This window comes from Oreochromis aureus, linkage group 14, assembly GCF_013358895.1.
Source record: "Oreochromis aureus strain Israel breed Guangdong linkage group 14, ZZ_aureus, whole genome shotgun sequence".
NCBI classification, from domain to species: Eukaryota; Metazoa; Chordata; class Actinopteri; order Cichliformes; family Cichlidae; genus Oreochromis; species Oreochromis aureus.
The window spans coordinates 39,808,493-40,096,850 of NC_052955.1; the positions used below are offsets into that span (position 1 = coordinate 39,808,493).

Consider the following 288,358-nt stretch of genomic DNA (forward strand, 5'->3'; position numbering starts at 1 on the left):
TATAAAGGGGTCAAGTGTGTCTTCTCCAGCTATAGGGGATCACACTCCTCAACCTTCCCATGAAGGTCTATGCCAGGGTTCTGGAAAAGAGGGCTCGTTTGTTAGTTGAATGTCAGATTCAAGGGGAACAATGTGGTTTTTGACCTGGTTGCAGGTCTCCAGATTATTTGAGTGTGTATGGGAGTTTGCCCAGCCAAGCTACATGTGTTTTATGGATACATCTATGGACTTGGAGGAGGCATTGCCCATGTATGGGAAGTCTGCCACATTCTTAGACTTGGGTCCCCATTGCCAGCAATAGGTCAGACTTGTTCCCAGTGGTTGTTGGAATCCACTATGGCTGCCCTTTGTCACAGATTCTGTTCAAAATTTTCATGGACACGCCTGTCAAGCCTGACAGACTGATTGGGGCTACATCTGCACTGATTCAGACTCTGTTCCAGTCTGTTGTAGTGCAAAAAGAGCAGAGTTTAAAGTAAAGCTGTTGATAACCAACTATCAAGCATGGTGGTGGTAGCATCATGCTCCGAGGCTGCTTTGGTGCCAGTAGTATATTGCATAAAGTTGATGGAATAATGAGGAAAAACTACCTCCAAATGCTTCAACCTGTCCAACAGGACAACGATCCCAAACATGCATCAGAACCAGTATTGGAATCTATAAAATGGCAAGTCACAGCAGTCTCCTCAAGGTGCTTCACATTGTCATGTAAAGACCGTACAATAGTTCACAGAAAACCCAGACAATCAGCACTTGGCAACAATGAGGAGGAAAAACTCCATCTTAATGGGAAGAAACCTCTGGCAGAACCAGGATCAGGGAGGGGCGGCCATTTACATGAACAAGTAAGATAGTGTGTCTGTTAGATTCAAATCATTGCAGAGCAGTACTTTGAATATCTATGCTCTAATCTGTGTAATAAAATATTGTGAACAACAGTACTGAAGTCTGCACTGAGGCCAAACAGGACAAGCATAGAAATGAGTCCACTGTCAGAGGCCAAAAAAAGATTATTTGTAACCGTCACTAACAATGTTTCTGTGCAGTAATGAGTTCTGAATCCTGACCCAAACTCTCCAAATAAACCATTCTAACACACAGATTCTTGGTCTGACCAGCCGTCTCAGCTGTGGGCAAAAGTTAAGTTCTAAAAGATAATTTATTAGTACAATGATCAATGAAAATGAAGGGATAAAACAATCTAGTCTCCCCCTCACAAAAGGGATATTTTGCCTCTCTGTGCAGGGCGGGCCCACTATATGCCACAGCCCAAAGGCAGAGGTCGGCGTAATTACTGACCTTCTACTTACAGGATGGTGGGTCTTGGAGGACAACTTATGATAACTTTTACAACTGCTCTTAAGAAATTTTTAGATGCACTTTTAAGGCTGGAGATGACTCTATAATTAGCCGAGACAGCTGGGTCAGACGATAGCTTTTTAAGTAAATGTTTAATTAGCACCACCTTAAAGGCCTGTGTAATAGAAACAGACCGATCATATTTAAGATTGAAGCATTAATACACTGCAGGACCACAACTGTATAGTTTCACTGAGCAACAGTGTTGGTCAAGTTACTTGAAAAAAGTAATCTTCCCCCAAAAAGTAATCCCGTTACTTTACCGATTGCTTATTTTCAAAAGTAATTAATTACTTAGTTACTTTTTAAAAACACGATTTACAACCTGAATAGGTGATAAAGCGATAGATCTTTCAGCCCAATTCTACTTTTTCTGCATAATCCATCATACAAAATGTAATCAAAAGTCTCTTTTTAAAACTTGTTTTATTAGTTTTAATCTTTTAACTTTATGCATCAAGCAAAAATTAAATTATATGCAACATTCTCTGACTGGAAGAAATTTGTTTAACATTTAAACCTATTTTCTGCACATTCCAGCACATAAAATAAAATATTTTTAGTGTTTACACTCACTCTTTCAAATAGATGCAAGTAAAACACAGCAGAAAATAAATAAAATCAAAGACTCAGCGGTCCTGTTGCTCTATTTTCACCTGTATAGCAGGCGGATGTTTGCCCTGGTGCAGGTGTACCGCAGCGGTCAGTGGAAGAATCCGCGAGTGTGTCTGTGAATTTCCCACTCCGTGGCAGCGCACTCGGTGCTTGCTCGGAAGTTAAGGGGTTTTTCACTGTAAAAATAAGTTTTCTTCCCACACAGTGAACAACGGACGCTAATGTTTTTGTCACTTTTTACGGAATCAGACTCAAAGTAAGGTCAGCACTTCCACAATTTAAACGCTGCACGCTCATACTCTCTCTGCACTCGATATATTATCCATTGTTGATCTGCACACAGCTGTTGTCACGAACGTCGCACTCGCTTACGTCACTGTCATGAGACACTCTCACAAAAAAATCACGGTTTCAGTAACGCAGTAACGCAGCATGCTTACGTGAAAGTAACAGTAATCTAATTACCTTTTTTGCAATAGTAATCCCTTACTTTACTCGTTACTTGAAAAAAGTAATCGGATTACAGTAACGTGTTACTTGTAACGCGTTACTGCCCATCTCTGCTGAACAAGTGTTTGTATATATTTTTCTGTGTTTGCATATCGTCCTTGTGTGTACGTGTATACATAATAACTTTAAGCCTAATGATTGAAAATAGGTATTCTATGCTGTACATATACATACTGTATACTGTAAAGTGTCAGTGTGGGAATAGAAAAGTCAGTGTAGTAAATGGAGTTTATTCACCTGGTGACTGAAAGAAACAGACACATTTAGAGACGTGCAGTGTTGCTCTTTGTTGTTATATCCCTGCCAAGACAAATCTGGGCTTCAAAACAGCGAACACACTCCACATACATTCACCTCAGCGGGTATCACTGTTGTGTGATTATTGGAAAATCTTGTGAAAAATAAAACTTTCACAAGAATTCAAAAGAAGAAATTCTTGAGTGATTGTATGAATACACACCTGAATCCTCCTGACATGTAAACTGCCCAAACTCCTCTTTTTGTAGAGGTGGTCACATTTGCTGATGACTAGTGGAATTTGATTAGCAGCACCTGGTTTCTATACTGCTGTAGACTCATCCATTATTCCTATGGAAGCAGCGAGGATGCACTGCAGTCCTGTGGAAAACTTTCCTGAAACTGTCCATCAGAATCCGTCTGCCAACAACATACAAACAACAAAACTTATAATAAATGATGTCACAAAAGGATTCATTCAAATCCAAGTCATTGAATTCAGGTGTTCCAAGCATTTCCATGGCCATAGGTGTATAAAATAAACATGCAGACATGCAGACTACTGCTGCAAACATTTCTGAAGGAATAGTTCGCCGTAGGGATTTCAGTGAATTCCAGCATAGTTGCATGACAGGACGCCAAGTGTGCAACAAGTCCAGTCATGCAGTCTCTTCACTGCTAAATATTCCACAGTCAATTCTTAGCACTATTATAACAAACTGGAAATCAAAGTTTACTTTGACTTTGACTTTAAAGTGAATGAGAAAGACAGCAACTCAGCCACAAAGTGGTAGGCCCGTAAATTAACAGAGCAGCGTCAGTGGATGCTGAGCTGTGTAGTGTGCAAAGAGTCAGACCTCGAGACTTCATGTGGCCTTCAGATTAGCTCAAGAACAGGCGCAGAGACCTGAAATGTGAAATGCATTTCCAAGGCTGAACAGCTGCTTCCAAGACTTACATCTCAGAGTGGAATGCATCGGATGCAGTGGTGTAAAGCACACTGCCACTGGATTCTAGGGCAGTGGACATGTGTTCCCTGGAGTGACGACTCACGCTGCCTCCGCACACCAATCCAATGGATGTGTCTATGTTTGGCGGTTACCAGGAGAACAGTACTTGTCTGGCTGCATAGTGCCAAGTGTAAAGTTTGGTGGAGGGGGGATTATGGTGAGGGGGCGTTGTTCAGAAGTTGAGAACAACCTGTTAGTTCCAGTGAAAGCAAAGGATGGGCCGACATCCTATTAAACTCTGTGGGTTAAGAATGGGATGTAACTCAAGTTTATGTGCGTATATTTTATTACAATGCTGGAATCTGAAGGTCAAACATTTTGCCAAACTGATTTAACTGAGCAAATATTATAAGAACTATATCTGGTTCATCTCTGTGTGTCCAGTGCAGAGGAATGTCTGAGATATGACCATAGCTCGGCTCAAAGACTGCATCCAAAAAAGCTGCAGGCCTAGAAATCAAAATGTTGCCTCTCAACCGCACTGAAAAAGGTTCTTTACATACTGACATGGTTTTGTAGACGGACTCAGGCGCAGACCAGGAAACCTTTGCAAAAGTTGACAGTGCGTTTAGTTACAGTGATTACACCAGGTGATAATATATACAAAGTGTTAGGGAGAAGGGCCCGGGGTTCCAGAGTCCGAGGGGAAGGGGACAAGGTCCAAAAACACGCTCCACTCTCTCAGCAATAGCTTTTTAAATTGTTATATGCTATGATTGTTCAATTTTTTGTGTGTCATTTTATTGTAGTGAATATAGGAAAAATTATGTCCTCACATCTGAATCAGGCCAACATCTGTGTTTTTTTTTAGATAAAATGTAAAGGGGAAGTAGAAACTGATGGATGGAAAAGTAAATATATAATAGTCATGCATATAGCTCTTTGCAGAAATAGTTCATACTACAAATATATTGTGTGGATGATAATTTGATATTTATAGTAAACCCACAGACAACTGTTCTCATCCTATTGGAGATGATCTTTCTGGAGTTACGTGGTGTAAAAGTGAGCTGATGCTTGTTTGGCTTAGTGAGCCATTTAAATTAAATATGGATAAAATTACATATTTGGGAATTGAGATTGCAAAGAAATGTAAGTATGAAGCAAATGTGCAGCTATGTAGGACAAGACTGAGTTCAGAGCAGATTTCTGGAGTTTAACATTGTGTTAAAATGTGAATGTAGTGAAAATGATCGTCTCGCTCAACAGCTGTATCTTTTTCAAAATTTACCCATATATATATCTTACTGACAGTTTTATGTTATTAATTTATTTATTTAAAAAAAGACCCCATAATTGTGAATTTGGAATTATAAGCCTTATAGAACTAAAAAGAACAACTTTGCAAACATAATACAAGTGAAGGATGAATGTGTTAATATTAAGCAGCAAATATTTGTATAGGTAAAATATACATGTTTCCCATTCAAATTAATTATTTTTTTATTATAATTTTTTTAATAGTAATACAACCGGGTTATCAATAGTACTTTTTAAATCTGAGGCAAGCAATCAAACTGTTCAAGTTCAGCATTCGATGTTTCACACTACCAATATCAGCTAAATTCTTTCAAACCCTCGATGATGGATGGATGTGTTAGGGCTCTGCAGTGTTGGTGATGTTCTTATCTCTGTTTGTCTTAAGAACAGGTTAGTCCTGTGTTTGAGAGACTGCAGTGCAGAAAGACATGTAATACAGTCTCTTTATTAAACAAAACAGGAAATGAGAAAGCTAAACATGATTGGATGGGGACAGGAATGTGACTGACCTGGAATAAAGGGGTTGAATTGGGTTGATACTTGTTTGGTTAACTCTCTAATAGAGTTTGCACAGGCTGCATTACAACTAGGGAAAGTTGACCAGAATTTTTTCCAGACATATCGAGGCTCCGCTGTTATGCCGCTAGCTCCAAACTTCAGGACAGTTTCAAAGGTTTTTAAATGATTACCTGACCCTCTTCTGATCATTTTGGGTGTCTCAGAAAACTCACAACATTTGCTGAATAAACAACGTCACCAACAACAGCGACTGATACCCTCGACCTGGAGAGGACACTGAGATGTCCTCAGTGACAGAGTGGAGGATTTAAACAGACTTGGTTTTGCTCTAATAAAATGGAAGGATCAGAGCAAGACACTGACCAGAGGATTTGGTCGTGTGTGTGTGTGTGTGTGTGTGTGTGTGTGTGTGTGTGTGTGTGTGTGTGTGTGTGTGCATTATCTTCTAAAGGTTATGACTTGTATCGTAAACTTCTCATTAAAGATATTCAAAAAGAAATTATATTTATACTTTTTTAAAAAGTGACTTTTATTATTCACTGTCAAAATTTAGTTTTTAATGAAGACCAGAGATCATATTTTCTCCATATTGTACTTTTGTTTAGCTGACAATATAGCCAATGTTGCTCATTTTTCTATAAGTGGCTTCTTACCTCAGCACCTTGGCCTTTGTACCTCCTTCCAGAGGAGGCTGGCATTGTTGCACACTACACATTTCCTCTCTTTTTATCATGACTCCCATCCGGTCTCACACTCCACAGGCCCCTGAGTAAATGTCTCCAGGGAATGCATTGTGCCAGCAGGCAACTATTTTTCCCCTGAGCTACCATTACATATGTGTGTAAATGTGTTACACCACCTCAAATGTGATGAATTTCATCAGTGGTGAAATGAGCCTCGCGTGCTGCTCGCATTTCAAAGGACTGCAGCGAATAGTTTTTTCCACTCTGTGCATTGTTACCCTGCTGCTGTAAATGAGTCTCGTGGGAAATGTGTGTGTTGGCCAAACCATATCATATCAAACCACTTGGTATTGTTCCAATTAAGTCTGTGTGAAACTGACCGTCTTCTTACGAGGCTGAAAGGTGTCAGCTGTCTGTCGATGCTCCGTATATTTGGTTAGGATGGATCAATATATAATTAAATATTTAAGGCGTATCAGATAGACAGTTGTCTGATATGATGAAGGTTGCTGCTTGACTGCAGCTACATGGGACAACAAATATTGGAATTATTAAATTATTTTCACATTTAATATTTTAATTAACTTTGTCATTGAAGGAGAGTGTCTAATGATTTGTATGTGCTCATCATTTCTTGAGGTAAACACACACAAAAGGGTTAAAAATGTCTTTGCAACTATAAAGTTCAGCATTGTCCGTCAAACCCGTAATGTTTGCTCTTAGTTTTTTTTCTGTGCCCACTCATATCAGCTAACATGCACTTTTGAACCCTGCTGGAGATGCTGAGTGCTGGTCTCTGCTCACTGTGACTGAAACCAGAGATCCATAATAATGGCATCATTGATCATTGGGGATCTTTTCTCCGTCATTGCCTTCAAAGCTTCCACTGCCATGAGAAATATTTCTGAAGCACAAAAGCAATCTCCTCAGTGAGAGGATTAATGCCCTCTCAGGCCTGACGTGCTTTTAGTCTCAGAGTTTCGGTCTTTCGGTGACCTTGTTCACTTAGAGGCTTTTGTCTTCTGCATGTCATACAGCGCCTGCTTCACCCACATGAAAGATAAGAATGTTTATTCCTATAATAAACACATAGAAATAGTTACATTTTGGCTTTACAACATATTTGGATGTTAAAATTAAAGTTAGTGGTGCCAGGTGTCCCTATTTTAAACAGAATTACTTTGAATGATCATTACAATAAACATTGAAATACAAAGTAATAACAAAATCATTATTTTTTAGAATAATTAGTTAATTAGTTAGAAACTCTAGAAACTCTGTAGTTTTTAAACATTTTATCAAAATATGCCATAATGCAATAATGCCATGCAGATACAACAAATCAGAAAGTAATGTCCCCCCTGTGGTAATATTAATGGTGATATTATCTTCCCTATGCAAAATTAGGACATTACATAAATTTCCAGTTTATAAATGATCCCGTTCTTAGCAGTCTTTAAAATATATTCTCTTATCTTTTCTCTCTTTCTTACATCTTTCTGTACCTCTGAGAGTGAAATTATTGCACATTCACATTCAGCCACTGTATCTTTAGCTAGCACGACTAACATAATAATAATTCACCTGTTTGGTGATATTTGCTGAGCTAGTTGGCTTGATGTGATAGCAAAGCACAAATTAATACAACTTTATTGACATCTAGAACATGTACAGATCTGTACATGTTCTACAGCTGTAGTTGTGTGTAATATTGCACAGTTTTACAGATTCACTAACAAAAATGCAAAAGATCTCAAGTTCGAGACTGAGAGCACATACACATCCCAGAATAGCTCGTATCAGGAAGGACATCTGATATAAAAATCTGCAAAATCAAATGCACGTCCATCCACCTTGTGAGTAAGAGAACAGTCGACAGAAGCTTTATGCAAGGCAGCAAAGAAGGTATCCAAAGTAGCATCTTCTGTTTTAGCCATCTAGATCACGAAAAATGAAACAGAGATACGAACAGCACCACCTCACCTGTATCAAGTAAACATACAAACTATAAATTAGTACAGAAATGGCATTTATTTGAAGTAACCATCATCCTCTACACCGACACATCACAAAACTAACATGTTTGACGCTTGCATTTTTCTTGTGAGGCACCTCAAACAATGTAAACTATGATGTGGAGAGTATTGTGACTGTATGATATGTTCTTACATACCACCCAGCCACCATACTCTCCATATCATTGGTATTTGCTTATCATTTTTTTTTTTTTTTTTTTTTTAACCTGTCCCGTTTGGTTCTTTTGCCATCAGAATTATTGTCTAAAGGCGAAGAAAGATGCCCAACGGATTTACTTTACCAAATGGACCATCCCAGCCTTGCCGTAATGGTCCATTTGATTCACCTTTTATTGTTTATTTTATTTTCACTTGCTGAATACGGGACAGACTTAACTGGGGGAAAGAAAGGGGAGAAAGAAAGAAATTTATTAGAAATTTATTTGCAGGGATGGGGTGCCCTCGGCCTCTCAGCCCGGGGCTCGGTCACTCAGGCACAGCTGGCTGCCGGCGGAGCTCACGGGCACGTCACTGCAACCCCCCCCGGCTTCTGCTCCGCGGCTGCTGAGTGACCCCTCATCTGGGACTCTCCTCAGCTCTTTCTGGGATAGTGGCGCGGCTGCCCCTCTGTTGGTCTTCCTTGGTCTCTTGTGTTCTGGGGGCCTCTGGATGTCTGGAGTTTTGATCTCCTCCATACCTGCTTCATGCCCTGGAGGACGGGGCAGTGGCCCCCACACCTCTAGCAGATCATTACATGAAGGAACCTTTTAAAAACAAGCGCGTTCATGCTCACAGGTGCACACACGGGTGATCACACACACAAACTACACCCTTTTTGGCTCCTACCTCAAAGCACACTGTGCGCTGTCGATCCTACGTGCTGCACAATAATGTTTAATATTTAGTATTTACTGTCATATTCCCATATATCATTGTGATGTTGTTTATTACTCTCGTTTTCTTCTGCTTGCTTTCTTTTTTTCTTTCTCAACAGGTGATCCAGGTGATCGATATATGTATTTTTGTCTGCTTATTCTGTTGGTTTTGGTTTTGCCCTTCTCCCCGTCCCTCTTCTCAGCTGTTTTTCTTTCCTTTTCTTTCTCCCTTTCTTTCCACCAGTCTAGTCTGTCCCGTATTCAGCAAGTCAAAATAAAATAAATAATAAAGGTGAATCAAATGGACCATTACGGCAAGGCTGGGATGGTCCATTTGTAAAGTAAATCCGTTGGGCATCTTTCTTCGCCTTTAGACAATAATTCTGATGGCAAAAGAACCAAACGGGACAGGTTTAAAAAAAAAAAAAAAAAAAAAAAAAAAAAAAAAAAAATTTATTTGCTTATCAAATGTGTTCAAGACACTTTGGAAAGCATAAGGTTGAATGTCTCCAAATTACCTCTAATTTGGTTGAAAGCTATAATAACAAATGTCTGCCATATTGTGGTGGGTGATTATTATTTCCATCTATTTATTTATTTTTACCTCTAAGGTCTTTGCTACATTTCCTATTTTTCCTATTTGTTTTGCAATTCACTAGCAAATTTCCATCTTAAACAGGTTAACAGGTAGGCTTATATCATACACAGTCATGCATTCAAAATGTTCATTGAAAGAGCTGCACAGCTATTGCAAAACAAGTAGTATTCTTCCCAACAGGTTCAGCAGTTTACTTTACCCTGTGCTCATTCTGACACAGCAACTGAACCAAGTTGAGCATCAAGCTGTGCTTTAAAGTTGGGATGTTTTCGACCAGGTTAATCAAATTATAAGTGGCAGAACAGCAGTCTCATCAGTTTCACATGCATTTCACGGTTTTGGTATTTATAGGCCACGCAAGGCTAACCGCAGATATGCAGAACACCTATTATTCTATATTTATCAACATTACATACAGTCATTACGACAAGGAGCCTAAGCTTTGCCTAAAAGTTTGAATTTTCTCCACACTTTAGATTTGTAAAGAATCGTTTAATGTTTGCAAAAATGGTTTAAAATGTCTTCACATCCATACCTACAGACATAACTTTATCATTGACTCGATGAAGCTGAAGCGAAGTCCGTTTGACTGTACTGTGCTTTTAAATCTACTGTAGTTCCGCCCTATTTCATAAGAGCCAATCAGCAGCTCTGAAACATAACCCTGTTAAAATTCTAGACTAATCACAACTGTTTTTTCAGTACCAGCCGAGCTCCTCACTTTGTAGCAGGCTGGCTGGCATTTCTTGCCTCCAGTCTACCATCAGTCTCAGAACCGCGCTGCTCATATCATGTATACCCACAGAAAATACTCGTAAACCGGCTCCAGGAGACGGCAAGACTGTCTGGACACCGACACCGGATTCGGTGGAGGTTTTGTGACCGACTAACCCGAGCCTTTTGCGCCGTGTCCGCAGCATTAGGTAGGTGTTTTTGGTGGTGTTACGGTGTTGTAATGTCCCTCTGCCTCTTCTCTTCTTCCCATTAGCTCGCGAGCTGCGACAGTTAAAGTCATATTTGTAATGGTTTAGTTATTTTGGTGGTGTGAGTTTGAATAGGCGTGAACGTTTCGTCGCCGTCACAAACGTTACCATTCGCCTTCTTAAACTGGGGTTACATAATTGCTGGTGTACGGCTTGTTAGCTATCAAGGCTGGAAAAATGACCGCGACTGATACGAGTATGGACGGATTAAGCCCTTGTCAAATAAATAGGTGTAGCCAAGCTTATGTGCTGACAGATAACTCCGTCGCGTGCCGCCCTCGAGGGAAAGTCACGCCGAACTGTATTAAAAACGAGCCTTCGTGATCATTGCAGTCAGGTTACACATGTCGAAGACATTACATGAATTTTAAGACCCGCCAGGCTGGGTCAGCACTCAGCACAGCTCTAAGCACGTACTCGGTGCGATACAATATTTCCCTTTTATGCTCATTAAAGTTCACGCTTGATACGCGTTAGTGGTTCAGATAAACTCTCCGGATTACCCACAAGAACCCCACATTAAAGGAACCGTACAGTGACATGAACCGTGTCCCTTTGCCAGGTGAAGAGTCATTTAATTGCAGGGTTTTAATAGAGCTTGGTTTTTGAGGCTATGTGTAACATTAATGGATAATTAATGAGGTTACGTGTGTAAGTGTTTCGACCTGAGAGTGCAGCCAATGTTGGAAAAAGATGTTCCACCCCGAGCTAATAGGGTCAGGCTAATTAGCCGGAAAAGTGTATTAAGATGTGGTTTTAATGGCTAACATGTTGTTGTTGTTGTTAAGAAAACAGTTATTTTCTTTATCCTGCTGTGGACCACAGGCACGTGATCTCCATTAAGTGCACAGACTGGGTAATCGCACTTTACTTTTCCGTTATTTTCAGACAGTAGTGTTGCTGTTTTCCACTGCTCTGTCCCATATTAGTATCCAGAAGTTCATATTCATCTGCACTGCTTACTACAAATGTAAGCCTAGCAATAATATAGGAAATACCAGGCCAGCGCTTCAGTGAAATATCCCCTGAACCTAAAGTTCATAGATACACTTGTAGCCTGAAGGCTTAGTGGGTAAATGTTAATAATAATACTTTGTAGCAGCCCTAGAAGGCTGAAAAGGGGGGGGGGGGGGCAATAGTATTTCATTGTGCTGCTAGCCAGGAACACATCTGCTGTGTGCAGGTGGTCTGGGAAGAGCAGCTAAAGACTAAAGTCCAGTTGAAGAGTATTTTATCAGTGCTGGCTGCACTCAGTGAGTTGGCCGACACAGCTGCAGAGCTGGATCAGTCGGACTCCAGCTCAATTATTCTCTCATTTCCGTGTCTGAAAAGGACACCCACCTCTGCATCACAATTATTACATTCAGGCAAGCAGCTGTGTTGCTGCTGGGCTTAGTCAGGATTTCAACTGCAGAGCACCATAATTCCTCACGGTCCATAGTGCTCACTCTCAAAAACTCAATCACGTGGAGGGGCCCAAATTTATCCAAGGTGTTGTAATGGTAACACCAGTAGTGAGACCTATCACTAGATGTCCCGCGCCGATCCTCTTCACTGTGAAACGAGTGATGCAGCGCAGTTTGTGATGGACTCTGATCGTGGACAGGCTAACACCGTTGTAGCTGTCAGCAGCTTTAAAAGTTGTGAACTCTTCCTAGCCTTTCTTAACCTTGAGTCATTTGTGTTTTAAAATAAGTATCAATGAAATCACATTGGTGGAAAACAGATAACGTATCTATTGAAGAGAGGTCTCCAGCTCTGAAGCAGCAAGTTTGGTGACCACCCACGCACTCAGGTTTCCTTGGTGATATGGAAAAACAATGGGCCTTTTCAGTGTGGGTTTTATAGTTCAAATGTAGTGCAAGCGTGCACAGGCTTCCCAGAGCTTGGGATGTCTGATTTTAATTTCCATCAAATGACAAATGTGTCCATCTAATAATGAATAGAAAATTAGCAGTTTTGTGTGACTCCAAGCTAAAAATCCTGGGCATTAGTTTAAAAATAAAGCCTGAAAGATTCTGTTAGTGATGCCTGAATTATTATTTAGCTGGAAATTGTCACTGGAAGCCACTCTTAATGCCACACCTGTAACCTTCCACGGCAATCAGATCTGACCTGATTTCTCTGGAGGTGTACGGCAGCTTACATGGAAGATGATGGCGTAGGGTTAAAGGGATTTCCAGTTACGGAGTAGATTTCCTGCTGAAGCATAAGCCTGCAGTCTGCGAGTAAACTGCTGTATTGGGATGATGTGGCACTATGAGGTCTTAAAGATCAGATGGGGCCTGGTTATTTAAGACTTTATATCTGAGGAAGGATCTTAAATTAGAGTGCGGATTTAACAGGGTGCCAATGACGAGAAGCTAGTAAGGGAGAAACATGCTCTCTCCAGTCCCTGTCAGTACTCTTGCTGCAGCATTTTGGATCAACTGAATGCTTTTTAGGAACCCGATAATAATCAACTGCAGTAGTTCAGCCTAGATCTAACAAGTTTTTCAGCATCACTCTGACAAAGGATGTTTCTAATTTTAGAGAGAGTGCACAAACTGAAAAAGCAGACCCAGTTTGTTATGGTCAAAAACAACTCAGATTCTTTGGTGTTACTGGAGGTGAGTATGAATCTGGCTAGACACCATGTTCAAGATTTTTTGGGCCGAGTACAATAACCTCAGTTTTATCTAAATTAAATTCAGTTTTATTTACATAGTCACAACAGTTGTTGTGACTTGGCACTATGTTTTATAGTGTAGGGTAAAGACTCTACAACAATACAGAAATTTTACAAGCAGGAAATTAGAGGCCATCCAGGTCTTTGTCTTTAAGACATTCCTGCAGTTTAACTAATTGGTGTGTGTTATCTGGCTTCATGAACAGATAGAGCTGCGTGTCGTCTGCATAGGAGTGAAAATGATGTATCCTATGCCTTTGAATGACACTGGCTAAGGAAGGCATGTATAATGTAAACAGAATTGGTCCTAGCACTGAACACACAGTGTCTGCAGTCTGCATCCAAAAAAATCACTCTTAAATCCATTATAGTTTATTTTAAATAGATTTTAAAATAGGTTGCTTTTCTGACTCTCTGATTCTCTTTGTCAGGAAGACCATCTGGTGTAAAAGTCTGCCAAGTATAAACATGCTTTGGCAACTCCTTCAAACAGTTAAATTACATTTACATGAATAGTTCAGCATGACCAGCTTAATGACTCAAGCACACACACAGATATATGTACATATCTATTCAAAGTTTAAACTGTAAACTTTATTTAGTAGAAACTCTTGTTTTGTTTTTTTCGTCGAGTTTTTCACTGGATGGGATGACATGTAATTCCGTTGTAATTTTGGCATCATGGCAATAAAAGACAGATTCTGGAAATAATCAGCAGTGAAGAATTATTAAGGCTAACACCATCCTGAATATACCATGGTCCAAGAGGAATCAGAACGGAACCATTCTCCTTCTACTGATGGCCCTGGCAGCACGTCTGTGTGCTGCTGCATTCCAAATTGTATTCATACTGGTGGCTGCCGACTCCATAATTCCATTGTACATCTACCGTACAATGACAGTAAAGGGCTATTCTATTCTATTCTCACAAGGTCAAGTCAGTGGCAGATTTAGCCTTCAGCTTGTCTTTCTTGTCAGAGAGTGGAGTTGTTTCTCCACTGAGGTGAAGCTCAGTTACCTGAGGACTGCATTACCTTTGCAGAGAGCATTGAAAGCAGGTGTTCTTAACCTGATAGAGCCATTATTTTCTTCACTAAAGTGAGATTGTTGCGGTGTGAAGTGTGAATACTTCCTGTGTGAATTGCATGTAGGACACAGAATTATAATAGAGGAAGCTGGATGGTTTGCTGACGTACTGTGGTGACATAGAATGCAGCTTCACACTTCTAAGCCAAAAAGACATCTTGCATGTATGTTTAAGTCAGCTTCATTGGGATTTACTATCTCTGTTGGTCTGCAGTTAAACAATAAATGAGAGGCAATCCAACAGTGTCAGTTACATTAATAAGGCTCAATGTTGGATTCTTGGTAAAGCACAGATGGAACAGCTGAGTTGTTTCAGGCTTGATACATATATGCACATACAGCAGGTGATGGGAGATGCACAGACATGTCAGTTATTTTCAGCTGGACTGCCTGTAGCAGCAAACAGAACCAACCAATCAATTCATAGTTAATTTTGTTTATATTCAACTTCCCATAATTAGTCAGTGTAACTGGATGGATATACATTGAGCAGATGAAATGAAAAGGTAAGAAATGCTGCTGCAGTGAAATCAGTGGTGCGTGAGAAAGGAAGAACAGTACAGTAGGAGTAGTACAGTGGTCCCTCGCTATAACGCGGTTCACCTTTCCCGGCATCGCTGTTTCGCGGGTTTTTGTGCAGTTTTTTTTTTTTTTTTTTTTTTTTTTTTTTTTACAGTGTATCGTGTTCTGCGTCCTGATTGGTTGTAGACCATTGTCAATCAATCTTGTGGCGTGTCTCCTGTACAGTACAGAATGTGTAAATCTTCGATCCTAGCAGTGTGACTCTGTGCTGTACTGTATGTTTGTAACTTTTCTCCCCAACAAACACAACAATGTCCACGAAACGTTTTGCTCCTGCGGTAGCTCCCAAAAGGCAGAGGAAGATGCTAACCATCGCACAAAACGTTGGACTTTTGATAATCAAGGCCCCACAAAGCCTTTCTGTGACATTGCCCTCACACAGCATTGATTTGGAGTCCTCTGTCAAAGTGTCCGTTAATAGTTCTAAAAAGCTGATGATTTTATGATACTCTGCTCTGAGCTGCTTGGGTGTTATTACCCCGGTTTGCCTTTTTGACGCTTGTCAGAAGTAGACATGGGGTGTGGTTTTGGTACACGCCGATCTGTTGGCTAAGGACAAAAAGCCTACTGCTCTCCCTTCCTTAGTGGAACTTGAGCTTAGTGGAGCTCAAGGGTTGTAAATACAAGAGGAGAGGAAGAGTGTTTACCCTCATTCCTAGTTTCTTTGTAGTGAAATGGCTGCAGGTAATACAGAGGTTAGCACGGTCTTATTTGGTTTTTGGCAAACTCCACCATGACTTTCCTGTCTCGAGGTGAATAGAAACCCATGACTGGTCCCTGTCATGTGGTTAAGCTTGAGATTGATTGGGTTTGTACAGAACATCTGGTTTATTACAGAGGTTGTGGGCAGGTTAAAAGCCATGGTCCTGGTGATTGAGCATGCGGTTGTGTGGAAGTTTGGGAATGCACCAGATCACGGATAAGAAATGAAAGGATGAATCATTATCAGTAAGAGCCTGATGACCAAACTCTGTGCTGTTGTTTCTCTTTAACAGTGTAAACACGGGTAAGCTAAGTGACACTGTGTCCTTGTTGGACTCTGTAAACAACGACACCGTATCGTCTGTTAGCATGCAGAGCTACAGATACTCAAGGATATTTTGGCATGTAGACTGGAGCAACTAGCGATTGAACCACCAACCTTCTGATTAGCAGATGACCCGCTCTACATCCTGAACTACAGCAACTCCATACATGCTTGCAAGCTTGTATTAGTAGATGTGGTGCAGCCCAGCTAGCTTCTAGTTGTGCTGTGCTCCCATAGAAGGTAGCAGAGGCAGCACACTGAACGCGTTTAGCTTTGAGAGTGTTTGACAGATTGTTAACATCAGTTGATTTTCCCGTTTCTCTGCCAGGGAGAGTTATGTTTTTTCATCTATTAATCATTGGAACATTTAATGGGGAAAAACAAACTTTCACAAGGCTGCTCTTCTTATCGTTTAACATAAGACTTGACAGAGATATGAAGGGATCTTTCCCCTCTAACTTACTTTTTCTCACCACTATCACAGGCCTCTCCCATCAGGACTTCATGAGGTGCAGATGCCATCATTATTAAGTGTTTCATGTGGTTTGGTTTCACTGTTGCTCCACTGAGAGAAGCCTTAGCCTCAGCTGCTCCCCCTAACAAATCAATGGGAAAAATATCCTGCCAGCAGCATTAAATATCAGCGACAGGAGACAAGAGCCTCAATTAATTTAACGCAAACACATCTGAGCCCGGTGTGAGGTGTAACAGGACTCTGCTCTGAATCTCAACTGCAGTTTGTTATCAGCAGTGCCACTGTAAATCTTTTAGTCGTTTATTTTCCTTCCCCAGGAATGACAGGTTAGGCAGTCCCACTACACAGAAATACACAAAATGACAGAATCTGCTACTTTTAAAATAATTTAATTATTTGATAGTGCTTTGAATTGCTGTTAAAGAGCAGAGGCTTTATCAGAATTATGTTCTTATCAGTTATTTATCAATACTAAAGTGTCTTATCAGGTTTGGTTATTGCTATAGCTACCTGTTTCTAGATAACATAGACATTTGGGAGTTTTGACCATTCAGTTGCTCTCTGTTTCATGTAAACTATCTTTTTTGAATTGGAGCTAATTGTGTAAACGGCATTACATTTCAAAGGACACCTATCCTTAGATTTCATCTTGGCTTCAGAATCAGAGTAATGGCTTCATGCACGAATAATACTTTCTGCTGGCAGCGTCTCTAAATGATCACAAAGTTCTAGCTGTGGCTTTGGGAAACTGCAGATGTACAAGATGTTGTGTGATAGTTTGTCTTTAAGATAAACAGAGTGGTATTCATCAAGCACTTTTTTTGTTCTTGGCTTATCTGAGCAGTTTATGAATCTGGGCGGTCTCTCTATGTGGAGATGCACATAAATGCCAGGTAACAGTATTGTCCCAAAACACTGGGACATGCAGGAAAATGTAGTTGTTGTTCTCAGCTTCTAGGGTTACAAAATCACAGATCAGTCATCTGCATCTTCATCTCATCATCTTCTCAGTGAAATGACTAATATTTTCAAGCTCATCCTAGCGTTAGTTTTAGTGCTTAAACTATGCAGAAATAATATGTTGTTGTTTCTGGTTAATGACAATGAACATAAGTCATCACATAGTAGAAGTTAGGTGTACAGTTGGTTCATTTGATAATTCAGAACTCACTTAGGGTAGCTGTTTTATTAGTGGTATCCTGAGTGAGGATTTTGACGGTAAGGTGACTCATTTATTTTTTTCTCACCTTCCACGTCTTTAACTCTTCTCCATTTCTCACCCTTACACACTTCCTTTCAGCTCTTGTGAAACTTTTCTGGTCTGATTGTTATCAGTTGTTTAAATCAACTTTCAGCTGCTTCTCTCTCTGTGCCGCTCTCTTAGTGTCGATTTAAATTTATGTAACCTCAAATGTATTAATGCGATGATTTAGAGTTTTTGGTAAGGAGAAATCTCAGTACAACCTGCAGAGATTGGTAATATTAAAATACCAGTGACGATCGGTAGGAGAAATTTACCTTTAAGTGCAGTTGCAGCAGTCTTTAATGCTCCCACTCACAGACTAAAGGTGTTGGAAGCCTACGATGCTTTGTGACTTCCCCCTCACCTTTAACACTGAATCACTGAGCACACAGATGTGAGATTGTGTGGGTGTGGTAGTTATGAGTACCTGCTGGCGGAGTCACCTGCTTTAGAATATATGAACCTAATGTTGTTTTCATGGCTGAGCTGACTTATCGCACTTTTCCACTTCCACCTGCTCGGCTTGACTTGTGCCATAACTTGATAGTAGATTTTTTTTGTTCTCCCGAAGAGAAAAGTTAGAAACCCTTGTAAATGTATGTACCCTGCCTGCCTCAATGGCCACTGACTATGTCACTAAGCGCAGCTGGCCTGCAGTGAGGCCACATTGTTACTTTTACACATGAATTTACATAATTTTGTAACAATTATTAAATAGATTCCAGATGAATTGCACATGATAAAACATGGTAGGCTTTTTAACTGTAATCTGGTGAAGTGGCCCTTTGCAAGCTCATTAATATATATATATTTTTATTTTGTATTTATTTTGTTTTTTGGGTGTGTGCAAGTTACTGGGATTGCTCTGATATTAAAAAAGACATACTAGTCTTCTTATTTTTTACGTTGTTTATCAATGTGCTTTTGCTTTCTGTGTAAAACTCCAGTTTGCTCGTCTCAGAGAGTTGGCAGTTTGAAAATGAGGCAATGTCAGTTACGCATTGAGCTGGTGTAATGCTCTGAGGAAATGTTGACCACAAGCAGTCAGCTTTAGTCTGGGTTCAGTCTTCTCCCTGAGTAAAGATTTTACATGTGAACGTAGTGGGAAATCAAAGAAAAGCTACAACCTCACCTTGTTTGAATGAGGATTTTTATCAGACTACTATGCCGCTATGAAACTGACTTCAGCCCTGGAGAGCAGCGGACCGGAAAATAGTTTGACTGCAGTGTCTTGGATGAACTGCACTGTTAAGCTCATACCGGGATGCATTTGCTGGGGTCGTTCGCGTATCTGTTGTTGCAGCGTAGTACAGTATGAGGATTCTCTCCAATACTCTGGCCCGACACTCGTAACATAAGTGAGAATGGGTGGGTGGGCATCGTATACCTGGAGTTGGGGTTTTGACCATTGCACAAAATCATCTCTGTGAGTCTGTACAGCATGCTGTGGGGAAAACCCTGGTCTAACGTTTGACTCTGTGGTTTATTTTGAGCTTTCTTTTACTTCATGTTCTTAAACTCATTTGCAACTTAAAACAGACCTGCAAGACAAACGTATTTAAGAGCAGCGCGTGAATATAAAGTTTGACGACATCAAGCCCACAAAGCCCAGCAGAGCCGTTACCAGGACGGTGAACTCGGGTAAAGTGAAAGAAAATATGTTTCTAGTGTCCAAATCAGCAGCACTGGTCCTGTAATCAACATTTAAAACTTTACTGGGAAACAGCAACCGCAGTCCTTCATCAAAGCATCAACAAACTTTGACATGAAGAAACGCGAACTTTGTACCTGCTCCATCCACCGCTGTTTTACATAGATAAAAATCTGCAGGAAGTCTCCAGAAGTTGTGTTAAAATATGCAGATTAGCTGTTAACTTAACAGGGCAGAGTCTAAAGGGGGCATGGTGTACACTAGACCAGCGGTCCCCAACCCCCGGGCCTCGGACCGGTACCGGTCCGTGAGTCGTTTGGTACCGGGCCGCGAGAGTTGAGGCTCAGGTGTGAAATGTATGGTTTTCAGGGTTTTTATCGGTTTTCAACGTTATTTTGTTATCGTTTTTATCGTTAACTCGGTTTTCCTGGGTCTTTTCACGTGTGTTATGAATAAATCTTCTTTTTTTCGGTACCGGCACTAGTTTTATTTTGTTGTATTCATCCGCGACACCTCATTGCCGGTCCGTGAAAATATTGTCGGGCATAAACTGGTCCGTGGCGCAAAAAAGGTTGGGGACCGCTGCACTAGACCATATTTATTTAAAGGTTTTTATAACATTTTTCACACTGAAAGGGAAATAATATCAAACATGGTTAATTAAATTGCATTAATATTTAAAAATATAAAAATTAAACTGACGTGAGGGATTTTAGGTTAGATGGTGAATTATTGTTGATATTAATGAACGTCTGTTCCATCATAATGTCTTGTTTTCAGCAGCACAGGAAAAACTTCAGTATGCTGCTATGCTCACATGCTCCTTTATAGGCTTACAGGCAGAAACTCACTCATTCACCTGCACACTTAAACGCACAGCCAAACATGTACAATAACTCTTAAAGCTTTCCAAGAAGACAGAGTAAAGATGCTTTTATTTATGCTTCAGTTTAGATTTCATATTTATCCTATTTTATTTTACAGTTAATTTTGAAGGTGGCATATTTTTTCTGTTTTAAATATTTATTATTGCTCATTAATAAGACAAAAGTATTCGTTTTCCGATTAATCGATGGAATAATCAATAGATTAATCGATAGCTTCAGCACTAACTAACTTCTGAGCTAACCCCACGTTTAGAAAAACGCTCCTCAATTTCCTTTGGCTGGTCCTTCTGTGTTGCCGTGGTGACTATTGGAAACCGTCAATTAAAAAATATTGCAGTAAACGTTTTATTTTGCAATGGCACAAAATAAACAGGGGAACGAGAGACGTTTTAATACTGTCATCCTCAAACCCCATCACATCCCAGTCTGCAGCTGTATTTGGGAGGAACAAAACCACTAATGAATTAGAGAAAGAAGATGATGTTGTTGTTTCTTGTGTTCCAGACGATGATGCATCCAAATGGCACTGATGATGATGCAAATGTGGAGATGGCTGCATTGGGGTCAGTGCTCTGCTGTGATGAATAGCAGCCTGTCCCATACTGATGTCACAGTCCCCGCTGTTCCACCGCTGTGGACTGATGCTGTCATAGGCAGCTAACCATCGTGCTCATATGAGGTGGAATCTATGGAAACAGACTAAATAGTTATTACGGGTATGAGGCTCTGTGCTAAAGAGCATTGATCAAAAAATGTAACGGCAACTTGAATCTTCTTTGGCGTTAGACAAAACTGGAGCACCCACAGGATGTTTTGGTGAATGTAATATGAATACATTATATATAAAAACCTCAAATGCAGAGTTTTTGCTTCAATTAAGGTTTTATTGCAATAGGAGACAAAGGCATTCAGTATTGTATCTCCTGGATGAGGTAGATTGGGTGTGAGTTCATCTGTATGTCCGCAGATACACACATAAATAGTGGTAGTTCATGGGTGAGTGTGTGTGTGTGTCTGTGTGCCTTTAAAAGAGCATGTGATGACGGCAACGAAGAGAGAGACCAGTCAGTATTCTCCGAGCGCAGGTCTGAGGTTTGGCCTGTGCTTTGTTGCAACATTTCGTTTCATAGAAAAGATGCTTTGATTGTGTAGGTATTAATAATAATTCAGTGCCCAGCCTGACAGCCTCAGGTCAGTTGCTCAGATTTGCTGGCACGTGTGCTTTCATTGGCCAACAAAAAAGATTGAGCTTTTTATATACTTATTATATGTTATATGTTACTGCAGTTTAATATATTTCATATTCGTCTAAATCTGTAAAATAATCTACTAAAGCCTTGAAATAAGACTCCACGCCCCCATTTAGATTCACCCTCTCCTCATCGCAGGTGCCACTGGCATATAAAATAAAATAGCTGCTGTCAGCCTTCAGCAACCTGCCTGATTTAAACTTCGTATCAGACTAAGTTAGCAGTTCAGCTGTGTACGTATGCTTTCACTGGAACAGCTGTGCTATGGATTTGCTGCTGTGTAAAACAAATGGCAGAAAGTTCACATGAGTTTGTATGTGATGCTTCATGAAGGACCTGCATGAGCTTTTTCCCAGGAGTTAAGTAAAGGTTTTTATGGTGATTACAGTAAGTGTGGGTGTTTTGGATGTTGCACATTCATTGCTAAACTATGATAGCGTCATCTTCGCTGCTGTTGTGTTATCAGTGTCTTTGTGGAGAAAACTGTGGGCCGCGTGAGTTTAAGGTTGTCGTAGTTTTTATTCACATGCATGCTAAATATGTTTCTGCTGTAACACTCACGGTTACATGGATTAAACAAAACGTCAGTTAATTGATGAATCATTGCAGCTCTGCAATGCACCAACTGCACATGTGCACCGAGCAGTGAACCTCAAGTAGACTTCAAAGAACCATAACAGGAATGACTACTCAGTCATGCTTTCTCTCCCTGTGTCAGCAGCAGAGTGTAGCTGAGGCCTAAGTGCTCGAAGCTCCTGTGCGGGTTTAACGTTGATGTTTCCAGACAAAAGGTTCCTGAGGCCAAAAGTCCAGATACCTTGGATGCAAATGGCTTTAAAGACAGAAGACCATTTTATTTAGACAGTCTACCACTATTGTTAACAAGACTGAATGTGTGGTTTGAAAGTGAGGTTTCACTTTGCCCCTGCCTGCTGTGGACTGCCTTAACCCTAACATCTTCCTCTTCCACTACGGCCGACTGTGGCTGTTCTGCCAGCACAGAGAAAACTCTCCAGCAAATATGCTGTACTCAGCCTGCAGCTGTCAAAAAAAACTGTCAGCCTGCCCACTGCAGTATGTATGAGCAGGATGTGTGTATTCACTGAATGCACGCACACATTGTCCTTTCTGCAGAATTAGCATGAGTGGCTGCCCATATCATAATTAGAGGTTGACGGATAAATGTTGCAGATGAAATATGTGCCACCAGAAATTCAAAGCTGGGATGAAGAGGAAAAATACATCTTGGACACATTTGTTGTTCTGTATTCTTAGTCTGTTATTAGCAACTAGTTATTTCTTTCAACAAGCTTTGACTTGCAACACTTTAAGTCCACTAGAGTGTTGCAAAAAACAGGCAGAGCTCATTTAGTTTTCTTCACCCTGCTGGTCGGCAGGACATCGACCCCCAAATTTGTAAATATGATAACTTGAGAACGAAGCGAATTTATTTTTCCCTGCCGTCCGAACACAAATGATTCTTTTCAGCTCTGTCGTATCAGTGTTTCCTGTGGTGCGATCAGAACTCACTGTGTCTCTTCTCTCCACCATGCAGGCCTCATGGAGCTGGAGACCAGACACCTGCTGTGCACCAGGGAGCTCGATCCATGCCCGGTTCCCAGTAAACAAACATAAAGGGTGGGAACCTTACTGGCCCTTTACTTCCTTCCCCCCCATAACCACAGGGGCGATTTTTGGGTATCTTGTCCTCTCCCTTCTGTGGCCCCAGAATGATTGGCAAGCTGAAACAGAACTTGCTGGTGGCCTGTCTGGTCATCAGCTCGGTCACAGTTTTCTACTTAGGCCGCCATGCAATGGAGTGTCATCATCGCATCGAGGAATACAGCCAGCCAGGAGGAATCCTGCCTCTCTCTGGGCTGGGAGGCAGCATGCGGACCACCTTACGGACAGGCCAGAACCTCAGCACGCCGTTCATTTACAACAAAGACATGCCGCTCATTTTCATCGGTGGCGTACCCCGTAGCGGGACCACACTAATGCGAGCTATGCTGGACGCCCACCCCGAGGTCCGCTGTGGTGAGGAAACTCGCGTCATCCCACGCATCCTGGCCATGAAACAGATGTGGAGCCGCTCGGGTCGGGAGAAGATGCGCCTGGACGAGGCTGGCGTGACTGACGAGGTGCTGGACGCCGCCATGCAGGCCTTCCTGCTGGAAATAATCGTCAAACACGGCGAGCCCGCCAGCTTTCTGTGCAACAAGGACCCATTTGCACTGAAATCTCTTTCCTACCTGGCCAAAATATTTCCCCGTGCCAAGTTTGTGCTCATGATTAGAGACGGTCGGGCTTCGGTCCATTCCATGATCTCGCGAAAGGTGACCATTGCCGGGTTTGACTTGGGGAGCTACAGGGACTGCCTGACCAAGTGGAACCGGGCCATAGAGACGATGTACACTCAGTGCCTGGACGCTGCAGACAAATGCCTGCCTATGCACTATGAACAATTGGTCCTGCATCCTGAAAAATGGATGAGGACACTGCTGAAGTTCCTTGATATTCCCTGGAATAATGCCGTTCTCCACCACGAGGAGCTCATAGGGAAAGCTGGAGGAGTGTCCCTCTCCAAGTAAGTAATGCTGATGGCTTTCCTACAATTTTCCTTTTCCAAACTCCAAAAGATTCCCAGCCCTGTGTTCTGTGCTTTTACTTTGAAAGGAAACGTCTGGTCTGGATAATGTCAATCTAACGTTGTTTTTCTTTTGGTTTTTTGTAAAAATTCATAAACTATAGATTTCTGGAAGAACAGTCAATGTTTCATGGCAAATTTGATCAGTTGTAGCTCAACTTTGGCTACAGTTACAGTAACTAAAGTAAAATGTCAGAGTGACACATCATTGGCTGATGTCAGCGTGTCTTTGATCCCTTTTGTTTGTGTCTGGAGGCGACCGTGTTGTTAACATGCAGGGTGAGCTCTTTCATTACAGCACAGCTCTATACGACGACTTTTCGGGAAAAATCTTCTCTTCGTGCAGTTTGCTCAAACTCAAACGCCTCCTTTCTTCAGTTGTCTGTCTGTTGTGTTAGGACTGAGTGCACTAACGTGTAAAATGGGTGTCTGTGGCCTCTTGTCTTATGTTGAAGACGCATTTTAGGATAGCTGAGCTGCTTCCAGTGCTCTGTAGCTGTTACTAGAACAGCGCACGCTGAATCATCATCCATCTGTGTTATGTTATGATTCATTTCCAGCTCGCTGCTCTGAGGATCGTTGACGTTTTGGACATTTAACCCCGTTGGAATGTAGTTTATCAAAGCCGTTTCCCCCTTTTATCCATGTATGTACAGTTTCTACACAACCTTCTTTCTACAGCTGTGTTGCTGAAGCTCTACTCGATAGATAAATGTTTGGTGATGCAAGAAGCTGTAAATCGTGTCTGGCCCACAAGCTCCACTTGGTGAGCCAGGCTTGTCGTATATCACATTCCCACTGCAATAGAAATGCGCTTGGGAGCGCCCATGTCGACTTGGCTTTCAAATACTTAGCCTTGAGGCAGAGAATGTATGGATTGACTATTAACCTTAAGGTAAAAGGACTTGTTGGTAAGCAATGTGTGAAGTGAAATGTCATGTTCTATATAATCTGAGTTCTTGATGGTGTTAAAAACAGGGCCTTGAAACATATCGTCCCTGTTCCACTGTTACATTTCACTACAAATGAAACATCCTGCAGCTGCAAACAGTGAGACTCGTCATTAGTGACTTGAAACATGAGACGACGTCTGCATTGCTGCACTGTGAGCACGTTTGCCTGATGGCCCTGCCTGGTGTCAGAGTTGTTTTGAATACTCTGCTATGGGAGGTTGGCCTCTGGAAGTTTTTGAGGAAACACTTTTCTGTCTGCTTCATATTACCCCCAACCCCCTTTGCTACCACGGTCTTCCTGCCACATGGTAGAGAACACTCCCTATCCTCCTGGAGATATTTAAGCCACATTTTGTTATTATCCCTTTATGAAAACAGTCCAAGTTTCTGTTTAAAATGCTTTGCATCTATTGAGCAGTAACTGCCCGTCTTTACTGTAATCTTCTATGAAGACATCCAACTTCCTCTAAGATGCGAGGGCCGAGTTCTTTCCTGCCAAATGGAAATTGCTAACTGGCCGTCTTCTTTCTTTTATGTTTTACATTCTTTGGACAAAGCACAATTAAATGTCAACCTAAAGACAATAAACAATATTAGTTTAAAGGAACAGTGAACATAAGGACAAGAGGTCAGTAAAGTTCAGTTATGTCCAGTTTTGAATTGGATAGGATCAGGGGGATCAGGCCTGCAGCTCACTTCTAAATAAACCCATTTGTGGACAAAACGCTGAATGCATTCAAAATAATTCATATTCTAAATACACATAATACATTATACTTTTATATATTTCTGTTTATACAATTGTTCTACACTAAAAGTTCTTTCTGTTGGAGGGCAGTTTTTTCCTCTGCCCTCAACCAGTGCCTTTAGTGCACTGGGATTCTTTATCCAGATCTGATATGTACTGACACACGTGTTTAAACCAAGTCATTGTCTGAACGGCTGCTGTGGCACAGTGGGTTGATCAGGTCACCCACTGATTGGGAGGTAGGTGATTTGCATCAAAGGTTTCTGGCAGGTTATCGTGTGTGTGTGTCTGTCTGTCTGTGTGACATAGAATAAAGCACTGTATGTATGTGCATATGAATGGGTAAATGGAGGTAGGTTAGAGCTCTATATAAACACCCCCACGTTCACCATTTACTTTACCGAGGAGTCCACACTACATAAGCAGGAGACTGACCTGGGGCCAGTGTGTGGGTGTGAAGCTCTAATGTGTGCTTTTAAATGCTTTGGTCAGTAAGGCTGTAAAAGTGCATGTTAGTAAAGTTCAAATGAAGCCAGGAAGCAAAGCTGGAGGAACAAAAATGCCTACTATAAATTTTTTTTTTTTTTTGTCAGTGTCACTGCCCTGTCATTAAGATGCAGGGAGATCCATGTAACTAGGTTAATATTATATTAAGGGTTAAATATGTCGACGTTTCTCCTGCAGCTGCTGTAACAGCATTTTTGCAAAAACTTGCAAGTGTCTTGTTAAAATTATCCCGTCTATCTGAAATTGAAAAGGCACTAATAGATTTATTAAAGCACTGCATCCTAATTTGTAACTTTTTAAAAAGATTGATACAGTTAAACGTCTGGATTTAGAGTTCATCTTTTAAAATACATTATATCAGATTATAAACAGAATAAACCATGATGGATTCATGCTCTAAACCAAGCAGTGAAACTGTAATGTCGGGTGCTTTCATGCGTGCTGTGACGCAAGCTTGGATACAACAGAGACTCCTGAGTGTCCTTCAGCCCTACTGGTACAACTCTGGATGACTAAATGACACAGGCAGAGGTCCTCAGAAAGGCCAAAGTACCTGTGTCTCTCAAACAACTTTCAGTTTTATCTAGATGGTGGAAAAATTCTCTTCAGTGGTTACATCCGAGTTAAACAAGCACCGAGTGCTTAAGCCTGTTCATTATACAGGTACAGGAACAGGCTTAAGCACCGAGTGCTTAAGCCTGTTCATTATACAGGTACAGGAAGCTACAAAACCTTTATAGAAAGAAAAACGAGGCCAGAACAGATCAAATGTCTGAACCAGGTAAGAGTGTGGTAAGAGCTCTTTGGGGTTTCCTGATCTGCTGCCATTTAGAGCACACATCAGCCCCTCACAAATTGATTCAGCATCAAATATTAATGAATGGGGACAGGAATTAGAGCCCTGATGATAATGTGGAGACACTGCTTTGTCCCTTTCATTGGAACAAACAGAAGCAGGGACAAAGTCCAAGATGTAGCAGGAATCTACAGAGTTTACATCAATGTACAATATGATTGATTGAATCAAATGATATCGTTTCTGTTGGTGTCTGTTACCTGCTAAATTTGTTACTTATTTTTGTAAAAGAGCAAACTCAGCATACCACATGTTTAGTTTGAATATAACCTGTAAACTTCTGTTAATCATCGTTTTTATCATCTAAACACGAGATTTCAGTTATCGTCGTGCTGCGTCTGTCTGGTGAGTAATGATCACATTGCAGAAAATCACGCCAGTGAAAGAAATCAAAGCAAATGTGAAAATGCCTCATTTACAGATGCTGCTGATTTGTTCTTGCCATCATTGAACAGAATAGACAGAGAGAGCAAGACCTTTTGTAGTGGAGGAGACTGCAGACTGATTTTATTTTATTTTTTGTCAGCTACTTTTCAGAGAAAGTGTTGCCAAATAGGTTATGATGAGTCAATAAATATAGTGACAAACTTACTAATTTGGTAATCAAGGGGTGAACTGGTTATGAAGTGTGATGATCAGCAGGGTTGGCTAATAAACTGAGCCTTCAGTTTTCAGGCCCCTCTCCTGTGGAACCAGCTTCCAGTTTGGATTCAGGAGACAGACACTATCTCTACTTTCAAGATTAGGCTTCAAACTTTCCTTTTTGCTAAAGCATATAGTTAGGGCTGGACCAGGTGACCCTGAATCCTCCCTTAGTTATGCTGCAATAGACGTAGGCAGACAGGGGATTCCCATGATGCACTGGGTGCTTCTTCTTCACTCACTATGTGTTAATAGACCTCTCTGCACTGAATCCTACTTGTTATTAATCTGTCTCTCTTCCACAGCATGTCTTTATCCTGTCTTCCTTCTCTCACCCCACCCAGTCACAGCAGATGGCCCCACCCCTCCCTGAGCCTGGTTCTGCCGGAGGTTTCTTCCTGTTAAAAGGAAGTTTTTCTTGATCATATGGGGTCATAGGGTTTTGTTGATTGCTGGGTTTTTCTGTGGGCGCTGTATAAATAAAATTGAATTAAAAGAGTGAAGCTGGTTTTATGATGGGCAGAGCTAGCATGTTCAGGGCCCTGCCAGTCTGCCTGCGGTGAGCTCTGTTGTCAGATGGAGGCAGTGTATAAAATCTGTTTGTGTGTGAGCCAGCTGCAAAGCTCTCGCATACAAAGAGCTGAAGTGAAACAAACTGTCTTTGCTTTCATGCTTTATTTTATGATATTTGAAGTTTTTTTGCGGTTCTCCCGTTCCGGGTAAACTCTATCGCTCCCTGCTCTATTTCTGACCACTTGTCAACCATTTAACATTGGGCAGTAGCATACATCATCCACTTCCAGCGGCAGTGTGTCTTGTGTGGGTGAAAAGCACCTTTTCCCCCCTCTGTGTGACGAAGTGTACACAAAAGGACACATTTGTGGGGACTATACATGGTCTCTTGCGGGATTTAATGTCATTCCTGCCATATGTTAAAATCAACAACCACGCAGGACTAGCCAAAAACAACCTTGGGTTGCGTTTAACTAGGTAACCATGAGCCCCCCCCCACCCCCAAAAAAAACAAACAGGAGAAAAAAAAACAATAATGAAACAACAAAAGAAACAAACCAAAACACTCAGCGGTGTGATGGGGTGATTCGACTGTGATGCAAACTGTTCAACTCTAACGTGCATCCATGAGTAGTTTTTGTTTAGTACACAGTGTACATGTCTGCTGTAAGAGGCTTTGATCCACAGTTGTACCGCTCCCATAAATGGGTTCTGATACAGTTTGATGGAAGATGTGGCCAGCCACAAGTAGCCTTCGGGGCAGCACAACTGCCTTTTACCATCAAACATTTTGGCCCTCCTATCAAGTACTTTGCCCGGAGTGCATTAAAGTCAACCCCCATGACACCTGGCAGCTAAAGGCTCTTTCCCACTCCAACCACCAACAATCCCATCCTCCACCACCCTACAGCATTTGGTCTCGATCTACACAAAAATCTCAATCAGTGGGCAGCCAGGCCCCAGAGTGGGACCTTGCTTTAGCATTAACATCAATTACCTAGCGTTGATTTAGTGGAGGCCCTGCCTAGCTAAGAGACCCACTCCATTACTTATCCCAGAGCACTGAACTGTCTGATCCATCCTCCCCAACTCTCCAACCTATTTGTGATCGAGATGTCTCTATCCGATTCTCTTATTGGCTTTTGGTGATACAGAACACCACCTTGGGTAAAGAGGGCCCAGCACTGAATAATTGACAAGCTGAAGGCCATTAAGAGCATCACAGCATGAAGGGAAGTGGTCATGTGATGGCCAGAAAAGGGTTTTGTCACATCTCATTTAAAGCTGAGAATAGAAATGCGCATGCATCATTTGTTCATTAGTAAGAGTTCAAATGATTGAATTGTTGTCAATCTTCAGTTATACAAACGGGATATTTACAACTGTGAACTGTCTGCCTCATTTATTGTGCCAGTATCCTACTAATGTGCTCCTTTTGGAGGAAAGTAAATTCTCAAGTTGCATAAAAAGTTGATAAAATTAATTTTAAATTGTGATAAGGAACAAAGGAGCTTGCAAAGAAAAGCGTCTGGACTTCTCCTTTGACTACGATGACCTGGATGACTGAGAACCTTCACAGACATGTGGTGGCTGTAGCTATGGGGTGGCTGTAGCTCAGGTGGTAGAGCAGGTCATCTACTGATCGTTAGGTTGGTGGTTTGATTCCTGGCTTCCCCTAGTCTGCATGCCAAAATATCCTTGGGCAAGATACTAACCCCAAATTGCTCTCCGATGCATTCATCGGAGTATGAATGTGTGTGAATGTTAGTTAGAAAGCACTTAGAAAAAATGTACTTGTGTGAATGGGTGAATGCACAGTTGTATAAAGCGCTTTGAGTGCTCAGAAGAGTAGAAAAGCGCTATATAAGAACCAGACCATTTACCAGTGATAAGGAACATTTTCCAAAATAAAACAAGCATCTAAGTGGCAACTTGGTTATTAACTGGATAAAATACTGGACATGAAAAAACCTCGTTGCATTAAATTGCATTATTGTCTGTGCTGCTAGTAATACTTTTCACTGGGGTGATGTAATGGAGATCAAAAATTATATTCAATATAATGTTTAGCTGTCAGAGTAGAGCAAGAACTAAAGTCAGAGTGCATCACGGTCATCCTTACTGCAGGGAAACTGAAAAGGAGGAGCCGGGCTAGCTAACAGCACCTTAACCTTCAGAAGTAAGAGCCAATGGACTTTTATACATGTGTATTTTTATACACATATATACACGGCCACTTTATATTGGTCATAAGGTCACATCATATAGTGAAATGACCATACGACCATGCCATTTTCTTTTACAATATAGTTAATTCAGTATATGGGATTTGTATGGCAAACGGCACCATACGTGTTTTCATAATGCTTGAGTATTGATGTATGGATCAATACAGCTGGTCTATGTAACAAAGTTTGAGATTTGTGAGACACAGATGTACTCCTGTATATACTCGGCGCTTGTATCGGTATGTGTACTATAGAGACCTTTGGCTCTCTTGTCAATAAGGTTAGCTCCATCTAACCTGATGGTGAAGCTCAGCAGCCTTCCCTCTTTATCAGTTTATGTTCCACATCAACACTTAGCCGCCCCTTGGGTCTTGATGGAGTTACCTAAAGTGATTCCCTACCCATTTGTTGCAGAGTGGATGTTTGGATCCTAGCCCGTCTCGTGGAAACCATCTCCACCGTCCTCCTGAGATGACAAAACCAGCTCAATCTATTAATCATGCAGGAGGCTATGCCTGTACAGTGTAAAGATTCAATTGCAAAGTAAATGGATTAGAGGAAAGTGAATTGCTGTATTGAAGTATAGAGTCTGACAGGAAACATAAGGATTGAGGGGCTGGACCCTGGATGGTAAATAGACATTGTGGTGTGAGTGTTCTCATTCTGCCTGCTCTTTAGGTATCGCTGTGCTTGACTGGGCATCAAACCAGTAACAATAATCTCATAATAGAAGCCATTTTTAAATTTTTGTGACATGAAAAAGTGAAGAAGTGTGGTCAAAGCTGAAATTCTGTATTTGGTGATCTGAGTGTAATCTAGCTGAGGGAGGAGAGACTGATGTCGGTGTGTTGTTCTTTTTAGAATAAATGGATTGCTGACCCTGTTACAAAACATGTTCAACTAGTCAATAAGGAGGCTGCTTTCACTGGTTTCACAGTTTTAGGCCTTTTTAAAAATACATTTTGTTTTCTTTAGGTCGGTTGGCTGAAAAGTACTAAATATACTTTTGGCAATTTTATTGGTGAAAACCCAGCCTGAGCTCTACAAAGTATCTTTACAATGTAAACATAATGGAAAAGTTTAGTTTTATGTAAACTTGTATAAAATCTCATTTTTGTTGTTGTTCTTTTTAACATTAGTTACATCTGCTGAATTCAAAGAAAAATGATAAGCAAATTCATAGAGACAGAAACCTAAACCAGGGGTCCCCAATCCCAGTCCGCGAGGGCCGGTGTCCCTGCAGGTTTTAGATCTCACCCTGGGTCAACACACCTGAATCAAATGATTAGTTCATTACCAGGCCTCTGGAGAACTTCAGGACACGTTGAGGAGGTCATTTATCCATTTAAATCAGCTGTGATGGATCAAGGACACATCTGAAACCTGCAGGGACCCCGGCCCTCGTGGACTGGGATTGGGGACCCCTGACCTAAACGGCATGAGTTTAGTTGATCAACTAATCTGTTATGCAGTCAGTTATAGATATTCCCTGACTTAATATAGTGGCTCATCAGCTAAACCCTCAGCAGCTCTGACCATCAGCCTTGTTCTTGATACACTTCTTCATTCCTCAGGCATCCACTCACACTCCAGGACTGTTTTAATCAGTCTGGTTTAAAAAGTCCACTGACCCCTCTCCTAAAAATCTCAATACCTCAGTAGGTATCATCTAGACCCGGTGTGCTTCCACTCTTCATCTTCTTTGTAGCTACCCTCACTTCCTCCTTACCAATCTTCTGCACTTCATGAGTCATGAACCTTTCTCTATCAGTCCTCCTTTCTCATTTGCTGCCTTCATCAGCTCCTCATAAACTAAGGAGCTTGGAAAGAAAAGAGTCTGGACTTCTTTAAGTTTCTTGAAGACGTTTCACCTCTCAGCCATCTGTCTTCTCTGTCCAAAATGTGAACATTAGCATCATCCAAAGAGTGACCTTTGTCCTTTAGATGCAGATGTACCTCTGTCTTTGCTGCATCCGTGACTCCACGGACTCACTTCTCTCTTTAACTCCATAACTATCCAAGAAGTTTCAACCATCTAGCTGTTGTATAATTTGGAGCTAGTCCCTCTCCTTCATTATTCCATCCTTTTGTGTAATGTACCAGCCGCAAAACGGCTCCACAGCATGATGCTGCCGTCACCATGCTTGACAATTGGTACTGTGTCCTTAGATTTGAAAGCCTCACCTTTACTCCTCCAATGATCTCTTGTAACTGTGACCAGATAGATCAATCTTTGTATAGAAAAGTTTCATAGCCAGATGAGACTATGTATTTGGCCTGTCCAGCTGAAAATTTTAGTTGAGCTTTGGAGCAGGGGCTTCTTTCTTGGGTAACATCCTTCACCCCATGGCAATGCAAAGCTGTGGCTGGAAAGTGACAGTAGTGTTCCAGTAGTTTTCAGTTCATGCCAGGCTTGAGTCTTGATGGTTCCTGGGTTGTTCATCCTGATCAATTGCCTCTTATCTAAGGGTGACAGTTTGCCACGGTCTGAAAGACGACCCAAAGTAGTGACGTTCTAAAAGTGTCAAAATGTGAATTTAAGGCATTGTTGAACTTTCAGCACCAAGTAAAGTATTTAAGTAGTGTCTGTGTGTGTGTGTATAGTGATGTATGTATAGGATCGATTGGACAGTCAGTGGTGTCACTCAAACGGTCGAGTCATGAGAGCTCCCTTGACAAAAATCAAAACTGCCAATTGTATGTGTCATCTGTTAATGTCTTGTCCCATTCTCAGATGACAGATAGACAAACTGTATGCTATACGTCAACCTGTGTGTGTTTCAGTAACTACTTTGAAATATGCTATCTGTCCTTATACAGAAGGTAAAAAGCCAAAATACTGCTTTTTTTTTCCACTGTGTGTACAATCTGATAGCACTGCGATTTATTAATTTGAGCAACTCTAATGCCTAAATGTGTTTTCAGCTGATGCCCGTCAAACAGATTCAGGTCTCTGGCTAATGGTACACTACTCTATACTAATTTTATTAATGTATCAGGATGCCCTTTGATTTGTTGTGTTTGTGATTTAAGAGAGCGGTTATCTACATCTCCATAGATCTCAGTGTTCATCTCACTGCTCGTCAGTGCTAGTACACTTTGCTCCTTGCAGAAAATAAAAGCTGCAGTCCATCAAGTCCAATCCCCTCACCGGTTGAATATTTAATTTCAGACGATGAATAATTTACCAAGATAATGGTGGATGGAAGAAAAGGCTGAGTGGAGCATTTCATCTTCAACCTAAACAGCAGTTTAATGTTCAGCATCAACAAAACCTAAAATCCAAAAATCTACCCGTATGGGTTCATGTTACCTAGAAGAGCTTTGCCGCTAAGAAGCACTTAAATTATGCAGATAATTCAGCAAAAGTATTGAGATGCTAAAAAAGGTCACAGCCTTCTTTTGTGATTCCATAGAAATAATGTATATTATGTCTTTATCCCTGCTTTTTTACTCTTAAGGTTTTCTGTGTGCTACAGAAGTTTTCTAAACAAAGTGAAACTGAGATGTCGGTGTAGAGCAGACATTAAGCCATTAGGGTTGATCCATGTGTCGTTTCCACTGCTGAAGACAGGCACGTCAGTAATGTAGATCAAATGAAATGAGATGGATGTCGGCTGGACGATGCAGTAATGGTGTAAAAAGTTATTCATTCACTGCGTTTAACGGGGACCTGCTGATGACGGAGGCCAGGAGTTCAGCTTTAATAGTATTTTATAATCCAGTTACAGCCAATTAGATGCTTCCACTGAACAGAAGCGAGTGATGGACTGGTCTGTTGTGAAACAGGACGAGCCACGAAGACGACCGCTGTAAATAATGCTGTGACCTGTGGTCAGCGTTGTTAAATGTGTGCTAACTGTCACTTTGTGGCAAAACGAGGTTCCAATAATGTGCGTGCTTGACATCACTGTTGAAATAACACTTCTTTGTGTTTTGTTAGGGTGGAGAGGTCCACAGACCAGGTCATCAAGCCAGTTAATGTGGAGGCCTTGTCCAAGTGGGTGGGAAAGATCCCAGCTGATGTGGTGAGGGACATGGCCGTCATCGCCCCTATGCTGTCCAGGCTAGGCTATGACCCACATGCCAATCCCCCAAACTATGGCCAACCTGACCCCAAAGTGCTGGACAACACTAGAAGGGTGAGTACTAAGCAGACATGTTCTTGATTTTATATTCAGTTTGACTTTCATTAGAATTAAAATTTTAAGATCCCAAGTTTTGTAGAGAAATGTCAGAGTAATTTTACTGGATAAGAAGACCAAGTTGCAGCAGCAAAGCTCTCTTGACTTCACTGGTCAAATAACTAGTCCAGCACCCCCCCAATACTAAATGGATGAGAAATGATGTGTTTACTGTTGAGCTTCAGTGACTGGATGAATAACTATTGTCTTTGAGCAACAGTAGTGCTATCAAATCTTTATGCTAAGATAAGGTGAGCTAAAAAAGTCCAACTGGCTTCTGGTTATAGAATCATATTTAGCATCCAGTCACATCTGTGTCATTGTTTTTATGTTTAGAAACTAAATTCCCTAAAAATGATTATATTCCCTGACAAAGGCTCCGCAGCACTTATTGAGTTTGTCTTTTTCCTTTTTTAAACTCTAAAATCCTGCCTTTGCTGTCCACTAAATGATTTTCATGGTAGGAACAGGGTCTAGAAGGTGTGATCAAACACAATGAGCCTCAGTATTAACAATGTAAATGTGACACACGCCCAGTATCTTGTCCAAAGACAATAACAAGATGAAGTGTATGTTACTACAGCACTCGGTGTAGAGATTATACTACTACTACTATTTTCACTGATTCTGTGATCTTAGTCAAGTTTTAAAAATTAACTGCAATAAAGACATAATGATGTCATCAGAGTTACCTTAGTTTGAATGCATGGTCTACACCAGGGGTGGGGGACCTCCAGGCCTCGAGGGCCAGTGTCCTGCAGGTTTTAGTGTCCTTGATTCAACACAGCTGATTTAAACGTGTTAAAGTTCTCCAGAGGCCTGGTAATAAACTAATCATTGGATTCAGGTGTGCTGACCCAGGGTGAGATCCAAAACCTGCAGGACACCGCCCCTCGAGGCCTGGAGTTCCCCCACCCCTGGTCTAGACAATAAGTAACAAACTGCCTTTACCGAGGACAGTTTGCAGCATGCAAAACTAATTTCTTTGTAAAATATTCATTTGAAACTGACCAAATTAAAATAAAATCCAGAAATTATACTGTAGCTTTTATATATATATATATATATATATATATATATATATATATATATATATATATATATATATATATATATATATATATATATATATATATATATATATATATATATATATATATATATATATATATATATATATATATATATACATACATACATACATACATACATACATATACAGTGTCTTAATTCCTTCTATGATAAAGCAGGCCGTTGCATCACAGAGGTTTTTGTCCTAAGGCATTTTTCAGGAGAGTGTCTGGGACCGTAAAGACCTGAGCTTTGGCTGTTGGGGTGTTGTGCTCGGTAATGCTGTGCGGCTGCTGGTTGCTCCTCCTACACTGTGCCTGACGTGACTCTAAGTCTATTCCATTCACATGATTTATTTTGTCTTTGGACTTGCTTGGGATTCAAAGTCGGGCGATGTTTTTGATCCATATCAGTTTTGAGTATTCTGTTTTCACATGTCACTCTAATGCTCTTCACTTTGCAGGCAGTCTGGTTTGTGTGATTAACTTCTGAATGTGGGATTGCAGTAGAAACAGACATTGCACTTTGGAGTACTTTATGTTGATAATGTAACTATTTTTATTACCATTAAAACTACTCCTACTTTACTATATGAACTACTGCTGCTGCTTACTGTTCCAGTACCACTTTGTTTAAGCTTGTGTCCAGAGACTAGAGATGGCACGATACCACTTTTTTATGTCCGATACCGATACCGATATCATAAATTTGGATATCTGCCGATACCGATATTAATCCGATATAGTGTTTTTTTAATCAATAAAACTGTTTTTTTAATATCTTGCTGCATTTTGTATAAGTTCATACTCAAGTTTAAATAAACAACAACACTAAAGCTATTCTGTTATACCTGTATGTAAAAATACACTGCACCCAAAATATTTCATAGTTCAGCAACACTGATCAATCTAATAAACTTAAACCTACTCCATCCTCCCTATTCTGGTATTTTAAAGAGTACTTAGCAGAAATATTAAGCAACCTAACTAATAGGGTTGCAAACTCCCAGCAAAAAAAAAAATAGGAACCACCCCCACCCTCCACCTCATGATGCTTAATCAACGTAATCAACTTTAATTTGATGCAGTGTGAAAAAAAAATGCACAGAATTAAATTATTTTTTTCAAGAATAATTAAATAGATTCAACATCTTTCTTCAACAGAATTGCAGACTGCACAGACGGTACCTTCCCAAAGGAAAAAGTACTATAGCTTACTAGGGTATATTAGACTTAACAGTTACTATATACAGTAATGGACTTCTATACATTTTACATCAGATTAAAACTTTGGGTGTAAGATTCAGATAATTATTTATTAAAAGCTAGACATTTTAAATGAGAATAAGAAAGAAAAGTATGTCTTTGTGCCCCTTTTCCCTGTTCATGCCCTATCGGCCCCCTAGCTACACTTTGCTAGATCCGCCCCTGCACAGTTACCAGCCGTCAGCTACGTGAAAAGGATCCTGGTGTAGAAAGTAATATTAAATAAATTCTAACAACAGCTTGTGAAGCTTAAACGTGCTGCTGTTGTTCAGCTGCTGGTTTCCTCTTTCTGGTGCAAAGTGGGCCAAAAACAAACAAGAGAGACGGACTCGCGACAGAAAAGCCGATCAGCTGATCGTTAAGCAGTTTCACATTGAAGTAGCGGCAGGAGAGGGAGAGAGAGGCAGTCGCTCCATATATCGGTTGTTAAGCTTAACGTGGGAACGCTTTACAAACATTCAGAGATGAACTTACACACTTGCTTTACTTCTCTCTGGGATAACTTCCTCGGAGATGAAATGCTGGATTGCTAGCGAGGCTACAAATACACACAGCAGCTCTATGACGTGAGCGCACTGCTCCAACGTGCTACGGTTATGAGCCGAGTTACGCCGTGTTGCAAGTTTTGTGAGATGCTTTTTTGATATTTAATGGATCGGATTACATTTTTTATTTCTCACCGATATCCGATCCAGCAATTTACGTCAGTATCGGACCGATACCGATACCTAATATCGGATCGGTCCATCTCTACCAGAGACACACTTTTTTTTTTTTTTAATGTCTGTACATCTCTGTCTGCTTTCACTGCCTGTAAACAGCTGGACCTGTGGGTAAGAGGAGGGACAGGAGCAGAACCACCAAACGAACAGTTCATGGCTGACATCACATAAACGTGCTGCTGCTTAAGCTCTTGCTGTCATAGTCGTGTCTAGGGCTGGGCCATATCATACCGTTCACGGCAGGGCTCGCAAAATTTCAAAATCTCTGGTAGCCCTTTGGGCAGGGACTCTTCAGTTTTTGGTAGCCCCAAATAAATTTAAGTAGCCCGAATAAAAAAAATAGAGCAATTTTTTGATTGATGTTTTGTTTCCTGTTTTGTTTCCGTTACAAATTGAACAGAAATTTCTATGAACTTGTAAGAACTGTGTGAATCAGTCTGTGTCAGATCCTGAATCTGAAATTTACACTGAAGTCAAGGGTAAGGGGTAAGTGGAACCAAGATCGAGGCCATTTGCTTTTTGAAGTTTGCAAAGACTGCTAAATTTTGCCAGTGGTGGTTCACTCTTTGCAACATAGTACGCTGTTCTAAACAGATTTTTCAGGTTTATTTTTGGTATATTCTTTGCAATTGGTGTTTGTTCTGGGAAAGACATTGCAGACTGAGCAATAATGCATTTCTTGCATTTCTCATGGGTTCTAATGGGGGTCTTTCTTAAAATTACTGGTCCCAGTAACAAAGGCGCTTGTCGACTCAGAAATCGAGGGAAAAGCAACAACACACCCGGCAGAACATTGTGTTATTTACAGGGGTGCACATAAGTGGTCCACAGGTGCGCATTTGCTGTCAAAATAAAAGACGCGCACCAGATAAGAAGTTGCAACGTGCGTTTGCGTACATATAACAGGCTCTGTTTTTGTCCGCTAGAGTGGGATTTCCACGGCATATTCTGCACCACATCTCTGTGCGTTCATCATTTGTTTGAAGCCAGCTCACCTCCTGCAACCACTTTTCAGAGAATACGCGCTTCTTTTGTGGTTCGTACTCCTTCTGACATTTCTTTGGAGGTGGAGGAACACCAAAGTAATTGCTTAAAGGAGCTTCTTCGACATCTTTAAGAGTTCTAAACAAATGTCTGTCCTTCTCCAGAAAATCTTATGTACTCAAACGCGCGTTGCAACTTCTTATCTTGTGCGCGTTTTTTATTTTGACAGCGAATGCGCACCTGCGGACCACTTATGTGCAGCCCTGGTTATTTAGCTCGTCATATTCCAGCCACAGAAATTCTTTTGTCCATGAAACCATAAAGCTGAGCTTTCTTTTTGCCTTATAGTCTGATTTGTCATAACTTTTCCGTTTTGTGGTAGCCTTTTCTTTGGCTGTCACTTCTTCACCCTGACCTGTCTTATTTGGCTCAGCAGAACTAAAATATATATCCTGCTGCTTTTACACACGCACTCACATAGCGCTCAGCGATTCTCTGCGCGATCAACCTCTCACATGTTTAAGCTTGCTGCGGGAGATTTCACTTGTCATGTTTGAATAGTAAGCTAACGACTGATAAGACGATGTCAGAGGAATTGGTGCGCAATTAATCGTCACTCACCAATCAGTGCTGCCGCTCTCTATACACAGTTCGCGCGATCGCAAAGTGAAAGCAAAAAACAAGCGCAAATTCAAACGCGATTTCAATATGTCACATATTGGCAGTGGCTCATCGATGCCAATGACATAATTACTCAGCTACATTTCCGAAAGAATGCAAAAGCATTGACACATATTTTTCCTTCCTATGATAGCCCGACGGGCAGGGCTGAGATAGACTTTGGTAGCCCGACTGGAAAAATCGCTAGCCCCGGGACGTCGGGCTAGCGATTTTGCGAGCCCTGGTTCACGGTAATACCGGTATAATGTTAGGCAATGTTAAGAAAATGAAATATGGCGATAGAATATGGGTAAAACGCGCATGCGCAGTGCCTTTGTTTTCATACGCACATGGTGGAAAAAGCATGGCGGCGACGGAGAATGAGAAGGGCGAAAGTGGATCGTTGAATGAAACAGATGAACCAGAACTGGTTTGTAAAAATGCTGCAACTTCACTGGTGTGGAACTGGTTTGGCTTTCGTCCGTCAGATACACACCAAAGCACATTTTTGGGGAGAGGATGCAAGCGGGCCGTCGTTATTACCGAACGAATTTTATGTGGTACACGGCGCTCAAAAATCTGTCAACGATGTTTTAGTGCGACTTTGCTAAGCTACGAAGCCGCACCGCTTGATGGATTGTGGGAGCATTACGGCTATCGTAGGCAGGAGCCTCGCGGAGTGATACGTACTGTGCTTCAACATAATATTACCGTATTGTGTGTGTATAACCTCTTTTTAAGTTTTGTGGATATTATACATGGTTATGCTGAGGATATGTCGGCCAGTTTCCACTGGAAATGCCTTTTGGTTAAACTGTCAGTGAGGAATTTGCACTGTTACATTTTTATATAACTTTAATGCACATAAAAAACAGCTGCTTGTTTAAGTGGAAAAAAAAATGATGGGGTTTTTGCACTAATAAAGTTTTGGAGTTGTAAAGTATTTTGTCTTGTGTCGGTTATATCGTCAGTTATACTGTTATCGCAAATTTTCAAATATATATTGTAATAAATATTTTTGGCCATATTGCCCTGTCCTAGTCGTGTCCTTGCCAGACGTGTAACCCTCAGTAGTTATTTTTGGAGCAGGATGTGTTTTATTGAACCTCTTTTCTCGGGGGGTGCTATCAGCTGACATGCTCTGCAGCCCACTCTTTGAGTTTTAAACTGAATGTCTGGCAAGAGGAATTAATTTTTATTTCAAGGTCTCCCTGTTACTTGGATACCTGTTTTCTCAGTGTGTCAAATTTTCTTTTTTCTAATAAGAGATGCTAGCATCAAGTCGTCATGGAACTAATTTGAATTATTGTAAGTCATTAGGACCACTGGGAAGACTTGGGCTCAGTGCCTGTGGCATCCCTTACTCAGAGTTGAGGGAGGCTGTAGTTTCCATTAGTGTCAAATTCCATTCTGTGATTATATGATGGTCCAAGCTGTCTGCTGCTGGTAGACTGATGTTCGTAGGGTATTGTAATCACTGGTAAGAAGACAAGGTAGAGAAGCCGTGCTCCTTGAACTCTTGTTCACAGTTGGATTAGTAGTTTAGTGCTGGAACACGATGAATGCCTCGCATGGACGATTAGTGTGTTTTTCCAAGCTTGACCTCTCATCCTATTAGACTGCTGTCCAAACATTTTTGTCTGACTTGTTGCTTCCAAGCTGAAAGCACAGAGCGTTTTCTTCACTGGGTGTTTTTTGTCTGTCCATCTGTGGAAGCTGTCGGCGTCCGTGCACCATACTTGTTCATCTCTTCAAACAAGCATCAAGGTATTTCCCAAAGTCTTACACCTGGCATTAGGGCTGGGCTATATCATACCGTTCACGGTAATACCGGTGTAATTTTGGGCAACGATAGGAAAATGAAATATTGCGATAGAATGTGGATAAAACGCGCATGCGCAGTGCCTTTGTTTACATACGCACATGGCGGCGACGCAGAATGAGAAGAGCGAAAGTGGATCGTTGAATGAAACAGATGAACCAGAACTGGTTTGTAAAAATGCTGCAACTTCAGTGGTGTGGAACTGGTTTGGCTTTTGTCCGTCAGATACACAACAAAGCACATTTTTGGTAGCGCATGCTAGCGGGCCGTCGTTATTACCGTGTTGTTTGGAAAATACGGCGCACTTAAAATTAATCCTTTGATTTTTCTGAAAATCATCAGTGCCCCTTATAATCCCGTGTGCCTTATGTATGAACTCTGGTTGTATTTACTGACCTCGAAACGATTTTATGTACACGGTGCTCGAAAATCTGTCAAATGTTTTAGTACGACTTTGCTAAGCTACGAAGCCGCACCGCTTGATGGATTGTCGGAGCATTACGGCTATCGTAGGCAGGAGCCTCGCGGAGTGATACGTACTGTGCTTCAACATAATATTACCGTATTGTGTGTGTATAACCTCTTTAAGTTTTGTGGATATTATACATGGTTATGCTGAGGATATGTCGGCCAGTTTCCACTGGAAATGCCTTTTGGTTAAACTGTCAGTGAGGAATTTGCACTGTTACATTTTTATATAACTTTAATGCACATAAAAATCAGCTGCTTGTTTAAGTGAAAATACATTGATGGATTTTTTTTTTTTGCACTAATAAAGTTGTGGAGTTGTAAAGTATTTTGTCTAGTGTCAATTATATTGTCAGTTATATCTTTATCGCAAATTTTCAAATGTATATCGTGATAAATATTTTTGGTCATATCGCCCTGCTCTATCTGGCATTTAAAATATAGAGTTTACCATAAAGTTAAGCTGTTGTGCATCTCATGAATTATAAACATTATACATGTGGTATACAAGTGTGTGTGCTGACTTGGGAAGCCTCTTAAGTAGTAAGCTTTAAGTGTCATAAATTGGGAGATCATCTCTCAAGATAACCTGTGGCTAAGATCGAGCCTAGCATCAGTACCATTTCCAAAGTGTTTCTCTGGTCACATCAAAGCACCAGAGAGTGAGACTCTGACCTCTCCGTGAAAGCTGAGCAGGTAGGCTGAAAACTGAGATGCACTCAGAGCGGTGGTTTTGAAAAAGTTGCGATCCATGAAACAGTGCGTGTTGGGTTTGTGTTTAATGTTTGGATTGCTTTTCCATTTGTTAGAACAGGACTTGAAGGCAAAGAATGAATTCATCTTAATGCTATTTTTACTCGTCAGGAGTGTAATGACCTGAATGGAAACATTTTGGAGTATAAGATGTGAGAGGAGAGAGGGCTTTGGCGTGTTTCTTGGGAATAATCTGCCTGACCACAGAGAGATGGAAACTTCAGAGAAAGAATTGCAAAGCCTGCTTTATAAAGTTTAAAGTGGAAATATTCTATCCAGTCACCAATTTGGTGCACAGAGTATATAACAGGATCGTCATATTCAGCATATCAATGAATATTAACTGCAGCACACATCACGGATGTGGCTCGTCGATGCTGATGTTTCCATATTTGCATGCTGTCAGTTGCAGTGTTTTTTTTGTGATGCTCCACTGTGTTCGTGAACAGTGTCTCATTGTAGATGAGTACAAAGCACAACATTTTCTGCTGTGTTGCACTGCACTCCTGTGTGTTACCAGTTTGCTGTCAAGGCCGGTACGTCGGTGTGTGCTGGTATCAGCTCTCCATGTTGTTACTATGCCGTGCATGGTGGTCCTGTTTGCATAATTTGGATGCAGTAAATAATCATGTCAGTGTGGCGGTTCCTCTGAAATAGTTAACAATAGACTTGGGTGCCTCGTTGTCAGATATATGTTGTGTAAATCTACACATGATCCCTCTGGATCGGCCCAGCTGCAGAGCTTATGTTGTTTATTTGTCCTCTGTGTTCCCTCCCTCTTGGCCCACAGTTCTTGTATACAAAGGAGGACCAGCTTTAGATAAACGAGCAGACTGTCACAATGCTCTGCAGTCTGTTTGCCTTCACATTTTACAATACATCAGAGGTGGGCAACTCCAGGCCTTGAGGGCCGGTGTCCTGCAGGTTTTAGATCTCACCCTGGGTCAGCACACCTGAATCAAATGATTAGTTCATTACCAGGCCTCTGGAGAACTTCAAGACATGTTGAGGAGGTCATTTAGCAATTTGAATCGGCTGTGTTGGATTAAGGACACATCTAAAACCTGCAGGACACCGGCCCTCGAGGCCTGGAGTTGCCCACCCCTGCATTACATTACAAATATGTGATATTGTAGGGTTTCTTACAAGAATCTTATTTGGGAAGGTTACCCAGGTATGCCAGCTGTTCCCAAAGTATACTTGGTAACATATTTCTGAAAACAATGAAGTTGCTAGCCAGTGGGCCCTCTCCCTCCATCATTTGGCAGAGCATTTTCAAGTTCTGTTCTCATTTTTCCTCTCAGGTGCCAGATTGATAGCAATCAGTAGCTTCTGCAGATGGATGTGTCCTGCAGGGAGTCTGATCCCAACCGGACTATTTTGGAGAGCAGCTGGAGACCATAGCCTCCATGCATTACCACGGTAACCCAAACCTGCAGCAGATGAGCGTGCTACAAAGAGCGTGCTGGAACTGCAGAGCTGAACAATGGCTGTTCTTGACGTGACCGTTATCTGTGCATATAGATATAGCCACAGTGATAATGGACTTTGATTTTGCACTCTTTATTTTGAATCCTTGAGTTATCAACAGTACATGCATGCACTCACCACACATGAGGTCCGGTTTGCTGGAGGTGAAGCCCAGCAGACACCAGCTGCAGCTCATTATCAGCACTCCTCACTGAAAACAGTTGTACTCCTAACTTTACGTCTTACCAGTATCAAGATGAACAAGTTCTTAAAAAAAAAAAAAAGTTCACCCCTCGTACAGATGTTATGACAGGGGAACCTTTAAAGGCCATAAGCAAGTAATTGTGGAAGCAAGTGATCTGGAAAAACTTTGGAATCTTTGCCAATTTGACTATTATCTGAAAAATCTTTGTTTTATGCCAAGTTCCATCTCAGGATTTTCCTTTCCAGGATTTATCTTGTTGCTTCACCCATTAATGTTGGTGGATGAGAAAAGTGAAAGGTTGTTTTTGCTCCTCTGCATCAGTGCAACCCTGTTTGTTTTTATCCATTCAGTTATTTGTTCTTCTGGCTTTTATCATTAATGTTATGGAGTCCTTCCTTTTTTAAAATTGATACAAATTCAACTATGGGGACCAAAGTTCACTTTGTCCTGAAGACATCCACCCCCTTAGTCTATTAGTAATCGCCCCCCCCACCCAGATTTTGTGTTGCATTGCATAAGACATCTGGCAACCAGCCCTCAACTAACTTACTGGATGATGAAGCCACATGTGGAAATGCTCTCTTCAATATTCACCCAGCCCCATCCAAATATTTACCCTCAGTTTCTTCTCCTCACCCCCATTTCACCACAGAGCATGCAGCTTGGATCGAACTGCACAGCAGAGAAATGGTTTGGAAGGAGTGGCTGAGCTGAATGTTTGCATTGTGCAGACACGGAGGACGATGCAAAGGATCAAGGAAGCCTGACCTGTTAGGCTTAGTCTTATCTCACTTGTGCTTTGTTGCTTTTACTGTGAGTGAAGACCCCTGTGGATTATAGGTATTTCTTGTCAGCAGGAGTGGCCCTATGGTTGATGTTTATCTCCCCCAAACCTTTGTTTTTATTCAACCTTGAAAATATCAGGAACTTCTCGCGCAGCGTTTTATTCATTTTAGTTTCCACCACTTTATAAGTATTGAGAACCAAACTAAAGACTTGAGAATGAATGAAAGAATTATTGAATGGCTCAATGAATAAGTCATCTGTCCATCTTTTCATCCATCTGTTTTCTTCTGCTTATCTGGGCCCAGGTCACAGGGGCAGTAGCCTCAGCAGAGACCAGGCCTCCCTCCTCCAGCTTATCTAGTCAAAAGATAAAATCTCTGTAGTGCAACCTGGGTCTGCTCTGGCCCATCTCAAATACGGCAATAACGACAGCCCGCTTGCATGTTCTACAAAAAAAAAGTGCTTTGTTGTGTATCTGACGGACAAACACCAAACCAGTTCCACATCACTGAAGTGGCTCCATTTTAACAAACCAATTCTGGTTCATCCGTTTCACTCAACAATCCGCTTTCACCCTTCTCATTCTCCGTTGCCGCCGTGCATTTTCAGCCGTGTGCGTATGAAAACAAAGGCACTGCGCATGCGCGTTTTACCCATATTCTATCGCCATATTTCATTTTCTTATCGTTGCCTAACATTGTACTGGTGTTACTGTGAACGGTATGATATGGCCCAGCCCTAGTTGGGTCAGCATTGAAAACGGCACGTAACAGCTGATGATGCAGACTACTACTGTTCACATCTCTGATATTGTTGGTGGTTTAGCGTCGCCCCTGCTGGACAGATAGTATAAAGCCATAATGTAAAGCTGCTTTGCAGAGAATAGTGTCAGAACCGTCCACTTCAGCCACTCTGTGCTTCCTGAGCTGGCTAAGAAAGAAGCTGAACCCCAGCGTCCTCCTGGGTCATGCTTTAAAATCTGACCCGTTGACTTGGACCTCAGCTTTGTCTGTGCTTCAGGCTATTTAAGCTCGCTGTAAATGAGGCTCATCAGGCCTGGCTCTTGAAGCCACAATCAATAGCTTTTAAGTGGCTTTGCAGTTGCTCTGATCCCTGGTGAGAAATGGATATTGGGATCAATATATTCTCAGTTTTGCCACTGTAAAAAAATAATGAGATGATTTGGTAGAGAGACGAGATAATAACGCTGTTCCTCGTCTGCTGTGTTGGGCTTTTCTTCTGTGGCTGGACCTTGTCCTTCATAATGATGGGCAGACTAATCAAATTGATTCTGGGCAATGGTCAGTGCTCTCTGGCTCTCAGGCCTCAGCAGAAAGTCATATCCATGAAACTGGGCTAGACTTGGATAGAAGAGAGACGAGTCAGAATTGGGACCTATTTAGGACTTCAATGAAGAATTTATCGATCGCTGCTTCTTACTCTTCAAGCTCAGCTCAAGACTCGAGCTTCTATATTTTCCCATCGTATTAGTGGAGGAACATGTTATGTTTTGCTGTGCTTGCTTGTTGTGTACAACAAAAGGAAAGCTGTAATTTAGCTGCACAGCCGTAATCAAAGCAGCAAAGCTCTGTGTTAGATGACGGCAAATAGCTTGATGCATGCAGTCACAATTGAGTCGTCCTCCTTTACAGTAAGGTTCTTTATTATTCATCAGCCCTGCTTCAGCTTGCTTGGCATCACATTAGCATAGGTGTGCTTGTCCTAACAGGTATCAGGGTTGTTGTAGCCTGCTCCACCTGAATCCATGAGAGAGCCAGCTAACACTGTAGTGCCGTTATTTTGTGGAAGCGTCCCTCCGTCCCTTTTTTTTCGTGCTTAGTTGTAGTTTGCTTCTGATAAGAATGCCACCTTTTCACCAGCTTAACATTTGTTTGTCACATTTGATTACAGCGTTAAATGTGCCACACTAATAATTTCCACTATCCTGGAATTTGTGAAAGTTTTAAGTAAACTGCTTTCCGATATAAACTTTTGTTGAGGGTCCACTGTCCACCCAATGAAAACATTTGCCATTATCTGCTCTCTCTCTCTTTCTCTCTCTCTCTCACTCACTCACTCACTCACTCACTCACTCACTCACTGGTCTGTTTGATGAAACTTGAATGGGAGATAATTGGTTTCTGAAGCACGTACACGTCACACACAAACTTTAGTTCAGAGTCTGCAGAACAGCTTCAGTGTGCCGATCAGCTAGAAGCATGTTGTTTAAAGGTAACGATATCCCAGCGAGAGTGGAAGTGTGCAGCTGAAGCATTCAGCCCTGCTGCTCCGCAGTGGCAACTTTTCAAAGGCACTGGGCCGTTGCCACGTTTAACCCCCTGAGACAGAAGCTTAGTCACAGGGCGCTGCAGTCAATGCTGAGGCGGAACCGCTGCAGGCTCTAGTTTGGCACTACCACACCGGACCAGCCTGCTGCTTGTACCAGCAGGCGTCTTGGCTGACCCGACCGTGTTAGTCCCTCCCTGACTTGGCTCAGCCCGACTCTGCTGAGGTGAGCTGCCAAGGGTTTCTAGGGTTTTTGTTAAACCGTACACACCTTTTGTTTGGGGTTTATTTGTTCACTGCAGCAACCAGAAATGCTCGATTGTTTTTTTTGTTTTTGTCTTTTTGTTTCATGCAAAACTGACACAATGCAGATCTTTTAAAATTATGCAGAAGTGAGTTACAGTAAATGGATAGAAATACAACTAGTTACAGAGGACCTCTGGACAAACTGTCCACTGACCTGAGGTCTGTTGCAACTGTCCATCAGGCTTACACCGAATAACTGTGTGTGTGCGTGCTGTACATTTCATGGTAATTTTTTTTCAAAGTTAAATGAGTCTACATGGGGTTTTTATATTATGTTTTATGATAAGCATATTGAGTTTATGTGTAATAAATTAACAAAACATCTCAAAGTGCTACAAAAAGTGAGCTGTATAGTTGAGACAATGAGCTAATGTATTGATTAATCAACAGAAAGCTATTTGGCAATAATTATAAATGCACAGCTGGGTGTGGGCTGGCTTTTCTCATGCTGCATCACAAATGTGTAAATGTTCACAAAATAAAGCAGCATTGCTTCTGTGGCTCACAATGACACTATTGTTTAGCACAGACTTGGTAACAGATACCTGTTATCAGGGAAGATTTGAGGGGAAGGCGAAACTCTTTGTGACAGTGATGGATGCTGGAGCGTGGCCTGTATTAGCAGACATTGTTTTATCTGTCTGACTAGAACAGAAGGTAAATCTTTCCCAGTCTGAATATTCCTCCTTCCATGAGCATTTGAACAGATCCTTGTGAGGTAATGGACCTGCAAATCAGCGTCTGCAGCACAAAAACAAGCTGGCTTCTTCCTACATCGATCCCATTGTGCAGGCATGTCGCCTGGTCTTTGTTCCGTCTCCTCACTGAAGGACAGATTGATCTAGACGATATATCTGTACACATCTTAATTATACATCCTTTGGATTTACTGCGTGTGCGTTCTGAGTGTGTCCTGATGTAGAACATGCTCCACTTTCCCTGCACGTGCTCTCAGTCTGCGTCTGAGCAGAAGGCTCGGAGCAGTCTGGCCTGGAGCCTCCGAGCGCCGAGAGAGCTGCAAAATGGCACCCGGGAGGAAATCAGAAACATGCGCTCGCCTCTCTGTCTCGGCCTTTGGAAGTAATGTCGGATTACCCTCCCTCTCTGGCCCTGCCTCAATTTCAGACTAACACGCAAGCAAGCATGAAGGCACGCAGGGGGATTAAGGAGGGAGTTTGTGTTTTGGGGGAAAGTTTGAATCAGTGAATTCCAGAATGTTGGGCACAGCACTTTAAACTCGAGCACAGACTCAATCGAATACTATTCATTGATACCGAATCAGGTTTTTTTATTGGCAATGGGGAAACTCACATTTTCCTACTTAAAGCCTCAGATTTGGCTTTGCTGCCTTTGGATGTTGTGGTGAGGATAGAAGTGCAAAAGCAGTCAAATACTGCAGCAAACCACTGCTGGCTGAGATTACTTACTGTAACTGAAACTACTCCACCAACATCTATACGAACGGATCCATCGACAGCTTTACCTCGAGCTAGGTACCACTTCAAGATGGCATGATAATGAGACAGATGGAGGTGATGCTTGAACACCTGCTGTATGTTATGTAAGTGTGTGTGTGTGTGTGTGTGTGTGTGTGTGTGTGTGTGTGTGTGTGTGTGTGTGTGTGTGTGTGTGTGTGTGTGTGTGTGTGTGTGTGTGTGTGTGTGTGTGTGTGTGTGTGTGTGTGTGTGTGTGTGTGTGTGTGTGTGTGTGTGTGTGTGTGTTCCTGTCTAGCTATCTTTGTGAGTACCGAAATCTGCATTCTACTATACTTGTGAGAACCAGCAGTCACTTGTGAGGACACACAACCCGGTCCTCACATTTTTGACGGCATTTTTGAGGCTCAAAATGGGGTTTTTAGTGTCAGGGTTACAATTAGGTTTTGGTTAGGTTTAGGGTAAGGGTTAGGGTTAGGCATTCATTTTTAATGGTTAGTGTAAGGGGCTGGGGAAACCATCATCAAGCATTTGGGCGCAGTCTGAGGTGCTTCTATTAGCTCCATCATTATTAGCAAACTTACTCATGGCTAGGGATGGGTATCGTTTAGGTTTTATCCGATACCGGTGCCAAACCGGTACTTTTGAAACGGTGCCGGTGCTTAAACGGTGCTCAAACCGGTGCTTAAAGAATGGAGAACACAAAATTGGTCCAAAACCTCTTATGTTCAGCTGTTTTTTGTAAAAGATAACAATGTTAGCCTTTTCTGCAGCTATAGGGCATATATGGTATCACTCTTGGCTGGAAGCAGTGCTTAAACAATGGGAAAAACACAAACTTTGTCCAAAAACCTCTCATGTTTAACTGTTTCCCACTTTTTCTTTGGTCATTTTAGCCTTTTTGGCCAGGGTGAAGGGAGTATCTGCCATCAAACAAGAAGACAGCTGCATGTAACTACGACGGTGTTTGCTAGTTCACCTTACATGCATTAATGTAATAATGTGGTTAGCGTACTCAACGTTAATTACACACGAACAACATGAAGCTACTCACGCAGAGGAGAACGGCTGCTGCTGCCATCATCATCCTCATCATTTCTGCTACGCTGACAGGGCTAGGGGCCAGGACTCTACTCTTCGGGTTCTTGGGGGATGTTGCTAACTCCGGGTCCGATAACAGGCACCACACCCGCAGTAGATGTGCACGGTGTGAGGTCTCGCAGCAAGCTATCAAACACGGCAAATTTCTCGGCTTTAAAAAAAAAAAAACGCTATGCGTTGCCAGGTGTTTCATCAGATTTGAGGTGTTACCTCCTTTGACAGTATGACAGTATCACCTTAAAGCACTTGTTGCAGGCTGCTGAGTTTGCACCTTTTGCTGTGAAGTACAGCCAGACTATTGACCGCTTCGCCTTGGGCATTTTTAATCTGTAGCTCTGCTCTGAAAGAACGTACGTACCTGGCCCCGCCTACTATCCTTGGAAACGTAAAATGATTGGCTAGAATTGGCTCAGGAAAAAAAAAAAGCACCGAAATAAAGCACCGAAATGTGCGCTGCTTTTCGGTCTGGTTACTACCGTTTATGTCAGAACCGGTGCCATCATGGCACCGGACACCGGTACCCATCCCTACTCATGGCAAATAAATAAATTAATCGCCCTTGTAAAAACGATCAATGATGGGCTGAGCCCATCGCCGATAGTCGATATATTCGTTCAATCGCCCAACCCTAGTCACCAACAATATGTCCTGCCCTTCAAACAGTACTCAACTGGTGTGCCAAAAACACATCCCCCTCACCACTACACAGCCAGCTGCACTACGTTGATGCAGGGCAGGATGGATCCATGCTCCCATGTTAACACCATGGCACACAGCTTACTTTACTAGAGCTGGACTCAGAGATGGGCACAGCTCTGCTTAAAGATATTGGGACCGGAAGAGGTCGGACATTGTGAACCGATGAGTCTTATTGTTGTTTGTCACTGGAAATGTAAACCACAGAGGAGGGACAAAATGTTATAGCAATACCAGGATTGTTGTTTGCATACAATCCAAATGCCGTATGTAGCTCTACGCTGAAAGCCGAACTGGATTGAAGCATTTTAGTGAATCGTTTTCTCTCTTTGCTTTCTCCTGTTTCCTCTTGTCAGCTCTAGCATCCTTCCTTTCTTATCTCCAGCTTTGAAGGAGAAGCTTAAAGCACTCGTTTGTGAGAAATGTGATTTGTGTGTTTTTTATGGGACTACTGGAACACCCAGTTTCTATTCTGAGAGTCCCACATGCACAGCAGAGGTATGCCCTACAGGCCACCCCCCTCCCTCCAGTTTGACCTGATGTTTTCATGGCAGCCTCCTGCTGTGGCTGGTTTTCAGAAACTCCTCCAGTCTCCCTCCCCCATCTTTCTGTTGGCTGAGTTTGAACTTAGGCAGGGATAATGCTATTTTACATTTTTAACATGTCACCATGGAAACCCGGATGCTGAACTGTGCAGCGCTGACTGTGAAGCTCTAAATGTGGCCCTTTGTTTTTCCAGGTCTATAAAGGTGAATTTCAGCTCCCAGATTTCCTAAAAGAACAACCACAGGTACAGTAACCATCCTGCCTGTTGTTGAGCTTTTCCTCATTTTGTTCTCATACGAGTCGAACCATATGCAGCTCAGTGGACAGTCACGTGACAGGTTTCCATTTGCTCACAGTTAGTCATCTCCTCTTGAGTTTCTAGCCATCTAACAGCCTGATTTTCGGTTTCTGCTTCATGAATCCCCTCCTCTTTTTTTTTTTTCTCCCCCCTTTTTTCCGCCTTGTTTTTCGGTAGTCTTTCTTTACTGTGTCGTCTCTTGGTTTCAGAGCCTCACGTTGGCTGAAGAGCACCTCTGCCCCCTCCTGGCAGTTGCATTCATCTGTTTTCTGTTAAAGAAGCTTTCAGTTGTCTTTTTTCCCCAAACACAATCAGTCTGTCTGTCAAACGCTGCGATTTGGCTTTCTGTCAGCATCTTCTCGGGGTGTGTGTTTGCAAACCTCTGCATTTCCCCCTCGAGCGCTTTATCACAGAGGAGCTGACGGTGAAACCTAACCCGCTCCCTGTTCATCCGTACAGATCCAGAAGGCTGCAGAGAGACCCAATCCCAGTTAGGAGCAGAGGCAGCGTCGGCACCAAAACACACAGGTACGGAAGCACGTTCATTTCACAGATACACTCCCTGTTTAGCCACGTGTCTAAAAATGAGTCCATCAGGACTGCTGCTGACATCGGTGAAATAAAGCAAGAGCTCCTATATCTATTTAAAATGATTACAGATATTAATACAGAGGCCAATATTTACTGTGACCACGTTATAAGATATACTGCAGAAATCTGCTTTAATTAGTGTTGCAGCAATCCAATAATTATCAATGAGAATATAAACAACTGAAAGTCTTGTTTTTGGTTTGCTTACAGACTCTCACCGCCTCAATGCACTACACAGAATAAAGTTATAGTTTAATTTGACTGATGTTGTCATATTATCTTGTTTTTTCACTCTGAATAATCAAGTGAAAGCCATGAAAGTCAAAGCGTGAAGCGTCATTTGTCTTCGATAAACTTCCAAAACAGATCTTGAAGGAGCGGTTTAAACCTTGTTAGCACACCGACAGGTTGATCTGTTGAGCTCCAGCTGATACAGAACAACAGCCTCACACTGCTCCCTGACATTTCATATTGTTAGAAAAAGCTAAACGATCCTCTGCATTATAATGGAAGCTCTATGGAGTAAGCAGCACACTTCCAGTTCATTACAACCTCCGTTTGTCATTAATGTGAGTTGTGGTTCTGAGAGGAATCTACATTAGAGGTGGAGGCTGCACGCTGCACCTGTTACTGGAAGTAAAAACAAGAAGCAATATTTAAATGTTGGCGTAAGCAGAGTTTGTACAAAGAGCAGACACTCAACTCAGCATTGCCCTCTGGTGGACACTGCATAATAGTGACACGTTCTAAATGACCTTGTTTGTATTTTTGACATGAGTGTATTTTGTCTTTAGTTTGTTGTTAATTATCAGGTAGAAACTGCTGCAGACACTAAGCCAACGGTGAGTGCTGTGTCTGCTCAGCTGAGTCATTGTTGAGTGATTACACGGGAATTGTTCATGGCTCCTGTAAATCAGAGTTGTTCCAAACTGCAGGCGTGAATTGCTTGTGGCATTCCAGCTGAATGTTTGAACCTGTTCCCTGTATGAGCTCATGGAAACCACACAACGCAGTTAGAGATGGGACGTTCCATACTGATGTTTAGGTGCATTGTCAAGTTTACGAAGCACATATGTTTGGAAACAGCGCTACACATCCACATGATGTGGCCGAGGCTAGTTGAGGTTCAGATGCATTTTCCCCTCGTTTCAGCTGCAGGCTTACCTGCTGCTTCCAAGTTTGATAAGAGTGTAGAACAAACCTAATGTCATCACAAAGTCCTAGAAAGCTTAAAGCTGGGTACACACTGGAAACCATTTGCTCGTCACTGACCCTCTAATATATTTACTACCAGGTCAGTCAGCAGTATTCTTTACTCTCCTTGATAGTAGCTTCAGTTGTTTGCCTGGCAGTTCAATTCAGTTTTTATATAGCGCCAAATCATAACAGGCGTTGTATGTAAGATAAAATCCCTAGAATGATGGAGAGAAAAAACACCACCAGTCAGACGATACCCTATGACCAGCACTTGGCGACAGTGGGAAGGAAAAACTCCCTTTTAACAGGAAGAAACCTCCGGCAGAACCAGGCTCAGGGAGGGCCTGGTTCTCAATATAGTTCCAGCAAACCTGCTAACGTGAGCTTTGCCCACCAATAACGGATGTTCTCTTGTTCTGGTACAGGACTCGCTGCAAAGGAACAGCGCATCGCCGATATCGTCTCAGTCATGTCACAGCCCTGTTCAGCTTTGGCACATCTCAAGTGTCACATGACCACAGCTGGGACACGACCCCCCCCCCCCCCAATATATAAATATATATAAATATATGTACACACACACACACACACCCACACACACACACACACACACACACACACACACACACACACACAGAGGTGGGCTGCGACCACTCCTTGTCATCAGAAGTCTCGGCCTTCAGTATTGTACTGTACAAAAACATGGATGTCAGCACCACTGAATGTCTGCTGATTGTCATTCTCACGTCACGTCATGCTCATCAGCTTGTAGAAATCATTTCTGGCCTTTTAGAGGAGAACTATTTATGAATGGAAAATTAGCTTTTGGAAGATGCAATACCTATTTTGATGATGATTTCTTTTCTTTTTTTTTTTGTTGTTTTTCATGCCGTTGTATTGTGCAATGTCATGGGTACTGATCAGTTTGATGTATCAACCGTGATAAAAGATGCTTTTTTAAAAAAAACAAACCTCGTCTGTTTCTTTTGTGTATAATGATCCAAATACAGGAAGATGTGCTTACAAATACTCTGAGATCGTCACAGTTTAATGAAACAACCAAACAAGCTCAGTGCTGCTATGAGCATCAGTCTGGTACTTTGATGCTGCTTTCATAATCTGAACACTCGGAGCCTCACCCACCCACACCGGCACGGATGCATCGGGGGAAACGCAGATCGAATAGCCGGCCTTCTGCTCGCTATGCGACCCGCTCTACTTCAGCTCTAAGCTTCGATCCTCTTCCCTTTTATTTTTCTTCAAACAAGCACTCGTATAACTAAAATAAGCATAACTATATCATTGTTTTATGACCTGATTATGTGAAATAATCTGAGGGGATCTGACTACTCTGTTAGGCCCACCTGTGCATCATGTGCTGCTGTAGTTAAATCAGTTTTGTAAAAGTACTACTTTTGTTTTTATTAGAGTTGCACTAAAATACATTAACTTACATCTAATATTTTGATCCACTAAATGTGAGTGGAGCATACTTGTTTTTTGGTTAGAGGCTTTAAGGCATGTTTGGGTCTTGTCATAGTTGCAGTGGTGCACCATTATTTAAAAAAAAAGGGGGGGCAGGGATAGCTCAGTAGGTAGAGTGGTTGCCCCATGATCGAATGGTCGGGGGTTCAAACCCACTGAACAGTACCCCCCTGAGCAAGGTACTGTCCCAACACTGCCCCCCGGGTGCTGGATTGGTGGCTGCTCACTGCTTCACTGAGGGAATGGGTTAAATGCAGAGAGGAATTTCTCTGTGAGGAATAATAAAGTATACATTATTATTGTTATTATGTAGAAATGCAAGAAAAAGAGCTGCAATCAAAGCATTTGACCATCTTTAGTTTGAAAAAAGACTAAACGCTAAGTTCTGGATGTGCAGCACACCACGTTCATGGCCTTACTGGGTAACAAATACGAGTACCACATCATTTGAGCTGGAGCAGATTTTGTATCTGGAATGGGTAAAACAAGTGCAGACTGGAGGAGTTTTCCACTGCTGAAGACATTGTTTGGAAAGTGACGGGATCACCGACGGTTAACCTTTCCTCCTAGAAAAAAGCTGTTTAAGGTACAGAAAATTTGGGGGGTTTGATAGAAAAAGTGTTGTGGAAGCTGCTGTTGCCAAAACGAGCCGCATCATTCCCCCCAAACTGGTTTTGTGTTTGTAGCCAGAGATTGACGACATACGTAGTGAACCGTGTAAAGTAATTTTACTTTGAAAGAGTCAAACTGCATGTGACCCTTTAACACTTGGACATGTATACTTTCATTTCTTTCTCCTCTTCTCTAACACACGGAAATGTGTATAAACATCCTTATTTTTCCTGATGTTATCACAGTTATTGCCAGCAGATTTGACGCTAAACAGCAGGTGGTTGTGAGCTAACACGTTCTAAAGATCATGTTTTCCATTTGATGAAATTCTTATGTTGTACGATGTGACGTTTGACACTAATGTTAGATCACCTTCTAAGAAAGTTTCTACAATGCCGGCTAACTGGCAAAAACAGCAGAACAGTTCAGCATCAATGAGGACTAGAGTCGGGCTCCTTTTGCAGACATAATAATCTTGACAGTTGAGCTCAACAGTAGACTGACGACCTGCATCCGTTACAGATGAACAGCAGCCAGAATTGTTTTGTCCCACAGTGGCCACCGTAGCTAGGATTATGCGCTCGAGTTTGGAGGGGCGCGAAAACAGAACTTGGTTGACTGCAGTGTCCTGACAGCTAATGAGTAACTTTTACACACGGAGACTTTGTTTGCCATCCAGTTAAATATATCAACTTCATCGTGTAGCAGCCCACTTTATTTCTTTTTAAGGATAGGAAACGAGAATAAAATGCTGCCCCCTCGTGGTGAGGCGGTCAAGGTGTATTTTTTGCAGAGCAAAAGGTGTTTTTAACCTAAAGGCAGCGTAGACGTTATTAAAGGTGTTCACACGTTAGCAAGAAAAGCATAAAGGAAGGAGAGCAGGCGGGTCTTGAACAACTTCTTATTTAATAATACATTACATTCAAGGCAAATGATACACCCTTACCAATACATATTCAGCAATGCAATCGTTGGCTCCTTACATAAATAGAAATTTGAAATCTTGAAGTCAGTGCACAACATTAAGAGAGAACACTTAACAGTCAATCTGTAACATGGTCTGCACACATTCTGCATTTCTGCACAGTACACACCTCTGGCTAGTGCTGCTAAAACCAACATAAAAATAGATCTCAAAATAAGTTATATGTATATTTGTATATATGTTGTGTCTGTCTTCATAGAAATATTGGGCTTTTGGTTCATATGTACAGCAGTATAGACTTTGATGGGATTCTCAAATGACAGAAATTGCACAGTAGTGAAAGAATTCAAGAACACCATTTCCAAAAATATTTTACACAAATAGTAAACAGTCAGTCTTCAAGATGCAGTATGAAATTGCACGTTGTTGTCACGCCACAGAGGGGGCTGTTTCAAGGCTTTGGTACACAACGTCCTGATCGGAAGAAAAAGCACGGACCCGATTCCCCCTCCGAGCCTCCGCGGCGGCAGGGTGGGGGAGGGAGGAGAGGCCGTAGCGAGGTCCATCCAATGCCACGGCCTGTTCCTGGGATCAAACTAGCGAATCGGAGAGCAAGATGACTACAGTACACGTTAGGATCGGGGAAGACTCTTGGCACTTGAATCACAGGTGCAGGTCCGTGTCGGACGACCGATCGTACGCGGCCGCGTTGGACGGTTTAAGGAGCGATAAAGGGTCACACTGAGAAGAAGGGAGAGCAGGAAGGGTGTCAAAAAAGCACCCGACTCCCTTCAGATACAAACGTGAATGTGCTGTTACTCTGAAGCCAACACCAACACACTGTAATACTGATCCACTGAACACTAGTGATGGCATTAAAAGCAGCTTCTTCTCAGGTTTCTTTTGTTTTTTCTCTAAACCTGGGACTGTAAAGACAAACCCAGCCCGAGTCTCAGAGGCTGGACTTCGGCTTCACAGGGACAATTGCAACCACTTCTCTGGACAGTGCTTCTGAATGCAAAAGGAAGCTGAACAGTCTTCGTGGTGCCTTCAGGTCAGCGTGCATGTTTCAAACGAAATTACTGAAAGGACAGTCTATATTTCCCGAGAATATTCTTTGCTGCGAAAAGTCAAACAAGCACTGACCACATCCTGCAACCTCGTGTCTCCTGTTCTATCCCATATACTCGATCTGGTTTGCTTTTGGGTTTTTTCCCAGGGAATGCCTAATAATGTGTGCTTCTATTTCCTGCAGCTTCCCCAAATTTCAACGACATTTCAACACAGCTGGATCTGAAACCGACATTTTCCATAAAGTTAAATGGATTTACAGCTGGTTATTGGAGCTTTCATACTATAGTTCAGCTCTGTTGTGTGATAGTTAAGGATCAAACAAACTTAAATGTTAATCAAAGATTATCTGAAAAAATTATACTCCAGGAAGTATATCACAAAATTAGCTCAACTACTTGTCAGTTATCTCAGTGTGATTTAATAGCAAGGTAAAGACCCTTTGAGATTAGTGAGAGATCCCCAACGATCAGACAAGAACTTCTTTTTAACAGGAATAAGGCTCGGGGAGGGGGGTCACCAAGAAAAGTACATGTATCTCACTAACTGGTTAAAATGGGGGTGTTAAATACTGTTTTTCAACAGCTGGAAAAAGCTGTAAGTTATAAACAAACAGCACTACAACACTAACTCGATTCTATGATCTTATTGTGACGTCTGCTAAAACTACAGTCCAGCTGTTTGAGGAGGTTTCCTTCAAGGAAGTGAGTTTCATTCTTTTCATAAAAATATCCAAACACTGCTAGATAAATCAGTTTTTACATTTTCATTCCACTAATCCTAATTAGGCTAAATATATGAATATATGATGTTTTTTAACAAACAGATCAGTTTGCCTTTGAAAACTCAGTGAGTCTTTGTAGGCTAAGCGAAGCCAGAAATAGCAAACACAAGCTGTTTGGTATTTTGTAATGACCCCGACACGTGAAGTCGTTCCCTCATGTTTCAAGTGTCGCTGGATTCTTCACCACCTTTGTCCCGCTCACCTTGGACGTAGGTGACGTTGTGCCGGAAACTTTTGGCTCTCTGAAATTGATGAGCAGCCACAAAAAGAGCTAAAAACAATTTAAACTCAAGCTGAAACTGATCGAGATAAGTTAAGGTGTAGCTGTCATACGTAGCTGTGGCCCTTTTAAAATTGCGAGGATAAGGAGGGAGGCTCGTGTGCTCTTGCGTTTTGTGTTGTGCTCTGGGAGTAGACATGCTTCAAACACTGACCGACATGTTCAGAAAAGCTGGCTGCAATTCATCCTGAGTTTCTAAACAGTCTGGCCTCTCGCAGGCTCCTCCGGCCCCCACAGACTGTGGCGTGGCCTTCACAGGGACCGCGAAGGACCCCCTCACAACAAAGTGCAAGTAAGTACCTTGGGCTGTTACTGAAAAAGGCAACATTTGTGTCATAATGACTTTGTAGACAAAAAGAAAAGAGGGGGTAAAAACACACATGCTTGTAGAAAACACTCATGAAAAGGTCGTTGGCACAGTCCATTTGGTCACTAATGAAAACGTCTTCGTGGCTAAGTCTTCTGCTCCTCTGTGTGTAAATCCTGCACTCTAGTGGCCAAAGATGGCACTGCATGGAGAACACAAACACAGAGCTTCAGCTTTCCTGATAGGCATCCAACATGTTCTGTCTCAGAGTCGAGAAAAAGAGCGAGACTTTAGAAAACCGAGTCGTGATAGTGTGTGTGTGTGTGTGTGTGTGTTTGTGTTTCATGCACGCACGCAAACTCTGTAGGACTGGGGAGACTCAAGAATGCGTTCACAGTGTGATCAAACTCACAAGCATGCAGACAAATCCACGTCCGAACAGGTACCATGGGCATTCCACGTGAAGGGTAATGTAAACAGATTGGGCCGAGCTCCAACAGCCGCCCCATTCCCGGGGCCTTCATCTGGAGAAAAGGGACGCCTCGACCACCCGGCTGTGGCCTGGGTAAGTGGAGGCAGGAAGTGCTCTAGTTTCCAGCAGGTTCAGACACTCTCCCTCTGCATCCTCCCATTCCTCTTTCTGCCTTCTTCGTCACAGTTACTTGTTGTCCATCAGAGACTGGACTTTGTGCACCAGCTCACGCGCTATCTTCAGGATATGCTGGACATCGTGCCGCTCAGCCATTTCTGTGGATCAGACAGGCTGTTAGAGAGATCGCTACCAATATGGAAATACAGCACAGCTGTAGGCAAAGATTTCAGCAGCTAACTGATCAGCCCTCACATTAGATTGACCTATGCGTGTGTTTGTGAGGAAGCCAGATTATCTAAAGAAACAGACGCAAGTACAACATGGCAGTGTACCGCCGCGCTGCCGATTCTATAGGGTGGCCCATTTATATGGATACACCGTAATAACATGGGAATGGTTGGTGATATTAAAGTCCTGTTTGTGGCACATTAGTATATGTGAGGGGGCAAACTCCTCAAGATGGGTGGTGACCATGGTGGCCATTTAGAAGTCGGCCATCTTGGATACAACTTTTGTTTTTTCAATAGGAAGAGGGCCATGTGACACATCAAACTTATTGGTAATGTCACAAGAAAAACAATGGTGTGCAAAACTCAAACTTATCAAGCAAACTGCTTGCTAAGTTTCGTGAAACTGGTTCAGTGTTGGATTTGCCAAAATGTGGACGCAAGAAAACTGTCACTAATGAAGAAACATCAGTGGCTGTCCTAGCTTCATTCAGCAAGAGCCCACAGCGTAGCACTCGCCGCATGTCACTGGAGAGTAGCATTAGTCGAACATCCCTTCGGCAGATATTAGCTACTCACAAATGGCACCCTTACAAACTCCAGCTACTGCAGCATCTCAACGAGGATGACCCAGATCGGCGCACAGAATTTGCAGAATGGGCAAAACAAAATTGGAACAGGACCCTCAGTTCACGCAGAAGATTTTGTTCAGTGATGAGGCAAACTTTTATGTGAATGGTGAAGTTAACAAACAAAACCACCGCTATTGGTCTGACACTAACCCACATTGGATGGATCCCTCCAAGACTGTTGGAACAACAAAAGTGATGGTTTGGTGTGGTATATGGGGTACAACGATAGTGGGTCCATTCTTCATCAATGGAAACCTCAAGGCCACTGGATATTTGAAATTGCTACATGATGATGTGTTTCCCTCTTTATGCACTGAAGCTGGCACGTTCCCTGAGTTTTTCCAGCAAGATGGTGCACCACCACATTATGGGTGCCAGGTCCCAGCATTCCTAGATGAACAGTTTCCTGGAAAGTGGATTGGTCGTCGTGGGCCAGTTGAATGGCCCCAAGGTCTCCTCGATCTGACCCCTTAGACTTTTATCTTTGGGGTCATCTGAAGGCAATTGTCTATGGTGTGAAGATACGAGATGTGCAGCACCTGAAACTACGGATACTGGATGCCTGTGCTGGCATTTCTCCTGCGGTGTTGCTATCAGTGTGTGAAGAGTGGGAGAAGAGGGTTGCATTGACAATCCAACACAATGGGCAGCACATTGAACACATGTTATAAGTGGTCTGAAACTTTGAGATAACTCATGAAAGAATAAAGTTACGTTGAAACCAAGCACACCATTGTTTTTCTTGTGACATTACCAATAAGTTTGATGTGTCACATGGCCCTCTTCCTATTGAAAAAACAGAAGTTGTATCCAAGATGGCCGACTTCTAAATGGCCACCATGGTCACCACCCATCTTGAGGAGTTTGCCCCCTCACATATACTAATGTGCCACAAACAGGACTTAAATATGACCAACCATTCCCATTTTATTATGGTGTATCCATATAAATGGCCCACCCTGTAGATGTGGACCCACTGACACTGAAGTTTTCTACTCACTGTTCAGACCTCAGAGCACATTTCTGATCTCCACCGATGGGCATGGCAGAACAGTAACAGGTATGAATGTGCATCCTACCATTAAAGAATTTAATGATGTCGGTGAAGTCCATGTTGTTGTCCACGATGATCTCGCGGTAAACTGTGACCAGCGCCAAGGCCAGGAAGAGGACAAAGTGCTGTGAGGAAATCCTGGGAGCCACCCAGATCACCTCCCACACTGCGAACACGTCGTCGTACAGCAGCTCTGCACACAGCACATTTCCATAATCGGCATTTCTAAAGAGCACTTCTCAACATGCACACTTTGTCTGCGCTCGGAAAACAGAAACGTCACGTCACGGAGGAGTCGGGTAAGACGAGGATGTAGTGCTCACCTCTCTTGAAGTCCAGCAGGAACCACCGGTAACAGAAGTAGAAGTGAGTGTAATCTCCATTCTGCTGCATCAGCTCAAACAGCTCCGAGTCCAGGATCTGACGTCACACAGAGCACCAGGAGCTGTTAGCTGGAGCATCTCTCTCTAATACACACACTATGAATATTATCCATCACCTGGATCAGTGACCTCATGTTGGCAAAGTGCGAGTCCATGGCTCCACCATTAGGGAAGTTCTGACTCATCCTCTTCATCAGCTGAGTGAAACAGCTGTACGCCAGGCACTCTGACACACGCACGCACGCACACGCACGCACGCACACACACAGTCAATGATCATTTATTGAATGTTTTTTCTGGAATAAATACTGTCACAGAAATGAAAACAAGCTTCTGCTGCTGCTGCATGTGTGTTCTGCACTGACCGACATCCACTGCAAACAATCATCCCTGTCAGTCTATTTATCATTTTTACAATTTTTATTAGCTTCACTTCTCATTGTTAGGCAGGGCTGTGATCTGTGAGGTCACAATGATTCTTTTCTCTCACCATCATCCAGGATGACCATGAGCGGAGCGAGGAGGTCACACATGCCCTGAACGTAGCCCATCTCTAAATGCTCCCACACATAGCTGCCAGGAAGAAACAGGCACAAGAGAGACAGACGAAAGAGAGAGCACACACATCGGCTGTTGTTGTAGATGTTGGTGATTCGTTCTCCACAAATAAAACGCTAGAAACACAAACTGGAAATAACACAAACACAGCTGGAGATAAAACTTGCTTCTTCTCACTCTATAAATACTCGCCTCCACCTTCTGCATCTACTCATCACTACACAAGTAATCATCTAATACTACTGTGCATACAGCATTCAGCAATGAATTTAGAAGTGAAGAGAGTAGCCACAAACCCTCAGAGTGTGTCTCAGATCTACAGATCTGCAGTCAGCCCACTGCTTTACTATTTTCCTACCCACTGTGAAACTCTTCAAATAAGCCGCTCCTCTGATCAGTTAGCTGTTTTACTACTACTCACTAGAATTTTTGAGGTCTATAATCGATGGCTTTTTAAATAACGGCTTAATTAATTCCACCTTAAAGGCCTGTCTTACGTAGCCCTAGCTGCACTGGCAGCTAACGTCTTCCCATGATGCTGTTTGGCATTGAGTTCCATAGAGTAGACTTGGGCATCAAACATGGTTAGAACTGATCTGTCTGTCGCTGGAACGTGTGAAAGCTGCAGACAGGAAGTTCATCGCTTCACCAGGAAGCAAGAACAGATCCGTTTATGAGAACTCTTCATTGCACCTGACCCTGGATCAGTTTTACAGCCTTCCTACTAACAGAGACCTGACCCAGTGCCTGAGATGGGTGTGGTATAAACCAGTTAAACCAAGGAGCGATGCAGATGCATTTCTTTGATATTCAACAGTAGCAGCTGTTAGTAAAGACTGACTGAAACACACAATTTACAGGAAGTGGATTTGATTTTGTTTACAGCAAAAGAAACCAACCTGTTCTTGTTTGATGCGACTACCTGACTCTGGTCATTTAAATCAAATCCAGCACTACGTGACTGGTGAAGTAAAATGGGTTTGTCTTTCTGTTGGAAAGCTTCACATTGCAGTTGCATTTTTTCACTCAGTGATTTGAATCATCGTCATAAAATAACAGAACGATCTGCCTTCCTTCTTCAGGTCTTTCTCTACCTGCACATGATGTTGCGGAGTTTCTCCAGGTTGCTCGTGGTGAAATAATAGTAGTTGCGATCACAGCGCTGGACATCTTTGTCTATTCTGTGGAGGTTGAGGGCGACCGTGTCCAACAACTCGATCTGGAAAATGAAAAATTGTTTTCAACGTTACTTAGTGAGTGTAAATCTGACCGTGTTACTGTGTCCATCAAACACACAGACTGCAGGTTGGTGTCAACACGTATGCACAAACGTACACTCACCGAGCACTTTATTCTGATCATGTGACATCAATGCAAAAAACAAGCCCCATAAACGGATGTATCCACACACTGTACGTACTGTATAGGAAGAGAGCGACGGTGACGTCCCCTCAGCAGCTGCTCCACTGGTCACCAGTTTGTCCAGCTGACTGCACAGCCTGTCTTCTGTCAGAGAGTCCCGGCACCCCACCAGCTCACTGGGAGTCCTGCCGTCCTCCGCGCCCCCACCCTCCTCCTCTGTGCTCTGACCGTCATCGATACTAGACAGGATCTGGGAGTGAGCAGAGGTCACAGAGTAGTTTCTGGAGGAGGGGAGCCCTGAGTCGGGGGAATCGAATTCTACCAGAGGACGCTCTTCTTGTGGGAGGGCCACGGGGGGCACCAGGTTGGTCATTGTGGGAGTGCTGTCCTCTCCACTGGGGGTCTCCTGGCTTCCTGCGTCCTGCTCATCTACAGACATGAACACCTGAAAAGGGGACGGGGGAATCACTTTAGTTCACTTTAGTTTGTTCATACGTTTCGTCATCATCCAGGTGACAGTCTCAGCCGACTGCAGGTTTCCAACCTTATAAACATTTACACAAACCAGCACCACTGAGGGAACAGTGGGCTGTGAGGTCAGCTGAGTGCAGCCATTCCCCAACTCTCTGTGAATGGTGCTCATGACCTCTGATCAACAATGACCAAGGAACTGAGCTCACAGCCAACTGTTCCTTCAGTGGGCTGGTGTCTCCCACTGAAAACGCAGAATCAACCTTTTGGGATTTTCTTACTGGATGATTGAGCATGCATATAGATCTAACTATGTATCTCTTTGTGCGGTTGGTGCATTTTGCAGCATTGTTATCAGATCATCTGTCAAACACTGTTGCTGTTATTTGACTAACAGCTTGCCCAACACGTCTGCAGCCTCGTTTTGTAGAGTGAAACTATCTTATTTTGCTTGTTTGTTAGTTCACACTGCTTTACAAAACCATCAAAACAGCATCCCAGCACTCACTGTCCAGGTGAACATTAATCATACGTCAGCCTGTTTGTGCCAGTTTGATCTCTTTAAAAACAAGTCAGTATATCCTGATTTTTTACTGACTTCATCATATCCTGAAACGCTGAGACGTGCAGTTGCTATAATTCAGCCACTAACATGTTTTATTGCTCCATCCGTGCAGGTTTTAGTTTGACGTCTCAAAGCTTAATGCAAAACAACACAGGCTGAAATGAAAATATAACACAATGAGATAATAACACAGAGCTCACGGTGCAGCGTGTCTGCATGCTGCTGATACCAAATGAAGGTTTGAGGATAATATAAAGCTCACCCAGACAACCCAACAAAGACTTTGGATATTGCTTGTATGAAACTCACCTCATACAGCGTATATTCAGATTCATAATAACGTTTAATAAACTCTCACCTCCCAACTTAATAAAGTGTATCACTGAGTGGATGCTATATTGCTCTGAGCCCTTCACCTCATTGCTGAGTGTGGAGTCTCTGTGGACGAGCCGCAGGACGTGGCTGTCGATGCTGCTGCCCGAGGAAAGCTTGGCAAAGATGGCCGACTGCATCTCCTTCTCCCGCTGCTTGACGATCACCTCACAGGCCTTCCACTCCCGCATCACCTGCTGGTACCGCTCGCTGATCTTTGCATCGATCTTCAGTGGGAATTAGCACACAGGGTTTTACTAAATTAGGGGCAAATTCAAAGAATGTGTGTGTGTGTGTGTGTGTGTGTGTGTGTGTGTGTGTGTGCAGGTGCACTGTACCTTACTCATGTCCTTTTTGCTCATGCCAAACTTGTAGTGTCCCAGAAGGAAAGGCCACACCTCCTTTCTGATTTCATGCTGCACTCCACCGTAATAAACCAGCCGGAGCAGCTCCAGCTCCTTGTAGTTCTGTGCACACACACACACACACACACACACACACACACACACACATATATATAGAAACTATATCAGGAAGGTAGGCAAAAAAGAGGAAAGATAATAGACAAGAAAAGGTCTGAGAGGAAGAGGAAGCACATCAATAATGGAAGGAGTGAAAGAGTGATGGAGCTCCGTACGGGAGTAGACGTAGATTAGAGCGGAAGATAAACGACACAGATATGAATAGAGTGTAAATTAGTAATGATGACTTTGTTGGAGCTGATGAATGATTACGGTGGCTGCTTTAATAGCTGCGATGGTATCACACGGAGACTTCATTTCACTGAAACTCATTAAATTTTCATTAGAGCGAAGGAGAGAGTGGAGACAGCAGGAACAGTGCACCATCCTCCACTTTCAATTAATATGCTCCATCAGCAGGTGGAATGATATATGAGTGCAGGATGAGGAAACCGAGGCTCACAAAGTTAGAGTTCAGCTTTGGTATACTTTGTGTTAATAAAATGACTCTGTGCTTTACAAACACAACAGGTAGTAATGCTAGTTTAGCACTGTGCAGGAAGGCGCTGCTCTCAAACTGTGCTGCATTTAACCATTTATTGTTTTAATGGTGGATACTCACACTGAGCATGGACACAGTCACACACTGGGGTCTGCAAACGTCAGCTTCAGACCGCTCTAACTGCACTACTCAGATTCAGAGCTTTCTCCTCCTCCTGGCTCTGCTCATAAGACACAGGCAGCTTCAAACTTTGTTTATCAGACATAAAGTTGGCTTAAGCAGAGCTAACATGGCAGTTGTTCACACATTTACACCGACGGGTAATCGGATTTGAACTTAAGTACAATAAGTGGAAGCCTTTTGCTTAGAAGAGCCTCACGTCTGTCCACACAGGAGTGGACGACTTTCAGAAGCTATAAAGCTGCAGTGATTAATCGCTGGTATCATTATACTTAGCCTTTTGTCCTCGTCTCAGACTTCACAGCTTCTCGACCATGTTTGGTAAAAATCTTTCAGAACAGCTTAACATTTCATTAATTTATTAAAAAAATTGAATACATTTCCAGCTGATAACAGTTTAATGACATTCAGTGCATTTGTTTGGGCTCTATTTTCAGCTGAGGATTAAGCTGCGTTTGATGCTCTAGTAGCTGTTTGGGCCAGCAGGACGATGCGGGCTGGCCCGTGTCGATGTGCGTCGTGTTCATGTCTGTTCTGGACACAAAGACACTTATATTCACTGAAAAGTGTCATTGCATACAGCTGTCATGTGTAACGGGGTGGATTCAGAAAAGATCCGAGTCAACGCTGACAGGACCGTTCATCATATTGTTCCAGCTGTTTGTATCTGTTTGTTACCTTCATAGCTTTTTAGCTTCTTATCTATTACTTGTTATTTGCACCTATGAAGTTCACTGGATGTTATTAAATAAAACATGCTGAAACTCTGGAATATCTTACAGGGATCATGGTGTGAGGGATTATTAGGGATTTTTTTCCATCGCTCAGGAGGTCGACCGGGTCAGCGGTTGACTCCCAAACTACACCAGGCTGCATGTCTAAGTATCCTTGGGAAGGATGCTAAAGCCCATCTGGTGCATTAAACCGGGTCTGTGTGTAAACCACCATAGGGATTAGTAGGTTCTGGGTTCCACAGAGCCCAACGCTCGGATTAAACATAATCTATATTCTAGGCAAGAAGTTTCATTAATTAGTAATCTGCAAACAAGAGCAACAAAGGTTTTATGACTTCTATAGAGTTTATACAGTTACTCAGCTTGGCCTTTTTCATGCTTTATGTATCTGACTTGACGAGGAAGTACAGCCCACTGCGCCTGATGAGACACAATTTCCTTCACACCCACGGGTAATCTAGAATCACCAGTTAACCCCACTAAATGCATGTGTTTGGACTGTGGGAGGAAGCCAGAGTACCTGGGGAGAACCCACGCAGACACAAGCAGAACATGCAAACTCCACACAGAAAGCCCCGGCCACATGGTGGATTCAAACCAGGACCTTCTTCTTCCTGACGGGCACTTTTTAAACCAATCAAGGGCTGATGTCAGAAATTATATGCACATGAACAGTGCACTGGACTTTTTTCTGTACTTGTCCCTGATAAATAAACTCCTAGATAAACATGAGTGCAGCTCCTCCCACGCAGTAACTCGGTTAGTTGTGTTTCTTATGCAGCACAGCAGATATTTCCTGTGCTAATCCTCCAGCATTGTTTGCTTTGCTTTGCTCCTCATTATTCTCTGAAGGAGCGTTTCTCACAGTGTGGATCAGATGACCTCACTTTCTCAAGTATTACTGTAAATACGACTCACAGAGTCGCTGCACAGCACAAAACAGCCATAACTTACAGTGTCTTTGAGTGCCGATCAATATCCGTGACAAGATGATGACTTGGCAATTTGCTGTGGTGTCTGGGTTTTAAATTTGCCATTGTGTGTGAGAGGTGGGGGGTGTCAGACTGAGGGGAGGGCCGGGCAGTCTCGTTAGGTTGCAGGGCCTGCAGGATTAATGGCTGCACCCACCTTGCAGTCTTTCTGGTACTTGCTCCACACCTCTTTGCTGAGGCCCCCGGATGCCTCGCAGGGTCTGTCTGGGGGGACGATGTTGTGGTTGACCAGAGCTGACAGGTGAGTCCGCACTGTGGACAGGTGTCGACAGTATGCCAGCCCTGAAGGGCACATGTGCACAACAGTAGGGTCAGGATGAGACTACGTTTAGCTCGAATCAGTCTTTCAAACATACAGGTCCTCATTTCATCGTTTTTTCATATTTGCCACACTTGCATGTTTTATATCATCAAGCTAAATTTTAACATTAGACAAAAATAACCAGAGTAAATACAAAATGCAGGTTTTTTTCATTCATTAAGGGAAAAGTTATCCAAACTGTCCTGGCCCTGTGTGAAAAACTAAGTGCCATCGATCGCACTGAGGAGACTGTTGTTGTGATTTGGTGTTATAGAAATAGAAGTGAACTGATTGTGCCGCACTTAGGAGCAAGAACTACAATCATGTGTTTGCAATAACCGGCAATGAGTCGTCATCACTGTGGAGGAATTTTGTCCCACTCATCTTTTCACACGAGGCCTTAAAGGTTTGAAAACTTAATGAATCATTTAAAACTGTGACTGAAGCTTTTTGTCTAATGTAACATTTTATCAGATGATCTGAAACAAACTAAACCCCGAAGAAAATATAGAAAAATATATAAAAGAATATGTAACCACATCAGATTCATTACATATGAGATGTAGATGGGTTTTTTTTTTTTTTTTTTTTTTTTTTAAATTTATTTTATTTTATTTTTTTATTTTTATTTTTTTTCAGGTAATTCAGTTCAGGTAATTCAAAGGGTTGCACAGGTCAGCAGGTTCTCATACTGCTGCACTAAACTCAGTAAATCAGTATGTGTGACACAAGATCTAATCTAGTATTTATTACAGGTGTTATTTATGAATTAAGAGGCCTACTTCATTACATCACAAACATATTGGATATATGAAACTGTTAATTTAAGACCATCATTTAAATCAAACCAGGCCAACACTGAACATCTCAGTAAAGTCCAGGTGGAACAAATGATACGATATGAAGCTCTGGCCACAAATAAAGACGCTCGAAACAAAGTGCATGAATAAAGTGTGCTTACATCCATAGAAGGCTCTGGAGACTATCTGCCGCTTCATGTTCTGGCAGAGCATCTTCAGAGGAATACTGCAGAAAACAAAAGACATCAGTTGTTATCGTCACACGGTTCCAGAAGATGGATCCATCTCATCGATCTGTACATGCCTGTGGTTTCTCAGTGCACAGTTCAGTACAATCTCTCACTGTATTACAGCTAAGAAGCCACAGTCGTCTCAAGTCGCTGCTACTTTTCTCTGTGTTCAGCTGATTATTTCCACAGACGAGTAAAGCTCTGCTCATGGCCCGTTTGTCCTGCCTCATGTACACTGTGTATATCTTCAGTATGGCATCATATTAATACTAAATGAATAAAGGCTTCAAGAATATTTTTTAAAGAAGCACCTTTACTCTTGATTTTAACTCTTGTTAGTTTCTGAGCATTAGAATAAATATCAGCTACTGAAGAACGTGTGTATTGTTTTCACGTGGCTCTTAAATACAATATTTTACTATAGAATTAGAAACTTTGGTTAAATTCAGTGTTTTCTTACTTTTAGAATATCTGATTAATTTTATTTTCTCAAATTTGTACAATGAGTCCCCACGGCCGTAACTCATGTAAACTAATGCAACGCTGCAGGTAGCTTAAACAAATAACTGGCAGAGTCGTGTGCAGCTTCTGCTTTAATGCATACGTGTGAATATCTGACGGGTCGTGTATGCAGGTACAGCCAGACGCGTAGTCAAAGGACACGTTGCTGCCAGCGGTGGAGCAGGACTGGCACAGGGACTCATGAGTGGTGACTTCAGCCTGTTGCCACGACGACGGGCTGCCTCCAAAGCCCTGCGTGTCCATCATGTCCCCGTGGTCTAAGCCAGAGAAGGAAAACGAGAAGACAGAGAGGTTTCAGTGCTCTGAGACACTTTTCTTTTCCCCACACTCCTCTCCTACTGTGAAAGGCTAAGCCTTACATATTATGACATTAGTCCCTCAGCTCAACCATAAATACATCATCACAATATTAAGAAATGAGGAGATGGAGAGTTTTAGACTCGTGTTAAATATGAGAGCTCGAAAAACAGAGGAAACCAAAAGTGGAAGGGGATGGTTTTGGGAAGCGGGAACAGTGCCGTGGGACAAACAGGCTGAGGATGCCGGTTCAGTTCATTCAGAGAGGAGGCAAGAGAGACAGCGGAGCTCGGGACGATGCTCCAGATGAACGAGAGAGCAGAAGACAGGAGGAACTGACAGTAGAGAGGGCGGGGACGAGGCTCACGCTCAGGCCGTGCAGGATGCATAAAACCAGAACAAGACAAGAGACGTCAAAAGAAATCCTCTCGAAACAACCAAAACAAATGGACACCGGTAACAGGGCACACACAGGGGAGGGAAGAAATCAGAAAACATTAACAAATGCTCTTCACCTTAATTCTTCAGGTTGGAGCTGATGACCTGTCATGAATATGAAGCTGTGCTTTGGTCGTTCGATAACACCCCCCATAAAAAAAAGTCATTTTCAGAACCGAAAAAAGCAAAAAAGCAAAGAGAAATTGTGCCGGAGCAAGACCGACATCGGCCCCTCCTTATTTACTTTGGGACTAGACGTGATCGACACTGGGTTTGGGCTCAGTAACGCAACCCCGCTCACACCAGGACTCCACGTCTCAACTACTGCGGAACCCCACAGGACCATAATGAGAGGGGTGGAGGACGGGGCGAGGGGAGGGTGGGGTGGTGGGGTTAGTGAAGAATTACAGTGAACAGCATTGCAGCGAATGACTGCACGAACAGAGAAGAAGAAACTGGAGAGGAGAGAGAAATCAAAAACAAACAGAGGAGACTGTGAGAAAGTCCATCACAGATATGCAGAAACACACAGTCGTTCTTTAAAAAAGCAAACAGGCGCAGAGTCCCCATGCAAACACTGTCAAGCATGTCGCAAGGGACAAAAGAAAGAGCCAAAAGGAAACAGAGTCAAGAGTGCAAAAATAAAGAGCCATGACAGAGAAAACCCAACAGGACTCGGGCATGCTTCAACAGATAAACCCTTTTTTTACTCTAAGGAGCATCCCAGAATGCAAAGCAGCCCCTAGGGCTAGGCGAGGACACCTGGGAAAGCTTGGATCTGTGCTGAAACCTGCTGAAAGACATTTGCAGTGACTATAAAACAAGTCTGTTCATCAGATAGCGTGTTTCCTGTCTTTCGCAGGTTTGTGTAAGAAGTGGATTTATCTGTGTTACTGAGCGCTGGAAAGATGGAGAAAACAGAAAGAGTGAAAGCAGGAAGGCGGCGGGGGGAGTGTGTTATCAGCTGCTGCGGTATTAACCAGACGCGTAACGGCAGCGTGTTCTTAAAACTGGATCACAACGTCCAACTTCCAGCTAGAACAGAAACTGCTTTCACTAATACTATTTAGAAGTGAATGCTGTGGTTTGAACAGATAACCGGGGGCTGAGATGCTGCTGTATCCGACTCTACCAAGTATCCTAAAAAAGCCCTGAGCTGCACACTGAACGGAGGATGTGGAAGCCCCCGTGGTGCTCCCCAGAAACTGTGTTGTCATAGCAATGCAACCATTTTTTAAATGACTCTTTTATTCTCATTTTGCTTACACAAAGTCAAAAAAGGCTGTTTAACTGAAAAATCCTTCGTGTGTTACCTCACCATAACACCAACAGGGCAGCCACGTCTCCTAATGAACGTTTACTGGGGAAAATGGTTTGTCCACAACGAAAATCACTGAAACTCTGTTTTGTTTCAAGATTTTTTACAATGTAGCATTTTTAAACTTTTTAACAAAAAGACCCGCGGAGGTTACAAAGAAGCGCTTCAGAGCACTTGTAACATGTCACTGAGCTGTCACTCAGAGGGACGTTAGCGAGCTTTTATTGGGTTGTGTAGTGGATATGCTACCAGTGTCTAATGGATGTGTCACTACGGTCAGTCAGCTACACAAACTCTGGACCAAATAACCAACATGCTAACTGCAAACAGGTGCACATTTTTGGGAGGTACTTTCCTTCTTTTTTCTGACCCAGTGCCCTAAAAATTCTCAGAAGCTACTAACTCGTGTGGTGCAGCTGGACACAAAGTCAATGAATGAAGAATTTAGTGTTTCTTACAAGAGCAAACAACAACAACAACAACAAAAGCCTCTTCCTTAGACGAGTCTGAAAAGTTCTGTTCATGGTTCTAATGTGGGGCTAATTTTCTGTAGGCTGGAAATGATAAGGACACCCTTCATTTTACATGATGCATATGAAATACTGATTAGTGCGCTCAACCAGAACCTCGATGGAGACAGTAGAAGACCTTTAGCTTGTGCGAGACGATGTTGCGGCCTAAAATGAAAATCATATTTAAGTCTGCAGCTTCCACCAACCAGAACTCATTATCAACACAGGACAAACAACCAAAAGATTCTTCCATCTATTTTTAATCTGTGGCGATTTTCTTTAAGAAACTCCCTCATCCACGTCTGTGGTGCACTGACGTACTCCAGCAGTATACTGCTGACTATCCGTATTCACTGGATGGGCCTACCGTGATCTCACATAAATATGTTAATGCTCTAAGCGCTGCTCGTTGGTTGTGTTTAGTTGCTAACACAACCATCCCTAGTCCATGCTTCACTGTTGGGCTCGGAGTCGGGGAGAACATACACAGGCAGACGAAGCTGGAACGGGTGGGGTTGGGAGGTGGAGGGGAGAGGGCCTGAGACAACATAATGGGAGGCAAGAAAGCGCAGGTGAAGCGGAGGTGAGGTCTCGGGGTGGGGCAGCAGGGTTTGGTGAGGGTGGGGCAGCAGGGTCGGGTAGGTGTGTTAAGGTGATAAAAACCTTTCATGACATTAGGGTCTGTGAGGTTCCGCGAGCAGATCATTGAGATCATAGCATGGAGCCTATCTTCCTCTTCCTCGTCATCATCCAGCGATGGAGCGCGGCTGCCCGTGGTGTGGTGGTAGTTTATAGTGACTGTTAGCACCGGTGGGACAACAGAGAACAAAGTTAGAAAAGCGGTGCCCTGCATGCCTCTGCAAGAGTATTGTGGGAAAGAAACCAGGGTGCTTTACAAACACATTCATGTAGCCGTTAATCAGATTAGAGTTCGCCACAAAACAAGATTCGTTTTGGTTACGAGCAGCTACGTCTGCCTCGTGGAAGCCTGCGCTGTTACTTACTGGCTTCGTATCGATATCCAGGGTAGACGATGCGAAACACGTAGTCGGCGGCCGATTGCTCCTCGCCGTTGGCTTCCTGGTCGATAAGCCTGGCGGCACTACTCCTCTTCCTCAGTTTAGGGAATACTTTTCCCTGTAGGACAGGTTTAGCATGTGATGCAGGTCAAAGGCACAACTTAAACAGGTTTAATGGGACGCTCTTAAATTAGCTTTGTGGGATTCTCCAACACTGAGCCACTTTGGTTAAGACCTTTGGTTCAGCTGTTGTCTAAAACAGCTGTTTTAACTGACTATGCCAGCATTCTTCTGATTGGCTGGTTTTCCAAACGTGCCATCTGACTTGCAGGTGGGGTTAGGGGGGTTGTGCTCATATTATAGATATCACCTTTCACTGATGTAAAAGAGCCACGAGTAGACAGGAAAATCAAATGGAGCAGTCTAAATCCTGGGCTTCTTGCGCGTTTGCCCCACTGTTCAACCCGAGCAAATACAACATGTAGTGATTTCATTTATTAAGGGATAAAAGTCCAAACCTACTCAACAGTAAAGTTCTGTCATATACTTGATTGCAGTTGATGCTGCTAAGGGTGGAGAACCAGTTATTAGGTTTGAGGGGGGACTACTTTTTGACGCAGGGCAGCTGAGTTTTTATGTCGATGGTGATGAACTTTAGTTAAATATAAAATTTAGAAATTCCTTCACAGTTTAGAGGTTTCGATTCGAGCCTCAAAATATAAGTGCTACATGTAAAAACTGTTTATTGGTCACAGCATCATCTCATCACCTGCAGAAAGTTTAAACTCTGAGTTTTTGGTCTTGTGTTCAGATTGTCTCAAAGTTAGACTGTACTCTGTACTATAACCTACAGTCTGACGGCCTTTCTGGTGTTACTTTATTCCTACACTTCAGTGTGGTTTATTTTATTTTAGTGTTTTATGATCTTCATTTGTAACCTAAATCATGCTATTACCTTTCCTTTTTGGGACCAGAGAGGCGGCTCCAACTGGCCCCGTGGTAACAGGCCCGTTTCCAGACAGGAGAGAAAGGCCAGCAGGTGACCACCAGGGGGAAAGTGCAGGGGCGGCCGCTGGATCCCGTCCTGACTGACCAGAACCAGTGTCCCCCCACAGTCAGCTGGAATATATGGAAGAGACATGAACAGGCAAAGAAAAGGAACAAAGTAGATCAAATACTGTCTTTTAATAATGGACAAGACATGAACTGTGATACTGTAAAAAGAAACTGAAGGTTTGTTCATGTAAGAAATGGAAAAGGAGGAGAGGGATTCTCTGTTTATACTTTGTCATGATCAGTGATATCCAGTCTGATACAGCTACATTTGAAACACAGATTCTTCATGACATGATCTAAAGTTGACATGACAGACTGTGTGTGTGTGTGTGTGTGTGTGTGTGTGTGTGTGTGTGTGTGTGTGTGTGTGTGTAGGACTGAATTCAGCAGTGTACTCACAACGTTGGTGACAGTGGATGCATACTATCTGGCGCAGAGGAACAGTTAGTGCGTAATCCCAGTAGATACTAAAGGAGAAGGACGCGTGTTGGATTAGTAACAGAAGAGTGACGGGAGGACAGCGTTCTGCTGGTGATCCACAAACAATGCATGAACCCAGGAACACACACATAGTTAGTGTATGACCCAATCATAGCAAATGCAGTCCAAAAAAAGAGAGCAGACATTATTAGGTTAAATTAATCTGTTGATAGATGATGCACATCTATATATCTATATCGACCTATCTAGTATTTCTCCCTGAAAGTAGAAAGATAATTTAGATCAGCGAGACATGAATCAGTACATTCTGTCACGAGGCTGAAAGCTTTCCTCTGAAACTGATCTCTGGACAGGTCTCACACAGAGAGCAGCATTTATCCACAGAAGGGCTGATTTACTAAAACAATTCTGTCATGTGAAGCAGAACTCTGTGTATAACCTCAGGATGGCCCCCCGGCTGTGAGAAGAAGAACACGAGACATAATTCACCAACTGATCTCGACTGATGTGTTCGTAAATGCAGGTATTTATCAGAGCCAGAGCAGAGGATCACACTCACCTGTCAGCCAATAACAACAACAGCACAACATCCTGAAATACATCCTGTGACACCTGAATGACACATTGTAGATTTGCTTCAGGTGTGTCTGTTACCACAGGTGCAGTGATGATCTGATACCGTATTAAAAATCTCGGCACGACAATCCGTCTGCGATGTGTCAAACGTGTGTGTGCACACATCTGCATTTCTTTACTACATTTGTTTTTGTATCAAGCAGACTTTATCTGATGCATTCAAACTGTTCATTTCTGAGACGTTAGCTCATGTGATCATACACTCTGGCTACCTTTTCTCCAGGTCGCAGTCTCCCAGTGTGCCATTGATGAGCTGATTGGGTGTCCACTTCAGCGTGAGATTATCCCCAGCTTGATGGAGAGACAAGTAACCCCGTAAAACCTCCATGTCCTTCTTCTGCCACGTGAAACAGAGAGGAGGAAGAGATGGACCATTGTTAACACCAAGATGAATACAGCGCTTTTACCCAAACATGTGACATGAGATGCTTTTCCTCAGCACCACTCTGCCTTATTCTGCTGTGCAGATCACAGCACTGCTGAACATGATCAGCAGTGCTGTGATGCTTTGTGGGACGCAGAGAGAAAGCATAATGTGTCTGCACTGTACACACTGATGTCGAGTGAGCATCACCAGATAATTTTTATACTGAAGACAACATAAAAACTTAATTCTGCAATTACGAGGATATTTTTGCATCAAACTTTTGTAACGTAGCTTTTTCACACGGCACTAGAAACTGCTTTGAGCTCTGTGTGCTCTATGATCCCAGCATTATTTAACACACCCTGATAATCTGCTGTTTTAGTAAGATGTGCTCATCAGCCTCTGATTCATGTTTCTGATTTATTAAAATAAGGAAACTGTTTATTGCCCAACTCTGACATTTATTCCCACAATGCCAGACTTTCTCTAGCTTTCTATTTTCTTATTGTTATCTACTCATCACACATTTCTGAATCTAATTTGTTAGAAGTGTGATGATAATGTCACATGGTCCAGGTTTAAGAATTATATTTAAGCCACATCAAAAGCCTGAATTTATCCTCGTGATCTCTGTGAAGTACTCGTGTTCTGTGCCTTCAAGTATCTCCTAGACTAACACACTGAGGTAATGTTCAGTTGTGCTTTGCTAACATATCTTCAGTCCTGTTTGCAGTTCAGTAGGTTGGAATTTCAATCATCAGAAATGCGAACGATACCAGGCTTTGTTTATGTGGGTGTTACATGTCAGAGTAACATCCACATCCCTCACATTGTAACAAGGTCGCTTCACTTGTTGTGGTTTTCATGTCATTGCCGATCAGTAGGTCATGATGAGAGAGTGCTGTTTTTGCACACCAGTGCAGCGAGTGCTGTATTCATCTGCATGTCTGTTAGCGGGGCTCGGAGAAAGGCATCGTGGGAGGCATACGTGTGCTCATTATAACATGGTCAGGGCCAAACATGCTGGAGCTGCGTGGCAACGCAGGCGGAAGCAAGATAGCTGTGATTTCAAAGATCTCACACACAAACTACTTTACTGTACAGCACAGTTCTAATTTACTACTTATGCTTTTAGCAGCTCGGTTATGGACCCTCGGGGTTTCAACGCGAGGTTTGTTTTTTCATTTTGGGATTCTTGTGATGCTTTGAGTTTTTCTTATAACAGCTGTTTCCTGTTTGGTTTCTTTATGGTTTTAGTTTTGAAATGTAGTTTCTTCCTCCCCTCTAGTCTCGGTCTTCTTGTTTTTTGTCCCATTTATCTTGGATTCAGCTTTACCTCCCTTGATTGCATGTGTGTGTACGACATATTCCTCCCTCTGGCCTGTGGTTTCCCGGTGCGCTCTCTGTCAGTTAAAGGATTAGTTTGCCTTTCCTTTTTATGGATACTGACTTTCTGGACTTTGCCTAAATAAAGGTTTGCTTTTGTTTATCCTGTCAGCCTGTGGGGCCTGCATTTGGGTCCTCTCTGCCTGCATGACAAGCTGAGTGGGCGCTGAGGGCCGTCTGTGAGCGCTGCACGTACAGTGTGTAGGCTTCCAAGGATTACTGCTGCTATTCTAAAAAAGCAGCAGCTTCGGGGCCTACACAGCCCCACAACCTTTGACAGCTACACAAAGTTTCAACCTTTATCAAAGTTTATGCCAAGATTTTTTCAGAAAGCTAAGCTCATAGCTGTCACATTATATCTCACACACACTATAGACATAGTCTAAGAGCAGAATCAGGAACATTAAAGTGTTACATCCTTACATTTGCGTTTTCCCTCCTCTTGCTGATATTCTTCAGGTGCATACTAATGCAATGAAATGCATCTTGTGACACAGACAGCTCGCTGTCACACGACTTGAAATACTCGTGGATCATCCAGAGCTGCTGTTTCTTTTTGATTTCTTCCGTCACTGCTTTGTTCTTTACTCAGCCAACATGAGCTGAATCATCTGATTTTATATTAGAACAGACTGACTCTAAAACTTAATGACACATACTGAAATTAGCTCATCCTGTGCCATATTTATTTCTTTATATCTTTTCACCTGTTTCATTGGCACTTTAGTCTAATTAAGCTGCTGATATATGGTTCTTACTTGTTTTCAAGGCTCCATGTGAGCGTGGAGGATAAAGTCGAGCTGTGTTAGCAGATATTATTTTTCTGATAATGTTGCAATATTTGACAGAGTGTCTTCTTGTGTTGCACACTGCTGTGTGACAGAATTAGCTGTGCAACACAAAATCAGTGCTGCAGAGAAAAAGTCCATAACGCAGCACACTTTCTCGCTCACACAGCCGGCCAATCACTGCGGGCATCAATGTTGGATGACGTGGCCGCGAGTTTGAGACCGCTGCCCTAAGTGAACACGTGTCGTAGTAATAGAAAGAAATATATCCAAACTTTCTTCTTGGATAAATCAAAAGAAAACATAACAAATCAAGTTGTTATGTTTTTTTTGATGGATGTAAAGTTTGGTCAAAGTGAGGACACACTCTCAGCGGCTTGTTTGAAAAACTGGAGGATCCAACATCAGACTGGACTGAGATGTTGACCCTTTACCAAAGTACAAGTATTGTCACTATATGTCTGGGCTGTGAGACTGTGGAGGAACTGAAACCACTCCAGAGGATGATGGGACAAAAACAGTGAGATGTACCGGTTGCACAAGGACATTATTTTTGCCATAGAGAAGGTGCGTTCTGGAGTTTTGGTGAAGAGACTCCACATACTCCCTCGCTGATGCAGCAAACCTGTCCTCTGACATGCTGCCGCTCGACTGCCTTTTGCGGATCTAGAAAAGAAACGAACAGCCAGTTTATACAACGAACGACTCCTACGAGAAAACCAATCCTACACACAGCGATGATCTATCCTTAGAACAACACCTCCACAGAACAACACCTCCGGAGGATGCCCTGTACTAACCCCCAGAGCAGGCCGGCGGCCGGCTAAGACGTCCTGGCCCCGGTGGGCCCCGTGAATACGATGGCGCTGAACCAGCTCATTGGCTGAGGGGTCTGTCCAGAAATGATCCGAAGTCTTCAGCTTTGTGTACTCCAGAGCACACGGCCCCACTGAAAAGACAGCACACACATACATGGTCTTTAAGCACACATTTGATGTTGCTCATTTCTGCATATGTGATGGAAAACCTGCAGCGTATCTACGACACGCTCCTGTGTGCACGTACATTTTCGAATTCAAATGAATGATCAAATGACACTATTAAAGAGGATTCTTCATCGCTAACAATATTGTATTCCCAAGATCTTTGTGCAGCTAAACAAGAGCAATATAAGCCTGTCCTCCTGTCCAAAGTAAATCAGGGCTGGCATGTAGTGAGAGATGGGCTCAACCCTGCATATTTCACCAGGTCATCACAATGGTTCACTAGTAGATAAAACAGTGTGGCACAAATGTACCGTATTTTTCGGACCACAAGGCGCATTAAGCAAAACCAAACAGTCAGATGAGTCAAACTTTACTCAACTCATTCTTTTGCTTCCTCCACTTCTGTACCATTGATTCATTAATGCTGTATTCCATCACAGCCGCTCTATTCCCATGTTGTTGCAGTATATTAATGACTAACCTCGTATTGTGGATGGATTATCTCAGTTGTTCTCCTGACTGAAGTTTGGTCGGTTTACAGCATCCTGCCATGCGATTGCATTTGTCCCTAACCATTGGGAACCCTCACGTTAACTTTTATCGAGTGGAAAAAAGTTAGCATTCATCCTCCAGCTTCACTGTCTTTATGCTATGCTAACATAGCTGTGTCACTAGCGATCACGTAGCACATCATTATATACCAGCTAGCCCAACTTCAGTAACCCTACAAACGTTCCTGCTAACTTCTAACTCCGCTAAATTTAATCAGTTCTGTTTTCATGGATGCCTGGATGTTAAACTTAATTGTTACACCTGGTAAAGCAGCAACTCTGATCATTTTATGAAAATGAAAGAATTTAGACAGTTTTTAACTCTCAGTGATGCTGCAGTGTTGAGGGGTGTCCAAATTCATTCTTATTAATCTTTCTGGGTCACAAAATAAACTTTTAACATATTTTCAGGTGAGAATGTAGCTGTGTAAACTTCAAATATCTGTTCAGTTTATCAAGACATCGCATATTTGCAAAAGTGCTTCGACGTTTTCAGAGACGTCTGTTACCCACCAGCTCGACAGCTAGCCGAGAGCTCGAGGGTCACTAGAACCGCCGAGAACGGCACAACTCCCGGCACATCATTTTCAGATCACGCAGACTTTCGCTACTCAGGTTAAACGTAATATAAGTCACTTAGACAACCTAAAAATGTTATTGTTTGGCTTTTTTCAGTGTTTTATTTGTTCTTGAGTAAATCGGTTTGGCTGAGATTAAAGTTATTAGATTAGATAAAATAAAACTTTATTAATCCATCGGGTGGGTTCCTCCTTGGTTTTCACACAGCTGAATAAACGTCAAACAGAAAACTGATTAAACAGAAGTGTGAGATGGTCGAGAATTTACGCCAGTGTCCTGTTATATTTTAGATAGCAAGGAGCAGACGGCTGAGTTTATTAAACTCCACCGAGACAGCGGTGATGCAAATCAGAAGGCTAGACCGTCCAATTTCACAGCCGTTTGCTTCCGGCCTACCCGACCTTCTGAGGACCCGGCCCATGTAGACCGCGAAGGCCGGGTCCTCAGGAGGATGCAGCCCATGAATTTGGACACGACTTTTGTTTGACTTTGGGACCTGAAGCAGACGGAGTTTTGGACCCAGATTGCTCCGCGAGGCTCCTGACTACGGTGGCCGTAATGCTCCAACAATCCATCAAGTGGTGCGGCTTCGTAGCTTACCAAAGTTGTACTAAAACATTTTTGACAGATTTTTGAGTGCAGTGTACCACACAACATCGGTCAGAGGTCAGTAAGCACAACCAGAATTCATACATGAGTTGCACCGGCTTATAAGGCGCACTGTCGATTTTTGAGAAAATTAAAGGATTTTAAGTGCGCCTTATAGAGCGGAAAATACAGTAAGTTTCCAAATGCACCTGTGCTGCATTCCCAAGTAAAGCCTGTGTGGCTTTACTTGTGGACAAACATTTATACCTGTGTACGCAACTTTTTTTTTGTTTTTTACATATCAGTAATCTAATAATATCAATGGTACAATAACACCGTAAGTGTAGTTTGTAAAATTAGTTTGTGATTATTTTTGAATTTTGTCTCTGAAAGCAGCTTTTACAAATATTATCATATAATGAAATAACAACAATGTATTCATATCCAATGAACACATCAGGGAGCAGCTCGGGGTAAAACAACTTGCCCAAGGACACTTTGGTGCGCAGACTGGAGCAGGCAGTGATGGAACATAGTGAAATGTCTCATTTGTTCTGTTTTAGTTCCACCGTGTGAATCTGCTTTTATTTATATTTGGAATCAGGGATGTATTTATGGATGCTGATTACAGCCATTCTGCGTGGGAGGATTTCCCACTGGTGTAGGATATGTTCTTTCTCTTCATGCTGTGAGTGGGGAGGAAGCTCCCTGGTGTCTCTCTCTTTCACTAGAAACTCTGGCACAGTTGTGTTTTTGTGGACAGCATTAATAGCTCATCTTCCCACCCTGACGTGTTGGCGATCTCAGAGGACAACAAAAGGATGAAGACACAAAGGAGAAGATCTGTAAACCTCAGCATGAAGTCTGGATGCCCCCCCTTTTCCAGCTTCCTCCGACTTCCTCCCACAGTACAAAACATGCACGCTAAAAGTTAAATGTTGCCGTGGACGTGAGGCAGATTAAGTGCTTGTATAGAATAAAACATCATATAAAGTGTGATAAAAAATATGGCTTGCAGCAGTCAGAACTTTAAATGCTCAGACTAGAAAAGTGCCATATGAATGCATATACACTACATTATAAATGGTTTCAGTTCTTTCTTTCAGCACGGAGCAAATATGCAGCAGGTGTTTGGATACATTAATGTGCGTCTCTGTCCCAGCTGTTCATGACTATACTCTGCTCCGCCCCTCATCAGCGCTCATTATCTCCTCATCAGTGTCCCGAACTCCCTCTTTAGTCAGAGATGATAAAGTGTTTATTTTCTCTTCACCAGTCTGTCTCGCAGTTAACTTTGTCTAGTTTGCTCAAGTTGGCAAAGCTGTTTGCTTCCTGTTCCTGTCTGACTGCCTGGTGTCTCTGATTCCGAGTCTCTGCCTGCTGTCCAATTCCAAACAGTTATGAAAATGCGGTCTTGTGTATTTGTTTGCAAATTTAAATGAATATATGAACAATCACCTGCATGATCAGCTGTACATGCTTTTTTACTGGCCTCTGGTGATTAAATACATTAACATACTCACCTAGTAGGGCTGCCAAGATGGGCCCGAAGACTGAGTCATGCATCAGAGCTTCCCTCTCATAGTATTTACTGCCATCAGAAACACAGAGAAGAAAGAAACACGTCACTGGATATGATCAGTTTGGAGGTGATGAGTGCAGGTTAAAGGTTAAAGTATGATCTCTCAACTATCCAAGAACAGGCAAGGATTCAGCAACACTAGATGTCATGATAGAAACTCAGATGACACACCTGCCTGATTACATCACCATCCCTCACTCATATCTAGTGGCTGCATTACATCACAGATCCATCACATGGGTTAGGAAGATGTGGCTTTTGGCTGGCTCCAGTGTAAATCACCATGGTAACTCATGCTGAATAGCTACAATGTGACCTTGTGTTTGAATAACACCAAACTTCCACAGAGTGCTCCGATTGAGCAGTTTCCAGTAGTTTCTGTGGGAGTTCACCATGACTCTGTCCTCCAGGATGGCACAGACAGCGGTGAGTTCTACTTCACCCGAGGAACGTGGCAGAGAACATGCAGCAGAAAGGATTTTGCCACAGATACAATCTGAGCTCACCACCTTCATTAAAAATAAAGACTACATTTAAGGATAACCATTTCAACATCAGGTTAGAGCCACCGCCTAATGCACAGGTAAAAGTACAGGGGGCGTACAGATCGCAGGATGTGGCAGGGAGCAGGTCGGAGAAAAGTCTGTCAAAAGTGAACAAGGGTAACTGTTCATAGCTGCTTATACAAACCCAAGATAATATCAAACAGCATAAATGAACAAAGCACCAACAGTTTGCTCAAGTTCATCTTTAAAAGTGATCAAATACTCCAAGTGTAGGAGATCACACTGATTATCCCCTTCACTTGACTCAACAGTGTGATTGCTGTAAGTGTATAGAAGCTGCAGTGACACTTTATGCACATGATGAATGCAGCAGCACACCCAGAGGACCGAGTGAGTAGAAAAATCACTGATGAGCTCATTTCTATGTATTAGCGCTGGCCGGGTGCTTCACCGTGATGGTTAAGGTTGGACGGCTGATTCACGCGCACATTATTTCCAAGTGCTGTGATTTCTCAAAGGTTGAAGATATGCCTGTGCATTAAGGATGCATCCCCGATAAAATAAATATACCCTGGCTTCAGGCATCTGTCACTACTGAGAGCTGATCCAACACCAGCGTTAAATTAAAAAGCTTTACTTCCCTCCCAATAAGGACGAGGAAGGATAATAAGTTTACGCATCAGCAGCTGTCCTATACAGCCAAACCCCCAACACTCATCGCTTCTGAAACAATATTGTTTCCCAGTATCTGTGATGTTAGGCCCAGTGAAACCTGTAAACACAGTGAGAAGAGCACTGAGGTCTGCAGGCTTCACAATAAAGGCCAGAATAAAGGTTTACTAAGGTTGCTGTTTGATGCTCTTTACTTCTGAGGGGCTTCTGAAGCCTTGACATTCACCGTGGGCGTCTTACATCAGATTAGATCACCTCCGCTGCAGCTGTCTGAACACAATGCTGACTTTACAATATTTGCCCAGCTTTTAACAGGAACTATACAACAGCAAAACCGCACAAGTCTTGTTTAGGGTTGTCTGCATCTAATAACCGTTGCCATGTTTGTGAACCCCATCAGTGCACTTCATGTCTGAAGCTTTGATCAGTGAATTGCAGTGTGTGGACAGCTTGTCGAAACACACAGTGGTTGTTAGCCAGACAGAACGCAGAACAAAGCAAACACAGGAGAAGAACGGGGCGCATAAATAGATCATTCATTCAGGTACAACAAAGCCTGGAGTAGATTGCTGTGAGTCATCACAGTGCAACACCAGACAATAAAACAAACTCACCTGCAGTTGTCCACAATGTACTGCACAATCTTGTCCAGAACTTTCTCGAAGAGAGCCGTGCGGACCCAGATGTGTTTGATGGCCTGGGCGGAGAGGGGCTGAGGGGGCCGGCTGGTGGTGGAAGAGCCTTGTCTCCTCAGGGGTTCGTGGCCCACGCTCTGGGTTCTCCTGCACAACAAAGCACCAGTTACTCTAATTAACAAGCCTGCAGGAGCGCTCGTGACACACAGGATTTCTAAGGCTGATGCTGACCTACACTTATATAAATTTCAACCTGCAAAAAAACCTCAACTTTATCAGTTACAGATAAAGAATAAATAAACATCATGGATAAGGATACAAGACACGTTACAATGTTACAATGAGTCTATGTGGGATTTGAAAAATGGGCAAAACAGTTACATTTTTACTCTTCTCTGCCTTCAAACGGCTCTGCAGAAGACACTTTATATAAGAATCTAAATACACAATGACTAACTTACTGTATCTGTTTCAACACCTCTCAACATCTCCCCAACCTTTGAGAGCATTTGCCCTCTCCCCAACCGGTCACAGCAGATGGCCCCGCCCCTCCCTGAGCCTGGTTCTGCCGGAGGTTTCTTCCTGTTAAAAGGGAGTTTTTCCTTCCTACTGTCGCCACAGCGCTTGCTCATAGGGGGTCATCACAGGTTATTATTGTAGCGTCTACCTTACGATATAAAGCGCCTTGAGGCGACTGTTGTTGTGATTTGGCGCTGTATAAATAAAACTGAATTGAATAGCTGTAAATCTTAAATGCACAAGCATGACCAGAGTGTCTAAGCTGGACCTTCTGACTGTGTTTGTGTGGTTGGACCATTCTTTTACATTTACCTGACAAATATTATGACTATCGATTTTCTGTTTTTCATGATTAAATAATCATACAAAGAACTGGTGTGGAGCATGAAACACAGGGTACAGCTCATGCTCAGCTGCACTACCTTTGACCAGTTATTTTTTTCCTGCCCCTTTAAAACCATTTAATATTTGATAATTACAATAAAAAAAACTTTTTTTCCCCTGACAAACATTATTGGATGTATGTAGATATTGCTTCAAGGCCTCATAAAGTATCTAAAAATGTAATTTATAATGTACAGTAACACATGCAAACAGGGAATGAATTTGTTTTATAAGCTGTGTGAAGGCTGAGCGAAAATTGCACTTATGACCATGAGGAGGCAGCATTTAACAGCATAATAGGGCGTCACTTACTATAGTCCATTATAACTTATTAATATTTATAATAGCTAAACACCGGCTGCTTTATTACTAAATCTGTTCAACGTCAAGCAAAATGTGTCCTTTTATTCTGGACCTGAGCTGTGAGAAGCATTCATGAATCTGGATGCAGATGACTAACGTCAGGCTGAGAGACGAGCACTTTCATCCCAGACTGAGTTTGATCTTCGGTGTTTCAACAGCAATCAAACAAAGCCACACACACACACACACACACACACACACACACACACACACACACACACACACACTTCTACAAGCTAATGAGGATGTGTTTGTGTGTCTGTGCTGAATGTGGCTCGGCTGCCACAGTCACGATGATAGCAATCCCCCAGTGAGTGTGTGTATTTGTGTATGTGTGTGTATGTGTGTACGTGGGACCGAGAGAATAGCGTTCTTCTTTCAGCTGCTCCCTTCGGGGCTCGCCACAGAGGATCATTTGCCTCACTCTATCGTTAGCATCCTCGTCTGTCACACCAGACGTCTGCTTCACTACATCCATGAATCTTCGCTCAGCTACCTCTTTTCCTCCTGCCTGGCATCCTTTGCCCAGTATTTCCAGTGTCCTTCCTCTGTACATCTCCAAACCATCTCCACCTTGTCTCTCTAACTTTGTCTCCAAACTGCCTAACTCGAGCTGTCTCTGTAATGTGCTCATTTATAATCCTGTCCATCCGGGTCACTGGCAGGGTGGCTGTAGCGCAGTAGTTTGATCCCAGTCTGCATGCCAAATATCCTTGGGCAAGGTATGAACTTCAAGTTGCTCCCCGATGCATCCATCAGAGTATGAATGTTAGATAGAAAGCAGAAAGTGCTTGTGTGTATGGGTGAATGAGGCAAGTTGTATAGAGTGCTTTAAATGCTCACAGAGTAGAAAACCACTGTACAAGAAGTAGACTCCAAACCGTAACATCTGCCACCTCCAGATCCACCTTCTGCCTTATTCCCAGTACTACTGTCTCTAAACCTTCCCTTTCACTCTTTCTGCTTTCCTTCTGTCACAAATCCTCCCTGACACTCATCTCCAGCCACTCCACCCTGCCTACACACTCTTCTTCATCTCGCTTGTGTACTTTGGATTCTGTCCAGTCCAAACTGGGACCTGGTTTCATAGTAGAGGCACCTGAAAGCCGAAGGCTCTGCTATGATATTCAAGACTTTGTATGTGAGGAGAAGGATTTTAAATGTGATTCTGGGTTTAATGGGGAGCCAGTGCTCTCTGTTTCTAGCACCTCAGTGCTCGAATGCAGCTTCTGTTTAAGCTAAAGGAGTTTTTAGAGCTACCAGATTATAATGAATCATAGTCGTCCAGCCTAGAAGTAATAAATGCATGAGCTAGCTTTACTCTGAGACTGACATGAATAATTTTTGTGATATTGTGCAAATAAATGAAAGTAGTCCTACATGTCTGTTTAATATGTGCACTGAAGGACATATCCTGGTCAAAAATGTCTTGAAGGTTCCCCACAGTGTTACTGGGATCCAGAGTAAGGATCTGCTTAGACACAGTGTTTCTAGGTTTTTTGGATAATATTGTTTGAATGAGTAGAATTTTTCAAAACTGAAAACAGGGCCAAACATTTGGTAGTTCTGTCTTAATCCTGAAAGTTTACACCTGTAGTAAAAGAGGTTAATGTGGAGCACGCTCGGGGTGGGAGTGATAGCCGCCCAATAAAAGATGCCTTGGATGAACCACAGACAGTAAAGGGTTTGTTTTTTGTTTTTTTTACCCTGGGCAGTGTGCAGTTTCATGTTTTACAAGTACAGCTATTAATACAGAGTTTGCTCACTTCCACAGAAATGAACAATCTCTAACTCTTATGGTAGCTTCCTTTTAATTGGAGAAAAGCAACAATCTAGAAAAAACACAGTGATCACTGTCGGCTTCTCTCGGTTTTTATTACCGCTAATCATTTTAAAGCTCAGTTTTTAAACCCTTACGATGTAACTACAGCCCAGCCCATGCAGCAGTATATTAATGACTAATGATGGATTATCTCGGTGGTTCTCCTGACTGACCTTTGGTCCGTTTACAGCATCCTGACATGCGATTGCATTTGCCCCTAACCATCGGGAACCCTCACATCAACTTTTATCGAGTGGAAAAAGAACTCCATTCGTAAGCATTCGTCCTCCAGCTTTACTGTTTATGTTATGCTAACATAACTTTGTTGCGCTAGCGATAACGTAGCACATCATCATTATATACCAGCTAGCCCAACTTCAGTAACCCTACAAATGTCACAGCTTTTTACTTTCCTGTCTTCATTTATGTCAGAAGTGATAGCAGAGCTGTACGTTTTAATTTCTTTCATAAATCTCTCAGTCAGACCCTGGTATATTATATTTAGATGGAAACTAGCGAGCTAACTCCCTGCTAACTTCTAACTCCATTAAATATCGTAAATTCAGTTTTTATGGATGCCTGGATGTTAAACTTAATTGTTACACCTGGTAGAGCAGCAACACTGATCATTTTATTACAGATGAAAGAATTTAGACAGTTTTTCAACTCTCAGTAATGCTGCAGTGATCGTGTGACTTAGGGACTGGCAGTGGAGCCCAGACATGGCTAATGACGTCAGACTTAAAGACCGGATAGGACTGAGATCTGGACTGATGACCTTAATGTTCATACTTTGCCAGCACGTTTTGGTTAAGTATTATTCCCATTCATGGCCTGGCTTCAGGTTTCTGGCAGAGGGAAGGAAGTTCTTGTCCAAGATTTGACAGAATATGGCCCCATCCATTGGCCTCATAATGCAGTGAAGTCATCCTGTTTCCGTAGCAGATGCACACAGGAGCTTAAGTTAATTTCAAAGAGTTAGGTTTTGGTTCCATCTAACCACAGCACTTTCCTTCAAGCCTTCTCTGAGTCGATGACATGTTCACTGGCTAACTTCAGACATGTTCTTGATGCTCTCAGATCATTAACAAGCTCCTCACGTGTAGTTTTGGGTTGATCCACCACCTTTCTCATCATCATCCTCACAGCAACCATCAGGCTGACTCATAGTTATGCACTGGTCAGTGAAATCTTACACATACTATTAATGTGAGGTAGCAATTAGTAGCAACTTTTTACTCCACCTTCTTGTCTAAAGATATATATTTTGGCTCCGCAAAAATCCTGCTGGTTGCAGTCAAAATACCAAACTCGAGAATGAAAACCATGCGTGACAAACCATGTCTATGTTTATCCAAAGACTAACGGTGTTGCTGACTGAATGCGAGTATAACATTACCCCACTGTGCATGCATTATTCATAAGCCATCAGGCTATTATGCATTTAATGTGGATGTGTTGCCTCAAAGCATCTTCTCTCATAAGTGTAATCTATTTGTAGTTTCAGGAGGTTTGATTTACTGTGTAAATATCCTTTCTGAAAACATGCTGCCCACACAGTGCGGTCTCTCCTCCTTCGTCTCTAGTCTTTACACATTCTAAAATGTCAACAAATAACTGATTTGATTACAGTGATCACAAACGGGCTGCATTTGGACAAACGCGTGTGAAGAGAAACCTCGTGGGCTGGTTTAGAAGCCTCTGGATTCGCATGATCCAAATTTGGGGCTTGATGACGTGATGTGTTCAAATGACATTTTCTAAGGTTCAAGCAGCTGTGATGACAGATGTAGAGTTTGAGATACTTAAAGTACATCATGATGCATTGGAGACTGTGTGCATCTGTGTGTGTGTGTGTGTGTGTGTGTGTTAAAGGATTTTCAAGGTCTTTTAAGAATGCTTAAATGTAAGGTGCTTTAGGTCAGGGAGGGTAAAATTCTGGAAATACACAGAGAGAAGAGATACCACAAATCTGACAAAGCAGTCCACATTTTTTTATCTGTAGAAAAATATTTTTATTAGCCTAATACTGACATACAGAACAAGTTAACAGTAGCACTCACCTGTTTCCTCACCAAAAAACTGCTAATCATGGAGCTGTTATATGATCTGAAAGGAAGCTCGTCTGAAACTTAATTTGGAAGGAAAACATGCGTGTTGTGTGACCATGAAATGTTGGTAAGTGAATATGTAAAGAGCATGAATGTCATACAAGAACTGGAAGCTGGCCTCAAAGATGGTGCCAACTTATCTGAACAGAAAAACTTTTCCTGGCACACGAGAGAGAGAAATTTGAAGCTTCTGAGTACTTTCACTTTGTGTGGCCAACTTAGCCTGTACATCACTGTTCCCATTCACACACTGCAACCTGGCTCGTCTTACTGATAATTCAAGAGATTTCTGACCATACATCTGTCCACCTATCTTCATACTGTTCATCTGATCTGCTTCAGACTTGGTATTTTTACTGACATTGATTTATTATGTTTTTTTGTATCCCTGTGGTGACTTCCATTTCATGTGTAGGATAAAAGCTACAAATAAAGAGAGACATCATTGTTTGTCTCTCCTTCTGAGTACATTCGCTAACATTACTGTATTCCTAAATCACTCATTCTAGATTTTAACCATCAAAACCCTTAATCGTTAATCCAAAACTAAACAGGCTGTGAAAAAGTAGGACTCACAGCCACCATTTCAACAGACTCAATCACACACACACACACACACACACACACACACACACACACACACACACACACACACATTCAGTGAGTGTATCCATTCAGCTGTCTAGTTTTCATAACACAAACTTTATGGCTGCGTGCATGTGATGTGTTTAGGAGAGTCTATAATAACATGGCTTACACTCTAACCCAACAGGCACTCGATTAGCCGACTTAGAATTCAAATAGTTCCCAAGCATCTTTGAACCAAGCAGTGACTGCTGAAGCTGAAAAATGGAGTCAGGGGAGTAGTTCCAAAAACTGCAGAATCCCATGAAATGAACATTTCCAATAACATTATTAAAAAGCATGTTTACACCCTGGTTCAGAATCTGCTTTGGACACTTCTTTTCATCTGTTACTGCACTAATAACTGCATGTGTGAGTTGCACCCGTAGAGTTTATGAATGGTAACAAAGCTGATAGCTTATCACAGTAGTGACAGAAGGATGGTTATAAAACAATAAATCATAAAGAGAAAGTATCGAGGCAGGCTGTCCACTGTAGTCTGTGACACACAGAAGTCTTTAGTCCAATGTTGATCTCTGCTCATATTCTTTCTCTGCCCTCTCGTTTCCCATCATGCTCAGCGATTCTTTCACCGCCAGTGGCCCAAACCATGTTGCCATGGCAAACAGGGTAAATGAGAGATGGAGCCCTGAGGTAGGATGACAGAGAGCATTGTCTGGGAGTGTGTGTGTGTGTGTGTGTTCGTTCTGACTGTGCTTGACTGGACGTATGGATTCTGGCACAGGGATGTGATTTGTGCAAACCACATTTACACACAACAATAGGCTTTAATGTTGTGTGCAGTCTCTCGGGGGGAAAAGGCCGACCAGATGTGACAGATGAATGAGAGACGCTACGCTGATATGAAGACAGAGCGCTGAGTGTACCCAAACACATTTAGCTCAGCTTTACATCAAATAACGCAGCCATGTTGCAATGATGTCGTGGTTCACATTCTGCCTGCACATAGTTTATGCAGATATGGAGGTGTGTGTATGTGTGTGTGTGTGTCCATGTGGTAGCCATGTGGCACAATTAATGACCAAGCAAACAGCTCAGCTAGTACTTCAGCGCCTGTAGATGAAGCAGTTTATCATAGTCTGTATCTGCAGGCACACATGCAGAAAGATGCAAGTAATCCTCACACACACATGCACACCTCAATACAGACCTGAGGCTTATCACGGTGTGCACACAGACCGTTCATCCTTAGCAAACACTCAACTGAGCTGATATTGTGTCTGCTGGTGACAGACACTGGAGATATATCTCCAGTTGTGTGTTTTACAAAAACTGGAAGGCATTTGGACGTCCTCGTGGACCTTCGTGCTTTTGACGACGAATTTTATGGCACTAGAACCCAACCGGGCCCATTATGAAGATAATGAAACTTTAAAACATAAATATGGACTAACAATAATGCAACAGTAGCCTTTGAAGTGAAAACACCTAATTTAACGAGTTTAATCAATAAGCCCAGAATCGATGGAATCAGGCAGATGTTAATAATTTAAAATGCTAATGCACATCTTTTAATAATCTCACCATTAAAAAAAACTACAAGCAAATTCTTCTGTCTACCATTATGACTTAAATATGTTAATATGCACAAACTAGCTCATACACAGTATCACCCAGCGAACAAAAGTCAAAGTACAGAGCACCTGCAAAAAGGTGGTAAAAACCTCCCCGTCAGCTAAAGAGGCCCCAAGTTCCACCAATGCACCGAAGATCCCCGGGCTTGGGCAGGGCCCCAGCGCATGCACCAACCCAAAATCCCAGCAATGTGCCAACCACGGCCCAAACCCCCCAGGCCCAGCCAGAACCCCAGCTCGAAGGTGTAGTGCCCCCACAATCTCAAGTCTCCGAGCCCACCCTGGACTTGCCCAGGAGCAGAGCGGTGACCAGGCCAGTAATCCCCCCGAGGAGCGGCACACGCAGCCACCAGAAAAACACCAACCAAAAGACACCAAAGCCCCATTCAGGTCAGAACCACAGCCCCTGCACAGAACCCCCCAAGAAACCCACTCCTAGGCAACCGCCAGACCCCCAAGCCCATACGCCCCCCTAACCCCACTAGGTGATGGAGCCAATCAAAGGAACCCAGAGAGATTGATCTGATGTGGCGGCAGAGGCTGTCTCAAGACTAATATGGTCCAACAAAAGATCTCTATATCGGTTAATACTAAGATTATTTTTGTTTTTCCACTTCATGAGGACAGTCTTCTTAGCAATGTGGTGGTCAGAGCCATGTGTACTGTGTTCATCGCCATAGTGACATCATGTAGGTTGGCCAAACTGAAGGGGAGGCTGGAACGTTACATTTGAGTCTTCACATATCTGGCACCAAAACAGGTGCACAGGTGAACAAGTAGACCGAACTATTGAGCATGGATAGCATTATCTTGCTGTAGGATGAAGCCCTGACCAACTAGGTCCATACCCACATAGCAAGCAGGTCTGGCCCGGATCTGGTATCAAGCCGGCACTGCTGGCTGACTTCTGGCATGATAAGACGTATGTCATCCAGATATGGGCCAGGCCTGGCAATGATGCCACTGTCTATGTGATGGCATGCCACATCTGGCTCAATTGTGGTTTGGTTTATGTGGCCCAGGCCCACAGAAAACAGGTCTGGCTCGGATCTGCCATCAAGCTGGCACTTCTGACTGATCGGTGTCACGGCAGGGTGTATGTCAACCAGATGTGGGCCAGGTCTGACAATGAGGCACTATTTCTGTTCCTATTTTCCTATTTTAGTTAGAAGACCCAAATGCCATGTTGCAATACTATACTGCTATGGTAGCCAACGTTTCAAATGCAGGTTTGACAGGTTTGTGAGTGTACACTTTATCCAAAACCTAGTGATGGTTTACTCATCTTTGCCAGTGGGTGGCTGTAGCTCAGGAGGAAGAGCTGGTCACCTGCTGATTGGAAGGTTAGTGGTTCGATCCCTGGCTCCTCCAGTCTGCATGTCAAGAGTGTGAATGTGTATGAATGTAGTTAGGAAGCACTCAATTTAAAGAAAGTGTGTGATTAGGTGAATGTGGCGTGTTGCATAGAGCACTATGGCTACGTTCACACTGCAGGCGAGAGCGCATCAAATCCAACTTTTCTGACCATATCCGATCTTGGTATGACAGTGTGAACGGCTCAAATCCGATCTGGGTCACTTTCGTATGTGGTACTGAATCCGATACGTATCCGATGTTTTAGAAAGCGACTGCTGTTTGAACGGTCATGTCGCATTAAATCCATCTTTTACGTCACTGACACAAGACAGACGCCAATTATCAGCGCCGGAGAAGCGCCCGAGAAGACATCGCGAACGCTTCCTGGCCATCCAGTGTAGATGTCAGTGAAACTGTTGGGAAGACAACGTGAACATTTTATTTGTACTGTATAATCTGCAACTATCCTTTGAAGCACCGCTCCTCTAAAACAGCAATAAGGATAATTTTTAGGTCATTTACATTATTATGTAAATAACAAAATAACTTAAAGCAAAAATTGGGAAACGTAAAGTCCGAAGTCTTTATATTAAGGGCCATCAGTCAAACAATACTGTTGGTCTGGGTCTAAACAGAGCGAGTTGTGTGTGACGTCTTCTTTTGCGCATGCGGGCCGCTTTGAGCGTTCACACTAGAGCGCGTTTGCTGTCACATTTGATTTGTAGTGTGAACAAGCAGACAAAAAAATCGGATTTGATCAAAAAAATCAGCAGTGAGCATTAAGACCTGCAGTGTGAACGTAGCCTATGAGTAATCTGGGAGATTAGAAAAGTGTTATATAAGAATCAGTCCATTCACTGTCTGAACAGAGTTTCATCATGTTACTTTTGCACTATCATGTTCCGGCACATGTTGTTATTACATGGCTTGATTAAGGTACACATTAGGCTGACATCTGTGGCCAGAGCTGAAACTGTTCTGGGCCAGCACAGGCCCAGCAGTGTGCCTTGTGCTGGCCCATGTGTGGGCCACCTCTGGCAAACCAGATCTGGGCCACCAAAGGGCCGTCATTCTTTGCGGTATGTGGGCCATGTGTAAGCACATTGTGTGGGCCAGATCCAGGCCATACCAATTTTGCTATGTGGGTACCAGAGGGTACTGCATGGTGCTGCAGAATGCTGTTGGTTCAGGGTGCTTCTCACTCTGTACGAGTCACCGACCCTGGATCCAGCAAAACAGCCCCAGACCATCGCACTTCTTCCTCCATGTTTGACAGTTGATGCCACACACTGTGGAACCATCCTTTCACCTACTCGACGGCGTACAAAGATCCTACAAAGATCCAAATTTTGATTCATCAGTCCATAATACCTTCTTCCAGTCTTCAGTAGTCCAGTGGCAGTGTTTCATGGCCCAGGCGAGCCTCTTTGTCTTATTCTGATGTCTTAGCGATGGCTTTCTTGCTGCAACTCATCCTGCCCATAGTTTGTGGGTGTGTGTAGTTGATGTTGAACGCTGCATTTGACGCTCAAGTGAATGAGAAAAAACACAAGTCGATCGGTTGTAAGAAAGTGTGGGGAGAGGTTCCATTAGAGTGCAGTACGTAGACCCGAGTGGTGTTTGGTGTTGTCTGATTATATGTGTGCACATTAACTTATATGAGTCCTGTATGTCTGTGTGAGGATGTAGTGGATGTGGTGACGCTGAGTGTGTATCTGCGTGATCGCAAATGAAATAATCTTTGTGTAAAGACCAAGGGTGCAGAAGCCGAAAACTAACTGGGGTGAGGTTGGGGGTGAGAAGGAGTGAAAAGAGTAAGTTGTTTGTAACCTAAGTAGGAAAACAGCTGATCTGTAGAGTGAGGGAAGAGAAAAGGAAGAAGAACATGCAAAGGGCCAAGAGGCAGGGATGAAAGGGAAACAAGAACATTGTAATTGTCACGTTTACGCTGCGGTGACTGAGGGTGATTTATCTGTTATGACGTCACGTTGCATTAACAAATTGACATGAATAAGCTAGACAGATAGCAAGGGAAGAGGAGGAGAGAAAAAGGCAGTGCATTCTCATCTGGAGTGGCGTTAATACAACCAGGGAGTGGTGCTGGGGTCGCGACTCTTCACCGTCTCCTTCTGCTTGAAATGTTTGAATTTGGCCACAACAGGACGCGGTCTCCTGGCTCCCGGCGATGAACACGGTGGAAGGTGATGTTCTTTACAGTGTCTTCCAGAAGCTTCAGGTGGGTCTTGATGAAGGTTTTAATGGTAACTTTTGCTCCTCAGGGATGCCTGAAGGTAATCTCTCATGCTACGGGCCAGGAGATCGATGACACTCTCTTTTATTTTTTTATTTTCTTCAGCTGGGTCACATTCTCAGTTAGAGAAGTGACAAAGTCCCATAGCAAGGTGTTTTCAGCAGTGAGTATTTCCTCCTGCTGTTTGTGTAGGATTTCAACCAGAAACCTGGACAATCGCTTATCGATTGAGTCCACTGTTTGTTTAATTCTGAGCCACCATTCGCTTTTTCCCGCCAAGTCTCCAGGTGTCTGACATCACCTAGACAAGTGTTTCCCAACCACTGTGCCACAGCACGAGAAATGATCAGGTGTGGAAGATTATCTGGTTTCTCCTGATTAGTACTCTAAGCGATCAGGGCAGAACAATTACATTCTCTTCCACTAGAGGGCAGTACAACTACCTGCTCTAATTAAATGGGTTGCCAAGTGCCAGTAAAACAGAAGAAGATAAAGAAGAAATTACGTAACAGTCATTTGAAAAGAAAGTCAGTCTGACCTGGGTCCTGGAGAAAACTGCCACCGAGAGGAAGGCCGAGCATGAGGAGTGATCAGAGGAAAGCAAAAAACGGCATACTCGGGTCAAACCGAGCTAACTCCGCTATGCCTGTTGTGCTGTGTGATTTTTCTAATGTGAAACGTGCCGTGGCTCCAAAAGGTTGGGAAACACTGACCTAGAGCATTTTCATGGACTGTGTCTGAGATTAGAGACGTTTTTTATACCCAAATTTGAGCCTGGTGGAAACTGAGACGTCAGAAATGAAACAAGCATATTCATTCATTCGTTTTTTTCAGGAAAGCAAGTCAGTAATTATAATTTGCCATCTTAATCAAAACATAATAATGTGCTTGGATGGATAACATTATATAATAAAAATTATTTTATTTTATCATTAAAATATAATTTCATGCAAACACTGGTGCATTAGGCATCACAGAAGCATTAATGTTAATTTAGGGCAGCTGTTGCAATAACTTGTATGATAAATATGCATGATTTTTGTGTGATTTCCTTATCGCTATCATAACTTCCTCACATTTCTATAATCTTCAGAGCAACAGGATCAACTGTGGGGAGACCTTGTTTAAATATAGTGTCTCAGCTATTCTGTGCACCCCGTCATAAAACTGTCTCTGCTACCACATTTATTGTCCCTTAATTATTAAAAGTTCAGGTGAGTAATTAGAGCTACACTAACAGTCTTCTTATCCTCCTTCATAAATTGGGCTGAAATGGGGAACAGAGTCTCTCCCTTTCTAATTAAGACGACAGATTCACTCAGTTTGCACAAATGGAGGCGGTGTCAGGTACGGTCCCGCTGCTCTCGTCACAAAGTGATGAACTGAAACCTTAATGTGGAATCATAACAGGGGCTCGAAAAGCATTTAGTAAGCGATGCCTCATGGCTGCCTCGGGACAGATTTGGGTGAATTCAGCACAGCAGACAGTAAAAGCATAGCAACAGGAGGGGTCGGCGACATCTGTGTGACCAACCTGGTAAGATCAGCCTGCTGCTGGAGCTGCTCTTGCACTTTATGGCAAACCTCGCCGGCGGTGTCGCAGACTTTGCCGACCTTGGTGAAGAGGGCTGCGATCTTGTCGCTGCGGAGAAACCCAGCAGCTCGTCTCTTCAGCAGGTGACCCAGGCAGGCCTCGATGGTAGCTGCAGCGACAGGAAGCAGTTGAGTTAATACTGACAAAGACAGGAGAGCAACCAGAGGAAAGTATACACAAAGTGGAGGAGAAGAGATAACAGCTCAATTTTGAATTGAAGGATATCCGCAAGAAAGATGGAGACCGACATAATTATCACATTGAATGAAATAAAGCCTGAAAAGCTTGTAGTCAGCACAACCAAACACACCAAATGGCTGAGACGTGTTTTAAAGTGTTAAAGTATTTTTTTAACTTTATGCAGTTGATAAATCTTTATTGATTCATAAAAAAAAAAAAAGCAGGACTGCAACAGCGACCAGGCTATCAAGGCAGTGGGTAGAGAGAACATTAGGGAGGTGGCTTGCTGTTAGCAGTGCCTGTGAGTACACTGATTGTGGATTGCCTAATTAAGACTGACTCAAAGTTATTTGAACAGAGACAAACTTGTTTTTGAAAGAAATGGCAGACAAAACCTTATTTTCACATGAATGTGAGAAGTCGTAATGAAAGGAACCGTGCCTAATGAGCGCACACACGTTCTGTTACAGTCGTGGAAAATTTGTCTTCTTTCATCTTTTAATAGCAATTTCCAGTCATTGTGGAATTATCAAAGATTGTCCTCTGAACTGGAAAATGGTAACTGTGCTAATTATTAAACATGCAGCTGGTTTAAGAATATAAAACTACATGTGTCATTTCTATGCAAGTGAGCTGCACAGCAGTGTTTATGTGCACATGGGTCAGCGTGCTGCTGCAGCTGACCTCTGATTTCCACCTGCAGGCTTTTATAGATAAAGTTATTAGTGAAACACCCTGACATATTTAGAGGGCTGCCGGCGGTAACCTCAGCGTGCAGCTGCAAGATGGCTATGTGGAAGAACAAATGCATTACGAACAGGACATTAGTATATGAGCTGAGGCAGAAGTGCAGAAGGGCACTGACTCATATGCAGAAAATGAGGGAGAAATTGAGGTAAACAGTCTCTTTCTAGCTGTGACCCATCCATTAGCCGTCTCCCTCCCTCCCTCTGTAATTGCTGCATTAGTGCTCAGCCATAATGAGCTTTAGGGCTGATGTTGAAAGCAAGACTGTGACACAATTATTTCAGCCAAAGCAAACAGGGAATTTAGCTCGTACTTACTCGGAGACTGTTTTTGATACGCAGCATGTTTTATTAATGCACCGTCATTTCAAATAAAGGTGTCTGCAAATGCTCTGGATCCAAATGAGCTTCAGCATAAACATACAGAAGCCACAAAGATTATATTTATTAAAAAGCCCATCTGAAATATGTCATTCATGTCAGGTTTGAGCACTTGTGGTTTTCTGCTTGCTTTTGCTCTGTGAGGTGAATCTACCGCATAATATTACAGACCGACAACAACGTCATTCTCTGCGATGCTGGGAAAAACCCGTGCTTTATGGGTGCAATCGTCTGCTTTTATTGCTACTCTAGGCGCCTTAGAGGGTTGCTCAGAGGCTTGGAGATTTTCACTCACAAAGCTGTCTGTACAATATATTCACAGCAGCTTTAGTCTGGCAGATTAATACATTAGCCTATGGGGACGTCTTTCTGGTAATACTTTCTCATGTAAAATTGTCCTTTATCCTATTAGAAGAGGATCGCCAGGATTAGCAGCGGAAGAAGAAGTGAAGGTTTGCAGGGAGAATCGCCTTGGAGGGAATATTGATGCACGGTTGTTTCTGTGGAAACACAAGAATTGAGGAGAGGATGCAAGTAGCTCTCCCACGGGAGGAACCGCACCCAGCTCCTCTCATTCTGCTGCCTCTCCTTACAACTGGCCTGCTAATTCATGTTCTGGGTGTCTGTGGCTCTGATGAATCATCAAATCCAAGCTATTACGCGAATAATTAGCATCATTCTAGGGCTATGGAAGAAAACACTGTGAAATAAGTGCTGTTGGGACCACAGAGCAGCGCAAGGCTCGTTTCAGTACTACCAAAACATGCTCACCATGCAAAATGTTTTCATTTTGGTTTAAAACATTCGCCAAATCCTTAGAGTCGCCCCTTCGATACCTCTGCTGATAACTCTAGATTTATGACAAGCATAGCTGTGTGTGGTTTTTCAACGCCAGTTTAAAGGTCCAGCTGTCCACGTTGGTCATTCAGAAATCCACCATCCCACATTATTAGAACATTTCCTAATATCAATGAAAAAGTATTTTTAAAATACAGAAATGACCAACAATGCGCTGATTTACACACTCAATATGTGTTGAGTCCATGAATTACTGGATCAGTGTGGCGTGACATGGAGGCGATAAGCTTGCAGCACTGTGTTGTGTCAGGGACCTGGGTCTGAGGAACCCAGGGTCCATGAGCAGTTTTGGACTTATATTATATGCTATATGTATATTGAATGTATTGTGCTGCTGTCCCTAGTTTTCCTGCTTGCTGGTGTGTGTGTGTGTGTGTGTGTGTGTGTGTGTGTGTGTGTGTGTGTGTGTGTATCTGGTAGGCCAGTTTACAGGCACCATCAGCCCTGGTGGGTGTGCCCTGCCAGGTGGCTGGCCACACCTAAGATGATGCGACACACCTGCAGCTGATCAGCCTCGTCTGGAGGGAGTTACTTTAGAGAGTGGCTGAGCTCCCATCGTGGGATCGTTGCATGAGGCTACCCGTCAGTTTCTCTGCTAGATGTCCGTAAGTGTGAGTCTTCTGCAATGTTCCCTCTAAGCTGCGCGCGTGCGCAATTGCGCACTGCTGGCACGGTCTCTGCGCAGAAAAAATCTGCGTTGCGCACAAAAAAAAATTCTAACCTGAATTGAAATTAAAATTAAAACTTTAACAATTCTGTTTTGCAGTGTTAGTCAGTAAGTGACTGGCTGCTCCTGTATGGGATTAGAACGATGCCACCTTATCCTGTAGTCCAGCCAATCACGCGATTCACATTCGTATATACGCAGCCAATCAACGTCGCTGACAGGCTATGACAGCGTCCTTATGTGCCGACACCGGTGTTTTAGCTAGCAAAGCGGCGTGGCTGATGTGGAGTGAAGCCACGTTAATGACAACGTGTCCAACCATTGGAGATGTGAGCAGGACAGACGGAACAATTGACGGAAAAAGTGTGGACTTTATACCAGTTTTCAAATTGTGTTGATCGGCCACGTAAAACCAGAGTTATGATAAAATATCTGCAATGTTTGGTTTTCTTCCTGAATACTATCGTTGTTTATATTTACTGCGGGAAGAAACGGTAAAAACGGCGTTTTATAAGGAAAACGCTCGAAAGCCTGTGAGCAAAAACAAAACCAAAAAACCCCCCCACCCTTTCCTATTGGTGGAAAAACGTACCGTGTCGACCAATCAAAAAATTATATGGCAACGTGGCATCTAGTTGTTAAGAAACGGGGGGAAGTTTTAGGAGTGACGGCGGTGTTCTGAGATGTGAGAGATTTGAGACGTTTAGCACAAATCTTGTATAGTTAGTGTGTAGTTAGTGTGTAGTTAGTGTGTAGTGTAGTCAGTGGTTTTGTTGTGTGTGTCAGAACAATGAGGCGGCTGCTGAATGTTACAGGTGTTACAGCAGTGATACATCTCCTGTTGTCAGGCCTGCAGGTATCAGGCTGTTGTTCTCCTTTATCTCATAGTGGACAGAAATTATTTTTTGGAGTCGCACAAATAATTTGTGTGGCATCAGATTTGATGCAGAACAGCTGATTGTTCTGTAAATAGTTTGAAATGTTTGTTTAAAAACCGCCTTGGCTGCATTTTTAGGTAAACAGCTGCAAAAAACTTTGTTGTTTGCAAAACTCAGTTACTTTTTTGAAGAAGTAACTATATAATTAATTGCCCAACATTGGTCATTATATACTGTATTTTGCAGACAGAGTTACAGACTCTCTCCCAGACCACAGACTCATAATACAAGTCAGAGCTTTATGAAAAAAAAGAAAGAAAGTTGTGTTTCCAAAATTGGAGTTCAAGTTATTTTTACTTCCAATAGTGTTAACATACTACACAGGTCATGAACAGGATTTTTTTTACATTTTCATTGTACGTGGGCTAAAGCAGTTAATTAAAAGTAGTCTAACATAAATGTAAATGCTGTAATTTGATTATTTTAATAAACCATGTAACTTGGATGGATTAGATGCTGGCGTGACCACAGTGCACACGTCTGATGTCGCTCACAGTGGCCCAAGGGACGCTCAGGGAGTTTGTGTGTTCGCTCAGACACATGAAAAATTAGAGGGAACATTGATCTTCTGCAGGTTAAGTGTACTAACGGCTCCTCCATGTTTTTTCTCAGGAAGGCTGTGGGAACGAGGAGGCAGTGAGCGCGACGTATAAAGGGAGTGGACACATGAAGCCACGGGCAAGGGGAGAGGACAGTGGACGGGAGTCGGGGAGCACACGGGGACTTATTATTGGATTGTATTTTCTTCACTGTGAATAAACACACTGTTTGCATCACAAGAGTCCAGCGTTCGGTCCTCCTTCCCCACATCCCCGCGGTCTGCCAGCGCAGCCGTGACAAGTTGTTACTGAAGCCTGGTAGAAGTCGCCTTTAGGTTTGTTTTGGGATAGCGTGTTTCTTGTCTTCCACAGATTATCCACAGAGTTCAGCCAAGTTGGCTAGCCGATCAGTCTGACCAATAACACTCTTGGTACCGTGGGTAGGTGACCAGTCCCACTGGAAAAGGAAAAAGGAGAAAATGTCTCCACAAAGCTTTTCATGGAAGTATGAAATCTCCTGGTAATGGGCTGCACTGACACAGTTGACCAAACACCATGAATACCAACCAAAGACACAGCACACCAACTGTTCACACACTGGAAACTTCTCACTGCTCTTCAAACACTTTGAACTCTGTGCCTCTCCTTCAGACTCCTGGAACTTAAATTGCAAATAAAATGCATCTAAAAAGAAGTTTTTCTTATTCCACTACTTCTGACATTGTCCCTGGCTCGGGAGTGGTTTCATACTGGGAAAGCAACAGCTGTGTAGTCAGTCACGATGCACAGACACCAGTCTCACGTCGGTGACAACTTCTAACTTCAATCCGCTTTTCTTGATAATCTTCTCAAGGCTTTAGTATTTTATTTTATTTTATTTCATGAATTTTTATTTCCAGCAAACTTTCCAATATATAATCTATAATATTCTTTGATGCGGCACTCTGTAAGCAGCCAGCCTTTCAGCAGTGACTGTGGCTGCGTGTGCTGAACTAGACCAACGGACACGTGGCCCCCTTCATGATTTTAGTTTTGTGCATATTTGTCACACTTAAATGTTTTAGATGATCAAACAAATTTTTATATTAGACAAAGATAACCTGAGTAAATGTAAAATGCACTTTTTCATTAGCCATACCTACACCTGATAACCTATGGGCAGAAATCTGTGCCATCAGAAACTGAATTTGAATAAGTTAAATTTGAATCTGAATTGTAACTTGAATAAATGCTTTTGAAAACTGAATTTGAATTAGTCGTATTTGAAATTGAATTTATGGTTTGAAAATGATCATCACTAAATTGAAATTGAATTTTATATATTGAAAATGAATTCATTTGCTTTGAAACTGCATTTCATCCTTTAAAAATTCAGCTCTCCAATAATTTCAGTTTCACTCTCACCATTCAATTTCAGTTCTACAATTCAGTTTTTTGGGACTTACATCCGGTTCCGGTTGAAGCGCAGATTAATAGAACTACGTTTTGCTAGCGGACCGAAAGTGTTACTGACGGGAATCTACAGCGTCTTGAGCTGAATTAAGACTTCAGAAGTCATTCGTCATGTCGAATGACCAGCGGATAAACTCTCAGGTTGGTAATAAATGTATTACATGTATAAGAACAAGCGTCATGTTAACAATTGATAGCCGTACAGTAACTTTTATGCTTATTGTAGCTGGTAGCTAAAAACGCTAATTTAGCCTAGTTTGCCCTGGATTTAGCTTTGACAAACAAATATGATCGACTGTTTCTAGTAGGATTCCAAAGTTGTCATCTTGTACCCTCTCAGAGCCCTGTATGCTTGCAGAGACCCCTACAGTAGGGAAACATGCAAAACAGTGTCCAAACCTTTGTATTTGAGCTTTATTTATGTCTTACACAGCATCCCAACTCTTTAGCTAACTTAATAACTTTAGCTAAAGTGAATAGTTAGTCTAATTTATTAGTACAGCATTACTGGATCACCTCTGTTTGAAGTGATATAATATGATATACAACTATCAGTGAAACAGCAAACTTTGTAAATAAACAAACAACACTTCTCATTCTCTAAACGTTTGGCCACAGCTGTAAATTACACTATCAGTGCTTGTTCACTCTTGACAATAATTACATTTCTAAATTCTCTTTGTACATTTACAGTAGTGCTGGGCGATATGGAAAAAATATTTATCACGATATGAATTATTTTATATCACGATAACGATATATATCACGATATACCACCTGACCTGTGCTCATCTGGAAAGTATGCAGTCTTTAAACAGCGAGGGTGAGGGTGCAGTCTTTGTTTTGAGTTACTGTAAAGCATGTCGCAAATCCGGGTGCACGTAAAGCAGCACCATGTTGCAAAACAACAAGACAGAGTTTCTTTGTGAAAAATGTCATTTTTTTATACTTTATTTTCTCTTGCATAAAGTTAAGAGTATGTAAAGTGAGAAGACAACATTAATATATTTGCACAGGCTATTTAACCCTTTAAGACCTACCATAGAACCAAGTCCACCAGAGCTTATCTTAAAATTTATTTATTTTGAGTGTCTTCATAGTTTTATTTTTGAGATACACAAATTTTTATATACTACAGGAAAAATGAAAATAAATAAATGCAAATTTGCAAAAACACAGCATGTGCATCAAAATAAACGATTTACAGCAGTGTAATTTGACTTCTAAGCATCCCAGAAACGATACAGAAGAACATAAAGTCAAACATGACTTTTAAAAACACCAACATAGGCTTTGAAGCTTAAAAAACTACATTTTCCGCGAAAATGACATCACTTCCGGTTTCGGACATGTAATGGCGGACATGCGATAGTTGGCGCTGAGTTATATTCCAACATAGGAAGTGTTATGAACAGCTGGTCGGATCGGCAAAGCCTGTTTCTGGAATATTATGTTTTTGTTGCTGGAAGTGCTTTTTATGCAATTTTTGCAAAGCTATATGTGGAAGGAAACCGTGACCTAGGGCAAGCTAATGGAATAAGATGTAAGTACAACTCCTACCGTTTCATATGCAAAAAAAACATTATTGCGCTACCTTACGTGGTTACAGTTCTACAGGGATTTAAAAATAGTTAGGGAAAACGGAGTTTGCCTGCTCCGACCGGTTTTAAAGGGTTAATGATATATTTTATGTAATAATTTGTAAAATTCGGGTTAGAAACGATAGAAACGATAGAAGACAAATGGCACGATAGAAACTTTTCTATCGTCCACACGATATATATCGTCATATCGCCCAGCACTAATTTACAGGTAAACAATATCTAATATTTTATCTAAATGACTGCTTTGTCTTTGAAAAGGTGAAGAGCCTGAGGCCGGTGGCAGTCCAGTTCTACTCCAAGTACATCCTTACGGTGACTCACAGGACAAGGCGACATTCCTGTCCTGCCAGAAGAGAAACTTCAGAGTCTTCATGCAGTTCAACCACACCTGTCATATTCCATATGACAGGGGTCTCAAACTCCAGTCCTCGAGGGTCGGTGTCATGCAACTTTTCCATGTGTCCCTGGTGCAACACACCTAGTAGATCATTAGCAAGAGTATAGAACTTGACTGCATACTGAGGTGGCAACCCCTAACCCTACCTACCTACTCAAGTAAATGTATTTGGAAACATGTACTTCTAAAATACTTTTATTGCACCATGTTCATTCACTCATGAGCTGCTGTAACGTGAATCAAATGGCTGAATTGCCAACTCAGCATGCAGTCAAGTTCTATAGTCTTGCTAATGATCTACTAGGTGTGTTGCAAAAGTTGCAGGACAGCGGCCCTCGAGGACTGGAGTTTGAGACCCCTGCTGTATGGTGTTCATGCAGTTTTCTACCCCACAGTTACAGCATGTCTGACTGCCTGTTCAGCATATGCAAAAATATATGATGAGTTTAAGCATGTGATGACAAAGGTCTTCCATTATGGTGTTTGTCATCATATGTCACAGACATCTGGATGATGATTTGGAATAAACAAAAAACTAAAAACTTGTTACTTCATCTTTTATCTTTATTATTATTATTGTTCTTATTTTACATTTTTCATTGTTAGGCATTAGGTTTATTTATAGTAGTCCTTTCCAACTTCTTTCCCTCTTCCATGTTACTGTGTCAGCATCTATCTGGGGTTGGGAGTGGAACAGAAAGTAAGGAAATCCAAAGTGCCATTAAAACCAAGAGAGGTTCTTATATTTCAGAAGAAGGGATTAATTCAAAAGAAATGACCTCAATGCCATATTTTATTTAGGAACCCTAGAGAGCACTTTGCAAAATAACACATTCTTATAATTTCACCCTCAGATGAGCCAAGCTACGACTGTCAGGGAAGGTGATGTAGGTACAGAGCATGTGAGAGTGGTTAAGTTAATGTCTCTTGTCTAGATGAAGGCACAAGAGGGATCAATGGCAAGGCGTAGAGATTCAGTATCTTCAGTCTTCAGTGGACACTCCATTTCTGGCACAAAACACCTGTAAAAGATGGTCGATTTAGGAGGTGACCCGACAACTTCAGCCTGTCAAACATAGCAATGGAGCAGTATGTTTAAAAAAAACAACTAATTAAGCATGCACTCAGTACCCTAAGAATTATTATGGTAGTTAAACACAGTGATAGTCACATATCATATCACTTCAAACAGAGGTGATCCAGTAACGCTGTACTAATGAATTAGACTAACTATTCACTTTAGCTAAAGTTATTAAGTTAGCTAAAGAGTTGGGATGCTGTGTAAGACATAAATAAAGCTCAAATACAAAGGTTTGGACACTGTTCTGCATGTTTCCCTACTGTAGGGGTCTCTGCAAGCATACAGGGCTCTGACAGGGTACAAGATGACAACTTTGGAATTCTACTAGAAACAGTCGATCATATTTGTTTGTCAAAGCTAAATCCAGGGCAAACTAGGCTAAATTAGCGTTTTTAGCTACCAGCTACAATAAGCATAAAAGTTACTGTACGGCTATCATTTGTTAACATGACGCTTGTTTTTATACATGTAATACATTTATTACCAACCTGAGAGTTTATCCGCTGGTCATTCGACATGACGAATGACTTCTGAAGTCTTAATTCAGCTCAAGATGCTGTAGATTCCCGTCAGTAACACTTTCGGTCCGCTAGCAAAATGTAGTTCTATTAATCTGCGCTTGAACCGGAACCGGATGTAAGTTCCAAAAAACTGAATTGTAGAACTGAAACTGAATGGTGAGAGTGAAACTGAAATTATTGGAGAGCTGAATTTTTAAAGGATGAAATGCAGTTTCAAAGCAAATGAATTCATTTTCAATATATAAAATTCAATTTCAATTTAGTGATGATCATTTTCAAACCATAAATTCAATTTCAAATACGACTAATTCAAATTCAGTTTTCAAAAGCATTTATTCAAGTTACAATTCAGATTCAAATTTAACTTATTCAAATTCAGTTTCTGATGGCACAGATTTCTGCCCATAGATAACTCCCAGACAGATGTGTGTGTGTGTGTGTGTGTGTGTGTGTGTGTGTGTGCACATGGCTGGGCAATGCAGTATCATTGCTGGTCCACCATGTCCATTTCACGCTATTCCTCTCCAAAGAGTCAAATGTACGCACATGCAGAAGTTGCATCACCAGCAGGAGGAGATAATATGTTTAAAGCCAAGAGGTTAAAAAAGATAAATAAAAGCCAGTAGTGATCAAAAACAGTATGAAATACACTCAAGGGTCATTAGTCACCAAAAACATTGAAGCTCGGCAGCTAATATGTATTTACATGTAACTGTGTTAATGTCTGTTTAAATGTTTTTCCATCACTTTGTAAGTAAACACCTGAATCTCACACATTGTTATCTTTGTTTGTTTTTGAGGTCCAGAAAAAGTAAACATGACAACGTTCAGATTTCTCTGCCCAAACATTAGGAACAGGTGTGACATTAAATCTTAGGGACAAAGTCCATTTACCAGAAACAGCATGCCAAAGTCGTCAAGCACCATCTTCAGGTACCAAGCAACCAGGAAACACACACACCACAGATATAAAGGGATGGTTACAGGCATATGGAGCTGAAATACAATTAATCTAAACAGTACGAAAGATTGAGAGAAAAGGTCCAAATGCCAAATAGAAAAGATTTCACAGTATAAGAAAGCATGCGTGAACTGAGTGCAGAAGCAGCCATCTCACAGGCAGAGACTTCAGACTCAGCTTCAGTGCTTCGAACACCACGACTCATCTGCAGTTCAAGAAGGACGTGACTTCCTGAGGGGCACAGTGACACGCTGCTGTTCCCAGCACTGAATCGGAAAGTTTAAGCTACAGTAATGACTCTCGCTCTTATTCTCCTCTGCATATACAGTACGCCTACTTTCATTTGGTTCTTTTGCTCGTGCTGCAGGCAGCACTGCACACTGTTACACTTTAGTTTTCTTCAGTTTGACCTAACCCAGCCAAATCCCATAAATTTCAGCTAATCTCATTGTTTTGTCCCTCGCACTGAAAGCTTTCCTCTCAATCAGTTAGATCACTCAGTATCTTTGGTTTTAGATGTGAGCTGTGTACATACAGGATTTACACAAATTTACCTTCACACAAAATTTGCTTTTTGTTTATTTTCACAATTTCAATTTTGTTCTTTAAATGCTAACAAAGAAAATATACTGAGTGTCTTCAGGGTAGTGGCAGGTAGCTCCGGAGCTATCTCCACTGAATTCATTAGAAGATCTAATGAAGACAAAAGTTAATTAGCGCCACTTGTCTCCCATCAGGTCTGTCACCGTCTCACAAACTCAGATCTCCTCTGTCTGCTCTCACTCTGTCTCACCTTCACTCTATAAATTTAACATCATTTTCCGTTTGAGGCACTGCTGCAGACAAATTTGTTATATGAGAACGTCACATTTACCTCAAAGAATACAGGAGCTGAATCTAAACTAGTCCGTTAAAAGTTACAAAGTTACATGAAAGAAAACAACTAATGTATAAGGTGGCAGTAAAAAACTTGTATGAGGTGTAAAATGACTCTTTGTCAGTGGAGGCTGGTCGGTCTGATCCCAGAGGTTGAGCATGTAACCCCCTCAACCTCTGGGCAACCACTTTCCATCGCATGGCGATTTGAAAGGTTGGAGGCAATTTCCAAGCGATCACGGTCCAACTTAGACAGAGTGTCAAAGCAGATCACCAACATGTTGCAATAAGAGTGAGTAGGTCTTTGACCCAGCATTTCACTTATGGTATTTAATATTTTGGCATCTGAGTTATTATTTACAGATTTTGGTTATGATTTGAGTTTTGCTCATTAAGATGCCTCACTGTGTAGTCTTTATGTAGTTCTTGATATCTCGTTTGGCTTTCTGTTTGTGGGGTTTCTTAGTCTTAGTTTCCGGTTCTGCTCTCAGTTATTGTTTATATGCAACTCGTGGTTATCAGGTTAACGTTAACGTTGTTAACTCGTTCCTCCAGTTGACTTTTGTTTCCCCAGTTAGTCTCCTGTGTATGTAAGGCCTGAGTTTACGCGTGTTCTTGGTTCTGACATCCATTTGTCTTCCCAGTTTGTGTAGCTGTTCTGCCTGAGCGTATCCTTGTGTCTGTCTTCAGTCTGAATTTATGGACTTTCTGTTGGAATCTTGTGAAACGTCCAAATAAAGATCAGTTTTTCATCCGCATTCAAAATGACAATTTACACCAGTCAGTGCAACTCATCTGTGATGATGGAAACGCCCAGAGGTCACTAAAACTAATATGGAGTCGGTAATTTTTCTACAGCACTGTGGAACTGTGTTGAAATTAAGATTATGTTCATTTTACTCAATTGTATATAGCATTTGTACTCTATTTTTATCTCATTGTATATTTTATTCTATTTTATTCTACTGTATATAGTATTTTATTTTATTCTATTCTGTACAGTTGTGTACTGTATTTATTCTTATTTTATTTTATTCTAATTTTTGCTTCATAACTTTTGCACTGTCCACTTCCTGCTGTGACAAAACAAATTTCCCACGTGTGGGACTAATAAAGGTTATCTTATCTTATTAAGCGATTCCTTCAAGAGAAATTTGACTTCCTGTTATAACTCTCAAACAGGAAATGGCGTTTCACTAATTTAACAGATCTTCACGTGTCCTGGAGAACTTGTTAGAACTTAGAAAAAAGGCCTCCATAAACCTGGAACATCGTACTGTTTGTCACCGATCGAGGAAAACAGGAATAACCAAACGTTTCGTTCAGCATCACAGCCAGGCTGACAAAGTCACAGCTCTGTTGAGCCAAATATTTCATTAACCTTCAATAGCAATGATTTGATGAATGTCTTCACAATAAAATTTTAACCATCAGAGAAAAATAATCACAGTCATGCCAGTAAGTACAGAACTCACTCTGCCCATTAATTAACACTTACATTTTAAATGATTAATCTATCTTCAGAAATAGGATACATACTACAGGCTTTTAAGGTGGCGGTAATCAAGCCATTACTTAAAAAGCTGTCTCAGCTAATTATACATCAAACCCTCTGTTCATTTCAAAATTTCACTACAGAGATCAGAACACACCGCTGGTATTCAATGTTCCCTCTAATTTTTCATGTGTCTGAGCGAACACACAAACTCCCTGAGCGTCCCTTGGGCCACTGTGAGCGACATCAGACGTGTGCACTGTGGTCACGCCAGCATCGAATCCATCCAAGTTACATGGTTTATTAAAATAATCAAATTACAGCATTTACATTTATGTTAGACTACTTTTAATTAACTGCTTTAGCCCACTTACAATGAAAATGTAAAAAAATCCTGTTCATGACCTGTGTAGTATGTTAACACTATTGGAAGTAAAAATAACTTGAACTCCAATTTTGAAAACACAACTTTCTTTCTTTCTTTTTTTTTTTTTTTTTCATAAAGCTCTGACTTGTATTATGAGTCTGTGGTCTGGGAGAGAGTCTGTAACTCTGTCTGCAAAATACAGCATATAATGACCAATGTTGGGCAATTAATTATATAGTTACTTCTTCAAAAAAGTAACTGAGTTTTGCAAACAACAAAGTTTTTTGCAGCTGTTTACCTAAAAATGCAGCCAAGGCGGTTTTTAAACAAACATTTCAAACTATTTACAGAACAATCAGCTGTTCTGCATCAAATCTGATGCCACACAAATTATTTGTGCGACTCCAAAAAATAATTTCTGTCCACTATGAGATAAAGGAGAACAACAGCCTGATACCTGCAGGCCTGACAACAGGAGATGTATCACTGCTGTAACACCTGTAACATTCAGCAGCCGCCTCATTGTTCTGACACACACAACAAAACCACTGACTACACTACACACTAACTACACACTAACTACACACTAACTATACAAGATTTGTGCTAAACGTCTCAAATCTCTCACATCTCAAAACAATCCTAAAACTTCACCCCGTTTCTTAACAACTAGATGCCACGTTGCCATATAATTTTTGGATTGGTCGACACGGTACTTTTTTCCACCAATAGGAAAGGGTGGGGGGGTTTTTTGGTTTTGTTTTTGCTCACAGGCTTTCGAGCGTTTTCCTTATAAAACGCCGTTTTTACCGTTTCTTCCCGCAGTAAATATAAACAACGATAGTATTCAGGAAGAAAACCAAACATTGCAGATATTTTTATCATAACTCTGGTTTTACGTGGCCGATCAACACAATTTAAAAACTGGTATAAAGTCCACACTTTCTCCGTCAGTTGTTCCGTCTGTCCTGCTCACATCTCCAATGGTTGGACACGTTGTCATTAACGTGGCTTCGCTCCACAGCAGCCACGCAGCTTTGCTAGCTAAAACACCGGTGTCGGCACATAAGGACGCGGTCATAGCCTGTCAGCGACGTTGATTGGCTGCGTATATACGAATGTGAATCGCGTGATTGGCTGGATTATAGGATAAGGTGGCATCGTTCTAATCCCATACAGGAGCAGCCAGTCACTTACTGACTAACACTGCAAAACAGAATTGTTACAGTTTTAATTTTAATTTCAATTCAGGTTAGAATTTTTTTTTTGTGCGCAGAGACCGTGCCGGCAGTGCGCAATTGCGCACGCGCGCAGCTTAGAGGGAACATTGCTGGTATTAAAGGTATTGAGCTGTAGAGTCTGAACCATAACTATCTGATAGATTTGAAGAGTGTGTCTCACACAAACATTAGTTACAGAATATCACACGGTTAGCTTCTTTTTTCATTGACTCCATGTTGAGAATTGAATTTAAATTCTTTCTCCTCACATACAAAATCTCAAATAATCCCCATTAAATCTTAAAGATTTCATTCCAAATGTCTTACTTACTCAATAGGATATTTAAAAGTTCTTTTATGGGACCAGCTCCTAGTTTGGATTTGAGAGACAGATGCACGCTCTACCTTTAAAATTGGTCTTAAAACTTTCCTTTGGGATTAAGCTCAGGTGACCCTGATCAATCCCTTAGCTGTGCTGCTGCATGCTGCATCATTTCTCTCCCTGTGAGCTTATACAGCACTACTGTATGTAATTATTAGTAATGATTAAACTCTGGGTTTTTCTTCTAAATTGTGTCTTTTGTCTTGTCTGTCCCTGCCTTCTGCTTTCCTAACAGTCCAACTGGTCCGGGCTGTCAGCTGCCCCTCTTTGAGACTGGTTCTGCTGGTTTCTTCCTGTTAAAAAGGACCTTTTCATTCCTGCTGTTGCCAAGGGGTTGCTCTCAGGGCATCATGTGATTGTTGGGGCTTCTGTCTAATATTGCAGGGTCTCTACCTTACAATACAAAGCACCTTGATGAGACTGTTGTTGTTTAATTGCATTGAACTAAACTGAATAGGGGACTTGGGTCACCTGGTTGGCAGGTAGCTGTATTCTGGCTAACACTGAATAATGTAATTGACACGTGACCCATTCACACATAAACTGATAGCTGAAGCTGTTTTATCACCATCTTGGTGCACCAGTGTTGTTTTGAACATATCAGCTGACCTCAGTTGACTGCTCCTCTTATTCAAAGCAATCATTTAAAGGCAACAACAATCCATTGCACACAGCTGGGATCATTTTGGTTGTGCTACAGTGTCCAGCACTGTTTTCCACAGTGTTACTGTAGCATCACACACTGACTGGGGGTGAGGATTTCATACAACACAGCTTCAAAGGAATGTAACCAACAGCAACTGAGTCCAACTCTTCAACCACCTCATACAGCTGATGCTGCTTTCATAGCTAATACTGTAAAATACATCTTGGACAAAAATAGTGAGTCGTGACTTTTGGTCCATGTTGCTCAGCCCTGAACCTGAACTTGAACCATCTGAAGCCAACGAGCTACTCTGTAGCGTTTTTTTAATCAGCTGCAACTACAACAGGTTGCTGGTCATTTCACAGGGGGCGTGCAAGCATCTAACAGTGTTTGCTGTGTGGGATGTGTACACAATAATATTATATATGTGCATGAACGTGTGAACTCTGATTGATGACTTTAATAATGCTGGTAGCCTTAGGCCTGACAGATGACACACAGGTTGGATGTCTGTGTCACTACTGTGCATCTGCCATAATTATAGATCATGTTTAAGTATGTGTGCGCTGGGCAGACCATTTATTACTGGGGTAGGGTCCAGCAATAACTGGTGATGGATTGTCTCATACCTTCATGCCATAAAACCATCTCTGTGGATTATAGTGAAGTTTTTTAGTTTTTTTTTTAAATAAATACAACAGAGTTTGAGCTAATCCAACAATCCCAGGTGATTTCAATAATAACCTACATCAGCTGATGGATGAGTTGCCTCCAACTGGCAAACTGCATACACTATGATTACTTTCCACTTAAACTGCTTCAGCTTAAAGCAGCAGTTATACTCTGCTGTGGATACAGACAGCTGGAGGCACTGTGGCCACACGTAGTCATACGTATTATATGTTTATATTATTTTGTATAGTTTGCCTGACTGACACTGGTGGAGGCAGTCGTCTGCTCACAACCTTGCACTCACCGATGACAATCCAGTGGTGAGTAAAGCGGTCCAGTGATTGTGTCACAGCACTGGTTACAGCACGGGCAGAAGGTAGACTTAATAGCCCATAACACGTGACGTGCAAACCAGTGAACACGCTTCTGATGAAGACCTGGGCCCTGCACAACGAAGCCAGCTCCACGTACGAAAAGTATCTTCCATCTTTGGATTCACTTAGCCTGGTTTCTCAGCTCGCTATGTTAACTTAGGCTTTCCTCTGTGTTCATGTGAAAGAAGTGCTGCTGGCTGCCTCTGACCAATTACAGTTAGAGAACAGAGCAGCTGATTTGATGAAGGAAGATAAAACTGTAGTGTGGGAAAATATGAAGAGGTTAAACATAATGAAAGCAATACTGCTGCAGACAAAGCAGGAAAAACACTGTACACTAGTTTAGTGTTAAAGGACTGGAAGATGGTGTGATCACATTAAGGGCTACTATCTTAATAAAGCTATTAGCTATTTGAACCCGATTTTTGCCTTCACCCTGCGCTCCATCTCAACCCAAACCATCTCCACTGGGTTTAGGTCAGGTGACTGTGGAGGCCAGGCCTCCATCACTCTCCTTCTTGGTCAAACAGCCCTCACAGAGCCTGGAGGTGTGTTTGGGGTCATTGTGCAGTTGGAAAATAAATGATGGGATGGCATGTGGCTGCAGGATGCTGTGGTAGCCATCACAGTGGGTTGTAGTAGTGGTAGTGGGTCATGCTTCACAGTGGGAACCATGCATGTAGAGACTATCGTTCACCTTTTCTGCCTCACACAAACACACAGCAGGTGGAACCAAAGATCTCAGATGTGGGGCGTTTATCAATATGCGTACTTGTGCGTACTTGCGTTCTCGTGTACTCGTGATACGTCATCAGTCGGAGACCAAGTACTTTTCCAATTGGCACGCATCACGCCGAGAACGCGAAAAAGTCCCGGATGTGTTCTCGATCCGCCCGCTTTATCGAGCATGCATCGGTGTAGACTTGGGACAGCTATATATCCCAGAATGCATTTCGTCCAAAACTCAACAGCGGACTCCCGGCACATCGTTTCCAACCCCCAAACCGCTCATGGACTTCTCACTACTCAGGTTAAAGAAACCCCAGCAGCTGTCTATAGTATTGAGTGTCCACTAGAATAGAAATAAAAGCGTTCTAACATCTCACCTGCTTGTTTTTATTAAGGTATGTACACGTATGTACATGTACACTATTTTTATTAATGGAGGTTTCACTACTGAGGTTAAAAATGATATATAAGTCACTTAGATCACTTCTACATGTTAATGTTTGGTTTATTTCAGTGTGTTATTTGTTCCTGAGTAAACCGGTTTGGCTGTGATTAAAGTTAAGCTTCATCACATGTTACTCACAGTTAAATTAGGAGGGGACGGCAGTAAAAACTCCGGACCTGTGACATCATCACGTACGCTGGTGTTCCGACTGTACAAATCACGAGTCCGTGCTCGCGTTCTCGGCGAGTACGTACTCACCGAGAACGCGAGTACGTACTCGCGTACTTGGGCATTGATAAACGGCCGTGGACTCATCAGACCAAAGCACAGATGGTCTCATGTCCATCCTTGTGTTTCTCGGCCCAAACAAATCTCTTCTGCTTGTTGCTTTTCTGTAGTCGTGGTTTCTTAGCAGCTGTTTGACCATAAAGGCCTGATTCACACAGATGTGTCTGCTGCTGGAGCTCTGTGCAGCATTTACAGTGGCTTGCAAAAGTATTCGGCCCCCTTGAACTTTTCCACATTTTGTCACATTACAGCCACAAACATGAATCAATGTTATTGGAATTCCAGGTGAAAGACCAATACAAAGTGGTGTACACGTGAGAAGTGGAACGAAAATCATACATGATTCCAAACATTTTTACAAATAAATAACTGCAAAGTGGGGTGTGCGTAATTATTCAGCCCCTGAGTCAATACTTTGTAGAACCACCTTTTGCTGCAATTACAGCTGCCAGTCTTTTAGGGTATGTCTCTACCAGCTTTGCACATCTACAGACTGAAATCCTTGCCCATTCTTCTTTGCAAAACAGCTCCAGCTCAGTCAGATTAGATGGACAGCGTTTGTGAACAGCAGTTTTCAGATCTTGCCACAGATTCTTGATTGGATTTAGATCTGGACTTTGACTGGGCCATTCTAACACATGGATATGTTTTGTTTTAAACCATTCCATTGTTGCCCTGGCTTTATGTTTAGGGTCGTTGTCCTGCTGGAAGGTGAACCTCCGCCCGGTCTCAAGTCTTTGCAGACTCCAAGAGGTTTCCTTCCAAGATTGCCCTGTATTTGGCTCCATCCATCTTCCCATCAACTCTGACCAGCTTCCCTGTCCCTGCTGAAGAGAAGCACCCCCAGAGCATGATGCTGCCACCACCATATTTGACAGTGGGGATGGTGTGTTCAGAGTGATGTGCAGTGCTAGTTTTCCGCCACACATAGCGTTTTGCATTTTGGCCAAAAAGTTCCATTTTGGTCTCATCTGACCAGAGCACCTTCTTCCACATGTTTGCTCTGTCCCCCACATGGTTTGTGGCAAACGGGACTTCTTACGGTTTTCTGTTAACAATGGCTTTCTTCTTGCCACTCTTCCATAAAGGCCAACTTTGTGCAGTGCACGACTAATAGTTGTCCTATGGACAGATTCCCCCACCTGAGCTGTAGATCTCTGCAGCTCGTCCAGAGTCACCATGGGCCTCTTGGCTGCATTTCTGATCAGCGCTCTCCTTGTTCGGCCTGTGAGTTTAGGTGGGGCGGCCTTGTCTTGGTAGGTTTACAGTTGTGCCATACTCCTTCCATTTCTGAATGATGGCTTGAACAGTGCTCCGTGGGATGTTCAAGGCTTGGGAAATCTTTTTGTAGCCTAAGCCTGCTTTAAATTTCTCAATAACTTTATCCCTGACCTGTCTGGTGTGTTCTTTGGACTTCATGGTGTTGTTGCTCCCAATATTCTCTTAGACAACCTCTGAGGCCGTCACAGAGCAGCTGTATTTGTACTGACATTAGATTACACACAGGTGCACTCTATTTAGTCATTAGCACTCATCAGGCAACGTCTATGGGCAACTGACTGCACTCAGACCAAAGGGGGCTGAATAATTACGCACACCCCACTTTGCAGTTATTTATTTGTAAAAAATGTTTGGAATCATGTATGATTTTTGTTCCACTTCTCACGTGTACACCACTTTGTATTGGTCCTTCACCTGGAATTCCAATGAAACTGATTCATGTTTGTGGCTGTAATGTGACGAAATGTGGGAAAGTTCAAGGGGGCCGAATACTTTTGCAAGCCACTGTATCTGGGCTCTAATCTGAGCTGCTGTTAACTTGTGATTTCTGAGGCTGGTGAATCAGTTGAATGTATCCTCAGCAGCAGAGGGGACTCTTGGTCTTTCCTGGGCCGTCCTCATGTGAGCCAGTTTCCTCGTAGGGCATGATGGTTTCGCGACTGCACTTGGGGACACATTCAAAGTTTTAGCAATTTTCCGACTGACTGACCTTCAGTTCTTAAAGTAATGATAGACTGTTGTTTTTATTTACTTAGCTGATTGGTTCTTACCATAATATGAATTCTAACAGTTGTCAAATATGGCTGTCAGCTGTGCACCAACCTGACTGCTGCACCACACAACTGATGGTCCCAACCCCATTAAGAAGGCAAGAAATTCAACAAATGAACCCTGACAGACACACCTGTGAGGTGAAACCATCTCAGGTGACTACATCATGAAGCTCACTGAGAGAAGGCCGAGGGTCTGCAAAGCTACTTTGAGGAATCTAAAATATAAAACACAGAGTTGTTTATCATTTTATTCTTTGCTACATAACTCCATATATCTTCATATATTTGATGTCTTCAGTTTGTATCTACACTGTAGAAAGTAGTAAAAATAAAGAAAAACCATTAAATGAGAAGGTGTGTCCAAACTTTTGGCTGGTAGTGTCCATAATCTTACTACCAAGCACTGACTGTTTCTGTTACACAGCCAGTGCCATATATAGGTAAGGTTAATAATGCCACTGTGAACTTATGCACAAATACAGATATGATATTTCCAGCCTGACGCCTGATATAAACATAACGCCAACTATTTTAATCCACTTCTAAGGGTCTATACCTGTGTGACTTTATGAGTCACGTTGCTGCTGATGAAGCAGGTGCAGTCAGAAAAGTAAAAGCAAGATAGTGGCGGACAGTGATGAAACAACATAGACAGATGGAGGAGACTGTGAGGCAGAAATAGCACAGAGGAGAGATGAAAAATGCCAAAGACGAGAATGACTTCAGCACAGAAGATGGGAAGCACTCACTTTTTCCTCCCACTCTCTCCTCGTAGTGCCCAGTTCTCACAAGGAAATCATGTCTGCTGCCAAACAGGTGACAAAGCAGCGATTATGCAGCAATTTCTGCCAGCCGCTCAGCCGGACAATGTTTGTGGCAGCAAATGATCTCAAATAAAAGTCGTGATCAGACGTGGAGGAAAGAAAAAGTCGTTGTTTACCTTAAGAGTTTATACAGATATCGTTGTGCAGTTTAAATCATGTAAATATTTAGTATTTCAGTTCAAAATAAAAGAAAGATTGTACCATAATTACACCTACACTGGGGGCTGGTTTACAAAACACAGCTCAGTGCTGCGTCACAGGAGGGTTTTGCTGCTTTGCACTATTTACGTGTTCTGGAAATCCTTAAGCTGTTATCAGTGCCTGGGGTTCAGATGATTGGTGAGATTTTCACTGAGCTATTGTAATTATTAACAGATTGATTATCAAAACAATTATACAAAAAAACAGACTTTCAGCTCCATGAATACAAATAAACCTCACAGATTCCTGGCAGTTAACAGCAGTTTACAAACTATAAGATTCACATTTAAAATCTGAATGCATGTTGGTGTCTACTGTGAAACCAGGAGGTTCAGCTGCGGCAACAGAAATATGGTCCCTTTCTTGCCTGATAAAGGATTTTAGCTGCTCATGAGTCCCGGGTCTTTGCCTTCTTTTCCCTTCTTGATGCACCAGATGATGCAGATGATGAAATTTTCCACTGAGGAACATTTTTCTGAAATTGTTTCACAATTTTGTAAACCTCTGCTCATTTTCACCTCTGGGAAACTCTGGGATCTACTAAATGTCTCAGGTTTCTGTGTTTTAAAAAATGTTTATGAAATCTGCAAATCATCATTTTTATTAACATTTTCAGAATTGGGTTTGAATAGCCTCAACATTAAGGAAAAGGCACTGTGAGCCAGGACAGCAGCAGTGGAATGATGCTGCTGTGAGCTGCTATTATTTGCCATGAAGATGAATGTGTCCTGGAAAGACAACAAAAGAAACAGTGTTGCAGTGCGTCTCTGCAGTATCTGCTTCCTGCAGGTGTGGATGGATTGTGGATGCTCCTAAAACTGTGACGAGGATCGGGGTCTCTAAATCGGCTCAAACAGATTTGGTGTAATTCGACTCAGTCTCCTGAGGATTTGCTTCTCCGTGGCTACTGCTTCCTAGTCTTCTGTGTAAGGTGTGAGGAGGTTGGGAGAAAGCGGGGAAAGGGAGAGCCTGCTAGGGTCACGGGGTCAGGCGGGTTGGCATGGAGACCAACCTGCATCTGTTTCTAACTGCATTTTAAAATGAACCGTTGCAGAGGTAGCTGTGTGCAGAGCTACAGGCAAGGCAGACCTGACTCAGTCCCTTTTCTGCACTAGCTGAATTGCAACCTTGGCTTTTTAAACAAGCTGTGATCAAAGCTTTTCAGATAAAGAGATGCAGCGTCTGCTGTGAGTAAGACTGCAGTCCAAGTTACATGATGCAGCAGGTGTAGAAGGGACAGGAAGTTTCAGGGCAGGGCTGCAAATGTAATTGCAACTTAGGTGAGTTGAATGCAGGCAAAAAACAAAACAAAACCCTGAAGTCGAGCAGCATGCAAAATGGAAGAAAAGCAGAGGGCACAAATACCCGTGCCACAAGTATGAAAGCATTTCTACTTTGATACTTCCCAGCTCAAATACCCCGTCTCTTGCTTGCTGCCTCCCACCTTTGGCATTAGAAATGTAAAGTGCCCGTACTTAAGTAGATATTTTTCTGACAGCGTTTCAGTTTTACACTTATCTTAACACACATTTTCAAATCAGGCTCATTACTTTAGGTTTAATGTATCTGAGGGACGTTTTCACTTCTTCAAACATCAAACCGAGCTAAGCCTGGATGAAGGTAACAATAATACAAAGACCACAGTTCTGTTGGTGCCTCCATCACTGGCCTCCCACAGGAAGAGTAATCTATGGCTCATTTTTTAGCTCTATGCTCTGGGGTTAAAGGGGGTCCAAATGATCTGAAACAGCTTCTTTGGTGCTGATGTCCATAAGCTCCATCTAAGCTCGTGCTACAGAAAAGATGTGAGGATAAAGCGGGTGACATTTCATGGGTGGCAGGTCATTTCAAAAGCAATGTTTCTGATGGTTAGGCTACATTAAGATGACCTTGAATTTAGGCTGATGATGCTTAGATTCATTCAGTGAATTCAACTTTCAACAGTATAAACAGTATGCTGTCAGTGTAGGGAGTGGAAATCAGCTAAGACAGATGGTGAAATACTGTTTACATCTCGCTCAATTCAGTTGTGTAAATCCACAGAAAGCTGTAAACCTCAGAGCAGCAGCAGGTCAGCTGATCTCAGCCTGTGCACAAAACTCATTTTTCTGTTTGGGTGTGGAAGTTTTAAAAAAGAGGTTTTATTCCCATGTCCATTATTATTTTAATATTACATTAATATAGTAGGGTTGAGGTTGAATTAGCTTTGCAGAAAAACAGCTGGTAGAAACGTCCTTCTAAGAGCTACTTTTTACATTCTTACTCTGAGTACATTTCAGAGCCTGTACTTTTTCATTTTTACTACTTAGATTACTTTTTACTACTTAAATTAGTACTTCAGTTTTTACCTGAGTATATTTACCTCTACCTACAGTGGCTTGCAAAAGTATTCAGCCTCAAAAGTAAAAACCTCAAAAGACTTGAGACTGGGGCGGAGGTTCACCTTCCAGCAGGACAGCTTTAAACATAAAGCCAGGGCAACAATGGAACGGTTTAAAACAAAACATATCCATGTGTTAGAATGGCCCAGTCAAAGTCCAGATCTAAATCCAATCCAGAATCTGTGGCAAGATCTGAAAACTGCTGTTCACAAACGCTGTCCATCTAATCTGACTGAGCTGGAGCTGTTTTGCAAAGAAGAATGGGCAAGGATTTCAGTCTCTAGATGTGCAAAGCTGGTAGAGACATACCCTAAAAGACTGGCAGCTGTAATTGCAGCAAAAGGTGGTTCTACAAAGTATTGACTCAGGGGGCTGAATAATTACGCACACCCCACTTTGCAGTTATTTATTTGTAAAAAATGTTTGGAATCATGTACGATTTTCGTTCCACTTCTCACGTGTACACCACTTTGTATTGGTCTTTCACCTGGAATTCCAATAAAACTGATTCATGTTTGTGGCTGTAATGTGACAAAATGTGGAAAAGTTCAAGGGGGCCGAATACTTTTGCAAGCCACTGTAAATACAAAATGTGGGTACGTTTGCTACCTCTGCTAAAAGAGGTTTTCCAGGATAGATTTTTTGTGATAAAAGCTCATCACTATTATTTCATTTGTATTACAGTGAAACCGGACACACTTAGACAGAACTATGTAAAAACAAATACACTCCATCAAAATAATTCTCCAATTCTAAAAAATATGAAACACATTCACTCAAATCTCTCAGTTTACATGTTAATGTTTTTCAAGCTCACACATTCATTATATGGAAATCTTTCGGTTTCATTGACACCAGAAAAACTCATCTTAAAGCCTCTCACAGACATAAACACACTAACAGTGTTATGTGCGCGTGTTTCAACATTATCTTCTTGAGATTCACACTTCTTCCTCCACGCTTTCTCTGTTGTGCTGTCCAACACCTCCTCTCTTTGTTCGTGCAGTCACACAGTGAGTTTTAATAAATAAACTTAAGATTTAATGGACAGTATGCATGAGGTTTAGGCTTGGATAACCTGCTTTGGCTGCAAGACAAGAGAAACTTATAAGCTATTTTTGGTGTGTATATATATATATATATATACATCAGACAGATTTTATCTGTCTATCTAACACACACACAAACATTTTTTTCTGTGTTTAAGTATTTCTCACATTTACACACATTCACACTGTAATTGACGCGTCACATATTGGGGTTAATATCGTTGGCCTGCAGACTGGAGCAGCCAGGGATTGAACCACCAACCTTGTGATCAGCATATGACCTGATGACCTGCTCGGACTCCTGACCTACAGCCACTCTAATTATTCACACCTATAGTAATTAAATTATTCTAGATTATATACACCGTATGATCTGCTCATAACCCCCCAAATTATACCTCGTCTGTAATGCGATGTAATTCGCCGATTTCCACCATGAATAACTTCCTGCGGTGTCGTAGCAGCAGGCTGGCATTTTTCAGAGCAGTTCTTCTCTTAGCAGGTTTCATGTCACATTGCACAGATGTGCTCATTATGTGTGGAGTGAAGCACCAATCATGGTGATTGTCAGACAGAGTTGGAACTGATTAAGCACTAAAATAATATGAAGGCTGCTCCGTCTGTGTGCACACCGGGGAGTGCAGCCTAACAAAAAGACCCAACCAAACGAGAGTATCAGGTCTCTGCTGAGGGTACTTGATACTCAGCTGTAGCTGCTACCATGCTGCATCCTGAGCAGACTGTTTTGGAGGCTGTGGAAGGAGCTTGACGAATGATGTTCTGTCTTATGCTCCTCTGGAAAAAGCTCATTACATTTCCTCTTTCTATTGCAGTTTATTTTTGTGAGTAACATTTTAGTTTCAGTGTGTCACTAAGTACTGGTAGGACGGTTAACTGACAGCAGAATGGCTGCTTTACGAGTAAGGAGCAAGCTGCACTGTGTCATCTTGCATAAGCAACACTGTGAGCTTTCAGACGCCGTGCATGCTGCTGATATGAGATATAATGTAATAGGAAGTTTGTGAATGGCAGGCCTGCCATAAGTACATGTGCAGTTTGCTGAGCTTCTGTCAGTCAGTGACGGCCAGCGCTGCTCTTTCTTAAAACATGCTGTCAGGATTCCTGAATTTATGAATCATCTGAATTTGTGAGTCCGGTTGTCTGTCAAAACGAGTTAATTTACTAATGTTACTTTTAAGGCCTCACAAACATAATGACTGTCAGACCTGTTTTGAAGCTTAAAGACTAAATTCATGGTGTTTTTTTGCTAGTTCAATGTTCTAGTCCTTTCTCGTGTGGTGTTTCCATTACTGTCCACCCACTGTGGAAGGTAGAGAGTCCGTGTTGTTCGCGTGGGAGTGAGAGAGGTTGCAACCAGCTGCCAGCAGAGAGGAGGAAAAACACAAGAAGGATAGAGGGATTAAAAGCAGCAAGGCAGAGGTGAGAGTGGGTATTGGTTCTCACAACCCCGGGCCTCCCCCGTTACTTACTGCATCTCTACGCGCGGTCAGGATTCCTGATGCCAGTTTGCCCAGACAAGCTTTATTCATGCCTCTGAATAAAGTCGGAATAGGAAACACGGAATATCCATCACAAGGGACAAATCAGGAAAGTTGACGAATGTTTAAGAACAAAGAATAGTCAGATACACTAACACGTGAAGGGAGCTGGCTCTTCTGAGGTGTTCTGTTAAAAACGTAAATGTTGTCTGTGCTCAGTCGGTGCTTTGCTGAGCAGAGAGGAAACTGAGAAACCAGTGCAGGGGGCGCTGAACTGAACATCCCATCACCATTAAAACCATATCTGATGTTCGTCAGAGTCTAATAGAAGTGCATGCACACACACACTAACGTTATTACACTTGTTCATTCATCCATGACCCAAAACTCACAGAAATAATAGAACGGAAACGTGTTATCGTTTGCAGATATGTTTAAAAAAAGTCTTGTTCTGGAACTTTGAAATGTCTCAAAATAGTTTAGCAAGGTAAGCCATCAGTCCCACTGTGCTCTCTGTATATTACTCATGTGTTTATAGTGAAGCACAGTGGTGGTAGCATTATACTACCGTATTTTCCGCACTATAAGGCGCACTTAAAATCCTCAAATTTTCTCAAAAATCGACAGTGCTCCTTATGTCTTACGTATGAATTCTGGTTGTGCTTACTGACCTCGAACCGATTTTATGTGGTGCACGGCGCTCAAAAATCTGTCAAAAAATGTTCTTGTACGACTTTGGTAAGCTACGAAGCCGCACCACTTCATGGATTGTTGGAGCATTACGGCTACCGTAGTCAGGAGCCTCGCGGAGTAATCTGGGTCCTAAACTCCGTCCGCTTCAGGTCCCAAAGTCAAACGAACACTGCGGCATCACTGAGAGTTAAAAACTGGCTAAATTCTTTCATCTTTAATAAAATGATCAGAGTTGCTGCTTTACCAGGTGTAACAATTAAGTTTAACATCCAGGCATCCATGAAAACAGAATTGATTAAATTTAGCAGAGTTAGAAGTTAGCAGGAAGTTAGCTCGCTAGTTTCCAGCTAAACATGATATAGCATGTTCTGACTGAGAGATTTCTGAAACAATTCAAACGTACAGCTCTGCTATCACTTCCAACATAAATGAAGACAGGAAACTAAACAGCAGTGACGTTTGTAGGGTTACTGAAGTTGGGCTAGCTGCTATATAATGATGTGCTACGTGATCGCTAGCTACACAGCTATGTTAGCATAACATAAACAGTGAAGCTGGAGGATGAACGCTAACACTTTTCCACTCAATAAAAGTTAACGTGAGGGTTCCCGATGGTTAGGGACAAATGCAATCGCATGGCAGGATGCTGTAAACGGACCAAACTTCAGTCAGGAGAACAACTGAGATAATCCATCCACAATACGAGGTTAGTCATTAATATACTGCAACAACATGGGAATAGACCAGCTGTGATAGAATACAGCATTAATGAATCAATGGTACAGAAGTGGAGGAAGCAAAAGAATGAGTTGAGTAAAGTTTGATTTATCTGACTGTTTTATTTTGCTTAATGCGCCTTATAATCCAGTGTGCCTTATGGTCTGAAAAATATGGTATAACCTAGCACCTGAGAGAGGCCGGTCACAACCGGATGGAGGATGAATGCAGCCAAATATGGAGAATCAAGTACAAATACAAAGAGTCTAAATAACGTCTTGATGTATTCTCAATCATCCAGAAAAGTAAATCTCCAAAAGTTGAATCTGTTCATCTGGACGTAGCGTTTTGTGGGAGAAACATTTCGTCACTCATCCAAGTGACTTCTTCAGACGGAAGAAGTCAAACGCTCAGACAGGTTAACGTGTACACGGGTGAGACTCAGGGAGATACCATGTTCTTCAAACAAGGTATGACACATGAAGTGAAAAGACACAATAACAGCAGAAGAACACCAACAAAAACAAGTCCTTTAATCAGCAGGGACTTCCATGAGCCGCTTAAAAGCCACGTAAGCCAGTCTTCTGCGTCTGTGGCATAGTCTCGTTGTCGTGCATCCCGAAGTTGTCTGAGTGTTTTCAGAGCATCAGTCATGTTCGGTGAGTGCGTGTGTTGTTAAAGAGAACACATAGTCCTCCTTTCTCGGCGAGAATCATGTCCAATGCTACCCTGTGTTGCATTACTGCAATGCGCAGAGCGTCAATTTCCTGATCCTGTTCGTCGTCGATTTTACATGAAGCATTCAGAAAAAGTCCAAAGCGGTAGTTCAGGGTCTCTATCCTTAAAGCGTGTTTTCCTACCCCCACCCATGGGAAGAGTGCGTGAGTAACTTTTTGTCTGTCAGTCCAAAGTTTGAATTCCTCTGGGACATCGGAACCCCACACAGAATCATGCTGCTTGAGGCCCGGGGTGCTTCGTCTTTTCCTTGTTGTTGACGTTGAAGTTGACGTGGCGTCCATGGTTATCTTGAAAGTGTGGTCACATATGAAAATGGGAGCGCTAACAGCATCATGGGACAAACCTCTGTCTACAACACTGTGCCCGGCTATGGACAGTACATGGAGTTGGACGGCGCCGAGGGGGCTGGCTTAGCTAACCCACCCCCTATGGAGCCGTCTCTGGCTGCTTATCTGGCCCCGTCCCATAACCATGGTGTCGGCGGCCCCGCAACTCTGCCGTCCAAGCACTGCAGATTCTCTGCTTCGCAGCTGGAGAAGATTTATCGGGCTCAGGCCGGCACTGCTCGCGCCATGAGCTCCGTCACCAGGCTCCAGACGTACCAGGCAATGTGCCTGGCAGAGCTCGGATCGCTGGTTCCTGATGACAGCCCTTTGGCACCTCTTCTTAACGAGGTCAGAGTCGCCACAGATTACATCCTCCGTGCGTCTCGGTGTGCAGCGCTCTCCCTGGGCAGAGGGATGGCTTCGACAGTAGTGGCGCGGAGGCACCTGTGGCTGACCATCTCTGACGTCCCGGATAGGGACAGAGCTGTATATCTGGACGCACCAGTGTCTGCGGCTGGGTTATTCGGACATTCACTTGAAGCCATTCAGGCTAGAATCGATCTGAGGAAGAAGCAGACGGAAGCTCTGCGCGACATCATCCCCAGACGTCAGCCCAAGCCCAAGCCCGCAGCTAGCTCTCACAGGCCCGCCGCTCCTCTGCCGACTGGCAAGAGACCGGCGCCCACTGCTGAAGTGGGTGTGTCACCAGCGAGAGCACATCCTCCGGCCCGAGCTCCACACCAGTCGGCCTGGAGCAGAGGCCCACCCTTGGGCCCCCGGCGGGACCCGACGCCCAGGAGGAAGAAGCCTCAGCCCTCCTAGCTGTGGTTTCGAGTGGAGAAGGGGTCCAGCAGCAGGGAGACGCTGATTTTACCCCTCTGTTGCCGCCCAAGAGGTGCTGCTCAAGTTCTGTTCAGGTTGTCAGCCCCAGAAGGCGCTGCACTTTCCTAACACAGTCTCCCAAGCACAAAACCCCTGCACACAAAATGCCTCAGGTAACTCCCTGTTCAGGTGTGTTAAATGTTCAGGTGACCACATCAAGTGTTCCCGCTGTTTTTCATTGTTGTGCCCCAGAAAAGGTGCCTCCAACAAAATGTATGAATGTACATGTTCCCATGTTACAATCAATAAAGAGTGTTGTTTATTCTCAAACAATCACAAATGCTCAGCCTGCGGGCAGAATGAGCCAGGTCAGGCAGGTGATGCAGTCCCCTGCAGACACACTGGGGGGCGACAATGCCCCGCCGACGGTGCTGCAGGTCAGCTGGCTGGCTGCTCACTTCCCTCAGTGGCGCGCTTGCGCCCCCTCTCCGTGGGTGCTGCGAACCATTGCCATGGGTTACCGGTTGCAGTTCCAGGTCAAGCCGAGGCGGCCATGATACTCAGAGAGGAAATAAAGGCGCTATTGCAGAAAAGAGCAATACGAGTGGTCCCCACTTTGGAGACAGACAAAGGTTGGTACAGCCGCCATTTTGTTGTTCCGAAAAGAGGGGGAGGGCTTCGTCCCATCCTCGACCTGCGAGTCTTGAACACGTATCTACATACATACAGGTTCAAGATGCTAACACTCAGACAGCTCTTGAATGCAGTCGGCCAGGGAAATTGGTTTGCGACAATCGATCTAACCGATGCTTATTTTCATGTGGCTATACACCCGAAACACAGGCAGTTTCTGAGGTTTGCATTTGAGGGCGTAGCCTACGAATACCTAGCGCTGCCGTTCGGGCTGTCGCTCGCTCCTCGCACCTTTACGAAATGTGCCGAAGCAGCGCTAGCGCCCCTCAGAGAGAGAGGCATCCGCATCTTAGCCTACCTAGACGACTTGGCTCTCGTAGCTTGCTCCAGAGAGCAGGCGGAGACACAGCTGTCACTGGTTCTGTCACACATTCAGACACTGGGGTTCTCTGTGAACTTTCAAAAGAGCTCGCTAATCCCGAGTCAGCAGATTTCTTTCCTCGGTTTGGAAATATGCTCGCTTTCCAGCCAGCGCACGCGTTTGTCGGAGCACAGAGTGGCCGCGTTTCATCGCTGCCTCGCTCAGTTTCAGCTGGGACGCGCAGACTGCGTTTCCAGACGATATTACGCTTGTTGGGCATGATGGCATCTATGATCGCCGTAGTGCCACTTGGACTGTTAAAAATGAGAGCGTTTCAACGCTGGACTCTCTCTCACCGCCTGTGTGCATCGCGTCACCTCCGGAGGAGGCTGCCGGTAACCGCGTCTTGCATGCTAGCTCTCCGTCCTTGGAGGTAGCCCAGGCTGCTGCATCAGGGCTCTTGGATTGGGAGGGTGTTGTTTCGCAAGGTGGTGTCCACAGATGCTTCCCTAAGAGGGTGGGGAGCGCTGTGCAAGGGTGCATCAGTGAGAGGGATCTGGTCCGCAGCTCAGCACCAGCTGCACATCAACCACTTAGTGCTGTTAGTAGTGTTCTTAGCTCTAAAACATTTCCGTCCAGTCCTGGAGGGCCAGCATGTCTTAGTCAGGACGGACAATTCAACAGTGGTGTCTTACATAAACAGGCAGGGAGGAACACGCTCTCTTCCCCTATTGAAGCTGTCTCACTCTCTGCTGTTATGGTGCAGTGTTCATTTTCTGTCTCTGAGAGCCACCCATGTCCCGGGCCACCTGAACCTGGGGTTGGACCTTCTCTCCAGGGGGGGTCCTCTGGTGAGAGAATGGAGGTTACACCCTTTAATAGTGGCTCAGATTTGGGATCTATTTGGCAAGGCGCAAATAGATCTTTTTGCTTCCAGGGTAAATACTCACTGCCCCCTGTTCTTCTCCATAATCGACCACGATGCACCCTTGGGCTTGGACGCGCTAGCGCACCAATGGCCAGACGTGCTCCTGTATGCATTTCCCCCAGTGGAAATGATATCTCCAGTTCTAGAGAGAGTGCGTCGGCATTCCCTCTCTCTGATTCTAGTGGCCCCTTGGTGGCCCACAAGGTCGTGGTATGCAGAGATAATCAGCCTGCTAGCAGCGAGTCCTTGGCAGCTTCCTCTCCGCAGGGACCTCCTCTCTCAGGCGGGAGGAGAAGTGTTTCATCTGCGCCCAGATCTGTGGCGCCTTCATGCTTACCTGCTGAGAGGCTAAACTTGATTGCTAAGGGTTTGCCACCTAGTGTGCTAGCTTCAATTCAGAGTGCTAGGGCCTCATCTACTAGAGGCTTGTACGGTTACAAATGGCGAGCCTTCGAGCAATGGTGCCAGGACCGCCACACTCTCCCATTTCAGTGCTCTATTGTGGATGTTTTGACATTCCTGCAGGAGCTGCTGGATAAGGGCCTTTCATTTTCGACAATTAAGGTTTATTTAGCAGCTATATCTGCTTGTCATATTGGCTTTGACGGGGTGACACCAGGTGCACATCCCCTCGCCATACGTTTTCTGAAAGGGGTTCGCCGGCTGAGACCCATGCTTAAGTCCAGTGTCCCTGCTTGGGACTTGTCTTTGGTGCTGGAGGCCCTTTGCAGCCCCCCGTTTGAACCCATCGAGTCTGTGGATATGAAATTTCTTTCATATAAGACTGCATTACTTCTCGCTTTGGCTTCGGCAAAGCGAGTGGGTGACCTTCATGCGCTGTCCGTGCATCCCGCCTGCACACAGTTTTCTCCTGATGGCCACAAGGTCGTATTGCGTCCAAATGCTGCCTATTTTCCCAAGATCATGCCTGCATCTTATAGCTCAATGGAGTTTGAGTTGCTGAGCTTTTTGCTCCCTCCTTTTGCATCTGAGGAGCAGAGGAGGATGCATTCTCTTTGTCCAGTGCGTGTGCTATGCACCTACATTGAGCGCACTCAGAATGTGCGTTTATGTGACCAGCTGTTTGTCTGCTTCGCCAATCCAAATAGAGGAAGATCTCTGTCCAAACAGAGGCTGTCCCACTGGATTATAGAAGCTATCTCACTGGCATACGGCACCAGAGGTCTTGCTTTGCCCCATGGGGTGAGAGCTCATTCCACCAGGGGGATGGCAACCTCATGGGCTCTTTTTAAAGGGGTGCCTGTAGCTGATATTTGTGCGGCAGCTAGTTGGGCATCACCGCACACTTTTGTGCAGTTTTATCGGTTGGACGTTACAGCCCCTTCGGTGGCTCATACTGTCCTTTCTGCTGGGTCTACCACTCACTAAGGAAGTGGTGGCCCGATTCCGGTTCGGTGGCTGCTCTGCGGGGCGTGTATATATGTCCCATACTTATGTGTTGTACCGAGTGAATCGACTGAAAGGGAACGAATAGTTATGTCTATAACTTCTGTTCCCTGAAGGAGAGGAACGAGGTACCACACAAGGTGGCCCTACTGAGCAGTTTGGCTCGGTGAAGAGTGGCTATCGAACTGAGGGATGACTGTGATGACAGCGGCTATATGTGCAGGCGGGGCCGTGCACGTGTCATCACACGTCATCTGCCTTAAAGGCGTGAATAAAGGTTTCTTCAGCCAGGACACGCGAGGGTGTGATATCCCATACTTATGTGTTGTACCTCATTCCTCTCCTTCAGGGAACAGAAGTTATAGACATAACTATTCGTTTCCCACCAACAAAAAATCATAACACTGCACTATATGTGTCCAATGAACGGAAAACAACAGCTGTCTTTAAAAAGGGACGTTCATGTGATCCCAGTTTGTAGTTAATGGGCCAAACCATGTTAAACCAGTCCGACTGCCCTTACACGTTCATGGTTTATCACCTCAGATCTAATGTGCCTCCTCAGGAGCTGACAGTGCTGTGCAGTCACATGTGCATGCCCATGCATGCGAGTGTGTGTGTGTAACAGTCTATATGATCTGCAGACCTTAAATTGATTTCCAGCAGGATTTCAATTAGCAAATGCTGTTTGGGCCCCTGAGGTCCCATCAGTGACAGGAAATAACCCTCAACAATGTTTTTTTCACCGCACACTTTTTCCTTACATATAACGTGACGAGCAGCGGAGGAGGCGATGTGTGGAGCGCCTGAATCAATATTTCATCAGCCTGTGCTGTCCTGTGCTCAGAGACGGGCACATCAGCCAGGAGCGTGTATGATGGAGTAACACTGTGTTTCAGAGTGTGGTTCTGTGAATACTCATGGGACAGAAAAAGCATTGCAACATCTCCCTGAATTTGCATTCAGTTGGTCGTCTCGCAAACCTTTTCCAGCTGTGAAAACAACAAAGTGCACACTGCTGCTTTTATACGTGAAACGCGGTCGATTGTTTCTGGAACACGATTATTTCACTACAATATACGAGCCTGATTAAATGTGCTGGAAAGGCCACAGATCAATAAAGTGCAGACGAGCACTAATATCATGAACGCTGTTTTATTTTCACTGCAGTAAAAACGAGTCACCTGTGGTGCAAACCTTATCAATTATCAGTTATATTCAAAAGGCAATAATATTAATATTTCCTTTTGGTTATTTAAGACTTTCTGAATGTGCTAATCAGCCAAAACATTAAAACCACTGAGAGCTGCAGTAATCATCTTGTTTTTCTGTGAATTCTTGGTTTGCAGTATTTATTTTGATCCAACTTTGACAAGCACCAGCCCCCTACAGTAAAATCAGACCCACCCCAGTAACAGCAGTTTCCCCCAGCAGGCCAAAAGCTTTGTGATATAAGTAAAGAGATCAAACCTGTCTGTGTTTCAGCAGAATCACAACACTGCACGACATCATTTTCTTTATAAAATATCAAAGTGCAACAACAGAGCAAAATAAATGTGTTTGCTAATGTATTCTTTCCTTTGTTCGACTGTAATCTGGAGCCTTTTAACGCTTCCCACTACTCCACAGATAACATTAAACATTAAAACATGTCTAAGAAAACAAAAACGGACCTTTTTCACTCAGCGCTGATACCTAACATCAGAACACAGGCAGAAAGCTTTTTTCTGTAATTTATCCCACATTTCAAACGGATATGAATTTGTTTTTATGTTTTTATGTGTTTTTGGTGTATGTGTGCTGTTATACAAACTTTATATCAACTTGTATTCCAATTGAATCGGCTCGATCATATGATAACAGCATCTACCATGTAGGCACTGTTTGCCCACATGGTAGATGGGTGACTTTGCCAAACCTTAACAGGTAAATGAGTAAAGTCAGAGGTTAAAGTGAGATCGAGCTGGTGGGGAAACCCTAAGGTTGGTTGAGGTGGTGCAGCGTCGTGACTGCAATCATTTCTGTTGTGAGCTAACATGGCTGAGCTGCTACAGAGGTGTAACTGACTGACTCAAATCATCATTAACACCTGAATTTGAACTGATGTCTGCTACACTGTTACACTGACGATGCATATCACAGCAACGCTGCATTACTGTAAAGTTCACTACTGGAAACGAATCAGTGTAGTGCTTAATGTGCTGAAATAAGACTAAAGTATACTTTCATACATTTTTATTTTATTAATCTTCATCCAGTTTTCTTACTCTACTAATTCAATACATTTATTAGACATATTTATTTGTTACATGTAACTTTACAAAGTGAGGAATGTATTGTTGAAGTTGGGCCTGATACTATCTTCCATATAAAGATTAATTCCCAGTCATTTCCACAGAGTGAAACACGGAGCTGTTTCATTAACCAGTCAGTGACCGACATCAGCACATATACAAATATATCCAAAGCCAAAATATTATTTTCATATTTGCAATGAAAAAGGTTGCATCACTGAGCCGCTACATCCCAGCAGATATGTGTGTCATACAGTAAACAGCAGCAGCTTTCTAAACAAGCGAGTTAGCCTCAGCTAGCGATCCGCTCTTTGGTCTAAATCACTTCTGGCTCTTAATAAAAGAAAAAGCACAGGCAGTGACCAAAACAGTAACCTTGAGACTATTATATGCAGAGACCACAAATGATATATGTAATGGCATTTACAGTCTGGAACAAAAGTTCAAGACCGATAAAACGGCCCAAAATCCTGTTTTGCATGGTTGGATCTTAACAAGGTTCCAAGTAGAGCTTCAACATGCAGCAAGAAGATAAGTTTTCTTTGCCTTTGCCATCAGAGCATCATGACAGTGTGACTACCTGACAGAAAATGACAGTGAATAAACATTTGTGCACAGATTTGGCCTTTTAAAGGCATGTGGTCCTAAACTTGTGATCAGCTGTAAAACAGCCTGTTTCAGTTTAAATGTTTGCATGCTCAAAATAATGTTTTGTCTCACTCCCATTTCTTCTTGTTGCATGTTGAAGCTCGGAACCTTGTCAAGATCCAACCATGCAAAATAGGATTTTTTGCCATTTTTCAAGTGGTCTTATACTTTTGATCAGGACTGTATGATAACCTTTAATATACAGTGTATTCATATTTATATGAACAATAAATAAATAAAAAGAATTCAAATTAAAAAAAACAAAACAGCATCGACAGCACACAAAAAACTTTGATTTGAATGACGTGCTAGTACAGGGCAATATGGCCAAAAATATTTATCATGATATATATTTGAAAATTTGCGATAACAATATAACTGACGCAAGACATAATACTCCACAACTTTATTAGTGCAAAAAAAAAATAAAAAATCAATGTATTGTAGCAGGGCAGGGCTGTTCGGGGATTTGTTGTTGACATTTATGTTCTGTCTTACAGTTATGTTTGTTTATGTTGCCATGGTTACGGGTGACGCTCCCTCTGGACTGTGTGTTTCCGGGTGAGAGAGCGCCTTTTTGTGTTGTTGTTGTTGTTGCTCTGCGGTTGCCGCGCTGAGCAGTTGGCTCGCGGCAGTGTTCCCCAAAACTGCGAATAAACAGCTGTGCTCCCAAGAAACCTTTGTCTCCTCCGTGACTGAGCTGGCCACATTGGTGTCAGAAATGGGATAGCTCACCCTCGCCGGAATGGAGAGAGACACTCAGAGGCTGGAGCAAGCCGTCGAGGACAGTATTCGCTGCTTGGGAAGCCGGCGATTGAAGAGAGAGGAAGCGAGCAGCCATGTAAGTCCCCCGACGGGTCCCGACGGCGCGAGCGCACCGCGGCGGCGGCCCATCGCGACAGACGCTGGGACAGTGCTTCATGGGCTGCCTTTGTCGACCGACACGCCCGCCCCGACAGCGAGCAGTGATGCCTGCAACGCCAGCTAAGGTACCGAAATACAACGGGCTAACCCCGCTAGAGCCCTACCTCTCACAAGTACGGCTAGCCGCGAGGCATAATGGCTGGAGCGACGAAGAGGCTGCTACACACCTAGCGCTAGCATTGGAAGGAAATGCACTGCAGGTACTCCATGACCTAGCCCCGTCAGAGCAGCATGAGCTCCAGGCCCTCACCATAGCACTCGAGAGGCGATTTGGGCAGCGGCACTCCACTGATCAGAGCAGGGAGCAGCTGACCAACCGGAGCCGTAGGCCGGGGGAGAGCCTGGGCACCTTTGCAGCGGATGTGTTGCTGTATGCTCGTCGTGGCTACCCAGAGTTCCCAGCAGCAGCCCGTGAGGAGCTTAGCCTGCATGCTTTCCTGCGAGGACTTTTTCCAGAGCGACTACGCCAACACGTCCGCCTGGCCATGCCTCAGACTCTCCGTGAGGCGCCGCCCTGAGGCTGAAAGGGCCGAGCTGGTGCTCACCTCACCACCTAACCAGCAGGTGCCCCCCTCAAACTACCCTCAAATCAGAGCCGCAGACTACGACAGGGAGGGGGAGGTCCCGGAGGTATGCCAGCTGCAGCCCTCGGTGCCCTGGAGGCATCCCCGTCGACCGACCGACCGCTGCTACCGGTGCGATGAGCCTGGCCACGTGGCGCGCGACTGCCTGGCGCCCGCCCCAAAGGCCAGAACTATGTGGCCTCAGGGGGATGAGAGGGGGAGCGGTACAGCGAGGGGACCACCGCTCCAACTTCCTGCCCCCCTCCAAGAACGATGCACGGTGGCGGGCCTAGTCGGGCATCTCAAGGGACTCTACCTGAGCTGCTGTGTTGAGGACCAGCCCTGCCAGGCCCTGGTGGACACGGGGTCCACCATTTCCCTAATATGACCTGGTGTGTTTCCTGGAACATCCAGGCCGCTTGTGATGGGTTGGTCACCCACCGACACCCAGCTGGTGACAGTGACGGGGGAGAGAACTGACATGCGGGGGAAGAAACCGTTGCGGATCCGAGTGAAGGATCTGGAGCTGGTGCACGACTTCTGGCTTGCTGACATCCAAGAACAGTGCATCATCGGCCTTGATCTGCTGACCCGCTGGGGGGCCTGTGTTGACACCGCGAAGCTGGCTATCACTCTTGGTACAGAGACTCTGGCCCTCCAGTGCGGTCAAAAGCAGGGAACTGGAGACTGCAGGCAGACTCGGCTGGTTCAGCACACCACCGACACCGGCTCTGCTCAACCCATCTGTCTGCGCCCACGCCAGCTGCCCCTCTCGAAACGGCAGGGAGAGCGGGCCCAGGAGGCACGGGGCGTGGCTACTGCTCGGGCCACAGCCGGCGGAGGGGGATGGCTCTCGTTGACCATGCAGCAGCTGAAGCAGGAGCAGGAGGCTGATGCGACGTTGGTTCAGGTGGGGGCCTGGCTGGAGGCAGCACGACGCCCAGGCTGGACAGGGGTGTCAGGACAGGGGCCCGAAGTGAAGGCCTACTACTCCCAGTACAACAACCTGGAGACCCACGCCGGCCTCCTGTACCGGAGATGGCGGGCCCCCGGGCAGGCCAGAGATCTCCTGCAGCTGTTGGTGCCTCGGACGCTGCGGTCGCAGGTGCTCGAGCTCGTCCACGGCTCGGTGGGGGCCGGCCACTATGAGAATGCCAAAACTCTCCACCGTCTGGTTGTCGACGGGAAGTGGAACTTCATGTGCACTGCTGTGACACCTGTACGGCACGGAAGGGCCCCACTCAACGCTTCACTGCCCCCCTACAGCAGCATCGGGTGGGGGCCCCGATGGAGAGAGTGGGAGGAGACGTCCTAGGCCCTTTTCCTGTCCCCGAGGCAGAGAATCGGCGCGTGTTGGTGGCCAGGGACTGCTACAGGAGGCTGAGGGAGCAGCGCCAGGCCCAGGTCAGTGCCGGAGTACGACAGAAAAGAGCCTGCGACACCAGGTGCTGAGGGGGAGCTTTCGTGCCTGGCGACAAGGTTTGGGTGTACTGCCCGGTTCGCAAGAGAGGGGTGTCCCCCAGGCTGTGCGGTCACTGGCAAGGGCCGGCGGAGGTCGTGGGGCGGCTAACAGAAGTGGTGTACCGGATCCGCATGCCGGGTCCAGGACGCGTGGCGGTGTTGCACCAGGACAGGCTCTCACCGTACTGCCTGCCCGCTCCCGCAGCCGCCAGGGCAGGGGATGCTGGTGGCACCCCAGGTTCTCATCCAAGTGACTCTTCCCCTGCTGGTCCAGATCTGCCTGCGTGCCGAAGGAAGACACATGGACATTTGCAGGACTTTGTGTTGGGTAATGGGGTTGTCGGGGACGACTGACCCCTTAGGTGGGGGCTATGTAGCGGGCCAGGGCTGTTCGGGGATTTGTTGTTGACATTTATGTTCTGTCTTACAGTTATGTTTGTTTATGTTGCCATGGTTATGGGTGACGCTCCCTCTGGACTGTGTGTTTCCGGGTGAGAGAGCGCCTTTTTGTGTTGTTGTTGTTGCTCTGCGGTTGCCGCGCTGAGCAGTTGGCTCACGGCAGTGTTCCCCAAAACTGCGAATAAACGGCTGTGCTCCCAAGAAACCTTTGTCTCCTCCGTGACTGAGCTCGCCACAGTATTTTCACTTAAACAAGCAGCTGTTTTTTATGTGCATTAAAGTTACATAAAAATGTAACAGTGCAAATTCCTCACTGACAGTTTAACCAAAAGACATTTCCAGTGGAAACTGGCCGACATATCCTCAGCATAACCATGTATAATATCCACAAAACTTAAAAAGAGGTTATAGACACACAATACGGTAATATTATGTTGAAGCACAGTACGTATCACTCCGCGAGGCTCCTGCCTACGATAGCCGTAATGCTCCAACAATCCATCAAGCGGTGCGGCTTCGTAGCTTAGCAAAGTCGCACTAAAACATTTGACAGATTTTTGAGCGCCGTGTGCCACATAAAATCGTTTTGAGGTCAGTAAACACAACCAGAATTCATACATAAGGTATACGGGATTATAAGGGGCACTGTCGATTTTTGAGAATATCAAAGGATTTTTCAGTGCGCTTTATTTTCCAAACAACACGGTAATAACGACGGCCCGCTAGCATGCGCTACCAAAAAATGTGCTTTGGTGTGTATCTGACGGACGAAAGCCAAACCAGTTCCACACCACTGAAGTTGCAGCATTTTTACAAACCAGTTCTGGTTCATCTGTTTCATTCAACGATCCACTTTCGCCCTTCTCATTCTCCGTCGCCGCCATGCTTTTTCCACCATGTGCGTATGAAAACAAAGGCACTGCGCATGCGCGTTTTACCCATATTCTATCGCAATATTTCATTTTCTTATCGTTGCCTAACATTATACCGGTATTACCGTGAATGGTATGATATGGCCCAGCCCTATGACGTGCTCCCAGAACATTCAGCCTATTTGTCCCAGCACACACTCACACCCTATTTGAACATTTCCACAGTTCCCAAGGTTGTTTGTTGCTGTAAACCATGCAGAGACATACAGGATCTCATGTTCACTCAGATATCTGCTTAAAAGATTTCTTTGAAAAACGCTAATAAATAAAATAACATAAACTAAATGATTCAGATCCTACAGAAGATTTTCTTTATGACTAAGACGGCAGCATGCGTGCAATGTTCAGTGTCTTTCAAGAATCTGCAGACGTATTTGTTCCTTGCTAGTCTCTTCATACAGAACACTTTCACATCTTTTAAAACATACTCTCAACTGGATCTTTTAGAAATCAGATTACTCTACTCCAGCAGCGCTGTCACCACTATGAGACTCATGCCTGAGCTCTCCAAAACACTGGAGGTTACACACTCCACCCAGCTGAGCAGAAGTACTTGTAGGCAGCATTGAGACCTTAAACAAAGGCAGCGAGACGTTGAGTACTATGAGCTCAGTTAGAACTGAATTAGCTGCTTTTACCCAGCATTTTCCTCACAAAGGATGCCATTACAACCGGAGAGGCTGAGCTGTGTGAGCCAAGCTTGGTGCATGAACTTTTATCACTGAGAGACATCGCACTGCTAACCTGGAATTCCTCATGGTTCAGTGCAAACCTTGTTATATGCTAAGCTAATAACTGCTGCATTCATTTCAACAGATGCTAATGCTAAGCTTACAATAAAAGAACTACGCGCAGCCATTGCAAACAGCAGAGAGGCTGCCTTCATGCCTCTCAGTCTACCTATGACACACAGATGGACATTGATGAATGCAGCTCCTCTGTAACAGACTGCATGAATACCACCGTCAGCAGTGTTACACCCAGAAACAGATCACAACATGAATGAACAGGGAGGTTCAACTCAAAGCCCACAATGCTGCCATCAGATCATATGACAGACATGAAGAGGGGAACCAGAGAGAGCCATGCACAGCTACAAGCCGAGGACTGAGGAGCATTTTACCAACTCCAGCCCCGACATACGTGCCAGCGTTTCAGGCCATCACTGATTACAAGCCTGTCAGCTCTGCCCCTCTTCACGTCTAATTCATCAACGCGCAAAACAGTTTCTATGCTCGCTCTGACAAAAGCAACAAGCAGACCGCCAACCCCACAAACTCTCCAGTGTCGACTTCAGCTCAGCATGTACTGCTGTCATTTCCTTCAAGCTGATCACTAAACCTGGTGACTTCGGCATCAGCGTCCAAATCTGCAACCAAATATCGGACTTTCTGACCAGCAGCAGCAGCACCTCTCATCATTCAACACCAATCATCATCGTGATGACTGGCACGCCTCACAGCTGTGTGCTGAGCCTCTTCCTCTGCTCTATTTTTCTATCTCTCTCTCTATGTGTGTGTATTGAGCCAACCTATAGCCATGCAGATTGAGCTATAGTTATTTATTCCACATAATATTATTAATTTCACATTTTGTATATTTGTACGATCTCATATTTGCTGTGCATGTTCTCTGTGTTCTGCATCTGCTGCTCCTGCACTTCTGGTTAGAGGCCAAGTGCATTTCATTGCCTTGTACTTGTGCATTGACAAAGTTATTATGACATTATAATATTATGAATCTAATCGACAGACTTTACATAAATCTACTACATAAAACTACAAAAACTGGCAGGAAAAACAACCATTCCCACACAGTAGGAACTCTGTATTTGTTCAGGGCTCTAAATATCGAGTTGTTAAAGCTGCGAGTAAACGACACTGTGACTCACGACACTTTTATCTGCAAACAAAGGAAGCTGCTCACTTCTGTGTTGTGTTCACTGACAATAACACTCGTCCTGAAACGATTTTGGGGCTTCAGCTGTTAATGACTCTGATTTATACTGAAAACAATTAGAAACACACAGACCGTCATGTTTAAGCTGGGATTCACATTCTCTGCCTCATAACTGATAAATACAGCTGTGCTCATTTTCAACTGGTCAAAAAGACACACTGCCCTTTGACTCCTAATACCAGGGCAGGCCATTATTCCCATTATTCCCAAAAAACTCCAGTACAGCTGCTGCTTTGCAGTAGTGGGCCAGTTACATCACAGCTCTGCATAAATTGCACATCGGGGAGCGAGGAAGGGAAACAGTCCTGTGTTATCTTAAAGCCTTTAATCGGGTCTGACAATTTGAACCTCTGGCACAACATTTCAGTGTTTAGTCTGCATTCCATAAGAAACAAAGTACTTGCCCACTGCTACGATGGGCAGTTACATGATTAGTTCATCATGTTTCACTATATCACGTGTCATTTGCAATTTAATATGAATGACAAAAGCCTGCAACACTGTCCTGACAATCCTACAAGGCTTTATCGTTACAAGCCAGGATAAGAATAAAGCTAATAAAAACATTTTTCTCCAGTCAAATAAGAATCACATTTTGATTCATGACATGGGAAAGAAATTTACAGGTACAGTTTCACTGTGATGGAAAATCAAGTCATTTGTACTGTTATAGGAAGTTTGGACATTTTTGTCTGCAATCTGTAATAAGATGAGTAACGGATGTAAAATGCATTGGGAGTAAACCTAACACACCAAACCCAGCTGTCTCTTCTTAGCATTCCCATAATGGCTGAAAAATATCTTTGTGTATGTGTTGTGATAGCTAGCATTGGTGCTGACTGAAAATAAGTCAGTTTCTTGTTTTCTAAGAAATGTAAGCTGTGGAGCAGTGGGAGGTTAGACACTGCAGTGGGATGTGTTAAAGGGCCCCAAACTGCAATCGAACAAAGAGGAGCATACATCAGCAAACACGTTTGTTTCTCTCTGTTGTCACTTTGATATTTGTGTCTCTTATTAGTCCTCCACTTACTGTGCAAGAATACAAAGGAAGGAGACAAAGGATCTCACTAACAGAATAATGTGGTGCAGCAGCCCTGGCTCTTAATGACTTGGATAAACACTGATCGGCTGCCTGAACACCCGTCAATCAGTGTGTCCACCCCCGAACATAATTATTTAGGCCACTGATATAGATAGATAGATAGATAGATAGATAGATAGATAGATAGATAGATAGATAGATAGATAGATAGATAGATAGATAGATAGATAGATAGATAGATAGATAGATAGATAAACATATATATACAGATATCTCTACCAAGATGGTGGAAAACTAAGTTATCAGCTTGGTTAGCAAGTATATATGATGGCAACGCAAACTAACACTAACCACTAACAGTCGGGGTGGGTCATGATGATATTTATGTGCACGATAATGTCACATAATAAAATTAAACCTGACAGATGTTGGACCTTGTATCGAGCTTTCTAACCAGGTGCTTGAAGCCATCCTTTACCTGTAACAGCATCAGTAAATTTCTATCCACTGTTTGCTCTCTGGTCATTAGGACTGAAACGTGTTTGTCGTTTCCACCTTCAGTTGTAACAGTTTTGCAAACTTTAGCTCCCCTCTCAGGTGCTAAACTGTCATTGGAGGATAACATGCTGCTCTTGCTCTCAGACATGCCTCAGCTTGTCTCGTCACTGTGTGTGTGCTATGGAGCGTAAACGTACAGCATCGCTATATTATTAAACTTTTTTTTCACAGGAAAATTTATATCAATATTACAGTGGGCAGCATGATATATGATATATGGTGTGGCATAGGCTTACCTACCAGATTAAAACACTCTTTTAAAATGCTCCAAAATGCACCAACAGTGCAAACAGCAGAGCTTCAGCTGAGTGACTCAAACTAGTGAGACATAGCAGACGCTGATCAGCAACAGCTGCCAGTGTCAACAGGTCTTTAAACATAGCAACCATTCCCTAAATTTAAGTCTCATCCGTATCCAGATGGATGAGGGGAAAACCTCAGAGGACACTGCACATACACAGGCTGTAAACATGATTTCAAATGCTGTGAAGTTGGACATTTTAACAGGGGAATTTATGGGACTGACTCACTTTGGAGCCGGTCTCAAGGGCACAGTATAGGAAATGCAGTTTTTGGCACCTATGCATTCACTTGATTTCAAGTGCTTGCTTTGGGGGGGGGGGGTCATCTGATTATGGTGGGGTCTTTGCCTCACACTGACTGCTGTTGTGATTTGGTTGAACCTCATTTTGCTACTCAGGAGGTTGCTTGTAAAACCAAATATAGCAAATAAAATTAATTAAAATAGTCTTTTTTTTAAAGAAGCATTTGATCATTTTAATGGTTTTCAAAACATTTAGCCTGCATTAATAATTAGCCAGCTGGTTAGCACTGGCACATTTATAGAAATAAAAATAGAACCAACAGGCTGTAAAGAGAGAGAACAGCATACACACTAACATTTACACTTTGAGAAGTGTCCGTGAATGTTTTGATGCACTTATTCCAAACCCGGCTCTGTTCTCTGTGGGCTTTGTGGGAAGGAGAGAAGTTTAAAAAAAATAAAGTTTTACAGCCTCCTTTCAGGTCAGCAGGCGGTGGGTGAGAGATACTGGGTGAAGTAACACTGTGAGACTAATGTTGGCTATTTTATCTTCTCTGGCACTGGCTTCAGTATTTCTCTTCACATTTTTACTCTTATATACTTATCCATTTATATTTTATTGTCATGCAAGCGCAATCACAAGCAAGCCAGTGTTATGTAAAATACCCAATTAGATTGCTTGCCTTCCTACATGTGCTAATAATGGCATTTATCTCCTTATAGAGGTGTTTTTCTGCATCAGCCCATCAGATCGTGATTGACTATTTATGGTCAGTTAATATAGATGCTCACATTTACAATGAAAAAATCCTGGGCTGTCTGAACAACTGTGCTGAGACCGGTTAATCAGCCCAACCCTGGCAGTTTGTGCATGTACACACATACGCTTTTATGTTGCAGCTGCAGCCTGCACACTGTGATGTGAGTGAAGCCAGAAGGATTACACAGAGTGGTGCGTCTCCAGTCACGACTCTGCTCTGACTCTGATGTGCCGTCTCCAAGGCCCTTATTGCCTTTTGGCCCTCTGCTTTTGCATCGGTCACCACTTACGGTCCTCGTATTCGTATGATGTTGCTCTCTTTGGACGCGTGTCAGCTGCTGTGTCGTTACACTCTCTGTCACGATCTGCATTAGGATCGTCATCCTTCATCTTCCACAAACTGATTGTGGAAAGCAACATTGGGTTATAGCAAATTAAGATTCCTGGAAGATGGAGTGGAGTAATGAAGTCACCAGCAATACAGTCAATTAAGTCAATTAGAGAGGCATCTGTGGTGGAACAGAGTGAAAATAGCCAACAGTTATTTTCAATTAATATCAGGTATTGTGATTATAAACTGATTAATTGCTTTGTCCATAACATATGAGGGAAACAGTATAAGTCAGTGTAACGGTCCATAATTGTTCTGGACAGGAAAAGTGTTCAAATCACCACCTAAGCTCTGTTTTCATTCCAGCCCTCCATCCATTCTCTTAACCACCTGTCCAGCATAGGGTCGACTTAAAGCAGATTAACTACCAGGACCTTTGAGGTCCAGGACTAAGGCATGACTGTAGACTCTCACATCTACAGTCACGGCCATTTTCCCAAAAGGTTCAGTCGGTTCATCTGGATGAAACGTTTCGTCACTCATCCAGGTGACTCCTTCAGTCTCAGCTGACTGCAGGTTTCCAACCTTATAAACAGGACATTTGCATAATGACTGAAACTAACCCACTGAATGAACAACGGGCACTGAAAACGCTACGTCCAGATGAACAGAATCAACCTTGGGATTTACTTACCCGGATGATTGAGCATCCAGCCTATAGAGAATCCACCCTGGAATCTGCTTAGATCAAGTGTTTGGTAGTTTTTTAAATAATTTTATTTGATGTTAAAAAAAACATTTTCTGAAACAGAATTATTTACTTTCCAATAAGTGTCATACATGCAAATCCACAAGTCTCCAATTCTCACCGTGAATATGCAAAAACATTCTTTAAAACACGTCCTTGGACTGTGGCAGCAACTGGAGGACTGGAGAGATGTCACGCAGAGGGAGATTTTGATCACAGTCCATGTCCAATTAAAGTCCATCTGTAAACTGGTTAAATGTGTCTCCCTCCTCTTTCTTCTTTCCTAATGCTTCAACTGTCTCTTTCCTAATTGCTCTTTCTATTTCTGTCTGTTCACCCCTCTACAGTGCGTAGAACCCCAGATGTCCACTGGATGACAGGTCATTACATGACCACGACTTTCCTAATGAGCCCATTAGTCGTTTCTGCCCATTCTTTCCTCTCTTCCTCAGCATCCCCCAGTTCTTTTGCACCACTCCTCGAAACATTTCCAGTTCATCAAATCGTGTACTCTTTCTAACACCCCCGTCACCCCCTCGTTTTTCACCTCCCTGTATGTCAGCCATTACAAAGTGCACAGCTCCACCCAAAGGCCATGATGGCTGCTGTAGTTTGTAGTTGTGTACTTTAACTAATGCGGATAACTTTTTTCCACATTTACAGAAAAAGTGGATTGTTTAAAAGCAATCATGAATTTCTAATATTGTCTAATAAGTACTTGATCTCCTATAACATAGACAGGATTCTGGTTCCCACAGATTGGCGATTATAATCAGTTAATCAGTCACAAATGCTCCTGATCTCAGTGCATAAAGCACATGGGTCCTCAGCCTCAGTGACTCCACCACTGCAAAATCAAAGGGCTGTCAGAGGACATTGGGGACAAGACTGTAGATCTGCACAAGAGTGGAACGGGCTGCAAGATCACCAGCAAGAAGGTTGGTGAGAGGGTGACAACTGTTGGTGTGATTATTTAGAAATGGAAGAAATATAAAACGACCATCAGTTGCCCTTCGTCTGGAGCTTAATATCTCGCTTCACGCCGTGAGGATGAAAGGTGCTGGATCATCCCAAAATGAAGGGAAGGAGGAGCTTGTTACTGATCTGTCAGCTGGGAACACAGTCACCAAAAACGCCATTAGTAACACTGCGCTGTAATAGATTGAAGTCTTACAGTGCCTGCAAGATCAACACAGATGTGCAGACTTGTCTTACATTTGCCAATGAACATCCAACAGCAACCTAAAGACTTGAGTTTCTGTAAAGAGCAATGGGCCAAAATCTCTCCTGGTGGCCAACTACAAGAAAGACCTTACCACTGTGCTTGGCCATTTCTCCACCCAATACTAGGTCAGGCTTTGCTTTGGAATCAAATACTTATTTCCTCAATGACATACACATCAAGTTATTTGGTTTTTATGGATTTTCATTCTGTCCCTCTCCATTAAAACCAAACAATTATAAAACAGTTAGTAAAAACTTGAGTATAGCTGAACAGGCTGAACTGGTCTTCACTTTTGACTGTAGACGGTCAGACTACCAAGCTGTACTTAGACTTTCACTGCTGGAAAAAAAAACAACATGGGACATTTCTTGACATGTCTTTATCATCATAAGTTTTTAAAGTTTTGTCAGATTTTTGCACAGATGTTAAATGTTGGTTATTTAATTGGTGCAGAGGATACATGTAGAAGCACATCTGTACACATTTTAAGGTTATTCAAAGCAGCATTGAAAAAGTCATAGAATCTGAGAGGCCAGAACAAAGATCTGTCTGTAAGGCTGACAGAATCAGGTCTATACTATGAAAGACTGATATTCAAAACAGGCCTGCAATTGTGCTCAACACAGACCCACTGACAATCTGTACAGGTCAGCTTTTAATGGAAGATAACATCATCTTTGAGGAGTATGGCAAACAAAGATAACTGTAATAATTGGGAAACATTTCCATCATTAACCCTGTCAGGCCGAAGGCACCATCAGTAAGAACCATAAACCCATTTGCTAAGCCTAGATTATCAGAATATGTTCTTTTTGGATTTGCACAATTGTTTTTCTCAAGTCTTGGCAATAAAGAAAAAACAGCATTCTGAATCACTGAAAACAGAGATTTTTAAAAACTCCATCTTTGCGTTTACGTGTGTACAGAAAACAGAGATTTAGTCATGCAACGTCAAAGGTGTGCGCCACGTTATTGTAGATGAATTTCTCCAATGGTGGATATGGTCAAAATACTGTTGCCGTTAATCTGACCGTCTGCAGTTTTTACACACAGTTACTGTCCCTCCATTTAGAAAGGCAGAGGTCAGACTGAACTTCAGATGTGGCTTTAACACAGACGCTCTTACAACCCAAATCCCAACGCCAACAATGGTTTTGGACGAGATTGGGTCGGTGGTCTTGGTGGTCTTTCTTCACTCTTTCCCTCTCAGGCTTCCAGAGTTCTGATTGGCCAACATTTCTACAAGGTTAGGATTACATCGCCACCTGTTGCTTTGGCATGTTGACAGCGTTTGACTTTGTTTTTTGTGTTTACATGAGGACGAAGATATTTTTTCAAAACTGCATGTGTGGACCGGATGTTTGGTTTTTTTTCAAAAACATGGCACTGGTTAGGGTAAGGGGTAGATAGGCTCTCAGTACCGAGTCGTACATGACTTTTATCTGGTGATAACTGCTCTGTAACAAAGGTACATTACTTCAGCAGGTTAGCAGTAGTGGCAAGCTAGAGTTAATGTCCAGTTTTTCATTTGTCTCTGTGGGCCCCAAATAATCTCATATAACGAGTCTCTATTCCTACAGTTATGTATTCTTCTGTTGCTCTTTGGTTTTAATCAGCGGATTAGTGGAACGGTGCAATCCCGAATGGTATTCTAGCACCTTAAATCTGACAGACAGGTTCTGATGCATAACAGCGTCGAACGAGTCAGTCTGTCATGTGCTGCATCCAGATAGTATCCCAGTGAGGGCATGGAGATACTGGAAAAAAAAATCCTCATCCTTGCAGTGCATTCATAGTGCATACGTAAATAAATCTAGTCCCAGTATTCGTATCTAGCTAGCACTATAGACTGATAGCTACTGCTGAGTGAACAGAAGAGGAGTAACGTATTTTAAGTGGCAGATAATTTAGAATATGTTTCAAACAGCTCCATAAATATCAGCAAACACAAAAAGGTCTCAGTGTGTGAGAAAGATGAAACTATCACACCGATATTTAATTATGGAAGATACAGTTTCCTCATGTCTCATGTACTGGAATTACAGCCATACATAACTATTACATTGTGGGGTCTTTACTTTGCTTTCAAGTTGTTATGATTTGGCGATATATAAATAAAACTGAATTGAAAACATAAATAAGAAACTATAAGAACTAAACCAAAATATCAAATATTTGAAAATGTTTTACTTTTCAGTTCATCAACTGGCAAAATTGAGGCAATTGGTTGGCAGTGTTTCAAGGTCCAGTGCTACAAGAAGGTTTGATTTATTAACGCCGGACTTTTTCATCAGCATGTGTATTTATATTTTAATGCCAGTTTGAAAGCAGTTAGAATGAGTTACATTTTAATATTAAAAACAAAATGTTCTAGTATAATGTCAAAGCAATTTCTTAGCATCTCTTTTTATAAACACATGCGCAGTGCCCAGTCCTGGGCACGATTTCCTTTTGGGTGTTTGTGTCTTGATGCACACACACACACACACACACACACACACACACACACACACACACACACACACACACACACACACACACACACACACACACACACACACGGGCTAATACCATAACAAGTAATGCTTTTCACAAAACAGAAATCACACTTTGCACAACTCGACTCCCCCATCCAGGAGGCTAATGAGGGAGAGTTATATTATCGGTCTGAAGGTTGTGGAGACATTCTGGACTCCTACACATAGAAACACACAGGATGTTTGTTGGCTAGTCTCACTGTGTGGTTGGAGTTGACTGTTGTATAACTGTGTCTATGTATAACTACAGTAGATACCAGGGGTGCCACCAGCTCCCACTGAAGTTTCTTTGGTCAGCCAAGCTGAATGGCTCATTAATATCAATGCAAGGAAAGGAAGAGGAAGTGCACTGAAGAGAAATGTCTTTGCATCAAGTTTCCTTTTCTCTAATGAGCTCTGGGTCTTGTGGAGGGGATGGAGGAGGACCCAACAAGAGTCCCGACAGGCCACTTAAACACAATGGTTACTTTGTGACTTGTGCATCAACTCTTCAAGTATTTCTGTTTTCATTTGTTTTGGAAAGGTGAGACACACAAGATGTCAGCTGCTGCTGATGGCATCATTTCTGAATCTTCTCTATGGTCTTTCTCTTTTCCTCCGGCGTGGCAGCTTCATACTCGATATCCCTCCTCAGTCTAACGTTATCTCCAAACCCCTCTGATGCACTCATTTCCACTCTTGTCCATCCTGGTCTCTCCCAGTGAAAATCGGAACATCTTCAACTCCAACTCATTGCCACCATCATCCTGCCTACACTCGTCACCTCTCTCGTGCACCGTCCTCTGCCTTCAGCGGCTGACCCCCGGTTTTTAAACTCATCCACCTTCACTGCCTCACCTATTTGCATCTTCACCGGCTCGCCTGTCCCCCCTCTCGTTCAATCGCGTCTATTCTGTCTCGTGCTTTTATCTAGTGCATAACTCAACCAGAACAGATGCCTGATGTACTTTCATCCCCACCTCTGTATCTTCCCTCAGCATCGTCTTGCTGTGTCCGACCTTCTCTATGCTTCTCCATCAACACTCTGACACTAAACATCACATCTGCAGTGCTCCTTCTCAGAACGACACCATGGTGCTGCTTGCTGATCGTCACCTCTCCTCTTAACCTCGCTTCAACTACTCTTTCCCATATCTTCATGGCATGGCTCATCATCTTTATCCCTCTCTAGTTACTACAACTCTGCACATCAACCTTGTTGATGAAAGTCTCCTTTCTTCTGCCTCATATTCAGTCCACTGTACGTCTTTGCCACCTCTCTCTTTGCTGTACATGTAGCCTCCCAGTAGCTCTTCTCTACTTTATCTCCCTGATTATCACACTTTTCAATCCTAACCTCTTCCTTTCCTTCACTTTCCTGTACTTCTTCATTCCACTGCTGAGTCTGCTTGTCTTCTTTTCTCTGTCCAAACGATACATCAAACACCTTCATGGCAGTTTCCATAAAAAATAAATAATGATGAAATACGTATTCTTTGTTGGGTTAACGGTCCCTCTCCACCAAAATAACAAAGTGCTTCCTGTTGGCTTTTAATAATAAAAACAGTGGCCTTCATCAGTAGATGTTAACAGAGCCTCGTGACTCGTTCATTTGCAGAAATCATGTCAATGGAAAATTGTACTTAGTAGTCAGTATAATCTTTTAATGATACAAGTTTACTTATGGTAGAATACTGCACGTAATCATTTGTGTTTAGAAGTATATAGTTGATGGCATATTGCAAGAATGTCTCATCCTAGGAGGTCTGTGTAGCATGAAGAGGGGGGTGCGTTCACTCCTCTTCAGAGTGCTCTGGCTTTTACACCCACACCCACATCCTGTGAGCGTGGGAAAGGGGCATACCTTCTTTTATTGTTTTATGGTAGGATAAACGTATCTATGTCTGTTTTGCTCTAAGTGCCTTTAGATGAACTGCTGGACTTCCAGACAAGCAGGTTTAAGGAAGTCTTCATGGGGTCACACTCTGACCCCACACCACACACACACACACACACACATATATATGAATTCACATTCCAATGTAATGAAGAAGCGCACCCACTGGTGTATATAATAAAGAGCAGGACAATGGGAGAGCGGACTCTTGGAGCCCTCGCTTCCATGCGAGTGAATTCTGCAGTGTGTGTGTCTGCACTCTCTGACTCTCAGCTGAAGAAGTGTTATTTAGAATAAATCTCTTGACAAATCATTACTTATCATTATCACCTGACCTTTCACCTTTCCTGAGAGCCCCTGAACTGTAGAGGTTGACAATCAGCCTGCATTATACTGACGTCACTTATTTGGCCTGCAGGCTTTCAGTCCAGGAATGATGAGATGAACATGACAGGGTCTGACCAGGGTGCCCGACTCTACAGACTCTATGTAACATGTAACATTTGCAGCAGTATTAAGATATTACAGTGAAGAGGGAGCATCTGCACCAGATTATATTACCAACTGCTTACACACTGGTCCTCTTTTTGTTGACTGGAACATTTTAGCTGCATAAAGAAAGTGAAATGTCCTCAAATGCAGTCTCTGTAACAGTAAAGTCTTGGTGTGCATGTACAGATCTCAAAGAAAACACTGACACGCCGACTGAAAGTTGTTCCCTGATTGCTGCTGATACTTGGGAACGATCTACTTAGATGTAGCTCCAAGTCAACCTTTGTTTTTTTTTGCAGTACATATGCATGTACATCTTACGACACACTCCATGAGCTGGCATATTATAAGCACGCTCTCTCTCTCCCTGTCTCTGTCTCTCGCTCACATACACATTAACACATTGTCCAGTTTGCACATCTGTGGGCCGAGCACACATTAAAGGTGCAACAGGGTCAAATAGTAATTTCCTTGATGGGGTCATGTGGGCACACAGCAGATTTGTACAATTAGTAACAGACACTTGTGTCACAAAACTTCACGCAAACATCAGAGCGGAAGCTGACGCGTACACTACAGTAGCGGGGCGTAAAAAACAGGTTTTCAGTGCAGTCTGTGGGTCTTAGACATTTTTCAAATCATTTTTGTGTGAGATATAAGCAGTAAAAATTGTGAGGACACTACTGTGAAAAATCTTTAGCCAGCTCTCATTTCTTTATATTTTTAATTAATTTAATCATTATTTATTGAAACATGTCCAAGAACAGATGGAAAAGCAAAAACAGAGGTTGTACAATCCTAACAAGATTGAACATTAATATTTGGTATGACCACCTTTATTCTCCAACATGGTCTGAACTGTCTACGTGAGCTTTCTTGTAATTTCTTTCAATAATCTTCAGGAAGCGTTCTCCAGTCTACCAAAAGGTCTTTCCAATCCAGGACTTACAGTAGGTATACTTTTACTTAAATGTTTGGGATTACTGCCATGCTTAAGAACGAAACCTTTGCCAATCAGATGCTTTTAAGATGGTATTACATAGTGGATTGAAATTTGACAGCACCTATGTGCTGTAGACACTCACTACTGTACCTCTCTGTAAATATTAATGCCAATTTGAATTTTTCAATTCAATTTTATTTCCACAGCGCCAAATCACAACAACAGCCGCCTCAAGGTGCTTTATACTGTAAGGTAGACCCTACAATAACACATACAGAGAAACCCAACAATCATATGACCCCCTATGAGCAGCACTTTGGCGACAGTGGGAAGGAAAAACTCCCTTTTAACAGGAAGAAACCTCTGGCAGAACCAGGCTCAGGGAGGGGCGGGGCCATCTGCTGCGACCGGTTGGGGTGAGAGAAGGAAGACAGGATAAAGACAATGAATAAACCCACTGAATTTCAGTTCATATATAATTTGGCATACCTCAGCCTTTTCCCTGTTTCTCGTCCTTTAGAATGACTTGCTGACGGCCACCCTTCCACTGAGACCATTTCTGATGAGTGAACAGTAAATGCATCAACTGTGTCAAGTCCTATTTCTGAAAGATATCACTTTCACATACTGTTCATCTGCTGCAGAGAGTTTGGTTTTTGTTTAGACCTGACACATCTTTGGTTTTTATTGGTAGATTCAACTAAGGAAACAGCCTGACACTAACAAAGAGCTTAAAGATATCACTTAAAATCAGTTTTTTGAGCTCTAACTGACTATGTGGCCACTGGTGTCAAATTGAAGCCAGTTCCATTTATTTAATGAGCGCTAAACCCCTAAATATGTAAATATGATTACATCACATTACATTTCCACCACTGTTCTGTCTTCTCCAAGGCTGCCTTGAAAACAATCTGGACTGCTGTGTGCCGCTGCTAAGGTCTCACAAAAATAATTACTCTTCCTTAAAGATCTGCTTTATTAAATAAAAGGGAAACCACACACTTGCACTGTCCAAGCCCATATATCTAATAAGCAACCGTTTCAACCATCAGCAGCTCCAGATAAGGTTATGAGATGCTTCAGGCTCAGTCTAAAATCACTTGAGCAGATTTTAGAGACACTGACTGATCACATCATACATTTGGCTCTAAGAAATTAATTAGAGAAGCATAGTTACTGCTATGCTTCCCTTTTATTGCCACCATTCATTTATGGTGACGGGAATAAACAGAAAAAAATAGACTCGAACACAAAAGTAAAACTTTCGGCTACATTCATAGAAACCACTGCAGTGCAGTTAGCATCACAAAGGCTTTTAAAGAATAACAGCTTGATATAAATTGTTACTGATGGAATGTCAAAATCACAAATATACCAGTCATTGACAAATGCAGCGCAGAATACAGGTAAGGTTTTTAACAAGGAAGCTAAAAAACGTTTTTCCTACTGCCCTACTTCAGATCTATTGATTCACTTATTTTTCTAAAACTACATACCAGTTATTATGTAACATGTCACTATGTTTTAAATAAAACCATCTATGTTACCGTATAAACCTTCCTTTACTTTTAATCTCATCTGCTCGATTAGTCAAGTTCACTTAGCTTTGTTTGTGAGTTAGCAAAGCAGCGCAGCGCTGCTGAGGCTTTAGCGCCTGTTTCAACAACGTCATTCCAGCACAGCAGTGAAAGGTGAGAGACCTCGCCTCTGGATGCTGTCTTGAAGAGTTATAATTAAAACTAAGGCTGACAGTTTAATTTCCACAGCGCCCTCTTCTCACATCAGCAGTTAGAAGGACATGCACTCCCACAGCTTGGATGAGGTCAAACATGGTTCTGGCTGTTCTGCAGACAAATGTTGGATAAAGTGAAGATGGTGGATGAGAAATTTTCATAATCCAGCACCAACATTAGAGAACGGGCTGCTATAATCTTTAAATGTCAGCACATCTCAGAGAAATGATCTGGTTTCAGCAGTTCTTCCTTCCCAGCAGTACGCTCTGTGCTGAAGCATCTCGACCTTGAAAAGGAAGAAGCACGTACAGATGCTAGGGTACAACACCGTCTAGTTACTGCCTGTTTACTTTGGCACAGGAAATGAGGATTATTTAGTGGCTGGATCAAACTACAAAGTTTAAACATCTTTCAACACAACACACGTTTCAAGAATTGACCTTCCTTCATTTTAAACATCACAATAGCTGTAATTCCTCCCTCGCCTTTAAGGTCGGGTCCTTTCGCACCTCTGGACGTCCAAATCTGAGCACTCGGCCAGACTCGGCGTTCATGTGAAGGATTATTGAGAACACTGCAATGGCAATGTTTCACTGAGCAGCCGTTCCACTCATCAGATTTTCTTAAACTTCCTTCTCTTTGCTAACATGACAGTAAGGTGGATGTGTCGCTGATGTATGAAAGGACATTACAAAAATTCAAATGACAAGTGATTAGAGCAGGTTTCATGAGGAGTGCAGCACTGCTGGTAGGAGATCAGCTAGACTTTAATCAGGTACAATTTTGGATTTTTAAAGTGTGGGCTCCAAAACTCTGATCGCAGATTGTACACAGAACATTTTAATGACACATTCTCATACTTCAGGCTGCTTCCCTTCTTTAACACAGCCACACTCTCTACTTTAAAGCTTTCCCTGCACGTGACTGAAAACTGTCTCAATGTCAAAAACAACTTTATTGTCGCACCAAAGGTTGAATCAGTTCTGATACACGAGAAGACTTTAACATGTGGGCTAAAGGAGCCAGGGATCCAATCATGATCTCCTGACTCTTGGTGGCGCTGTCACTTGGTGTTCGCTCGCTTTGTGGTAGAGTATCACTTCCTGTTCCTGCTCAAACACAGTGGTGTTTCTGAGTAGCTTTTCTGCTTAGCAATTTAATTTAAATCTTTTGATACATCCCTTTTTCATAGTATAATCTTAACGTGCTTCATCTGAATCACCCTTTCTGTGTACTCACTACCTAATTTATAGCCAAAGTATTCACTCACTGTCTCTGTACTGTTTCGCTAGCTTAGCTTAGCTCGTAGCCGACTTGTTAGCACCATGGCTACTTCACCTGTCCCTCCTGCACTTTCCTGCTCATTGTGTCAGATGTTTAGCTACTCCTCGGCCTCCTTTAGCAGTAATGATACCTGTAACAAATGTAGCATATTTGCAGCTCTGGAGAGTTGGATTACTGAATTGGAGACTCGGCCGCACCCTTCATTCACCCGTAGCTAGCCAGGCCCCTGTAGCTGGTGCAGCCGAAGATAGCGTGAGGCCCTGCTAGCTGTTCCCGGCAGACCCCAAGCAGCTGGGGAAAGAGGGCGGCTGGGTGGCGGTGAGGAGGAAGCATAGTCCTAAACAGAAGCCCCAGGTACACCACCAACCTGTTCATGTGTCAACTGTTTTTCCCCACTCGCGGCACACACCCGCCGGGGTCAAACTCTGGTAATTGGTGATTCTGTTCTCAGACATGTGAAGCTAGAGACACCGGCAACCATAGTCAATTGTCTTCCAGGGGCCAGAGCAGGCGACATTGAAGGAAATTTAAAACTGCTGGCTAAGGGTAAACGTAAATACAGTAAGATCATAATTCACGTCGGCAGTAATGACACCCGTTACGCCAATCGGAGGTCACTAAAATCAATATTGAATCGGTGTGTAACTTTGCCAAAACAATGTGGGACTCTGTAGTTTTCTCTGGTCCCTCCCCAATCAGACCAGGAGTGACATGTTTAGCCGCATGTTCTCCTTAAATTGCTGGCTGTCTGAGTGGTGTCCCAGAAACGATGTGGGCTTCATAGATAATTGGCAAACCTTCTGGAGGAAACCTGGTCTTGTTAGGAGGCGGCATCCATCCCACTTTGGATGGAGCAGCTCTCATTTCTAGAAATATGGACCAATTTATTAAACCCCCAAAATATGACTATCCAGAGTTGGGACCAGGAAGCAGAGTTGCAGTCTTACACGCCTCTCTGCAGCTTCTCTCCTCCTGCTACCCCCAAAACCCATCTCCATAGAGACTGTGTCAGCTCCCAAACAGACAAAAAACAAACCAAAAACCAGCAATAAACAACTTAAACATAAAAATCACAAAGAAAGAACAATACAGTATCCACATCTGAACCAAAGAGTAAAACAGTGAAATGTGGATTATTAAATATTAGGTCTCTCTCCTCCAAGTCTCTGTTAGTACACGACTTAATAATTGATCAACAAATCGATTACTCTGCCTTACAGAAACCTGGTTGCAGCAGGATGATTATGTTAGTTTAAATGAATCAACACCCCCGAGTCATTCTAACTACCAGAAATCCCGAAGCACAGGCCGAGGGGCGGTGTGGCAGCAATTTTTCACACCAGCCTATTAATCAACCAAAGACCCAGACAGACTTTTAATTCATTTGAAAGCCTGATGCTTAGCCTCGTCCACCCCAGCTGTAAAACTCAGAAACCAGTCTTACTTCTTATCATCTATCGTCCACCTGGGCCTTACACAGAGTTTCTCTCTGATTTCTCAGACTTTTTATCTGATTTAGTGCTCAGCTCAGATAAAATAATTATTGTGGGTGATTTTAACATCCATGTAGATGCTAAAATGACAGCCTCAACATGGCATTTAATCTGTTATTAGACTCAATTGGCTTCTCTCAAAATGTAAAAGAACCCACCCACCACTTTAATCACACTCTAGATCTTGTTTTAACATATGGCATAGAAACTGAACATTTAACAGTGTTTCCTGAAAACCCTCTGCTGTCTGATCATTTCCTGATAACATTTACATTTACAATAATTGATCACACAGCAGCGGAGAGTAGACTTTATCACAGTAGATGTCTTTCTGAAAGTGCTGTAACTAAGTTTAAGAATATAATCCACCCACTGTTATCTTCTTCAATGCCCTGTACCAACATAGAGCAGAGCAGCTATCTGAACGCTACTCCAACAGAGGTCGATTATCTTGTTAATAATTTTACCTCCTCACTACGTACGACTCTGGATACTGTAGCTCCTGTGAAAACTAAGGCCTCAAATCCGAAGTACCTGACTCCGTGGTATAACTCTCAAACACGTAGCCTAAAGCAGATAACTCGTAAGCTGGAGAGGAAATGGCGTGTCACAAATTTCGAGGATCATCATTTAGCCTGGAGAAATAGTTTGCTGCTTTATAAGAAAGCCCTCCATAAAGCCAGAACATCTTACTATTCATCACTGATTGAAGAAAATAAGAACAACCCCAGGTTTCTCTTCAGCACTGTAGCCAGGCTGACAAAAGTCAGAGCTCTACTGAGCCAACCATCCCTTTAACGTTAACTAGTAATGACTTCATGAACTTCTTCACAAATAAAATTTTTATCATTAGAAAAAAAATTACCAATAATCATCCCACAGATGTAATATTATCTACAGCTACTTTTAGTACCATCGATGTTAAGTTAAACTCTTTTTCTCCAATTGATCTTTCTGAGTTAACTTCAATAATTACTTCCTCCAAACCATCAACGTGTCTTTTAGACCCCATTCCTACAAAACTGCTCAAAGAAGTCCTGCCATTAATTAATTCTTCGATCTTAAATATGATCAACCTATCTCTAATAATCGGCTATGTACCACAGGCCTTCAAGCTGGCTGTAGTTAAACCTTTACTCAAAAAGCATCTCTAGACCCAGCTGTCTTAGCTAATTATAGGCCAATCTCCAACCTTCCTTTCATATCAAAAATCCTTGAAAGAGTAGTTGTCAAACAGCTAACAGATCATCTGCAGAGGAATGGCTTATTTGAAGAGTTTCAGTCAGGTTTCAGAGCTCATCACAGCACAGAAACAGCTTTAGTGAAGGTTACAAATGATCTTCTTATGGCCTCTGACAGTGGACTCATCTCTGTGCTTGTCCTGCTAGACCTCAGTGCTGCGTTCGATACTGTTGATCATAATATCCTATTAGAGCGATTAGAACATGCTGTAGGTATTACAGGTACTGCACTGCAGTGGTTTGTATCATATCTATCTAATAGACTCCAATTTGTTCAAGTAAATGGAGAGTCCTCTTCACACACTAAGGTCAATTATGGTGTTCCACAGGGTTCGGTGCTAGGACCAATTCTGTTTACATTATACATGCTTCCCTTAGGCAGCATCATTAGAAGACATAGCATAAATTTTCACTGCTATGCAGATGACACGCAGCTCTATCTATCCATGAAGCCAGGTAACACACACCAATTAGTTAAACTGCAGGAATGTCTTAAAGACATAAAGACCTGGATGGCCGCTAACTTTCTGCTTCTTAATTCAGATAAAACTGAGGTTATTGTACTCGGCCCTGAAAATCTTAGAAATATGGTATCTGACCAGATTCTTACTCTGGATGGCATTACCTTGGCCTCCAGTAATGCTGTGAGGAACCTTGGAGTCATTTTTGACCAGGACATGTCCTTCAACGCACATATTAAATAAATATGTAAGACTGCTTTCTTCCATTTGCACAACATCTCTAAAATTAGAAATATCCTGTCTCAGAGTGACGCTGAAAAACTAGTTCATGCTTTCATTACTTCCAGGCTGGACTACTGTAATTCATTATTATCAGGATGTCCTAAAAACTCACTGAAAAGCCTTCAGCTGATCCAAAATGCTGCAGCAAGAGTCCTGACAGGGACTAGAAAGAGAGACAGATTTCTCCTGTTTTGGCTTCCTTCATTGGCTTCCTGTTAAATCCAGAATTGAATTCAAAATCCTGCTCCTCACATACAAGGTCTTAAATAATCAGGCCCCATCTTATCTTAATGACCTTGTAGTACCATATCACCCTATTAGAGCACTTCGCTCTCACACTGCAGGCCTACTTGTTGTTCCTAGAGTATTTAAAAGTAGAATGGGAGGCAGAGCCTTCAGTTTTCAGGCCCCTCTTCTGTGGAACCAGCTTCCAGTTTGGATTCGGGAGACAGACACTATCTCTACTTTCAAGATTAGGCTTAAAACTTTCCTTTTGCTAAAGCATATAGTTAGGGCTGGACCAGGTGACCCTGAATCCTCCCTTAGTTATGCTGCAATAGACGTGAGGCTGCCGGGGATTCCCATGATGCATTGAGTTTTTCCTTTCCAGTCACCTTTCTCACTCACTATGTGTTAATAGACCTCTCTGCATCGAATCATATCTGTTATTAATCTCTCTCTTCCACAGCATGTCTTTATCCTGTTTTTCTTCTTTCACCCCAACCAATCACAGCAGATGGCCCCGCCCCTCCCTGAGCCTGGTTCTGCCGGAGGTTTCTTCCTGTTAAAAGGGAGTTTTTCCTTCCCACTGTCGCCAAAGTGCTTGCTCATAGGGGGTCATATGATTGTTGGGTTTTTCTCTGTATTTATTATTGTGCTATCTACTGTACAATATAAAGCGCCTTGAGGCGACTTTTGTTGTGATTTGGCGCTATATAAATAAAATTGAATTGAATTGAATTGAAAATCAGCTGCCCGTGGCTGAGGAGGAACAACTCTGCATCATCCATAGTACGAGGAATTCTAACTGAAACTCTACACAGTTTTATCATGAAGACTTCTGGTCCTCGTCAGTCAGTGATAATCCTGTGGATGTGGGGCTTAATGCAAACTAACAAGAATAAAGGAGAAGAAATCAATAGTCCCAAGGTTACTTAAGGCTGAACAACCAGCATGCGCAGTCTGAGGCCCTTTTCTCCCACTATGCACCTGACAGCAGTGCCACGCATGTTATCACTGGTGTCACTGCTTGTGTGGGTGTGGAAAGGATGATCTTATTACTAAATCTTAAGTCAAAGAGGTGGTTCTTTGGTTCGGTCAACAAAGCGGACAAGCAGCTGACATGTGATCCACACACCTGGGGAATTTTACCAGCAGGCAGCTTTCAGTCCTCAGGCATCATCTAAGGTCCTGCCAGGCTAAACCGTGGCCATCCATCGAGACGCCGACTAGTTAGTTTCATTTGAGAAAATTCAACGTTTAATAAAAAAAAGCCTTTTCTTTTCATTTCAGTCTCTGTAAAGCATTTTAATAAAGGTTAAAGTAGCATATATATAAAATATAATTTTTCTTACATATATAGATGCGTGAGGAGACAGACAAATGCACAGGAGGTGAGAGCAGAGAGGGAGAGAAATGTGACGCTGTAGGAGAAGAGGAGATGAGACACTGTGCAGGTTACGGTTATTGAGACTGAGGCTGAGAAGACATGAAGAGATGGAAATATGTTCAAGGAGCATCCGTTTAGGGGAAAAAGCTCTGTCAGATGAGGAATAACTGGATGAATGAATGGCAGCAAGCAAGCCACCAGGTAACACCCAGCGGACGCACGATTTCTGATATGTTTAAAAGAAAGAGTGACGTCCATATACCAACTCCTGCTGTTGGGTTTCGATTTGATCTGCTGTTCATGTTCAGGGAGACAGAGAACCGTGGAAACCTCGCCTGTGGAAACTACCCCACCTACCCTTGAGATGAAGCTCATTTCCACTGCTTGTATCTACAGAATTATTAGTCCCACTATGAAAATGTATTTTTTTTAAAATACTTATTTCACAAATGTTGTTAACCAGAGCAATTGATTTGTGATCCCTGTCTCACAAGCTCCTCTTCTGGCACAGACCTTGGTCTTCAGTTCACAGGTCGGGGTTTTGTGCAGTCAGTAAGACTCACTTTGGTCTTCTGGAGGCAGTTCTTCATCAGGAGTGACGGATGTTTTGGGTCAGAGGATAAAGCAACGACCCAGACTTATCAGAAGTCTCGACGTTTCCTGTTATATTTGAACATTTAATTAAATAAAAAAGATTTTCTTTTAGTCAGAGGCCAAAACCTCTTTGGCAGCATTTGTCATATTCAGAGAAAATTTTAGGAGAAAATTTAAAAACGCATGTATTTTATTCGAGTTATGGTGCAGTTATATATATTTATCCCAAGAAAGAGAAGCTTTGGCTGTGAGGTCGGTGATCTGGCTGATCTGCAGGTATAGGCGGAGGCAGCTTTGTGACCAGCATGGAAGCTGTGACTCATACAGTACTGCAAGCTCAACAAGCCGGTCAGGAGGGGCAACCCCCCTGTGTCCGGCCACACACACACTCACACACAGACAGGCTTAGAAAGCTTGGGTTTTGTACAGCCTCTCTATGAAATTAAGTTTCCATTATCTCCATTGTGATTACTAAGGTTCCACTGAGACAGCAGCACAGTCACAGTGACGTCAAAGGAAGTCCTTGATGGAGCAGCAGCATTAAGTCACCTGGTAAGGAGTTCAACAAGTTTGTGTGTGTGTGTGTGTGTGTGTGTGAGAGAGAGAGAGAGAGAGGCACTGATGGGTGATGCTAAATTATGTTTAGTGAGAACATTTTACAGAAGGGAATGAAAATTATATTGACGTGAAAATGTGTCATCACCCCAGCAATTACAGTTTTGATCAAATCCAGATAATCACTGTAGTCGATGTAACATCCTGTGAAGACACACAACTGTACGTGTGGTGGAAAACGAGAGAGAAAAGGAAGAGTACTTACTGCAGAGAGCGATGATGTGGCTGCTGTCTTCGTGGACAAACTTCTTAGTCACTGCTTCCTCCATAATCTGCTTCACCTGCACACAGAAGAGCCAGGGTGACTCTGTGCTAAGAGTCATTGTCTTTAACCTTAGCTGCATCATTGCCTCGCTGAATAGAGATGGTAGCCGCATCCAGTCTCACAGTCAAGCTAATCTGCATCAGTTTTACATAAAAGCTACTGTCACAGGAAATGAAAACACACACACACACACACACACACACACACACACACACACTACAGATGATGGTACAGTAATGGTTTGCAGTGCTTTCTTTCTCATTGCCACTCTTTTATGATGACATGTGGAAAGCACTTTGTACAAATAATAAGAAAAGATTTTAATTTTTTTTTTAAAAACAACGATTGCCCAGTGCACCCAGCTGATGATGGTCAGATTATTGGTGTGTGCTTTAAACAGGCTTCACTTATCCAACCAGATCACTGAGCTTCAGTCCAGCTGAGCTTCAGCTGTTGGACTGAGACTAAAGAGCAACTGTGCCGACTGTGGGGGTGAACAGGTGTGTGTGGGCAGGTGGGTTTTTGCTGTTTCATTAATGTTAGAAAGGCAAGTAACATACCTGTATTTCCTGTTGGGTATATGTTTATTTGTTTTCTAAACTAACTGAGAAATAAATCAAATTTGTAACTAACTGGACTGATACTGCTGGTACTACTCAGGCATAAACATTAACAGGCTCTCATACATTAATGCAGTACCAACACTGTGACACGTGCTTAAAGACACACGGTATAGTTCTACTTTTCTTTTACTATGTTAAAATAAAGATCACTGGCTTCATATCACCAAAAAATGTAAGACGGCTCAGCAGCTGTTCATTGCTGTCAACTGTTTACTGATTGGTTATCGGTATGGAAACCAATGTTTTTCTATGGGAGAATGACCGAGCTAAGATCCTGTGGGACTTCCAGATACAGACGGACTAAATGGTGGTGGCTAACCAACCGGACATAGTGGTGGTAGACAAACAGAAGAAGACGGCCGTAGTGATCGATGTAGCGGTTCCAAATGACAGCAATATCAGGAAGAAGGAACACGAGAAGCTGGAGAAATACCAAGGGCTCAGAGAAGAGCTCGAGAGGATGTGGAGGGTGAAGGTAACGGTGGTCACCGTGGTAATCGGAGCACTAGGTGCGGTGACTCCCAAGCTAGGCGAGTGGCTCCAGCAGATCCCGGGAACAACATCGGAGATCTCTGTCCAGAAGAGCGCAGTCCTGGGAACAGCTAAGATACTGCGCAGGACCCTTAAACTCCCAGGCCTCTGGTAGAGGACCCGAGCTTGAAGGATAAACCGCCTACAGGGGTGAGTGGGGAATTTAAAAAAATATATATATAAATAACAGTGACGCAGTCTCCCCTTCAAATTGTGACACGTAGGAATAACGGCTCTGACAATCTCACCCAAACATCCGCACCGCTGACTTCCAATTAATATCTTGGCATCCTGGAAACATTCAAATGAGTCTTTCTGCTGCTATCTATTGTGTCTCTGGGGAGGAGAGCCTGAGCGAGTTCAACAACACTGACTCAGTCTGCCGTTCGCTTGTCCAAGTTCGTTCTCTCCGAAGAATTAATTGCAGTCGGTAATTAATCCAGGACGTGTCTGGCACCTCCGCCTGGTTTGGGTCTAATTGATAAACAGGATGGCTTTAATTGCTTGTGTGGTTGTGTTATAATGAAGCTCTTACTACAATATCGTTCTTTCACTAAAAACTTTTTCCCTGTATTGTGGAGGAGTGGGAGGTTGTAAAGATTTTAGTAAGGGATGGGCTAAATCACTCGATTTGGAGAGCCAAAAAAACAAACAGCTGCTATAGACTTGTTGTTCCTGAAAAGTAGAATAGGAGGGAGCCTTCAGTTTAAAACAGCTCCAAACTTTCCTTTTTGCTAAAGCATATAGTTAGGGCTGGATCAGGTGACCCTGAATCCTCCCTTAGCTGTAGGCTGCTGGGGGATTCCCATGATGCACTGGGTGTTTCTTCTTCACTCACTATGTGTTAACAGACCTCTCTGCATCGAATCATATCTGTTATTAATCTCTGTCTCTCTTCCACAGCATGTCTTTATCCTGTTTTCCTTCTCTCACCCCAACCGGTCGCAGCAGATGGCCCCGCCCCTCCCTGAGCCTGGTTCTGCCGGAGGGTTCTTCCTGTTAAAAGGGAGTTTTTCCTTCCCACTGTCGCCAAAGTGCTTGCTCATAGGGGGTCATATGGTTGTTGGGTTTTTCTCTGTATTTATTATTGTGCGATCTACTGTACAATATAAAGCGCCCTGAGACTGTTGTTGTGATTTGGTGCTGTATAAATAAAGCTGAATTGAACTGAACAGTCGACAGGTTAAACTGGTCACAAAGAGCTATACGATGCTGCACTGAAAACCTGCAAATACAAATACTCACTAAGAGGTGGTGACCCTGTGAAAAATTATTTTCTGTATCAGGGTTAAATTTGTACTTGGTAAATAAAACTTCAGTGTGGTAAAAAGACATTTTTATTAACTGCTGGGAGGAAAAGCAAACAGCAGTTTCTGGTGTCATGTGTTTGGTTCACTTAACCATTCACCCTGATCAGCTGTGACTTGTTATTTAAGGTCATTTTTAGTATTACTAGTAGTAGTCTAATAGTATTATAGTAGTACTGCTGGGCTGTGGGGTCATTCCCTTAAAGCAGGGGTCGGCAACCCTGGGCACGGGTTAACTGATGGCACGCCCATAGCTGGACTGGCCATCGGGCATACCGGGCCTTTGCCCAGTGGGCCGATGGTGATTTTTAGTTTTTATGGGCCGATGATTTTTTTTTTTTTTCTTTGGTAATGGTATAAACAATGAAAGGTGGTGGATTGGCCGGATGCTGGCAGATGTGTAAAAATAACTCAGTTGTTTGGTGGTGGCTGTGGCGGAGCTTCCACAGAGGCCAGCAGGTGGATGATGGAAAGGGGAGGCAGGAGGACGATTGTCAGGTGAACTGAACTTCAGGTAAGAAGTTATGAGCTGCAGTCTATCTGGGTCAGATATAAAACAAGTTTAGGTGGAGTTTATTTTCGTTGTGCTGACTTTTTACAGTCAGTTACAATAATTCGTACTGCGTGCTAGCTAGCATGACGGAGTTTCTATACAGCTGGGCGGGTGCTATGATGTTACTGATAGTGAACTTTATTTTATTCATAAGGTTAGTTTGTAGAGTTGCCAACCGCCCCTTAAAAAACGGAATCGTCCTGCATTCAGAGAAATTATTACGCGTTTCGTGTTGAGCTGAGAAGGAACACAGTTTGTCCCGGACTTCAGCTAGAATGGAAAAAAGACACAAAGCTGGATTTATTCTGCGTCTTTACGCTGTCAGCTGTCTCTTCTTCTCTCATTCAATCATGAAACTGATCAATGATCAGCTGATCGGTATTTCTGACGCAAGTCCAGTCTTTCGTTTATTTATCGCCCACTTTGCGCCAGAAAGAGGAAACCAGCGGATGTTGTGCTAAACAACAGCAGCACGTTTAAGCTTGATCAGCTGATGTTAGGATTTATTTAATATTTCTTTCTAGTATCAGCTGATGTTTGCTGGAGCCACAGCTGTAAAGCTGCTGGTCATGATATCGGTTTGGATATGTGGTGAGAGGGAAACATGCAGATGAAACCAGGAGATGTCCTTACTGAATCATCAGAGCTGAACAGGTGATGGAGAAACAGGTTTACCTTTTAGGTGACATGAATGAGTTGAAGGGAAGTTATGAACTGTTTCTGAGAGACAAATAACACCAGGATCCTTTTCTACGTAGCTGACAGCTGGTAACTGTGCAGGGGCGGATCTAGCAAAGTTATGCCAGGGGGCCAGGTAGGGCATTAACAGGGAAAGGGGGGCACAAAGAAATACTTTTCTTTCTTATTCTCATTTGAAATGTCTCGCTTTTATTAAATAATTATCTGAATCTTACAACCAAAGTTTTTATCTAATGTAAAATGTATAGAAATCATACATATACCAATAAGACAGTGTACATCACTGTAACAAAGGCTTTATGGCTTTAATACCTGGTGGGCCGGTCTGTAGTCAAAATGCCCGGGCCGATGTTTTGTCCCAGTCCAGCCCTGGGCACGACACACAGTGAATTAATCTGAGAAGGTGCATTAAAAAAATAAATGGCCGGGCCAGCGGTGCACATCGCAAATTAGCTCGCATAGACACATTAGTTGTGCCGCTTCTTAATGACGGTATCTTAGCTAACAACCCCAACTACCAGATTCAACTTGTAATTGGCTAAAAATCACTTAGCCTACTGGTGAGAGGGACGTTGCTAGCTGGCAGTTTTTTCAAGCGATGTTGACATTTCCACATTCTGACACTTCACATGCTTCAGGAGCTGTCCGCTCAGTGCAACAACTGTTAATATAGAGCGTTATTAAATTTATTGCTAATGCAATGATATGGCACATTGACTTCTGAGGAAATTTTAGATGGCACTCGTCATCAAAAAGGTCGCCTACCCCTGCCTTAAAGGAAAGGAAAGAAGCAATTTTTCATAAAAATAAAACTTCCTAAAGACGGAGCCTGTTATGTTACCAGATGGACACATGCCAGTAGCCCACAGATCCAGTCAAACTGGCTCTTTACCATTCCTGTCTCAGCGTAACAGTCAGTCACAGATGCCACAAGGAAAAACAAGGAAATGTCGTGGCATTTGAAGGTCAGAGTGGCAAACACTGAATCATCTGTTAACACATATTCTAAATATTATATTTCTGTGATTACAGCGATACCTTTAATGAAAATAAAATGCTATTTTCAGTCTACCACCAAATACCGCTCAGTTATAAATGCTTCACTACTACCTGCTCTTGTATTTGGCAGGTACATTTCCAGTCAGTGTGCTAAAGGATCCATGACTCAGAAGCTTGAATTAACAGAACATGTACACAGAGACAGGAGCAGACCCCACGTCTGCTGAGAGCGAGTCAGGTTAGGGGGAACTTTCTGCTTCTCATTCAGTTTTATAGATGTGCAAGTAGATCCATATATTCATGCAGAGAGCAGCTCCACCCACACCAACAGCTCCACAGAGCAGGCTGTCAGAGCGGGATCGATACCTTCACCTGGTGGAACTATGAAACTAACAAGTTTAATTAGTTCTAGTTGTCAGGGATTACACAGAGTTACAATGAGCTCTAGTAGTTTTAATTCCAGCAGATATTGAAACATTGCATTTGCAGTAAACATGATTAAAAATCCAAATTCATAATAAATGTTTCTTAAATACACACAGATGTTAATAATTGCTCTAAGTGTGACGATGTCTGTGCAAAGTTTTGTTCAGATTGGCCCGCCTGTTAACGAGGAGGAGGAACATATATATACACATATATATATATCTATATGTATATACACACACACACACACACACACACACACACACACACACACATATACATATATATATACACATATACACTTGTGTAAATCCTGCAGGTCAAACTGACATGACAGGAGTACGTTAGAAGCTCGTTTCGTTGGCACAAAGTTCACGTGACCACAGAGATACCTGCATTTATTGACTTTAGCTTAAAGAGGACGTTCCTGCATTAATAAGCATGCACTTCCAGGGACAACGTTGAAGGCAAATTCACTGTGTTTTGGGTTTTTGTGTGTTTTTAATGGCTGAGCAGAGCTGGGTAATTCTGACACACTTCTACGAATCCTGAAGCTAATGCTTTCTGGGAGGAATGGAGAAAAGAGCTCATTAGCCCCCGTCTGTTACATAAGGAGACGTTTAATTTTCCCTTTATCTCATGTTCGTGACTAGACAAACAACCGAACACCAACAGTTTGTTTGTGCTCACCACCAAGAACCATGCTCCTGATGCAAACGAGCAGAATGGAAAATACAGTAAGTGAAGGGACTGTGCAGCAGACGGTTTGCTAATTCAGGCTGTTTATCGTCCATCCAGGGTAGTACTCAGTTTATGATTAAGGGAAGAGTAATCAGGGCTTGTTCACTTCCTGAGGTGAGTGAGTTTATTGGAGCACCAGCCTCTTTGGTTTGTGATAAATAACAATATTAAAGCATTTTTGTGCCACCTTTAAATGCGCTTCACTCTTTTTACATGAGCGTAAGGTGACAGCCAAGAATTTCACATTAATTTATCATTTTTTGTTTTTCAGCTCATTGTTTTGTAATTAGCGCGAAGCATGGTGCTCTTCTCTGAAAGGTAAACAACAGCGGCACAGTGCGCGCTTTTAGATACGAGCTACACCGTTTGTTTTCTAGTCTGGCTCATTAACGGCCGCACAGGTGTTTCCACTTCCTGCTGATTAGACCTGTGTCTAAGAGTGGAACACGGGCAGCGCTGTGACGGGAATTACTCACGACTTTAACACAAGTAATTAGTTTGAATGGATGCTGAAGCCCGAGCAGCTCAGTCGCCATTGTTAGTTTTTGTTAATTACAAGTTTGTCCTACTGTGAAAAATACCTACGACCCAGGTGGGATCTTTGCTGCCCCAACAGGTGAAGGAGGCAATGACAGCCTGTCTCTATTAGGTCACTTGTGTGTTTGATAAAGGTGCACCATGTCTGACTTTTAAAACAGCGCACTGCAAAAATTAGGATGCTGTTAAATCCACATAAGAGTTAACTGCTCGCTCTTTTGTCAGCTCTCTCCGCTCGTCTTGTCTCCGTATCAGTTGTGAATTTGCTCTAGAGGAAGCACCTTGCTTTCAGATAATGCAGAAATTACAATGTTGTCCAAAATAAGTGTGATTATGACTTTTGCAATAATCTCAGAGCCTCACGTGTATTTTTTAGATTAGTTTCACAGTTGGACAACCAGTCAGGCTCAGAACAGCGACACTGACTGATCTAATCCTGGGTGGATGCTCAATTTGATGGTTTATAAAAACTGTAATAAATGACTGTTTATGTGTTTGTTTGTTTTTAAGACTTTTGGTTAAAAAACTGAGGGTCCATGTTGTTGAAGTGATAAGCCTCTAACTCAGGGGTGGGGGGGCTCCAGGCCTCAGGGCCCGGTGTCCTGCAGGTTTTAGATGTGTCCTTGATCCAACACGGCTCATTTAAAAAGTTCTCCAGAGGCCTGGTGGTGAGCTAATCATTTGATTCATGTGTGCTGACCCAGGGTGAGATCTAAAACCTGCAGGACACCAGAGTTCCCCACCCCTGCTCTAACTACTAAATACTTCTTTGGATCATTAATCAGGTAAAATTAAGACAACATTCAGATTTTACTGATGCCCGTGTTGTTTCTTCAAATACTGTTATGAACCTGCTGCTAAATAACTCTGATCTCTGCTATGGGTCCTCTAACCACATTATCCTCACACATATATGGTTTTAACTATTATCTAAGAAAATTGTGCTCTGGTTTGTTGTAATGCAGCCCTTCACTGAAGAGCTGCTGTTAGGCCACAGCACCATCATTAATGAGGTCACGAGTAATGCCCTCGTAACATTGGTGGTGGAAGAGGGAGGCTGAAGGATGAGTTGGTGGACTTCATTTGTCCTCACTCATATGCAATGCAATTGTTGACCTGATGCAGCTTTTCACAGATGCTACGACCCTGAGATAATTCTCTCCTTAAAGAGCCATATCCTGGAACCAATACCTCTGATATTCCTGTAAAGAAAATGTAGAGGAAATTAGCGTTTAACCTTAAGAGTATAAAATATCAAGTAGATGTCAGTGTAGTTTTACGAGCTGCTCTGGCCTTTGAAGCTCTCGTAGCAGCAGCCATAAAATAAGACTGTTGCAGGAAGAAATTATTTGGTTCTGGAGAAAGTGTCAGTCTGAGGGAAACGTTACCCCACACTCTATTTTATAATGCTAGAATATTTCTTCAGAGAAGAAACTATTTAATGCTGTTACACAGCAGCATCCAAGGCTACTCAGTGTAGTACATAAAGGAAATGAAAGCCAACTTCCAACACTACGGTCACAGTATTGATGTTGGCCATGTGACAGTTTCCTGATCTTGAAGATGATTTTCCATTTTCTGTGAGCAGCTGGGGAACTACTCATGAAGAGCTTTTACAACTATACAACTTTTCATGAGTGGTGTGTGTGTGTGTGTGTGTGTGTGTGTGTGTGTGTGTGTGTGTGTGTGTGTGTGTCATGTTTTCATATCTTCGTGGGAACCAGCAGACCTTATGGGGACAAAGTGCCTGTCCCCGTGAGTTTGAAGGCATTCATGAGACTCAAAATGTGGTTTTAGTGTCAGGGTAACAGGCAGGTTATTGGTAGGTTTAGGCTCAGGGTTAAGGGTTAGGCATTCATTGTTGATGGTTAGGGTAAGCAGCTAGGGAAAGTATTATTTCAATTAGATGTCCTCACTAAGATATGAAAACAAGTGTGTGTGTGTGTGTGTGTGTGTGTGTGTGTGTGTGTGTGTGTGTGTGTGTGTGTGTGTGTGTGTGTGTGTGTGTGTGATAACCTCCAGTAACAACTTGCAAACTGCTCCGTAAATACATCATTTTTCCCTAGCAACCAGAGGAAGCCAGCAGGTCGCCAACCAGTCTCTATGCCTGTGTGATTGAGGCTAAATAACAGTGATGTTTTCAGGAGCTTTTTCTGCTTGCACACTCTTCAATCATTGTCATTATTGTGTTTCTCAGAAAAGTGTACTGTCTCACAAAAACACAGTACTTACTTACTATTCTAACTCTGACTGACAAATTGTGCTGCATTAAAATAAAAAAAAATAGCAGGAGCTCCTGAAATGACATCGTGAAACTTTACGATACAGAAGTCATGAGATAGTGACTCCTCCGAATCAGAATGTTATCAGTTTGCACATAAATCTATTCAAAACAAGCTTTAGCTGAAACTTAAATAAAGCACAGGAGAAGTCGAGCCATAACCCAGTATGAAATAGTGCCACCTTACTAGTTTGCATGCTGATTAAACAGGGTGCTAGTTCTTAGCACATGCATTTAACTCGGCTCTCTGCTTCTTCTAAAGAGAGAGCCTTTATTTCTATCACAGAGCAAACGCGATGGCCAACATGTGGAGAGCTGTTACACTGACACGTGTAAACACTTTGGCCGATTACAGTATTTAATCATTCATATCAGCATGCATGGCTACAGTTACATGAGGGTAACAGTCCAGTACAGCTACATGCACATGCACTGTACCTGAGCTGAATCAAGTATGAAACACTCGATTCAGCTCAGGTTTGAGTGAAGTATCTTTTACTGCAGCAGTAAAACAGAAAAATCCAGGATGCTATAGGGGAAAATTCATTTCCTCCAAAATCTTCTATGTTGTGGAGACAGAGAAAAGTGTTGATCTGCAGGACGAATAAGCTGCTTCTGGAACCACCAGAAAACTACTACAGATTTTATAAAAGCAGAAGGATGCTTAAGGAAACAGGTGACTACAGAAAGGCACTTTTTGACTCGGTATAAGAGACCACCTGACAGGGCCGCCTCACTGCTGAGATATTAATCGCCAACTGATGCAATTTAACTTCTTAGGGAGCTGCACAGGCTTTCAGTTGCCAAGCAATAGTGAGCGAACAGAGTGCCGCTTAAAGAGACAGAGAGCTTTAACGCAGGAGCCAGTCAGCCCTGTTCAGACCAGGCTGTCTCAACACAGCTGAATTTGCCATGCTTTAAAACATCCTAAGACACTGACAGCATGCCATGGATGAACTCTGGGATAATCGTTTATACCAAATATATACAGAACACAAGAGGATGAAGAGTTAGAGCATATGGCAAAAAACAGATAACTGACACTTTCTTATGCAACAGCATCTCTTCCATGTGAGGGCACATTAATCCTAGTCTAAAGTTCAAAGATCTGCATTTAATTGACAGAAAACAGGAATTGGTGTGTATGAAAAAAAGAACCTGACCATAACCCCTGTGTTTGAGAAGCACTACGCTGTATGACAAGAAGCAGATGGTTCAATATTACATGTTGAATAAATCTCAGAAACAGGACCACCTTATCACATGTAGAGAGGATTTTAATACAACTTAAATTATTTCAAAATTCAAATACAAAGACACTCCACCGAGACATTGTTTAAATGTTAACAGCCAGCGTGCATTAACAATTGATGCTACTGCAGCACAAAACAGTGACCGGTGTGTTTGAAGATGCAGCTCGGCGTATCAACACACACCTTTCAGTGGCTCCGTCACCCAAGACTGCAACAGTCTTTTCCTTTTCCCACGTGGTCTGTGTTTAGTAGACACAGACCCCACCGCCTGCAGTCATCCTGAGAACTGGAGCTATTTTGAGCCTGAGGCGATGCTATGACTCAATTATTTAAGACTCAAACCTGTAGGTGACTATGGAATAGCTGTGTTTAGCCTAGATATTCAAAATGAGTCTTGCACTTCAGACGGCACAGGAGCCAGTCAGACTATTTTAACCATTTCCCAGTATGTATGACAGGCAGGAGAAACACCCTTCAACCACGTAATTAATACTGATTTTTTACAGTTTGTCCACCAGAGGGCACTCTGCAACCTCCAAAGACGGCAACCTGCTGACGCTAACAGAGCGAGGCAGAGAGTAAAGAAGTATTCAATGACTCCTCCTAACAATAAAAAAGGATCATTTTTAAACTGCACTCATACATACAACACATTACAACTGTTAGGAAAATCTGTTTATTATTGTGAGGCTGAAAAAAATATGAACCAACATATCACATTTTTTAAAATCACTAAATATTAATATTGATATTGGCCTTAAAAATCCTGTCAGTCCGGCTATAATAATGATAAAACTGCTTATGTTGATGTTTAATGTTACTTTTTTGAAATACAGGTTTATCAGCCCAGAATTCTGCATCCTGACTGGACATGAAGGGAAAAGGTAACACACTGTTAAGTGGTCAAGACAGAATGAAAAAGAAACAACTACAGGAATAATGATCATATTTAGGTCTCACTGCTAGTTCTGTTGATTCAAATATAATGTGCATGCTGTCAGCAGGCCATCCAGCATTTAGTATCTTTAGTCAGTTGTATAAGGAAGATGAAAAGTGTGGTGAGGTTTGCTAGTCACACAATGGCTCCAAATGTCCAACTCAGCCTCAGCTTTTATTCCCTTTTAAGTAAAAGTGTTTCCATTTTCTGCTTTCGTCTTCTTTTAGATGCAGCAGTGATATTAATTCACTAAACCACAATCTTCAGTCAGTGTATCTGGAGCAAACATGAAATCTAGACTATATCAACTCATTTGCTGCCTAAAGCGAAGCAGTGACGGAGAACTAATGAGGTACTGTTTGATGAATGGGATACTTTAACTCACAGCACAGAGAACACTGATTAGGTAATCCCCCCACCTCTTCGCTCTGACTATCAGATTTTTGGCCTGTTATTTTTAGCCTGACCTTTCTTCTCCATTATAATGGCAGGAGCTTCATGCTCAGACTGAGGTACAAGCAGTGAGCCACACCTCGCCACATCCAGCCTCCTAAGAGGCTACTTTTGGTTTTCACTGACATTTCATCTGCAGGAAAATATCTCCAGTTGTAGCTTTCAGCATGAGGATTACAACGGGAGTGGGTAGAGAGGTTAAAGGGGTAATGATTTATTCCTCACTGGGGAGATGTGAGACATTCATCATCAGGAAGAGAAAAAGCCTGTAGCACAGTGTGCACTGTGGATGTTAGTGCTGCTGGTAGATGCCTCGGCTTATCACTTAAAACATGAGGTTTCTAATGCAATCCTCCTGGAGGGCTAGCTTATGATTGGACGCAAATTACGTACATCATCATGTCGATACAAATAGTTTGGAAAATAGGGGGTTCTTCCTCCCCACTTTTGCCAAATGTTTGCTGATTGTTAGCTGTCAGATCATTAGGCAAAATACTTGATATCATTTAAACATGTAATGACCCCAGATTGGGCTTTTAAATACATAATCACGCCACATTTTAAAATGCCTTCATGTGTACTAGAAAGTGGAATTACTGTGGGCAAAAACAGACATGCTAACATATTTGAAAATATCCAAATGTAGCTTCGTAATGTAACAGTAATAAACACGAAGCAAAGAAAACAGGTATTTTTATTACTGAAAGAGTGCAGTTGGATGGGGACTGATGGTTCATTTATTTAACTGTTTGGCAACTTGAACTTGTGACGCCCCATACAGCACTAACACGGTCCCCTTCCACCCCAAACACCCCCCTCTCTGTGGGCATTTTTGAGTCCAATAAAGTAATAGAGTACTGATGTGCAGCTCGGCAGGCCGTCACGTGTGAGCGCCTACCTCTCGTTTGACGTTCCATAGTAATTTTTCCTTGTATTCTTCCTCCGTGCAGCCCTCCATGTCCGCGGTGTTCTTCACGACGCGTCTGTATGTCCCCGTCACGCTCCGTGCGCTCTGCTCGGCCTTTCCGAAGCGCTCTCCTTTTATTTCTTGGTTCCTTCTTCCTTGGTTCAGCAGGACTCTGACGCAGCCGAGCAGCTTGACGGCGACGTCAGAGGATCCGCCTTCCTCGCTTTACTGATCAATGGAAGCGCAAGAAAGGAGGAAAACAATCACTGGAGCCCACAGCATCCAGCCCCTCCTCAACCTGCCGCCTGCAGCCACTCAGCATCCAACACACCAACCTGTAGAGCCTCGAGTTATTTATAGCATATTCTGTGAAACGTGTGAAAATGCTGCTCTGGCTCAGTCGATGTTTGCTGCTTGTAAATCCCTCCACTTTCTATTTGTCTGGAGCAAACGCCTCCTCACAGCTTTCCACCGGGACTCCGGTGCCGTGAACGTGGAATGAGATCGTTAGGTGCAGTATTCCTTCTGTCTTTATCCACACGCTTACAGGCACAGGAGGGGGCAGCATCTGATTAACGAGAGCCTACAGCACATGTGGACAGTGCAGTCGCCTCTGATGCCAGGTTGGCCTGATGCAAAATGAATGACGTCACGGTAACGTGACGCACAGTAATCTCTTGTGGAGACCCCGTCATGAAACTTTGTGTTTGTGCCTCCGTGTGGACTGACTGTGCACCTGCAGCACGGCTTATGTAGTTTCACATGAATGTGACAGTAAAGCCAACTTGACATATAGCAAATATATGCTGCATGTAAGTGACGTTAAAGGATATCAGACAGGGGCGATTTTAGCCCATTTTTGGGGGTGCTTCACCCCAAAATGAATCAAAGCACCCCCAAAGATTTCTTACTTTTTTTGGACAATATTTGCTGCTTGTGTGACACACTGCTAGAAATATAAAAACCATACAGTAAATGGTTGAGACATAACATTTTAACAACAAAAGTACAGATAACCCCCCCAAAATGGTTTGTTCCAGCTCGCCTCTCCCCTACTCTGGCTCCAGCGCTGTTGCTGCCAGAGCGATGGTGGCTGAGACGCAGCGGAGCGGAGGTGTAAGTGCCTGGATTAACCTTCAGTTACTCTTTATATAGTTAGGTAGGAGTCAGGTCATGTTTCTTTTTAGCTGAAAAACATTACACCAGGTAACCTGCAGTGTTCAAAACATGTTTTCCGATGATGTTTGCTACCCTACAATCCGTCCTGCTCTGTAGTAAAATCAGCGACATTTGACCGTCCTGTTGCTCCCATTGAAATGTATACAGCCTGTTTAAAATCTGAAACTTAAAATTGTCCGTAGCTTCTGTTGTTACCACTGTCCTGTTTGAAATGGATACTAACTAATTAACTGACTGAATGCCCATTAACCTTATAACTCCTGGTGTGTGTGTGTGTGTGTGTGTGTGTGTGTGTGTGTGTGTGTGTTTGTGTACAGAGAGACAGCCAGGTTCATAATGGATATAAGGAAGTGTTTTGAAAAAAAGGAGCCACATTCAGGTAAAAGTGTAAAATCAAATGATCCGTTAATCAAGAATAATGTTGGATCAGTGTTTCAATATTTATATCTTTTATTAGATGTTCATGTGGTTTGGTTATTTGCCTTTTGGTTGAAAGTACACTGAGAGAGGACTTTTTGTTAGTGATCTTAATAGTATTTTTTTCATATTAATGTAATTTTTCATCTAATTGAATCTATTTGTGTATGATTGTCAGTCCAAAGAGGGAGAGAGGAAAGAGGGAACATGAGGAGAAAGGTCAGGAAGAAGCAGGTAAGGAAACAGACAGGGAACAGTGACGGGCACAACAGAAACTGTTAAACTGACGAAGAGAAAAAACCCTGATTTTACTCACACAGTCTGGAAGTTGTGTCTCCCTATATTAAAGCTGCTATACAGAATCTGCAAAACAAACATTATCATTGATTGGGGAGATTAAAATTAATGATATATTTTTATGTGGTTCAGCCACAACTCTACTAAAACCTCAGCCAGTAATACGTAGGCCAACTTTTGGACCGTCCAGTTGTCTGTATGACTGCCGCAGTACAGTATCAGAAAGTGCCAAACAGCCCTGGTGGAGTGAGGAGCTGTAGAGAGAAGCAGAGTGCTCTGTTTATATTCTAAAAATGTTTTAAGCTTGTTTCAAAGATTCTGTACTGCAGCTTTAAATGTTTTCCAAAAGCACACATACACTTATCAGTGTTTCTCAAACTTTTTACAGTGTGTACCACCTGATAAAAATGTCAAGTCTCCCAAGTACCACTATGAAAGCATGAAACTCATAAATATTACAACACAAAATTAGTATTATTAAATTAGTAAAATTAGTATCTGCAGTAAAGATTTTTATTTGTAATAATTTATTCTGTTTTGGGAGTATTTTTATGTATCTGTATTATATTATACATACACGTTAAAAGTGAATCTCTGTCCAAAAAATGCACTCAGTTTACTTCTTACTCACTATGAGCATCATTCATTATTCTCCCCAGTAATTAAGGTTAGGATATGTATTTTTTTATTTCAGTCCATTCTTCTTTTGCAGCATTTAAATAACCTTTATCAGATTTGATGGTTTTGTTACAGACAAAAAAAGTGTTTTGCTTTTCTTTCACAAATGTGGGGATTAAATTGTGTTAAAATGTACAAAACAGTGATGTCATGTTTTGAGACGAGGACCCAGGCACAGAGAGACTTGATGAATTTAAGAATCTTATGATTTAAGAAAGAAATTTGCAGACTTGCACAGAGATGGTAAAATTATGGTGACTGATAACAGAGATGAAGACAACAGATGACGACGACAGGGAGAAACACGGGACAGTCAGAGAGAACTCGGGACAACTGGAGACATTTAAGAATGCAGGGACTGACAGAGACAGGGAAGAAGTCTCATCGTGACGTGTAAAGTTTATCTTGCCTGGCTGGGCAGCTCTCTGGGTGCTCAGCACCCCCAAAGCTCTAATCCTAGAATCGCCCCTGATATCAGAGAAGTTGGTGCTTTTTACAGCACGGACTGCATCTCTCCAAGGAACTCGGTGATTGCTTCAAAAGTGCCTTTAAATCGTTTACATGTCGTGTTGATTCTTATTCTGGCTCAGCTGGTTTCTGCACTGAGAGCTGACTGAAGTACATGTGTGGGAGTGTGCGCCTTCACACATGAGACGCCATTAGTAACGACCTTGGCTAGCTCTTTTTTGGCATGTGACAGGTGGCAGGATGGGCCTGCCGTTCATGTCAGGGTCAACCGTTTGTCACGGCCAGCTTCTTGTCTGCTCCTGCTAGCATGATAAGTACTGGCACGAAAGAGAAACAATATACAGTATGTGGATCTGATCTCTTCCCTATACTCATCATTAATATTGTTACACTAGTACTAACGGAAAGATGACTCTTCATTATATCCAGATTGGGGAATTCATTAGAAGCCTGCCTCCGCCTAAGAAAACACAACGATGAGCTGCGCTATGTCACCGAATGCAAACCGACAGCTTTCAGTGCCGGTGTCGGTTTAACAGCTATCATTGTCTGAGCAGTGCAACTGTGTGGGCCGAGAGAAGAAAACTTGTTTACTTCTTTTCACAACATACTGACACACTGCAGCTACTGCAACGCCAGGTAAAGCCCGATCACCAGCCTGAGCAGAAATACTTCAGTATGAGGTCCAAATATTTTGAAAATACAGATCAGCTCCAATTTGAATATGTAAATGAAATAAATAAAATACACACATCGTGGCATGTACAGTTTCATCATTTCAAAACTCCCAGAAACCAGTTTTCATTGATTTGACCCACAATGAATAGATGTGGGTCAGTTCAGGACCTGGAACAGCCTCGACATACAGGGTTCAGTGTGAACAGTAACACACACAGTACAGATGAGGATTAGGGCCACTGGGAACTAATAAAATGGGGGGTTGGATTCAGTTTTTACAGAATTATGACCTTTTTTTTTTCTCAAAACAGCCCCCCCAGCTGCCCCAATCCACTTTCATATATACACGCATTAGAATGAAAATGAATTTGTCTTGGAGATTTTCACTAAGTAGGAGAAAAATAGTTTTAGTGCTTATCAGACCAAAAAAAAAAATTGTAAAATTTCTCAACAATTTCCTGAACAAGCACAGTTCAGCATGTCGACGAATACAGATGAGACTGAAACATTTTAAGGGAACATTCTGGGAATGTACCACAATGCAGAGGCTTTCCTTGGAGTGGGCTAGTTTGTTGAAATCAAGAACCATCCTGAAATTGTGCAACAGGTAAAATTGGACCTTTTCATCCTGGAGCAGCTGTCACGGCTTTTTCCTCTACGGTGAGCTTATCTGTTTACATTTTGAACTCCTTCATCAATGCCTGTTTGACTGTTGTCATCATAATCAGCGCTTCCTTATAAGAGAACTGAGGCTAATTTTATATCAGCTGCCACATGCCCTGTCCTACCTGAGTTCCATGGTGACCTCAGATCTGGTGATGTAATGTAATGTAATGGTTGTGGACCTCTATCAGTGTCCTATCAAAGTCAAAATCATTGACTCTGGCCCTGCACGTCCCATGTTTGCAGTGATTCTTGGTGTCTGTGTGCACATGGTTTGGTTCAGGGCACCAATTCAATTCAATTTACAAAGCGCCAAATCACAACAACAGTTGCCTCAAGGCACTTTATATTGTAAGATAAAGACTCAAAACCCCAACAATCATATGACCCCCTATGAGCAAGCACTTTGGCGACAGTGGGGAGGAAAAACTCCCTTTTAACAGGAAAGTTAAAAGGGAGTTTTTATGAAAATCTTAAAAGTAGAGATAGTGTCTGTCTCCTGAATCCAAACTGGAAGCTGGTTCCACAGAAGAGGGGCCTGAAAACTGAAGGCTCTGCCTCCCATTCTACTTTTAAATACTCTAGGAACAACAAGTAGGCCTGCAGTGTGAGAGCGAAGTGCTCTAATAGGGTGATATGGTACTACAAGGTCATTAAGATAAGATGGGGCCTGATTATTTAAGACCTTGTATGTGTGCTCTCACTGAAGCATTTCGTTTAGGAAACAGAACCTGCTCATCTTGTTGCATACAGCCTCTATGTTGGTCTTCCATTTCAGCATATTGTCAGATTGGACGCCCAGGTACTCCTCCATCACAACAGCTGATGATTCCCACCAGATGTTTCCACAAAACCATCGCTGGGTGCTCCCGTCACTAACACATCCATCCAGTTGTATTTGTGAGTATTTGTGCGGGTGACATGAACCAAAGTCGTGCTGAAAGTCTGAGTAGATGGTGAATAGAAACAGAGAGATCACCGTCCTGTTGTACGGGTACGTGTCAAGACATGTTTTCACCTGTGGTCTGAGGTGGGCCACGACCAGTCTCTCCAGTACCTTCATCACATGTGATCGAGGGCAATTGACATCAACCTGTTAAACGTTGATGGCGGCGACTTCTTTGACGCAGGAACTAGACAGAATCACAGTTTTCTGTAATAGCGATATATAGTCTCCAGTTTCACACTCATGTTGTTAATGTGAGTCGGCATCACAGAGCTGGCTAGCAGTCAGGTTTGATCACACTCGCCCTCTTGTGGCCAAAGAACATATAATACATTTTCAGTGAACAGCTTTGTTCCATCATCCATTTAAGATTAAATGAAATGAAATTTTACATCCAATTCTGTTTCACAAAGAAACTGTATATTTGGTTGGAATTGGCCAAGGGTTCAGCATTAGTGAGCATTATGCCCACTATAATTTAATAATGACACTTGACTTGAACCAACAGGATGATGAGTGGATCCGTCTGTCTCACTGAAAGTAGGAACAAGCTCCAACGCAGAGGACACAAGGTAAGTGTTGCAGTGAGTACTGTGATCCTGCAAAGGTACCAACACATTCGCTCTTTGAGCATTTATGCATCGGTGCTCTGGGTGAATAATAAAGAGCTGCAGTCATGCTGTAGCAGCTGTTCCTCCATCTACTGTGTCCGTTGGGTCAGGTGTTTCAATGCCAGCAGTTCAGAGTCACCATGGTGGACTTAAAATACTTGTTTGCACAATTTCCCTTTACCTAAACACTTTGTATTGTCGTATTGTACTCTATTACAAATGAATCAATATTAAACCTGTAAAAATCTTTAAAATACATTTTTTCCCTTCCAAAAGATCCAAACTCCTGCTACGGTTTGGAAACCCTCGATGGGATGTGGTGCTGCTGTAGAGCTCAACCTTCATCTCTGCAGCTACAGCAATAAAAGGATTGTGTGTGGAAGAAACTGCCTAAGTCTAAGGCTACGTCCACACTGGCCCGGATAGATTTGAAAGGGGCGTTTTCGTCTGAAATCGCTCCGCGTTCACACTAGCGTTTTCAGTCGTTTTCACAGAGTTGTGCGTTCACATTGAAACGGCCCAAAACGCTTACGTTCCAGTCCTGCGCATGCGCAAAAGCGAGTGAGAATTAAAGAATTTGAAGAAAAGCTATCTGGAGCATGTACAAACTGATATACAGTGGCTTGCAAAAGTATTTGAACTTTCCCACATTTCGTCACATTACAGCCACAAACATGAATCAGTTTCATTGGAATTCCAGGTGAAGGACCAATACAAAGTGGTGTACACGTGAGAAGTGGAACGAAAATCATACATGATTCCAAACATTTTTTACAAATAAATAACTACAAAGTGGGGTGTGCGTAATTATTCAGCCCCCTTTGGTCTGAGTGCAGTCAGTTGCCCATAGACGTTGCCTGATGAGTGCTAATGACTAAATAGAGTGCACCTGTGTGTAATCTAATGTCAGTACAAATACAGCTGCTCTGTGACGGCCTCAGAGGTTGTCTAAGAGAATATTGGGAGCAACAACACCATGAAGTCCAAAGAACACACCAGACAGGTCAGGGATAATGTTATTGAGAAATTTAAAGCAGGCTTAGGCTACAAAAGATTTCCCAAGCCTTGAACATCCCACGGAGCACTGTTCAAGCCATCATTCAGAAATGGAAGGAGTATGGCACAACTGTAAACCTACCAAGACAAGGCCGTCCACCTAAACTCACAGGCCGAACAAGGAGAGCGCTGATCAGAAATGCAGCCAAGAGGCCCATGGTGACTCGGACGAGCTGCAGAGATCTACAGCTCAGGTGGGGAATCTGTCCATAGGACAACTATTAGTCGTGCACTGCACAAAGTTGGCCTTTATGGAAGAGTGGCAAGAAGAAAGCCATTGTTAACAGAAAACCATAAGAAGTCCCGTTTGCAGTTTGCCACAAGCCATGTGGGGACACAGCAAACATGTGGAAGAAGGTGCTCTGGTCAGATGAGACCAAAATGGAACTTTTGGCCAAAATGCAAAACGCTATGTGTGGCGGAAACTAACACTGCACATCACTCTGAACACACCATCCCCACTGTCAAATATGGTGGTGGCAGCATCATGCTCTGGGGTGCTTCTCTTCAGCAGGGACAGGAAGCTGGTCAGAGTTGATGGGAAGATGGATGGAGCCAAATACAGGGCAATCTTGGAAGAAAACCTCTTGGAGTCTGCAAAAGACTTGAGACTGGGGCGGAGGTTCACCTTCCAGCAGGACAACGACCCTAAACATAAAGCCAGGGCAACAATGGAATGGTTTAAAACAAAACATATCCATGTGTTAGAATGGCCCAGTCAAAGTCCAGATCTAAATCCAATCCAGAATCTGTGGCAAGATCTGAAAACTGCTGTTCACAAACGCTGTCCATCTAATCTGACTGAGCTGGAGCTGTTTTGCAAAGAAGAATGGGCAAAGATTTCAGTCTGTAGATGTGCAAAGCTGGTAGAGACATACCCTAAAAGACTGGCAGCTGTAATTGCAGCAAAAGGTGGTTCTACAGAGTATTGACTCAGGGGGCTGAATAATTACGCACACCCCACTTTGCAGTTATTTATTTGTAAAAAATGTTTGGAATCATGTATGATTTTCGTTCCACTTCTCACGTGTACACCACTTTGTATTGGTCTTTCACCTGGAATTCCAATAAAACTGATTCATGTTTGTGGCTGTAATGTGACAAAATGTGGAAAAGTTCAAGAGGGCTGAATACTTTTGCAAGTCACTGTATTTATCTTTTTTTAGGGCTGTCAACATTAAGAGCAATCAAAACAACTGCTGTATAATGCCAGGGCTCGCAAAATCGCTAGCCCGACGTCCCGGGGCTAGCGATTTTTCCAGTCGGGCTACCAAAGTCTATCTCAGCCCTGCCCGTCGGGCTATCATAGGAAGGAAAAATATGTGTCAATGCTTTTGCATTCTTTCGCAAATGTAGCTGAGTAATTATGTCATTGGCATCGATGAGCCACTGTCAATATGTGACATATTGAAATCGCGTTTGAATTTGCGCTTGTTTTTTGCTTTCACTTTGCGATCGCGCAAACTGTGTATAGAGAGCGGCAGCACTGATTGGTGAGTGACGATCATTTGCGCACCAATTCCTCTGACATCGTCTTATCACTCATTAGCTTACTATTCAAACATGACAAGTGAAATCTCCCGCAGCAAGCTTAAACATGTGAGAGGTTGATCGCGCAGAGAATCGCTGAGCGCTATGTGAGTGCGTGTGTAAAAGCAGCAGGATATATATTTTAGTTCTGCTGAGCCAAATAAGACAGGTCAGGGTGAAGAAGTGACAGCCAAAGAAAAGGCTACCACAAAACGGAAAAGTTATGACAAATCAGACTATGAGGCAAAAAGAAAGCTCAGCTTTATAGTTTCATGGACAAAAGAATTTCTGTGGCTGGAATATGACGAGCTAAATAACCAGGGCTGCACATAAGTGGTCCGCAGGTGCGCATTTGATGTCAAAATAAAAAACGCGCACCAGATAAGAAGTTGCAACAGGCGTTTGAGTACATAAGATTTTCTGGAGGAGGACAGACATTTGTTTAGAACTCTTAAAGATGTCGAAGAAGCTCCTTTAAGCAATTACTTTGGTGTTCCTCCACCTCCAAAGAAATGTCAGAAGAAGTCCGAACCGCAAAAGAAGCGCGTATTCTCTGAAAAGTGGTTGCAGGAGGTGAGCTGGCTTCAAACAAATGATGAACGCACAGAGATGTGGTGCAGAATATGCCGTGAAAATCCCACTCTAGCGGACAAAAACAGTGCCTGTTATATGTACGCAAACGCACGTTGCAACTTCTTATCTGGTGCGCGTCTTTTATTTTGACAGCAAATGCGCACCTGTGGACCACTTATGTGCACCCCTGTAAATAACATAATGTTCTGCCGGGTGTGTTGTTGCTTTTCCCTCGATTTCTGAGTCGACAAGCGCCTTTGTTACTGGGACCAGTAATTTTAAGAAAGACCCCCATTAGAAACCATGAGAAATGCATGAAATGCATTATTGCTCAGTCTGCAATGTCTTTCCCAGAACAAACACCAATTGCAAACATGCAATTGGTGTGCTGCAAACAACATACCAAAAATAAACCTGAAAAATCTGTTTAGAACAGCGTACTATGTTGCAAAGAGTGAACTACCACTGGCAAAATTTAGCAGTCTTTGCAAACTTCAAAAAGCAAATGGCCTCGATCTTGGTTCCACTTGCCTCTTACCTGTGACTTCAGTGGAAATTTCAAATTCAGGATCTGACACAGACTGATTCACACAGTTCTTACAAGTTCATAGAAATTTCTGTTCAATTAGAACCAAGTATTTGAGTTGATGGTTGTAATTTTTATACAATGTTGTAATTTGGGTTTCAACAATTTTTTGATTAATGTTTTGTTTCCGTTACAATATTATACTTTAATGTATAATATTGTAACGGAAACAAAACAAGAAACAAAACATCAATCAAAAAATTGCTCTTTTTTATTCGAGCTACTTAAATTTATTTTGGGCTACCACAAACTGAAGAGTCCCTGCCCGAAGGGCTACCAGGGATTTTGAAATTTTGCGAGCCCTGAATGCACTCCACTATCTTTGTTTAATTGGTCACATCAATGCATCACATGACAAAAATGTGTCAGCTTTTTAGAAAGTCTGCGTCTGCAGTGTCCACACTGCGACGGGACAGCTCAGTTTTGACGGGAGGCCAAAACGGAGAGAAAACGATGGGTTTTCAGACGAAAACGCATTAGTGTGGAGGTAGCCTGAGTAGCTGTTTAAGTGTTGTCCATTTACATACATGTAGGTAAATGCTGTCTTCTGTGACAATGACTGCAGCCACTCTGAACAGCATCTCTCACAACTCCAGCTCCAAGTTTTGGGAGTATCAAACTTCTTCATGCTTCAGTCCTCGAGGACCGGAGTCCTGAAACCTTTCCATGTGTCCCTGCTGCAACACACCTAAGTCGGTCATTAACAAGACTGTAGAACCTGACTGCGTGCTGGGTTAGGAAACCTCTCACCCTACTCAAGTATATTAAAGTGAAGCGTTTGGAAAAATATAAAAGTACTTTTACTGCACCATGTTCATTAACTCATGAGCTGCTGTAACATGAATCAGGTGGCCGAGCTGCCACCTCAGCATGCAGTCAAGTTCTATAGAGTCTTGCTAATGTTATTCAGGTGTGTTGCAGCAGGGACACGTGGAAAAGTTTCAGGACGCTGGCCCTCGAGGACCACCTGTGCTTTAGAGCATCTCCCTGCTGTCCCTTTTCCTTGATCCTGACGGCAAAATCAACTGTCAGTAATCGAGAATCACCTTGTTGCTAGGTTCCTGTTTTTAAATGCTTGAATGACAAACAAACAAAAACCCCACAGTCCTGTGAAAATGGTCAAGATCAAAGTTGTCTGAAGACTGAAATCTGAGGCGTTAGAATAGCTCAGCATCAGCTGGTCTCTGAGTCGATTGTGTTTAAATCCTCTGACAGCTGAGCTCAAACCACTGAGATTTCAATAACACCTGCCTCCCACAAACAAAGACAAACAAATACAGAATAACAGTAACTTTTATCTTAGAGGCATTATGGAAAACTCCATTAAAACATCTTCGAGGCAAAGCATTTCCAGTAAACCTCCAGCAGATTCGTCACGGGCAAACAACAACCTGTAAATGTGTATGTGAAAAAATACGGTCTATAAATGTGAAACATGCTTTGCTGCTATGTGTGCTATGATGGTTTTAATAAACAATGCATAGTAGTGATTATCTTTGTTGCACTTCAAACTGTACATTTGATTAAAAAAAGAAAAAGCTGCAGGTCTTCGGTGTTTAAAGGAGCTGCTCTGAATCCTGATGATGTGTAAAGTATGAATGAGCAGAGAACATCTACAGTCACGTGCAGTTTCACTGAGGCCATCACTTGGACCTCTGAGACTGCAGAAAGTAATAAAAGAAAAACATATGAGCATCAATTGGACTTTAAGTTCATCATCATCAAAAAAGAAAAGCTGCAGTCTGTCCAGCGGTCTTAGTGTCCCAGCTGCCTGTCGTCATATGTGCTATACCTCTTGACGTGGATTCTACGGACACGCTCGCGCAGTTCGGGACCTCCGGGCCCCTCCTCCTCCTCGCTGTGAGAGCCACAGTTGTTGTATCTCCGACGCGTGGCCTCGAGCAGGGAGTTGTCGGGCAACGGCATCGTCTCGTAAAGCAAGGTGTTCAGAGTCTCCTCGTAGATTCGAGCTTCAGGGAATTCCACCTGAGAAGGAGCGATTGAAAGAAACGTATAGACTTATGCTGATCAGTCACAACATTACAGGCCTGTGAGGTCTCGATGCACTGCACTGGTCCTGGTGTGGACTGCAGGTCAGCAGTGTGTGTGTCCAGTGTTTAGACTCATCCATAAGCGTGTGCTCAGTTTTTAATGTTGTCTTACTTTTAGTTCACAAATTCAACGACCTGTATGTGTGTAAAACAAGCAACAAAGTGCACAAAGCTGCTGTCAAACAAGTGTGAAGGAGATGCGCGCTCTCTGGTGACTTTCAAAGGAATGACACCACAGCCACCGTCATCCACAGCTTCAATGTACCGTTTCACACTGACTTCCACTCTGGTGGCAGCTTGCTTACATTTGGACAGCTGAAGTTTTTCACAAATTAACTATAAAAGGTTTTTTTTGTGCTGTGTTTGCCATTTACATGATATGGAAGAGGATTAGGGCCACTGGGGGAAAGAAAAGAAAAGAAAAAAAAAAAAAAGTGGGCACGGCTTTTTTTTTCTCCTTCTTTTCCAGAATTCTGAGATTAAAGCCAGAATTCTGACTTTAATCTCAGAAGTACTTAAATCTTTCATACTGAAGAAAAGCTAAAAAAAAAAAAAAAAAAAAAAAAAAAAAAAAAGCTCTTTATGGAAGATCAGCTGGCAAACAGCGCAGTCATCAGCATGCCGGCAGCAGAGCCTTCAGTCCAGCGTCCATGATGAAGGGTCAGAGAGGTCATGGCTGTGACCCAGAAACTATGCTGAGCCTAATAAGAATCTAACTGGAGGAACTCGGTACCCCGAAGAAAACCCACAAAACACAAAGAGCAACACGAGAGATTCCCACCAGCTGCTCCGCTCAGCCTCACCTTGGTCTGCTTCTTCTCAGTGGCGTAGACGATGGAGGTGCAGCAAACCTCAGACAGCTTGCGACCCTGGCCATAAAAGGACCAGCAGCAGATCTCGTCCCCGATCACGTCTTTGATGAAGAGGATGCGGCCGTTGAAGCTGAGAGACAGCCGGTCGAACAGCTCGATGTTCTTCAATAGGTGGTCGTCAGAGTTGCTGTTGAGATAAAGGCAGAGTGATGTAGAGCAGAGGCTCTTCACTGCAGTCTGGACCACGAGCTCATTACAGTTTATCAGCTTCAAAATAATAATCAACAGTCTCCCCTCACCGAGTACTTTGAAAGGAAGGAAAACAATTATTCTTGCATTACGAGAGGCAATAAGATCTTTGGAAGAACCTTTGTTACCTGGTGTAGGAGTACTTGTTGTTGCTTCTGTTGTACACCAGCTTCACGACAGGCTAGCAGGAGCAAGCACAAAGGTCAAACATCTGAATTCCACTGCGTTAATATTCAAGCAGGCATTTAAAATACTGCAGGAGTACTATAATAAAATATATTTATATGAGTGCAGCCTCTAAAAAGAGAGTTATAAGATGTGTTAGAGATCAGCTACAATCACGTTTTACTTAATTTACTGTTTCTGCTGTAACAATGAAAATGACCTAAGCTACACTCATATTGAAGCTATAATAAAAAACACATTGTTTCAGAAATGACAGCCTTACTTATAATAACAAATAACAGTGATGCTCTCATGTACCTTGGAAGAAGACTGGATGAGCTTCTCTTCTTCCTTAATGGAGGTGACTACAGGTATAACACACATGGGTTGCTCTTTATTACCCTGTTAACAATAATTATAATTAATTTACAGTTTACATCCGAGATCATAACAGTCTTGCTTTTCCTGGAAGTTTAACAATAACCAACCAGAAGGAGGCTGATCCACAGAGACATGTTTGTAGCTTCACAGAGAACCTGAGACAAACTGTGGGTGGTTATAGTGGGCAGAGTTTTACACAGGGCGTCTTTCCCGTCACAGCCCCAAACAAGACTCTGTGTTCCTGGCTGGAATTGGACCAGCAACCTTACACTTGCTAAGTAAATGTGTAAACCACTACACTGAAGGCCAGCACTGTGAGTGGCATCCCTGAATTTAAACTGAATGTAACTCCTCAGTGACCACGCGAGTGACACAAACTAGGATTTGGGGAGTCACATGATCAGACACTGCTCACTTTACACCTCTGACATTTCTATTTTTTTAAAGTCAACAGCGAGATGAATATTTGACAGCTTTGAAAAAGGTATTTTATCTCCAAATGTTTTCTTCTCAGCACTTGCATGACTCCTGCACAGCAAGAACAGAGTAATGTGTTTCCAGCACATGATACCAAAAGCCTTCACTAAATTCAAAAACAGAGGGACGGGCCTCAGCTCACAAAACATGTCACAGGCGAGACAGAGCTCATCTTTGGGCCCGCATGTCTGCCAGGTGAACTGGCATTTATAGATGATCTCACTGCTAATGCAAGTAACAGGTTAACAGGAGTGTTGTGTGAGCAGGAGTAACCACAGAGTAGGGCTGGGCCATATTATACCGTTCACGGTAATACTGGTACAATGTTAGGCAACGATAAGAAAATGAAATATCGCGATAGAATATGGGTAAAACGCGCATGCGCAGTGCCTTTGTTTTCATACGCACATGGCCGATTGTTGAGTTAAATGGATGAACCAGAATTGGTTTGTAAAAATGGTGCAACTTCAGTGATGTGGAACTGGTTTGGTGTTTGTCCGTCAGATACACAACAAAGCACAGTTTTTTGCAGAACATGCAAGCGGCCGTATTTGTCGGACTAAGGTGCCCGTAAATCTGGGAGTAATCTGGGTCCTAAACTCCGTCCCTTTCAGGTCCCAAAGTCAAACGAACACAGAGCATCACTGAGAGTTAAAAATTGTCTAAATTCTTTCATCCTTAATAAAACGATCAGCATTGCTGCTTTACCAGGTGTAACAATTAAGTTTAACATCCAGGCATCCATGAAAACAGAATTTATTACATTTAACGGAGTTAGAAGTTAGCAGGAAGCTAGCGGAAGTTAGCTCGCTAGTTTCGCTAGTAACCTAAGCATGATATAGCATGTTCTGACTGAGAGATTTCTGAAAAAATTCAAACGTACAGCTCTGCTATCACTTCCAACATAAATGAAGACAGAAAACTAAACAGCAGTGACGTTTGTAGGGTTACTGAAGTTGGGCTAGCTGGTATATAATGATGTGCTACGTGATCGCTAGCGACACAGCTATGTTAGCATAACATAAACACAGTGAAGCTGGAGGATGAACGCTAACACTTTTCCACTCGATAAAAGTTAATGTGAGGGTTCCCGATGGTTAGAGACAAATGCGATCGCATGGCAGGATGCTGTAAACGGACCAAACTTCAGTCAGGAGAACAACTTAGATAATCCATCCACAATACGAGGTTAGTCATTAATATACTGCCACAACATGGGAATAGAGCAGCTGTGATAGAATACAGCATTAATGAATCAATGGTACAGAAGTGGAGGAAGCAAAAGAATGAGTTGAATAAAGTTTGATTTATCTGACTGCTTTGTTTCGCTTAATGTGCCTTATAATCCCATGCACCTTATGGTCCGAAAAATACATATTTGGCACACTGCAGTTTAATGTTGCAAAGCACCTCTTTTTAACTACAGTGGATATTATACATGGTTATGCTCAGGATATGTCAGCCCATTTCTACTGGAAATGCCTTTTGGTTAAACTTTCAGCAAGGAATCTGCATTTGCACTGTTAAATTTTTATGTAGCTTTAATGCATATATAAAAAACAAACAAACAGCTGCTTGTTTAAGTGAAAATAAATGGATGGGGTTTTTTTTGCGCTAGTAAAGTTGTGGAGTTATATTTTGTCTTGCATCAATTATATCGTCAGTTATATTGTTATCGCAAATTTTCAAATATATATCGTGATAAATATTTTTGGCCATATCGCCCTGCTCTACCACAGAGGTTACATCATGGAGAATTGCAGCCCTGCTGTGTTCATCAGCTGATCACAGAGCTGAAGATCAGACTAAAGGCCGCGTCCGCACAACCAACAAGAATCAGTATGATTATTAATGATGGTAAATGGCCTGTATTTGTATAGCGCTTTACTAGTCCCTCAGGACCCCAAAGCACTTTACACATTCAGTCATTCACACACTGGTGATGGCAAGCTACATTGTAGCCACAGCCACCCTGGGGCGCACTGACAGAGGCGAGGCGAGGCTGCCGGACGCTGGCGCCACCGGGCCCTCTGACCACCACCAGTAGGCAATGGGTGAAGTGTCTTGCCCAAGGACACAACGACCGAGACTGTCCAAGCCGGGGCTCGAACCAGCAACCTTCCGATTACAAGGCGAACTCCCAACTCTTGAGCCACAATGATGATGATGATAATGTGATAATATGAGTGTCTAGAGCTACTCCCATTTGTGTAAGCTTATTTAGATCACAGTTTGGCACTCGAAAGTAGTTCCAGTATTTCATTTTTGGGTACTGAAGCTCTGCAGTCTGAAGAGCAACAAAGAATGTGTCAGTATCCCAACACTGTGTGGACCGTACGAGTCAGTTTGGATGGAACTGACCTGCAGGGAATTTTGGCAAAGCTCCACTAGGCCCTGGACAAGGAAATGCTTTGCTTCGACCAGCAGCTCTTGGACAGCCTGTCGACCTTTGGGTAAGGCAACTCTGCCATCTCGAAGGTAGCACAGGATGCTGCCAAAGTGCTTCCCGCTGCGGTCGATCAGGATCCAACCTGAACAAAAAGAGACAGCGCTGAGAATATGGACCTGCTGCGGCACCTCAAAGGAAACAGCGTGTAGCCAACATGACAGCAAACCCAACATCTCTGAGAGGAAGCTGTGTGCAAGTCTCGCTGGGGTTACTGCTGTCAAAATGTCTTATCCACTGTTGGACCGGCCTTTTATTAGCAAGCCCATAGGTTTTTATTTCAGACACTCTAGGACACATTCATGGAGAGCAAATTATGAAGGTCAAAAAACTTTATATTTTAACTGGTCTGTGCAACTTCTGCAGCTTGCTGCTAAAAACCTTGTTGGTAAACTGATCACTGTGAAACTTTTCTGCACGAGTTCATGGTAAACATATTCCTGTTCATGTAAGAAAAAGCATATATGAAGCTTTAGAGGACACTTCAGCATTTCCTCTTCTGTGCTTGTCTGGGTGCAGACGTCAGAGTCAGACTATCAACAGCTGACAAGTCTGTTTGATATCAAATAGAGTTTAGATCAGTGCAACTCTGCAGATGAACTACTCTATAAGAAAGACGTCTGCTGAAAAACTAACTGTTGCATAGTTGACGTCAACGAGCATTTTCCATAAACGACAGAGAGCGAGTTGTTTATGGAACGACTGCCTCCCCACTGTCCAAACGTGTCAGAAAAAGCACCTGTTGTTTAATCAGTACAGATTAAAATAAATGAGCTAAAATTTATTTCAAAGTGACTGAAATTTAAAGTCAAGCTTTGATTATGAGCCAGAATCATAACTTAAACATTTACTGGAACTTTTGTAATCTTTCCTACTTTAAACACAGTGAATATATGCATGCAAAGTATGTGACGTTATACTTTGGGAAACTTGTATCAGCAGCTCAGAAATGCTCACCGTCTTTATCTGTGAACACTTCCTTCTTTCCACTGAACATAGCCTTCAGCATGGAGTTTTGCCTGGTGAGCACCTGCAGCGTTGTATAAAACAGCATCCCTCCAACGTTGAGCCGAACATACTTGTTGCCTAAGCCCACTGCTCCGCGATGACTACAGGTCTTGGTCTTGGGACAAGCCAGAGGAAGGTCTGGGGAGGCGGTTTCGGACTTGCTGAGGTCCTGGGGTAGGCAGCTGTCCCCAGACATGTCCCTTTGGAGATAGATGACCACCCTGCAGACGGAGGTCCGCAGGTCCCCCGCCGTGTTGACCGCTACTGATGAGGCTGCCACAACCTCCTGGTGCTCCAGGTCATTCCTGAACAGAACAAAACAAACAAGAGTCCTGAATTACTCCCAGAAATTCTCAGTGGAGCTACACGGACGTCAGAGTTGATCAAGACTGTTGCATTAATCAAATAAAACACGCAGAGATTGAGGGGAATCTTCCCAACCCAGAGTGGAAACCACCTTCCCTACTGTTATCTCTCCCTCAGTTCCCCTCCCTCAGAGGAATGAGGCTGGACCGGAAACTGAAAGGGTGGGAAGGGGGCACATATAATTAGTCACTGAAAAGAGTCACATAAAAAGCTTCAATCGCGTTATGTTTTCCTTGGGAATGGCAGTAAAAATATTTATTTTTCAACTTTAAATCACTACTAACGGGTAAAAGGCTCCAATAATCTCGTCCAGCTTTTGTTGAGTGCGCATGTCAAAGAAAGAGACCGTTTAGCAGCAGAATGACTTTCAGCAAACTAACCAGATGCATTCACGTGTCAGTGGGGGGTCAGGTTACTCGGCATGCTTTGTTCGGTCGAAACGTTAATATGGACTCGTTTCACACCGTTACGTTATAACCGATAATTCACCGAATTCTTTAAATGGTACCGCTAGTGGATTAATAGCTTTGCGTCAATGTTTCACCGCCAGTTCCTCCGCAGGTGTGTTTTGCTAAGGTTAGCTAATGTTTGAGCAGGATGTCAAGACTTCGAACACGAAAACCTGGAAATCCTAGATCTTGAAAATGTGTTTATGTAAGCACGTTTTCAATCTATTCAAAGATAGCAAAGCCTAAATATGACGCAGAGAAACTCTTTACTTTGCCAAGTAAGTGTGTCACACTCAACAAGTCACATGAAACTGCCAGATTTCAGTGGAAAGCTCAACGTTGTCGCCCTTCGCTACATCCTGAGAGTAAACGACACTAAATAAGTCTACAAACATTTACTTACCGACCTCCCTGCGCTGTATTTGGGTTGTCAGATAAATGTACACCGGCAGTCAACTTTATCGCCGCTGCATTTCCACAACAGTATAAAGGTTTTATACTGTTAAAAAAGAAAAAGAAGTTCAACCAACTAAAACCCACGCCTTCTTCTTCCACGGAGTTTACGCTGGCCTTCAATTGCAAAGCACAATGCTGTCCTCGTCCGTCAGTAACAGGTATTGCAAGACAAAGTGCCCTGCCTTCATTGGATTGGAATGTTCGTGTACACGCCAGCCCCGTTCCATTTCATTCAGCTATCACGCCTCCCACAGGTCTTACCTTGGTTTTTCAGTTTTAACTCTGTGTTGTGACTGTAGGAAGCACCTTTTATAAAATACAGAAGTGCCTTCATATTATAGGGCTCTGGATGAGCCAGGTTACGGAAACAAACACACACACACAAACACAGGGAGGAGCGTTTGGTTTCCCTGGCAGCGAGAGGATGAGGAGGAGCTTTGGTTGGTTGTTACTCTGCCACATAGTCAAACAACAGAGAACCATCTGTGACTGCGGTCAATAGAGGTAAAAGAACACGTACAAGCGTTTTTAAATCAGGTTAGGGGTTAATGAAACCGTGTTGTCCACGTAGGTTTATTAGCTTTAACAGGGCTAATGTGTTGCGTCCAAATAGCGTTAGTGAGCAGCTTAGCTAACTAGCTATTTGAATTAGCTAACTAATTTTAGCAAGCTAGCTAACGGTGTTAGCCTGGGTCACAGATTTCGACTGGCAAGAAATAGTGAATAATACTACAGCTTTCTTTTGTTTTACTTATTCAGACTGTTTATAACGTTTTTGTACATTCAAATAAGTTAAGGTTAGTTTCCATTGTATCCGACGTTAATGTGATTCTGATGACTTACACTGGGGAAGCCTGTAGTTATGTGTACGTGTTTATTTAATGATAATTTGACCGTAAATAGTTAATAGAGCTGCTTGTAAAATATTCGCTTCGGACCTGTCTGTCACTGAAGACCATAGTTCAACGAAAAGTTCATTTTGCATGAACGGACCATATGTTACCGTTAGTGGCTAAACGTGACTGGACGTCCAGACATACAGTCAAAAACAAGGCTCCGAAGTCTGGTTGGAAACACCGACGTCATGTTACCATGGCTAACTGAGGTCTTCGGTTTCATACAGGTGGCTTCCCTGCTGCGATATCTTTGATTGTTAGCGAGTAGAACAAACATGATGACACCAAACTCCCAGAAACCTTCAATCAGCAGCAGCAGAAACAACCACAACACAGGGCTCAACAGATAGCTAGATAGTGCTGTGGCACGATAGACGTAACAATGACCTCACTAGACCTTCCAGTTTAGTTTGTTGGTTTCTTTACCTGCAGTTTGATGTATTTTGTTACTTTTGATGTTTTAAGACAGCAAATAATGAACAAAAAGACAATATTATTTTAGTATTATTATAATTATTTTATAACTTATGTTTATAATATATAATAATAATATTATTATATTGTTGTTGTTAGGCACCATAGGGTGAGACTATATGTCGCTGATCTGTCACAGGGCTGACACAGAGAGACAGACAGCCATTTGCACTCACAGTCACATCTATGGGCAATTTAGAATCACCAGTTAACCAGTTGTCTCCGTGGGAGGAAGCTGGAGAAAACCGATGCAAACACAGTGTTAGTAAATGAGGGCCAGATGAAGTCATCTGTAGTGTAAGATTTTATATTGGGCTGAAAAGCCTGCTAACTACAGTAGCAGTTAAAGGACTTGTTCTGGATGCTGATACTGATATCAAAGCTGTTTTATACGTGTTTAACTTCTCTCATGCTGGTCTTCCTCTATCACTCTTTCTGTCTCCTTTGTGACAGGCCCCGTGGCCATGGCTACAGACCCATTAGCTGAGGCAGGCTTTTATTTTGATGAACTCAACAAGCTGCGAGTGTTGGAGCCTGATGTCAGCCAGAAGACTTCAGAGCTCAAAGAAGAGTGCAAAGAGTTTGTGGACAGTAAGCACAGATCACATTTAGTTTAACCTGCCCTCCTAACATTAGCAGGTCCTGCATGTACAGACACGTGTTCTTCTTTACAGAAATTGGCCAGTTTCAGAAGATAGTGGGAGGTCTGATTGAGCTTGTGGATGACCTGGCAAAAGAAGCAGAGACCGAAAAGATGAAGGTAAGCTCAATATTTGATGACTTTTCATTGGCTCTTGCAAAAGAAGTTGTAGTGCTCGTGTACTAAAGCTTTATAACATCTGACTGTGCCTGTATGATATGTGATCATGAGAATAAGACTTTTTATCAGGTATGATTCTGTGTTGTTCTCCTTCAGGCCATTGGAGCCAGAAACCTGCTGACATCTGTAGCAAAGCAAAGAGAGGCCCAGCAGCAGCAGCTTCAGGCTCTCATAGCAGAGAAGAAGATGCAGCTTGAAAGGTAATATAGAAAAAAAATGAGTGGGTAAAGACACTCATCTGTGCAGGACAGTAGGCTATGGTGTCCCATGTGTATAATCAGGGATATGACAATTCTCCAAAACCTCGTTGTTTTTTTGTTTTTTTTACAGGACGTGAAACACAATAGAAAAAACACATTTAGGATAAACTTCCCAGCTTTCAACAGACCAGCAAGCTCCATGTTGTTGTTATTGTCACACAGTTATACAATATTGCATTTATATTGAATTCCAATGTTTGTTTAATTGTAACACTCCTAAAAAAATAACAATAGTACTCGTGTGCGCCTAAATAAATGCCTCGTGTGGAGTACATTTATATTTTCTGTGCAGAGTAGAAACATTTCTGTACACATGCTAGTGGAGGAGGCCCAGTGCTGTCCTAATGTGTGGTAGGCATAAGTAAAGGATAGTCTGGTATCTCTTTCTTATGCCTGTCTGCTGTTTTCTGTTGTGTCCTTGTCACAGGTATCGTATAGAGTACGAAGCTTTGTCCAAAGTGGAGTCAGAGCAGAACGAGTTCATTGACCAGTTTATTCTCCAGAAGTAAGAACTCCCGAGACCAAACAATCTGCGACTCTCCTCAGTGCCTATCCCATTTTCAGAGAACTACTTCGCTGCAGCTCCTTTTCCGAAGCGGTCCCAAAACTCCGACGTCACGGACCTCCTCTGACTGCCTGCTGTTCCCACTGTGGACAGGTGTGTGCATTTACAGTGCAGGGAGCTTCAAGTGCTCATCTCTGTTGGCATCAAATGCCTCGACATGTCACACCAACACTGAAGACGATGGAGCTATTTATACAAAGAGAACCTATTTATACTATTTATACCTTAGTCTGTATATCTAGTTTTATTACTTTTTGTATCAATGGAGATTAATACTGCATGTGCATGTAGCTGTAAATAAGTTTCAGTTCAAGAAAAATGAGCAGATCAGGATGTTTTTGTTTTATTCCATTGGTTGGTGCAGCCAGTACATAAGAAACATTCTCCTCATTGTTTTCTCGTATGTGTATCCTTGTTATCCAGCATTCATTTGAGAAAAATGGTTATACTTGAATACTGTATGTTGCACAAAAGTATCACCTTTGCCTCCAAGCTGTAGAAGAGGTGTGTGAGCAAAGTTTAACAATGTGCTATTAAGTATTGTGTTAATAAAGATTACTTGATATGCAAATATTCTGGCATTGTTTGACCTCACATAGGAAAGAACATTCAAAGCATGTCACGAGCCTGAAACTGCAGAGGACAGTTCACGTGTGCTTTATATACTGTAGGTCTACGGATGGAGTCACCTAAACTCCTTCCAACTGGTTGTGACAAACTGTGGCTGAAATCTGATCTTGAGTCAGTTCTTTTTCTTCTTTCAGTACTTAAATAGCAACACTTGAAAATCCTCATTTACTAAAAGAAAAGAGAAATATCTTTGCTTCTCTTCCCCTGCGATCCTGGATCGTACACCCTCCAGTGATGCAACATCAGAGCAGCTTTTCTATTCGTCCAACCACTGATTAGACATTGACCTGTAAATCTGCTGAAACAGGCCTTTAGGATCTAATCCAGGAAGTCTGAAAGGGCAGCCTGACAGCTAAAGTTTCTTTTAGGTGATTAACATTGATTTTGTTGTTGACACCATCAATAGGAGTACATTATATTACACTGTCTGCTTTTTCAAACATGTCCATCACCACTGTGTACAGTACACTGACTGTAGCTCACAGACTGTATAATGGATCTCATGACCACTAACATTACTACAGAGTAATGTTAGTTACAGTTTAGACTAGGGCTGGGTGACGTGACCTCAGATGAAAATCACAATGAACTCGTTTTATCTTTATTACAACTACTGAATAATTTTATACACAGAGTGCAACAAGAACGTATTCACAGCGCTTCACTTGTCCCACGTTTTGTCATGTTCCAGCCTTTTTCCAAACTAGATTCATTTTTCACTTCAAATTTCGACACACAACACCCCATAACCCCGTGCAGTCAGGTCGTACTGTAAATATGTGAACTGTTAAAGGTGGGATATTTTTAATTGGTGACACAATTGTCCTCCAAGTGTTGCAACAGATTTGTAGCATTATTGTTGGATGATGAAATGTTTTACTCCTCTTTGTTTGAAGTCGTCTTTACTAAAGTCAAACGTGTCCAAACAACAGACGTGAGATTTGAAGGTGTGCACACAGCTCGATGTGTTGATTTGTTTGTTTTTCTCCATGATGCTGCAGAAGGCACAGAGTCACATGACAACACAGAATTTTAAAAAACTGAAATAACCGACACGGGAAAGATTACGTGGATTAGAGATTCACAGTGTCAGCTTCCTTTTTGACTGCCCAGCTCTAGTAAGGAACACAGCTGATTTGATGCTAGCTGTCTCAAACAAAGCAGTAAAGTATTTCAGGACAAGAATGTAAAGTACTTCCATACCAGACTTTTACTATTAACAAGTACAGGCAGAGATATGGTAGCAGCTGTACTTGCTGCCATCTTCCATGTCCTCCTCCTTCTTCTTCAGCATGGAAGATAATCTAGAACCCTTGTAGGCGTATGTGGTCCCCTTCAGTTTTGCTTCTACGTCATTACATACGCAGCCCGAGGAAGCTACGGCAGGAAAGGAAAAACAAACAAAAAACAAGTACTGTAGCATTTTTCACAGTTCTGGTACTGAAAGTTAGTACCTTTTCTAGTAGGCTGTAAACATATTTAAAGTTTTACATGTGCATTAAGGTGGAAGTCACTTCTGGCGCCATGTTCAGACAACACTGTTCATCATTCAGACACAGAGGCTGTAGAGGCTATTGATATGTATATAAAGCATAAAACCATGAACTCTTTGTAGTTCGCTGAATAGTTTCAGTTTCCGTCTCCTGTTCGACTTTTGCTCCAAGGAAAAAACCAACCAAGTTCATGGTTGCACATTTAATGGCATAGTTTGAGAGCAGTATTTACAGCGAGCCACTGGTCATCCCTCAAAAAATAACACCCTGAGCACTCGTAGACAGCGACAGCACCTTTACCAGTGTGACTCCAGGACAGCCCTGCAAAATGCACCACCGTGGACACGCTCTCATTTCTTCTTGGTATACTGTGAATGACAAACGAAATGAACATTACACTTTATGTTCATGTGTGTAAGACCTTGGAGGTCTTCTTTCCTTTATCCTTACTTTATCGAGAATCCAGTCAGCATCTGCAATCGCTCTCTGGATGATCATCTGTATCCTCTCAGGGTCGTCTTCATCTGAGTGGCTGTTGTAACCCTGGAAACAAACAGCAAACAAAGACTTTATGATCTTGGCAGAAACTACTTTCAGCAGTAATGATGATGATGATACATTAATGGTGTATGAGTCACAGTTATTGGTTGTTATGGTGACCATAAACATGTCAGCACTATCTAAAAATAAAAATCAATACTGCAGCACGAAGGTCAAAGGTCAGCAGTTTGCCTTCACAAGGAACGGCTCGTTAACAATTCGACTGTTTACTGCTGCTGCCAGCCAATCACATCACAACAGAAACAGAAAATAAGGTTAGTGATGAAGGCAGCATTAGATCGCCCTCTTCACATCGCTGCAACAACTGCTTTCTGTGTAGAACTGTGCACGAGCTATTTTTAAGATATTTTGTTGCTTTTCTCCATTTTATACTATTATCAATTAAAAATTGTCACATTTTTAACATTTCTGTTGACTTAAAGTACACAACACACGTGTCTGAGGTGGTCAGTATGGACTCTAAGACTGGTGTTTTCAGTACAGTCAACAAAAGATGAATTCTATTAAACATCACTCAAATCTCCTGATACAAGTCATTTCTGATCCACATCACAATATTGGCATTTTCTGTAAATTCAGTGAATAGTTTATATAATCAACACATTGAAAGTACTGCTTGTTTTTTACTTAATTGAAATAATAAAAAGTTAAATAAATATGATTATAAATAAACCCCACACAGTCACATGTTGTGTGTTTTGATCAGTGAACAAAACCATATATGTATATTTATCTTCATGATTCTTTGTGCTTCTCATCATAAATGCTCTCTGTACTCTTTCACATGATTCTTGCTTAGGTGGTGTCAGAGGTCTGTGGTGGGGGGCTGGGTCAGATTATACAGTTTTCTGCTCCATGTCAGACTTTGTTACAGAGGTAACCCCTCGTTGAGGAACGAGCCCCTCGATTTGTTTTGTCTGGTCCTTCTGTGTTGCCGTGGTGACTACAGTCATCTAAAGCAGCGGTGAAAAAGTATCGCAGTTATTGGTGTATTTCACACAGTACAAAATAAACGGTAGAATATAATATGGAACAATCGGCTTTGTCATTTGATATATTTCATCACATCGCACGGCCATAAATTCAGTTTTATTTATATAGCTACTCTCCTCAAGGCACTTTATATTGTAAGATCAAGACTCTACAGTAATACAAAGATTACTGAATTATCCCAAAAACACACCAGGTTCGGTGGGTCTCTTCCTGTTAAAGTGAAGTTCTTCCTCCCCACTGTCACCCTGTGATCATGTGACTGTTCTCTCTTTATTAATGCCAGGTCCCTGAAGTAACTATTGTGTGAACCGGTGCTTAATAAAGACGGCTCACTAATTCTGCATTGGGACAATTTTCATCGTTTTCCCGATCCTCACTATGTGCAGGATTATATGAATACTTCATGATTGCAGATCTTGCCATTGATTCTCAATGAGCTGCTTAAAACCATTTCTCTGTGTCAGATGTGATGTAGCTCAGTTAGTTTTGAAACACAAGAGTCCAAAAGGTATTAAAGTTACCGTCACAGTTTCACTTGGAAAACATTTTGCTTGTCATTGATCGGTGCATAAGATGCCCTCACCTGTCTTATGGCATGTCGATAGTGTTGCTGCATCGCTGTGGATGGTAACTGCCTGCAGCACCTGAGCAGGTATCGATACAGCTGCAATGGAGTGTGGACCAACTCGGCTCCAGCTAAAGGTGGCATCCCTTCCTGGTTAAACAGCTGTTGATAAAAATAAAAACAGACTCTGAGTGTAGACTGCAGATGTAAGAACATCTGGGCTGAGTGTGTCAGCAGGGGAAAGCACATACGTTTTAATATAATGCTGTGAAGCTTTTATAGAGATGATTCCCCAACAGCAGTAACACTAACAAGATGCCTGGAAACATAAATCTGGTACAGGCATGTGGTTAATGGTTTCAGATACATGAAGCATCTGTACAGAACAAGTATTAGTAATGCCAACACCAGTGTTGTGCCAAAAACTGATTTCCAATGTTTCTGTGTTTTTTATGTGTAATATCTTTACGTATGTTGGTTAATAGACTTAAGTGAACAGGGTTTACAAAGGGGTTATATATAAAATTTAAAAATTACCTGTTTTTCAAGTATCTTTATATTTATCTTTATCTATACTTACATTATAACCAATCCAGTCCTTTTTGTCCAGTTAAAATATGTTTACAGAACTATTGTTATATTTGTTGCAATTTCTGCGGCCCTCTTGGCCAGATTACTCTGAAAAAAAAAAACATTTTTAATGTCAACAAGATGTTCTTTCAACTGGAAAAATTAAGGATATATAAAAGTCGCTGCCAAAAACTGACTGCAGCTTCTACCTTGTGACATGAATGTTGTTTGTGCCTCAAGATGACTTGATATCATTCATGAGGGATACATTTGACATTTGTTTCACATATTATAGACCAACAAGTTATTTATAGCAGTTTGAATACGAGCAATCATTTTTTGGCACAACACCGGCCTGGATCAGAAGGACATTGGCTAGCTTGTCAGGTTTTGTGTAGTTTTGGCGCCCTGGGGAAAAGAGAGCTGGGCTAAAGTAGTTCAAACTACATTAAAAATAATAATAATACCGACAAATGGAGATAAAATAATACCCCAGATACAGCAGAGACGTGGACAACATAAAGATCACCTATCAGCCACAAACATGAAAATACACTCTGCTCAGTGTCCATCATTCAGTTTCCAGTTAATCAAGCAGGACTACTCTCAGTTAGCCAGCTAACTGTGAAACTTATTCCAATGTAGCAATATAAAAAATTCAAAAAGCTCCACGTGGCAGTAAAATATTTAGGTTTCGCTCTCGGTGTTTAGAAATTGCTTTCATCCTGACCTTCCAGATTTACGTTTGGCTGCTCTGGATGTAAACAGTGTTGCTAACTGAGGCTAGCTAATCACTGACAGAAGCATTCTTTTCCACAGGTTGGAGGCTATACTGTTACTATAAAGCACGCGTGGGCATGCCTACTGTAGCTGTGAACTGCAGGCTGTCAGCGTGAACGAAACATCACAGAACTCTGCTCAGAGTCTTCTTACTTCTATGACCACTGCATTCACAAGCTCCAACTGTAATGTTACCCGGATGTATTCGATGCCCGTCTTCTTCTATGGTTGGCAAATATGTTACATTGAAAGAGCATCGACCCCTGTTGTTGGATCTATAAACTACAAACATAGGTACACACATCTGGACTTAAAGAGTCAAAGTAATCTGTAATACAAAACCTTTGGTCATTGTTCATAAAGTTGTGTTTATCTCATTTAAGACCTGATAAGGACCTGAGGATTTGTCTAACGTTCTGGTACACGACTGTAGCTTAGATTAGATCTTTCTGTGGATCGTGGCTCAAGAGTTGGGAGTTCGCCTTGTAATCGGAAGGTTGCCGGTTCGAGCCCCGGCTCGGACAGTCTCGGTCGTTGTGTCCTTGGGCAAGACACTTCACCCATTTCCTACTGGTGGTGGTCAGAGGGCCCGGTGGCGCCAGTGTCCGGCAGCCTCGCCTCTGTCAGTGCGCCCCAGGGTGGCTGTGGCTACAATGTAGCTTGCCATCACCAGTGTGTGAATGTGTGCGTGAATGGGTGGATGACTGGATATGTAAAGCGCCTTGGGGTCCTTAGGGACCATAAAGGCGCTATATAAATACAGGCCATTTACCATTTACCATTGTCCTTTGCCACTGTTGACACTTTAAATGCAGAATCTTAATCTTATTTCTTGGAATTTTGATTGGATATTTCATGTTTTGTTATTAATTACACAAAGCAACTGTCATATCAGTGTTTATTGGAAGTTTACATAGCTGTACAGAACTTTTGGCTGTTATATGTTTCAACATGGAATGGATTAATAAACATACAAGTGGTCATAACACACACACACACACACACAGACACACACACACACACACACACACACACACACACACACACACACACACACACACACACACACACACACACACACACACACACACACACACACACACACACACACACACACAAACAGAACACACTGTAAAAAATATGAAGATACATGCAGATTCATTAGCAGTCTTTGGTCACTCAGTATGCTGTAATGTGCAGTCCCAACATCTGCTTTTTTAAAAACATGTAATTCAAATGAAATGTGAGATAGCACCAAACACGTCTGCATGAGCATGTCGTGTCCTTGTGGCATTACTGGATGTAGAGCGGACACAAAAACAGTAACGACAGTAACTCACCTATGTAGCTTAAATACAATAACTGAACTGCATATGCATAGAATACTAAAGATAATAAAGCGTAGTGGAATATGATTAAGGCTTGTCCTCGTGATCATCACTAACAGATTTATTTAGATTAACGATTATAACGTGGAAGTACAAAAAATATCAAATTTCTTCATGCGATCATAACAAAGCTTAATTTACAACTATCAATATGATAAAAACAACAGCTCTGAGAAGTTCATGTTTTTAGGGCTACGGCCCAAATCCACTCTCTCTTTCAGTGATACAAAGACCCCGTGAATGTTGCTTTTTCACTCTTTCGGGCACATTATCAAACATCTTTAGTGCAACTTCATTTTTTTTGGCTTACAAAAGTAAACACTCCTTTTGCATTTGAATTTCGTAAGGGGTGAGTATCCTGGACCAGAGATATACTCTGCCAGAGCAGCAGCACAGTGTGGACTAAAGCAAGATGTCAGTTCTGCTACTGAGTCCCATCTGCTTGGCCCTAAAAACTTCTCTAAGTTATAAAACGTACAGTACGTGTAGCTGAATGTGGCTCAGTCTCGGTGACGTGGCTTTGTGCACACCCATTAGTTCTTGGTGAGGTAAAACAGCTGTATGGTGGTTTAAAGGACTGTCACCAGCTGGCAGGAGAACACAACCAGAATTTGTTCTGTCCATTTAGCAGCAACATGTAAAATGAAATGAAACAAACTCCCACATGACGTGACAGGTTCTCTCTGCACAGGAAAGAGCCCAGAGTCTATGGGGGGTTGTGTGTTTTGGAGACGAGCTGAAGGGAATCTATCGCTCTGACTTGACCTTGTAGCGCAGGACAAGGTAAGTGGCCAGACGTAGGATGATGAAGAAACTTCCCAGGACAATAAAATCTACATAGAGCTTTGCATCCTCCACATCTAGCAGCTGCAGAACCTCTTCAGGCTGTTGGAACTTACACACTGGTCCTGGACACTCCAGCTCTGTGCGGTTCATCCCATAGATGGACAGGAGGACCCCTTCAAAGCCATACCTACGAGAGAGACAAAGTCTTATCTGCAAACAGCCGAGTCACAATAGCTCAAATATTGCTTACTGTTTCTGTAATAAACGCTGATGACTTTGGTAATCAGGCCCAGCCATCGAGGATTTGAATGCATCTTACAAATAGTTAGCATCCCATGAATAACTTTTGCACAAAAAATGCTTGAAAGGATCAGTCAGAGTATTTTTAAACTACTTTATAATCTAAGTGTCACGGCCAGCGCAGGTAGACCGTGTGGAGTGGAAAGTAGTGGACCCAAATGCACGAAACGTGGAAACAGAACTGGATTATAACAGAAGGCGTGCTTTTTATTGAGGCCGAAAAACAGAACATGAACCAAATACAAAAAAACAGATAAATGAGAAACTAATCACAAAAACCTAAACCGGGAAAACTACATACACAAAAACCAGGGATACTAGGAAATACACGAATACCTGAGACATGGGAGGTTAGCAGTGGATGATAAGCAGAACACACAATATCTACACAGAGAGTAACGAGGGAAATACACGACAGAAGGAAGACACAGCTGAACCTAATCAGACACGACGAGACAGAGGAAGCAAAACAGAACAGACTCACACGGAACTATCACAATAAAACAGGAAACCAGAGATGCAGACTTACAGAACATAAGGAACAGAGGCAGACACATGGGAAACAGAACCAAACCTACACTAGAGACATGACACACTAAACACGGGAGGCACGGGAACAAAACCTAAGAACTAGAAATCACTGAAACATAATCAGACACTAACTGAAATGAAGCATATTAATAATCAAAAAGCACAAACACGGAGTCACCATGACTCTGCACAGAACCAGATGTAAATGTGTTAACAGTGTTTTACCATTAGTTATTTGTCCACTAATCTCCACTTATTACAGCAGGCTCAAGCATTTTGTGCTGGAGGGCAGCAGCTGGTCCTTCACTCGATTCTGCAGCAGCAAGCTTTGTGTTGCAGATTGTTTATATTTTTATGAGTGTGGTTTTTTATCCATATGAGATTGACATCCTTGTCTTAAGTTAACATGAATGACTGAAAGTGACCAAATTAAGCAAAACACTTAAGATACCGAATCTTCCAGGTTTTGGCAGCTGCTAAAGAAATAAAACATTCATAAATCATTTATTAATCACCCAAACTCAAATACTGTTAAGTTCATCATTTTGGGGGCAAGAAAACATAGTTTTGTAATGTTATGATTAAAGCTGAAAGTCTGCACTTTAATCCTTTCTTAACTGCTTGATGTAAAATGTGCTGTGATGGTGCACAGACAGAAAAGCAATGTGTCATCCCTCAAAACCCTGTGGACCGACTAAACCTGCAGCTGTGCTGTTCCTCCCAGCGACACACACCTGACATAGGAAACATAGGAGCTCCACTGCAGATACTTGGGGATTGTGTCAAAGTTGACAAAGAATCCAGAGAACAGCAGCACAGGGACAGCTGTAACAGGCCCTACAAATGTGGCTACCTGGGAGGTGCAGAGGATATACATCGTGTTACATATTACATCAGCCAAGAAAATGTGTATTAAACAATGCAAACATGCACTACCTGTAGTGAGGTGGAGGCAGCACCAACCAACAGCCCAAGAGACTGGGCTACCAGAGCAGTGCAGGTGGACAGGGCTATGAAGAGCAGGTAGCGACTTGCCTCAGGAGGCTGCTCTGTCATCCAGTACACTATGCTGCAGTACATGATGGGGCAGATCACCTAAAATAACACGTTCATTAACTGATGTTTAGTAGAGGAACAGCAAAGATACCCTATCACAGATGTTAAAGTGTGCTGGAGCTACAGTCGCATCCAAACACAGAGCCCTCAGCTCCCGTCCCAGCAATCACAATGACTGAAGTACTGCATAAAGGTTTATTTAATAGATATAAATGTTGATGGATTTAATACAAATTAAGGTTGTACTGAATGACAATGATGGCCAGCAGGATCAAAAGTAGCTTTCCAAATCACTGTGATATTTACCTCGTTTCCACTTCAATCCATGATAACACCCACGCATTACATCTGAGAAGATTTTAATCTGCCTCGCTACAGTGTAACCACTAACAGACACTTGGGTGACTTCTTTGACATGATGAGACACAACAATAATGTTGGGAGACTAATCTGCTCCTACAACCTGCAAGCACCATCGGCTAACACTAGAGTACAGTGTTGTGAAGCTAAGTGGATATATTTAGCTGTTTGTCAGCACTCAGGCCCTCAGTGAGTAAACCCACCAATCCAATCACAGCACTGCCAGCTCACCTGGAACGGAATATCAGCCATGGTCTTGGCCAGGTAGTAGGCTTTCAGGCTGTACCAGTAGTTCAGATGCTCCCTCAGGAACACAGACATCTCCAGAGGAACTGCCAAAAGCCCAAAGTGTTTACACCAATATAATCAATATAAAGCCATACATTTATGAGATTTATTATGGTTGTATCAACAGCAGAGGATGCAAGTCCATAACCTCTGGATCATACTCACAGGTCAACACAGTAGGCATGAGTGCTCCAAACATGAGGAAGAGCATAGAGAAGAAGAGAAATCCAGTGTTGTTAAACACCCTGCTGGCATCATTGCCAATGTTGAGATAGAGCAAACCTATTAACACACCTATGCAGATGTGGGATATCACTCTGAGGTGGGTCAAAACCTGAGAATGGACGGCAGCGGAGAAAGAAAACATCCACGATCAGGCTTATTTCAGGTAAGAGCACATCTGATCATCTGTGACAGCTGTGATTACTGAAGTGATCCTTCCACCCACCTGGTCTCGACATACAGTTATGAAGGTTCTCTTGAAGAGAATGCAGAACTGTGTGAGTGTACTTGTGGCAAAAGTGTGGCTTTCTATGTGCCTGGCATCCTGGGAAAATGGAAGAAATGATCATCCTTAACTCGACACAAAGCATTCTGCAGTCAGAGCTGAATCAACTGGGTAAAAATAGAGCAACAGACCATTTTTATGGGTTTCTGGTATTGCCAGAACATATTGGTTCTACTTCCTGCTGTCAGTTTGTCTTTATTGGCACAGCTAGCATAGTGGCCTGGTGATTAGCACCGTTGTATCACAACAAGAAGGTCCCGAGTCTGAATCCACTTTCATGGCCTTTCTGTGGGCAGTTTGCATGTTCTCCTTGTGTCTCTGTGGATTCTCTTCAGGTACAGTTGCTGGAATTAGGTTAAACTGGTGATTCTAGGTTGTCCACAGGTATGAATGGTTGTCTGTCTCGCTGGGTGCACCCTGCCTCCTGCCCTATGGCAGGCAGGGCACACTTCAGCCCCCCATCACTATAAATTAGATAAGCAAAAGTGGATGGATGGATGACGTAAGCCATATCAGCTGAACACTGTGTTCTCCTGTTGGGACTTTTGAGGTCTCTGTTAGTTCTTGGTTTTTATAGTTAGTTAAGATCTACCCATTTCCTGCCAGCTCTTATTTTTCTAGTATGACAGGTCTCAGTTTGGGTAATTGTTTCCTGCTTTGGTTCTGAGTTTAGGAAGCAACGCAATCATAGGTTGGACTCAAGATTTACAGCCTCATCCAGAGAAACAGAAATGGACACAGCTAAGATAAACTGTTAATGTGAGAGGACTGTAAATCAATCTAAGACTAAATAGCGAAGGCCTTGGTGCAGCGGGGCGGGGCCACATTCTTGTGGTTGGCAGGGCACAGCGATGGTTTAGAGGAGTTTGATTTAATTTTAAATGTAATTTTAAAACAGCAGTACAAACACTGAGAGATCTGCTCAGCATTGGTGCTGCCTGTTTTCTGGTCATCCTGGAGAAGAAGTACCTGTGTTTATTGTACCGAATCACCCTCGTTTCAGTCATGACCACTGAGCTCCAGGAGTTTAGGTCTCGTCTAGGAACAGGTACTGCAGGAGCAAGTTGCACCGAATGCACCCCACTCAGATAATGGTCAACATGGTTCTTTAAACTCTGTTGCAAATAACTCTCTCCTTCCTGAACAAGCGGCACTTTTGTTCTCTGGGTGTATGGAGCAACGTCTAGTGGAGCATCTGGTTCTGCTGTGGAGGACTGGGTGGAAGAGATCAGGGACTTGTAGATCAGGCTAATTTTATTTATGATCTGGGCGGGGGGAATCTGTCTTCTAGATTGTTATAGCACCTCCATGCCACTCCCCACTGGTTGTTGCTGCCCCCCCCCCCCAGGACATGGGCACTTGCTTGCTTGCTGGCTCCCTTGGGGCTGTGGGATGGTGAGGGCTCCACTGGGTGTCTGGCAGTTCTCGAGTGTCTGTGGTCCTGATGTCCCGTCCTTGGCTTGCACAGGGTGGCTGGCCTCTGCAGGGGTCGGCTGCCTGCAGCCTCTGGTGTCTGGCTGTGGGTGACCTCCCTCTGCTGGAGTGGACACATGTGTGTCACTGAGATGTGTGGCCTTGGGCCTTCAGCACTCTTGGGGGGGGCTGCAGATGGCCTGAATATCCTGAGTCTCTCCCTGCCCGCCTCTGGCACTATCACCCTCATTTTCACGTATGTTTCAAAATTTCAGAATTGTACCTTTGTTTGTGTACCTCCCTTTGTTTTGTCGTTTGAGTGTGTTTGGTTGCAGATGCAGCAGTTGGAGTCCCAGCATGTCTGTTGATTAGACCTTTGTTCCCCCTGCTCCTTCTTTTCTCTTTCTGTCCCTTTCCTGGCTTCACTTCCTGTCAGCTCCAGCAAAATACCCTCTCTGATAATACTGTGAGTAATAAAATAAATCAATAAAACAAAAAGATTGACAAGAAGAGCGTACAGAGACTCTATAGTGGTCGTCTTGGCAGCTTCTCTGCAGCACACTCTCCCACGTGTGGAATAGCATCTGTTACTTACAACGGGGCAGATTGTTGCACAGACTGATTGATTCTTCTCCTCTAAAGCACACATTCCACCTTGGACTGCTTCAAACAGCACCGGGTTCAGGTCTCCATACTCTCCTGATGCCACTTCAATGACTGAATCACAAGCAAAAGCAGAAAGCTGTGAACAGAATGAACTCCCTGGAAATGCTGCTATCGTGCAGAAAAGTTGGGGAACATGAACTAGCAATAACAGGTACTGTAAGGTGAACATACTGAAGTCTGCAGGGTTGTGGTAGGTAGGACAGTAGAGGCCGAGTGTCTTCAGATAGGGTATGAGGTAAGGGACGGTGCCTTTGTAGATGCACTGTCCCTGACTGAGGATGTAAAGCTGTGGAGCAAAAACATTCAGGTTTGACAAAAAGCAACCTCTACAGAAGCTCACAGAACTGCAACCTAATTTTCTTTACATGGCAATGGTGTATATTAAAAGATGGAGATAGCTATGGGTGATTTCACCCACTGGTTCTCAGACACTTGGCTCCAAATACCAACATGGTGGCAGCCAAAACACTACACTGAGGCTTCAAAATACAGAGTCTATGCTTCTGTCCATTATTTCCCCCTTCACTGGCAGATACACACCTTGTCAAACATCTCAAACAGTTTGGCACTGGGCTGGTGAATAGTGCAGATGATGGTACGCCCGCCCTGTGCCAGAGAACGCATTAGGGACACCACCTGGTAGCATGACACGCTGTCTAAGCCACTTAAAACACAGAGACAACATTCATGAATAGCTGGGAAAGAAATGGAAGAGTAGATAAATCACAATGACTTGTAGATTCACTCTGTCACATAAGACTGTTAGCTAAACATGAGAAAGCTTGAGGATGATATTTTTCCATTAAAAAAAATCAGTCGTTACTGTGTAAACTTAATATTTTTGGAAACATGTTTTCTCAGTTGTCTGTAGATTTAAAATGAAACGGACACACTAATGATACACTACCATACAGTATGTACACTGTTTAAGCTCCGTCCTACAACCAGAAAGCTTAGTTTTATATAAAAACTGGAAAACTGTGCAAAAAATAACATAATTAATACATAAACTAAAATAACTGTATGATTTTAATTGTTAGTCTGTTAAATTTAGATAAGTCTATAAACCTTAAAGGGAAGCAGCTCCCACATAAATGTTACTATAATGGCTAGCCATAGCGGCTAGCTGCTACCATGTTGGTTCATGTTGCTATCAGCTAACTGCTAATAGTTTAACAACTAAAGCTAATGCTCTTGTTGCTGTTTACAACATCAGTGTTTTTCCTACATTTCTGTAATTGTTGAAATTTAAGTTATTGAAGCTGCTGAAATGCACCGAATGGTTCTCTGAGTAAAAGTTTATATGAGAAAAATCTTAGAATCAGAAACACAAACATGTGTAATGTTAGTTGAGAGGCTGGAAGACTGAACTTAAAATGCATTGCATTGCTCTAACAGCTGGAATGCTAACAGCAACCTGCTGACGTGCTGAATCTAGTAAGCTATTGTGTAAAACTGTCGGAAGCTTAGGTCTGCACACAAAGATGCAGGAAAGGACTGACATTTCATCTGTGTTTGAAAGTGTCTCAAGCAGCAGCTGCATTTGATATAAAGAAACATAACGAGAGAGAGAGGTGCGATTTAAAACCAGGTATTCCAGTTCTGACACTCACTGAGTCTTTGAACCAGCAGGCAACTATCAGCATGTGATTTTATGGAAGCACATCTCACATAATACAAAGATATAATTTAGGTATACAATCGACAACACATCATCTCCTGCCCGTTCACCTGGTGGGCTCATCAAAGAACATGACTGGAGGATTGTTAACCAGTTCGAGGGCGATGGCCAGACGTTTACACTGACCACCTGACAGTGAGCTGGTACGAGTGTGGGCGCAGTCAAGGAGCCCTAAAGCCGTCAGAATCTCGTTCACCTGAACAGAGAAAAGAGAAAGGTACAGTGCCAGATTTAACTGATTATCAAACACCAATAAAAAATGTCTTCTTTACATTTATATCTAAATGCCTGTTTGGGCAAAACAGGGAGAAAAAACAGGAAAATGCTCGGCAGGAAGAAGAGCTACATAGCAAAATAGATGGTGAGAAATGAAATAAGTATTCTGCTTGTGGACACTATGAGTAAACTGGCTGGTTCAGTTTGCTGTGCATGGTAAACTGCTCTCACCAGTTCCTTCTTCACATCCATACTTTCATCCAGCTTTAAATTGGCTGAAACCTGAGCAAAGAGAAAATAGATTGCATTAACATGTAACCACAAGATAAAAAAGCTACCAAACAAAACACAAAGCCAGATTCAGATGCTACGCAAAAGCAACGTTTCAAAATGTGCTCCGAGGCTGAGTCGAAGTTTCCGGCTCACCATCATGGCCTCCCTGGCAGTGAGGTGTGGCAGCAGCATGTCTTCCTGCATGATGTAGCAGGACATTTTCCTGAAGGTCCTCAGGTCCCTAGGTTTCCCATTCACCAGGATCTGACCCTTCATCCCTGTTTCCCTGAGCAGCACGAAGGACAAATACCAAACATTTCAACTGCCCAGACAAACTCCTACACCGGCTAGTAAAATACTTTACTAATTAACTCCACCTTATGTTTGTATCACAGAGGCCTCATTTATGTCATCATAACAGTATCAGGGAGTCTGCTCACCTGTACCCTGCTAGAATGTTCATCAGGGTGGACTTCCCTGCCCCCGATGGCCCCATGATCCCTATAAGCTCCCTGCTGCAGAACCTTCCTGACAGGCACTTTAATAAGGCTTTGAAACCTGCAAATAAGTGACAGGGTATTCATGGGAATGAGCAGTAATATTATATTACTCCACAAGAACAGACTTTATGTAAGCATAATAAAAATACTCATGTTAACTAGTAGCTACTAGTTCCGAAAAAGCCACTTGGAAAAAAAGACCTCAACAGTGGACTTCTTTGAGCAGCAGCAAAGCCCCCACCACCGAACAGAGCAGGAGTCCGTGACAACACATATGACACAGATGAAAGTCGGTCCTGGGGCAGAGGTGGGTTGTAAAGCGGTTTGTAGATGCACAGCAACTGTGGCTAAATAACATAAATATTGAGTCCTCAATTAACCCTGCATAGAAGGGTTTCCACTGAGATGTGAGCTGGTGGGCAGGTGTTCCCCACTGTGTTACAAGCCTGGGCATGAGATGATCCCTGCTTTCCCTAAACACCAGGGGCAAGCAGGGACAAGAAATGAAACTGTTCAGTTAGCTAACATTTCCTATTTTTCTGCTGCTCTGTTCATCTGTGTAATCTTAAAATTCCTTATCTATGTGTTCTGTAATGCTTGTCATAAGTCTAACGAGTGCATTTTTCTTTACATTGCCCAGAAGTAAAGTTAATTAAACAACACATATGTTTTGTGTCTGTTTAAGCTCAAAGTGAAAAAATAATCAATGTTAAAAAGAACTCTCTGACTTACCGATTAGAAAATGAATTGTTTTGTTTTGGATGAAAATGTCTCTCTCTCTCTGGGTGGGGGTGAGTAAGGTGTACTGGGAGGCTAGGCATACAGCAAAGACAAAGGTGGCAAAGGAAACGGCCTGCTGTGAGTGATATGTAATGCTGGACACTAAAGAAGGAGAAAAGGACTTGTATTCATTGGCTGGAAAAGATGTGCAGCTCGTTTGGATGATTAAGGATACAAATGGAAATGTAATAACACGTGAAGAGAGGCTGTTTAGAAATGCAAGGAGGGCTTCAAGGAGCTGATGAATGTAGAAAATGAGAGAGGAGGAAAGATGTGCATTAAGATACGACCTGCCTGGACAAATGACCAACAAACTTTTGTACGAGTGTTAAAGACTGGTGGAAATGTTCTTGAGTGAGAATCAAATACACATAACTTTATTTGTACTGACTAAAGTACATGCAGTAATAGCCACGGCATCTGTGTGTTACTCTGCATGAGTGATGTATAGTGTGGATTGATCGGTGGTGTGAGCAGGGTGGATCGTGGGGAGGGCAGCATGTCAGAAACAATCAGCCTCGCCTCCTCTGTGTGACGGGGAAATAAGAAAAATCAATAGTGATCAGGGTTACAATAGCTGGAAGCACATGCTGACTGCTGTCAGTGAATGTGTCACCGTTTAATCTACTGGTGGTTCTGTCACAAAGAGACAAACGAGAGAAATGTTAGTGAAAAATGATTTTTTTTGTCAGCTGCAGAAAGCAGATAAACATTCAGGCCAAATAAAGGGAGGGTTATTTATCACTGTTATTTATAACATGTGGAGTGTAGGCCGCACGTGTGTTTGAGCCAGTGTCATCAAAAACGTGATGAGACCCACCCGTGACTGCACTGCATGTCATGCATCTTAGAGCTGACAGACAAGGAGAATGAGTTGTATACCTGAGTATCAGTACAATGCACAAAACAACTGAGCAGGCCATTATGACACAAACAATTCCAGATATGTGTTTTCTATATATTAAATAATATAGATGCCCCTGCAGCATGACTGATAAGCCACCATCACTGACTGCTCCATCACATATCAGCCACTGTTTCCACTTACACAATACATTCAGAAACCTCACTTTTCCCTACACGGCTATAAGACTGAGTGCAGATTTAAACCACTCATTAATCATTTCTGTCAGCGTTGCAAAACTCTTATTTCCACATCTCCAGTATCAAATGTGAAACGTGCACCCTGCTGTTTACTGTGCAGCATGAATGCACTGCATAGCAAACAGAGAAGACACAGGCCAGAGATTTCCTGAGACATTATGTCAGAGGCGCCTTTTAAGCCTGAAGGCAGCAAATATTTAACACACAGTGGTGACAAAAGCTGAATAACTGAATGGAGAAACACAGAGTGATTCCTTATGAGCTGAGCATTCACTGACTGAAGCCCTCCCCAAACACAGACTTTACTTGGGTGAACACCCACCGATACTGATGTTGGTTCAAGTTTATTTTTGTTTTTGTAATCCATTAAATCACTCTAATATTTAATTTTATTATTATTAGTTTGAAGAAGTACTACCGTGTCCAGCTACAGTCGAAGATGCGGTTATTAGTGATGTCTCCTGCTTAGAAACAATGAATGATCCAACTCTTCTCGACTTTTTGAGCATTGTGCTAGCTCGCTATCTTTGGGAACACTTTTAGATACATGCTGCTTATTTTAGTGTTCCTCCAGCCACACATCTACTGTCTCTTGTCTTGATGTTGCCTTTTCACATTATCTTTACTCAGTTATAAACTGGTTAAAGTAGAAAACTGTATATAAAGGATGGTCAGAAGTGTGTTACCTCTCCTCCTCCAGCATGGTCCCTCCCGAATGGTGTAGGAGATGTTGATGAACTCCAGGTCAACAGCTGAGCGTCGGGGTAGGTGGGTGAATCGCTGTGCCTCAGTGATCTGGTTCTCAACCTTCTTCAGGTGGGTCAGCATGGATACCTCCTGTTGCAGCTGAGCCTGAGCAGCAGGCTGGCTGTCACCATTACATATGACCACCTCCTCCATAGGGAGGCTAACAGAGTCAAGTTCCAGTGCCTTATTATCCATATCAGATCGCAGACTGTGGGTGGAGGAGTGAGGGGAGGAAAGAGAGGAGATAAAAAGGAGAAGGGAGGTCATTCACGGTTCAACTGTCTAATTTTACAGGTGAGGTTTTTGTGCTTGAATGTTTGTAGGTCATTTAGTAAAGTTACCTATCAACCCTGAAACAACAGAACAGCAGAGAAGCTGAGCCAGCGAGCAGCTCTGCTGAGAACAGGGACGATGTTTTTGCCCTTTTCACTGCTGGTTTGCACACTGTCTCAGTTTCCCATCCACGCTACTTTTAATTATGAGGCCAGCAACCAGCTAAAATTCATGAAACATTATTGGTGCTTATGCACCAAGGCTTACCTGGATAGGTTCAGGTAAAAAAATACATCAGTGATGTTATAGCACAGAAATGTACCTGGTTAGGTTTACATCATGACTTATGTCATAATGCATAGTAAACCTGCATGTTAAAGGAGCATGCTGGGAGTGACAGCCACTAATGCCACTGCACCAAGACAAGTCACTGGGTTTAACAAAATGGCACAAACACAGCACTGGAAGCATTCTTCTGATGGCGTCGTTCCAAATATCTGATGTTGTATAATGTTCATTATTTATAAAGATTCGCTTTATGTGAATGGGTTACTTTTAATTAGGCATAGGGATAAAATGATGACTGAGCCTGGAATATCATCTACAAGAGAATAAAAAAAAATGCATATGCATCAGAGAGCAGGGCCAGGGAGTCTTCCTCTTCCTCCTCACATTATTCATCATCAAAAACCTGGAAAAAACACAGAAGTCAGAACATAAAGAAGAACGCAGAAAGAAAGCAAAGTGTAAATAAAAAATATTCATCAGTTTACTGTTAATCCTGATGTGTTCAATTCTGGATTTGCATTTAGTTCTTACTTTCATGGCCTTACGAGGTGACGCCCTAACCTATATTATCCATCCAATCCACCCCTCGGTCTGCAGATACGGTTCTTTTGGTCCCAAACATGTGTCTAAAAACTTAGTGTCCAAAACTTTTCTCCAAAACTCTGAAACAGCTCGCCACCCTCTCTTTTGCACCCTGTAACGTCCCTAAAAGTTAATGTGTTCAGACGTGCGTTCAGGCACTGCTTTGTGTTTTGTTGTTTCACAGGTTTGTGTGAGTGTGTTCATTGTCAAAGGAATTTGCAAAGAAAAGCGTCTGGACTTCTTTAAGTTGCTTGAAGACGTTTCACCTCTCATCCGAGAAGCTTCTTCAGTTCTAAGGTCAAATGGCCGAGAGTCCCAGATTTCCCATCAATATGATTGAGAAAAGGGCCCCAGATTTCGACAAACTTAAAATGGGTGTCAGCCAAACGATAACGAACCTCTTCAATATACAAACAAGCGATCATCTCACGTAGCCAAACCCTGAACAATGGAGGAGAAGGTGATTTCCAGGCTCTAAGAATAAGTCTTTTAGCTACAATCATGCCAAACATTAAGGCTTTCTGAAGAGGACGCCTGAGTGCCAATGAGGCCAGGGAGCAGCCTAGCACTGCAAGTACACCATCCGGCTCTAATTTTAAGTCATAAATCCTGTTATATATATTAAATATCTCTGCCCAGAAACTCCTGAGTGTGGGGCAAGACCAGAAAAGGTGACCAAGGGTTCCATCCAGCGCTCTGCATCTGTCACATAAAGACGAAATAGACGGAAAAATGCTGCATAGCTTTGTTTTAGAAAAATGCAAACGATGAAGGACCTTGAACTGTATAAGTTGTAGTCTGGCATTAACAGAGCATTCTTTAATCTTCTTCAACCCACTGGCCCACAAAGCATCTGATATGTCTACTTCCAAGTCCTTAACCCAAGCATCCTTGATATGGTTCGTAGGTGGTATAAGTGTAAAAAGTGCAGTAAATTGGCTGATTAGGTGTTTGGAAGTGGGATTTTTAATCAAATAATCATAAAAGTCACTATGAGCAGGGGGCTTATCCAGATGGGCAAAAGACTGTTTAACAAAATTCCTAATTTGCAAGTATCTAAATAAATGAGCAGAGGGGAGCATAAATTTTGATTGCAGCTGAGCAAATGAAGCAAAACAATTGTCGATGTAGAGGTCCTTAATAGTGTGAAGACCTAGTGCTGACCAAAGCTTAAACACAGGGTCCATCAAACCAGGTGAAAAAGAACGGTTTTCAGTTATGGGAGCAAAAATGGATAGGTCAGGAAGGCACAAAGCAACCCTAACTTGCTTTAAGATCCTAAGAGAATGACCTAGGACAAAATCATTACTAAAAAGTTTGGTAGGTATGCTGGGCTTAGAAAACAGAATAGCATCAAGTGATGTACTAAAAATTGATATAGCGTTGTGTGCCTCTATAAAAGGCCAAGAAGGACCGCATCCCTCCTGAACAGCAGGAACAGCTGAAACACTGTTCCAGAAAACAAACGTTTTAGGTAAAGTACATGGAAATTCAATTTAATTCTAAGGAAATTAAAGCCTTAGTCCAGAGTGGTGTTATAAAATGCTATTAATAATATTATTAATGTTTCAGGTTCAGCAAGAGGATACTGATAGTTTGCAGTCGGTATGAATCTTGCATTTGTAGCAGCTAATAATTAGTATTATCTGTTAATCTCCCAGGTTTATATTTTATTAATACTTTCAGTCTTTTGATCTATGTAATGTGACTGCAATTATTTTTTTTATTTTAATGTTTAACTAATCTATGAGTTATGTTTTTAAAGTCTATTTTCCCAAACGCTTCACAGGAGAATCACACAGAAATAAAAAAAAAAAAATGATGGTTAGTAACAAAGACTGGGTCTCCTCCACTTGGTTTATATAAATCTGTCTTCTCAACATTGACACTCCTGCAAATTAGAAATGTCAGGTGATTATTTTAATTCTTGCCCTTCTAGGCAGTGATGTTGATCCAGTCTGCAGCACGTATAAAATGCCTGTAAATCCACTTCCTTTCCACTATCAGTTATAACATAAATTACATCCTGGTTGTTCCTCAAAGTTTCATGAGTAGGTTTGTGTGCTTTATATAAATCATATCATTTCCTTCTGATGCATTTCAGCCCATGATGAATTATGTCTTTGTGTTAAAGTTAAGATAATCCCAGGATCTGTAACAGCAACAAGCTCTGGATCACAACAACTGTCAACAGATACAGTGGCTTGCAAAAGTATTCGGCCCCCTTGAACTTTCCCACATTTTGTCACATTACAGCCACAAACATGAATCAGTTTCATTGGAATTCCAGGTGAAGGACCAATACAAAGTGGTGTACACGTGAGAAGTGGAACGAAAATCATACATGATTCCAAACATTTTTTACAAATAAATAACTGCAAAGTGGGGTGTGCGTAATTATTCAGCCCCCTTTGGTCTGAGTGCAGTCAGTTGCCCATAGACGTTGCCTGATGAGTGCTAATGACTAAATAGAGTGCACCTGTGTGTAATCTAATGTCAGTACAAATACAGCTGCTCTGTGACGGCCTCAGAGGTTGTCTAAGAGAATATTGGGAGCAACAACACCATGAAGTCCAAAGAACACACCAGACAGGTCAGGGATAAAGTTATTGAGAAATTTAAAGCAGGCTTAGGCTACAAAAGATTTCCCAAGCCTTGAACATCCCACGGAGCACTGTTCAAGCCATCATTCAGAAATGGAAGGAGTATGGCACAACTGTAAAACCTACCAAGACAAGGCCGTCCACCTAAACTCACAGGCCGAACAAGGAGAGCGCTGATCAGAAATGCAGCCAAGAGGCCCATGGTGACTCTGGACGAGCTGCAGAGATCTACAGCTCAGGTGGGGAATCTGTCCATAGGACAACTATTAGTCGTGCACTGCACAAAGTTGGCCTTTATGGAAGAGTGGCAAGAAGAAAGCCATTGTTAACAGAAAACCATAAGAAGTCCCGTTTGCAGTTTGCCACAAGCCATGTGGGGACACAGCAAACATGTGGAAGAAGGTGCTCTGGTCAGATGAGACCAAAATGGAACTTTTGGCCAAAATGCAAAACGCTATGTGTGGCAGAAAACTAACACTGCACATCACTCTGAACACACCATCCCCACTGTCAAATATGGTGGTGGCAGCATCATGCTCTGGGGGTGCTTCTCCTCAGCAGGGACAGGGAAGCTGGTCAGAGTTGATGGGAAGATGGATGGAGCCAAATACAGGGCAATCTTGGAAGGAAACCTCTTGGAGTCTGCAAAGACTTGAGACTGGGGCGGAGGTTCACCTTCCAGCAGGACAACGACCCTAAACATAAAAGCCAGGGCAACAATGGAACGGTTTAAAACAAAACATATCCATGTGTTAGCATGGCCCAGTCAAAGTCCAGATCTAAATCCAATCCAGAATCTGTGGTAAGATCTGAAAACTGCTGTTCACAAACGCTGTCCATCTAATCTGACTGAGCTGGAGCTGTTTTGCAAAGAAGAATGGGCAAGGATTTCAGTCTGTAGATGTGCAAAGCTGGTAGAGACATACCCTAAAAGACTGGCAGCTGGAATTGCAGCAAAAGGTGGTTCTACAAAGTATTGACTCAGGGGCTGAATAATTACGCACACCCACTTTGCAGTTATTTATTTGTAAAAATGTTTGGAATCATGTATGATTTTCGTTCCACTTCTCAGGTGTACACCACTTTGTATTGGTCTTTCACCTGGAATTCCAATAACATTGATTCATGTTTGTGGCTGTAATGTGACAAAATGTGGAAAAGTTCAAGAGGGCTGAATACTTTTGCAAGCCACTGTATCTGTGGACAACAAGGAATACCCACACTATCCCAGAAAGGTATTACAGTAAGACTGTAATGTTCATTTTTTCCACTACCAAATTTGTTTTATTGGATTGTTGATCCAGTTCCCTTCATATGGTTTAGCGCAGCGGTCCCCAACCCCGGGGCCACGGACCGGTATCAGTCGTTTGGTACCGGGCCGTGAGACTTGAGGCTCGGGTGTGAAATCTATGGTTTTCAGGGTTTTTATTGGTTTTTAGCTTTAACTCGGTTTCCCTGGGTCTTTTCCTGTGTGTTATGAATAAATCTTCTTTTTTTTTTTGTACCGGTACTGGTTTTATTTTGTTGTATTCATCCACGACACCTTAAAGGCCGGTCTGTGAAAATATTGTCAGACAAAAAAGGTTGGCGATCGCTGGGTTAGCACACTAGAAATGCTTTCTGGCAGAAGGTAAAGATCTCCCGTGTGCAATAATCTTCTCAGTTGTCAAAGTTTAGATCAGGGGCTCACCAGGCTGATAAGTCCCAGCCCGTCTAAAGCACTGACAGTAAAGACAACGTCAAAGGTTGCTTATGTTGCCTTGTTTTAAACGATCTCGCAGCGTTGCTGGTTTTCTGGTGAGTTTTGACTGTTTGAACACAGACAGAGATCCCTGTGTAATCAAGACTGTTTTCTGTCCTGGTCTAAATTCCATGTTACAAATAGCCCAACAGTAGCACCACCTGTTACATTATCTGCTGTATTACGAGAAATTAGATGAAGAAGATTGATGCTAATCTTAAAACTGTATTCTAAGAAGTAGGACACAGAACTATAGCTTGGTGTAAGTTCTGAAATCAGTGAGAAAAATCTGTCCTGGGTTACTCCTAAGACAGGTTGGCTGCTTTACTGAATACTGCTTCATATTTCCAACTGATATTGGCTTTGTTCAGTTTTGCATGTAATGCATTGCTATTCTAAAACACATCAGTATTCACATTAGCCAGAACGTTTTTGATTTCACCATTCGAAAACCTGAAGTACAACGCTGCCTCTGACTGTCTAACAGTCATTAAGCCAAGTATTAAACAAGACATGAGTGCACGTTTTGTGGTAGATGGCTTGTATGTTTCTTCAGTAAGACGTAGAAGTATTGCAGTTGTGCTCTGAAGCATTACTTGAGCAGCACAAATGCAAGCTATTGATTTAATCAGTGACAACTGATGATTCAGTATAACTAACTTGGAAATGTCCTGAATAGATTTTCTTGTGATTATTAGTTCATTAGTCTGGATTAAGTGTAAATGTCTATACATTTCCTGGGAAAACACAGCTTAGGCACCACCAGCGTCAGATAAATCCACTTCTACTATCCATGCAGAACTTTAAGCAGCAGAAATATGCAATCTGCTGATGTGACTAATGATCACTGAAACTGAGATACGTCTAATCTACTTTGTTCTGCACAGACTACTGTAAAAATGGTTCCCAAGTCTGAGGTGGTACAGTAATTTGTCCTTTTTGAGACAGAAGCCTCGTCTAATCACTCATGGGGTTCTTAATCCGCTTGGGGATTAAAATGAACTTTCTTTTATTTCCTTGATCTGCAGGAGGGGCTGTAGTTACTGCCTTGGGAAAAAATCTGCAGAGTCAGGCACACTACCAAGCACCAAACCGAGGTAACGTATGGGAATCGACTGCTTCTCTACGTGCCTGCCACGCACCCAGGAGAAGCCAGAGGCCTTGGTGTCAAAGGGTCCAAATGAGAAATGAGACATGTTATGTATGCCAACGTGTCACGAGTCAGCTTGGATGGCACTGTACCGCTCTGGAGAGAAGGAAGGTCCACGGAGGGAAGAGAGGATAAGGAAAGAACTCCATGACCTGGGATCAGACTGCTTTAGATTATCTGCCGTACTGCTGTTACACTTTTCTCTGACTCTAAGGCTTACAGTTAGATGAAAGGCCCATTAGTATCAAATTAAGTGCCCACACAGCTAAATGGAGACATCAAAGTGAAGATATCGTTATGCCAATTACCTACTTCGACACAGATGAACTCAAAACACAAATCTACAGATTTTGTGTACCCACCTATCAGCTACATTCACAGTAAGCTAACCATCAGAAACACACATACAGGAAGAGGCCAGTACTCAAACTAATCTCAACTTTAATGTGCAACTCACATATAATGGAGTAGGAAATATACATGAGACATACCTTCAACACTACTGCCTGACAAGTCCATTACTGCCCAGATGTTTAAGGGATGGGAAACAAGTGAATCGTTTTAAATAAAGGCATGTGCTTAAACATCATCTTCACTGCCAAAAGCTGAGTGAAAATGACAAAAATCCTCTGGCTCCTGATTAGAAACTGTCTTAAATCCAGAATCAAAAGTAAAATCTTTCCCATACAAGGTCTTAAATAATCAGGCCCCATCTTATCTTAATGACCTTGTGGTACCATATCACCCCATTAGAGCACTTCGCTCTCGCTCTGCAGGCCTACTTGTTGTTCCTAGAGTATTTAAAAGTAGAATGGGAGGCAGAGCCTTCAGTTTTCAGGCCCCTCTTCTGTGGAACCAGCTTCCAGATTGGATTCGGGAGACAGACACTATCTCTACTTTCAAGATTAGGCTTCAAACCTTCCATTTGATAATGCCTGTAGTTATGCATTATCAAAACCCTTTCTTAGAGTCTCCTGTCTGTACCACATAATTTCTCTAAAAACTCTACTTTCAGGATTTTCCACTTTATTCATGCTTTGTTAGCCTTTGGTGAATGCCCCACCTGAGAAAATACGTTATAGCTCCAAGGTGACAGTTTTGTGACTCATCATTCAAAAGCATGTGTGGAGCACAAAAAAATTAGTAATCAGTCTCTAATCAATGATATACATAAGTGAAAAGTACACAAGTATCTTTTCTTTGTAGGAAAACTCATATGTTTAATAACACTCCAATAAGTATCAATGAATTTGTTTTGAGCTTGTCTACTGTAGTCTGGTGTGAAACCCATCAGTGTTCAGTTGTTTTGGTGCCTTGCACTTGCTAAGTGTCCTTCCGACCCCGGGATGATGGATTGCCTAGTTAGCGTTGATTGACCTTGTTCTGCTAATGGGAACTTTCAGCAGGTGAGGACTGCTCCATGTGCCGCTGCACTACAAGCTGCAGGTGAAGTACACCCACACGATTAGAAACTTACTGGAGAGCAAGATTTTTTATATGTATCAGGAAACAAATCACACCAACAACTGCCTAAAAATAATTTGTATTAGAGACAATCAGATGACCAAGGAATTAGCAGCAGCGAGAAGTAAAAACTCTTTTAACTATAAGAAACGTGCAGCCAAACCAGGTTCAGAGAAGGACTTTTGGACATGAGAGGAAACAGACAGGTGGTTTAACTAACTGATTTTTATCATTGGGCTTCATGGATAAACACAACTGGGTGTCATCTGCATAGCAATGCAAAGCAATTTCAATGTTTGGTGTGTTCTGTAATAATAATGTTTAAGGAAGTAGGAAGTAATGTAAAAAGTACAGGTCCCAGCACAGAACCTTGTGGAATCTCACGACTAACATTTGCTTGTTCACCATATTCATTAAAAATTGGAGTTTGTCAGAAAGATACGTGTGTTTGTGGTTCTCTCTGTGTGTGTGTGTGTGTGTGTGTGTGTGTGTGTGTACGGGTTCTTGCTATCTTGGTGTGGACCAAAATCTGACATTTACTATACTGTTGGGGACCAACAGCCCTTGTGGGGACCAAAATCCAGGTCTCCATGGGGTTGAAGGCATTTTTCACACTCAAAATGTGGTTTTAGTGTCAGAGTTGCAATTAGGTTATGGTTAGGTTTAGGGTAAGGCTTAGGGTTAGGCATTCATTATTGATGGTTCGGGTTAGGGTAAGCGGTAAACAGACTCAAAACATAAAGAAATAGAAAATGACCACAAAGTGACTCAAAACAATCACAAAATGAATCCAACAACGACCCAGAAATGACCACATTAAAACTGAAAATGGCAAAATCTGTGAAAACAAAATGACTATGAAATGAGCTTTAATTTGTTTGTGGATCTGTTGCCTCATAATTTATCCACATCTCACACAAGCAGATCAACCCATTAAAAATAAATAAAGGTTTTAATACATTGCAAAAGGTGACACTTGTCCGTCGTGAGTCAACGAGCTTTGTAACACCCACATCTGTGGTTGAAATGCTAAATGTACTGTTGCTCCTGTCTCCTACAAGCAGACACATTTTCTAACAGAGCTGATTATTAAAATTTAAGACTTGCAATTAAAGCTATCAAAAATGTAGAAGATAAAAATGTCCACTTTTTATGCAGTAAGGATAGCTCACATTATTGCACATGTACTACTAAAAAAGCCACAACAGCTTTTCTTTGTGTTGCATCTCTGTGAAACATGACAGATGCTTACATCTGCTGGAAAAACAAGATTTCTCTTTGGAACTTAAACATGGTCGGATTGTTCTGCTAAAGCTTGTAGTAGAACAGGCTTTTCTTACATGACATGAGAACAGTGACCATAAGGATAAGTTCCAACCCAAGAAAGTATGTTAATACTACTGGTCTCCCATGACTTTGAAAGAATGAAAACTAAATCACTGAAAAGGCTTTGGCTGAAAAGAAAATCATAAAAGCTTTTGTACATTCCTACAGTCAGAGTAACAGCACAGAGAGGCTTTATAAGCTATAACAATTTTTACATGTAGGGACTTGAAAGTATTTGAGTGAAAACATGAATATGAATCTTCTTCTTTCTTCCTTTGCTGTAATGTGAGTAAATTGAGTTAATCAATTTACTTAAAAGGAAACTTGTTTTCTTTCAGGGCTTCCACTTCAGTTTGAATTACTTCCCTGATTAGTACATCCTTGCTGAGCAACATTTTAGCATAACTGCAATTATTATAAGCAGGACTAATAAAAATACATAAACTGTGTTTTCATCACTTTTGTTTTTCTTTAAATGCTCATTTGTTTCTGATCAGGTTTGACTCTAAATGTAGAGTCAGTGTACAAACTGATGCAGGTTAAATTCATGGTAAGGCAGGAATAAACCACAATAAGTTATTCAATGAAAATAAATCACCTGATGAGCCAATGATACACAGGTATCGTCAGCTTGTTATTTGTAGATGTAAATCATTAAATATAATTTTAGCTTTCAGCTAACATATTTGTAACAGGCTTTGTTGAAGCATGTGAACAAAATCTGCTTAGTGTGACTGATGTTAGCTATTGATTATGTTAACAGACACAGATTAGCTTTATAAAGCAGGATAAAACTGTCATTTTTGTCTAGGTCCATTCAAAATACAGTTCTATAGCTAAATGTTACACAATACAAACCCGGTTCAAAAGACATTTTAAGTATTTTAAGTAAGCTTTAATCTTAAGAGCAGAGCACAACAGAGATTAAGACAGGGGCAGCTTGTCAGCAGGAACAGCCACCAGAGAGAAGATGAGATATTTGAGATAAAAAGTAAGACACGGAGAGAAGAGGGCAAACAAAAAGCTTACAATGACTGCTGTGGGGTGGCTGTCCTTCTGGGTGTCTGTCAGTAGGTTGTTATCTCTCTCCGGCTGCAGCATCCACTACCAAACACCTTCCAGTCTGCCGCATCTACAGCATCTCTGCACGCTGAGCAGGGCAGAGCAGACTGGGAGGGGCGGAGTGGGGACTGGTGAGCTGATGGAGGAGGGACACTGGATCTGACGGGGGAGGAAAATTCTCCTTTACTTTGTAGAAACGTGGATTTCTGCATTTCTAATCTTTATCATGAGAGACAGGTGAGGCTTATGTTTATGTAACCCACATTTCCAAAACCATAGCCTGTAGCCTTATTTTACACTAATCCCTGCTTCAAAATGTGTAAAGTGAAGTCACTGGAAAGGTAAATGCAGATTTAAAGATGATTTATGGTATTTGCAGGTCCTGCTGAACACTAAACAGCAGTAGTCACCATTAGTTTGCTGACTACTGCAAATGACCCGAAACCATTGAACTTAGCTAATTATCTTTATATCCTTACAGTTAATTAATAACTGAAAGTAAAATTATTCCATTAATTAATAAAAAGCATCATGAAGTGGTGCAAGAAAAGGCCAAATCTTAAATCTCAGATACGCTCTCCCTAACTACAGGCAGACTCCATCCACAGAGGACAACTACTGGATGTAATGGAAAATGTGCAGTCTAAGTATAATGTAGAGATAAAGCAGATGCCACCGTATCTACTGAGTGAAAGTCAAGGATGTGAATTTTTCAGAGTCTTCAAAGATGTGACAAGTACAGCAACAATGGAGAGTCTTAAAATCATAAAATCATTATCTAAAAAGTGCATTTTGTATTTACTCAGGTTATCTTTGCCTAATATTAAAATTTGTTTGATGATCTGAAACGTGAGTGTGACAAATGTGCAAAAAGAAAGAAAGAGTCAAATACAGCACATCCCTCTCTACCTGGGACATGCCCTGAACACACCTGGTGTCAAACGGATGACGGGGGCCTTCAGACGCGTTGCTTCACTCCCAACAGTGACGAGATTCAAACACAACAGAAAAAAAGGGCGACTTGCAGAGAGACATTTTGAAAACCTGTGTTTACAAAGTGAATGAAAACTTTATTTACTGAGTCAATTTCAGGTGAGAAGTTGCATTTCCACACTCTGCAGTTAAGATTTGTTTTCAACACTGTCATACAAAGGACACACCAGGAAAATGACTAAGGCTTCCCCTAAAAAGAAGTGGATACTGAGAGATTAGCTCATTTTGATAAGAGCAAACTATGCAAGCAGTCATTGTTACTGTGTGTTACTTTGGAGACTAAATGAAGTTTAGAAGGAAGAGTAAAAATCCACACATGTATGTAATCTGTCAAATTCTCCTCATAAAACAACATATACATTAAATATTTTCTCTAAATCCTTGGAGAAAGCACTGCTCACAGCTTCCAGGCCTTTGTGTGCTCTGTACCCTCAACAAGAGTCTGAAAATAGTTTTGTACTAACTGTCATAAAAGTGATAAAAATATTTATTTAGTAAAAGCTTACAACCCTGTTTAAGTAATGTATCATTCGGTTTTTAAATGCACATAGAGTACCCAGTATTAGCTGATCATTATATAGAATCACAAACATGATTTTATTGATTGATTAATGTGTCACTTTAATGCTGTAGCTAGATATTATTTTAACTGCTGATACACTTACTGATGCAATAATACATCAACATATAGCAGTACACCTATAGTTTTAAATCTGTAAAATTGTAAGTAAATGAATGCTGTGGAGTACAAACTACAGTATTCAAGTCCAAAATATTGGGGGGAAGAAGAACAGAAATACTGCAACTAAAACCAGCACCATCATAGATCCTGTTCATGCTTTCACGATGCTCGATTCTAGTCCAGTGGCAGTGATATCGATGACAATGGTGGGTGTGGTGGGAGGATCTTATTTCATAGTTGATGGCGCCACCCCCATTTCTCCTCTTCCAAACAATCAGGCCAAAGGGTGATCATAATCTTCAGACTCCCTGTGTCAAAAAGGAGCCAGAGGCCGGTAACTTGAACTGAACCCAAGTGCAGTAAGGAGTTTTATAACAATGTTTATTAAGTGCACACAATGTAACTGTCATGGTCCTGAGTCATTTTTCAAAATATTTTTATTAGGATTTTTTTCATAGAAACAGACAATGACAAAAGAAAAAGTACACAAGAACCAGAACAGAACTTAGCTCAGGCAATACAAGATTTTGAGGCACATACAAGGCAGTTGAGGTAAACCACAACCCCTGCAGGAATCAAAACAAATCACGGTAAGACCAATAGTCAGGCAAATTAATTCAGTTTGGGAAAGCCCCGCAACAAGGAGGATGACAGTACAGGTCCAACGTATTTCAGACATGGGTCCCAGGTTCTGTGGAAAGAGTCCAAGGTGGAGTTGAGCATACAAGTTATATATTCATTGGGAATACAGTCCATAACAATGTTATGCCAGGATTTCTGAGTTGGGATTGCGGGCCTGCCCCAAAGGAGCAGGATATTCTTCCTGGCCGCAAAGGATAACAGCTGGAACAGTGTCTTGTGCTTGCCTTTGATAACCAGATTGTCCATTACTCCCAGTATAAGACAGAGAGGGTCCAGAGGAACAACAGAATTGAAAATAACTGAAAGCACTTTTGCAACATCAGACCAAAACTGTTGAATTTTCCCACATGACCAAAAACAATGAATAAAGTCACCGTCCTCAGCATTAAACTTCGAGCATAAAGGGGAGGAGATTACATCCATTTTACTTTTTAAAGAGGGTGTGATGTATGCCCGATGAACAATTTTTAACTGAATTGATTTAGCCCGATTACAGACAGATATTTTAGAGGCACAGGCCCAAATCTCCTGCCAGTCTGGATCATTTATGGAGCGGCCTAGGTCTCTTTCCCAGGCCTGTTTAACAGCCAGGAGGCAACGAGCTTAGCCAGAGTTAAGAACCTTATAAAAGGAACTGATGGATTTTCCAGACTGCATGGAGGACAAAGCATCCTCCACTGCAGACCTAGTAGGGTCCAACATTAGGGTGGTGTCATCATTTATTATGTGCCTCAGTTGCAGGTGTCATGATCCTGGGTCGTTGACCCAGCGTTTTGTGTTCATTTTGGTACCATCTTATATTTTGTGTTAATTCTTATTTTGTATTAGTTCTTAGGGTTTGGTTCTTGTGTTTAGTGCTTTAGTGTTTTATCAGCCCTACCTGTGTCTGTCCTCTGTGCTCTGTTCGTGTCCCCGTGTTTGTGTTGTAAAACAGTCTGTGTGTTTCCTGTTTTTTGTTTTTTTCAAATCAGGCAACAAAGTATATTTCTCATTTACAGTGACAATTTTTTTTTCTTTCCCTTTTCTCCTTCCCCCTTCTTCCTCTCCCCCTCCTTTTTACATAAAATATAATTACCATTATATAAACAATCATATATCTATGTCTATATATACACATTTAGATACCTAAATAAGTATATACAAAGGAGGGGAGAGAAGAAAACAAACAAACAAACAAACAACCCCCCCCCCAAAAAGAACAATACACCTGCCCAAACCAATGTATATAATCTTGGAGCCGATATGGGAGGAGGCCATCCCTCCCAGTTTTACTTATTAAAGTAATCTATAAAGGGTTGCCAAATTAGGTAAAACTGTTTAACGTTATCTCTCAATGAAAATTAAATTTTCTCCAACTGTAAATGATACATTGTGTCTCTTAACAAAGCAGAGTGAGTTGGGGGGGGCTTTATTTTTCCAGTTTAGAAGTATAAGGCGTCTTTGCAAGCAATGTTATAAAACTCAAAACACAAATTTGTTTATTATTTAAGTATTTAACTGTAGCTACACCAAAAAGTGCCATTACTGGGTCTGGGGGGAGCTGTTTTTAAAAAAAATATCAGACAAAGTTTTAAGTATTTTAGACCAATAGATGGCAATGTTAGGACATGTCCAAAACATATGTGTGTGTGTTTCCTGTTTTACTTTGAAGGTCTGTGTCTCGTCTTGTGAATTAGGTTCAGCTGTGCTCCCCTCCTGTGTGTCATTTCCTCATCACCTTGTGTGTATTTATAGTGTGTGTCTGCCTGTGTTCCTTGTCGCATCGTCTGCTTTACTCTGTGTTACTTGGTAATCCCAGTGTCTCTCTGCCCTTTATTCCTGCTCTCCATTCTCCCCTCGTCATCCCCTGTGTCACCTCCATATGTTATTGTAATCGGAAGGTTACCGGTTCGAGCCCCGGCTCGGACAGTCTCGGTCGTTGTGTCCTTGGGCAAGACACTTCACCCGTTGCCTACTGGTGGTGGTCAGAGGGCCCGGTGGCGCCAGTGTCCGGCAGCCTCGCCTCTGTCAGTGCGCCCCAGGGTGGCTGTGGTTACAACGTAGCTTGCCATCACCAGTGTGTGAATGTGTGTGTGAATGGGTGAATGACTGGATATGTAAAGCGCTTTGGGGTCCTTAGGGACCAGAAAGACGCTATATAAATACAGACCATTTACCATTTATTCCTTGAGTTATGGTTTCGGGTTTGGTTTGTTATTAGCTTTATTAGGCTCATCAGAATTTTGTGAAAGATGAATAACATTAAGAAGTCTCATCATGTTATCAGAGGATTTGTGGCCTTTAACAAAACCTGTTTGGTCCTCAGTAATTACATAGGGGAGTACCTTCTCGAGTCGCAGGGCTAATATCTTAGAGAGTAACTGAGTTCTCTCTAAGAAAGTCTGAGTTCGGCAAGGCAATGGGCCAGGGGTCAGCAACCAAAGAGCCATTTGGACGCGATTTCCATGCAAAAGAAAACACTGGAAGCCGCATATACTTTTTGACATCTAAAATGAAGATAACACTGTATATATTGTTTTTTACCTTTATGCTTTTTGTGAACAACTAAGGTGTGTTGCTTATGAAATCCATGAAGTGCTACAGAGAAAATTACATTTTATTTATGTAATTAACACATTTTGAACTCTTAAATATAACAAAATGAAAGACACCCAGCTGAACTAAAATAATCCATGTAGCAAAGAAAAACTACTGTGAGGCGCCACCCTTATATCGCCTTTGGGCTTTTGGAGCCTTGACCTGGCTTTTAAAAAATTATTGAAGAAAAAAAACACTAAAATTCAGCCTAAATATGTATTTTACCTGGTTAATGTGTGTGGCGGGGCGTGGTCTGCAGCGCCGCTGCAGGGCAGGCGGACGCACCTGAGCGGCACCCGCAATCACGCCTCGCCGTCTTAACGTCTGTGCTCTCGCTGCTGTTGTGTTGTCGGGCTGTGAGCTGCGAAGCTACAGCCGGCTGTATGCATACAGCAACCGTGTGTGAAAAGTGCTCAATAAAGAGATGCTGAAAAGCATGTTCATGGAAACATCGTCGGGTCTGCCGTGATATGTTTACAATGAGACTTCTGCTCCTGAACCTCTGCGCACAGCGTCTACAAATCGGGGCTGTACGAAGTCACTTTCATCTTTACGCAGGACTGTAAGCTGTCGTCTGTGAGGCGTGAGCGGTGTTTGTTTTTAACATAGTTCACGGTGGAGAACAGCTGCTGACATAATGTGGATCCATGATTGGCCTACCTGGGGTTGAAAGTCTCGATAAATGCACCGCGTTTCGGCGGGTACACCGGCTTCCACAAGTGTGACGCTTATTTTGAGCGATGAAAAAAATAATAGAATATAATTTTATTTTTATATTTCAATATCACAATAATCTTCCAATTTAGAACTACAAGTTAAAAAAAAAGAACTAACATAAATAAAATACACTTCAGCTAAATACTTCTAATTTATTTTCCCAAACCACCCGGAGCCGCACTATAAGGACCAAAGAGCCGCATGCGGCTCCGTCGCTGCAGGTTGCCGACCCCTGCAATGGGCCTATATGAAGTACATTTATGAGGAGGTTTACCCTTTTTAAGAATAACAGAAATATTGACCTCTCTGAGGGACTGGGGCAGGATGCCAGGAAAGAGTGATTGAGCATCGCTAAAAAAGGGATCCAGAAGGACTGTCTGAAACTGTTTGTAAAACTCGCAGCTAAATCCATCCTTACCTGGAGCTTTACCTGATGGCATGGCGTTCAAGGCAAACAGGGCTTCTTCTCTTGCAATAGGTATTAGGAGCTGGTGGGCATGTGTGTTGTTGTTCCTGGGTTTTGTTTCCCTTTTCGGCACAGGTAGGTGGTGCTTGATGGTATTCCGGCACACCTGCAGCGCATCGGACATCATCAGTGGGAGCATTTATAGAGCTGTGTGACGGACGTCTGGTGTCAGAGTATTGTTGCTTCCACAAGTGGTAACGTGTTTTTGCAAAACGAGTCTGTTGATTCCACACTACTGAGCTGTATGTTTAAAGATCCGTCTTCCTGCCTGCTTTTCCTCTGCACCAGCTTGTCTCGCCGCCTGCTCGCCTGCCTGTTTCATTTGGTGTTGGCCTTCTCGGATCTGTGACGGAGATTTACCTCGCACCTGCTGTTGACCACTGCCCATACCTGTGTTTCAAGTAAACTCTCCAACTCTCCCTGTTCACCTAAGTTTAACTCTCGACTCTCGACGCTATCCCCTAACTCTGTTTGTCCCTCATCCTCGCTCCGGTGCGCCACCTATCCTCCCGCATACCTCAGCTCTGTTTCATCCCCTCGGCTCCGTCTCCTCGCACATTTACCCTGTCACTGTACATAGCCCCAACCCTTGTAAATATTCCCCTATCACTGTAAATAAATCAGCATCCACCGCAAACCCGAGCCCGTGTGTGTTTCTGCTACTAAATCCACCCGTTAACGTCACCTAACAATAGGAGCATTAAGTAATATTTTTTGGGCCTCTGTAATCTTAGGGAGCTTCAACCTAGAAAACAAATCCTTCATGAAGCTGGAAACATCACCAGGCTGATCATATTTTTATAAATTAGAGTAAAATGACGCAAACTCCTCATTGATAGCCCTTGTATCAATAATTTAGCTCCCTCTTTATTGGTAACAGAAACAATGGCAAGGGAATCGGCCCTTCTTTTTACAAGGTTGGCAAGATATCTACCCGGTTTGTCGCCAAATTCGTACATCCTCTGCTTGGCAAATTTAAGAGTATACTCAGAATTCTGCATCATAAAAGTATTTAGAGCTGTGCGAGTGGCAGCAAGATCCTTAAGCAAATGTGGCGTAGGACAGCGGTCCCCAACCTTTTTTGCCTCACGGACCGGTTTATGCCCGACAATATTTTCACGGACCGGCCTTTAAGGTGTCGCGGATGAATACAACAAAATAAAACTGGTACCGGTACCGAAAAAAAGATTTATTCATAACACACGTGAAAAGACCCAGGAAAACCGAGTTAACGATAAAAACGATAACAAAATAACGCTGAAAACCGATAAAAACCCTGAAAACCATACATTTCACACCTGAGCCTCAACTCTCGCGGCCCGGTACCAAACGACTCACGGACCGGTACCGGTCCGAGGCCCGGGGGTTGGGGACCGCTGGCGTAGGAGATGCAATATGATATTTCTCCAGCTCGGTCAGCTTGGTTTTGAGGGCTAAATACTGCTCATTCCTTTGTCGCTTCCTACAGGCCACAAAGGAGATGACCTGGTCTTGGGTCATTTTGACCCAGCGTTCGTAGTTTTCTTGTGTTTGTTAGTTTTTCTATGGTTCCCAGGTTGTTGAGTTTAGTTTATTGAGTCCCCCTTGTGTCTCTGCCCTCTGTGTCCTCCGTGTATGTGTTTATATTGTGGTGTGTGTTCTTGTGTCGTGTTTCCCTTCGTGTTTTATTCTGTTATGTTTTCCATGTTTCCCTAACGCGTCATGTCTGTGCTCTCCCTCGTGTTCCCTCGCTCCCTCATCTGCCTCTCCTCCACTCCCACATCATGTTTATTCTGTTTAGTCCAGTCTCCCCCGTCTCTTTATTGTCATTCTTGTCAGCTGTGTTCCTCATGTGTTCTCACTTCCTTGTTATCCCTCTGTGTTTTTAGGTCAGCGTCTCCCTCAGTCCTCTGTCCCGTCCTCCCTCATGCTGTGTGTTTCCCAGTGTCTCCCCGTATATTTAGAATTCTCCCAGTTTAGTTTTGATATTGTTGTGTTAATTCCGAGCCTGCAATAAAGCAGTGTTTTTGAGTTCACATTTTGCCTCTGTGAAGTCTGCATTTGGGTCCTCATCTCCTGCCTGCACACAGCGATTCATGAAAGTAACACCTGGCAGTGACAAAATACACAGTGGCTTGGCGAATGTGGTGTGGTAACGTGGCTGTTAGCTAACAGAAACAGGACGACTGAAGGCAACTGGAGCTTGGCTGGTATGTAATGGTCAAACTGGGGACAGAGGAGAATGGAGTTAGGACAGGAGCCAAGGGTGAGCTTTGGAGAAGGTGAGTATGATAGTTTTCCCAGCTTACTAGCAGGAGGAGTGATAGAGGTGCTGAGGGAAAGGTGGCATGAATCCAGGAGAATTTGTGGGTGTGAGACGGCTGACCTCGGTTCTGTTGGCTCCGAGGTGGTGAGATGGCAGGCAGGTGAGACACGGAGGGATTTCCAGAGAGCAGGTATGAAACCAGTATCCAAGAGAAGTGTCTTAATTCTGTGTCGTGGAGTATCTAGGAGCAACTACAGCACAAGTTAACAATGTAAGCAGAGCACTTAAGAGAACAAACATGAAACATGGGAACCGGTTACTAACATAGAGTAGTTGACAAACTGAGACATCAGCGTAGAGCTAAAATCTCCCCAGCCTGATTGAGGCAATCAGCTCCAGGTGAGTGAAGCTGTGGTGGCTCTGCCCATGGGCGGATCCCAAGGAGGCTCAGGAACCTGGTGGAAATTCCAGCCACTCACCCAGACCATGGGGTGCCGATCAGTCTCCAGCCTGCGACGTGACCTAAAAAAGTCAGAAATAAGAGAGGGATCAAGTATAAATGAGCGTGGGACCCATGAACCCTCCTCGAGGCCGTAGCCCTCCCAGTCCACCAGGAATTGACGCCCCCTACCGTGCTTTCCAATATGAACGATCCTCCAGACAGTGTAAGCCAGGTGACCATCGTTGAGCCAGGCAGGCGGACGGGAATCAGAAGGCAGGCACAACAGACTGGATTGTACCGGTCGGGCCTGCGAGACGTGGAAGACTGGATGGATTCATAAGGAAGCCGGGAGAGTGAGTTTGATAGTCGAGGGAGTGATAACCGAGTGGATGACAAAGGAAACAATGTTTTGAGAAGTCACTTTGAGGTCAGAGACCAGTAGATGCAGAGATGAGTGAATTGTTTGGTTTTTTTCCCCCCGATATTTTTATTGAATTTTATGCATCCAATTTACAAAAGACAAACTGAACAATATGCCGTTTTCTTTTTGAAGAACGTAAAACAATATGAAACATACATTCCCACCTCATAATTACAAGAGTACCAGTAGGTGTACAAAAAAAAAAAAAAAAAAAAAAAGGATCCAAGCTAATAATACAAATAGTAAACCCTGGAGTACAAGATAACAGTCCCTGAGTGGACAAGAGAGATGTACAGAGTTTCAGAATCCACACCCCTACACAAACAAAAAACAAAAAAGAACAAACAAACAAAATGAGTGGTCAGCTTAGTCGTCGAAATAAGTCAAATCCGTAAGAAAAAAGAAAAATGTATAAAGTAGATAAATAACTGCCATCATAAAGTGCAAGCACAATAGAGTGTATAATTAAACATAAGATAAAATAAAATAAAGTCTGAGCTGGCTAACTGGGAGTGTTGCGGGACCGCAAAGTCTGAACATGATCAAAAAAGGGTTGCCAGATCTTAAAAAAAAAAATTTGGCCATAGACCCACGCAGGGTGAATTTAATCTTTTCGAGTTTGCTAAAATGCAAAGCATCTCTGATCCAGATTTCCCACAATGGGGGAGAAGGGGACTTCCAACATAACAATATTCTGCGTCTTGCCAATAAGGTGAGAAATGCTACCAAATCCGCCTGGGGCGTCGGCAAAACAACTGTATCAGGAAGAACCCCAAACATGCAGTTGAGGGCCCAGGTTGGAAGGGCAGCTGGATGATCTCTGATAGAGTCAGAAAAATATTAATCCAGTATTGTTTGAGGGATGGACATGACCAAAACATATGTATTAAAGAGGCAGGTGTTTGATGACAGCGGTCGCAATCAGGGCTAAGGTTGGGGTATATTTGAGCTAGTCTGGCTTTAGTCTAGTGTACACGGTGTAAAATCTTACATTGAATTAACCCGTGTTTGGCACATAATGAGGAGCCATGGACCCGGTAAAGAATTTTATCCCAAAAGTCATCCTGAATCACACATCCCAAATCCTGCTCCCATGCCATTTTAATAGCCGAGGTTGAGGAGTTACCAAAGGAGCATATTCTCTCATACAGACAAGAGATCAGGCCCTGTGATGAAGGGGGAGGTGATAAAAGGTTATCAAAGTCATGACAAGGAGGTCTAGATGGTAACTGGGGGGGATTCTCCTTAACAAAACTCCGGATTTGTAAATAACGAAAGAAATGACTTTTTGGAAGGCCAAATTTCAATGAGAGCTGTTCAAAAGAGGCAAATGTGTTCTGAATATAAAGATCAGAGAAAGACTTGATACCCAAGGAGGCCCACAAATAAAAAGCGCCATCAACTAAAGAAGGCTGAAAAGAGGGATTTTTCAAAATGGGTGACTGAAGGGAAAAAAAGTTCAGCTTAACCTCCTAAGACCCGAACTCTTCCACGACATGCATTTTTTATTTCGCTTTGATATTTGGGCTGATTGGGGCCCGATGAATGTAAAAACAGAGTTACCAGATATTTTTTTTAACCTTATTTTTGTTTTTAAGAAAAATAAGAGCCACATATGAGGATATTTGTTTAAAATTTTGATAGAACAGTAGCAGTATAATGTCCTCGTAAGTGGATATCAGGCCCTTGTAGAGCAAAATTGAGTATTTTGGTCTAAATAACCCAAAATGTGATGTCCACATATGTGGACGGCAGATCCTAGGAGGTTAAAATAACGACGAAATTGATACATTTTCAAGGTAACTTTCACAATAGTGTTATTATAAAAACCTGCACTTGGAAGCTGCTTTTGGGCATAAATCAGGGCTGGTAAAGAGGATGAGGCACAGGAAGAAATCTCCAAGCTCAGCCATGCCGGGGCATTATTCACCTCTTCCCCCGTAGCGAGTACCAGAGGATACGAATATTACATGCCCAATAATAGAACATAAAGTTTGGTAGAGCCACCCCCCCCCTTTTTCGGTCCTTGAAGATATGTCTTGCGTATTCTAGGGTTTCTTTTGTTCCAAATGAACCCAGAGAGAATCTTGTCTAATTTAACAAAAAAAGAAATTGGGATAAATACAGGGACACACTGAAAAAGAAAAGAAAACTTTGGAAGGATGTTCATTTTAATCGTATTTATACGCCCTGCCACAGACAGATGGAGTAGAGACCATCTGTCCAAATCCTGCCTAACTTTCTCCACAAGTGGGTCGAAATTAAGCTTGAAAAGATTATGAAATTGACTCGTAATTTTAACCCCTAAATATGTAAAGTTGTCCGATACAACTCGAAAAGGCAGTGCTGTACACTGATATTTCTGTGCAGCAACATTCAGAGGGAACAGTTCCCGCTTGCCGAGATTCAGATTATAGCCAGAAATAAGGCTAAACTGTTCAAGTATTGAGAGCACTGAAGGAATTGAGGATGCTGGTTTTGAGATATAAAGAAGCAAATCATCTGCATATAAGGAGACCCTTTGTTCCATACCATTTCTAGTAACCCCGGTGATACATGGGTTTGAGCTCAGCGATATGGCCAAGGGCTCAATAGCAATTGCAAAGAGCAATGGCGAAATGGGACAGCCCTGCCTAGTCCCTCTGAAAAGAGGAAAAAAGTCAGAATATGTGCCATTTGTTTTGAGAGCGGCAAGCGGGGAAGTATAAAGAAGCTTCAACCAGGAGATGATTATTTTACCAAAGCCGAATTTAGCCAAAACATAAAAAAGTTATCCCCACTCGACCCTGTCAAAAGCCTTCTCAGCATCTAAACTGATCACAAACTCGACGCTGTTGGAGTCTGAAGGATTGTAAATGTGGTGTCGCGAATGAGAACTAACCGGAGACGGTTACTAAAATAGTGACAACGCCACCTGGGGGAGGGCATTACACCCCCAGGAAAGATTTCTCTAGCCAATGAAAGGATTGCACTGGCTACCAAAGCCCACAGACTCGTTATTTAGAGGCAGAGGTGAGACAAAGAAAGTTTACAATTCAAAAGTTTATTAAGAGGAACTACTAAAACATATAACTATAAGATCAAAAGGCCCCTAGGGTAGCAGGGGTGAGACAGTAAAATAATTAATTAAGACACTTTATTAACAACTATGATTAAAACGACATGCTCCCTACCACAATGCTACCCTAAAACAAGCACAACCTGTTAAAAGGAAGCAACTAGACAAAATGGTGGAGACCGGCCACTTGAGGAGGCAACCTACAGGGAGGAGTGCCCAAGGGTGCCACCAACTACTCACCCGTGTGATTTCACAGCAAACCTCACTCACACTAAACTCTAAATGGTGCAATCTGCCTATGCCCGGTGTGTACACTCGCATGCATCGGGGAGGGGATTCCACCTCACGTGCCTAGCCTCTGAACAAGTGGCCGCACCTCCACTAAAGCAATAAAAGAAAAGATAAAACGTTAAACAATCAATAAAAGATCTACATAAAACCAACACATCCCAAATCACTGTACGTTATAAAAGTAGTGCATAACAAACAAAACGGCATCTGACAAGACAGCAGCAGTATAATGCACACCTGCAACAAGAGAGGGAAACAGTAGTCAGAGTCCACCCTACTATGCCACAGTATGATAAGCACAAAGGTCGCACTTACCACTCTCTAAAGGGCAATTCTAAGCAGCTTTTCCTTAAGAGATATGCAGTGTTTGACTGCCTAATGCTCGCAGCCACCATGGATTGCCACAACTGCCAAATGCCTTCTCTCAGTAGTGAAGCGCAGCTGTTTCTTATAGCCGGGTAATTGTCAGCTGGGAAGGTGTGGATGTCAGTGGTGCGTTTATGGACATCATGTAACATCCTAACCCAGAATCTACTTCACTACATAAAGAACATTAAACAAACGTCTAAGGTTAGAGAAGGCATATCTCCCTTTAATAAATCCTGTTTCATCCGGGTTAATTACAGATGGCAAGACTGCTTCGACACGCATTGCTAAAAGTTTAGCAAGAATTTTATAGTCCACATTTAGCAAAGAAATGGGACAGTATGAGCCACATTGTAATGGATCTTTATCCTTTTTTAAGATCAAGGATATAGATGCCTGCAGTAGAGATGGTGGGAGGGATCCAACTTCAAGTGAATGCTTATACATATTTACCATGAGCGGGGCCAGTTTAGGCCTAAATTTATGATAGAACTCGACGGGAAACCCGTCCTGTCCGGGACACTTAGAACACTGTAATTTGCTGATAGCTTGCAGGATCTCTTCTACAGTTATTAGTCCCTGCAGCCGAAGACTGTGTGTTTGATCAATTGATGGGAGTTTAAGATGATTGAAAAACGAGTCCAAAGATTCAGTGCTAAATGCACATTCAGACGCATAAAGAAATGAATAAAAGTCTCGAAATTGGTTATTAATTATTTTAGGATCCATAGAAACACCGCTTGATGTCTGAATCCGAGGAATGGAATGTGCAGCTGCTGCACTACGAAGCTGATGGGAAAGCAGTTTACTGGCCTTATCCCCATACTCATACTGGGAGTGCTGACACTTCAACAGCATCTCTTCAGCCTGAGCAGAGGACAGGTGATTAAACTCAGTCTGCAAGGACAGCCTGTCATTATAGACCTCTGGTGCTGGCCAGACAGCATACAACTCATCTAATTGCAATATGCGTGTTATGAGCTCGGACAACTTTGCTTTCCTTTGTTTTGCCTCAAAACCAGCATAAGATATAATATGTCCCCTGATAAAAGCCTTAAACGTTTCCCATAAAATGGAGGGTGATATTCCTGGTGTACTGTTTATTTCTATAAATAAGTCTATCTTGGAAGTCACGAAGGTAATGAACTTATCGTCTGACAGCAAGCGTGTGTTCAAACGCCATGGAGCCGGTGGAGAACTTTGGCCCACTGCCAAATCTAGAGTCAACGGAGCGTGATCTGAAATGACTATGGCATTATGAGAGGAAGAGCGAATCTGTGAAGTCCACTGTCCAGTAGAAAGTGATCAATACCAGTGTATGTATGATGAACCGGGGAGAAAAAGGTGTACTCTCTACGTGTAGGGTTGAGAAAACGCCAGGCATCAGTAATGGAGAATTCTTGAAGGAACATATTAATAATTTTGGAAGAGTTTGATTGCCTACCAGGCTTATTTGAGAATCGATCCAGCGGACCAAGCCAACAATTGAAATCGCCACCAAGGACCAAATAGTGGGAAGACAAGTCAGGAATTTTAGTAAAAAAAAGTGCTAAAAAAAATTTGGATCGTCCCAATTGGGAGCATAGATGTTGGCAAGAATTTAGTGTTCAAAATACTACCACTCACAATAATAAATCTACCATTCTGGTCTGCTATAACATTAGAGGAAACAAATGGCACTGATTTGTGTATTAAAATAGCAGCACCACGGGCTTTGGATTTGAATGTAGAGTGATACAGTTGGCCTACCCACCCCTTACTAAGTCTAAAATGATCTGAAATTTTTAGGTGTGTTTCTTGTAAAAACACAATCTGGGTGCCCAAAAATTGCAAATGATGGAGGACCTTGCTCCTTTTACTAGGCTGGTTCAGAGCTTTACAATTCCAGCTACAGAACTTAAACGAGTGACCTTGTTGGTTATTAATATTTAGTTGCGATACCATGTTAGAACAAAGATTGAAAAAAACCAAAAGCTGACCGGTGAAAAGCACAGAAAGAACAAAGTCAGTGTACAGAACAGTACAACATAAAAAACAAAGAGAACATCCAAACTTCCCCCTAAATGCTGAAGCATCTTCCCAAACAAGATGCGCGCACCCCCTCCAAACGCACCCCTGAGCACTTCCTCCCAACCATCCGAAGTCCCAATTGAGTTCAAGCTCCTTACAATACAAGGCAGAGACAAATCAAGGATTGTATTAAAATATATTAGAACAAGACACATCCTATAAATCAAGTTTACCTCAAATAAACATAAGTATGTTACAAAAAAAATAAAAAAATAAAATACAATAAAAAAATAAAATATTTCACAGAAGTTAACCAAGATGAACATATCAGCCCAACGGGCTAAGACACTTATGTGTCTTGAGAGGCAGGGCCCCCCAGGATCTTATTGGTAAAGTCCGTGGCAGATGCAGGGTCAGTAAGCTCCATCTGGAAGTGTCACCCTCAGTTCCGCAGGATAGAACAGGCCGAACTTGATCCCAGGACAAGAGTGCAGAAGGCGATTGACATTAGTAAACTGTGATGTGAAGCCACATTAGCCACTGTGAAGTCTGGAAAAATGGAGATCCTTCTGCCCTGGTAAAGTAGAGGAGAGTTTGCCCCTGCAAGACGTAGCAGCTGTTCCTTGACATGGAAGTAGTGGACTCTAATGAGCAGTGGGCGAGGAGGCGCTCCATCTCTGGGCTTTGGTCAGAGGGATCTGTGAACTCGATCCAACAGAGGTGCTTTGTTCAGTTTCAGAAGATCTTGCAGGAGATGGGAAATAAACTCCCTAGGGATAGATTTCTCCGAACCCTCGGGGACGCCAATAAGATGAATATTATTGCACCTTGACCTTCCTTCTAGATCCTTACATTTAGCTTGCAGTTGTCTGACCTCCTCCTTTAGGACACTTACAGCAGATTGAAGAGAAGTCAGGTCGTCACTGCAAGTTGTAGCTGAAAGCTCCAAATCTTTAATGGTGGTCCCTTGAGCATTAACGGTGGCCTGTAAGGTGGTTATTGCAGCTTTAAACTCAGCCTTCGCAGATGATATTTCTGACCACAGTGTATGGGTAACTGTATCAATCTTGCAGTCAAGCTTGTCGCAGATGTCCCGTTTCAAAACCTCCAATGCTCTGGTAAATGTGACTTTGCTGAGCGGTGCTCCCGCACCCTGCTCGTAGCTGCCCTCCGTGATAGCCGCATCCCGTTGAGAGTCGTGTCTCAGCTCCGGGCTCTGTGAACCAGCCGCATCAGCCTGGCCCCGTTTTCTCTGTTACTCCCTCTTATCTCCCATTGTGGAAAAAAAAAAAAAAAAAAAGGCAAATGGTGGGACTTTTAGTATTAGAACTTGATTGTCCTCACGCGGCCCACCCGCGTTAGAATGCAAGGGAAGCCGTCGTCACCAGCCTGTTACAGTTGCTCCTGCTTTTTCTCGTTAGTTTAGGTTTTTTTCTTACCTATTCTTTTTCTTCACTTGTACTTTCATCTGTTTTATTATCTTTCCCTCAATCATGTGGATTGAGAGAGTTTTTGTTCTGCTGGTGGCCGCGGAACTGTTCTTTTTAGAAAAGAATAGAATAGAATAAACCTTTGTTATCCCATGGATGAGAAATTTCGGTGTTACAGAGCTCTTACAGCAAGGGAAAATAAAAAATAAAAGGAAGACACAAGGTGGTCCTATAAACATAAGCAACCGAAGTTCGTATATACAGGTATATACAGGTAACAATGTACAGAAATATGTATAGAAAAATTGAAAAATTGTACGGAGATATGTATGAAATGTACAGTAAACAAACAAGCTGGTGAGTAAGATGACCAAAAGAATGTTAAGCTGCATTATAGAGTCTGACAGCTGCTGGTAAGAATCACCTGCGGTGGTGCTCCTTCCTACACTGTGGATGTAAAAGTCCACTGCTGAACTAGCTGCTAAGTGCTCGTACAGTCTCATGCAGGGGGTGGGAGGGGTTGTCCATGATGGATGTTAGCTTAGACAGTCCAGGACAGAGCTGGCCCTCCTGACCAGTTTGTTGAGTTTCCCCCTGTCCCTCTCTGCCATTCCACCACTCCAGCAGACCACAGCATAGAAAATAGCAGACGCCACCACAGTGTCATAAAATGTCCTTAGGAGTGTCCTGTTCACCCCAAAGGATCTCAGCCGCCGTAGCAGGTGGAGACCACTTAGACCCTTTTTGTAAAGGGCATTTGTGTTTGTGGACCAATCCAGTTTGTTATTGAGGTGAACACCCAGGTATTTGTACTCCTCCACCGTTTCAACGTCCAAACCCTGGATTTGGACATTGCACTGGTGTAATAGGGGGTGGCTTCTTGCTGAAGAAAATCACCAGCTCCTTCGTCTTGATGGCATTGATATGAAGATGGTCAGTTGTGCTACAGACTACCACCTCAGACACACAGTCCCGCAGCCTCACATACTGGGGTCTCCTGGTGAGGTAGTCAATAATCCACGAGGACAGCTGATGGTCCACTCCCGCTCCCTGCAGCTTCCCCGTTAGCACTGAGGGTTGGATTGTGTTGAAGGCACTGGAGAAATCAAAACACATGACTCTCACAGTGCACCTGGAGCTCTCCAGATAAGAGAAGACCCGATGCAGCAGGTAGGTGACAGCGTCATCCACCCCGATGTTTGGCCGGTAGGCAAACTGCAGCGGGTCTAGATCTCTCCCAACTAGTGGGCAAAGGTGGTGTAGTATGATGAGTCAGGGCAACAGGTCTGGAGTGGTTTGAATCCTTGGGGTGGGTTGTCTTTGGGACTGGCACCAGGCAGGAGGTCTTCCACAGAAGACCCTCTCCAGGCTGAGACTGAGGTTAAAGATGTATGTGATAACCTCACAGAGTTGTTCTCAAAAGTCTGGAGCTGATTCCATCCGGACCCGTGGCCTTCCTGGTTTTCATCTTCCTCAGCTGACTTCGCACCTGGTCAGTTGTGATGGAGAGACTGCGGTGTAGGGTGTGGGTGGGTGGCTCCTGATGACTGGAGTGCGGGGAGGAGGCAGTAGAGTCATTGAAGGACAAGTAAAAGGAAAAGGGGGGCAGGTGAGGTGCATTTGATGCCCCCGGTGCTATGGGGGGTTGCAGAGAGCTGTGAAGGAGGTGTGAAGAGTTCTGGTGGATGGGGGAGGGGAGGGCTACTGAATCGAACCTGTTAAAAAAGTGGTTCAATCTATTAGCCCAAACCTGGTCTCCAGACTCTGGACCCCCTCTGCTCACTGTGCTCCGTCCAGTGATGGTGTTCAGTCCTCTCCACACACCTCTGGTGTTGCTCTGCTGCAGCTGCTCCTCCAGCTTCCTCCTGTAGCTGTCCTTTCCCCTCCTTATCTCTCTCCTTAGCTCCTTCTGGACTCTCCTCATTTCCTCTGTTTCCACATCTGAAAGCCCTCCTTTTTGGCTTGTTGTTGGAGTAACACCGTACTTTCCTGGTCGGTACAGTGTGATCCACGCAGAAGGTGATATAGTCTGTTATGCAGGTAGTTAGTGTGTTGATATCCTCCCCATGTGGGCTGCATAGCACCTTCCAGTCTTTCAGTGCCATGCTCGCCTATTCAGACCATGCTCTCACATACCTTGTCGTGGGGGGTTGTTTACACACAAAATGTATGTATGAGGGAACCAGATGGACCAGGTTATGGTCTGAGTGACCCAGTGGGGGGAGGGGTGATGATGTATATGCATCCTTAGTATTTGCATGCAGTAGGTCCAGTCTTTTGTTTTCCCTGGTAAAACAATCCACATACTGGGTGAAATTAGGGAGAGTTGAGGACAAGGAAACATGATTGAAATCTCCAGAGATGAAAAGGAAGGCTTGGGGGTGTGATGTCTGCAGCTGGGACACTACTGTGTGAACTGTCTCACATGCTGCTGCCGCATCTGCCGCTGGCGGGATGTACACGGTTATTGCGATGATTTGCGAGAGCTCCCGCGGCAGGTAATACGGTTGGATGCTAAACGCTAATAGCTCCACATCTCGAGTACAGCGCTGCTCCTTAACACTGATGTGCCCCAATTTACACCATCTTTCGTTCACATACATCACAATCCCCCTACCTTTCCTCTTGCCAGTCTCCTTCGCGTCCAGATGCGTTCTCACCAGGTGAAATCCCGGAACAGTTACGTCAGACTCTGGAGTGAGGTGTGTTAGCCATGACTCCGTGTAGCACATCTTGCTAACCTCCCGGTACTCCTTTCTGGATTCTGGTCAGCGCCACCAATTCCTCGGTCGTTATAAAATAAAATCGATGAGCTGACAGAGCTGGTACGGAGTCAGAGGGAATACCGGGAGTGTAGCCTGATGTGTTTCACCGAATCATGGATGCACCAGGATATTCCCGATGACAGCACATCCGTGGAACAATTCCACACTGTTCGGGCGGACAGGGACAGCATCGCTAGCGGTAAACAGGAAGGAGGTGGGCTTGATTTTTTTGTTAACAACCCGTGGTGTAACCCTGCCCACATAACAATCAAAGAAAGGATTTGCTGCCCAGACTTTGAACTGCTAACCCACAGCTGCGTGTGACACTATCCACTCTGCCACAGCCCGGTTACAGCACCCGAGTGTCTTCGTTGTGATCTTGGGTGACTTCAACCATGTCACCTTGGACAATACACTGTTAACATTCACACAGTATGTGGCCTGTCCCACCAGGGGGGAGAGAATCTTAGATCTACTGAATGGTAACATCAAGGATGCATATAGCTCCTCCTCCCTCCCCCCACTTGGTAGGTCAGATCACAACCTGACTCACCTCAGCCCCCACTATGTGCCAATTGTGAGGAGGGAACCTGTGACCACGAGGACCATTAGGAGGTCGTCAGAGGAGGCCCTAGCGGAACTACAGGGCTGTTTCGAGGTGATCGACTGGGAGCTACTCTGTGAGCCTCACGCAAATGACATCAATGGGCTTACTGAGTGTATCACTACATAACTTTCTGCACCGACTCCATTGTTCCAGCTCAGACTGTCCATTGTTACCCAAATAACAAGCCGTGGTTGACTAAGGACATCAAAGCTCTCCTCAAGACAAGAAGAGGGCTTTCAGAGGGGGCAATAAAGAGGAGGTGAGAAGGGTCCAGGTGTTACTAAAGGGCAAGATCAGAGAAACTAAGGACAATTACAGGAGGAAGCTGGAGTGGAAACTACAGCAGAACAGCATGACAGAGGAGTGGAGTGGGATGAAGACCATGACGGGATTCAGGCAAACCAACAGCAGGGGAGCTGGGGGCGGTGAGGATAGGGCTAATGAGTTGAATGTGTTTTTCAACAGATTTGACACTGCAGTGAATGCTCACATCCCCTACAACATCAAATGCAGTCAGCCTGGAATCCAGAGCAACACCACTGTCTCTGGCCATGTCCACACTAATATGTTTTTGTTTGAAAACGCATCTTTTTCTCTCCGTTTTGGCCTTCCGTCCACACTGAGATGGCGTTTTTGGTCAAGGAAAACGCAGCGTTTTGAAAACGCTCTCCAAAGCGGATACATTTGAAAACGCCATTTTTGCGTTGCAGTGTGGACAGCGAACCCGGAGCCTTTTTGAAAACGATGACAGATTTTAGTCATGTGATGCAGTCATGTGACCAATTAAACTAAGATAGCACAGGGCATTATACTGCAGTTGTTTTGTTTGCGCTCAATTTTGACAGCCCTATTAAAGATTAATATCAGTTTGTAGATGCTGCAGATAGATTTTCTTCAAATTCTTTAATTCTCACTCGCTTTTGCAACTTTGTACTTTTGTGTTACTTGCAGCAACAACTCCACCTCATTGTTAGTCCATTTAAAAAACTCGGTGCTTTTCCACGACAGTTTGCCGCCACGTTTCAGAGCCGGAAAGTAAATAAAGGGCAGACAGTAATGAGGCAGGTCGAATTGTCTTGGGTTTCACGCATACGCAGTACTGGAACGTAAGTGTTTTTGGCCGTTTCACTGTGGACGCATGAAACTCACATTTTTCGGCTTTAGCATAAAGTCTGTTTTCCATGAGACGTTGAAGTACAGCGTGAATGTGGATCCGGTGTTCCTGTAGGTTTCTGGAAAAGATGAGTATGTCATTAAGGTAGACAGTTAGAGTCAGTCAGAGTCAGAGAGACTTTATATATCCCCAAGGGGCAATTAAGATAGATACCTTGCCAACCCTACATACATGTCACGGGGTGGAAATGGACAAGTTACTTAGGGTTTTTATTGTGCATGTTTTGCTGTGTTTTATTTCCTTTTAATATTTTAATATTGTATAGTGTTTTATTTTTATGAGTTTTATTGCATGCTTTTATGGTATTTATTGGTGACTTGTCCGGAAAGACTCCGCCCCTCCCCAATTATGAACCTGCTACACCTGCGAGGTCCCATAGGCCAATAAGAGGGCCTACCAGACTACTGAGAAGGGGCTTGGGGAGGCTTGAGAGAGAGGAGCAGGTATGGCAGACTAGGAGTGGCAGGTGACGGCCACAAGCGGCGGCGGTGCCAGAGTTGGTGTCAGTGCGAAGACTGGTGAAGCTTGGCATCAAGCGGGCAGGAGGATACAGCGCCAGCAAGCAGGGACGCGGAGTGAGCGGTCCGACTGCTGCAGCAACAGGAGGCCAGATTACGCGTCTGCGGGAAACTAGAGGCGGCGAGGCGGGCCGGTGCTGATTGGCAGTTACAAAGAAGCGGCGGGCAGAGTTGAGAGCTCTGCCCACCCGGGGTAAGTCTTTTGACTTGTCCCCTTTAATGAATGATAGCCGCCTAAAAGAGTAGTGACTGCCGCTGCCTTTCTTTCTTTAGTGCACCGGGGCGGAGAGGAAGGCGAGGACGCCGTCGGGTTTCCCTTCTGCACCGCTTCACTGGATTTTTAATTCTTAGTGACTTTTATACAGTGGTGGTCGCTACTGGACTTTTAATGTTGTGTTTTATTGATTTTTATTGTGTTGTCCCCTGGCCAGGGCTGTTTTAATTCATTTTATATTTTTAACTGTTTAAATATAATAAATTATATTTTAGCCTTACAGTTTTTAAATTTGTGTGCATTCCCTTGGCTGCTCCACTGCTCTGTCCGTTTTGAGGAAGGTTTCCCTCCTTTAATAGCACTGTGCAAAAAAATCACCTTCCCTCCGTTACATACAATACACAAACATCACATTGGGGAGACAGGTCAGGCTAGGTAGCACTGGCTGGTCGACCACACAAGCAGCGAAGGTTACTTGAAGGTGGCTCAAGTGGTAGATCAGATCAGCTACTAACCGGAAGGTTGGTGGTCCCATTCTGCTCCAGTCTGCATGTCAAATATCCTTGGGCAAGCTACTAACCCCATGATGCTTCCATCGGAATGTGAATGTGTAGGAATGTTAGATAGGGAACACTTAACAGCTTAGACAGCTTGTGTGAATGTGTGTGATTGGGTGAATGAATTAGTTGTGTAAAGCGCTTTGAGTGCTCAGAGTAGAAAAGCACTATATAAGAACCAGTCCATTTACCATATACCATTTGAAGTGGGCAGCTGCTGCTTGGCAGCAGCAATAAACAAAAGTAATAAACAAAAGCACAAAAGTCGTGGGACAATGACAAGAATCTATATCAGACAGCCCGGTGTCTACTGTGAAGATCTTCAAGTTCCTGGGTACCACCATCTCCCAGGACCTGAAGTGGGAGACCAACATCTCCTCCATCCTCAAAAAGACCCAGCAGAGGATGTACTTCCTGAGACAACTGGGGAAGTACAGTCTTCCACAAGAGTTGCTTATCCAGTTCTACACTGCAGTCAATTGAGTCTGTCCTGTGCTCCTCCATCACAGTCCGGTTTGGAGCAGCCACTAAACAGGACAGGTGCAGACTGCAGCGGACTGTACGGGCAGCAGAAAAGATCATCGGCGCCCCCCTGCCCTCCATCCAGGACCTGCACCTCTCAAGAACTAGGTGCAGTTGCCAGACTGCAACTGCACCTTATGTACACTCTGTGGTATTAATTTTTGTAATCCTGTATTTTTTGTATATAAGGATTTAGATTGTTTTTATATTGTGGTTCATTGTATTATATTGTATTATATTATATTGTATTATATTATATATATGTGTAACGTGAGGGTTCACTAGATGGTTTGGATTCTCTCTGAATAATTAGGAACAGCAAGATGGAGAAGGATAACTTTCTTAGCAGCCTCTTTGCTCTCAGCACACAGCAACAACCAAACCAACGCTTCCTGTGTACCGCCCTCATGAATACTTCACTGGCCTCTCAGAAGCCAAGAAATCTTATACTCAAATCAATGCAGGGAAAACATGTAGATATAACACATACTTATTACTGCTTAGAACATGAATGTGTAAACATTCAAATGTGTAAACATGTAAATATCAAAACACGTAATCACCAAATAGCTACATAACTAGCTCTATAACCCTTGTAAACACCTCTTTGGAAATCAAATTACATTTAAATTTACTTCTACACTTTACATTCTGCCCCCCCCCCCCCACACACACACACACATAAGAAACGTCCCCGTTTCCCTACAGAAAAGGAGAAACAACATGCTGCGAGCAAGGGAACAACAATAAAACAGCAGCAAAGCCCAAAACAAGTTCAGTTCAAAACATAGTCCTTGAGGTATCTGGGAGGCACAACTTGACGTCTCCCACATCGCCGTGAAACACCAGATACTCGATGAGGAGTTGAGGGGACAATGTCTGATTGGTGTATCACCACATGGCCCGAGGGGGAAGTCGTTACAGTCTCAGAACGAGGAGAAGGGGACAAAGGAGAGTGGGAATGGGGTCGGGACTGGTTTAGAGGTGGTGGCTGACAAACCTAAGGGTCTGATGAGGTTGCAGGGCTGTGGCCTTGAACTTTCCAGCTCCCCTTAGCTGCAGATTTTGAAGCTGTGAAGGGCAAAGCACCTGATAATGCAGTCAACTGTGGAATCTGGGGCTGTACAGGTATGTCACCAGCAGGCGAGTGTGTTCCACCTTTAGGGACAGGTGCATTGTAAGGCCTGAGACAATTGTAGTGAACAATTTGAGTCTTGTCTGATTGGTCCAGCAGGAAGCGAATCCTGTACGTGACACCAGGGGTTTCTCCATCTGATCCAAGGCACTCCAATATCTCAAAGGGGCCCTTCCAATGTGGAGCAAGTTTCTGCTTTGCTGTAGTGGGGTCATTTAACCACACCACGTCACCCGGAACATAAGGAGTGTGTTTGATGCCCCTATCGTACAGTTCTTTCTGCTGGTTGTGGGCACAGTCTCTGTTCCATGCAGCAGTGCTGAAGGCAGACTTAAGTCTCTGAGTCAACTGAGTGACATAGTCAGCAGGAGAAGCAGAAGCAGATGATGCTGGCATGTTGGTAGGCAACAGCATATTAGCAGGCATCCGTCCCGCATGTCCATGTATGAGAAAGAATGGCATAAACCCCATGGTAGAGTGAGGACTGGTATTGTAAGCCAAAGCAACTTGATTGAGGCAGTCATCCCATTTGCCAGGCTGCTGAAGGAGTAACTTAGCTGACTGGTCAATAAGTGTTCGGTTGAACCTCTCGACCATCCCATCACATTGAGGGTGATATGGGCTGGTCCGTGTCTTCTGGATGCCTAGCAGCTGACACAGGTGTTTCACCAGGTCAGATTCAAATTGACGTCCTTGGTCTGTGTGCAGCATTTCAGGGACGCCGTGCTGACAGATGAAGTTGTCAAACAGGCATTTTGCAACTGTTGTGGCACGTTGGTCTGGGATAGCATAGAGATTGACATATTTTGAGAAATAGTCTTGAACAAAGAGCATATACCTGTTGCCACGACTCGCAATGGGGAGTTCAAGCATGTAAATGCCCTCTGACCCCTCTGACCTCCAGTAGGAAACGGGTGAAGTGTCTTGCCCAAGGACACAATGACCGAGACTGTCGGAGCCGGGGCTCGAACTGGCAACCTTCCGATTACAAGACGAACTGCCAACTCTTGAGCCACGATCGCCCCCATGTCAGCTGCCACCTTTTGAAAAGGCTCCGCAGCAACAATTGTTTTCATTGGAGCTCTGTGATGAGGTATGGGATTCCATCTGGTATCACATGGAGTGCATTGTGTGCACCATATTCTGATGTCACATGACTTGAATGGCCAGTAATATAGCTGCTGAGCACGTTTCAGGACCTTATCTGCTGATAGGTGATCGGACACTGGGTTGCCGTGCAGCAGCTGTAGGACAGTGTCTTTTAAAGATTGAGGAACAACCAACTGATGCAACACTGACTTTTGGGATGGGTTGAAGGCTTTACAACAGAGTAAGCCATTGTGAAAGGTAAGTCTAGAGTACTCATGCCATAGCACTTTTTCCTGAGGTGGGCATTTTTTCATACGCCAGTAGGGTGGTTTCTGACCCTTAACTTTCCAGCCAATGACTTCTGACAGTACAGGATCTTTTTGTTGTTCACTTTTGAGATCATCTTCAGGCAGCTCAAGCATAAATGTGGATGAGACAGATGGCGCAGCACACTGCAGTCGTACATCAGGAAAGTCATTGCATGGAATGTGTTTTTGGTCAGTACTGCAGGGACCATGGTTGGGCAGGCCTGCAGGACCTATGCACCTCTCTTCAGGTTGTAAGGTAGCAGAAGCAGTGCAGACTGTGTCCTGCTCTACGGTTTCACCAGTGACAGGGCAATGTGACAGTGCGTCCGCATTGAGGTGGTGGTGGCCATCTTTATGAATCACAGTCCATTCAAAAGGATCGAGTTCAAGAGCCCAGCGTGCACGGCGACCAGTTCTATCACTGTCAATGGGTATTTTCTGGAGACCCAGGAGGGGCTTGTGATCCGTGACAATAACAAATGTCTAACTGCCCAAACAATGGCCCAGAGTTCTCGATCATAAGTCGACCACTTTCTTTCTGCCTTTTGAGGGGTCTGAAAAATGCTTTTGCCATTATGTAATCTGTAATTTCCACAAAGTATGCTGATCAGTGTAATTTTCAATGATTAAACTGTAGTAGAGACGAGCAAACATATTTGGCAGATCTGAGAAGAAAAAACCTTTGGTATGAAAATGATTTTAATCTTTTATACATGATTGCATTTGAGCTTATTAAAGAGCTGTGGCTCCTGGTCAAGTGAAGGTCAGAAACTCTTGGCGGACGTTAATGATCAGCCAATACACGGTGAGGAGGACAGGAGCTCTGAAAGGAATGGCAACACACCTGCTTACATGACATACGCCTGGAGTGATTTTTATCTTTTATTACTTATATCCTTTAGAGTTAAGATTCAAGTTTTTATCATTTACACCTTATATCCTTTTGAGTAAGTCTTAAGTTTCATTTATGTTCAGTTTAAGTAAGTTTCCTTCATGGTTTGAGTAGCATCATTTGAGTGTGACATTTAGCCTAGAAATCACACATAGTTCAGCTGTGTATGTGCGCAGGCCTTATGTCTGGCTAGGACGAGAGGTGTGAGGTGAGCTGGGGTGCAGACGAGGTCATGACACATACATAGCCTACACAGCAGGCACCCACATACACACACACACTCACACACACACATACACACCATAACAGATCTATTTTGGTAGGTAAGAAGTGAAGATGTGTTTTTGCTGCAATTGCAAATTGTGCCGGCATATTGTCAGATGCTTACAGGAAGTGCACCTGATGTTCGGGGAGATAAGGAGGCGCTCACGGTGCGACACCGGGATGGAGATGAGACGTAATGTGCTTAAAACTATGTTAAAAGTTAGCAGGAACATTTTGTGGTTTAGGTTGACGTATGTTGTATTGTGTCTGTTTTTGCAAAAGAGGGGGCTTTGTTGTCTTACCCATATAAAACCTTTGTCTAATTATTGTAAGTTTAGTTCGATTGCTGACTTTGCCCAGCTTCGGACTCCACGCGTGTAATCAATAAATCTTTGCTTTGACCACATCTTCTGGACCAGAGTTGTTATTTGCTTGTGAGCCCTCCGTACTCCTTTTCTCCAACTTTTGAACCTTAACACTTTGTAAGCGCATGGCTAGCATAAGCAATGACTTTCTCTTGCTGTCTCTGTTTTTGAGCTAGTACACTGCCAATAGCTGTGCTTGAAGCATCAATATACAGAGAAAATGGCAATGTGAAGTCAGGGAATGAAACCACTGGAGGGTTTGAGAGGGCATGTTTCAGATACATGAATGCATCCTGGCGCTGAGAAGTCCATTGAAAAGTTGCATTCTTTTCAGTGAGAGCATGTAGGGGAACACTGTGGTGCGCAAAGTTTTTAATGAACTTGCGATAATATAAACAAAGTCCAAGGAATTACCTTACTTCTGTCGCTGTTTGTGGAACAGGCCAGGCTTGCACACTATCCACATTTCTGGGGTCAGGCTGAATGCCATTTTTTGATACAATGTGGCCCAGAAATTGTACCTGATCTTTGGTGAAACAGCATTTTGAGGGGTTTAGCTTCAAGTCACTTGCCTGGAATCTGCCGAAAATTTCTTCCAGGTGCTGGAGATGTTCTGCGAAAGAGCGGCTGTAAATGAGGACATCATCCAAATACACTAAGCAGGTTTTCCAGGGAAGGCCACGAAGTACCATCTCCATTAACCGCTGACATGTGGCTGGAGCGTTTGTGAGTCCCATGGGCATAACCGTGAAGTGGTAAAGTCCACTGCTGGTTGTGAAAGCAGTTTTCTCGCGATCCTTCTCTTCCAATTCAATCTGCCAATAGCCATGTTGAAGGTCCATTGTGGAGAACAAGGCAGAACCTGACAGAGCATCATCATCAACCCTTGGAAGAGGATGAGAGTCTTTGATTGTCACTGCATTGAGTTTCCTATAGTCGAGACAAAAACGCCACGTACCATTTTTCTTTCGCACCAACACAACTGGGGCGGCCCATGGGCTGTAGCTTTCTTCGACAACACCTGCCTTTAAAAGGTTGTCAACTTGTGTCAGGTTTATATAGTGGATTGTCATTTATGCTTAGAAAGATCTACTCATATATGCTTCGAGTTTTATAATCAATGTCATGTTGGTAGAGGTTTGATCCTTAGTAGCCTGTGGAGATTCTGTGTGCCTCTCAGAGCACTCTGGCATGCACACACAACTTAAGGTCAAGAGAGAGGTTATATCTGCTCTTACTGATTTATGGTATAGGAGGACACCTACTCTGTATCTGGTTAAGTATAAGAGCCTTTTGTTTAGATGGACCGCTAGACTCCTGGCACCAGCTTTGGGGAGTCTTCACAGGTTCACACACACACACACACACACACAACACACACACACACACACACACACACACACACACACACACACACACACACATGCAAGGTACTCTTTGCATGTGTGTGTGTGTGTGTGACATACGTCATATGTTAATGAACCTATGCATATTCATGTGACCTCAATAAAAGAGCAGTGTTACAGGGGAGCGGACGAGAGAAACTGGGGTCAAGTGAAGGAACGGCGTTTGTCCAGTTCTCTCCCGTGCACGAGAAACATAAAGAACTTTGCCTACTCGTGTCTTGCTTTGCTGTGTAATTACATTGTCTTCAACGTTCCAGCGAATAGGTTTAAGCTACAAACCTATCAACTTGAGTCTGTATTTCAGCTCTCTGTTTGGGTGTCACTCTATAGGCTCTTTGTTTAATTGGTGTAGCATCACCTGTGTGAATATGATGCTTGATTATGCCTGTGTGACCTCTGTCTTCTGAGTGCTTACTGAAGATTCCTGAATACTTCTGGAGAAGTGATTTCAGGGACTGAACCTGGGAGTGTGACAAGTTGGTTTCATCGATTTCTACTGGCAGAGTCGAGTCATACACAGGTGAAGTAGCACAGCATGTCTGTTCAAGTAGGATGATATCAACAGATGAGCCTGAATGAAACTCACCAAGATGCTGTCCAGGGTGCAGTTCAATTTCATCGCTGGAGGGATTAAGCATTCGAACCACTGTAGTACCATTCTGAACTTCACTGAGAGTGTGAGCCACGACAATGTCACATGTTGGATTGGGGATCAAGACACCATAGTAGTCTTATGGAACAGGAGATGCAAGTGTGGCCGCTGACACACAGGCTGTGATCAGAGTTTCACTCATAGCTGGAATTTTGGTTGGCGCTAACACAGAAACATTACAGCAGGCAGCCACTTCATGTCTTTTGGGCAACAGGGGAATTTTCATGTCCCACAGTTGCAGTACTTTGTTTTTGAGATCAAGAAGAGCATGGTGCCTCTGCAGAAAATCCCAACCTAGTATGACTGGCTGGTAAGCACCTCTGAGAACTTCAATGTCCTGCTGCCATACCTGATTACCAAGCCTAATACCAATAGTTAACTTGCCTAAGATTTCCAGACGTTCTCCGTTGACCGAACGAACTGGCACAGAGGATGCTACCATAGGCCGTTTTTTCAAAGCTGGATGAGAGTTTCGAAAATCTTCACTCACAAGGGAGACAAAGGAACCAGAGTCAATTAGAGCACACACTTCAATGCCCTCGACAATAGCCAAGACGTTAGAGGAGACTGAACCATCAGATTCTGAGGGGAACTGGGGGATATTGTTTTGGGGCTTTGATACTGTAGCTGATGTTTGCCCCTCAACAGCAGCTAATTAAAGTTTCCCTGTCGGCCGGAGGTGAAATGTGCAGGCCTTTCAGGGGACTGGAAACAAACACTGGTCCTACTGTAGGACCCTGCATCTCTAACTCTACGTGGAGCAGGACTGGGACTGCGTCGGTATCTGTTATTGTCAGGGTAATTGTACCTGGAATACTGGGAGGGCTGTTGAGAATGGTATGTGTGTTGCTTGTGTTTGTCACATTTGTCCCACTCATTGAACCTCTGGGGAACAGGGGAAGAAGGACATTCACGGTGAGAATCTGGATCACGATGATAATGCCTCTCAGGTGAGTAATAGTCTCTTGGATGTTGTCTGGCATGATAAAGTGATGGGGATGCACTGCAGGTGCTGTACTGAACATTGGAAGAGGAGGATCTATCACGACTTGAGTCCAAACGTTGGGCAAGGTAACACTGTTTCTCCCGTAACTGCTGTACTTCATGTTTCAGGCTGGTTACAGTAAGCGAGCTCCTCAACTGCTTGAAGAAGTTTAGCCTCAGTAGGGTGAGGACGTATCATAGCAACCTGTTCTGAAGACAGAATATGAAAGGATCCTGCAGCTGTAAGTTACAATGCTGCCCGTGCTCTCTCACAACGGATGGCAATGTGCAGGGCTCCGTCGAGATCCTCTCCACCCATCTCATGAATCTGAGATTGCAAGGTGGGGTCCAACCCAGCAACAAAACGGCGAAATTTTTCCCCTTCCAAGGCATTGTAGTCATAGTTAGGGAAAGCTTCAAGCACAAGACGGGTAATATCTGCACTTTCACCTGGTTTCCGGGGGCGAGCATTCACATGTGTCTGGAAGAACGGCAGAGAATATTTTGGACCAAAAACCTCTTTGAGCTTATCCTTCATACTCTTTCTGGCTTGATGAAGGCAAACTGTCCCAGTACAAAAATGCAGCATCTGCTAGACGAGTAGGCAGAACTGAGGACATCACAGTTGCCAAATCTACCTCAGGTGGAGTCATAGCTTGCACTGCCACTTCAAAGCGACGAGACCAACTTGTAAAAGATTCTGTTCCATCTCCTTTAAAAACAGGTGGAAGATCTATTGTCAGGGCACCGGAGACGGTATGGTGGGCGGGAGCAGCAACAGTCCGTATTGCATCCACTGACCTCAAATGTGGCACAGGAGAAGAGCGCAGCTCGTGCACAGATTCACTTTCGTGAGCTGACATGTTCCCAACAAATTTCCAGCTCAAAAAAATCACAAAAATCACAAAAACAGAGAGAAAAGCTGCAACAATCCTTACTATCTCCCAAAAAATATTATTGTTATTATTTTCAGTTCATCAGCTGTTCACAGAGAGGGAAAAATCCCAGCGGAAAAAAAGTGATCGTATCTGCAACTTGGGAGTAAAACTCACCAAATACACAGAGCCATCAAGAAAATAAATCCCACCGCTGCCACCAGATGTGACCACTTTACATATGTATTACATTGTATTATATTATATTGTTCATTGTGTTGCTCATATATTGTGTGTTTTTACATTGTTGTCTGTGACTAGACAGCACTGATGGCAGAAAACCACTAAAAACAGAGAAAATGCTTAGCCATTGAGCAACCATGTTTGGTTAGCTATGTAGCACAGAGATAAAGAACGCATAACTGTTAATCAGCACAACCTAACAGGCAATGTTTGGAAGGTTACTTTTCAAATGTATTCCACTACAGATTATATATTACATGCCCCTAAATGTATGTTGTAACATATTCCATTACGTTACTCAATGAGAGTAACATATTCTGAATACTTTGGATTACTTAATATAATATCATGCTTTTTTTTCTTTTTTCTTTTCTTTTTTTTTTGCCAGTCCTGTTTGGATCTTTAGCCATCAGAATTGTTGTCTGAAGGCCAAGAAAGATGCCAAGTTGATTTACTTTACCAATTGGATCATCATGGCCTTGCCATATTGGTCCATTTGATTGACCTTTATTATAATTATGTATTTATTTTATTTTATTTTTCGGTTGTTACAAACGGGACAGACATGACTGGGGGATAGGACAGGGAGAAAAAATGAAAGAAAAAGAGGGAGAGAAAGAAAAATAGATGGGAGAAGAGATGGTGAGAAAGGGGAGAAGAGAGAAAAAAAAAAGAAAAGAAAAACAAACAAAACACCTGGATCACCTGTATGGGGATAAGAAAAAACAGATGAGAAAACAAACAAAACAGAGCAACATAATAAATACAACACCATCACAATAAATTAGCTAACAGTAGATAACAGTAGATAAATATTACATGTTATTGTGCAGCACGCAAGATCGACAGCGCACAATGTGCTTTGAGGTAGCAGCCAAGAAAGGTGTAGTTTGTGTCTGTGAACACATGTGTGCACACCTGTGTGGATCGGCACGCTTGTATTCAAAAGGTTTCTCCATGTAACGATCTGCTAAAGGGTGTGGGGAGCCATAGCCCCGTCCCCCAGGGCATGAAGCAGGTATAGAGGAGATCCAAGCCCCAGACATCCAGAGGCCCCAAAATACGAGGACCCAAGGAGGACCACTGGGGGGTAACCGTGCCACCCTCATGGGAATAGCTGAGGAGAGCCCCAAACTAGAGATGGCACGATACCACTTTTTTATGTCCGATACCGATATCATAAATTTGGATATCTGCCGATACCGATATGAATCCGATATAGTGTGTTTTTTAATCAATAAAACTGTTTTTTTAATATCTTGCTGCATTTTGTATAAGTTCATACTCAAGTTTAAATAAACAATAACACTAAAGCTATTCTGTTATACCTGTATGTAAAAAATACACTGCACCCAAAATATTTCATAGTTCAGCAACACTGATCAATCTAATAAACTTAAACCTGCTCCATCCTCCCTATTCTGGTATTTTAAAGAGTACTTAGCAGAAATATTAAGCAACCTAACTAATAGGGTTGCAAACTCCCAGCAAAAAAAAATAGGAACCACCCCCACCCTCCACCTCATGATGCTTAATCGATGTAATCAACTTTAATTTGATGCAGGGTGAAAAAAAATGCACAGAATTAAATTATTTTTCAAGAATAATTAAATAGATTCAACATCTTTCTTCAACAGAATTGCAGACTGCACAGATGGTACCGTCCCAAAGGAAAAAGTACTATAGCTTACTAGGGTATATTAGACTTAACAGTTACTATATACAGTAATGGACTTCTATACATTTTACATCAGATTAAAACTTTGGGTGTAAGATTCAGATAATTATTTATTAAAAGCTAGACATTTTAAATGAGAATAAGAAAGAAAAGTATGTCTTTGTGCCCCTTTTCCTGTTAATGCCCTATCGGCCCCCTGGCTAAACTTTGCTAGATCCGCCCCTGCACAGTTACCAGCAGTCAGCTACGTAGAAAAGGATCCTGGTGTAGAAAGTAATATTAAATAAATTTTAACAACAGCTTATCAAGGTTAAAGGTGCTGCTGTTGTTCCGCCGCTGGTTTCCTCTTTCTGGTGCAAAGTGGGCCAAAAACAAAGAAGAGAGACGGACTCGCGACAGAAAAGCCGATCAGCTGAGCAGTTTCACGATTGAAGTAGCTGCAGGAAGGTGAGGGAGAGAGAGAGAGGCAGTCGCTCCATATATCGGTTGTTAAGCTTAACATGGGAACGCTTTACAAACACTCAGAGATGAACTTACACACTTGCTTTACTTCTCTCTGGGATAACTTCCTCGGAGATGAAATGCTGGTTTGGTAGCAAGGCTACAAATACACACAGCCGCTCTATCACGTGAGCACACTGCTCCGAGGTGCTACGGTTATGAGCCGAGTTACGCCATGTCGCAAGTTTTGTGAGGTGTTTTTTTTTTATATTTAATGTATCGGATTACATTTTTAATTTCTCACCGATATCCGATACAGTAATTTATGTCAGTATCGGACCGATACCGATACGTAATATCGGATCGGTCCATCTCTACCCCAAACGAGTGGTCACCCAGCGGCCACGGAGCAGAGGCCAGAGGGGGTTGCAGTGACGTGCCTGCGGGCTCTGCCAGGAGCCAGCTGTGCCAGAGAGGACCGGGCCTCAGGCCCAGAGGCCAGAGGCCTGAGGGCACCCCACCCCCCAGAAGGGGCCCAGCTGGGCCAAAGGCGCCAGGCCCCGCCAATCGGCCACCAGGAGTGAGGCGGTACATACATGAGTGCCCAGCCCCAGACACCAAGAACCACCAACACACCTCCCCTGCACCCTGGTGACACACCTGCACCCCAAGCTCTGCGTGTGTGTGGGTGTGGTGGAGCAGGAAGAGGGAGGCAGCTAAGGACGGGGAGGGAAGAAAGGGAGGGGCAAGCGGCCCCTCCCTGGGGCCAGCTCCCCCGCTGACCCCAGTAGGCACCCCCACACTCTGGAACCCACCAGGGCAAGGGGGCCCAGGCCCATCCGGACCGGGGCCCGCAGTAGCAGCACCACCCCGCCCCACAGAGTCCGGGGCAGCCCATCCGACCCCGCCGCAGAGAAAACTGCACCCACCCCATCATCCAATCTTCTCCCAGACTACACAAGACAATAGACACCCAGGTTGAGTTCATTCTCCACCTCTCCAATATCTCTCCCCCACCTGCAGAGTGAGCTCCTGTAGAGAGGAGACCTGTTGGGCCAATGCACCGGAGGTCCCCTGCACCGGGGCTGAGCCCCCATTAACCCACCCGCCCACCACCCCGGCGAAACAACAACCAGGACCCAAGGCCCTAAGTCCCAGCCAGAGCCCCAGCCCAGGGGCGGAGCACCCCCAGACCCCTAAGCCAGGCTACCAGGCCAGTAACCAACGTCCGCTAGCACAGACCCTCCCCCATCTCCGTTGTACGCAGCCACAAGGAAAAAACACCATCTAAGAGCCACCAGAGCCCCTAACCAGGTCATGACCACAACCCCTGCGTTAGGTCCTCCAGGGAAAACGTCCCTAGGGAATCCCCAGACGCCCTAAGACCGTCCCTATCCCCATATCAACCACAATAGCAAAGGCAGGACCAAACCATGACCCCCCACCCCCACTAGGTGATGACGCCGATCAAAAGAGCCCAGAGGGATTGACCAAATGTGGTGGCAGAGGCTGTATCAAGACTAATGTGATCTATTAGATGGTTTGTATATTGGTTAGATTTAAGATTATTTTTATTTTTCCAGTTAATGAGGACCGTTTTCTTGGCAATGCATAGGGCCGTAAAAATAATGTGGGCTGTGTTTATTTCTGTAGTGACCTCATCCAAGTTGCCCAGCAAACACACTAAAGGGGAGGTTGGAATGTTACATTTCAGACACTTTGATAAGTCTTCACATATCTCACGCCAAAACTTCTGAACTGGTGGACAGAACCAAAGAGCGTGGATATAATTGTCTGGTGTATTTGCTTGACAGTGTGAGCAGTTGTTAGAAGACGTATAGCCCATCTTGAACATCCTATGACCAGTATAGTGCACTCTATGTAATATTTTGTATTGTATTAATTGCAGACTGGAATTTCTGATCCATTGAAAGGTTTTTAAGCATATCTGAGACCAAAGGTTTTGGTCTAAGCTGATCGATAAATCCACTTCCCATTTTGCAATAGGAAGGGATATTGATTCATCTGTTTTAGAAAGCATTCTGTATATTTTAGACAATAATTTGGGGGGGTTTTAGATTAAAAAATTGTACCACACTTGGTGGTGTTTGTAATTCAGCTTCACTGGGATTAAATTTCTTTTCTTTTTTTTTTTTTTACAAAAGATTTAATTTGTTGATATTCCAAAAATCTTTTCTTGTTGATCCCATATTGTGTAACTTCTGTCAAATGGAATAAATTCTCTTCCTTCTAATATATGTTCTAAGTATTTGATTCCTTTACCACTCCAATCTGGAAAGTTGATCATATTATTGTTTTGTAATATGTCAGGGTTGTTCCAGATAGGTGTACGTTTGCATGGGATTAATGAAGACTCCGTCAATTTTAGAAACTCCCACCATGCTGTCAGAGAAGAGCTGATGTTGATGCTTTTAAAGCATTCATATCGTTTGATGTTTGAGCTGAAAAATGGTAGGTCTGAAATTTCTAGATTATTACATAGTGCCTGTTGTACATCTATCCAGGGTTCATCTAAGAAGGTGTGTTTTAACCATCTAGAGATAAACTGAAGCCTGTTGGCTAAAAAGTAGCAATTAAAGTTAGGCGGATCTAATCCTCCTTTATCCTTGGTCCTTTGTAGTGTTTTTAAGCTGATACGCGGGGGTTTATATTTCCAAAGGAATTTAGAAATATACGAGTCTAGAGATCTGAACCAATCTTGTGATGGCTTACTTGGGATCATTGAAAATAAATAGTTTATTTCTGGCAAAACCATCATATTTATAGCGGCAACCCTTCCCATGAGTGATATGGGTAGAGATTTCCATCTAGCCAGATCGCCTTCTACTGTCTTTAAAAGTGGGATGTGGTTTAATTTACTTAATTCTGCAAGTTTATGAGAGATATTGATGCCTAAATATTTAATGTTTCCAGATTGCAGTCGGGTAGATGAAGAATTATGGAAGGAGCAATTAATCGGAAGAACTGTAGATTTTGACCAGTTAATTGAATAATCTGAGACTCTTGAAAAAGAGTTTATCAATGCAATTACCCCAGAGAGATTGGTTTGTGAGTTATGGAGAAAAAGTAACACATCATCCGCATAAAGGCTGATTTTATGTTCCACTTTCTTACATTTTATGCCCTTAATTGTTGTAGCCTGTCTAATTGCTGCTGCTAGTGGCTCAATAAAAATTGCGAACAGTGAAGGGGAGAGTGGGCATCCCTGCCTGGTGCCCCTCAGGAGACAGAAGCTGGAGGATGTTTGGTCATTTGTTTTGACACAAGCTGGTGGGGAATTATATAATATTTTTAACCAGCTTACGAAAGAGTTTCCAAAAGTTGCAAATAGAAATTTCCAGTTAACTCTGTCAAACGCCTTTTCTGCATCAAGAGACAATATTATGGTTTCAATGTTTTTACTGTATGAGTAGTCTATTAAATTAAGTAATCTACGTGTATTTGTTGATGAGTGCTGAAGCGAGATCGATCAACTGCAGACCAGACAACAAACGACGGAGGCTCCAGACAAATGCAATCAAACGATGAGTTTATTAACACAGGAGAGGAACCATCAGCATATGGCTTCCTCTGACAAAAATACATTGAATGCTGGTTTCATAGCATAGAAAATTAACGCCCACACATACACGTCAACACAGGTCAAAAATACATTGTTTACAGACAAGCGTACATCATGTACATCTCTAATAACTATAAACAGACATGTAACTTCTCTTTTCTATAACACCTGCCTTTTAAGGTAATAAACTTCAAGCTTCAGGGTCTCTAAGGGCTAATAATTGACCCTCGTCATCAATCACTAAGTAGACTAAATTGCAGCAGGTCTCAAAAAGAAGCAGAAGACACTGGGGCCTTCGCTCAGGCCTGCTACTAGATTAATATGTGTATTGTAAGCATGCATGCAATTAACCTGCTATGTTCTCATCTTCCCTCAACATGTATCACCTGGACACTCTCACCAGTGAAGCTTAAAACCCTCTTGGATGGAACATCAACTCCAAATCAACATAGATATGCAATGTGTATAAAATGAACTAAACCTGTGAATAGAATGAATGTGATGACAAACATATTCAATGCAATATGAACCCTGTAAGAAATATTACTGATAAAATAATGCTGTAAAACATGTTCTTAATGCATTTATCATAAGGCAGATTATATGGTAGCAATAAAAGAATCTCTAAATCCCAACAGTGCCTACCTTTTATGAAACCAGTTTGGTCAGGATGAATTAAGAGGGGGGTTATTTTCTCTAATCTCTTCGAGAGAGCTTTGCAGATTATTTTGAGGTCTACATTAATAAGGGATATTGGACGATAGCTTGAGGGATATACAGGGTCTTTGCCTGGTTTTAGCAGGAGATTAATGTTTGCAGAATTCATATTTGATGGAAGTCTGCCATTTTCTTTGATTTCCTGCAACATTCTGTGAAAAACTGGTGCTAGAATCGTCCAGAATTCTTTGTAGAATTCTGCTGGAAAGCCATCTGGACCTGGAGCCTTATTATTGGGCATACTTATCAGAGCTTCCTGGAGTTCACCTGGCGTCAGTGGCGAATCCAGTGCCATTGCTTGGGTATCTAGTAATTTTGGAAGAGTTACGTTGTCGAGAAATGGATCAATTTTGTTTTTAGATGGGTTTATTTGTGGTGTATATAAAGTTTCATAGAAATCCCTAAAAATTTTGTTTATTTTTTTAAGGTCATATATTGTGTTCCCAGATAAATCTTTAACAGCACATATAGTTGTTTTTTCTTTATTGATTTTTAGCTGGTTTGCTAGAAATTGTCCGGATTTGTTACTGTGTTCAAAATTTTGAAGGCGAAGTCTTTGTACTAAGAATTGAGTCTTTTTATTAATAATTTCATTTAATTCTAGTTTTGTTTTGCATATTTTGTTCAATATTTCTTGATCTTGGTGTGATACATAGGCTTTTTCTAAGGATTTGATGTTTTTTTCTAATTCCTGAATATTTTTGTTTTCTTCTTTCTTCTTATGTGATGACAAAGAAATTATTTTACCTCTCATCACAGCTTTCCCTGCTTCCCAGAGGACAGATGCTGATGTTCCAGGAATGTCATTATAGCCTAAATATAGAGTCCATTCTTTTTTAAAGTATTTGATAAACTCTTCATCTTTGAGTAGTGATGTATTAAATCTCCAGTTTTTACTTGCCATAGTATTATTCTTGTGTATTAGTGCTAAAGATACAGGAGCATGATCACTGACAGTTATAGGGTGAATCTCAGTGTCTGAGATGTCCCTCAGCAGTGAGCTGCTGACTAGAAGATAATCCAGACGAGAGTAGGAGTGATGGACATGTGAAAAGAAAGTATCTTCCTTACTGTTGGGGTGAAGGGAGCGCCATGCATCGCAAAGACCAAAGTCGCTCATATACTGTTTGATTATATTTGTGGACTGCTAATTACACTGAGTTCCTGCTGTATTGAGCCTATCCATTTCTTCATTTAGTGCCAGGTTGAGGTCACCCCCAAGAACAAGTGTGCAATCTAGGTGTTCAGAGAGTGCACTAAAAAATCCGTGGAAGAATGAGGGATCATCAACATTTGGACCATATACACTTACAATACATAGCTTTTTATCAAGTATAGATAGTTTAACGATTAGGAATCTGCCCTCTGCATCTATAACTGTGTCGAATATTGTGAAATTAATATTTTTATGTATTAAAATTGCTACTCCTCTTTGTCTAGAATTATAACAGGCTGAAAACACATTAGGAAACTCAGGTGTTTTAAGTTTGTTCAAACCTGTGACAGGCCTGTGAGTCTCTTGTAATAAAACGTCTGCCTGTAGGTTTTTAAGTTGGTTAAATATTTTTAACCTTTTTTCTCTGGAGCCAGCTCCGTGCACATTCTATGTGACAAACCTTAGTGTGCCCATAGTTGTGAGTGTATAACTAATGATGTATGCTGTGTGTCTCGCTTAGACGGGTGAGGAAAATGGAAAGACATCATTTGTAAATAAAAAGAAGAAAAATGCACGGCGAGAAGCTCCATGTCTCTATATGTGTGTGCATGTCAGGAGTTTTCCTGTAGTGCAACTCAGGTCGGAATAAATGACACTCAGACAGATTTGCAAGTTAACGTGCACACGGGTGAGAGCTCAACGGAGACTCACACCCTACAACAGTTGTCAGCCCTTTATTTATACTCAAGCATATTTGTGTAGCATGTCCGTCTCAGAGACGTACAGGAAGAGATAAAATGGAACTGTGCTGCGTGCAGGCTTCCTGTTGAGCTTGCACAGCTAGCTTCCTGTTGAACTTGCACAGAGTGTAACTTCTCTATTTAAGCTGAATACTAAAAGAGCAAACACATCTAGATAATGAAATGTACTTTTAAGCATAAACATAATAAAATCTTTTGACATTCCCTCCTGTTGTTTGATCTTTTCTTCCATATATGTACATAGCAACTCACTAACATTGTATCAGTTCTATGGTCACTTGTAAACATTTTTAGCCAAGACAAAAAATAGTGGGTTTCGTGAGTATGTTATATCCAAGTGTCTATCTCATTATCATCTTCTTCATTCTGTGATGGGGTGATGTAAGCATGAATTGAAGCAGTTACCATTTTTGACACCATGTTCTTCAAACAAGGTATGACACATGAAGTGAAAAGACACAATAACAGTAGTAGAACAAAAACAAGTCCTTTAATCAGCAGGGACTTCCAAGAGCCGCTTAAAAGCCACGTGAGCCAGTCTTCTGTGTTTGTGACATAGTCTTGTTGTTGTGCATCCCGACGTTGTCTGAGTGTTTTCAGAGCATCAGTCATGTTGGATGAGTGTACATTATCTGGAATGTCTGTGCAGCATGTGTTGTTAAAGAGGACACATAGTCATGTCCAATGCTACCCTGTGTTGCATTACTGCAATGCGCAGAGCGTCAATTTCTTGATTCTGTTCGTCGTTGATTTTACATGAAGCATTCAGAAAAAGTCCAAAACGGTAGTTTAGAGTCTCTATTCTTAAAGCGTGTTTCCCTACCCCCACCCATGGGAAGAGTGCGTGAGCAACCTTTTGTCTTTCAGTCCAAAGTTTAAATTCCTCTGGGACATCGGAACCCCACATGGAATCATGCTGCTTGAGGTCTGGGGTGCTTCGTCTTTTCCTTGTTGTTGACGTGGCGTCCATGGTTATCTTGAAAGTGTGGTCAGATATGAAAATGGGAGCGCACTGACCTGTCCAATTCCTAGGAAGGATAAAATAGGCTCGTTGGCCACAGAGCCAGGCCATTCCTTGCACCCAATAGGTGCCATTTGAGATGTTGCTGCTCTTCACTGGTCCTCCAGGAGCGTGTGTCTGTACTGCTTTGCAGTTGGTGGTGTTTCCCATTGGTGTGGATCCGTTCTCTTGGCGGTAGCATTGGCTGTGGCTCAAATTCCCATTGTTTTCGAGAAAGACTGGGAATGATCTAGCCTTACTCCTGTGCTTCACTTTCAGGTCAGCCCAGAACCATTCATCACATGTGCCATTTCGTAGTCCTATCTGGAGACGTTCCTCATGGTTGATCACAATTCCCTGGAATTGATACCCAAGGCTGGCGTAACTTGCGGCACACTTTGCCTGAATTATGTCCATTGCCTTCGCGTACAAGGTGGCGTATCGTGTCATTGGGGGCATATAGGAGCAAACATAGCAGTCTTTCCTGGGTGTGCTGTCATGTATATATCGATACCATGCGTTGTTCATCCATGGGTGAATGTGGTCTTGTGTCATGTCACGAAGATGTGAGTTGTCATGTGTCCATCTTGTCTGTAGGTGGTGTTGTTCATCTTCTTTCTTTTGGGTGAGTGTTAATAAACTCACCAGGAGTGCAACATTAGCCACTAGGAGGACGAGTGTCTTCGTCTTCATGATGACCAGACACACCTGTGACCTCTGATGAGTAGACTACCGGCAAGAAGTAGAGGGCGGGGTGTACCCGATCAGCCCTCCCTCCACCAATAGATCACCAGGAGTTAGGGGTGTCGGCGTCTAAACGTCTAGGTTGTCACTCACTTTTTTGCAGTGGCTTTGATGAATCCAGGACGGTCTTTCTGCTATTTTGCAGGCAGTAGGTGTGGTGAGTAGCACTTGATAAGGACCTTCCCACCTTGGTGAACTCCAATTTTTCCTTTGGAGTACTTTGATCAGGATCCAATCACCTGGTTTTAACCTGCAAGACACTGGGGAGATATCACTCGGCAGTTGGTTGTTTAGAACAATCTCTTTATTTTCAAGTAATTTAGTCATCCATTCGGCTAGTGTAGTTTCTCTTATTGACTTATCTATGGGCTCACTTGTGATTGGTAGTGGAAATGGTCTACCGTGAATGATTTCAAAAGCTGTGAGTTTCTGAGAACTTTGTGTCAGTCTCATCCACATTTTTACCAGGCCTATACACTCAGGCCATGGTCTCCCTGTTTCTTCCATGCATTTTCTCAGTCTCTGTTTTATTGTGCCTTTAGTTCTTTCCACTAGTCCGGCACTTTGTGGGTGGTAAGCACAGTGGTGTTTGATGCTGAATCCTAGTGCTTCAGAGACCTTACTGATTACTTCATTAACAAAATGTGTCCCATTGTCTGATCTTATCAGAGTGGGGATGCCATATGTTGGAATGAAATGGTTGCACAAACATTTTGCTACTGAGATGGCGTCTGCTTTTTTTACTGGATAGATTTCTGGCCATTTTGAGAATACGTCTATGATCACTAGAGCGTATTTTGAGCCTTGGCATTCATTTAGCTCAATAAAATCCATGTGGATTGTATGAAAAGGATGAGGTGGTGTGGGAAAGTTACCTCTTCTCGGTCTGAGGTTTCCCTGTGCATTATGTTTGTGGCAAATCATGCATGTTCTGACAAATACTTTTGCTGAATTTTCGAAATTCGAGTATATCTACCATCCCTCCTGTTGACACATGAGTAGAACCGTGTGTCACTAATGCTGCTGTTTTGTGTAGGGATTTTGGTAGTATTGGTTTGCCATTACAAGTCATCAAATCATTTTCCAGCTGTGCTCCACATTTTAACCATGTCTTTTGTTCTGCAGTTGGTGCGGCTTTTTGTTTGTTTTTAAGCACATCAAGTGGTATTTGCATTGAGGAGTCAGACATTAATGTGTCTATAGTTTGTTGTGCTGCTGCTTTTGCGGCTTGATCTGCGAAGTTATTGCCTTTAGTGACCTCTGAGTTGTCTTTCTGGTGTGCAGCACATTTACATAATGCTAACTGTTTTGGCAACATTATCACTTCCAACAGTGCCTTTAAAAGATTTCCATGTTGCACTGGGTTGCCAGTAGAAGTAACCATTCCTCTATTCTGCCAAATTTTTGCAAAATGATGTACAGCTGCAAAAACATACTGGCTGTCAGTGTATATGTTTATGTCTTGTCCTTCATGCAGTTGACATGCACGTATAACAGCTGTAAGTTCTGCGCTTTGTGCAGAGTGTGACGAAGTTAGTGCTTTTGCTTCTAAAACCGTGTCTACTGTGGTTACCGCATAACCTACACAGTTCCGCCCAAGGCTATTTTTGGACGCTGAACCGTGTACAAAGATGTTAACGAAACCAGCCTGTGGGGTGCTGTAAAGGTCAGCGCATGGTTTTGTTTCCTCATCTAGCTTCTTTATACAGCAGTGTGCGTCACCATCTTGCAAAGTAGGGAGAAGTGTGCTGGGGTTTAACTGTCCACACTTCTCAATTCTGATGTGTGACTGTGAAAGCAAAATGCCTACATAGGAAAGTTGTCTTGCATGTGTCAAACTTCTAAGTTGGGAAAAACTTTGCATTGCTTACAGTTCATAGCTCACAGCCCTAAAACTAGGCATCAACAAATCATATGCCTAATCATTATGTGTCACTGTGATCCACAAGTATGATCACAAATTTGTTTTTCAAACCAACAAAACAAACAAACAAAAAAACAAACAAAAAACAAGTTGCTGATGGCATGATCACGCTTCACACACATGAGTCAGGACACCAATAGAAAAAAGAAAGAAACTGCTGCCAAAAACAAAGCAGAAGTGTGAGGAAAAAACTGAGCTCACAGGCAGCTGCATGTGTGAGCTTTTAATATCATGCAGCTTCTGCTCTAAAAAACAAATAAAAATAAAAAATGTGCAACTTGCTCATTAGCTTGGTAGTGTCCACATATTTAATTCAGCTTCTCATCTTGTAGCTTTAGCTGTTGTATACAGGGTTTGGCTCATTAGTTGTTAGTATAGGTTTGCTCTTCATCTTAACAAAGTCTCATCTAAGATGACAGGTTTACAAGCAGGTCAAGTGTCTCTATGCACTTGATTAGTTTAGTTATTTTCCTTATTTTCTTCATCTCATATATCATTGTACTGAGTTTGAGTAAACCTTAAGCTTGATTTAGACTACTTTTAACAATCATCCACCTCACATCATAACTGACTGAGGTGCCTCTTCTTATTAACAGTATGTCATTATTAATGTTATCATTGTATAGTTTTTCCTTTTTTATAACAGCAAGAGTATATTACAATACACTACTTTACTACTAATATACAATAGTTCATTATTTTATATTTTATTATGTATCCATCGTGGGCCTGTGTGAATCTGCAGCTTCACACCTTCCCAAGCTGGAGACATTTGCTTTTTCACACTCTTTCCTTGGCTGAACAATGACACAGCCTTAATATACCTTATGCATTTCTCTAATTTATTTAATATGTTTTGTGTGAATTATCTGCTTTCATTTATTCTATTCATTCAGCTTGGTTGTCTTCCCAATTTTGTTTCATTTGTTAGTACCAATTTACAGGTTGTTATCCTTCCTATTATTAGTTTGAATACATTAGATAAGCTCTAATTTAATTTAACCTTTTGTTTATTTGTTTATTCCACTTCATTCCTCTTTCCATGCTTTAAAATATTACAACTCTTGTGTACGCTTTGTTTTCTTTTTAGCATCCTTTTCAGTATTTATTTCTGCTTGGAGGGTTTCTTTTAATTTAGTCAATGCGGAGGGGCTACATTTTCCCTCCCACGTGGGACATATAGTTTTCTTAGGATTTCTCCATCTACATGCACTAATTTGTCCGGCGCCTGGACATTTTTCTCTAACTACTGCTCGTCAGCAGTGAGTTTTGAAGCTTCGTTACCCATTTTAATCCTTTACAACTACACAACTGCGGCACCTTCTCTGGCACGAGAATCGAGAGAGGTAGTTGACACGGCCTTCTACTTTCAAGCTATTCTTGAAAGTACTTGGGTGTCCTACAGTAAACAAATTAGTGGAATAGTTCAGCCTCCTTATTGTGCTGTAAAATCAACTTATTCCACCAACAAAAATAAAACAATAAATACCTTTATACACGCGCTACCTTTACCCACTACAGGGGAGCTACCAGTCCCAGACGAGCTCTATTTTATTTTAAAATGCTACCAGCCCCTCTCGGGCGAGCCTATACGATTTTTCGCAACGTGTTTCAGAGTGTCAATATTCACCTGTTTGCTGATTTATTGCCGGGTTGTCAGGTCCCCCTCATCGACCCCCACCGTCGTGGACCACTTTTAAGAACGCTGGCCAGAACCCGAATTCACGTCTCTGGTCTTTATCCTGTACCTGGACAGGAGCTGTCGACAGACTTCAGCGCGGGCTTCTCACGACGTCAGGACTTGATAAGGTTTTCCCGTGGGATCACACAAAAGTGTTATGTCCCATCTGGCTCGAAGGACCAAGAAATGTCAGGAGTTTTCCTGCAGTGCAACTCAGATCGGAATAAATGACACTCAGACAGGTTTGCAAGTTAACGTGCACACGGGTGAGAGCTCAACGGAGACTCACACCCTACAACAGTTGTCAGCCCTTTATTTATACTCAAGCATATTTGTGTAGCATGTCCTTCTCAGAGACGTACAGGAAGAGATAAAATAGAACTGTGCTGTGTGCAGGCTTCCTGTTGAACTTGCACAGAGTGTAACTTCTCTATTTAAGCTGAATACTAAAAGAGCAAACACATCTAGATAATGAAATGTACTTTTAAGCATAAACATAATAAAATCTTTTGACAGTGCATAATAACTAATATGAGCAAGTGTGCTGAGTGTGTGTGCCCTATATCTGTGTGCGCTGTGAGGCTGTTGTAAATGTGTTGCCTTTGAACACATGTGTGTGCGTGACCGTGCAGAGTGAGCATGTAGAAATAGAGGGTGTTGTTTGTGGATGGGTAAGGAAACAGGTGATCGACGCAGTGATAGAAAAGAGACACAAAGAAACCAAAGAGCAGGGTGAGCGACAAGAGAGGGAGAGGAAAAAGGGAATAAAAACAGAAACATTCAAATTAAGGCATTGACGGAGAGTGATGGTGACGTTATACTGAATTAGCAAACTGATATTACAAAGTTAAACTAAAGTTAATACAAGACAGTGTGAGTGAAGAGAATAGTGTAGCGGATTCTTATCTGGTGTGCGGTCAATACAGCCACGGAGTGGTGCTGGGGTCGCGGTAGAGCTCTCCGTCCACGTAGAGCCGGTCCACGGCAATGACAGCCCGGGAGCCTTTCTGGATAAAGCTACGTCGGACTGGGAACAGGACCTTGCGTCGTTCCAGGATCTCTCTGGGGAACTGGTCGTTCACGCTGAAATCCGTTCCTTTCAGCTCTCTGCCGCGACTCTTCACTTGCTCCTTCTGCTTGAAGTGGCCGAATTTGGCCACAATAGGCCGTGGTCTCCCGCTTCCTGTCTTCGGAGCCCCAATGCGATGCACCCTTTCAAACCCTATGTTTTTCCGGCAGCTTCAGGTGGGTTTTAATGAAGCTTCTCACGGTGGTTTCCGGGTCCTCTCCGGCAGACTCTGGAATACCAGAAAACACAAGATTATCTCTCATGCTACGGGCTTGTAGATCGATAACGGTCTCTTTTATTTTTTTATTTTCTATGTTTAACTGGGTCACATTATCAGTTAGAGATTTAACCCGTAGCGTGGCTTTTTACAACATGAATGTACTATTGCTGTGTGATTTATTACTATTACTGAAGGTTACTCGCCATACCAGTACCAACTAGATGTTTAAATCTTAATATAAAATGAGTAACAGTAGGGTGGACATTAGAATAGATCTATACATCTCTCATAGAAAACTATTCCGCGCGTATATAAAACAGGTTCGCGGCTCCGAACCGTAGTAAAGGGACCTCTGGCTAATACGTCGGGTTCATGTCGGGCTCGTAGCCGAAAACTAGCTTTACTTTGTTGTCTGGGTCAACTTTGCTAGTGAGAGACAGAGAGAGGTGTTGAAAGGCTGCTCCAACAGAGCTTATTGTTTCGGAGGAAAACACGAACACAGTGTGCAGTCGAGTCTTAACAGCTTACTTACAACTGGGCTACACTGCACATGGCTACAGTCTTTAGGGCTATGCCTGTAACACTCTGCCTATTGTCTTCATATTAAATCATTTTTTGAACAATCATTTTTAAAAATATTTCCTCACGTATTTATGCGGCCGCAAGTAGAGGTGACATGGCCGTGAGATAGAGACACAGACATTAGAACATCACGTGTGTGGTTTGGGTTTCTTTCCAGCGTGGAATTACCAAAAATAGAGAGAGCATAGCCTAACATATGAAACAGAAAAAGACCGCCGTGTAATCCATTTATTTCAAAATACCACCTTTTTAAACGGTAACTGTAACGGAATACAGTTACTCATATTTTGTATTTTAAATACGTAACGCCGGTACATGTATTCCGTTACTCCCCAACACTGCAGGACATACCTGCTGCAGCCGCACATGTTACAGATGACACTGTAAATACTAGACTGTGCACCACAAATCTCATTGCACAGATATCATTAGGTACAGATGGTGAATATGAAAGCATTCTTGGGACTTCTTTGAACCTCTTTCAATGAGGTTTAGGAAGGTGATAAGCATGTGTTGTAATGTGGACTGTGGTAGATAAACTAATACATACAGTCTGGTACAAATGTATTCGGACAATGACACAATGTTTGGAATTTTGCCTCTGTACATCATTACGGTGGATTTTAAATCAAACTAACAAGATGTGATTAAAGTGAAGACTTTTAGCTTTAATTCAGATGGTTTAACAAACAATCTGAAGCATTACATTTATTCAGGAATTATAGACATTTTTATACAAAGACCCACAATTTTATAAGCTCAGATGTATTCAGTCAATTGATTAACAAACAAATTAATGGTTAGCTGAAACATTTTCCCTTCATTTTTCCATTCAAGCAGATAATAATGACCTGAAAGACAATGGAAGAAAACTGAAGTGGATAATTCTAAATTTTGTCCTTTTTAAAAAAAAAACAAAAACAAAACAAAACAAAAAATCTTGAAGAGTTAGATCTATCATTACATTCATGGATGGAAAAACAACAAGATACAGACTTGTTTCCCATTAATACTGATGATTTAGTTTACTTTATGTACAGTTTGATGTTCTATAATGCTCTGCCGTAGGGTTCGCTATAAATTCCCCTTTATTGTCATCATTTCATGCTCCTGCAACTAAAGATTGGTGAAATCTGAAAAAAAAAAAAACAAGATTAAAACTGGGCAAATTAATCAATGAGACAACTGAGGTAAAACCTGTTAATGTACATCCTGAATGACCGATGCAGTTCTTTGCAAGCCCACTGCTATCCCTAATATTTGTCTGTCTGCTGTTCACTATTGTACCACACACTTTTTGCATTGTCTGTTGGTTTTGTTCCTTCTTGAGTTGCTCGATTATGTGTTACCTGCTGTCTGATACAGTATTTGTGTTAGAATGGATGTTATTCATGAAGTGTGTTTTCACATGGTTTGTTTGGTGGGACCTTATGTAAATTAGGGTGTGTTGAGATGTATACGGATGTGTGCTGCTTAACTTTGAACTTTTATATCTTTCTTTTTAGCCTTAGCCAAATTTTCTCAAGAGGCTTTGCCGTTTGGCAGGCCACCATGGTAAATAACCGTGTGCTCTTAATGACTTGCCTCGTTAAATGATTAACATAAATTATGTGTTCTCACATGGTTTGTTTGGTGTGACTGTATGTAGAAAGGGATGTGTTGAGATGCATAAGGATGTGTGCTGCTGATCTTTGAACCTTTTATATTTCTTTGTAGCCTTTGCCATATTTTCTCAAGAGGCTTTGCCGTTTGGCAGGCCACCATGGTAAGTATCCGTGTGCTCTTAATAACTTGCCTGGTTAAATAATTATAATAAAAAAAGGTACAATAGCCTTATTGAACTTCCTTTGCAAGCACATGGTTAATGATTGCAGTTCTGAAGTGTCAAGCAGCATTCATGTATATAGATAAGCACTGTGTAGAATAAAAGATGAAATTTGTCTTTTAATATTTAATGTTATGCTGTATATAGAATCATCCAGAAGGATGCAGTATTTTCATTGGAGTATTACATTAATACTTGGGGCGTGGGTGTGCTGTGTGTGCATGTTGTGACATTATTATCATTGTTCTAGGTACCAACTAGGACATCTAGAGATCATACTGAAAGCAATAATTAAACTTTTTTGTGTTTTTGGACATAAAACAATACTTTAATAATAGATATAGAATACTTTAATAATAATTTCAAAAACAAAATAAACCTATCTGAGAGATTGCAAAAACTTTAGGAGTAGCCAAATCAATAATCTACATTCTTAAAAAGAAAGAATGCATTGGACAGCTCAGCAACACCAAAAGACCTGAAAGACCATGAAATAATACTGAAGTGGATAATTCTAAATTTCTTCCTTTTTTAAGAAAAAGAACTTGAGGCCTCAGGTCTATCATTGCCAGAGCCTACGATCAGGAGATGTATTCATGAATGACAATACAACAAGATATAGGCTTGTCTCAAAATCAAGAAAACCAGATTAAAGTTTGCCAATAAACATCTAAAAGAATCTGGACAGAATCTGAAAACAAAAGAACCTAGTTGGACGGATGAAACCAGGATCAACTTTCCTTTTCCAGAATGACTGGAAGCTCATGATCCAGAGTATACCATATCATTTGTCTAACATAGTGGAGGCAGTATAATGGCATGGGTATGTTTGACTGCCAGGGGAACTTAGCTCCAAGTGACTGCTGATAGAAGTAGCAGTAGGAATTAAGAAGTGTATGGGCCTACATGCTCAGACTCAAATGCTGCATAACTGATCAGAAAGCAGTACAAATTGATAATGACCCAAACTTAACTACAAAAACAACCCAAGAGTTTGTGAAGGGTTAGAAAATGGGCTTCAATGGCCAAACCTATAGACCAGGGGTGTCAAACTCCAGGCCTCGAGGGCCAGTGTCCTGCAGGTTTTAGATCTCACCCTGGGTCAACACACCTGAATCAAATGATTAGTTCATTACCAGGCCTCTGGAGAACTTCAAGACATGTTGAGAAGGTAATTTAGCCATTTGAATCAGCTGTGTTGGATCAAGGACACATCTAAAATCTGCAGGACACCGGCCCTCGAGGCCTGGAGTTGGACACCTGTGCTATAGACCATGGTTTTCAGTTACTGAAGACTAAATTAAAAGTAGAGAAACCTATTAACAAGCAACAACTGAAGGTGGCTTCAGTACAGGCCTGACATTTCCTCCCTTCGAGACTATCTAGCATAATTACCAAAAAGCCTAACAGAGTTCCCTAATAGAGTTCAGGTTGTAGTGAAGAATAAATGTATTGATACCAAACATTGGCTTTCAAGCTCATTACAACTGCACAGATTCTGTATTTGCCTTTTATACTGTGTTTGCACATGTTTCAATACATTTCTGAACCATTTCCTATTTTTCCAAGGCAAAGTGTAAAGAAATGAGGTAAGGCTCAAGACCTGTGTGAAGTACTGCACATGTAGTTGGCTACATACAAAATGGCATAATTGTGCTGTTCATACTCAAAACACCAGCAAATAAACAGCCAGTAATAAAATAGGCTCCAGTAAAACTGTAAGGCTGAAATCCTCATTCTTCAAGTGAATGTTGTTTGAATGTCTGTTCACAGTAATTTAGTATACAGTCAAATTTTGCTGGATTAAAAAAACAACAACAAAAGAAAACCAAAACCGATTGTATTCAGTTGTTCTTTTTTCACAAATATCTTTGATTTAGTTTACTTTACGTCAGGGGTGGGCAACTCCAGGCCTCGAGTGCCAGTGTCCTGCAGGTTTTAGATATCACCCTGGGTCAGCACACCTGAATCAAATCAGAATCAGAATTAGTCATTTGAATCAGCTGCGTTGGATCAAGGACACATCTAAAACCTGCAAGACACTGGCAGTCGAGGCCTGGAGTTGCCTACCACTGTTTTATTCGGAGTTTGATGTTCTATGATGCTCTGGCATATGGTTCACCATAAATGCCACTTTCAGATATTGTCATCATTTCATTGTGCTGCAAGACATGAACTGTGTTTTCACATGGTTTGTTTGGTGTGAAGGTATGTAGAAGTGGGTGTGTTGTTATATATATGTGCAGCTGATATATTATCAGAACAGAGAAATACATTATCTCTGTTCAGTGTGTTTAGTTTTGCCTCCTCTGTGGCGTCACATTCATTAGTGTCAGCTTTGTTCACCATGTGTTTCCACTTCCATCATTGCCCTTCTGTGTATTTAAGTCCTCTGTTTCCTTTTGTTCATTGTCAGGTTGTCTGTTTTTTCTTGTCTCATGTCACTGGAATTCATGGCTCTCAAGTCTTGGTTCTTTCAAGTTCATGTTTACAGTTTCTCATGTCTAGTCTTAGTTCACACAGTTTAGGTTACAGTTTAGTTTTCGCCTTTGTTCACCTTTGACATTTGCTTTTGTATTTTTCCACCTGCCTGTATAAATGGCTTGCTTTTCATTAAAGTTTAGTTCTGTCCCTCGTGAGTCTGCTTTTGGGTCCGCTCCACAATACACCGGACATTTGGCCATAACAGCACGTCCTGACCATGATGGACCCAGCGGATATCTTTGAGAACTTTCTGGAATTCATTACAGCTTCGTGAACAAAGGATTATCTCCTCCGCATGCAGGCAGGAGGAGGGGAAGGAATCGGTTTGGGTCCAGCAGGACCGGATTGTTTCTGTCTAGCCAGCTTATAGGGACGTGTTTGCTGAGTATCTGAAAGACTTTATCAGAACCCTGTTGCCAAAACAATCACAGCAGCGGCAAGCCAGCAAGGCCGCACTACCTCTGCAGCCTTGCTGTCCTGAGGAATTACAAGTCGGCACCCTGAGACTCTCCCCTGGCCCAGAAACACCTGCTTCTCTGCTTCGGTCTGCTCTCTCGTGACCCACCACTTTTCTGGCAGGCATGTGGTCAGATGAGGAGAAGCAGACCACCACGTCACCATCGGCTCTGGTGGCGTCAGCTTGCCACGCCCCCCGCTTCCTGGAGGCTCAGCCAAGCCTGTTCAGCATCCTGCCTTGCCACCACCTGCTACAAAGGCCAAGGCAGGGGGTCCCTTGCTGCCAAAATCTGAGAGACATCTGTCATCAGAGCCTGCTGCAAGCCCTGCGCAGCTCCAGCCTGGGAAACCCGAGCTGGCTGCAAGACCTGTGCAGCCTCAGCACACTTAATCCCAGCCAGAGGTTGTCGTGCTGTCTGATCGTGCCCATGGACCTTCTGTCACACCCACGCTACCACCAGTCGCTTGCAAAATCACGGGAAAAGGCCCATTACCTTCATCGGGCTCCTGCAAAGCGCCACTTTCCACACAGTCGGCCTCTGGACTGACCACATAAATACATTTTCTTGGTTCAGTGTGTTTAGATTTGCCTCCTCTGTGGCGTCACATTCATTAGTGTCAGCTTTGTTCACTATGTGTTTTCACTTCCATCATTACCCTTCTGTGTATTTAAGTCCTCTGTTTCCTTTTGTTCATTGTCAGGTTGTCTGTTTTTTCTTGTCTCATGTCACTGGAATTCATGGCTCTCAAGTCTCGGTTTGTTCACATTCACAACTTCTCATGTCTAGTTCTAGTTCACACAGTTTAGGTTACAGTTTAGTTTTCAACTTTGTTCACCTTTGACATTTGCTTTTGTATTTTTCCACCTGCCTGAATAAACAGCTCACTTTTTGTTAAACTTCAGTTCTGTCTCTCATAAGTCTGCTTTTGGGTCCACTCCACAACACACCGGCCATTCTGTAACAGAAATAGGCAAAGGTACTATACCCTTATTGAACTTTCCTTGCAAGCGTAGAACACAAGGTGCAGCTGAATTTATCTATGAAGGCAGAAGAAGATGACAAGAAGTCTTCAAAGGACCAGCAGGCCACAGTCTGCCACAGAGGAGTCTCTTAGAACAAATGAGATTCCTGATGTTGACTGCAGTTCTGAAGTGTCAAGCAGCATTCATGTATGTAGATAAGCATTGTGAAACATAAACAAAATATCCAAGATATTAAGAATACAGAAATAATAATTTAATAAAAACCCTGTAAAACTGTCATTTGTACACTTTGGTTTTTGTTATTTCATGCTGACGTGCACAAAGTTTAAGCAATGTTAAAAAACAAAAATTCCAATACAGAAAGGTCATGGGAGAGTTCACTGATGTTGGCTCATGATGCAGCATGTTGGCACGTCATTGTTCATTGTACAGTTACAAAGTTATCAGTTCAAACATGATTTCATAACAAGGACTCAAGGTGACATTAGAGTTGGTTCAATGGATAACTTTGTTTGCTTTTTCAAACCAAGATCAATAAAGTCCGTATGTAAACACTGATCACTGAAATAAAACATGGGGAGTGAGCAGCATCATCAGTGAAGTCGAACTCCTAACAGCCATGATGACAATGATGCCCTCTCTCCTCTCCTCAGCCCTGTTGCTCTCACTGCTTCCTTGGACTTTGACTGAAGGTAAGTTTCATAACAATAAGTGTAATTTTTATTTAAATGACTGTTATTATTATTTAATATCTATTTTTAACCTTTTGTCTGTGTCTCATTTAGCACCGCCAATGATTCCCATTGCTATAATGGTGAAGAACACCTTACAAAACAAACCTCTACAAACCTACAAGACTGAAGTGATTAGTGGGGGGATCCTGCTGGGTGCGATGAAGAGACTCAGGGACTCTGATGCAGGCTTCACGTGAGATAACAGCATCAGTTGTAACCTCTGTCTTTTAATTTATATGCTGAAATTTATGTTGACACAAATCCCAAAGTGAACTGTAACATGCAAAGGATTTTTGTGTAATAAATGGTAAAAGTAATTTCATAATCTTATAATTGCTAGAATGTTTGAAAGGACATGTAATCTCCATTGGGCAACTATGGCTAACATACATTACATCTATGAAATCTGGTGCATACATCTAATATACTAAGATATGCACAGAACATCATGGAACATGCCTTAATCCCAATATGACGCTCACCATATTTTGAATGAAATTTGCAGCTTTTCATTTTGCATTAAAGGACTGTCCATGGCACCATGACCTTTGCAACTGTTTAATTCCTCCGCTTGTGTCAGTATGTTGTTATCAACTGTCACATCATTATTGAGTTTAGTTACAGATTCCACAGAATACATCGTCACTAAAGACCATATCAGTGGTTTTTTTTTCTAAAAAAATCAGTAAAATACTAGTCTTCAATTTGGGGATTTTGAAGGTGACATACAGTATATTGTTTTAAAGAAATATGAAATGGTATCTCTTATGACATTTGCTAATCCTGTTGTCATATTTGCCCACATTTACAATTTATAGCTTAAGCCTGTTTCAATACATCCTCTTTCCAATAAGCCACTTAACAGGAAATTTGATGAGGAAGTGAGCTCAAATACTGAGCCTGACTGCTGTTGTTGATATTTGTTTTTTTTTCACAGATTCACCTATAGTGACAATGTAAACTATGGCCCTTATCTGGAGAGTGTGAACGGTGTGACTGGGAATAATGAAGCTCATACCTACTGGGAGCTGCTGGCCAATGTCACAAACGGTGGCTTCCAAAGCACCGAAGTTGGTAAGCTCACTATAAAATGTTCCATGGCATTTCTTGTTGTAATCAAATTCTAATACTTTATTGATACATCTATTAAATATTTCCAATACTGAACTGTTTGCAGGTATTGGCTGTATCATTCCCAGCCCATATCAGCAAATCATCCTGAACTTTACAGTGTGGTAAATATTCATCAGTCAGAATGCAACAGAATGACTTCAAAGGCTAATCCTGGAAGTGAGGAATTGATTTTATAGATCAGTAACATGTAGCTGTTTGTTCCTGAGTGACAATAAATTTGAATAAAGCATCATTACAAGTGTTGGTGTTGTTAGTCTGCAAGAGGCGTACAGTATTACTGAAATGGCAACAGCTGAGATCTTTGAATTCATCATTGTCACTTACAATGCAACACAGTTATACAGATGTGTTGAAGGCAGCAACCTGAAAAAATGCAATATATGTTCTCAAGAACAGATACTGGCAGAGAAAACAAACAAAAGATGCTTTCTGCTTGATTTGGGTAAATTGCTTTCCTAACTGATGTGTCCATGATTGAGTCCATGTCTGTTAATTATGACCCAGTGTCATCACTGAGAAGATGCCAGGGCTTTTGCATTTTATTTTAAAACTAAATAACCGCTATATAATTACAATCTTCTCCCATACGTCCACCTATATCAATTTTTAGCTTTGTTACATTTTAACTTAACAAAAAGTGACACTTCAGTGTCATTTAACAATAAGTATTTCATATTCATACACACAACAAAAACAGCAACATTTTCTTAAATTTCAACGTGGTTTCCAGATGTGACAAATTATATTTATGTGAAATCAATTAAATGCTCATTTATCATTACTGGAACCTCAGTCCAGTCCTCTATAATCCAGACAAATCCCATCTTAAACCTTCTACCCATACAAAAACTGAAAGACTCTTTCATGTCTTATAAAACAATTTCATGCTAGTCCTCCGGCGACCCTGGTAAGGATAAGCAGAAGAGACTGGATGTATATTTCATACTAGTATTTACTTATCCAAGTTCCCACTTGTGCATTGTGTGTTGCTTTGTAAATTCTTGTGACTTCTCAAGCTGCCATCAGTGTTTTGAAACAGGATGTAATAAGTGAAGAGTCAGTATACTTGAGAAATTTGGAGACGCCGCATGCTCGTAGAGCAGCCACTTGTCAAACACTAGCCTGAAAGATTACCTTTGTTTTTTTTTTGAATGAGATGATAACAGACAAAATGAACATGTTTAGACTTGAAATTAGAATTCAATTGAACATAATCAAGTGCAAGCAAACACACAGACTTGATAGGAAAGTGCAGTTTGTTACACAGTGTGTCTATGAACTAAAATAGCAAAGCCCAATATTTATGTACTGAAACCAACTACGGCTATTTGGCAGCTTAAGTTCAAATTTATTTTCAATTTAACCACTGATCAGTTTTTCAGCACTGACTGCTTTTTTAAATAAGTTTGTTTCAAACATTCAGGTAAAAAAAACAACAACAAATGATTTTGATTTTTAATGACATATTGTTCACAAAGGTACATGTGCAGTACTCGTACAGCTTACATAATTTGACAGAAATAATTTGAAGCATTAATATTTTTTTGTCCAATACTCTGGCAGCAGCCTTAACACTACCTCAGTTTGGTGTTTCACAAAGCTGCTGATCTCAGACCTGCACAGCTTCTGTTTTAAATACTGAATGTGGTCAACTGCATGAGGAGCACATGATGTTTTCTCTGACACTGATGAAGCTCAAAGGTCATCACTTGTATATTAAACTAAAAAATTGTGATCTGGAATTCTTTCACAGTTTTTTGCCAATAGTGTGTTATTTACATTCATACCAGAGTAACTTTCTACAGGTCTGAATATAATATCATTATGTAAAAGTCCTGAGCATCTGAGGATTATCTCAGTACTTCTAACATTACACGAAGCAAAGGTCTCCATCACACTGTTAATGAAATGTTGGATTTATCCATCTTCTGGAGCGGACCTACAGTCTGAAGAGTTGTCTTTGAGGGAGCTGCTGGTGAAGATCACGAGTCCTGCTTGATCCCTGCGATGAGCTTCAGTCTTCCTGATGTTTCTGAAATGATGCCTCTCTCAGTGGGTCAACAAAACATCTGGCACAGGACAGCTGTGATGAAAGGGAGGAGGTTTCTCCAAATCTCTGGATCCAGGAAACCCAGCTTAGTCCTCATGGTCTCCCATATGGAAAAGATATAAATCTTATAAAGTTTGAATCTGTCTTGTGTGAAACTTGTATGAAAAGCATACAAGAGTGAAAACAGATATAAGATCCCTTGAAAAATTATATAAATGAAACTTGTATGTTTTGGATACTTACTACAACAATATATGAAAGTAATGAGAAAGTGGCCACTTTCATGAGTAAATCATATAAACCTTATATGATTCACTATATGAAGTAGGCCACATCTTATGCACATCTTTTATAAGTTTTTACTGTTTCTTTTCCATATGGGCTCCCTCACTAGTTTCCCCCCAGGGTGGACATAGCTGTTGATAATAATGTGGACTCTATTATTAAATGACAAGAATAAATTACACTTCTATGAAACCTTCTGCTGTGTTTTTAATTTAAAGTTTCCATGTTAGGAGACTGTAGAGTGCTCTGTAAGTGTAATGGATCTAAAACTGTTTAAATCTTCAGTTTTATATCATCCTCAGTCTTATTTTAAAATCCTAAAGGACAACATTACATTCCTGATATTAACAGTAACTCTGGACCTCTGTGGAGTGTGCAGCTGATGTCACCTCTGTCTAAAAAAGGATAAAAAAAACCAACCAAGCAGTGCTGAATCATTCAAAAATACAGACTATTAGAGTAACAGGTGTGTGGCATTGCTAACTAGCTAGCAAAACAAGCCTCTAACATAGTGTGTATGCTAACGGATAATCTAGGAAACGAATTAACAAAGTGATTTCAGATATTGTGAACTATAAGATGATAAACTATCTTTTTAATGATAGTAACAGTCGTCAGTCCAGGTAAAACCATCAGAAGATAAACTGGAGCAGCCTGGCTAGGTAAAACGTGTAGGGGGCGTGTTCGTGTGGGCGGGGGGTGGTCAGTAGGATGCATTTTAAAATAAAAACATTAACTATATATCAATATTTGAAAATAAAATATGAACCCCCTAATAAGTACATACACTCTAAGATGAATTTCATAAAAAAGAACTGATTTTCATTAAAAATCTCATTTTGAAAACCATTAAAAAATCCAAATGTGTTAGCATTAGGATTAGCTAATGGATTAGCTCCTGGATTAGCTAACAGTATAACTATCTGATGAGCTATCCCATTGACAAAAGCAATGCAAATTAGTCACCCAGCAAGGAGCTCTCTGATTGGTTACAGAGACACAAGCTGGCTCCCTGGATTTTTCTGAGATGCTGTTTGTGCCGATAGCTTTGCACTGCTAAAAAGTGTGTTTGAAGGTACTCAACTGTTAAATCAGTGGTTCCCAAACTTTTTTTGCCGGGCCCCCCTTTTTACAAGAAAAATGTTCGCGCCCCCCCACCACCACCACACAAACACATCCTCCAACCACACACACCCATATTTTGTTTACAAACTCCATTGCGGTTTATTTCACACCTCAAACATTTAGTAAACAATTAAGCAAATACAAGTAAACGGCAATAAATTACAGGTAGTAATAAAATATACTACTAACTCTTTTACGCTGCGTCCACACCTACACGGGTATTTTTGAAAACGCAGCTGTTTCTATGCGTTTGGGCCTTTCGTCAACACGTAAAACGGCGTTGCGATTCACAGCGGAGATTATTTAAAACTCCTTTTTGCGTTTACGTGTGGGCCGAGGATTACAGAGTTCGTCACGCAAGCGACAAAGGTATGTGCCTCTTCTCACGTCACGCTGTGCGCCACGTTATTGTTTACATGAGATGAATTGCAGAATGGCAGATAGAGACAAAATACTGTTACTGTTAATCTGACTATCTGCAGGTTTTACACGCTTACATATACACACGCAGTTACTGTCCCTCCATTTAGAAAGGCAGAGGCGTCACGGTGTGATTATTTTACGTGTAGTTGTTTTTTTTCCTGTGTAATAATTTTCAACATTGCTGTCAATACATTTTTCAAAAAATGCCTTTCTGTGCAAAATGGGTTTAAACACATAAACAGCTGTGGGATACTGTTTGTCCGTGATTTGAACCGGGGGAACAAATTCCCATACGGTAAAAAAAATATATTTTAAAATACATTTTGAAATACATTTCAAAATATACAAAAAATGGCCAAAAAATATATGTGCTAAAATACATTTTAAAATATATTTATATATTTTGAAATATATTTTAGCACATATATTTTTTGGCCATTTTTTGTATATTTTAAAATATATTAAAAAATATATTTATAATATATTTTGAAATGTGTTTTAACAAATATATTTTTTTGGCTGTGTTTTTTATATTTTGAAATATATTTATAAAATATATTTCAAAATACAATTTAAACTTATTTAAAATCATTCAAAAATATATAAATTTAACCCTTCATATATTTCTAAGAAAACACATTCACATGTAACAGCTGAAAGAAATCTTTATTTGATGTTTAAAACATACATATAGCATATCAATCAAGCAAGAAATATTCATTTTATAATTTTATTCTCATTACATACTTAAACATTCTAAAAGAAACACACACACACATATACATATATGTGTGTGTGTGTGTATGTGTATATGTGTGTGTGATTGTATGAACATAAGTCAACATACTTAAAATGTAATTTCTTTTCCTTTTCCAGCAGTCTCAGTTCCCCCAGCTTTCACTGCAATCCTCAAAGCCCTTCTGGACACATTGGGAAACCGCTTCCTTACCGCCACTGTAACAAACAAAAGTCACAGTTCTATTACTTTTATCAGAATTAAAATAAAAATATGATTTATGTTAGCTGGCTTAATTTAGCAAACAGATATTTCTGTTTATATAGATACAGATATTAATACAGATATATTTTACGCATAATTTTACCTCTTTTTTTTCCTAGATGGAAAAGTCTATCCAGTTCACATTACAGTAATGCTAACACCCCTTTTGGTTGTCTCTCCTTACCCTCCAGCATTCATAAATCTGTTGACCTTCTTTGTCTGAGACCAACCACTACAATGCATCATCACCTATTTGTATTGGTAACTTACTTTACAACCTATTTTAATGGTTGCAAAGTAAGTTACTTGTGCTGTATGCAATTTTAGATACAGAGAAAGTCTTCACTTACTATATATGGCTGTCATAGTGTCCTTATGAAGGGCAGTTCTTCGCTCTGCGCCGATGTCCGTTTTGCTCTGTCCTCCTATAAAAAGCATGAACATTTGAGTGTTTGACTAGTTTTAGATTTCCAAAAATCTGATATTTGTACAACTAAACATTTGAACTACAATGATATGCGATATACTTTTATGGGTACTTTTTGGTAAAGAAACTGGTGACAGAGGCTTTTTAGAATACTATTAGCTAACCATTTGAACTGACTTTCAAAGCTGTTTACCTTTTAAATTGCTGTGGATCAAAACCTCCAGTGGGAAGGCAGCCAATAGAAGAACACGCACCATTGAACCCGAAAATAACAAAAACAAACAAAAAACAGAACAATATATAAGAGTCAGGTAGGGTAATAAATCTCTTCCGAAGCAATATAGTTCATTTTGGGTGAAAAACAAAACATTCCTCTAAAATATATATACTGACATCAGCAATCAACATCATGATTGTAATTATTTCCTTTTTAGTACATCTACTGCTGTGTGCATGTGTCAAGCACTACGACTGTATCTATGCATATAAATTCACCATATATATCCTGCAAAAATGTTTTGTTATAGTCAAAAAAGGCAAACAAACAAAGGCATTCAATCAGAGGTGAGAAATTAATTGGGAATATCAATTATAGGTGAACTATTCTTTACCTACTAGCAATCAAGCTTCTTTAACCAAGAAGCTTGAAATATTTGAATGTAAAATAAAATAAATAAATAAATAATAATAAAAATAACATGATGTAATTAAAATGCACAACTTACATTAAGGAAATCTGCATTTGTATCCACAGGCTAAAAGTAAAACAGTAAATGTGTTAGTAATAGTACAGGTATTTGTAAAAAAAAAAAAAAAAAAGGCAGTAACTGTGACTCTTCCAGTGGGATGCTAAATGCAGAGATTTAAATTTGCAGTATAATACTGCATGTACAGGTAGCTGTGTTTTGAACTGTAACTGAATATTAGAGAATCTCAGAGAAATTAAATGTATTTATTTTTGTATTTATCAATCATAAAACCGTCTGTTTTGAAGGCCTGTTACGATAACAACTTTTTGTTGGTCGGTATATTGACCCATAAACAATTGCGACAAGTTATGTCATTGTCATTTTAAGACCATTTTATGTCTTTGAATGTATAATCATAATATAACACCATAATAATGCAAGATCTACACACTTTTAATTGACAAACCAACGTCTAATTCTTAAAATATTTAGATCATGGAAATTAGGTATCAAAATATTAGATACCATAAAAACTTGAATAAATAGTAAATTTTCTAACAAATAGAAAACAATGTTATTTAATGTTATTGTGTTGTTATTATTATATTTTATTTTTGTAAATATAATGGCAGATAAATTGCATCATCAACAATTATTGAGGTCATGTACATGTATTGTGTGTTAAGTCGATATATCGATTATTGTGACAGGCCTACTGTTTTGGTATCATAACAAGCTTGTCAAACATGCATGACCACTAAGCAATGTCTAAGCAGTAGTACCGGTCTGAATGACAACAAACATAACTAGTGTTTTGGACAATCTGTTAGAAAACAGTTATTTCAATAATTATGATTAGCATGTGACACAGACACTGTATAAAAAACTACAACAACAAATACTTACTTTAGGAGGATGGGGAGGGCAGCATGAGGTTGAGACTTTGACATCTGTAAGAAACAAATTCATGTATTACAAATAAGTCACTTAAAAATACATTAATGTGGCAGACTGTTCCCTGTTCAGATGCAGTGTATAAGTACAATCAGGGCTGTCACAACAATCGGGTGGGGCCAAGTGGCTGCAACCCTAGGTACAATGTGCAGGTATATATAATTACATATAATATATGTGAATAAAGCAAGAATCTGTTTAGGTTAGTCACTGTGCTGACTGATGCTTGCTAGGTTTATATGATTGCAAACTGCACAAAAACAACAAAAGCAACAACATTAATGACAATGACAAACAAAATTACTTACATTTATGTAAATCTCACATCAGGAAGATCTGCATTCGATTTCATGGGCTGAAATAAATAGGCAGAAACATTACTGCTAAAAAACCAAAAGACAAAAACTCTAAAAAGCCTAAAAATGACTTAAAAAGCAAGGAAATGTGGAACATTGTAATTAGCGAACACTAATTAAGCATAACTGTGCTTTGTTTCTAACCTTGGTAAGTACTCTGTAGCCAGAAGGAGAGGTGGGATTTCTGTGAAAGCCAAATTAAATGTGAATAGGTTTTGATAGTTATTGTATATAACAAGTGTAAAACAGTTTTATTTGTATTTTTTTCCCTTTCTGAGAAGGCACAATAATAAGAAAAGGCAAAAGTACGTCACAATATAATCAATTAAGTTACATATTTTGATTACCAAATTATGGAAGTGGAGCTGCCACCCAGGCAAAAGAAAAATAGAGCTATATCACGTTATAACGTGAAAAGTTTATTGTTCTAACATTATGCTTTTCATGTTTGTATAATATAATATCACGTTATTACAATATACATAATTATCACGTTCGCACAATATTGTAAGGACGTGATAATGATGTACATTGTTCGTACAATGTTGTTCAAACATGAAAAGTATATTGTATAAACATGATAGTATATTGTTAGAACGATAAACTTTTCACGTTATAACGTGATATACGCTTCCGTGCCAAATAAGCGAGAATAAAGTAATGAGAAAAGGCACCTGCTAGCTTGATGATGGAGGCTTCATAGACCGGCCACCCGCCTGCTTCTTGTCGCCACTCCACCAAATAAAGGTCCGTTTCCTCCATGCCGGCTAATTATTCATCCTCATTAAAATCTCGTATATGTTCAGTTGGCAGAATTGAGAATTGAAATAAAAATGAACTGAACTGAACTGAACTGAACTTAATTAACGCGAACATAATCGGCTTGTTTCTTGCCGTCTCCTGTATCCGGCCGTTCCTCTCGCTGTCGGAATTCGCGCCTCAGAGACGTCGTTATTTTTCAAAAAAAAAAAAAAGAAGAAAGAAAGAAAGAAACAGCAACAACTAATAAAGAGAATTTTTGCATGTTCATTGCACATTTGTGGGAATGTTTAAATATTTAATTTTTATTAATTACTTTTCATTATATCTTTATTTCTTAAACCACCATGGCAATGCGCATGCACATACTCTCCTGCACGCAAAGGGCTTTGGAGTTGACATAATGTCGCAATGCATTGTGGGAGCGCAGCACCATCTTGGCAGGCCACGAATCAAAACAAGATTGCTACGAACCATTCTGAAACGTAGCTCAAAAGAAAAAATGACGGTATAGAGACAGATTGTGTCCAGATGCAAAGAGACGGTACTTGATTGTTGAAATGTGGACCCCTATGAAATAAGGCCGTGGAGTAGAAACCCTGAAGACCAAACCGCTATTGACTTAGCATGATCTACTCTCATACCTTGTCTGTGGAGTCAGCGCATACACGGCGCACCAGTTTCGCAATTATAAATCTCTGGAGGCGCACATCCAATTCACCAAGGACTGGGTACAAGATTTGGCTATTTTTAAGCCTCCACGTTGTGAGTACGCCGTCATTCAAGCAAAGGTAAGTCAGCTTGAGTACTGCGAGTAAAATGCGTTTGATTCCCCCCGAACATTCAAATTAGTGCAAGCATAAATTCATTCATGAGGGGGAAATTACAGTGAGAACATGTGGAGGCTCTGTTAGAGGGATAACATAGTGAGTTCAGTGCATTGATGTGACATTGTCCTAAGGATTTAGTTATTCTTTATGGTTAAAGAAATTGCCCTAATTAATTCATATTTATTATAAATAATCCTAATTACACATCTTGCTTCCTTGTTTGTGTCCTGTGTCACTAAAAATACATTGTTTTAGTTTTATACATTGATTAATGACCTGCAGAATCTCCTTATCATATTAGGTGTCCATAATTGTCACTTAAAGTCGAACATTATGTTTTCTCCCTCTTGAAAGTGATTACATCCTTGCATTACATACTTTAGGTTCATTTTTTGCTGATAGGTTTCTAAAAAGAAACAGGCAGATTTAGAATATAAGATGCAGCGTTCTATACATGGATACATAAAAACACTTTATTTGTTACATTTATGATAAATGGATTTGAAAGTAGATAAAACACATTTGTGTCAGCCTTGGCTTATTTAAGTTCTTGTCTTTAAATGAACTTTGTCTGTGTGTGTTTCAGGTACTGCACTCTTAAAGACTGAATTGCAGCATTGCAGCCACAGGTCATTGTGAGCATAACAGGGAAGGTTGAAGCCGCCCACTGCACCTGTATGGCCGGAGTCGTGGAGACCTGCACCCATGTCGCTGCTTTCTGTTTAATGTAGAAGCAACAGTGCCGATCTGTGGCACAAGGACTGTTACAGATGAACCTGCATACTGGGTTTTGCCTGGTAATATGACCAAGATACAGCCAGGGGTTGGCCATAAGATAGACTTCTCCTCTTCAGCTGCCCAAAAAAAGGTTCTTGATCAAAACATAAACAGACCATTCGTTGTGACAGGTAAAAGAAGCCATCCTCAAAAAACAAAAGTTCCACCTGCTACTGTGGAGGAGTTGGATCAACTGATGGGACAATATTTTTCCAAGCTTAGTTCTGTTCTGAATAACCCAAAATGTTTTAATTTAGGGGGCCATGTAAATAATTTGCATTTACTGAATATGTACTTACTAAGTACCACTGTTCAAAAGTTGAATAAAGAAACAAAGAAATGTTTGCCTATTTTTAATTAAAAGCACTTTGTAGAACATCAAATCAGTTACAATGTAGAATCAATGTTATGTATAGTTTACAAATGACAAAATGTTCACAAAAAATCATGACAGCATTTAAATAATATCACCCACTACTAGCATTCTGTAATTTACTGTCTGTTTTGAAAACTTATCACTACATAAACAGCACAAGACTTAAGAGTATTTAACAAGAGCATTTTTCCCTGGTTTTACTACCACACTGGGGCACATGTTCACCAAAACGCAGCAAACTTTTGCCATCTTATCCATGAGGGTCACCTTTTTACCCACACATGGAAGAAGTAATCTGATTGGCATGGTGGTATGTAGCATGTAGTTTGAAGCAGGGATTTCGTAGTGCCCCATGTGTAGTGTTGGAACCCAGTCAGGATTTGTTTCATTCACTTCATAGGCTGGTTTGCTGCAATAATGCCAAATAATTAGCAACTCTATAAATAGAAGGTAGTTCAGGCTATAAAGAGTGATATGAACTTATTTAGAACTTACCTGAATAAAAATACTGGAGCACACCAACAGATATCTGGGGATGGTAGAGAATTGAATATCAGCTCGTCTCGCAGCTGCTATCCAGGCTAGATGCCTTCTTTTGGTAACATCCAACACATAAGCTCCCTCATGATGCTTCCAGGTGAGGAAACAATGAAAAGAGAGCCTGTTTTCAAGCTTATTCCTTTGCCGGTAGTGCAATCTAACATTACAACCGGCCACACGGCAAGCATTTGTTTGGCCTGCTAATATGGCGCCTCGACCAAAAATCTTGGCTACGCCCCATCCCGTAAGATCACGCTCCAGAGTCCTATTAACGTACGGATCTAGAAAGAAGACGCTGCATTTTTAACTCTGAGGGAGATGGAGAATGAGCCTATTTCCAAAAAAAGTGGCGTGTGTTCCATTAAGTACTATACTGTATATATTGTCAAAAACTAAAGTGTACATAGCAGTTGTTGTATCTTGTTTACTGTATCACTGACAGATAATTTCAAAGTCAATGAACGCTACATTATAGTGAGATATTGTGTAATGTGAAATACTGTAAGCAAATGAATAAACAACCTAATTCGTGATAGACCTTTGACTCTGTTTTGTTTGAATCCAACTGTTTTTTGCAGATGTGCATAAAACATGTTACTTTTAGTATTATTATCATTATCATCATTATTGCACTAAATACATTTTAAATAAAGGATACTTTGATATACATTCTACTGTAAGGTTGGAAATGTATCTTCTTCACCCTAAAATATGTTTTGAAATGTATTTTGGTTTGAAAGAAATATATTTTCAATTTCAAAAATATATTTTTTTGGCGCATCACAAATACAAAATATATTTACCATATATTTGAAATATATTTTGGCCAGGAAAAATGTATTTTTTTTACCGTATGGGATCAGCCTCATATTATTTGTATCCCGCTGTAACTTTACTGCATAAAGAGCTAACATGTCCAAAATGTCAGGAGTAGTTAGTTATTACAAGAAGTGTTTGTCAACTAAAAATCAAGAATGTGGGATCCTGTTTGTCCGTGACTTGGAGAGCCCAGCGCTGCTCCCGACGCAGGGAAACTAATTCTGCAGGGGAGACCTACCTTGGCACTTGTGCAGGTGAAGCCAAAGGGAAGATATGCTTCACCATATTTTCTAGTCTTTGGCTTGGAAGGAAGTTGGTTTGGAAACATATTTGGCGATGCTTCATCTCCTGCTTTGCGTTTGTGTGGGAGCCCCGTCAAAAACCTGTCCACAGTGTCCAAGCGCTCTTTTTTTTTGTTCTTTTCATACCGCGCCCCCCCTCTGGGTTAAATGAAGAGCTAAAGCTCCGAGTGCGCAGCTGTGGACTGACCACTTGTTGAAGGTAATGTGCTAACATGGCTAACGCTAGCATCATTGCAACCCTCCCTTTAATCTCGTCTTACCTTGTGAAAATATTATGTCCCAGCAGTACTAGCTAGCTGCTATTTTTAGTAGACTAATGTGTTCTTCACAAATAAAGCTTGAAGCAGCTCAAACTGTAAGAACCAGCACTGAGCCCTGTTACATTTATACACAGTGTCAGAGCAAATAAGTTAATTTGTTTTAATTACACTAAAGCACACATTCATTCTCAACTGGGCATAGATGATCATCATGGAGCATGTTCACCTGATCCCAGTCTCTTTGCACTGAATGTCCAATATATTGCAGTGAGTGTGCATTTAACCATTTACTGCACCTACATTACCTATATGTAGTCAAATGTGTGGTAAAGATACAGATGTGAAAATGTAGTTATTAAGAAAATAAATGTAACAAAAACCAAAGCTGAAATTGATTAGGTTTATTAATTTTTTCTGTATTCTGTGTCTATAAAGGCCCTGAATGCTGTGATGTATACAGTAAATAATGTGGATGTTTTCATAAAGTTAGGTTATTAAATCCCTGCTGATATTTTGGATGATGTTTACGTTTTTAATTGATTTTTGTGTGTGTAGGTTTGTTTGTTTGTTGAGAACAACTTGTACTTCTGCGAGGACACACAAACATCTGTTCCATACCATGGTCATAGATAGGTCGATCTTTATTGTCACTCTTACAAGAGCAATGAAAGACAGTTTGGCATCTCTCCATTAACAGTATGTAGAT

General features: G+C 42.3%; 7 protein-coding genes and 2 long non-coding RNA genes across 17 annotated transcripts; 3 read left to right on the top strand and 6 right to left on the bottom strand.

Annotated features, from left to right (window-relative positions):
* Positions 1 to 10,359: 10,359 nt before the first annotated feature.
* On the top strand, positions 10,360 to 54,442 carry tpst1 (tyrosylprotein sulfotransferase 1). Of its 2 annotated transcripts, XM_031728578.2 has the most exons (6): positions 10,360 to 10,604; positions 23,089 to 24,120; positions 34,571 to 34,769; positions 51,579 to 51,629; positions 52,143 to 52,211; positions 53,897 to 54,442. In XM_031728578.2, the coding sequence occupies exons 2-5, from the start codon at positions 23,264 to 23,266 to the stop codon at positions 52,176 to 52,178; spliced, it is 1,143 nt and encodes a 380-aa protein (XP_031584438.1). In that variant the 5' UTR covers positions 10,360 to 10,604; positions 23,089 to 23,263; the 3' UTR covers positions 52,179 to 52,211; positions 53,897 to 54,442. The 2 variants fall into 2 exon arrangements, with proteins under 2 accessions (XP_031584438.1, XP_031584439.1); XM_031728579.2 differs by lacking the exon at positions 51,579 to 51,629 and having other exon boundaries at positions 10,361 to 10,604.
* Positions 54,443 to 56,455: 2,013 nt separating this feature from the next.
* sgsm2 (small G protein signaling modulator 2) lies at positions 56,456 to 171,902 on the bottom strand. Its single transcript, XM_039598236.1, has 23 exons — positions 171,353 to 171,902; positions 159,055 to 159,130; positions 96,790 to 96,958; positions 84,210 to 84,377; positions 82,359 to 82,426; positions 78,932 to 79,080; positions 78,663 to 78,797; positions 75,803 to 75,927; positions 74,913 to 74,980; positions 74,413 to 74,576; positions 73,443 to 73,575; positions 69,956 to 70,130; positions 69,283 to 69,347; positions 68,157 to 68,302; positions 65,490 to 65,618; positions 65,196 to 65,378; positions 63,802 to 64,188; positions 63,476 to 63,600; positions 62,314 to 62,396; positions 61,940 to 62,049; positions 61,764 to 61,860; positions 61,466 to 61,633; positions 56,456 to 59,682 (listed from the first exon to the last, which is right to left on the bottom strand). Exons 1-23 carry the CDS (start codon positions 171,410 to 171,412, stop codon positions 59,594 to 59,596), a joined length of 3,072 nt encoding a protein of 1,023 aa, XP_039454170.1. The 5' UTR covers positions 171,413 to 171,902; the 3' UTR covers positions 56,456 to 59,593.
* A 10,764-nt stretch (positions 171,903 to 182,666) lies between these two features.
* tnfaip1 (tumor necrosis factor, alpha-induced protein 1 (endothelial)) lies at positions 182,667 to 189,982 on the bottom strand. The gene is made up of 7 exons (XM_031728580.2): positions 189,851 to 189,982; positions 188,582 to 188,937; positions 187,540 to 187,709; positions 184,639 to 184,722; positions 184,284 to 184,336; positions 183,898 to 184,093; positions 182,667 to 183,029 (listed from the first exon to the last, which is right to left on the bottom strand). The coding sequence occupies exons 2-7, from the start codon at positions 188,826 to 188,828 to the stop codon at positions 182,799 to 182,801; spliced, it is 981 nt and encodes a 326-aa protein (XP_031584440.1). The 5' UTR covers positions 188,829 to 188,937; positions 189,851 to 189,982; the 3' UTR covers positions 182,667 to 182,798.
* Positions 189,939 to 193,489, top strand: ift20 (intraflagellar transport 20 homolog (Chlamydomonas)). Of its 3 annotated transcripts, none has more exons than XM_039622823.1 (5): positions 189,939 to 190,061; positions 191,727 to 191,864; positions 191,948 to 192,033; positions 192,190 to 192,293; positions 192,918 to 193,489. In XM_039622823.1, exons 2-5 carry the CDS (start codon positions 191,738 to 191,740, stop codon positions 193,189 to 193,191), a joined length of 591 nt encoding a protein of 196 aa, XP_039478757.1. In that variant the 5' UTR covers positions 189,939 to 190,061; positions 191,727 to 191,737; the 3' UTR covers positions 193,192 to 193,489. The 3 variants fall into 3 exon arrangements, with proteins under 3 accessions (XP_039478757.1, XP_039478756.1, XP_031584441.1); XM_039622822.1 differs by lacking the exon at positions 189,939 to 190,061 and adding an exon at positions 190,112 to 190,407; XM_031728581.2 differs by lacking the exon at positions 189,939 to 190,061 and adding an exon at positions 190,126 to 190,407 and having other exon boundaries at positions 192,781 to 193,060.
* lyrm9 (LYR motif containing 9) lies at positions 193,246 to 198,741 on the bottom strand. Of its 6 annotated transcripts, none has more exons than XM_031728583.2 (6): positions 198,461 to 198,713; positions 197,179 to 197,322; positions 195,492 to 195,584; positions 195,342 to 195,409; positions 194,752 to 194,925; positions 193,246 to 194,543 (listed from the first exon to the last, which is right to left on the bottom strand). In XM_031728583.2, the coding sequence occupies exons 2-4, from the start codon at positions 197,302 to 197,304 to the stop codon at positions 195,392 to 195,394; spliced, it is 237 nt and encodes a 78-aa protein (XP_031584443.1). In that variant the 5' UTR covers positions 197,305 to 197,322; positions 198,461 to 198,713; the 3' UTR covers positions 193,246 to 194,543; positions 194,752 to 194,925; positions 195,342 to 195,391. The 6 variants fall into 6 exon arrangements, with proteins under 6 accessions (XP_031584443.1, XP_039478760.1, XP_039478759.1 ...); XM_039622826.1 differs by adding an exon at positions 197,412 to 197,493 and having other exon boundaries at positions 194,138 to 194,925; positions 198,596 to 198,713; XM_039622825.1 differs by having other exon boundaries at positions 194,138 to 194,925; positions 198,664 to 198,741.
* A 676-nt stretch (positions 198,742 to 199,417) lies between these two features.
* On the bottom strand, positions 199,418 to 211,302 carry LOC116311443 (ATP-binding cassette sub-family G member 4-like). Its single transcript, XM_031728561.2, has 14 exons — positions 211,047 to 211,302; positions 208,417 to 208,534; positions 208,130 to 208,262; positions 207,935 to 207,985; positions 207,538 to 207,683; positions 206,347 to 206,470; positions 205,978 to 206,092; positions 205,736 to 205,857; positions 203,668 to 203,766; positions 203,385 to 203,553; positions 203,163 to 203,263; positions 202,452 to 202,610; positions 202,250 to 202,368; positions 199,418 to 200,871 (listed from the first exon to the last, which is right to left on the bottom strand). Exons 1-14 carry the CDS (start codon positions 211,300 to 211,302, stop codon positions 200,646 to 200,648), a joined length of 1,938 nt encoding a protein of 645 aa, XP_031584421.1. The 3' UTR covers positions 199,418 to 200,645.
* A 63,114-nt stretch (positions 211,303 to 274,416) lies between these two features.
* Positions 274,417 to 275,912, top strand: LOC116311444 (transcobalamin-1-like). Its single transcript, XM_031728563.2, has 4 exons — positions 274,417 to 274,504; positions 274,598 to 274,739; positions 275,484 to 275,620; positions 275,724 to 275,912. The coding sequence occupies exons 1-4, from the start codon at positions 274,432 to 274,434 to the stop codon at positions 275,783 to 275,785; spliced, it is 414 nt and encodes a 137-aa protein (XP_031584423.1). The 5' UTR covers positions 274,417 to 274,431; the 3' UTR covers positions 275,786 to 275,912.
* Positions 275,913 to 280,378: 4,466 nt separating this feature from the next.
* LOC120443656 lies at positions 280,379 to 281,734 on the bottom strand. Its single transcript, XR_005615571.1, has 4 exons — positions 281,716 to 281,734; positions 281,184 to 281,208; positions 280,914 to 280,988; positions 280,379 to 280,517 (listed from the first exon to the last, which is right to left on the bottom strand). It is a non-coding gene; the product is annotated as an uncharacterized LOC120443656 (long non-coding RNA).
* Positions 281,735 to 282,595: 861 nt separating this feature from the next.
* Positions 282,596 to 283,889, bottom strand: LOC120443655. Its single transcript, XR_005615570.1, has 4 exons — positions 283,664 to 283,889; positions 283,134 to 283,173; positions 282,942 to 282,988; positions 282,596 to 282,629 (listed from the first exon to the last, which is right to left on the bottom strand). It is a non-coding gene; the product is annotated as an uncharacterized LOC120443655 (long non-coding RNA).
* Positions 283,890 to 288,358: the final 4,469 nt, after the last annotated feature.

Coding starts and splice junctions, on each gene's coding strand:
- sgsm2 (XM_039598236.1), bottom strand. CDS start 171,412: ATGGAGGGCTGCACGGAGGAAGAATACAAGGAAAAATTACTATGGAAC. Junction 62,397..63,475: donor CTCCGCAACATCATGTGCAG/GTAGAGAAAGAC, acceptor TCTTCCTGGCAG/CTATGTGTGGGAGCATTTAG. Junction 59,683..61,465: donor CATCATTAAATTCTTTAATG/GTAGGATGCACA, acceptor TCTGATCCACAG/AAATGGCTGAGCGGCACGAT.
- LOC116311443 (XM_031728561.2), bottom strand. CDS start 211,302: ATGGATAATAAGGCACTGGAACTTGACTCTGTTAGCCTCCCTATGGAG. Junction 207,684..207,934: donor TGGATGTGAAGAAGGAACTG/GTGAGAGCAGTT, acceptor TTCTCTGTTCAG/GTGAACGAGATTCTGACGGC. Junction 203,264..203,384: donor CATGCCTACTGTGTTGACCT/GTGAGTATGATC, acceptor GGCTTTTGGCAG/TTCCTCTGGAGATGTCTGTG.
- LOC116311444 (XM_031728563.2), top strand. CDS start 274,432: ATGATGACAATGATGCCCTCTCTCCTCTCCTCAGCCCTGTTGCTCTCA. Junction 274,505..274,597: donor TCCTTGGACTTTGACTGAAG/GTAAGTTTCATA, acceptor TGTCTCATTTAG/CACCGCCAATGATTCCCATT. Junction 274,740..275,483: donor GACTCTGATGCAGGCTTCAC/GTGAGATAACAG, acceptor TTTTTTTCACAG/ATTCACCTATAGTGACAATG.
- ift20 (XM_039622823.1), top strand. CDS start 191,738: ATGGCTACAGACCCATTAGCTGAGGCAGGCTTTTATTTTGATGAACTC. Junction 191,865..191,947: donor GTGCAAAGAGTTTGTGGACA/GTAAGCACAGAT, acceptor TCTTCTTTACAG/AAATTGGCCAGTTTCAGAAG. Junction 192,294..192,917: donor AAGAAGATGCAGCTTGAAAG/GTAATATAGAAA, acceptor TCCCATTTTCAG/AGAACTACTTCGCTGCAGCT.
- tnfaip1 (XM_031728580.2), bottom strand. CDS start 188,828: ATGTCTGGGGACAGCTGCCTACCCCAGGACCTCAGCAAGTCCGAAACC. Junction 187,710..188,581: donor AGTGTTCACAGATAAAGACG/GTGAGCATTTCT, acceptor CTTTTTGTTCAG/GTTGGATCCTGATCGACCGC. Junction 184,094..184,283: donor AACAAGTACTCCTACACCAG/GTAACAAAGGTT, acceptor TTATCTCAACAG/CAACTCTGACGACCACCTAT.
- tpst1 (XM_031728578.2), top strand. CDS start 23,264: ATGATTGGCAAGCTGAAACAGAACTTGCTGGTGGCCTGTCTGGTCATC. Junction 34,770..51,578: donor TGCTGGACAACACTAGAAGG/GTGAGTACTAAG, acceptor TTGTTTTTCCAG/GTCTATAAAGGTGAATTTCA. Junction 51,630..52,142: donor TCCTAAAAGAACAACCACAG/GTACAGTAACCA, acceptor TCATCCGTACAG/ATCCAGAAGGCTGCAGAGAG.
- lyrm9 (XM_031728583.2), bottom strand. CDS start 197,304: ATGCCACCTTTAGCTGGAGCCGAGTTGGTCCACACTCCATTGCAGCTG. Junction 195,585..197,178: donor ATCGACATGCCATAAGACAG/GTGAGGGCATCT, acceptor GTTTGTTTCCAG/GGTTACAACAGCCACTCAGA.